Raw genomic sequence first — 288,358 nt, 5'->3', positions numbered from 1 at the left:
CTGGAAGAGATGCAGCCTTGATCTCCATTATTCTGATCATTCTGCAGAGCTGTAGCTATGCTGCGGCTCCCTGCAGAGCAAGACATCCACAGCTTCCAACTTCAAAGAGGCGTTCCCCCCTTGGAATGAGGCTGCCCAGCTGGCCTGGCAAACTCTGCATAGATTAGAAGGATCAGACAGAAACCCTCTAGTAGAGAGGAGAAAGGATGGAAACACCAGCCAGTTTCTTCCCAGGACTCCCTACCCCTCAGGGTGTTGCCAAGATTTCTCCCCTTTTACTTCAAGGAAAGGAGAGAAGCTAGTCTTGTTATCTTAGTAAACTGGCCTCTGGCCCCCTGCTGTCCTTCCCTTTGTCAGAGAGAAAGAACAAACAGTATCGTGTTGTATTGTAGCCATGTCTTTCAAGCTTGGGACAAAACTTTTGGAATGGGGCCCTGCCTTGGAACTTGGATCATCAGGCAAGGACCTGGGGGCACTGCTAGTTCGCAGAGGGTTTTGCTCCGACCTGGTTTGACTGAGAAGCCAACTGAACTGCTAGGAAAGGAAAAAGGTGTGAAGAGCTCCTGGTAAATCTGTCACTTAAGCTGATGATGCTCTAGACATATGAAAGGAAGACAGGTTTAAATTACAAGTCAGGGAGATGACGACCCTTAATTTGAAAGCCCCTTAACTGTTAAAGGGCACATGTGTGAGACTTCTAAATAAAGGGCTGAGGATAAAAGTTGTCTTTTCTTCTGGTATTATGCCCAAAAGGTTGTGTCTGGCTTTAGTTCAGTCATCCGATATGGTCTCAGAGAACAAGCACCAATGTGAAAACCTTCTTGTATGTCTAAGAAAGCTCATGAATACAGCCTGGCATTTCATTCGTTTTCCTTCTAAGGTCTTGTGATTTCAGAATTGAACTAAGAGTTGGGACACTGGAAATTTTAACAATAAACCCTCATTTTCCATATGTTTTTCCTCCTTTGTGATAGCCAACTCTCTGTTGCAGCAACATACACACATACAATGTATTTAGAAGTTTATTCTCTGGGGAAACTGAATTGGAGACTCTTTGGACTCTGGGACCCAGTGGTGTGCTAGAGACAGTGCATAATGGCTTTCGAGAACCAATTGTACACATCTCTTCCCAGCTCTGTTTACATATCCACATCACACTGGTAGCTTGAAACTGGCCAAGGAAGGGTACTGACACATAGAAATTAGCAAGAAGTTAAAATCAGGGTGAGTGTTTTGCTTGTTTGTTTGTCTGTTTTTGGAGGCCAAGTCTAAAGCTCAGAACTAAAGATTAAAAGATTAAGTTAAATCAACATATTGATGGAATGACCCTGAAACCAACCTCTCCCCCTTTCCCTGCCCCCAGAATGCAGCAACCAGATATTCACCACCAGGCAGGAAATTAGACGTTTATCTCTGGAAAATGAAATTGCCCCAGAACTAAAGACTTATATTTACTATAACTTGGAATCCCTTAACAAACAAAAAAAGCTGATGTATCACTCCTGGTCAATAAGTCCCATGAGACTTTCAAGCAACTTTTAGTTCCTTACTTTAACTATGGACTTTCATCCAATTTTTATCAGAGATTTGTGGAAATCCCCAACATGAAAACAATAAAAAACTTTTCTAAAAAATAGAGGAAACAAATAATTAGGAAAGCAAAGAAATCTTCAGAAAGGCAGGAGATGATATTGCAACCACAGGATAGAATAATAGTTTGCTGTATTAGTTATCTATTACTGCATTACAAATAACCAAAAATTTAACAGCTTAAAATAACATCTATTCATTATTCCACAGTTTCCATGGGTCAAGTGTCAAGGCATGGTTTAACTGGGTTCTCTGCAAAGGGTCTCAGAGGGATGCAGTCAACGTGTCAGCTAAGCTGTCTTCCTTTCTGCAGCTTGAGATTCTCTTGCAAGCCCATGTGGTTGTTGGCAGAATTCAGTGTCTTGTGGTTGTAAGGGGTTGTAGGTGCCTGTTCTCTTGCTGGCTGTCAGCAGAGGCTGCTTTTAGCTTCTAAAGGCTCACTGCAGTTGCTTGCCAGGTGATACTCTCATAGGCCCTCTCCAAATGGCAGTGTCCCTCTTCAAGGACAGTGGGAGAATCTCTCACTCTTCTCTGCTAAGACAGAGTCTTATATAACACAATGTAGTTCTAGGAGTCTAACTTCTATGTTTACAGTATGACATAACCTAATCAAGGGAGGGACTCTCCCATTGCCTTTGCCATATTTTGTTGGCCAGAAGCAAGGATCTGCCCAAGTTCAAGGGGAGGAGATTATATTAAAGGGTGACTCATTGGGTCACCTTAAGGTGTATCTGCCACAGTCGCTATGGAAACGAAACAGAGAACAAGATCCTGAAAACTTAAAGCCAAAAATAATAGCATTAAATAGAAGAGTTGGAAGATAAAGTTGAGGAGATCTCCCAGAGAAAAGAACAACTACAACACAAGGAAATTTAAAATAGGAGACAAAGGATTTAAAAAAAGTTAGAAGACCAATTCAGGAGGCCCAATATCTGACTAGTAAAAGGTCCCAAAAGAGAAAGCAGAAAAAGACAGAGGGAGGAAAAATATCAAAGATATAACACATGAAAATTTCCCAGACCTGGACAACACAAGACTTCAGATTGAAAGATGCCAGTGGTGGCCAGAACAATAAATGGAAGAGAGAGGGAGGAAAAAAGAACCCATCAATAAGGCATACCTCTATGAAATTTTAGAACACTAGGAGTGAAAAGGAAATCCTAATGGTTTTCAGAGAGGAAAAATAGATCAGATACAAAAGACTGAAAATCAAAAAATCATCAGATTTCTCAATAGCAACTCTGGAAGCTAGAAAGGAATGGAATAATGGCTTCAGAATCCAGCAGAAAGCTGTTTTAACATGAAATTTCAAACCAGGCACACCAAAACTCAAGTGTGAGGGCAAAAAAAAAGACATTTTTCCCATATGCAAGGGTCAAAAAATGTACTTCCCATGCATTCTTGATTAGGAAGTGTACTGAGAATTTATTTTTGGCAATATAGAAGAGTAAACCAAAAAAAAGATGGGGATATGGAGCACAAGAAATGGGGGATCCAGATCAAAAAAAAAGATGTAAGGAAGTCTTGAATATTAGCACACAGCAGGCTTACAGAGAACAGTCAAGGCTGGAAGAGCAATATAGGGGGAGATGGGAGAAAAGTTTCCATTAAAGAGGGAGAATTAGAACAATTAGATTATCTGATGTGATTGAATATTTGGAAAATATTAGGTATAGGTGATTTGACAGATCTTTTGAAAAATTTGGGGTGGGGAGAGTAGTAGTACATAACAAACCTAAGCATAAGTGTGGAGGGAAATGGCAACTCAACTCCTGAAAAAAATAAATCTGTAATCTTAGGACACTCCTTAGCTTAGTGGTGAGTAATATTTAATCACAAAAATGTAAACACTGACTATATGTAGATTTAACTGAATATTGCAACATGTGAAGAGGATATGGGGGAGTTTGGGAGATTGGTTTTGCAAGGGTTTGGGCAGTAGGTTAGATGGCTTAAGACCAGAAAGTAAAGAGATAATGTTCAAAATTGGCCAAGCAACCAATAGCATTATTAACATGCTAGTTAGAAATGTGGAGCGACTATATACTCCAAAAGAAAAAGGTGGTGAAAAGCGTTGAAAGGGGTTGCCTCTGGGAGTTACTAATGAGGAATAGAAAGAGGATGGGTTTACTTTCATCCTGTTTGATACAGTAAAAATAAGAGCAAAAAGAAAACCTATATAAATGTATTACTTTGGTTTAAACAGATTTATTTACTTACTAGTTTACCAGGTTTCATCAAAGTCTGTAAGAATCACAAAGTTTTTCCAGCCAGGATAAACCAACAAGAAATGCTGAACAGTTAGAAGCAAAGACCCACCCCTCTCAGTTTAGTTGTTGGTTTAACAAAGACAAACAAACCAAATTTATCTTCCTTTTGTTATGACTTCCATGCTGATTTTGACAGATTTTCCTGAGTGCCTGTGCTCCACTCCAAATTACTTATTTTTCTGAGTCTCTCTTGTCTAGACTGCAAAAGCGGTTCCTGAACAGTGTTGGGCGGATGGGAATTGTAGGTTCTGCTCAGATTTGTTTGTACAGCACTTCCTCCCTCGCGTGAAGTATACGTTACATGTGAATGAGGCTTTTCACGGCTCTGCATAATTACCACATTTTGAGCCATTCTTCTCTTCAGAGGTTGAGTTTTTTCCTTTTCCTTTTCTTTTGATTTCTTATATTTTGCAGTGACTGTCATCGTTATTTTGATGCTGGGGTTTAATAGCGGCTTCAAATGCAAATTTGACAACACAAGCTGAAAATTATGGGTGGCAAACAAAGGAACTAAACTTCCATGCCTGTGTTTTGAGAGGCTCCACCTGATCTGTAAAAGTACACATGTTTTAGTAGTAAGCCCAGCATACAACCTTGGCTTTTGTATAATAAGAGCCAGAATTTTCTGAAGACATTCCCCAAACCTGGGCCTCAAAATGGAGTCTCAATTATTTCCTCTTACTTCATGTCTTAAAATTCTAATTTTGCAGGTAGTGGAGATACAGTCTGAGACTCTACTTCCAGTGAATCTGTTCTCCTCTTTGTATCATTTCTCCAAGGGTGAGAAGCCAAATATTTTACAACCAGAACTGCCCTAGCAACAGCCAATCAGAGCAGGAGTGCAGCTGGAGATCCTGGTTGGCACAAGCTTTCTGCCTTTAGCTGCTGGACCATGGGAAAGGTGACAGGAAGGGGGTCTCTGGCCAGGGACTGAGGGACAAGAGGGATGCTTGCAAGGCCGGGGAAGTAGCAATTACTAATCAGTATCAAAGTATTTAAACGTTTGAACAACTGATAGGGCCATATCTGTGCATACTGAAATATCACTTCCTGTCTAAAACATAGTTACAAATGTACATGCCTCTCCTTCCCTACTATTTTGTAAGTTCCTTGAAAGGAGATTGGGAATCAGCCTCTTCTCTATGCACGACACAGTGCTTTCTCTGGATGAGTGGATGAATGAATAAATGAATGACATAAATTATTTCTTCTCCTTTCTAAGCCTGGCTTCCTTATTCTTGCCTTTAAAAATATTCACTATTGAAATTTAACATGCCAAAACTTACATAGGAAGGGACTTTTCATAATCTCAACTCTAGTCCTTTGGGGGGATAAAAGGACTTAGAAATAAACGTGCAAGAATAAGGCTACCTTTTTTTCTGGAAAAAAAGTTATCATTGCCATAATGGATGTTTGGGAGAATTATGAAAGTATATTCTTTGTTATAGTTTGTTAGTTCTGTAGGTGGTTGTGGAGTACAGTAGAACAGACTTCATGCTAAAAATTTTCTTTGGGAAAAAAATGGAGACTTCATTGGCAGTGTTTTAATTTTGCAATAGTCGTTTAGGTTTAAATTAATACAAGAGAATCAAGCCATAAGCATCACACTGGCAAGTCTTTTTTTCCCTGCTGAAACTAATTGAAGAATAGAAAGGGAGAGAAATCCATAAATAGTAAGGAAGAAATTAGATGTTTTTTAGATCAATTCTGAGAACCTAAGAAAGCATCAAGCTATAGGATAAGAGATTGTAAAGGAGTATGATTTTTATCTAGGTCATAAAATTTACAGCTGTTTTCCTCCCTTAATTTCAATGTAGAAGTGGTAGGCATCTATAATGTGCCAACCCAGCAGGATCAAAGACATGGAATTATAGGGTAAAACATTTAGTTTTCATCCAGAAAGAAATTGACATGAAATAAATTTATCAAGGGACCTCATTTTTAAAACATGCGTCACATGGCTGCCTAGGACAAAAAAAGAATTCTAGTATATTAAAGCAATAATTCCTTTTGAACTATAGGTATTAATGTAAGATGAGAGAAACAGACCAAAATAAACCATTTTCAAAGAAGAGACTGAGACTAGAGTATCATCTTGCTTCTCCAGTATTTTATTAGTTGTAGTTTTAGCTACTTGTGTTCTCCAAAGATAATTACCTAGAATTCTCTCAGCTCCATCTGAAGCTCTGAGCAGAGTTAACTTATTGATATCACACTATTGATATGAATCAAACGCAGGATGTTTCTTTCGAAGCAACTGAATGGCTTATTTAATGCAAGATCTGTTGATTATATGAAATAAATAGCAAATCACTATATAACTAGTCTACATGAGACTTTGGGATATTTTTAGTTGTTCTTTAATGAGATTCTGAAAATAATTTGTGTTTCTCTAATAATATGTTTCTGGAGCTACCACTTGCTAGGCCTTGAAAATGTAGAAATAAAGAAAATTCTCTCCATCACCCTGGAACTCTAGACTTAGCGTAGGGAAAACACAGTTCCACAGATAATTTCAGCAAGACCTGAGAAATGTCATAAAAGAAGTACCCCAAAAGAAGAAGACTCCTTTTCTCTGCAAAGGAGGAGAAGCAGGAGTAGCCAAGGGAAAGTCTCTAAGGCAACCCCTGAGCTAAGTCTGTAAGGAAATAGAGACATTAGCCAGGCAGGAAGGACATTCCAGACAGGAGGAATGGAAACCTGGGAAATGCATGTGGTATTTCAGAGGCATAAACTCAGATGGGATATCCTTAGAGGAAATCCAATATATAAATTAATGGGACACACAGAGGCTAAAATACTCCTTCCAGAAAAGTCATACAGAGTAAAATAATTAACATTTTCCTTTTGAGAATTATCATTGCATTATATTCTCAGTTGCTTTCAATACAAAAATATATGGAAAACTTCCCAAGGATTAGCCATTAAAATGCTTGGGAAAATTTCAACATTGGCCATTATAAGACACTTCTATAACATTTAATATTTCTGTCCCTGAGAGGATGAATAAAGTGCTAAATGGTTTATACTCATAGAATAAGACCAAAATTTGCTATGTTTGAATATTTTTAAGGTAATTTTTTTCTTTCTTTCTTTTTTGGCTGTGTCAGTTCTTAGTTGTGTCATAAGGGATCTTCGTTGAGGCATGCGGTATCTTTTAGTTGCAGTGCTCAGGCTCTTTGTTGTAGTGCATGGGTTTCTCTCTAGTTGTGGCATGCAGGTTTTCTCTTCTCTAGTTGTGGCGCATGGGCTTCAGAGCGTGTGGGCTCCATAGTTTGTGGCACGTGGGCTCTCTCGTTGAGACGCGCAAGCTCAGTAATTGTGGTTCGCGGGCTTAATTGCCCTGGGCATGTGAGATCTTAGTCCCCAGACCAGGGATCAAACCCAAGTCCCCTGCAATGGAAGGCAAATTCTTAACCACTGGACCACCAGGGAAGTCCTGAATATTTTTTGAAGAATTACATGTAGTCCATCCATATATCACAACGTGGACTCTTCAAAATTGTCTCCTTATAACATAATTTCACTATATAAATGGAGGAAAAACATGCTAATGTGAAGCATGTGGAATTTGAATTCCTTATAAAGTAAAACATTTTCCTGTTCTCAGGTACCAAGTCCTCCTTCTGAGCCCAGCTAAAATCTGGACTGGCCAGGAAGACATTGAACTGTGCTTGCCTCCTGCATTAAAGACAGAGTCTTACATAACATTAGATAAAGTTCTAACTCTGTGGACCTCAGTTTCCTCAATGTAAAATGAGAGTGTGGACCAGATGACCTCTAAGGTCTTTCAGCTCTAACAGTCAGTCTACAACTTTTTTATTTCCTGCTTGGCATCCCACACCTGGCATCCTAATGACTTTCCCAGCACCAGTCAATGAAACCACTTCTTCACCATGAGTCTCGGACATGGAGATCAAGGGTCTTATTTACTGTAGCCTGCTTTGTCTGTCTCACTTAGGTCATAACCATATTTCTCCACCCCCAAGTGTAGCATATTAAACTGAGACCTTCTTTCACAGGTTTTCACCCAACAAGGGTGGCTCATTCAACTACATCAGCCTAAGTCCAAATCATAGTGCAGAAAGAATATGAAAGACTCCAAGGTGGTAAACAACCAAAGCATTAAAAACGCTTCTCCAGACAACCCCTATGGCTCTATTACAGAAAAAAATAATCCCCTAAAGGGGTGCCAGTTGGTAGCATTATATTGTGCACATTAAGCCTGTCCCTCTCAGTCTCTCCTGATGGTCTGGAGTAGGGATACCAAAGTTTTTTGATTATGTGCTACCTCATCAATTAATGTACAGATATGTTATATTCTTATATTTATATATTGTGTGTGCCTATTTATTTATGTATTATATTCAGTTATATTGAACTAATAGATTACATAGATTATAAAATATATACAAAAACAGAAACTTTAAAAGGATGAGATTTTTAAAAATTAATAAATAAAAATGGAAGTTGCAGTATTCTTCTTGAATGCCTGTGGATTATCTTGAGTTCTCTACTTTGAGACGTTGATTTAAAGTGCTGACTCTTCTGCAGAAAGAAAAAAACAAATACCATATTCTAACACATATATAATCTAAAAAAAAGAAATGGTTCTGATGAACCTAAGGGCAGGACAGGAATAAAGACACAGACATAGGGAATGGACTTGAGGACACGGGGAGGGAGAAGAGTAAGCTGGGATGAAGTGAGAGAGTGGCATGGACATATATACACTACCAAATGTAAAATAGATAGCTAGTGGGAAGCAGCTGCATAGCACAGGGAGATCAGCTTGGTGCTTTGTGACCACCTAGAGGGGTGGGATAGGGAGGGTGGGAGGGAGGGAGACGCAAGAGGGAGGGGATATGGGGATATATGTATACATATAGCTGATTCACTTTGTTATATAGCAGAAACTAACAACATTATAAAGCAATTAAACTCCAATGAAGATGTTAAATTTTAAAAATTAATAAAATAAAGTGCTGACTCTTCTGAATGACCCAGACACTTATTTATTTATCCCCTTCTTAACTTTTATAATTCTTAATAACTTCTTATTCAAAATTTTAAAATATTTGAATTTTTTTAAATCCTGAGTTCCAATATTTTTGTTCCAAGTAGTCAGGTTTGCCTATTTCAGTGAACACAAGAGGTTACTGAGGGTCAAGTTTACAAGACAGGTAATATCAGATCAAGTTGTTTTCAATAAGATCCCCAACACATACAAGCCCATCAAAATCTCTCCCTCATGGCTCATTTTTCTCTACCATTTATTGGACCTTCAATAGGGTGTCTTTCGTATTGGTAAATCTTTTTTTCTTTTTTTTGCATTCATGCATATGAGGTAAGACAATAAGATAGTGACACTGGTTCAGAATCAAACATTCCAGGAAGTATATCATTACATTCTCATTACTTTATGATCACACTTTATTTTCTTTCCTTTTTAATTCTATTACCCAGCTTAATCACTCAATTCATTCACTGGATTGAGCCATTATAACCAAAACTCAGACCAATATAAAAGGTGAGCTTTTTGTCTAAAGATAAGAAAACAAAGTTTTATCATCCCTGAGGCTATTTAAAATAATGTGTCCTAGAATTCTGGCAGTAAATCCAAACAGGGTTGATAGCATCTTTATAATCACGAATATAATGCATGAATAATTTATATATTAAAAGAAACATACGAGCTTATGGTTTTTAAAAATCTGTTTTATTTCATCACAGTTCTTTCTTAGAGACATTAGTCTCTCCGCATAGGTGGAAGGCAGTGTGGAGTGCTGGACAGAGCCTTCCGAGGACTTAAACCAGAGTTCCAATCTCCACCCCATCATTAACTGGCTGTGACCTTGAACCATCAATATGCTTAACCTTTGTGTCTGTTTCCTATTCTGCAAAATAAGACACTATCTACCTCTTAATCTCGTTGTGAAGATAGAGTGTTTATAAAGCTCTTAGTACAGTGCCCAGAACATTGCAGCTACCCATTAAATGGAAAATATTTTTGCTACTCTTTTGAATCCTCAAAGATTATGATTTGTATCTTCTTTATTTCCCTATTTAGTGCCTAGCATAGTATCTCCTCTGGAGTTAATGTTCAGTATTTTTCCATTGACTAATACAGGTAATCTCCTATACTTTCATAATTTTATTTAACTTTATCGAAGTAAATGATGCTCTGATGCTTCTTATATTTTGGAGATTAAAGATAAAATAGTTTGACAATGATATAACAATAACAACGAAAGCGTGTGCAGTCCTGCCTGCTTTTCCAGCATATGGAACATCGATTCCCAGGGTCTGAAGTTATCTGAGCTCTGAGGGAGAAATGAGAAATTGAGGTGCTCTAATCCTGATTCTACCAGCCACTGTGTATGACAGATCTGCATATCCTTTCTCAGGGTCAATTCCACAATACAGATCTTTGCATCTGGGGGTCAAGTCTAATCTTCTCCATTGGGTGTTTTGGGTAATCCTCTGGCCTCCATCTTTGGGGATAAATCTTATCTTATTCCTGAGAGGGAAGCTGAGAACGTTAGTTTCTCTACCCAGATATGGCCAGTTTAGACTCTGTGTAAGAGTGTGTATGTGTACATGAAAGAAAAGCAGAGATCGTCAACAGACATTTCTACAGTTTTCTGCCTTAATTTATAAAAAACCTGGGCCTGAATTTTAATCTTTAGCCCCAACACAAGAAAGCAGGTTCCTCAAAAATGTCAGACGGAAAGGATGTATTAGCGTTGCAATCTGAAATGCAGAGAGGCTGAGACACACAGCCCTAGCCATTGGTTGCATCACCACTGTATGGCCAGGAAGACCCACACTCCAAGCCTCTGTGGAGACTGATAAACGCTGTGAAAAAATCAGCCCCTCCAGCTGATAGCTCCCTCCCACAGAAATACACACAAGGTTTATCAGTTCTGAAGCAGGTCTTGCCAACATTAGAAAGACAATGGTTAAATATGCATGATCTGTTCGGAAAGTGGCATGTCATTGTGGACAGACATTTGACTCAGAATCAGATTCTGGTGTTTTTCTATTTATGTGACCTTGAAAAAGAGGCCTAAAATATGAGCTCCAACTTTCTTATATGTAAAATGGGGGAAATAATACCTACCTCATAGATTTATTGGGAGAATTGATAGAGCAAGTGTGAAAAATGCCTAGACAGTACCTGCCACATAGTAGCCCTTTAATAGGTGTTGTTGAATCTCCATCAAATAATGAAATGAAGTTTTCTGTTATGGTTTATATTCCTGTATCTATATCATCCCTCTAACCTAGAATTTTGACACAAATTTTTTCTGCTTTTAGACCCATTTATCATTGATTTAGATTTATATTCTTTGGATGATTAATTATTCAGCATTAATGATTTTTGATGCAGCAAAGATATATTTTGAAGATTTACCTCTGTGTGAGTTTTAATAATTGTAACATCCCCCCATATTTGCATAAATCTATGCTCTGCAAAAGGCTTTCCTGTCTATTTTCACATTTGCTCAAGAGTTAGTACAATTATGCTCTTAAATTTTCACATAAATTTCTTGGAGATGGGTTTAAATGGTTTTCTGTGGCTGGATACAAATTGGGCTTTTTATTTTCAGATCTTCATTTGAAAATGGCAACCATATCCCATAACCTATCCCAGAAATGGCACCCAAATAGAGCAGTGTTTCAAAGAAAATTCAGAAAAATTGCAAATGTAGATTACAGAACGAGTGTCTGATATTTGCCTTGGCTCCTGAGAGAGTGTCATTCACCTGAATGGGTAGCACGTGTGCTAAGTGCCACACACTGGGAAATACCCAAAGGCCCACTCTCCACAGTGGATAGCCTGCCAAGGAAGAAAAACAAATGACTGTCTTTAAGAAAAGAAAATATTGGTGCTAAATTCATTGTGGACATTTCATTGTGGCACAAAGGAAGTCCACATTAAAACAGAGGAAGGAAATGATTTTGTCTTAAGTTTACATTAAATGATTTGTATCACAATCCCAACTTGAGCTGGGTCTCCAAATAGAGTTCGTTTTTGTAGCTTTCTCATGTAAGCAGTACAGCTGAGGAGAAAGGTGGTGGTGGCGATTTAGAGCCAGAGGACCTGGTTTTGAATCCTATCTCTGCCATTTACTGACTGTGATCAGTAATTTTTAGCTTTTCGGAGCTTCTGTTTCCCCATATGTAAAATGGCAAAGCACGATAAAAATTACTTCATGGTTTGTTAGGAAGATTAAATGAGATAATACATATAAATAGCCCTTCTTGTACTGTAAAGTGCTAAACAAACTTTAATGTCAGTGTAGTAAGTAATATTACCATGAATAATGATAATAGAAATACTGGTAGCAAGGTCTCTACATTGCAATGTTCTAAGGACGTATGACAGAATCTAGTCCAAGCCCTCTGCCCCTACATGAAACTTCCTTCTACTCCTCCGTCAGGTTCATTGCCTAACAAGTATAATTTCTTATTCACACAGCATAGCGCTCAATGCGTGAAGACTTGAACTACACCTTCTTTTACCTTCTCATCTCTGTTTAGCTTTCTCCAAAATTTTTGTAGATTATCCAAATGGTATAGTTAATGTATTCAGTCAATGAACAAACATTAGGTGAAGCATATCTACGTGCAGGGCTCTGTGGAGGGCACTGCTTGATAACCTGTCCCAGCCAAGCAGAGGTTCAGAAGCTCTAAGGTGTGAATGGAAAGAAAAACCAAATGCAATATTTGAGGATACAAAATTTTGAGTTGGACAGAGGGACAGAGTTCTACTTACCCATCAGTTACAAATTGTGCCAATAAGAGAGATAGTATCTTGGACCATCTTACAGAAGTCAGCAAGCCAAAGGTACTTGACAGATGGGAGGCTGTTCCCGGGAACAGAAACAGGGGAGAGTGTGAGATGTGCAGTGTAGACTTAGGAGGAGTCTGGAGAGATGGCTGAAGTGCTCAGTAGACAACGGCTCTTGGGTGGGGGTGGGGAGGTTGCTGAGGAAGGGGCCAGTTCTCTTGTTTCAGTGGGGTAGAGTGATGTAAAGGTGAGTGAGCACCGACCTTGAAGAAGAGTGGTAGTCAGTCAGGTCTAGGGTGGTCAGAGATGAGCTCTTGGTTGATGAAACTTGTATGTGCTGAGTATTATAAATACAGACGTCCCTCAGTATCTGTGAGGGGCTGGTTCCAGGACCTCCCTGAGAATACCGAAATCCTGGAATGCTCAGTTCCCTTACTGTTGGTCCTCAGTATCCATGGGTTCAACCAACCTCAGATTGAAACTTTCAGTCCACACTTGGTTGAATCCATGGGTACAGAACCTGTGGATACAGGGTGACTATCATACAAAAGTGAATCAAATTCAGCCCCTCAAGGAAAGAAGTCAAGATTTAATGGAGCAATATCTAAGAATCAAAGGACAGTACCTGCTATATGTGTTCACAAGGTTACTGTTCCGATTTCCAAAAGAATTTCACTTGCCAAGAATTCCCAATGACATGGAATTTGTTACCTTGGTGAATTTGCTGTGATCCAGAGTCTGTGGCTCAGCTTTGTAATTTCTAAAACCAGAATCTGTAAGCACATCAAGAGTGGCTCTGACCCTCTGAGGCAGACTCCCATTAGCCAAGCCCATGAGATACCGAGTGCCAACAGACTTATCTACAATGAGAGCTATTACTGTCACATACCCGAGAATACTCAGATGGCACATGGGCACATTCTCTCCCTGTAGGTGTGTCTACATGGGAAGTCAATTGGTAATCAGAAGGTAGCATGGCGAGCACAGAATCAGGACACAAGGAAATAGACAATTTGAATGTCTAATGTCATCAGACTATAAGAGCTGTTTGTATTCTTCCGTCATAATAGAAATGTCCTTGACTATCTGCAAAACTCCATAACTTTAGACTCCTTCTACCCTAGACTGGGATTGGCTGGTTTTCTGATCATTTTCTCTGACTCATTTTTTTTTCCATGTTCCACCTCTCTAACTGATCCTTTCTTCCTTAGGTTTGTTTAATGTATATTAATACATATACATAGCCCTTTGTATACTGTTTCATGGAGGCCTAGGATCTCTCTCTTCTTATCCATTGTGTTGACTTTTATGATTTGACCTTAAGACATCTATCTTATTTCCCTACCTTCTCTATTTAGGGGCAGAGGTGGGTGAACAGGGCAGAGGGAGCACTTCATCATGGCTCCCATTTACTAATAGCAGTTACAGTGATTTTGAACACACTCTTCACTTTCCCCCTCAACATAGGAACATTTCTAGGTTGTTCATGTCCATCTGAAAATGCCACACCTGGAATTAAACACAGTATTCCAGGTATGGTTTGATGTTCTCCCAGAAACTACCACCCATCCACTCATTTTTCTAGTAATGTAACCTCAGATAGAATTTGTTTTCTCAGCAGCAGAATTGCATTGTTGATTTATGTTGGGCTTCAAATAAAATAATAAACTAAATCTCTTAAATTGTCTTGTTAAATTAACCTACATCTCCCTGGCTTTTGAGTGGTATTTTTCATTTGTTCCCATTAAATTTCATTTTGTATGCTTTGGGCCATCTCCACAACCTACAAACATGTTAAAACTGGCTTGTCACTGATCAGGAACTATGTAACTACCTGGGCACACATTACAGACTAACTTTCTACAAGTGATTATTTCCTCTACTTTCTTCAGACTATCTGTAATGCTTGTGAATAAATGCATCAGCCACATTCCTTTTTGATCTTTTTCTCTTTGTCCATTTGGAGCTTTGCATGAGCCATTCTTATTTTGCACTGGTGACCACAGAAGGATTGAAACAAGATTAGATAGTTCACTTCACACTAATCAATAATCAGATCTACAAAGGTACTTATTGCTCCAAAAGTAAACAAGGTAGAACACAATTCTGCAAATTGAATAATACCCACTAAATTCAAATTAAAAGCTAGCTTCATTATTTTACAAAATCACAAGATTATATTCCTGTTTTAGTTAGTTTTTCACGTTTGGTGCTTATCTTGTGGCACATAAAATATAAGCATTCTGAAACATGGGATAGCAAGACTTAGGTAATCAGACAGACAAAAATATTGAACACCTATCATATGCTAAAACTCTGGAGAATAAAAACTAAAGCAGACAAAGATCCTGCCCCCAAGGGGCTAACACTCTAGTTGGGACAAAAGACTGTAATGAATCTTGACCACCTCTCTGACTGACTGGTCCTCAAAGCATAGCTAGGCTAGCAGCCCCCAAAAGTTTGAGGCAAAGAATGTCCACCTTAACCAAATAGTGCCCTGATCTTTTTCTATGTTTTACCTAATAAATCAGAATTCTAATGGGGGAAAAAGGCTGAGATAGTTGTTTTCATTTTCAGAAATTCTTAAGAGGACAAGACAGTCCACATAGGTCAGAGTTGGAGAAGCCATGACTCAAGCACAAACCTGAGAAAGATCCTTCCCTCTAATTAATACCCCCAAGCCCCAACCCCAGCTTGGCCCTCTGATTAGATTTATCTGAAGCAAGGAATGCTGCCTATTAGATTCACCAACAAAATCTAAGCCCTAGAAATCTGGTGAGTCAAAAAGTGCCCACCCCATTGACATCTACAGAAATGGTGGGTTGACTCTTGCCTTATATCTACATCATCGAAAAACAAACACACACAACTCAAAAGGTTCTTCCTAGAATACAGTGATACACTATTCTCAAACGTAAATTCCATTTCACACTCTAGAATGTAAGGGTTGCTTGCAACCTCCAGAATAGCCATTTTGCCCTTCCAACAATTTGTAGATTCTGCCTCTACCAGGCACCCCTGCATGTTTAGGTAGCTCATCCTGGCTGCAGCGTGGAGGATGGATTGGGGCAGGGTATCCTGGAGGGGACCCATTGTCATAATCCAGCAAAAAGATGATGTAGTATCCATGTCAGTATGGTTGGAGAGGAGATATGGATCTGAGAAATGTTAATGAGTGAAAAGAAATAAGATTTGGATGTGTATTGTGTGTGCAGAATGAAGACAGGGATCAAAAAGTGGTGCCCAGATTTCAGAGTTGGGTGACTGGGTCAGAGGAGGTACCACTTGCTCAGGAGAAGGGAAAGTCTAAGTGAGAAGATAATGTGTTCTTCTGATAAGATTGTAGTTAGAGATTCTATAGAATATCAAAATGGATTTGTTCATGTCTTGGGGTGGGTTCTCCCCAAAAGATTATGAGTGAAGAATTCATATGCAAGTAATTTCTAAAAGAAGTTTTCCCAGGAGAAAACTAGTAAGGAAGTAGAGGAACAGAGGAGACTAGTAAGGAAGTGGGGGAAAGGGAGAGAGTCATACAAGGATGTGATCTCAGACAAAAGTTCTACAGAGCTCAGGCTTTAGCCTGACCCATGGGGGAATTTTAACAGGGAAGGCACAGCTCACAGCTCCGCCACCTGTAGCAGCATGGAATCTAGTGTGAAACTCAGGCCCATCCTCAAGAGAGAAACTTCCACAAGGAATTCAATTAGCTGTTAGCAATTAGCTATTGGTGCTTTCAGCCTCAGCTTTGTAGCTGAGACAATGCACCCCCCAGGCAGCCTCTAGCCAACTATTGAGAACAGAGGTATAATTATAATAATTCACCATTTCTGGGATTCCTCTACAAACAATCTTTGCACTGGAACACCCCATTGGACTAGCTGAGACTTTGTGAGCACTGCACGTCAGTCTGAGGCTCATTCTACCCAATCTTCCTCCCTCCTCTCTCTCCTTCCAGAGGTGTCAGATCAATTCTTGGTCTAAAGGCTTTCTCTGCCTACGCTTGCTCTCTCTGTCCTTTACCTTCCATAGGCATTACTCTCCAATAATTACTTGCACTTCTAACTCCATCCTGACATCTGCTTTCTGGCAGACTCAACATGCTACTCAACACAAGGGACCTGGGCTTTCATACTCCAAACCCAATAGTCATTGGTTAAGAGTTGCAGTGGAGCAGACTGGGGTAGGGGCTGGGGCCACACATAAACTCTCCATGCATGTACACAAAGCTGCTCTGGTAAACTAAGGACATTCCTCTGGAAAAAAAAAAAAGGCATAAGGACTGGCTTTGGGAGTGGGGCTGTGACACACAGAAATACTAAAAGGGACCTATGGGGTCTGGGCAGAGCACCAGCATTGTCTGCTGCATCCAGAAGGAAGTTAGATATCTATATACGTCTGGAACACAGGAGAGAGATCTGGGCTAGAGATTGGAAGCTATTAGTGTGTGGCTATTGGATGAAGACTAGAAGACAAGGTCACCAAGACTGAATAAAGAGCATGTTAAAGGAAGATAGGCAACAACCGAGGAAAGAACCAGAAAGTAAATCAACATTTAAAGGGCAGGCAGAGAGGAAAGAAGTTAGTGAGAGGGGAAAAAGAAGAAAGGCAGAGGAAAATCAGAAGAAGCTGTTGTCAGAGAAAGCCAAGGGGAAAGAGAAATCCAGAAATAAGGGAATGGTTGAGAGCGGCAAATGCTTCTGAGGTTGAGCAAGGCCACAAGTGAAATGAGTTCAATGGTGAGGATGGGGAAGCTGGAAGAGGAGACGGTCAACCTGCCAGGGAGTTGAGAGTTGGCTGGAAAATGAGGTGGGGACCTTTCAAGAACCTTGTCATTGAACTGAAGGAGAGAGTCAAAGCTGTGGGGGAAAGGAATGTAGATCCTTCTCAAGTTTTTTCTGGTTAGAGGGACGTGTGCTTGTGAGAATTGTCAGCAATAACAGTAAACTTCATATGGAAAAGCAGCTCCATGACAGCTCTGTCCCTGTTTGAAGTGCTGACCAGCAGTGTCTATCAGAACAAATGACTTTGCTAATTGTGTGTCTTCATAGCCATTTCACTTAGCCCCGAAAAGCCACGATAGCTAATGTTTCAATGCTTTTTACTTCCTTTACCCCCCGGACTGGTCTGAGATAATACAGTTGTTCAGTACTGTTCAGTTTCCTATGTCCTATCTAGAAGCTCAACTGGTGTAGTTGCTGACAGAAACAAAAATGGAAAATCACTAGAACTAAATCCCAGTCTCTTCCAACTCGGTTTCTTTGCAAAGCAGGAAAGAGTGTACTATTTTAAATTTCCTATCTTCAAAAACTCCCTCCCCGCTCCACTCCACCCACCACCTCAGGCCAACAAACGGGATTTCCTTCCTCAGTGTCATGGGGAACCTGATTTATCCAGAGCTCTCTGCCCAGAAGAAAGCTAATGAAGCAGATAAGAGACAAACCACTTCCTCCCCTAAACCCCACCAGGCCAATGAGAGGGACCTGCCCATGGCTCAGTTTTTTCAGAAAGTGACGGCCAAGCCAGCACTGAGGGAGCTGCAAGAGTTTCCTGAAAAGAACAGGAATGGAAGGTGGGGAATTGGAATTGTCAAGCACACTCCTTTCCACTCCCAGCCCCCAACTTCCCTTCCCTGAAAAATGGGAGAAAAGAGCATTGTCCTCACCCTTGACAGGAAGTTAAGAGTGAGGCAGCTGTGCACCTCCATTGGGAGTCATGTGCTTCTGCTGACCTGTGGGCAGGAAATCAAATCTTGGATGAGAGCACGACGATGGGGCCAAGCAGACTAGTATAGAGTCCTGTACCTACCACTTGTGTTTTAACTTCAGCAAGTTCTTTACATCTCTCCACTTCGGTTTCCCATTTCCTAAAATAAGAACAATATGCCTACCTCACAAATGGTCGTGAGGCCCAAATGGGATATTGCTCGGAACATGGTTAGCGCTATTCAATCAACAGTAGCTAATAGTATTATCATAGAAACTGGTACTTTTCTTATGGTACTCATTGAACACTGTCTCTTCTCATTAAGTCAGTTTATGTCTACTTTCCTTATGCTGGATTTGCACACACACACCCAAATCCATTCCTTGCCCTTCTCTGTTCCCCCTGAACTGACCCCTATGGACAGCTTCTGCCAGGCTCTCTGGATCTCTTGTTTAGTTACACCAACATTCTCCCAGTAGAACACACTAGCAGAGAAAGGTCAGAATCTTTCTCCCCTCACTTCCCATCAGTTTTAGCAGGCTGGTTCTAGCTGAGGCTGGGTCCCTCACTGAGACAGAAGCCCTTCCCCAGCTCCAGTTCTCAGGGTCCAAATAATACTCTCCTCACTGCCTCCCTCTGGATTTCTTGTAGATGAAAGAGAAGTTCTTTCTGGTTACTTTGGATTTTCTGTCACTGGGACCTGAAACTAATCCTAATTAAATGCCCCACCTCCATCTTCTTTACTTCTTGGATGTAGAAGACAGACAGAATGGGACTTTGACTATACAGGTGAAGAACGCCGATGAGAGGATTCCAAGGAGAGAAGTTAGAGATTTCAATACCTGAATTCACTTCAACAACAATAAAACAGGAGGGTTTGATTCAGCCATTTGACCCCAAGGGCATTTATCTCTGTCACTTTATACCTGCAAGATGTTTTAGCTCCTCTGTGCACTCAAGAATTCAGCAATGATTCCTTAGGAATTGGTTGATCTCGTATGTCTGTCTCTCTCAGTCAGTCTCCATTTTCTATTGCTCTCTCTATCACAAAAGTGTTCACAAATTTATCATGCATTAGCTAGGAGATAAATGCAAACCACCAGTCTTTTATTCAAATTCATAATACAATAAATGTTGATGGTTGAAAAGTCAACCCAAAACTGACAATGGCTAAAACTACATTGTAAAATTAATATCGAATAAAAATGACAAAAGAACCAAATCTTCATCACAAAATTTAGACCTGCAAATGTTGACTCAAAAAGAGAACTTTGAAGAAATTTTGGCCATCAAAAAATGACAGAAGGGCTTCCCTGGTGGCGCAGTGGTTGGGAGTCCGCCTGCCGATGCAGGGGACACGGGTTCGTGCCCCGGCCCGGGAGGATCCCACATGCCGCGGAGCGGCTGGGCCCGCGAGCCATGGCCGCGGAGCCTGCGCGTCTGGAGCCTGTGCTCCGCAACGGGAGAGGCCACAACAGTGAGAGGCCCGCGTACTGCAAAAAAAAAAAAAAAAAAAAAAAAAAAAGGACAGAAGATAGCATCAGTACAATTTTATACAGACAGAAAATTGAACGATAAATCAAATCTGTTCAATTTAAATGAAAAAGAATTGAATCCAATACAAACAACTTCAGTTAAATAAAATAAAAATTAAACAAAGCAGAGATGAATTAACAACATCATGTGGAAAATTGATTAAGAGATTCACATTGGCTTTATTGAAGTCCATTTTAGGAATACTTTCCTAAATGAAAATTGATCAATGTTGTTATAGTTCTGATTAAAATATTTATATTCAAAAATGTCCTTTGAGTCAAAACAATAGGACCAAAGTGGAAAGGGTCCAAGAATCCTGTGTCACCTAAAACAACCCTGAATATACAAACTCCTGATAGTTCTGGTTGCTGTCATATTTCCAGAAATTATATTTTCTCAAGACACAGGTACGCTCTTCTTATTTTATTAGCATGGCATTTTTTTTAATAGTACCACACACAAGCCCTATAAAATCACAAACCATCATCTTGGAGTTTGTAACTCAATTTTTTAAAAATTCATATTCTCAGAGAATCACTGAGCTGGAAGGGACTATGAGAAATAATCTGGTGTAAACTATTCAGGACAGATGGTGGTCTATCTTACCTCAGTCCTCCCTGAAGCATGATAGAGATGGAAGAGAATGAATAATAAGAAATAAACACTGTTGGCAGAAGAAAACAAAAACTGTACATTTGAAATAAAGAAAAAAAGGGAAAATTCTAAACTGCCATTCATAATTACACCATTTAATTATTTACTTGTGTTTATATAATCATTTTTTCTTTGTTTTGAATTTTATTTTATTTTTTATATGGCAGTTTCTTATTAGTTATCTTTTATACATATTAGTGTATTCATGTCAATCCCAATCTCCCAATTCATCCCACCACCACCACCACCACCACCCGCCCCCAGCTTTCCCCCCTTGGTGTCCATACATTTGTCCTCTACATCTGTGTCTCTATTTCTGCCCTGCAAACTGGTTCATCTATACCACTTTTCTAGGTTCCACATATATGCGTTAATATATGATATTTGTTTTGCTCTTTCTGACTTACTTCATTCTGTATGACAGTCTCTAGATCCATCCACCTCACTACAAATAAATCAATTTTGTTCCTTTTTATGGCTGAGTAATATTCCATTGTATATATGTACCACATCTTCTTTATCCATTCGTCTGTCGATGGGCATTTAGGTTGCTTCCATGACCTGGCTATTGTAAATAGTGCTGCAATGAATATTGGGGTGCATATGTCTTTTTGAATTATGGTTTTCTCTGGGTGTATGCCCAGTACTGGGATTGCTGGGTCATATGGTAATTGTATTTTTAGTTTTTTAAGGATTCTCCATATTGTTCTCGATAGTGGCTGTATCAATTTACATTCTCACCAATAGTGCAAGAGGGTTCCCTTTTCTCCACATCCTCTCCAGCATTTGTTGTTTGTACACTTTCTGATGATGCCCATTCTAACTGGTGTTTGGTGATACCTCATTGTAGTTTTGATTTGCATTTCTCTAATAATTAGTGATGTTGAGCAGCTTTTCATGTGCCTCTTGGCCATCTCTATGTCTTCTTTGGAGAAATGTCTGTTTAGATCTTCTGCCCATCTTTTGATTGGGTTGTTTGTTTTTTTAATATTGAGTTGCATGAGCTGTTTATATATTCTGGAGATTAATCCTTTGTCTGTTGATTCATTTGCAAATATTTTCTCCCATTCTGAGGGTTGTCTTTTACTCTTGTTAATAGTTTCCTTTGCTGTGCAAAAGCTTTTAAGTTTCATTAGGTCCCATTTGTTTGTTTTTGTTTTTATTTCCACTACTCTATGAGGTGGGTCAAAAAAGATCTTGCTGTGATTTATGTCAGAGTGTTCTTCGTATGTTTTCCTCTAAGAGTTTTATTTATTTTTTTTTACATCTTTATTGGAGTATAATTGCTTTACAATGGTATGTTAGTTTCTGCTTTATAACAAAGTGAATCAGTTATACATATACATATGTTCCCATAACTCTTCCCTCTTCTGTCTCCCTCCCTCCCACCCTCCCCATCCCACCCCTCTAGGTGGTCACAAAGCACTGAGCTGATCTCCCTGTGCTATGTGGCTGCTTCCCACTAGCTATCTATTTTACGTTTGGTAGTGTATACATGTCCATGCCACTCTCTCACCCCTTCACAGCTCACCCCTCCCCCTCCCCATATCCCCAAGTCCATTTATATAATCGTTTTATGACTAACCCACCAATGTCTTCTCAGGAATAGGTCATAATACCAAAAACTACGAAATACAAGATTTGTTATAAAAGTTATATACTCATAACATTAGTTTTATTTAAAGTATTAGGTAATTAGAAAGGACCTGATTCACCCTTGCTACAGTTATAAATTTTCACAACCTTTAGGGAAGGTAAACAGGTAGTATTTATTAAGATTTAAAATATGCATATCCTTCAAGATGGCAGAGTAGAAGGATGTACGCTCACTCCCTCTTGCAACAGCACCAGAATCACAATTAAAAGCTGAGCAGTCATTGACAGGAAGACACTGGAACTACCAAAAAAGATACACCACATCCAAAGACAAAGGAGAAGCCACAATGAGATGGTACGAGGGGCACAATCAAAATAAAATCAAATCCCATAACCACTGGGTGGGTGACTCACAAACTGGAGAACACTTATACCACAGAAGTCCACCCACTGGAGTGAAGATTCTAGGCCCCACATCACACTTCCAACCTGGGGGTCCAGCAACGGGAAGAGGAATTCCCAGAGAATCAGACTTTGAAGGCTAGGGAGATTTGATTGCAGGACTTCGACAGTAGAGGGGGAAACAGAGACTCCACTCTTGGAGGGCACAAACAAAGTAGTGTGTGCATCAGGGCCTGGGGGAAGGAGCAGTGACCCCATAGGAGACTGAACAAAACCTACCTGCTAGTGTTGGAGGGTCTCCTGCAGAGGCAGGGGGTGGCTGTGGCTCACCATGAAGACAAGGACACTGGCAGCAGAAGTTATGGGAAGTACTCCTTGGCGTGAGCCCTCCCAGAGTCCACCATTAGCCCCAGCAAAGATCCTGCAGGCTCCAGTGTTGGGTCACCTCAAGCCAAACAGCCAACAGGGAGGGAACCCAGCCCCACATATCAGTGGACAAGAGGACTAAAGAACATATAACAATTATAAATATATATGTACCTAACAGAGGAGCACCTCAATACATAAGGCACATGCTAACAGCTATAAAGGAGGAAATAGACAGTAACACAGTAATAGTGGGGGACTTTAACACCTCACCTACAACAATGGACAGATCATTCGGACATAAAATTATTAAGGAAACACAAGCTTTAAATGAAACAATAGACCAGATACATTTAATTGATATTTATGGATATTTCATCCGAAAACAGCAGATTACACTTTCTTCTAGAGTGCACACAGAACATTCTCCAGGATACATCAAATCTTGGGTCACAAATCAAGCGTTGGTAAATTTAAGAAAATTGAAATCATATAAAGCATCTTTTCTGATGACAACACTACGAGACTAGAAATCAATTACAGGAAAAAAAGCATAAAAAACACAAAGGCATGGAGGCTAAACAATACATTACTAAATAACCAAGAGATCACTGAAGAAATCAAAGAGGAAATCAAAAAATACCTAGAGGCAACTGAGAATAAAAACACGATGATCCAAAACGTATGAGATTCAGCAAAAGCAGTTTTAAGAGGGAAGTTTATAGCAGTACACTCCTACCTCAAGAAACAAGAAAAATCTCAAATTAACAATCTAACCTTACACCTAAAGGAACTAGAGAAAGAAGAACAAACAAAACCCAAGTTAGCAGAAGGAAAGAAATCATAGAGATCAGAGCAGAAATAAATGAAATAGAAACAAAGAAAACAATAGGAAAGATAAATAAAACTAAAAGCTGGTTCTTGGAGAATATAAACCAAATTGGGAAACCTTCAGCCAGACTCATCAAGAAATAGAGGGAGAGGACTCAAATCACTAAAATTAGAAATGAAAAAGGATAAGTTACAACAGACACCACAGAAATACAAAGCATCTTAAGAAACTACTACAAGCACCTCTATGCCAATAAAATGGACAACCTGGAAGAAATGGACGATTTCTTAGTAAGGTGTAACCTTCCAAGACTGAACCAGGAAGAAATATAACATGAGCAGACCAACCACAAGGAATGAAATTGAAACTGTGATTAAAAATCTTACAACAAACAAACATCCAGTACCAGATGGCTTCACAGGTGAATTCTATCAACCATTTAGAGAAGAGCTAACATCTATCTTTCTCAAACTCTTCCAAAAAACTGTGGAGGAAGGAACACTCCCAAACTCATTCTATGAGGCCACCATCACCCTGATACCAAAACCAGACAAAGATACTACAGAAAAAGAAAGTTACAGACCAATATCACTGATGAATATAGATGCAAAAATCATCAACAAAATACTAGCAAACAGATTCCAACAACACATTAAAAGGATAATATACCACAGTCAAGTGGGATTTATTCCAGGGATGCAAGGATTCTTCAATATACAAATCAAGCTATGTAATACACCATATTGAAAAATTGAAGAATAAAAACCATATGATCATCTCAATAGATGCAGAAAAAGCTTCTGACAAAACTCAACATCCATTTTGATAAAAACTCTCCAGAAATTGGGCATAGAGGGAACCAACCTCAACAAAACACAGGCCATATACGACAAACCCACAGCAAACATCATTCTCAATGGTGAAAAACTGAAAACATTCCCCCTAAGATCATGAACAAGACAAGGATGTCCACTCTCACCACTATTATTCAACATAGTTTTAGAAGTCCTAGCCATGGCACTCAAAGAAAAAAAGAAATAAAAGAAATACAAACTGGAAAAGAAGAAGTAAAACTGTCACTGTTTGCAGATGACATGACACTATACATAGAGAACCCTAAAGATGCCACCAGAAAACTACTAGAGCTAATCAATGAATTTGGTAAAGTTGCAGGATACAAAATTAATGCACAGAAATCTCTTGCATTCCTTATACACTAATGACAAAAGATCAGAAAGAGAAATTAAGGAAACAATCACATTCACCACTGCAACAAAAAGAATAAAATACCTAGGAATAAGCTTACCTAAGGAGGTAAAATTCCTATAGTCAGAAAACTATAAGACACTGATGGAAGAAATCAAAGATGATACAAACAGATGAAGAGGTATACCATGTTCTTTGATTGGAAGAATCAACATTGTGAAAATAACTATACTACCCAAAGCAATCTATTGATTCAGTGTAATCCCTATCAAATTAGCAATGGCATTTTTTACAGAACTAGAACAAAAAATCTTAAAATGTGTATGGAGACACAAAAGACCCCAAATAGCCAAAGCAGTCTTGAGGGAAAAAAATGGAGCTGGAGGAATCAGACTCCCTGACTTCAGAGTACACTAAAAAGCTACAGTAATCAAGACAATATGGTACAGACACAAAAACAAAAATATAGATCAATGGAACAGGATAGAAAGCCCAGAGATAAACTCATGCACCTATGTCAACTAATCTATGACAAAGGAGGTAAGGATATACAATGGAGAAAGGAGGTAAGGATATACAATGGAGAATGAAATTAGAACACTCCCTAACACCATACACAAAAATAAACTCAAAATGGATTAACAACCTAAATGTAAGAACTGACACTATTAAACTCTTAGAGGAAAACATACGAAGAACACTCTGACATAAATCACAGCAAGATCTTTTTTGACCCACCTCATAGAGTAGTGGAAATAAAAACAAAAACAAACAAATGGGACCTAATGAAACTTAAAAGCTTTTGCACAGCAAAGGAAACTATTAACAAGAGTAAAAAACAACCCTCAGAATGGGAGAAAATATTTGCAAATGAATCAACAGACGAAGGATTAATCTCCAGAATATATAAACAGCTCATGCAACTCAATATTAAAAAAACAAACATCCCAATCAAAAGATGGGCAGAAGATCTAAACAGACATTTCTCCAAAGAAGACATAGAGATGGCCAAGAGGCACATGAAAAGCTGCTCAACATCACTAATTATTAGAGAAATGCAAATCAAAACTACAATGAGGTATCACCTCACACCAGTTAGAATGGGCATCATCAGAAAATGTACAAACAACAAATGCTGGAGAGGGTGTCAAGAAAATGGAACCCTCTTACACTGTTGGTGGGAATGTAAATTGATACAGCCACTATGGAGAACAGTATGGAAGTTCCCTAAAATACTAAAAATACAATTACCATATGACCCAGCAATCCCAGTACTGGGCATACACCCAGAGAAACTATAATTCAAAAAGACAGACGCACTTCATTGCAGCACTGCTTACAATAGCCAGGTCATGGAAGCAACCTAAATGCCCATCGACAGACGAATGGATAAAGAAGATGTGGTACATATATAAGATGGAGTATTACTCAGCCATAAAAAGGAACGAAATTGGATCATTTGTAGAGACGTGGATGGACCTAGAGACTGTCATACAGAATGAAGTAAGTCAGAAAGAGAAAAACAAATTTCGTATATATTTTTTTTTTTTTTTTTTTTTTTTTTGCTGTACGCAGGCCTCTCACTGCTGTGGCCTCTCCCGTTGCGGAGCACAGGCTCCGGACACACAGGCTCCGCGGCCATGGCTCGCGGGCCCAGTCGCTCCGCGGCATGTGGGATCTTCCGGGATCGGGGCACGAACCCGTGTCCCCTGCATCGGCAGGCGGACTCTCAACCACTGCGCCACCAGGGAAGCCCCAAATTTCGTATATTAATGCATATAGGTGGAATCTAGAAAACAATACAGATGAACCAGTTTGCAAGAAACAGAGACACAGATGTAGAGAATAAACGTATGGACACCTAGGGAGGAAGGGCGGGCAGCATGGTGGTGGGATGAATTCAGAGTTTGGGTTTGACATATATACACTAATATGTATAAAATTGATAACAAATAAGAACCTGCTGTATAAAAAAATAATATAAAATAAAATTCAGAAAATAAAAAATAAAATGAAATGTGCATATATTTGATACCCCAAAGCCCAATCCTGAGAAAAATAAAAGTGCTAGTGCATAGAGATTTATATTCAAGGCTGTTTATTTTTATAATGGCAAAAAATGGAAGAAATCTAAACATTCATCACAGAAGAGTAGTTGTACAAAGTATGATTCATTTATATGACAGAAAGCAATGCCACCATCCACCAGAATAGCTAGGTCCGTCTTCACTGCACAGGAAAAAGCTCATGACATTGGTTAGGGAAATGAAAAAGTCATAAGACACGTATGGTACAATCCCGTTTACATAAAACAACCTGTAAAGCTAAGCGTGAGAGACAGTGTAGCTTAGTAATTAAGAGCATCTGAGTTTGACAAGATGGATTAAAGACCTAAATGTAAGGCCAGACACTATAAAACTCTTAGAGGAACACATAGGCAGAACACTCTATAATATAAATCACAGCAAGATCCTTTTTGACTCACCTCCAAAAGAAATGGAAATAAAAACAAAAACAAACAAATGGGACATAATGAAACTTAAAAGCTTTTGCCCAGCAAAGGAAACGATAACAAGACTAAAAGAAAACCATCAGAATGGGAAAAAATATTTGAAAATAAATCAATGGACAAAGGATTAATCTCCAAAATATATAAACAGCTCATGCAGCTCAATATTAAAAAAAACAGAAAACCCAATCAAAAAATGGGCAGAAGAACTGTCAGCTCTACCCACCACCAGTGCCTCCCATCAGGAAACTTGCACAAGCCTCTTAGATAGCCTCATCCACCAGAGGGCAGACAGCGGAAACAAGAAGAACTACAATCCTGCAGCCGCTAGAACAAAAACCACATTCACAGAAAGATAGACAAGATGAAAAGGCACAGGCTATGTACCAGATGAAGGAAAAAGATAAAACCCCAGAAAAACAACTAAATGAAGTGGAGATAGGCAACCATCCAGAAAAAGAACTCAGAATAATGATAGTGAAGATGATCCAGGACCTCGGAAAAAGAATGGAGGCAAAGATCGAGAAGATGCAAGAAATGTTTAACAAAGACTTAGAAGAATTAAAGAACAAACAAACAGAGATGAACAATACAATAACTGAAATGAAAACTACACTAGAAGGAATCAATAGCAGAATAACTGAGGCAGAAGAACGGATAAGTGTCCTGGAAGACAGAATGGTGGAATTCACTGCTGTGGAACAGAATAAAGAACAAAGAATGAAAAGGAATGAAGACAGCCTAAGAGACGTCTGGGACAACATTAAATGCAACAACATTCGCATTATAAGGGTCCCAGAAGGAGAAGAGAGATAGAAAGGACCAGAGAAAATATTTGAAGAGATTATAATTGAAAACTTCCCTAACATGGGAAAGGAAATAGCCACCCAGGTCCAGCAAGCACAGAGAGTCCCATACAGGATAAACCTAAGGAGAAACACACTGAGACACATAGTAATCAAACTGGCAAAAAATAAAAACAAAGAAAAATAATTGAAAGCAGCAAGGGAAAAATGAGAAATAATATACAAGGGAACTCCCATAAGGTGAACACCTGATTTCTCAGCAGAAACTCTACGAGCCAGAAGGGAGTGGCATAATATACTTAAATTGATGAAAGGGAAGAACCTACAACCAAGGTTACTCTACCCGGCAAGGACCTCATTCAGATTCGATGGAGAAAGCAAAAGCTTTACAGACAAGCAAATGCTAAGAGAATTCAGCACCACAAAAGCAGCTCTAAAACAAATGCTAAAGGAACTTCTCTATGTGGGAAACACAAGAGAAGAAGAAGAAAAGGATCTACAAAAACAAACTGAAAACAATTAAGAAAATGGTCATAGGAACATACATATCGATAATTACCTTAAATGTGAATGGATTAAATGCTCCAACCAAAAGACACAGGCTTGCTGAACGGATATGAAAACAAGACCCATATATATGCTGTCTACAAGAGACCCACTTCAGACCCAGGAATACATACAGACTGAAAGTGAAGGGATGGAAAAAGATATTCCATGCAAATGGAAACCAAAAGAAAGCTGGAGTAGCAATACACATATCAGATAAAATAAACTTTAAAATAAAGAATGTTACAAAAGACAAGGAAGGATACTATATAATGATCAAGGGATCAATCCAAGAAGAAGATATAACAATTATAACTATATATGCACCCAACATAGGATCACCTCAATACATAAGGCAACTGCTAACAGCTATAAAAGAGGAAATTGACAGTAACACAATAATACTGGGGGACTTCAACACCTCACTTACACCAATGGACAACCCATCCAAAATGGAAATAAATAAGGAAACAGAAGCTTTAAATGACACAATAAACCAGATAGATTTAATTGATATTTATAGGACATTTTATCCAAAAACAGCAGATTACACTTTCTTCTCAAGTGCACACAGAACATTCTCCAGGATAGATCACATCTTGAGTCACAAATCAAGCCTCAGTAAATTTAAGAAAATTGAAATCATTTCAAGCATCTTTTCTGACCACACCGCTATGAGATTAGAAATGAATTACAGGGAAAAAAATGTAAAAAACACAAACACATGGAAGCTAAACAATACGTTACTAAATAACCAAGAAATCACTGAATAAATCAAAGAGGAAATCAAAAATACCTAGAGACAAATGACAATGAAAACACGACAATCCAAAACCTATGGGATGCAGCAAAAGCAGTTCTAAGAGGGAAGTTTATAGCTATACAAGCCTACCTCAAGAAACAAGAAAAATCTCAAGTAAACAATCTAACCTTACACCTAAAGGAACTAGAGAAAGAAGAACAAACAAAACCCAAGTTACCAGAAGGAGAGAAGTCATAAAGATCAGAGCAGAAATAAATGAAATAGAAACAAAGAAAACAATAACAAAGATCAATAAAACTAAAAGCTGGTTCCTTGAGAATATAAACCAAATTGGGAATCCTTTAGCCAGGCTCATGAAGAAAAATAGGGAGAGGACTCAAATCACTAAAATTAGAAATGAAAAAGGAGAAGTTACAACATACACCGCAGAAATACAAAGCATCTTAAGAGACTACTACATACAACTCTATGCCAATAAAATGGACAACCTGGAAGAAATGGACAAATTCTAAGAAAGGTATAACCTTGCAAGACTGAAGCAGGAAAAAAATAGAAAATATGAACAGACCAATCACAAGTAATGAAATTGAAACTGTGATTAAAAATCTTCCAACAAACAAAAGTCCAGGACCAGATGACTTCACAGGTGAATTCTATCAACCATTTAGGGAAGAGCTAACACCCATCCTTCTCAAACTCTTCCAAAAAACTGCGGAGGAAGGAACACTCCCAAACTCATTCTATGAGGCCACCATCACCCTGATACCAAAACCAGACAAAGATACTACAGAAAAAGAAAATTACAGACCAATATCACTGATGAATACAGATGCAAAAATCCTCAATAAAATACTAGCAGACAGAATCCAACAACACATTAGAAGGATCATACAGCATGATCAAGTGGGATTACCCCAGGGATGCTAGAATTCTTCAATATACGCAAATCAATCAATGTGATACACCATATTAACAAATTGAAGAATAAAAACCATATGATCATCTCAATAGATGCAGAAAAAGCTTTTGACAAAATTCAACACCGATTTTTGATAAAAACTCTTCAGAAGTGGGCATAGAGGGAACTTACCTCAACATAATAAAGGCCATATACGACAAACCCACAGAAAACATCATACTCAATGGTGAAAAAATGAAAGCATTTCTTCTAAGATCAGGAACGAGACAAGGATGTCCACACTCAACACTATTATTCAACAAAGTTTTGGAAGTCCTCGCCATGGCAATCAGAGAACAAAAAGAAATAAAAGGAATACAAATTGGAAAAGAAGAACTAAAACTGTCACTGTTTGCAGATGACACAATACTATACATAGAGAACCCTAAAGATGCCACCAGAAAACTACCAGAGCTAATCAATGAATTTGGTAAAGTTGCAGGATACAAAATTAATGCACAGAAATCTCTTGCATTCCTATACAGTAATGATGAAAAATCTGAAAGAGAAATTAAGGAAACACTCCCATTTATCATTGCAACAAAAAGAATTAAATACCTAGGAATAAATCTACTTAGGGAGACAAAAGACCTGTATGCAGAAAACTATAAGACACTGATGAAAGAAATTAAAAATGATACCAACAGATGGAGAGATATACCATGTTCTTGGATTGGAAGAATCAATATTGTGAAAATGACTATACTACCCAAAGCAATGTATAGATTCAATGCAATCCCTATCAAATTACCAATGACATTTTTTACGGAACTAGAACAAAAAATCTTAAAATTTCTATGGAGATACAAAAGACCCTGAATAGACAAAGCAGTCTTGAGGGAAAAAATGGAGCTGGAAGAATCAGATTCCCTGACTTCAGACTATACTACGAAGCTACAGTAATCAAGACAATATGATACTGGCACAAAAACAGAAACATAGATCCATGGAACAAGATAGAAAGCCCAGAGATAAACCCACGCACCTATGGTCAACTAATCTATGACAAAGGAGGCAAGAATATACAATGGAGAAAAGACAGCCTCTTCAATAAGTGGTGCTGGGAAAACTGGACAGCTACATGTAAAAGAATGAAATTAGAGCACTCCCTAACACCATACACAAAAATAAACTCAAAATGGATTAGAGGGCTTTCCTGGTGGCGCAGTGGTTGGGAGTCCGCCTGCCAATGCAGGGGACATGGGTTCGTGCCCCGGTCCAGGAAGATCCCACATGCAGCGGAGCGGCTGGGCCCGTGAGCCATGACCACGGAGCCCGCACGTCCGGAGCCTGTGCTCTGCAACGGGAGAAACCACAACAGTGAGAGGCCAGTGAACCACACAAAAAATAAATAAATAAAAAGAAAAAATGGATTAGAGACCTAAATGTAAGACTGGGCACTATAAAACTCTTAGAGGAAAACATAGGAAGAACACTCTTTGACATAAATCACAGAAAGATCTTTTCTGATCCACCTCCTAGAGTAAGGAAATAAAAACAAAAACAAACAAATGGGACATAATGAAACTTCAAAGCTTTTGCACAGCAAAGGAAACCATAAACAAGACAAAAAGACAACCCTCAGAATGGGAGGAAATATTTGCAAATGAATCAGTGGACAAAGGATTAATCTACAAAATATATAAACAGCTCATACAGCTCAATATTAAAAAAACAAACAACCCAATCCAAAAATGGGCAGAAGGCCTAAATAGACATTTCTCCAAAGAAGACATACAGATGGGCAAAAGGCACATGAAAAGCTGCTCAACATCACTAATTATTAGAGAAATGCAAATCAAAACTACAATGAGGTATCACCTCACACCAGTTAGAATGGGCACCATCAGAAAATCTACAAACAACAAATGCTGGAGAGGGTGTGGAGGAAAGGGAACCCTCTTGCACTGTTGGTGGGAATGTAAATTGATACAGCCACTATTGGGAACAGTATGGAGGTTCCTTAAAAAACTAAAAATAGAATTACCATATGATCCAGCAATCCCACTACTGGGCATATACCCAGAGAAAACCATAATTCAAAAAGACACATGCACCCCAATGTTCATTGCAGCACTATTTACAATAGCCAGGTCATGGAAGAAACCTAAATGCCCATGGACAGACGAATGGATAAAGAAGATGTGATACATATATAATATGGAATATTACTCAGCCATAAAAGGAAATGAAATTGATTTATTTGTAGTGAGGTGAATGGACCTAGTGTCTGTTGTATAGAGTGAAGTAATTCAGAAAGAGAATAACAATTACCATATTCTAAGACATATATATGGTATCTAAAAAAAAAATGATTCTGGTGAACCAAGGGGCAGGACAGGAATAAAGATACAGATGTAGAGAATGGACTTGAGGACAGGGGAGGGGGAAGGGTAATCTGGGATGAAGTAAGAGAGTAGCACTGACATATATACACTACCAAATGTAAAATAGATAGCTAGTGGGAAGCACCTGTATGGCACAGGGAGATCAGCTCTGTGCCTTGCAACCACCTATAGGGGTGGGATAAGGTGGGTGGGAGGGAGACACAAGAGGGAGGGGATATGGTGATATACATATGCATATATTTGATTCACTTTGTTATGTAGCAGAAACTAACACAACACTGTAAAGCAATTATACTCCAATAAAGATGTTAAAAAAAAAAGACTACCTGAGTTTGAATGTTATGTCTGCCACACACTAGCTGTGTGACATTTGACAAATTACTGGCCCTCTCTGTGCCTCAGCTTCCTAATCTATAAAATGGGGCTAATAACTTATACTTATCTTGTAGGGTTACATGTATAGCATAATATATATTCAGTCCTTTAAAAAATACCTAACATATTCTAAGCACTACAAGATTGTTACTTGCTATCATTTTTATTATTATAGTTAATGTTTACATTTATATAAGCAAAAGAGAAAAGATGGAATTTAACCTAAATATGTAGCATCTATTATATGCAGAGTAGAATTAGGGGAAGAAGTTAAGACTATAAATTTTATATAGGTACTTAGCTTCTGTTTGAACTATTGCAACAAATATGTTATTTTTGCAATTCAAATGACTGAAACTTTTTTTAAATATAGGAAGAATTTTTTTTTAATAAAGTCTATCAGTGAATCTAGAAATTTCAGCACACATTTGAATCTCCCACAGGTGACTAATATAGACAGGCAACCTCCTGGAAGCCTTTTATAACAAAGACCATCACTTCTCCTGTTTGTAAGAGTGCAACTTCCTAAGCAATTTCACTACCATTATTACTAACAACACACTTGTTTGGTTATTGCCTTAACCACATTAAAATGCATTTTTGTCTCAGTAAGTGCACGAAAGTTTTAACAATTTCCATTATCACCTTTCTGAAAAGCAGTTGCAAGGTAAAAGGTAAATTGTATAATTATGAAAGCATTAGATGCAATTTTCCTTATTACTTTCTATTATTTTTTAGTAAGCAAACTTTTATTCTAAAAAGTCTACCAAAAAGCAAGTTTGAAAGCCTAAAGCATTTTATTGTAACCTGCTCAAAACATTACCATGAGTAAAGGAACAGTACACCTGTTATAGTTTAAGAGACTAAGTAAAATGTGTTTTTGTTGCTTTCTTGTAAAGTTGGCCCTTATTTACTTAATAGAAGCAATTTATTCGTTATTCAGGCTACCATCTTCATTAGTATCTATTAGAATTCTCAAGAAATTTTTTGAGCATTATTGGAGGAAAATTTTTATTTGCATTTATTATTTTTTGCTGAAGAAGTTATAGGTGGTCTTTAATACATTTAATGTAGCGATAGCCTTATTAAGAAGTACGTGCACTTAAAAGGAAAAAGAAACCCAACAAAGTCACCACTAATTTTCAGGTTTTGAAACCTGCTCTGTGCTTTCACGGGGTGTCTTCCAGGGCTGGTCCCTGGCCCCGGGAAGCTCAAATCCTAATGAGGGAAAAACGAAGAAGTAGATACATAAACAAGCCCATTGCAGCCTATAAGTGTCATGAAGGACGTACTAGGGGTGACATGACAGAAAGTGACCACAGGGATAGGGGGAGGGGTGTGCAATGATGGTGGCCAGGAGACCTTCAGAGAAAATGACATCTGAGCTGAAGCCTGAAGTCACGGCAAAAAACAAGGTCGGGGGGTGGGGAGGGTGATCTTTAAAACTTAACTCTTGAGGGTTAGCTTCTAATGATCACTAAATTCTTACCTCTATAAAAATGATCAGAGTCGGGGCTTCCCTGGTGGCGCAGTGGTTGAGAGTCCGCCTGCCAATGCAGCGGACACGGGTTCGTGCCCCGGTCCGGGAAGATCCCACATGCTGCGGAGCGGCTGGGCCCGTGAGCCATGGCCGCTGAGCCTGCACGTCCAGAGCCTGTGCTCGGCAACAGGAGAGGACACAACAGTGAGAGGCTCATGTACCACAAAAAAAAAAAAAAAGATCAGAGTCTAATTTCTTTGTTGTTGTTGCTGTGTTAAATAGCAAACAAAAAAGTTTGGAGAAGACATGCTTATATTCAACTAGATAAGCAAAAATAAAACAACACAATAATTTGAAATATAGGCAACTCTGCTTTTTTAATTTTATTTAATTTATTTTTTAAACAGCAGGTTCTTATTAGTTATCCATTTTATACATATTAGTGTATAGATGTCAATCCCAATCTCCCAATTCATCCCACCACCACCCCACCACCGCTTTCCCCCCTTGGTGTCCATACGTTTGTTCTCTACATCTGTGTCTCAATTTCTGCCCTGCAAACCGGTTCATCTGTACCATTTTTCTAGGTTCCACATATATGCGTTAATATACGATATTTGTTTTTCCTCTTTCTGACTTACTTCACTCTGTATGACAGTCTCTAGATTCACCCACATCTCAGAATCTAATTTCAAACTTTGCTGAAGAAGTCTAAAACATACCATTGTATGTTCTTGGAAAATTATTTTTAATACTTGGCATCAGTCACTACTTCCTGCTTTTATCTCTCATAGGATTTCGTTCTGTAAATTGCTAACATAAATAATTAGGAAGATAGTCCTAATCAAATAACTAAAGATGTCAGAGCAACTCCCCACTTCTGCTTCTGAGCTACCTTCTGAGTTAGGGACTGTTAACAGGAGTGGATAATGAACCACTTTTTTCCATCTGACACCACGCTCTTGCCGACTGTGGCCTCACTCCCCCTCTCCTGTTCTCTAGTGCACTGTCCCTACTCCCTCAGATTCAGCCTCCAGTTTTCATTAGTTATTCCGCTCTGCAGACCCACTGAACTTGTTGGGTCACCTTGGACCTCAGTTTCCTCATCTATAAAATTAGGTGGTTGGCCCAGATTATCTCTAAAGTCCCTTTCAGTTCTAACAGTTTATGGTCCACAATTCACTGTCTACAACCCCCACCCCCACCCCGCACCGCCCCAGTCAGATGATCAGTTGAGCCTCCGGCCTCTGTCCTCCCTGAGGGCATGGCCTGTATGTGTCCATGATTCAGGTCTGCGTGAAGGGGGGAAGGGAAGCAGGAAGAAGGTGGGGCTGAGTGTATGTGAGTTCCAGGGAGGTAAGAGGAAGAAGTAAGGGTCCGTGTGGTTTAGAGTGTGGGCATGGATGAAGTTACAGGACACTCCAGTTTCAATTAGTCTCCTCAAAAAATGAAGCTACTTTACAGCATGGTCTGTGACTTTATTTTCAACAACAAAATTCCTCATAAATCATGCAAAGACAATCTGCACGCATCCAAAGTGACACACTGATTTATCACCAGTGACAACAGTGCTGACCAGAAATGGTGAGCCCAGCCATGTCCTTCTGTCCTTTATGTCACTTCAGTGCCCACTAACTGCCTCCATTCATAAAACAGGAAGACTGTGCTACCAGTCACGTATATTCCCTGCTCAGGGCAGTGCAGTATAGTAGTTAAGAGGATGGGTTCTGGGTTCACATTCTGACTCTACCACTTATATACTGTATGACCTTGAGCAAGAGATTTCAGTTCTCAGAACCTGAGCTTCCTCATCTTTAAAATGGGAATGACAATTATATCTATTTCATAGGTTTTATGAAAATTGACTCTAAGACATATGGCATAAGACTATTTTTATTAGCCTGTTCAAGTCTCAACTGTAAGGTAATGTCTTCATTTTGCAGATGAGAAAACGGTTCATTTTAAAACTCATTTTAAAACTCAGAGAAGTTTGTAAACTGCCCAGTCACACAGCATCAGAGAGTCGGGGTCAGGATTCCAAGCCAGGTCTTCTGCTCCAGAGCTGTCTCCCCTCCACACAGCCCCTGTGTCCCCCTGTGTTCACCTACCTCCTTCCAGTGACATCTGGGGACCTTGAGTCACGTGGCCTACCCTATCGTGCTCACAGCATGTGAGTGGGTGGGGTCCTTCCTTGAGCACACTGCCAATCTTGAATGTACCAAATAAACCACTAGAAGCATAATGGATTCCCCCTGTATAACCACGGAAGCCTACACACAGTTAAAAGAGCCAGAAACATTACATCAATTATTTTGTCTGAAATAAACTTGGAGGAGACTAGGAATCACTAAGAGAGAGATACAAGTGACCATCCTCAAATGAAGATGGTGCTAATAGACAGTGTAAGACACAGATCAGTGACCTCCACCATTACCTCAGCCCTACCTGACTGCCCAGGTCAGCCGCCGAAGCACATTAATGGCTCTCTCTGGGCTTGTGCATGGCAGCCACTGTGGTGTTCATTTACTTTAGCCTTTATATAATTAGCTCACAGATATTATTAGATGGTGATAATGTACACGTACATCACGCTCCGTTTACAGGCTTGTAGTTAAGGCCATTAGTCATGCTCCGTGTGACTACAACCAAATCTGTCACAGAGTCTAAACTGACCAATAAATCCACGTCAAGTGGAGAGAATAATTTAAATGATAATAAAAGGCAACCGGTTTAGATTTTGATTTTATTGACAGAAGTTTCCTGCTGCCTGAGTGTCATTTAACTCTTCAGGAAACAGTGCTGAGGGTCCTGAACCCTTCAGTCATCAGTGCAACAGTCGGCATTAAAAGAGATATCAGCTACCTGTGATGGTTTATTATAGATTAGATGGTGAATTGATTATTTTTTTGGTTGCAAAATAAACTATTCCAAACTTTAAAAAAAAGAGAGATACTGACCTCCTGAAGACAAGCTAATTGTGAGATCTGATTTTAAATTAATGTGTCAGACTTCCCTGGTGGCGCAGTGGTTAAGAATCTGCCTGCCAATGCAGGGGACACAGGTTCGAGCCCTAGTCCGGGAAGATCCCACATGCCGTGGAGCAACTGAGCCCGTGAGCCACAACTACTGAGCCTGTGTGCCACAACTACCGAAGCCCACGTGCCTAGAGGCCGTGCTCCACAACAAGAGAAGCCACCGCAATGAGAAGCCCGCACACCACAACAAATAGTAGCCCCCACTCGCCGCAACTAGAGAAAGCCCGCGCGCAGCAACAAAGAACCAACTCAGCCAAATATATGTATTAATTAATTAATTAATTAATTAATTTAAATTAATAAGTGTCATCAATGGGAAAGAAGCAACTGAAAGGATTTGGGGAACACTTGGAGAAGCATTATGTGGATGCCGTTACTGTGGTGATGAGCTTGTTCTCCAGGAGACAGAAGCTGGAACCCAGGACAGGCATGTGGAATCAGGAAGTCCCATCAAAGGCCATTTTGCTTCCAGCATTGTCCTAGCAGAATCAGTGGCTTCTGAGCTAATTTGCCACCAAAGTCTGGCAAATATTCCAAGAGTGATGCCTGGCGGACTTCCTCCCACAGTGAGTTACCTAGAAGGGGCAGCAGAGTGCCTATCAATATGGAGAGGAGGTGAACAAGAGTCCTGATGTCATAATGGGAGATGTGTGAATTGTTTCATAAAACTCTGCAGTTCCTAATACTGACATTCTATCTGCTTCAGAAAGAAGACATGATATCTGCCTTTTGCGTAGTCTCCCTTCTGTGACTGTGATGCCCAAATGACAACACTGTGGCTTCATTCCAAATCTCAGTATGAGGAGCAGGGGTTAGATTCTCAAGTCAATGAGAAAGGTGGAAAATGGTGAACATTAACAATAACTGTTGCAAAATCCCTTAAATAGCAAATCGAGTACAGTGCACCAATTTTTATATATTCTGTTCAGATATTCATATCATATTAAACTTTGAGAACACCTGAGACACATTAAAGGAAGGAATGATGCCCTGAGTTTACTTGCTTCCAGAATACCTCACTCCTAATGGTCCTGCTGGCTTCTTCCCATCTCCCTGATGCTTCTAAGTTGGCCTGTCCCCGGTTAAATCCTTGAGCCTCTGTTCTTATCTGTACACACTCACTCCCTTGAGGATCTGATCCAGTCTCATGGCTTTAAACCCATCCACATGCTGACTACTTTCAAACAGTCATCTTTAGCTCCTCAGACATTTCATCCAAACCCCAGATTCACATATCCAACTGCTTAATCAACACCTCCACTAGATGTTTACCTGGCATATCAAGCAAACCCAAAACCAAATTTCTAATCTTTCCCCTATGAACTTGTTCTTCCTATAATTGTTTTGATCTCATTAAATAATTCCATTTTAGTTGCATGAGCCAAATACCAGCCATTCCTAGTTGGCATTTCCTGCTATCTCATGCCTTTGGGCTCGGTTAAGGAGCCCTAATACTGCAATGATCCAGTTGATCGTAGTAAAGAGCTCCATGAGGACAGAGCCCATGCCTGTCCTGCTTTCTGTTGTGTGCCAATGCAAGAGCTGGCACAGGATGGACAAGTAGGAAACTCATCAGAGGAGGGAGATTGCTGGAGAATGAGTGAAAAGATCCTTGGGATGAGTCTGGGTACTCAGCATATCCAAATGGTGCATCTTTTTTTTTTAATGGTTATGAGCCTGTTGCAAATGGATGAGATATTTACCCACGTGGCACTGCTCCAAGCACTGTCAAACCACGTGGCTTCCTTTCCAAGTGCCATCGTGTTCCTAGTAGGATTGTTCACAACAGCCCCCTTAAATGGGTATAATTTTCAGGGCCTACCTCACTGAACATTCAGTATTTCTAAAATTGTGCTAAGAAGACTGAAAATGGTGAACTAAAAATATAAAAATAATATACTGTTAACGAATCATGATGCCTTTTTGTGGTGCTTCATGATTTTAAAAAATCTGAGAAGGTTAGATGAAGGAAAGTGATGACATATTAATGATTTCAAATGTGTGCTGGAATTGACAGAACAGAAAGTAGCTTGAATAATTCAAATAAGACACCAACTTTTTTTTCCTTCTTGCAAAAGTTTGAAGCATGAAAAATGGGGGAGGTGTGCCTCTGAATAGATGGAATTATATATTATGTTATCCAGTGATCGCCTTGCTTTTGGAGGGTTAACTCAAGTTCAAGCAACACAGGACACCATCTAGTCATTTTGAGAGGATTATATTGAAATCTTTTGACACCACATTTCCTTCCTTCTGACTCTGGCAGCTGCTGGGGAGAGTTAAGACTGAATGTTTGATGCCCAGTGAATTAAAGTCTATTTTTGAACTCAAATCTCCAAATCCGGAAGGAATGGTCACTGAGAAGAAAGGAAAGCAGGAAACAACACTGAGCGCAGCTGGTTTAGTGTACTCTCTCCTTATCTCCGCCACGCAAATGAAGATGGGAATCGGATATGAAATGTTCTCAAAGGAAGCTCGGAGTATGGATGATGACTGGGGGGAGACCAGGAATTAAAGCTGACACAGCTACCTTTTCGCTTTAATACCTTTTCTCCAGTGTCTTTTTCCTTAAACTGCTTTTGAAAATATAGCTGTAGCATGCTAAAGAGGAGCCATTTATTTCAGTTGTGCATAGATTGTCATGACTTAATATGTATACAATTGAATTTCTATTAAATCAATATGATATACATTTCATATATGTATATATATACACATATGCATATAACATATACATGCACACATATAATAAATATATTTTGACAGTGCAGAAAAACATATTTTAAAAGAAATTTTGTGAGTATACTCAAGGCACAAATTAAAGAGAAATGAGGATTTAAGTGATTAGGGCAAGACTAAACTTCAGGAAGACCATGAATTTACTGTTTTCTTTCAGTAACTGTAGAGAAGATAACTCAATAGGTGCTTGAGTCAACCCATATGTTATCTGCTGCAATTTGTCTGAGAAATTGGCCCAAAAGGATTCAAAGAAAGGGAATAGTAGAGAAATCAGCCCACAGAGTCAGGCAGCAGTCTGCAGCTGGGAAAAGGGAAATCCATCCATCCATCCACTCACCCACCCACCTATCTACTCACCTACCTATCCATCTATCCACCCACCCATTTACCCATGTATCCATTCATACAGTGAGTGTATACTAACGTTAGACACTGTGCAGAGTGCTGTGGATATGAAATGAAACCCAGAACCCCTCACTTCACTGAGCTCTCAGCCCAGTGGATGAGAGAAACAAGGAAACCCAGACTCTGGTTGCCATCTGCTGAGCTATGACAAGGCAGGAGTAGGGGGCTCTGGGTATATAGAGAGGGGGTAACTATTTTTCATCAAAAAGTCATCTGAGATTTCAGATTTCAAGAGTCAGAGCACCTTTCTCTAAGGATTAAACTACGTGAAAGCTGAATTTCCTATTTTATTTCCTTATTTACACCAGATAACTTATATAATAGTTTTTATGCATTTTAGAGGCACTTTCCATATAGGTATTTCTCCATATATTAAGAACTGACATAAATATTTTTTCATGCTCATACCCAGCTATGTGTAAATTATAGGAATAAATTTTGTTAAACATCTTACACATTGTTTAAAAATAGACTGTGTCCTTAATCAAATAACATTTTCAGATTTTTAAATTAAGTGCCTACTGTGTGCCAGGTCACTACCAGAAAGTTTCACAGTCATATTGCAAAAGTCCACTGAAGAAAATATTGTGATCCTGATTTACTATATATATATATATACATATAATATATGTATATACATATATACATAATATATACATATATTTCTATATATATGTATATATATTTTGGTAAGTCATATATATGATTGTGACATGTACATATATACATATAATATAATATAAATATAATAATATATAGTCTATATATTATATGGTATATATGTATCTACATTTAATACATATATGTATACATACATGTATATATATTTTGATAAATCATATATATATATGATAGTGAGAGATGAAATGAGATTTCATATGTCTCCTTGTAAGGAAGACTAAGACTTGAGCTCAGAGCTTCTGATTTCAAGTGGAGCTTTTATTATTATTGTCATCATCATGATCGTCATCATTGTCATAATTATTACCTTACCATTGTCACATATAATATATATTACAGCTGTATCTTTTTAGTCACTAATAGCTTGCAACATACTAATACTCATGGCAAGTGTTATTAGTCTAGAAAGACATTAAAGATTGTCTAATTTATGATAGCCTGCAAGTGAAATGTTTTTTGTAGCCAGCATAGGGTTTGTTTAATTTAATTTGAATTTGAATGTTTCTCTTAGGTATGATGGGTGGGGTGGGATGGTGAGACTGCACTTCTGCAGTTTCTAGGGCACCCAATCATAGCCTGGTCCTGAAAGCTTTGAGTTAACGATTCCTGAATCCTGGTACAAGCCCTTCCTTTTACAAGTGAGGAAAATAATTCACTTCCCAGAGTCACAGTGCTCAGTGGCTCAATGACCCTTGCTTGAAGACTTTGGCATTTAGGTATGGAGACAGTCTAACTCATATGAACTGCAGCAAAAAACACGACTGGGCAGCCCTGTTAGGCTCTGAACCCAGTGTATATCAGAATCACCTGAGTAGTTTTGTTGTTTTCTGATTTTAAAAAAGAAAAAAAATAAGAAGATACTCTGTTTGCTTTTTATGGGGAAAAAATAATATATGCACTTGTTTTAAAAGAATCAAACTATTCAAAATGGCATATAATCAAAATCCTAGCCTTCTACCCTTTAGGCCAAAACTGTTAATAATTGTTTTGCATCCCTCTGAAAATTTTCCACACATAAAGAAGTAAATATGTGTGTAGGTCTCCCCACACTTCTTTATTTTATTTTATTTTTTACATCTTTATTGAGTATAATTGCTTTACAATGGTGTGTTAGTTTCTGCTTTATAACAAAGTGAATCAGTTATACATATACATATGTTCCCATATCTCTTCCATATCCCTCCCTCCCACCCTCCCTATCCCACCCCTCTAGTCCCCACACTTCTTTAAATAGAAATGACAACCATGTTTTCCTTCTTTCATTTACTGTGTCATGTGACTAGTTATAAGGTTCCATAGCCATACATATGGATCCATCTTACTCTTTTTTTTGACTGCATGGTACTTTCATTGATTAGAATTTCCATAATGTATTTCATCAATCTCCAATTGATGAACAGTTAGGTTATTTCCAGTATTTCATTATTACAGATACGTTTGTAATAGATCTTTGCCTATGTAGGTAAACATATCAGTAGGATAAAATCTTAGAATTTTGGAGTCAAAGGAAATATGATTCTTTAAAAAAATTTGACAGATTTTCCTAAGTTGCCTAATATTGGTGTCCTAGAAGCAGCCTGTACCAGCTTGCAACAGCCAATTGTTCAATGTTCAGGCATCTCATGAGACAGTTATTAAATTGCTTATAATGAAATCAGCCATGGTGGGAGTGTTTATACCATGAAAACCCAGGCTTCTAATTTTTATTGACATATATGTTTTTGGCAAACCAGTTTACCAGCACACCACTACCTGTAAAGATAATTAACACTCATTTGCAGAGGCTCTTAAAGTGTGAAGCCCATGCCAGACCTACAGAATCAGAGCATCTGGGAGTGGGAACAGAGGATCTGGACTTGTAGAGAATCTCTTATGGGAGTTCAGTGTAACCCAGCTGGAGCTGATGGTGAGGGAACCTCAGTGGTGATCAGGGAGGGAGAGGGTGAGGGTACTCAGAGGGTACTTTCTGGAGAAGATACTAAATTGGAACTTACAGATTATTCAGGAGTTAGATACACAAGGGATCTGGGAGATGGATCCAGGTGTAGGAACTGTTGTCCTCAATTACATAAAAAATAGGGTCTTGGGAAGCAGCGGTCACAGAAGGGAGGATTCCTCTCACTCAGCGGCTGTCACAGCCATCTGTCTTCTACTTCCTGTCAGAGCTCACCTCGGAACTTCCCCCTGAATCTCTCACCACCTGCGCCATCAACACAACACACACTCACATACACACCCCTGGGATGAGTCAAACTTTCCTCTCTCTTCTTACCTTCAAAATCCTACCTCAGATCCAACTGAGTTAAATTTAAGTGAATAATTTCAAGGGTATTAATTTATACCCATACCAAGAGGGGCCATCTCATCTCCCTGGATTAGGTTCTGAGCTTGCGCATGTCCGATGGGGTCTTTCTGACTAACAACGTCACAAGGACAAAGAAATCCCACTCCCAGTCCCCACCTTCCAGTAGACCACAGGGAGGTCTTATCCAAGAGGTTGTTATAACCTTTCCACCCAAGAAACACATCCCCCATGACACTGCTCCAATGTTGTCCTAGCTAAAGGCAGAAAGAAGACCAGGTGATGCTGGTCTAAATAAAAGCAGCGCAGTTCCAGGAAAAGTGAAAATGCTATTGTCTAAGCCATTCTACTATTTTCCTTTTCATTAAATGACCATTTGGTTAAATAGATTGAGATAACCAAAGAAGCAGTTTAGAATGGTAGCAGTTTGGCACATAGATTCTAGACTGAGTTCATAGCTCAACTCCGCCTTTTATTAGGTCCTTGACCTTGGGCATGTGGCTTAACTTCCATGTACCTCAATTTCCTCACATATAAAATGGGCTAATAACAGGACCTATTTCACAGTGTGTTTTGAAGCTTAAGTAATGTAATACGTGTGTGTATGATACACATACACACATCACTTAGAACAACAACTGACACATTAATAATTACAATATGCAGGAACAGTTTTGAGCGTCTGGACAGTGTTTCATATATTAATTCTCCACTACAGATTGCTTCTAGATGGACAAACCCTGGGTCAGGAAAATTAAAGCCAGTTTCATCACAACAGGAGGGATATATATGATAGATGAGAGAGAGAGAGTAATAATAGATAGAATGCTTTAATAATATTTTTCCAGCAGTTGCACAAAAAGCACATCAAAATTATTCATTTCAACAAGCTATAGTGGGATGTAAGGTGCAAAAGTAATTGCTTTAGACCTCAATTTTGACACACCTTATAAGAGTTCCCCTTACTTTGAAAATCACTAATTCAAGTGTGAAAAAACAAAGTTTAAATTGGGCACTATCTCCTATTCCAACATTTGAGGTTTGTTTGCCTCTCTCATTTCATTTGGTCCTTCTGATGGGATTTAATAGAAGTAGTGGGAGCCAAAAAGCAGTCATAAAGTGCTAACTGACCAGGAAAACTTGCCAGCGGCAGGAGAAAGAGGCATTTCATTCATCTCTTCCCCACTCAGCCCAGCGCCCTTCCCCCAGAGGCAAAGTCACCGCAAGAGAAATGAGTCTCTGGCTGGTGTGGGCAGAGGGTGGAGAGACCCACGATCTACTTTATATTTACTGATACTGATATATACTCACTCCATGTCTCATCTGTGATTCCACTATTCATAATATAGCAGTTCTATGTCTTTATTTTTTCCTTACAAATTATGGATTTTAACAAAAAAGGCTTATAATGGTGTAAAGTGTATTAAAACGTCCCAACTGTTAAAAAAAAAACGTACAGCCATAGTTTATTTTTGTATTCACTTCAGTGTAGGAAATAAAAGCTTATTTAATGAAAAACTACATGTTGTAAAAGTGTATATGTTACCATTAACAAATTCAGTACAAGTTCCACAATTTACGTTTGCTGGATAAAACCTAATGCCAAGTCGATGAAAATTGAATTACAGCCTTTTCTCAGTGAAGTGTGTTCTGTGACAGGGAAGGCGTTGCAGGCAAAAGGAAAGGTGTGTCCAGAGACCTGTAGGGTAGAGGGAGCACGTGTATTTATTAGAGGAACATAACGAGATCTGGGGTGTGGAAGAGAGTATAAAAACGGTGAGAGGCAAAAATAAGGCTTGTGATGGTTAATTTTATGTGTCAACTTGACTGGTCCAAGCGATGCCTAGATAGCTGGTAAAACATTATTTCTGGGTGTGTCGGTAAGGGTGTTTCTGGAAGAGATTAGCATTTGATTCAGTAGACTGAGTGAAGGGGTGGCTCTCACCAGTGTGGGTGGGCATTATCCAACCTGCTGAGGGCTGGAATAGAACAGGAAGGCTAAGGAGGGACGGATGAATTCTCTCTCTTTGTTTTTGAGCTGAGACGTTCATCTAATCCTGCCCTCAGAAACAGAGATCCTAGTTCTTGGGAACTTACACCATCAGCCCCTCATTCTCAGGCCTTTGGCCTCAGACTGAATTACACCACCAGCTTTCCTGGTTCTCCAGCTTGCGGATGGCAGGTGTGGGACTTCACCTTCATAACTGCGTGAGCCAATTCCTATAACAAATCTCTTCTGTCTGTCTCTCTATATATCCTATTCGTTTTGTTTCTCTGGAGAACCCTGACTACTACAAGGCTGTTGAGGACACCTAAGTGTGGATTGTCAGCAACTGTGTGTACCAGTGGTCCTCAAAGTGTGTCCTGGAAATAGCATCATCAGCATCACCTGGGAACTTCTTAAAAATGCACATTCTCTGCCCCATCTCAGATCTACTGAATAGAAAACTCTGAGGTGGGACCCAGAAATCTGTGTTTTACCAAGCCCTCCAGTGATTTAAGGGAGTATAGAACATGTTGAAAGGTTAGCCTGCACATTAGAGTCAGCTGGGAAGCTTTCAATACAGATGTCTGATCCCCAACCCAAGCCAGTTAAATCTGGGAGTCAGGCTCTAGCATTGGTATTTTCTGAAAACTTGCCTGGTATAGTTCTAACATGGGGCCAGGATTGAGGATCACTTGTTTAGACTAACGTTTTGTCATCTGTAACATGCTAATCGTAGGGAAAGTTTTACTCTCAAAGGCAATTCATTGATAACCAACTCTCTTCTAGCTTAGGCCTTGGTAACATTGATCTGTAATTAACATCATCTATCTTCTAATGGCCAATACTAGGTTGCCCATGCCGTTGGCAACCATGTTTCCATGACTCTTAACAGGAAGGCCTTTTTGCATAGACAACATGAGGTAAACTTCCATTTAGCACAAACAAAATCATCAACTAAACAGTCAGAGAAGTAGGTCCAAAGTAACAACATCCTTAAGATTAAATTTACGAAGTGTTGGGGGGGTGAATGAGGGGAAGGGGGAAAGCGGTAGAAGAGAGAGGGTTACAAATAAGCATCTATGAAGAAAAAATAAAACTTTCATACTTTGCTTATGAATTAAGGAAATAAAGTAGGCATACTTCCTTTGGTCTAACAGGCAGCTATTAAAGTTCAAATATCATCTTCATTCATCACAAATCCTTGGACACTTGCTAACTGGGCAATCTTTAATAATGATAACCACAGTTTATTGAGCACTTAGGGTGGGATCACATTCTCAGGGAGGGAGCTTAGGTTCTAAAGATAGTATATAAGTTGAAAATCAAATAAAGTCAAAATTACGCTTGAACATGCCTTAATGGCTGAGATAGAAGAGGCACATAGAAACAAACCAAGTCTCCGTGGGACCAGCTGACCACATCTCCAATCTCACATACCTCAGAGCTCCCCGAATGGGTTGACACTTCTCTTTATTTCTGTCACCCATGGACTGAATGCTTGCTTTGAGTGTCTCCGCGCCCCCATTATCACTTTAAATTTTCATCACAATCCCATGATGCAGATATTATTCTTATTATCACTTTTTCTTATTTTACAGAGGAAGTAACTGAGATTTGGAGAAGTTAATTGCCCAAGGTAGAGTAGTGGAGCCCAGATTAGGATACAGTGTGTGCAACCCGAGGACTCAGACCCACTACTTTTCTAAACCAGAGCCGATTAAAAAAAATTTTTTTTAGTGGGGTCTGTTTACTTTCATATCATTTTCAGTAACAATAAACCTCTTCTGAATAAGTAGTTATGATCCCTGCAAGACTGGTGAGGGCCAGTGCTATAGGATCAAGGCAGAACTAGTCCCTTCCCTCCCACAAAGGGAACCCTTGTGTACTGTTGGTAAGAGTGTAAACTGGTGCAGTCACTGTAGAAAACAGTATGGTGCTTCCTCAAAAAATTAAAAATAGAATTACCATATGATCCCGTAGTCCCACTTCTGGGTATATATCCAAAAGAATTGTAATCAAGATCTCAAAGAGATATCTGCACTCCCATGTTCATTGCAGCATTATTCATAGTGGCCTAGATATGGAAATAACCTAAGTGTCCATCAATGGATGAGTGGATAAAGAAGATGTGGTACATAAACATAATGGAAATTAGTCATGAGAAAGAAGAAAACCCTTCCATTTGTGACAATATGGATGACCTTGAGGGCATTATGCTAAGTAAAATAAGCCAAACAAAGAAAGACAAATACTACATAGTATCACTTATGTGAAATCTTAAAAAAAAAAAAAGAAAGAAAAAAATCAAACTCATATAAACAGAGTAAAAAAGTGGTAGCCAGGGCCGGAGGGTGAGGGGAAATAGGGAAAGGTTAGTAAAAGGGTATAAACTTTCAGCTGTAAGACGTATGAGGTCTAAGGATCTAATGTATAACATGAAGACTATAGTTGATTTCACTGTATTGTATAATTGAAATTTGCTAAGAGAGCAGAACTTTAATGTTCTCACCAAAAAAAAAAAAAAAAAAGATGATAAATATGTGAGATGACAGATGTGTTAATTAACTAGATGGGGGAATCCTTTCACAATGTATTTGTATATCAGATCTCCACCATATACACTTTAAACATCTTACAATTTTATTTGTCAATTATACCTCAATAAGGTTGAAAAAATATTTTCTAAAATTAAAAAATAAAAGAGGCCACACATTCGATATCCTAATAAAATCCCCTCCACCCCCTGCTTGGTGGTCCCCAGAGAGGGGAGCCCAGGATGAAAGGAGCTTCCTTGCAGTTGACAGACCACACATACAAGCGCCCCAAAGGGAGGCTCTGGAGGGAGAAGCAGTGGAGAATGCCAATGGTTTGAAAAGTTATCACATCCTTCTCAGCATCTCCAGGCTCAGCTGGAATATTCTTTCCTTTCTATTGAGAAAACAAACTCTGTGGGGGAGGGGGGGCAGGCATTTCCAATTAGTGCCTGAAATAAAGCCAGAAGAAACTCAAGAGAGGTTGTGAGATGATTGATTGCCTGCTCAGTTTAGCATCTCCCTAGGCCCATTCTCCTCCTCCCCCAACCTCCCCGCCTTGCCACTATTGCACAGAGGTGGGGGGAGCTCTCCTGGTCCCCCAGGTTTCCTGGGACTTCAACCCAAAGCAGGGAGGAATAGCTTTGCCTGGGAAGACAGACAGGAGCAATGGAATACCTTCCTGCTCCACAACCACTTCCTCATCAATAACTCCGATCCCAGTCAGTATGTAGTTAGCTGATGGAAAGCAGAGAGTGGTATGAGCCCAGTTAGACTCTTTGAACTACTACACACAGATGCGCAAATTGCACACTGAGCAGCTCCATAGATTACCACGTGAATGGCATCCCCTGGAGTTGGGCAGTGCCTAATCAGCACAGCCATATGTGGCAGCCCTGACAACTAGCGCTGAGGTTTTGCCAAGGCAAATAATAAAGCATAATACTGTGCATCCATTTTTTTCCAAGGCGAAACTAGAGCAGAAAACCCTGTTGTACATAATTTTCTATAATGATATGATCAAGTCTTCTAAGTAATTCAAATGCTCAGTTTCTTTTTTTTTTCTTACATATTTATTACGTTTAAAAAATAAACAGAGCTAAAAGGGAAACAGAAGGTATTTCTTTATAACTATGCTTCTGTTCTATAGTTATTCTTTTTTTTTTTTTTGCTTTATAACAAATTTAATGAGTTATACATATACATATGTTCCCATATCCCCTCCCTTTTGCGTCTCCCTCCCACCCTCCCTATCCCACCCCTCCAGGCGGTCACAAAGCACCGCAAATGCTCAGTTTCTTTCTGAAAGAATAGAATGCTTATTTGTTTATTTCATTCCTTGTTACAAATTTACATATACATCTGTTCACAAATATACATGTACATATGTTCACATAAACAGAAGTGAAAGAGCAGAGCCGTATAAAGAGAAAGGATTTATGCCAACCATAGAATTAGCACACCTAGTATAAACATTATATTTAAATTTAATTCTGAGCCTCCTAGAAACCAAGACAAAATAAGGAAATACAATTGTATTATTCTTAGCTGGCGGATAAAGATATACCTGAAGTTTAGAAGACAAACCTCTTTTCCTGAATCTCAACCCTTAAAGAAATGTATCACAATGAAGCTAACTAATTTTCTTATCTTGGCCAGGCAGCAATGGTGAGACTGGTGTGAGAGGGCAGAACTTCGATAGTTACATACAACCAGATCTACATGATGTAGTGGTCGGCTTTGCAGGCATGGAAGCCAGCTGGCCAGGTGACCTTGGGCCATCCACTAAGAATGGCTCCAGTTTCCTTGTCTGTAAAGTGAGGGTAAAATGTACCCACCCATGATCTGCTGTGAGCGTATGTGGAAAAAGTTGATGGCGTGCTTAGCATAATGTCTGGTTCAGAGTGAGTCCTCAACATATTAGTTCTATTACTGAAGCCCAGGAGGGGAGCTGGAGCTTGTGGCTGGGATCAAATACCAGAGTTATACCTGATGCCCAAAGAAGGATGCATGAGGAAAAGGGTCAGGGAAGCCAGGGCAAGGAGTCTTCTGGAGAAATCCCAAAAGAAGTCCATCCTCTGTGCTGTTGACCTGTTGCAATGCTCAGATTTCACCCCCTTAGGCAAGCCTTGGCTGTTCTTTAAAGCATGACTCTGCAACCAGCAGGTGACATTGTAAAGAAATAGCTATTAGGTTGATAATAGTTTTGCTGCAAATGCAGAAGGAACGTGTATATATGGCGGGTTCTTGAGTCACCTTTACATGGATGGTCAGGGCATCCAGTGTTCTGGCAAGGCTGGAGCCTCAGGCCACAGACCCGTGTGCGTGGTGGGTGGAGGGTGGAGGGTGAGGGGATGGGCTGGTACAGGTAGAAGGCATGGGATACACAGGAACCAATGTCCCAGTCATGAGTCAGTTGGCCTCTGGAAGGAAGGAGTGTTTGAAATGTTGAGTCTCAGAGGCAGGTACAAAGCCACAATGACCTTCAAAATGAAGGGTCTGTAATGAGGTCTGACTAGAAGAGAAGGGGGTGGAAATTGGAGGACTCCTGTAAAGCAGTGCTTTTCCACCTTTTCGGACCATGACCCACAGTGAGAAATGTGTTTTACATCACATCACAGTACACACAAACACAGATAACTGAATAAAGTTTCACAAGACAGTTCTTACTCTTACCATGTATGCTGCACTCTGATATTATCACTTCCATTTTCTTTCTTTGTTTTCATGCTATTTTATTTCACAGTTTTAAAAGCACTGCTTTAAGGAAAAAGATGGAGAAGGACCCTTTGGGGGGACAGTGGGTCCAAGATAGTGAGAGAGAAGGTTGTTTGGAACAGATATTTAGTAAGGAAGAAAGGTCTCTTGCCACCGTGTGGCTGCAAATGTTGGGCTGCAGAGGGGAAAATCAGTGAGACCCCACTAGACTGGATCTTCTTTGAATCTCTCATGCCTTGCACACAGTAGGCCTTCAAAAAAGTTATTTTAACCTAACTTGACCTGTGTTAACTTAAATGAATTAGATGCTCAAGTATGCAGCCTTCTCATGACCTGACTTGACAGCTCGGTAGGACTTGGAACAGCTGGAGCAGTGCATGGATGGTGTGTCCCATTATCTTCCTTAACTGTGTCCTTTCTCACCTGGGCTTGCACAGGGCCTTGATAACAGAGATGTCAAGTTTGCATCTGACAACTCCTCTGCTAGGGCCTGGAGTACTGGCCTTCTCTGAAGATATTCTCCTCAGGACCTTCAAAGTCCAGCAGTTCCTGTCAGTTGGGAAGAGCTGCGTAGCTATTTTGAATAGTTCAGTCTACTAAATGAATTTTCTAGGAATGTTTTTCCTTCAATTCCTCCTCCATTTCCTCTTTCTGCAGTAGAGAACTTCTTTCTTCCTTTTCCTCCCTCTATGCCATTAGACTTCTCAAATAAAAATGTTACAGGGCTTTTTTTACAAGCAAGCAACTGCTCTGGCTGTTCCAGAATGCTAATGCTTACCTAAGACAAAAAAGAAACGTTTATGAGACCGTAGGTTCTACCCCAGCATGTGCAATTTCCATTTTGGGCCAGACAGTCCCAGCTCGTCCCTCAGGCTTTTTCCTCAGTGCTCCCAGAGGACCTGAGCTTTAATCCTCCTTCCGTGCTCCCATTGGGAGGAGGGGCTGCAGAAGACAAGAGTTCTCACTGAAGGAAGGGCTGGGGTAGGGTATTTTTGTTTTGGTTTGGTTTGCTTTTAAGTTTTGAATTATATTTTATTTTCTTTTATACAACAGATTCTTATTAGTCATCAATTTTATACACATCAGTGTATACATGTCAATCCCAGTCGCCCAATTCATCACACACACCCCACCCCCTCACGGCTTTCCCCCCTTGGTGTCCATACGTCTGTTCTCTACACCTGTGTCTCAATTTCTGCCCTGCAAACCGGCTCATCTGTACCACTTTTCTAGGTTCCACATATATGCGTTAATATATGATATTTGTTTTTCTCTTGCTGACTTACTTCACTCTGTATGACAGTCTCTAGATCCATCCACATCTCAACAAATGACCCAATATCGTTCCTTTTTATGGCTGAGTAATATTCCATTGTATATATGTACCACATCTTCTTTATCCATTTGTCTGTCCATGGGCATTTAGGTTGCTTCCATGACCTGGTTATTGTAAACAGTGCTGCAATGAACATTGGGGTGCATGTGCCTTTTTTTTTTTTTGTGGTACGCGGGCCTCTCACTGTTGTGGCCTCTCCCGTTGCGGAGCACAGGCTCTGGACGCGCAGGCTCAGCAACCATGGCTCGCGGGTCTAGCCGCTCCGTGGCATGTGGGATCTTCCCAGACCGGGGCACGAACCCACGTCCCCTGCATCGGCAGGCGGACTCTCAACCACTGCGCCACCAGGGAAGCCCGCATGTGCCTTTTTCAATTATGTTTTTCTCTGGGTATATGCCCAGTAGTGGGATTGCTGGATCATATAGTAATTCTATTTTTAGTTTTTTAAGGAACCTCCATACAGTTCTCCATAGTGGCTGTATCAATTTACATTCCCACCAACAGTGCAAGAGGGTTCCCTTTTCTCCATACCCTCTCCAGCATTTGTTGTTTGTAGATTTTCTGATGATGCCCATTCTAACTGGTGTGAGGTGATACCTCATTGTAGTATTGATTTGCATTTCTCTAATGATTAGTGATGTTGAGCAGCTTTCATGTGCTTCTTGGCCATCTGTATGTCTTCTTTGGAGAAATGTCTATTTAGGTCTTCTGCCCATTTTTGGATTGGGTTGTTTGTTTTTTTAATATTGAGCTGCATGAGCTGTTTATATATTTTGGAGATTAATCCTTTGTCCATTGATTTATTTGCAAATATTTCCTCCCATTCTGAGGGTTGTCATTTCGTCTTGTTTATGGTTTCCTTTGCTGTGCAAAAGCTTTGAAGTTTCATTAGGTCCCATTGGTTTATTTTTATTTTTATTTCCATTACTCTAGGAGGTGGATCAAAAAATATATCTTGCTGTGATTTATGTCAAAGAGTGTTCTGTCTATGTTTTCCTCTTAAGAGTTTTATAGTGTCCCGTCTTACATTTAGGTCTCTAATCCATTTTGAGTTTATTTTTGTGTATGGTGTTAGGGAGTGTTCTAATTTCATTCTTTTCCATGTAGCTGTCCAGTTTTTCCAGCACCACTTATTGAAGAGGCCGTCTTTTCTCCATTGTATGTTCTTGCCTCCTTTGTCATAGATTAGTTGACCATAGGTGCGTGGGTTTATCTCTGGGCTTTCTATCTTGTTCCATTGATCTATGTTTCTGTTTTTGTGCCAGTACCATATTGTCTTGATTGCTATAGCTTTACAGTATAGTCTGAAGTCAGGGAGTCTGATTCCTCCAGCTCCGTTTTTTTCCCTCAAGACTGCTTTGGCTATTCGGGGTGTTTTGTGTCTCCATACAAATGTTAAGATTTTTTATTCTAGTTCCATAAAAAATGCCATTGGTAATTTGATAGGGATTGCATTGAATCTATACATTGCTTTGGGTAGTATAGCCATTTTCACAATATTGATTTTTCCAATCCAAGGACATTCTATATCTCTCCATCTGTTGGTATCATCTTTAATTTCTTTCATCAGTGTCATAGTTTTCTGCATACAGGTCTTTTGTCTCCCTAGGTAGATTTATTCCTAGGTATTTAATTCTTTTTATTGCAATGGTAAATGGGAGTGTTTCCTTAATTTCTCTTTCAGATTTTTCATCATTAGTGTATAGGAATGCAAGAGATTTCTGTGCATTAATTTTGTATCCTGCAACTTTACCAAATTCATTGATTAACTCTAGTAGTTTTCTGGTGGCATCTTTAGGGTTCTCTATGTATAGTATCATGTCATCTGCAAACAGTGACAGTTTTAGTTCTTCTTTTCCAATTTGTATTCCTTTTATTTCTTTTTCTTCTCTGATTGCTGTGGCTAGGACTTCCAAAGCTATGTTGAATAATAGTGGTGAGAGTGGACATCCTTGTCTCCTTCCTGATCTTAGAGGAAATGCTTTCAGTTTCTCACCATTGAGAATGATGTTTGCTGTGGGTTTGCCATATATGGCCTTTATTATGTTGAGGTAAGTTCCCTCTATTCCCAGTTTCTGGAGAGTTTTTATCATAAATGGGTGTTGAATTTTGTCAAAAGTTTTTCTGAATCTATGGAGATGATCATATGGTTTTTATTCTTCAATTTGTTATTATGGTGTATCACATTGATTGTTTGCATATATTGAACATTCCTTGCATCCCTGGGATAAATCCCACTTGATCAGCCTGTATGATCCTTTTAATGTGTTGTTGGATTCTGTTTGCTCGTATTTTGTTGAGGATTTTTGCATCTATATTCATCAGTGATATTGGTCTGTAATTTTCTTTTTCTGTAGTATCTTTGTCTGGTTTTGGTATCAGGGTGATGGTGGCCTCATAGAATGAGTTTGGGAGTGTTCCTTCCTCTGCAATTTTTTGGAAATGTTTGAGAAGGACGGGTGTTAGCTCTTCCCTAAATATTTGATAGAATTCACCTGTGAAGTCATCTGGTCCTGGACTTTTGTTTGTTGGTAATTTTTAATCACAGTTTCAATTTCACTACTTGTGATTGGTCTGTTCATATTTTCTGTTTCTTCCTGGTTCAGTCTTGGAAGGTTATACCTTTCTTAGAATTTGTCCATTTCTTCCAAGTTGTCCATTTTATTGGCATAGAGTTGTATGTAGTAGTCTCTTAGGATGCTTTGTATTTCTGCGGTGTCTGTTGTAACTTCTTTTTCATTTCTAATTTTATTGATTTGGGTCTTCTCCCTCTTTTTCTTGATGAGTCTGGCTAATGGTTATCAATTTTGTTTATCTTTTCAAAGAACCAGCTTTTAGTTTTATTGATCTTTGCTATTGTTTTCTTTGTTTCTATTTCATTTATTTCTGCTCTGATCTTTATGATTTCTTTCCTTCTGCTAACTTTGCGTTTTGTTTTTTCTTCTTTATCTAATTCCTTTAGGTGTAAGGTTAGATTGTTTATTTGAGAATTTTCTTGTTTCTTTATGTAGGCTTATAGAGCTATATACTTCTCTCTTAGAACTGCTTTTGCTGTATCCCATAGGTTTTGGATCGTCATGTTTTCATTGTCATTTGTCTCTAGGTATTTTTGGATTTCCTCTTTGATTTCTTCAGTGATCTCTTGGTTATTTAGTAACGTATTGTTTAGCCACAATGTGTTTGTGTTTTTTACATTTTTTTCCCTGTAATTCATTTCTAATCTCATAGTTTTGTGGTCAGAAAAGATGCTTGATATGATTTCAATTTTCTCAAATTTACCGAGACTTGATTTGTGACAAAAGATGTGATCTATCCTGGAGAATATTCTGTGTGCACTTGAGAAGAAAGTGTAATCTGCTGTTTTTGGATGGAATGTCCTATAAATATCAATTAAATCTATCTGGTCTATTGTGTCATTTAAAGCTTCTGTTTCCTTATTTGTTTTCATTTTTGATGATCTGTCCATTTGTGTAAGTGAGGTGTTAAAGTCCCCTGTATTATTGTGTTACTGTCGATTTCCTCTTTTAGAGCTGTTAGCAGTCGCCTTATGTATTGAAGTGCTCCTATGTTGGGTGCATATATATTTATAATTGTTATATCTTCTTCTTGGATTGATCCCTTGATCATTATGTAGTGTCCTTCCTTGTCTCTTGTAACGTTCTTTATTTTAAAGTCTATTTTTTCTTTTATGAGTATTGCTACTCCAGCTTTCTTTTGGTTTCCATTTGCATGGAATATCTTTTTCCATAACCTCACTTTCAGTCTGTATGTGGCCCTAGGTCTGAAGTGGGTCTCTTGTAGACAGCACATATATGGGTCTTGTTTTTGTATCCATTCAGCAAGCCTGTGTCTTTTGGTTGGAGCATTTAATCCATTCACATTTAAGATAATTATCGATATGTATGTTCCTATGACCATTTTCTTAATTGTTTTGGGTTTGTTTTTGTAGATTCTTTTCTTCTCTTGTGTTTCCCACTTAGAGAATTTCCTTTAGCATTTGTTTTAAAGCTGGGTTTGTGGTGCTGAATTCTCTTAGCTTTTGCTTGTCTGTAAAGCTTTTGATTTCTCCATCAAATCTGAATGAGATCCTTGCCGGGTAGAGTCATCTTGGTTGTATGTTCTTCCCTTTCATCACTTTAATTATATCATGCCACTCCCTTCTGGCTTGTAGAGTTTCTGCTGAGAAAACAGCTGTTAACCTTATGGGAGTTCCCTTGTTTGTTATTTGTCGTTTTCCCCTTGCTGCTTTCAATAATTTTTCTTTGTCTTTATTTTTTGCCAGTTTGATTACTATGTATCTCAGCATGTTTTCCTTGGGTTTCTCCTGTATGGGACACTCTGTGCTTGCTGGACCTGGGTGGCTATTTCCTTTCCCATTGTAGGGAAGTTTTCGATTATAATCTCTTCAAATATTTTCTCTGGTCCTTTCTCTCTCTCTTCTTCTGGGACCCCTATAATGCAAATGTTGTTTCATTTAATCTTGTCCCAGAGGTCTCTTAGGCTGTCTTCATTTCTTTTCATTCTTTTTTCTTTATTCTGTTCTGCAGCAGTGAATTCCACCATTCTGTCTTGCAGGTCACTTATCCATTCTTCTGCCTCAGTTATTCTGCTATTGATTCCTTCTAGTGTAGTTTTTATTTCAGTTATTGTATTGTTCATCTCGGTTTGTTTGTTCTTTAATTCTTCTAGGTCTTTGTTAAACATTTCTTGCATCTTCTTGATCTTTGCCTCCATTCTTTTTCCGAGGTCCTGGATCATCTTCACTATCATTATTCTGAATTCTTTTTCTGGAAGGTTGCCTATCTCCACTTCATTTAGTTGTTTTTCTGGGGTTTTATCTTGTTCCTTCATCTGGTACATAGCCCTCTGCCTTTTCATCTTGTCTATCTTTCTGTGAATGTGGTTTTTGTCCTACAGGCTGCAGAATTGTAGTTCTTCTTGCTTCTGCTCTGCCCTCTGGTGGTGTGGTAGGGTGTTGTGAGGGCATCTGTGCCTGAACTCCAGCTTCACCCCTTGGGGCAAGCGACCTAACTTGCTGAATGTCATTGCTTCTTCGGGGAAACTAGGATAATAATAACTATCTTGCAGAGCTGTTATAAAGGTAGGAAGGAACGTAAAACAAAGGAGAGTGCAAGCCACGTGGAGATACTGAAAAGTAGCTTAGTAGTAGTAGTAGCTATAGTTTTGTTGTTGTTTTCATCATCACCACAATTATTACAAGTTTCTTCTTAGAAGGACCCAAAGAAAGCTTGGCTCATTTTGACCGCCACCAAATAGGAAGGAAGAGGATCATTAGTATCAGCATTACATTGTTAAGTATTTATGAGACCACCTTCTGCTTACATCACTCTGTAAAGAGCACGAGACCCAGTGCCTATATCCAATAGGAACGTCTTTAGGCTGGGTGACCCGGATGTAAGTGACAGCATTCTATGTAATGACGTGAAATGCGTAGATCACAGGAAGCAAGAATTGGGCAACTGGCCTCCTTGGTATAGCTGTGATGTTTATGCACAGATCTTTTCTGTTCTACTAGATGAAGAGCCCTCTCATCTCACCTTAGGTCAAAGCCTCTGTTTCATTTGTTTTCAAATTTTCCCCAGCCCCTCACCTTGCTCTGATCCCTGCACAGGGCATGCATTTGGCAAAGCTTTGTCAGGTGGGTAAATGCAAATGTTAAACAATCCTATGACACTGCCTCAGATGCCCAGGTTATGTTTTAGTGCATTCGTGGTGATTGAGGGTAAGGAACAATTGCTGAGTCCCTTTTCAGAGGAAAGGCACTGCATTATATCCTCCAGTCCTGGGAGGAAGCAGTGGGTGAATCTTTTCAAGTAAGAGCTGGTAAGAGGCATATGGGAGGAAGCTGGTGCCTGAGCTTGTCATAAGTGAGCCTGTGTGAGTCAGTGTCTATTGTGAGCAACTAGTTCCTTGGTAAGGGGCTTTCTGGGGAAGAGAGATTCATCAAGTTCTGAACAGCTAAAGAAACATTCACCTTGAAGGAGGATGTCGACCGAAATTCCAAGAAAATGACCAGATGTAGGGAAAGCTTGTATCTGGAAAAGGGACTTTGTGCTCTGCCTGAGGGCAAAATCTTGGTTATATCCACGCGTTGGTCTGCTTTTCAGCTGGATTAGAACATTCAAAGTATGTATTAAAATTATTAGGTCTGCTTAAGTTAAGCAGAATAAACAAACCCAGGACAAGGAGAAGCTCAAATGGCTTCTTCTCACTAATTTTCAACATCATCTAAGTTAGAGCTCAGAGACTGAGTGCCTAGTTGTTCATGTCTTGCAACTAACCACACATAAAGGAGCCCCTAACTGCTCTTTCACAAAACATACTGATGTTTAGTTGGATTTAAACAGCCCTGAACTGAAGAGAGACCACCTAGGGCAAGGGGAACATTTTCTTTTACTGTCCAGAATTCAATTGGAAGGTTGATGAAAACTCATCCTGAACTTTTTTTTTTTGCCATTCTAAAGTGACCTTTTTTGTTTGTTTGTTTCACAATTAAATGTTTCTTAAATCAGTGTAGACTGGATATTTTATATGTACAGCTAATGTGTTTATTTTTCTCAGAAAAAAAAAAAGAAGAAGAAGCTGCCACAAAGCCAATGGAGTGTCAGATTTGATGTTATCTTAGAATTAAAGAAACAGGATGCTTCACTGTTTTTGTCCAAGAAATTTCAGCACAATGCCTTGTGTACAATCCTTGAGTTACAACCCCCCTCCTAAATAGCCTGTCCTCCCTTGGATCCTAGAGTAATGTAGAGATGGCTTATCACAAAGGTATATCAGGACAGTATAGTCACTGATGCCCAAGACCAGCTATATAATTTGCAGATCCAAGTGCAAAATGAAAATATGGGGACTGTCATTCAGAAATTATAAGAATGTCTACAGAGTGACAGCGGAGCATTAAGCCAAGGATGGGCCTCTCCAAGCCTAGGACACTGTGCAGCTTCCCAGATCTCATGTGCATAAGCCAGGCCTCTGCTGGCCAAAGGAGCAGGTTGTATGTACTGAGCTGCAAATGTCATACAAGTCTTCACACTCCCCAGAAGCCATCCCTCCCTAACACTTCAAGCTTTCCTCAGCCTCATTCCCACAGCTATGTCCCACCATACCTTCTTGCAGGATCTATTAATTCTACACATACCCAATTAACCCATTCTGTCCTGAGGAAGGGTGATGAGAGTCTTTGGGTAGCGTGAAGGCTCAGGAGACCTCCCAGCGTGGATCTACGCAACCTGGCCCCCACCCTGGGCCCCTGCCAGTTTGGGCATCTTCTCCTCATCGATTTTGCTTTATGTTCCTCTTTTTCCTCTTTCTTACTGTCCAGGTATCTTCTGCTTTAGAGTTAGCATCCCTGCCTCACTCTCCCAGGTCCTTCTTTCTCTCCATCCCATGTTCCAATCATTTTTTTCCATAAAACCAACACTCAACAGTAAACTCAATAAAGATTTTCAGCATGAGTAATTGACCTATAATTCAAACTTCTTCTCTATGTGAACCATAGCACAGTCCGTTATGTTAGCAAGACCAACTTCTGAGCCAGACTTCATTCATTTGGAGCATGGTGCTGATGCCTGAGCTTTCTTTCTCTGGCATTGGACTAGAATTTCTCCGTGAAATGATTACTATTAATTCGTTGACTTAACTCAAACTGCTGAGTTTGTAATCACATTTTTTTTCTGGGACTGTGACTTTGAAATAGAAAACACTTTCAAAATCGATGGTTTTTTAGGAGAGAGAGTGCTAAGGAACCAAGAGTCTAAGAAATTCAAGAAGCTGGTTTTGAACTGCTTCCATTTTCCCCAACAGGCTCCATTCACTCCCCTGGGAGGGGGTGACGGAGGGGGTGACAGGCAGTTCCACACCAGGAGAGTGCCTGGTACCAAAAAGCATGTGTGATCCTATCAGCTAATTGGTTGGCCTCATGAAAATTGTCCAGAACAATCCTTTTTGACAGCTCAAGCTTGACCAGGTACATTCCACGGTTGAAGATAATTGGAACTGCAGATGTCACTAAAATCTAATATTTCACAAGGACTCCGAAGTTGAACTTTGAAAAGTTATTAGCCATTGCAGAATTCTCTCATGCTGCTGCAATGGCAAAATTTCCTTTTCTGAATCTCTTTGATTATATGCTGAGGTTGCAGGCATATCATTCCTCACAAGGCTGTGGGGATGAGTAAATGGGCAAATATGTAGAAAGTGCTTGGCATACTCCCTGGAACATAGTAAGCCCTCAATAAATGTTGGCTGTTATTCTTATAGGCTCCTTTATTTTGCAATGACATTAATTGCTGTGACAGCCAGAGTACATCGAATCATTCTGCTGCTGTTCAAGGCAGTTTCTTCACACGAGTGCTGATGTTTACATGTTAATTTAGTTTCTGGCTAAGGAAAGAGTCAGGTTTGGATTCAAAACCCAGGTTAATCAGTTATGCTATGAACAGTGATTCTTATCCAGGGGCAATTTTACGCCCCGTGGGACACTTGGCAATGTCTGGAGACATTTTTAGTTGTCACAACCCAGGGAGGTGCTACTGGCATTTAGTACATAGAGGCCAAGGATGCTTCTAAATAACCTGCAATGCACGGGACAGGCCCTCCCCTCTCAACAAAGTCTATCTGGTCCCAAGTGCCACGAGTGCCAAGGCTGAGAAACAAACTGTGAGAGACTTTGGTGGGATGTTTAATCTCACTGGGCCTCAGTTTCATCATCTTCAGGAAAGAAAAGAAATATCCTACTTGCACAGTTGCTATAAATAATAGAAATAAATATAAAAGGAAAGCGCCTCAGTGGGATCCCCACACACAGACACCCAGCCTTGACGCCAGTAGTCGTGGAAGTGGTGGTGTGTTCTGTCTGTTCCTGTACAACGGGAGGAGTGTTCATTCTCCATGCACACTCGGGCAAAGAGAGAGACTCAGAAACCATTTAGGCTTTTTTATTACCAGGAAAAGAAAATGCTCTCCTCCTTTTGTTTCTCGTTTGAGCTGTTTAGACGTGTCTAGAACACTCTGCTGTGCTCGCTCTTTTCCATCCCTTCCCAAACACACAAAAGTCCAAGTTGTCCATCCACATGGACTTGAAGCAACTTTTCAGTTCCGTTATTTATTCAGTTATCATTGACACTGTGTCTCTCTGCCTTAGTTAGGGTAATGCCTTCAGAGAGAAAATGATCTTTTGGGGCGTTAATAAGGCACAAAGTCTCCACAGGCCATGGAGCTGAGCCTCCATGAGTGGTCTGTGTGCTCCTGCCCTGGGGTCCTGTCCCAGCACTTCCACACTGAACACGCTATATCCCCCCACCCTCCCGACTAACACACCTCCCTGTGACTTCTTGATCCTGCCATAGACTGTTTCCTATCATCATTGCTTTCTAGTTTTTTGATGAAATGTATCTGAAAGGCAGGGTGAAGGCCAAGTTGGCAAGTATTTCCCTGATTCTGGATTTCTTGTTAGTGATGTCAAGCAACTGTGGGTTCCTACTGGGAAGAACTTCAGAATGTTCTCATGTGGGTGACTAAACAGGCCATACAGGGGCTTCCCTGGTGGCGCAGTGGTTGAGAGCCCGCCTGCTGATGCAGGGGACATGGGTTCGTGCTCCGGTCCAGGAAGATCCCACATGCCACGGAACGGCTGGGCCCGTGAGCCATGGCCGCTGAGCCTGCGCGTCCGGAGCCTGTGCTCCGCAACGGGAGAGGCCACAGCAGTGAGAGGCCCGTGTACTGCAAAACAAACAAACAAACAAACAAAAAAACAGGCCATACAGGCAGGGTTTTCCTCTGGGGGGCAAATGAACCTTACTGCAAATCCTTCTAAGTCCCCTGAAGAGAACAAGGTATATCATCAGAAGTGCATAAGCCAGTTTGGCCTTTATCAGAAGGGAGAGCTGAGGGAGAAAGTTATCTACCATCTAATATGCTGTTTCCCAGCAGGAAATGGCTTTAATATAAGAGACATCATGCTCAGGCCTCATTTAGCATTCACTCAGTGAAGGACTGTTACCCAGTGCCAAGCGTGCTCAGGGTGCTGTGCTGGGCACAGGATATGACAGCGAACAAGCCACGTCCCTGCTCTCAGGATGCTTGTGCTGAGCTGCTCACCCCTCCTGAAGTCCCTCCTACCCTGGTGCCTGGGACTATGAAATTATTTGCTGAGTCTTTTCCAAGGAGCTGATCCAACCTTACCCAAAATATCCTCTTTACATATTTTGATCAAAGCACTTCCTTGATTGTTCAAAGTCTGTTCCAAATCTACCTCCTCTGCAAAACCTGCCCCAGGTCGTGAGTGTGCTCCACGCTCCCAAAAAGTTTAACTTTCTTCATCAGTCCTTTGCCATCCCCTTCATATATATACAAAATGTAAACTACACATTCATGTAAAATTCAGCCTCCCTATGCCATGAATTAGGCACAACGCATAACCATAGACACCTAGTCAACTGGGGCTGGAAGCACTGGGGAGGGGCACTGAGCTAAGCTGCTCACCAGCTGAGGAGGGCCTGGGAGGACTGGCCCAGTTATAGACGGTGCCCCTGAGAGGGCAGCGGGGCAGCCCTAGTACAGTGCACACAGGCCTACTTCCCTGTGCCTATTCTTGGCATATCCAGCAGGTGAACGAGATGTAACAACTGGGAATCCAGGCAATCTTTGAAAGTCAAGGCCAGACTCATAGCAGTTGTCTTTGGAGGAGACCTGCCCACGCATAACAAGACCCGGTCCACTGTCCTTAGGTGTGGCGTCAGGAATCAAACCTCCAGAAAGAACTGGCAAGAACTACCTCTAGAAAGATCGATATGAATTGAGAGCAGGATAAAGAGGGAGGAATGATGCCTTCAAGCCATATCAGTAAAGGAGAACCTAGGAAAAAACTCAGTCCCAAAGGCTGGGCAGGTTCCAATTAAGATATGCTGCAGGGGTGTCTGGGGCACACCCAGGTCTCATTGGCAACGATAACTCACACTCACAAGGAAGTAGCAGCAGGGATCAAGGAGAGACAGTGAAGAGCACACAGTGGTAGCAGGGCCTGCGGAGCTCAAGTCTGGAAGCGACTTTTTCCCAACAGCACCCGGAGGGAAGAGGAGGACACTATTGACGCGACCCCATATCACATCAGACGAGCCCAGAACAGAGCCCTGGCCGCAGACGTGGGTCTGTGCTTTAGGGAGTCTGTGCTTCGGAGGGCCTGGCTTCAGGGCTTAAGAAAGGCAGAGGTCGAGCTGGAGGAAATAGCAGAGAGGCAGCTGATTTGTACGTCTTTAGATGTGCAGAGACAGAAATGTTGAACTTGTTGGTTGGACGTGCTTGTATATCTCCTCTCCGAGATGGAAAGACTGTCAAGATTACAGGGCACAGCTTCTCTGTGCTCTGCAAAGTCCTATGTTTGCTATGGCCAATGATAATGGTGAGGAGGAAAATGGCATATATTAAATTACGCAGTCTGTAAGTTAAGAAAAAGCAGAGCTACAGATATATTCCAATGCTTCCCTGAATCACTCATATATATGGAAGTAGCAAAGGATGACACCACCCCCAGCTATGCATGACGAGTTCATTAGCTTGAGTGTATGTCAAATCATGGTCTTTGTTTCTCACACTCTAAAAATAGTTACCCGAAGTAAAAGGGACACGATGTGCATCACTGTGAAATCTTTGGGGACTGTATCACCAAAGACCAAGGGACTGCCCTTGAGCCTGCGTGGACTTGGTCTATACCATGGGTTTGAACAGCTCTGCTGAGAGCAGTTCAGGAATGCTGCCAGCCCTAAACAACTTCACTTATGAGCTAGTGCCAGTTTTACTTTCACAAAAATCCTCCCCAGCACACCCGAGAGAAAGCAGAGGTCCCTTGTACTTGGAAATTAAAACCAATGCAAAGAGCAGTGAGACCTGCCCACTCTTGCCCATGACAGAAAACTTAGAGTCAGGTCTGGGCTCAGAAGAGTGATTTAATGTTTACATACAGAATCTACGTGCTTCTCTGGATATGTAGGGTACCAGGCTCTAGAAGGCTTTACCCTTTACCATTCTTCTTTTCAAAAATAATCTTCCAAAGAAACAGATGTTAGTTTCTTCTATCTACATCAAAGTTCAAGAGCAGGAAATTACTCAGATTATACTGAAGATAAACAGCATTTTTCTGTTCAGTTCTTCAAATAATCTTCTATTTAAATCATAGCTAATTACTGTTTAGCAAATTAAACTCACTGAATACTTCAGAAATGTCTATTTCACTGTCAGAATGAATGCATTAGGGATCCCCCGTGGTGAGGAGACTTCTTTCTTCATTATATAGAATATTATCTAGTTGGCCTGAACCGCAACAAAGATTTTTTTTCAGATCCCTTAAAACAAACAAACAATACAAATCATTTTTGAAACGTCAGTTCTTCAAGTAGACATTTCTGTAGCACAAGGAGTTTCTTGGGTAAAGCAGAAAGACCTTGCCAGTATCTCTAGCTGTGGTTATAGACCCTCAAACCACATATCAGGAGGTTAGGAGTGGAGAAGGGACGCTTATGGAAAGGTGTGACCTGCTGGCTGGAATAAACTAGGACCAGGCAGTGCTCTCCAAGAGAGCTGCTACCTGGGCTGTATGCTCCAAGCTCCACAATCGTTCAGCCATCCATCCTCCCTAAAACTCGAAGGAAGTCTTTAGTTAACTAAAGATTTTAGAGAGTCAATAATGTGAATTCCTTAAGAACTAAATCCACATTACGAATGAAATCTATTTATTAAACAGTTACTAAGTATAAAGCAAACACACTACACACACAATAGAGACGTGACTGCAGAGGGATTTTGCCCACCACATCTGTTATGGTACCAGCAGCACTGGCCTTAGACCCACATTCTTTAGAGGGTCCCTCTCTGGCCATCCTCTAGCCACATTCCCAGCAATATCCCCCACCTCCCATAGCAAGGAGCTCAAGGGGCCAAGGGGCCTTGTCCACCTAGAACCCAAGCCCTCCCTTCTAGGCAATGATTCAGGTACTCAGGACCCTAGAATTTCCTGCTCAAATAATCCCAGGCCTACATCTCTGACCTACACAGGTCTCTACCCCCGTCCTTCCCCCAAGGGCAGACTGTGCCTCCAGTGTGTGTGCTCAGAGGTCCAAGGAGTGACCGGTGGAGGGGGGCTGTTGACATAGAATGTGGACAAAATTTGGACATATGGTACCATAAGAAGCCCAGGGAGGTCCACACATATACACACAAGGCCCCATGGTGCAGGTGCAGGGCAGGAACAGAATTGAGTCAGACTGCAGGCTGAGGGCCAGTGAGCCAGCGCTTTCTGTCCTACAGAATCCTACATTTGAACTTAATCTTCCAGGTAGTTATGAAGGTATATTTGTTAAGACAGCAGGATGGAACATATTCATTTAACAGTTTACCAACCTAATTGAGGACTTCTAAATATTTAGACATATGCTGTGTGGGCCTCCATCTGTACTCCTGTCCTGGGGCCCAATAGTGTTGCAGAGTGACAGTGCCTAGGGAAATTTCCAGTGCTGGTGAGGATCCCCTTTTTACAGCATCACCTGTGTCTGCACACCCTGCCCATCTACTTCCCAATCACATCTCAGTCCTTCAGTTATACTGAACACAGAGAATTCTCAATGTGTACATCTGGGGTTGCTCAATGGCCATTTTTGAAAGAAGGACCTTTATCAGATGTGTTCCTATTGCTCTAGTTATTTCACAAACCTGTGAAAGCTCTAGGAATTGGATCAGGAACATTACCCAATAAATCTCATCTGCCTTTTGTGTCCACCTCATCCTCGTTTGAACCCATAGCTTTTGTGCTATCGCTAGCTACCCAAAATCTCTGCTGGACAACAGCATTCTCACCCAAATCTGCATCCCCATAAATTGTCCTAGTCTGCCCTTCACCCACAACTTTGTTATAAAGTCCCATTTCCTCATTGAAGATGACTTTATCCAAGTGAAAGAAAAGGAGTCTGCAGACACTAATTCATACTACAGTACGAATGATTGATAGTTTCCTTCTCACGCTTTCAATTGCAATTGACTACTTCAAAAAACTCTAGTTGAACAAAGCTAGTAATTTCAGCTGCCAGCTATTATAGGCATATTTTAGGAACAACATAGATAAGAATTTTTTTTAATTGGTGAAAATTTGTATTAGCAAAAATTTATTAACACTGATGAAATATATTTTTAATTTTATAAATTATCTATTTATAATTAAAACCAGTACAGTAAAATATCCCATGTAATAAAGAGCCCAGTAAAAGAAAATAGACTAATTTAAACTTAATTAGTTACTGGATCAATAACACTGACTGGCAGAGGAGAAACTTACTTTCTCAATACTGAGCATTGCCCAAAGGATTCTATTGATGAACTGTTTCCTCTAACTCCCAATTTAATTCTCACAGAATATGACTTCAGAATTTAGTAATTAAATTTGAATCATGACTGTCTCTGCTCTTCAAGCCTTCCTGAAGGTGATTTCAACCCAAGAGAGTTAATTTTAAATTTAGAGAGGGCTTGTTGGCAAATGTGTTATGAAGGGGAAAAATCCCTCTTACAGTTTTATAATATGTCGAATACCCTGTCAGAGATCCCAAAAATGGAGCAAGGAAGAAAATGCTTTTATTCTTCTGACTGCAATCAGGAGAGCACCCCAGATCTGAAAATCAGAGCATCTTGGCATCGTGGTTTTGCCTTGGACTTGTGTAGGGAGGAGTAGACCTGTTACAGAGGGAGTGATTTTCCGATTGGGATGCTTCTATCATGAGAAAGTCTCCATCCGTCAGGAACAGGCAGACAAATGGTTTGGCTAATCAGTTACGAAACAAAGATGGGCATTGGGAGAGTCTGTGTCTGTCCCTGTTATAGGTAGACAAGGGAGTCCTCCATGTGCCTTGTCTAAGTCACATGAGGAAGGGTGGTCCTTTACAGTAAGCCATTTCCAGGAACACAAAAGGGGAGGGAGATTTCTTAACTATCACCATTTTCAGGAGTGCAGGGCTCATGGGAAGTTCAACATTGTCCATCGATTTGTAGAAGTGTGCATTTTCTTTCTTTTTTTTTTTTTTGCGGTATGCGGGCCTCTCACTGCTGTGGCCTCTCCCGCTGCGGAGCACAGGCTCCGGACGTGCAGGCTCAGTGGCCATGGCTCATGGGCCCAGCTGCTCCACAGCATGTGGCATCTTCCCGGACCGGGGCACAAACCCGTGTCCCCTGCATCGGCAGGTGGACTCTCAACCACTGTGCCACCAGGGAAGCCCAGTATGCATTTTCTTAATGCAATACTGTTCTGTTTCCTGTCAATCCTTCCCTACACCCTGAGAGCAAGAGTCCACTCAGCCCCCGCCCCTCACCAGCCTCGCTCTCTTTCCTCACACCAGGCCCACTCTCACCCCAGGGTCTCTGCTCATGCTGGCCTCTGCCTGGAGTGTTCCACCACCAGCCACTCTCCTTCAGATATTTTGCTGAAATGCTACCTTTTCTTTGAAATCTTCCCTCTCACATTGCCTATCTCCCTTCTTCGCTTAATTTTCTCCTTGTGGAATGCACAGAATACTTTACTGATTTACCTACTTTATTGTATGTCTTCCCGTTAGAATATAAACTCGATGAAAACAGGGATTTTTCACCCCTGTATCCCCAGCACCCGGCGCATGCTAGGCTTACAATAAGTTTTTGTGAATAGATGTGTTAAAACACTTAGTGTATGCTTTGCCTCACCTCCTACTATTAAAGCTATTTGTTACAACGATAAATATTCTTTTTTACACAGTATAACATGAATAGTATGACCTGGGAAGAATAGCATTCTATTTCTCTTCTGCTCAGTCTAAAAATATTTATTTAAAAATTTTTCTTATCATTATAACTAAAGATCCTAAAGAGAGTATATAACTGCATGTGTTCCAAATATCAACTTTCAGAATTTTGGCTTTGTTACTCACTTGTCTAATTTATCTGAAAGAAAAGGGCAAAGTACTATGTACATTAAGAAATGGCCGGGCTTCCCTGGTGGTGCAGTGGTTAAGAATCCGCCTGCCAATGCAGGGGACAGGGGTTCGAGCCCTGGTCCGGGAAGATCCCACATGCTGCGGAGCAACTAAGCCCATGCACCACAACTACTGAGCCTGCACTCTAGAGCCCGCGAGCCACAACTACTGAAGCCCGTGCGCCTAGAGCCCGTGCTCTGAAACAAGAGAAGCCACTGTGATGAGAAGCCCACGCACTGCAATGAGGACCCAACGCAGCCAAAACTAACTAAATAAATAAATTTATAAAAAAAAAAGAAAGGAAAAGAAATGGCCACTGATCCCTCCCTCAGTGTCTCCTGATCTGCAGATGCCATGTTAACTATATGTCACACGAGGTCTGGGCACTCAGGGTTAATCTCCTCCTTGAAGCAAATGAAAGTTGCACAATTTAATGAGAACTTCCTTCTCTATTTTCTTTTTTATCTTTGGTGGGAGAAGCAAGCATAACGGCATTTCCCCAAACTTCTTATAATCCTGCAGAAGGTTTAGGTTCCCAGAGAATGAGGAGGAGAAAAAAATTTTTTAATGAAAAAGAAGGGGAAAATTAATTCTCAGGTGAGGTTTCTTTATTTTACTTTTTTTGTGTGTGTGTGGTATGCGGGCCTCTCACTGCTGTGGCCTCTCCTGTTGCAGAGCACAGGCTCCGGACGCGCAGGCTCAGCGGCCATGGCTCACAGGCCCAGCCGCTCTGCGACATGTGGGATCCTCCCGGACCGGGGCACGAACCCGTGTTCCCTGTATCGGCAGGCGGACTCACAACCACTGTGCCACCAGGGAAGCCCCTTTATTTTACTTTTTATTGTAAAAGGAACATCATCACAAGTAATAGAATATTTTCAAGCCTTTGGAGAGTCTATGGCCCTAATAAAGATTGATTTCATTATTTCATATTTTCTTCTAGTTCCCAATCACAAGCACATGTAATTTTTCATACAGTTGCAATCATAGCATAGATAAAATTTTGTATTTTTAGGGGTTTTTTTCCTACTTAATGATAGTCTATAAACATTACCCACATTATCTTAGCATTCTCAAAACTATCACATTTTTGTGCCTGAAGTATATTCCATTAGGTCACTGATGTACCACAGTTTACTTGTTCAGGGGTAGTTTCCCTTCTTTCTGGGCTACTTCCCTCATCTCTTCTTTTCACTGGACCTGTTGTCAGTTGGACTTTGAAAAAATCTTCCAATTTAGTTACTTGACTTGACATAACTTGGTGTTACCCAAACTATGTTCCGCAGACCTTCCCATGTGCTACTAATAGGTGTTCTGTGCTAGGTCAGGGAAAGGAGGTGGGGAGGCGGTGAGAAGGGGAGCCTGTCCACAAATGTATTTAATAGACACATCTTGGAGTTTGAGTATCACATTAATATATTAAAGGTTCTGAGAGATCTTTCAGAAAAGGCACTTTTTTTTGGAAGTATAGTTGATTTACAATGTTGTGTTAGTTTCAGGTGTACACCAAAGTGATTCATGTATATATTCAGATATATAGACATGCATTCTTAGAAAAGGCACTTATATATCTTTAATCTAGCTCTCTCAAACTTTGATCATCAAGAACTCTTCCTGGACCACATGGTGACCATCTAAGGGAGCGAGCATTCGGCTTCCCTAGAACCTGGTGCAGAAGCACTGCTCTAACCACTCTCTAACTGGAGTCCTGCTAGTCCGAGGACACGTTCCTCATCTTTAGTTCTTGGTCAAAAGCATCTCTCTGCTCCCCATTGACTTCATAGCTAGACTTTCAAAGGAGCAAACGGAAGCCCACGTTGTCTTGGTTTAGCACAGGGAGGTGCTCAGGGGCTAAGAGGTCTGGTTTCTGCCCCCAACCTTGTTACAATCTTTCTCTGTGATTTTAGGCAAATCACCACCACCTCTGCCCCACTGCTCACTCTGTCTACAAAAGAGAGGGTCTGGATTAGAACATTTCTGGAAGGGTAAGTCTGAACCCTGTCCCTACAGTCTGCACACGTGCCTGGGGAGATTGTAGGAAGATAGGGAGTAGCCCTCTGAGTGTTGCCTGGAGCCTCCAGGAAGAGGATGCTGGATCTCGCACAAGGAAGCTTCCACAGGAGCCCAAACTCTCCAGCAGGGAATACACATTATTCTCAATAGCTGGAGACATTCTCAATGGCCACCAGTGATCAAAACTTTCTCTTTTCTATTTCCTTTCCTGCTTAATTTCCTCTGTTGTCTTGCTGCGAGGTATCTTAAGCAACTCATTTCACTTCTCTAAACCTCAGTTACTTATCCTTTCTGAGCCTCAGTTTCCTCATTGTTAAAATAAAAATAATCCAACGTCTCAATGAGATAACATATTTAAAAGACCTAGTACATAGTGAACACTCAATAAATATTAGTTTTCTTTCCTTCCCTTTTCTTTACCATATTAAGTGAATACTGACTGTCTGAAGAAGATACTGCTAAGGTTGAATAATTGCCAGGAAAGCCAGATGAGCATGAAGTGACTTCAGGAAAGACCTCAGCTCCAGCTCAGAAACATGAGAAAGTGGCTGGTGCATCTCGTCAGAGTTCAGCTGTTTGATTACTTCACGCCCATTTATATTTGGGTTACAGTGATGTCAATGAACTACAAAAAAAAAAAAAAAAGAAATCAACGAGTTTAAATGAATTTGTGGATGATAAATTCAAAACAATAGATGACTGGGCTATAATACTAAATCTTTGAAAATCTAGATCTTAGAAGGAAACTATGTACTTCTAGACATCCCCAGAGGACATTATCACAGAGAAATGACTGAAATGGACAGACCATCTGGTGACCTAAGCACACCAGACAAAGCATGTAATCTGAGTACGACCCTACTTGAGCTGGGTCCCTTGGCAACTGCAGTTATTTCTACCAACACAATCCTTATAAAATTCCCTTTGGGCTCAAATTCCACAACTGACATTCAAACCATTGTTTCATTTGTATATTCCACTGATGCCTTCAATTTAAGATGGTGCTGATGAAAGAGAAAAACAAATACCGTATGCTAACACATATATATGGAATCTAAAAAAAAAAAATGGTTCTGAAGAACCTAGGGGCAGGACAGGAATAAAGATGCAGATGTAGAGAATGGACTTGAGGACATGGGGAGGGGGAAGGGTAAGCTGAGACGAGGTGAGAGAGTGGCATGGACATATATACACTACCAAACGTAAAATAGATAGCTAGTGGGAAGCAGCCACACAGCACAGGGAGATCAGCTTGGTGCTTTGTGACCACCATAGCATGGGATAGGGAGGGTGGGATAGGGAGGGTGGGAGGGAGACACAAGAGGGAGGAGATATGGGGATATATGTATATGTATAGCTGATTCACTTTGTTATACAGCAGAAACTAACACACCATTGTAAAGCAATTATACTGCAATAAAGATGTTAAAAAAATAAATAAGATGGTGCTGACTTAAGTCGTTCCTTCCTTCTTATTCTTAATATACTTTTTTTATTGAAGTACAGTTGATTTACAATGTTGTGTTAGTTTCAGGTGTACAGCAAAGTGATTCAGATATATATGTATGTTTATATATTCTTTATCAGATTATTTTTTTCAGATTATTTTCCATTACAGGTTATTACAAGATACTGAATATAGTTCCCTATATTCCCTGTGCTATACAGTAGGTCCTTGTTATTTATCTATTCTATATATAGTAGTGTGTATCTGTTAATCCCAAACTCCTAATTTATCCCTTCCCCCCTTTTCCCCTTTGGTAACCATAAGTTTGTTTTCTATGTCTATGAGTCTATTTCCATTTTGTAAATAAGTTTATTTGTGTCATTTTTTTAGATTCCACATATAAGTGATATATGATATCTGACTTTCTCTGTATGACTTACTTCACATAGTATGATAATCTCTATATCCCTAATATAATTTTTTAAATTAATTTTTACTAGAGTATAATTGATTTACAATGTTGGGTTAGTTTCTATTGTACAGCAAAGTGAATAAGTTATACATATACATATATCCACTCTTTTTTAGATTCTTTTCCCATATAGGTCATTACAGAGTACTGAATAGAGTTCCTCGTGCTATACAGTGGGTTCTTATTAGTTATCTATTTTATGTATGGAAGTGTGTATATGTCGATCCCAATCTCCCAATTTATCCTTCCCCCCCTTCCCCCTTGGTAACCATAAGTTTGTTTTCTACATCTGTGACTCTATTTCTGTTTTGTAAATGACTTCATTTGTACCATTTTTTTAGATTCCACATATAAGCAATATCGTATGATATTTGTCTTTCTCTATCTGACTTACTTTACTCAGTATGAGAATCTCTAGGTCCAACCATGTTGCTGCAAGTGGCATTATTTTGTTCTTTTTTATGACTGATCCCATATATAAATGATATCATATGATATTTGTCTTTGTCTGACTTACTTCACTTAGTATGATAATCTCTAGGTCCCTAATACACTTTTTTTTTTTTTTTTTTTTGCGTTATGCGGGCCTCTCAGTGTTGTGGCCTCTCCCATTGCGGAGCACAGGCTCCGGACGCGCAGGCTCAGCGGCCATGGCTCACGGGCCCAGCTGCTTCGCGGCATGTGGGATCTTCCCTGACCGGGGCACAAACCCGTGTCCCCTGCATCGGCAGGCGGACTCTCAGCCACTGCGCCACCAGGGAAGCCCCCTAATATACTGTTAACTGTAAAATTAACAAAGAGGAGGAGAGTAGAAGTGAGAAATATTCAGTTATAACTATTTCTCTAAATTTGATCTTGCATCAGAATTATCAAGGATGCTTGTTACAATTCCTATTTCTGAGCCCCATCTCAAACCTCTTGATTCAGAATTTCTAGAAGTAGGAATTAGGAATCTGCATTTTAAATAAACTACCTAGATAATTCACATGAACATTAAAGTTCAGAGCTTCACAGCTTGCGCCTGGGTCACTGCAACTGTCTCTTAGCTGATGTCCTACCCTTGTGTTTTTCTTCTATCAATTTTGGAACACTCCTAAAGGTCTCCATTTATCATGCTACCATGATAAATATGGCATGGTTCCTTTGGATCACCTCATTATATTTAGAATTGTCCCTTGATGATGAAAGGCCTTCCCTCTGTCTCCCCAATGTCTTCTCACTGGCCTTGTCCCCAACTCCTCCCCAGCCCAGTTGTCCACTTGGGCCAAAATAAGCTGCCTTCAAACTACTCAGCAAAGCTCTCGAGGTTCCATCGAGAACCAAAGGGGCTGTCACTGCAGGGGGGGAGGGCAGAGTGGAACATTGGCTTACAGGCTCTCCATCCCCATTCCAACCAGAGCTCCACTTGTGCTTCCTCATAAAATTTATTTGGAGATAAGACTCTGGTAGATAGAATAAATTTTTTAAAAACACTGTCCTAGATTAAATCTACTATATCTCTTTCCTGTCTGCAAACACTTTATTTCCTTTGTGTGAAACCCTTCCCCATCTCGCCCACTGCAAGGCTTCCTTATCAACAGTCCATGGTCTGTCCATCACATTTCAAAACCTTTCTCAAGATGCGGCTGGGTCTCACCTAACCGTCCAACCTCAGAGTTGTTCGTGTCATCTGGAGCTCAGGTCAAGTCACTGCAAGTGGGGTCAGTTTCTTTCTCATTGTTAAGTTATACCCATCTGAGTTGTTTCCTTCATTCAACAAATATTTATCAAGCCACTACTACATAGCAGGATCTGCGCTCAGCCCCGGAAATACAGTAGTGAACAAAACAGACAAAAGTCCTTGCCCCTTGTGGAGCTTACATTTTTATGTGCACGTCCTCCCCAAAGAGATTCCAAGTTCTGCAATAGGAACTTGGTCTCCTACTGGTTTTATATCCTTTTAAAGGACTTAGTAATAATAATTCAATTAAAGCCATTATAGCAAACATGACACAAAATTCATGACAAAGCTATTTCATGTCTTCAAAACCTCGGGCTTTTATTTTCTCGTTACTTGAAAATTAATTCTGAATAATAATTTATCTGCTCTCTACTTATGTTCCAGATTCTGTTTAGAATCAAAGACCCAAAATTTAAGGGGAAAAGGTAAATGACAATTATTTTCAGTTCTTTACTTCTGTAATCAGCATGATACCATTAAATTTGTCTTATACTTTTTTCTTAAATAGCTCTACTACACTTATGAAAAGAACTTGCTTAAATTCCCAAACATACCCAACCAATTTGCTTGATTTGCCAAAACTACAAGGAGCTTTTAGAAAGGAACAGTACTATTCTGTCAGTTCTCTTGATCCATTCCAGAGTTGAGAACATTTTTTAATTTTTTTTTTCTTACCTCACCATAGACCTAGTGAGCATGAATTTCACACTCACATAATTCAGGCATGACTTCTGATGTCCAGCAATGCTGAGCTAATTTAGTCAGATCAATCCTCCTATTGAAAATTACTAAAAGTACTGAATAAAATGTATTTTCATCTTATTAAAAAACATCAGTAAGCCAAAACATAGTAAGGCATTACCAGGCCCAGAATAGATGAGAACAAAGAAAAGTAGGCCAAGCACTAGGAGCTGCTTTTGTTCAAAGGGCATTTGCCTATTTGGACTATGAAACTGAGCTGTGGCTTCCATGGATTCCTGGGGTGAGAGGAATGGAAATCAGATCCCAGGGCCCACCAAATGTGGAGAGTATAATAGGAGAACCCCATATTAAAGTGGAACACAGAGGTCAGCTCATCCCGTCCCACCCCACTCAGAGAGCCATGGAAAGAGTTGCTTTAATCCAGCACAGAGCAGAGCAGGAAGAAAAGAAAAGGAAACCCAGACCCCAAGAGGCTGTAACCATAGGAATATTTGAAGCCTAAAATGTACAGCCCCAAATTTGTATCACTGCCCAAAATCTAGTTTAGAGTGGTACCAGACTGTCTACTCAAGCCCCCAAAAGAAGCAAGTGCAAACTTTCTCCAGAGGAGAAATAAAGCTCATCTTATTGAGCCTTTGAGAGTCCTCAACTTATACTTTCTCAAGTGGTATGAGCAGCACAGAATCAAATGTAACCAAGCACACAAAGAAACAAGGCAGCAGGAGCAAGAACCAGTAGGAAGAACAGACAGCAGAATCAGACACTCAGAAACTGCAAACATTGGAATTACCACATTCAGATTATTAAAAGAAAATGCTTATCATAGTTAAAGAAAATTTTAAAGCTTGAAAATATCTGAAAGGAGCATGAATCTATAAAATTGTCAAAGCAGTTTTTTTTTAAAGGGTCAAATAGAATCTCTGGAGATTAAAAAGTACAATAATTAATATAAAAAGATAAATGTCTTTTTCTCCATACTTGAACTTCCTGAGCCCTTATTTCTGCTGATGTGGAATTTCAAATGTACTGATTACATCTCCAGGTTACACTTAGTCTCCTTGGGGTAAATATTCAGTAATCAGTACTCAGTAACTCAGAACTAAATAAGTTCCAGGGCTTTGTACATCCTTGGATGGTGGTTTGGTCTGTGAGGTCTTCTGTCCTCTTCTGGATTTTAATCCTACTTTCTCCCCTCCTTAGGCATTCATTGGCCTCTCTCCTCAGTTGTACCCACCATCAAAGCCCCCGCACTCACTTCTGCACTCTGTTCACTCAGATAACTCTTGTTCATCCCAACTATAAGTCCTAGCCTGTGCCTTTAGAAAACATGGAAAATTCCCAGCTGCTGGGCTACCTTCTGGGGCCATACGATCTCCATGGGACAGCCTCAGGTCCTCTCTGCCTAAAACCTCACCTAGGGAGCTCTATTTTTTCAGACAAGAAGTGGGGCAAAAATCCCCTCTCAGTCAGATCCAAACTTTTCTGGACATTTTGTCTTTCATGACCCCACTCCCCTCCCTACCCAGACTCAAGCAGAATGGGAAAGAGAGCTCTCTTTTCTCCTCTCCCTCTCTGCCAAGCTTCTCATCCATCCCAGAAATGCTTCTGTCTCCTCTAACACTGCAGGAAAACATTCTGTGCTTATTGAAGAACTTTTTCCTGTTTTATGTTTATTGTATCAACTCTATGCTCTGAGACCTCCATACTTTGTCTTGATATTCAAACTTTTGGAATGGAAACCACAAACAAATAATAACAATAAAAAATCTTCTCTTATCAAGAATCTTGCTCTCAACGTTGAAAGCTCTGGCTTTGAAGACTGTCTTTGAAAACTCAAAGCTAAGAGTATGACTCTGTTTTTACCAGCTTGTGTTCTTCCTTCTCTAAGACGTATATTTCTCTCAGGCTGAGAGTAAAGGGAAATTACTGAGAAGGAAAAATACAGTCAGTAATATTTCAAAATATTATTCTGCTGCATCAATAACTTTTCTTACCCAGTCTCTACAAAAAGAAAACGTGTTTAACAATGAATTTGGTATAACAAAATTATCCTGTGGCAAAAATGTGTGGGCCACAGAGTTTTGTTATGTAAGGATTCGATCAGCCCATAGGTTTCAAGAGCAGGCCACTGGCAAATTGTATTAATTTACCATGCATTTCTCATAACACAGGTCAAAAATAGTGTTATTGAGATAACAGAAGATTTGGAACAAAGATATATTTACTTTGGCTAGTAGCTATGAAGATAGAATCCATTTTCTTTTAATCTCAAAATTAATAGGGCTATGCTGTTACCATGATTATGTCACCCCTAAATGTCATTAGGGAGGGTTTTGTTTTTTAATGAGAAATCATGCCATACATTGATGGTTCAAAAATGACTCTACTCATCACCTAAAAATATTACAACATTTACCATTATTAAAAATAATTTGAGTTTCATTGAAGGAGTAACTGTTTTTCACAAAAATTCTAAGATCTTTCTTTCCTTTGAGGATAAAAATATATATAAAGAGAAGCAGGTGAAATCTGCCAACTTTATATTTGGAAAGAAATACAGAGATGATTTTCCTGCCAGCAGTCTTGGATATAAACCAAGTAGATAAAGTCATCAGAAAGGATTAATTGGGTACCAACATACATAAATGAGCTGCCACTTTTGGTATGCTGACCATTAATGTTTTAGACTAGAGAGTACAGTGCCTCTTTCAGCTAGAATTGAAATGTTCCCGTAGACCAACTGGAAAACACATTAAGAATACACTGGGGGGCTTCCCTGGTGGTGCAGTGGTTGAGAGCCCACCTGCCAATGCAGGGGACACGGGTTCGTGCCCCGGTCCGGGAGGATCCCACATGCCGCGGAGCGGCTGGGCCCGTGAGCCGTGGCCGCTGGGCCTGCGCGTCCGGAGCCTGTGCTCTGCAACGGGAGAGGCCACAACAGTGAGAGGCCTGTGTACCGCAAAAAAAGGAAGAAAAAAAAAAAAGAATACACTGGAATATCTATAAGTTTTTTAGCATATCTCTGATTCTAACTACTGATAGAGCCCATATCAGTCCTATGGAATCAGCCTCTATTCTGTACATCTGTATTTAAAGCAAACAACAACAAAAGCCTCCAATTATCAGAGATTTAGCTATGAAAAAAGGATTCACCTAGAGCTGAAATTTACAAAAACAAAACTATAGAAACTTCCCATTTTTAAGATTTCAGTTTAATAAGTTTTTGAGATTGTTTTTGAAAAGTGAATCTATCCTTTATTAAGTCATTTACAGAGTGTTAGTCTTCAGGGTACACGTGTCATGAAGATCAGTGCTATGGTTTCCACAGCAACTATAGCTCTGTCTCACTTGACTCCTCACTTTGTGCTTTATTCAGCCTGTGGTAGTAAATTCAGGCCCGTGGTGAGTACAAGTAGGTGAATATAGGCACACACACACACCTGTGTATAGATAAGGTCTCTTCTGTAAGACCTAGGTTTTCCTTTCCATCATGTCATGATATACTTAACCTTTAAGCTTGGGATCAACAGAGCCTTTTGCAGGCCTTTCAATTCCCAGGCATTGTAGTAAAATACTTTTATAATGAGAATTATGACCTCTTGCATATTTTTTAAAAAGTTAAATGATCATATGTTCAAATAACCCAAATCTACTAAGTTTACAACTAAGAGACCTGTCACTGATTCAAGAAAGGAGTCTTCTCTTGAGCCCACTGCTAATTCCAGAAATGAGATTGATAGAATAAGGGGATATTTCAGCTAAATTTTCCTTAAAACCAGGTATCTGGGGTTAACGCAACAGCACTTCAGTCCCATCCAACTGAGCTGCTCAATTGCTTTGAGATTCTTGATAGATTGGTTGATTGGACTAACTGTATCTGTCACAGCAGGCCCCAGTGCTTGACTGATTGCTGTGTAGTGCAATTAACAGGCCACCAAGTTATTTAGAAGACTTGTCCCCACCGTGAAAGACAAGCTCCATCCCCAAAATTCTAGAGCTTCTTGCTCCACAGTTTTCATGGCAAGAATTCCTCCTAAAGGAAACCACTGTTTGCACCTTTGGTGTTCATTTGTGAATACATCCAACAAATATTTGTGGAGTGCCTACCATATGCAAGGGGCTGCACTGGGCACTGTAGGCTCTATGCTGACCCTGTCTTAAGTGCCTTGAATGGGGGTCTGAAAAGGACCCACAGCAAAGTGAATAGTGTTAAATGTTCTCACTCTTAGGTCGTTCTCAGCTACCAAACCCTTAATATGACTTTAGTTAGCATAGCCACTGCCATGTTTTCCTCTTCCATTACAGGCTTTCATTTACCTCCCCAGGTACTGCCCTACTATTTTTTTTTTTTTTTGGCCGTGTTGGGTCTTCACTGCTGTATGCAAGTTTTCTCTAGATGCGGCAAATGGGGGCTACTCTTCACTGCGGTGCGCAGGCTTCTCATTGCGGTGGCTTCTCTTGTTGTGGAGCACGGGCTTCAGTAGTTGTGGCATGTGGGCTCAATAGTTGTGGCTCACAGGCTCAGTAGTTGTGGCACACAGGCTTAGTTGCTCCGCAGCATGTGGGATCTTCCCAGGCCAGGGCTTGAACCCGTGTCCCTTGCATTGGCAGGTGGATCCTTAATCACTGTGCCACCAGGGAAGTCCCCCTGCCCTGCTACTGATCCTTCCTCCAGAGTCCCCACTCTTCCTTATTCTCCGTGTCCTTTCCTCTTACCAAATAAATCACAACTTGATCCCCACTTTCATCTCAACCCTGCCTCCCAGCTTCTCACACCCAGCTTCTCCATCCCTCATGTAGTTTCCTTTTTTTCTTCCTTCATTCCTTTTCTCACTGAGGATTTCGAAGTCTTCAAGAGACAGGGAGATCCAAGGCACCATGTGGCTTTTGTCTCAATAGTTCCAGGCCTGATAGGGTTCAAGGAGTTAGTTTGGGACTCAAGAGTTGAGCCTCCTTGGCTACATCCTGGTTAAATAAGCACTCTGGTATTGGTATGAGGATCTAGCCACTATTCATCTCACTGTTTTTTCAGTAAATGTCTCTATGTCCCATACAAGCCATTACCTTCTTTATCTTACCCCCGAACCAGCCTGAACTTACAGAGAAAAGACACCATCTATAAATTCACCCGAACCAGAATCCTAGGAATGATCGAAGGCCCTCCCTGCTCACTAACCCTTCCTTATCCCCTCCGTCACCAAGCCCTATGGGTTTATCTTCACTGTCACTGCCTTATTTAGGTTCTTATCACCTCTGGTCTGAATTATTGCCCTACACCCTCACTGATTAGTCCAGTCTACCACCACCCACCACCACACACCATACTGGGGCCCCCACCTCCATCCATCACATTCATCCCTCCAAAAGCAACCATGGAATTTTTTCCAAAATATATGTCACTTCTTGGCCTGAATCCCCACAGCTTTCAGAATAACATTCAAACTCCTTGGTTTATGACACATGGTTCATGATCAGATCTTGCTTCCATTAGTAGCTTCCTTTCCCAGCAACCTACCATCCACCCATGCACTCTTTATTCCAACTGTATAGAACAGCGTGTGACTTCTGTAACTTCTGCTGATTCACACCTGCGCTATTTCACATGTACCGCCTCCTCCTGGAATGCCCTTCTTCTCATCGTAGGGGAGGAAAAATTAATTTTCCCTCTGTCCTTCTAACTTCTCAGCTGTAACAAAAGGCAGATTAATAAAAGCAAACAAGTTTATTAACATGTATATAGGAGAGATGCCCAGGGAAAAATAAGTAACTCTCAAAGAGGTGGCTTTAGAATCCAGGCTTAAATACCATCTTAAGCTTAAAAAAAAAAAAAAAATGGTGTGGAGGAGGCCAGCTATGGGGAGATGACCATGAGTAGGAGGGTTTGTTATGTAGATTTACATTCTTTTAAATCTCCATTCAAGAGAGTTTCTGGTGATTTTGAGTCATCTTTCTCTCCCTGGTAAGGAAAGGGAAAGAAAAAGAGAGAGACTCTAATAAATGGAGATTTCCTTTATACATATAAATTTCACGTACAGAAAGGTAACTTCTACTCTGTTTTCAAAGCTTTTCCTCTGTCTGCTGTTTCTCAAAATAATCAGCTCAAAATAACTCTGCCAAAGGGGCACATTTTTGGGGTGGCATACTTTACCACCTTTCACCATGAATAGTCAAATTAACTCTCATTGATCTTACTGATCCTTCAGACTCCATTTACAGTGTGTTGTGCACTGTGCTAAGAGCAGTATATGTGTTCCTTGAACCGTAACTCCAATTTAGATGTTCTTCATTTGAGCTCCTAAGCATTCTATGAATACCTCTATTAGAGCATCAATCATAGATAACATTCATTTTGTCAGCCTCATTCATTTATTCAACCAATATTTATTTACCATATGTCATACGATAGTGGGCAACTTAGACAAGTTTTCTACTCTCCAGTTCTTATAGTCTAGGAAGGAAGAAAGACACCTGAGAAATAACAATAAAGTGGGTGTCATAGGAGGGAAAGTGGAAGGTTCTGCAGGTTATGGGGCTCTTAACACGAGCCAGAAGGTCAGAAAAGGCTTCTCTAGGGAGCCTTCCTTCAGCTGAGGCTGAGGCATGTTCTAGGCAGAGTCAGCCCATGGAAGACCTAAAAACGAGAGAGCACATGCATTTGTAGTGAAAGGAGTTCACCACAAATGGAGACAGTCTGGCAAGACACCAAGTTGGAGAAGCGGTAGAGGCTTGGGAGAGTTGAGGGCTGTGGAAGCCATTTTAAGGAATTTAGGTTCTTATCCCCCAAATAATGGGAAGGCCATTGATCAGAATAAGATAAGAAGGGAGTGACATGATCAGACTTGCCTTTTAGAATGATCGCTGTGGCAGCCCATGAGAATGGAGTGGTTGGGGGTGTCAGGAAGAGGTTAAATGCAGGGACACGAATTAGGACACTGTTACTAATCCAAATGAGAGATGATAGTGGATGAAACTAGATGTTCAGGTAGGGGTGAAGAAATGTGGACAAATTTTAAAGCTGCTTGGGAGGTAGTATTGACAGGATTCATTGACTTATTAGAAAAAAAGACATGAGGGAGAGGGAGTCAGGGATAATCCCAAATTTCTGGATTTAGAGGATCATAGGTATCATTCCGATAATTGGGAATGTTTGGATGGAGAGGCAGTTTTAAGAGAAAGAAAAAACCTCAGTTTGGGACACATAGGTTTTGAGGGAAACAAACAAGTAAAGTTGTCCAGTGGACATTTGAATATGCATGGACCTAAGTTCAGAGAAGAAGATGAAGATCAGTCTGGAAATGGACATCTGAAAGTCACTAGCATATATGTTGTAATTAATTAAGGCCAAGAGGATGAATATGATGCCATTAGACAGTAGGTCTAATGAGGCAAGAGCCATACATTATTTACCTCTGTATCACCAGGGTCTAATATCGTGCCTGAAGCAGAGTAGGTATTTGATCATTTTACTGAATGAATGAATGAGTCAATGAATGAATGTGAGTGAATAACTGAATGAACAGTGTGAAATACAACCAAGTTTAATTCAAAAAACTGTCTGAATATAAAATATTGAAAGATTAAAATTATTATGGTATTAATATGCACCAACCAAGTTTTTAGAACACCAATACTGGAATGGATAATCTAGGGAAAAAAAGTTGCATAGAATAATAATGACTCTGAAGACAAATCAAATGCATTTCATTTGTACAAATTAAAGCACAGTTACAGTCCAAAAATTACCAAAGCAGATTGCAAATGCTATTTTATTATCATTATTTATACGTGTCTGTGATGGTACAATTAAAATTTGATAATCATATTTGTCTATGCATAATGATTAGCAAGAGACAGAGATTAAAGGGATAGTTAAAGAGAAGCAAAAGTGAGCAATCTTTAAACCTCACCTTTGGCGTCACACAGACCTCCTTTCAACAGTGGCCTGTCATGGTGCCTTGCTTTCCATTTTCTACTTGCTCCACTCACAGATCTTTTTTTTTTTTTTTTTTTTTTTTTTTTTTCCGTACGCGGGCCTCTCACTGTTGTGGCCTCTCCCGTTGCGGAGCACAGGCTCCGGATGCGCAGGCTCAGCGGCCATGGCTCACGGGCCCAGCCGCTCCGCGGCATATGGGATCCTCCCAGACCGGGGCACGAACCCGTATCCCCTGCATCGGCAGGCGGACTCTCAACCACTGCGCCACCAGGGAGGCCCCACTCACAGATCTTAAATGTGAAGGTACAGCAAAACTCCTTTTGTGTATTATAGTGGTAATTTTCTAATTATTTTCAAAGGGAACTCTTTGAATCTTTTTGTTCTTTCATTGAACATAACATTTAAATATAGGAACACAGTCTCTGGAACCAAACCCTGTCTACCAGCAAGGGAAATGGATGTTGGCTCCACTGCTGAAAGACTCTGTCCCCGCTACTTTGTAAGCATGTTTCTTTTTTTCCTGTTGATTCTTTCATTTCATCAGAAAGCCTAGGAAGTACAACTGGGAGATTTTTATTTTTGATTTCAGTTTCATAATCCCAGTCATTAGTACAAGGCCAAAAGATAAATCTCAAGTGAGTCATTATCAAGTGCATACACAGTAGAGGAAAACATCCCTGCCAAAGGCAGACATGGGTGCACATTGCAGTGCACCTATTCAGTAGGTGGAGGAGCTCAGAGAAGGTTGTTCAACCTGTCTGGGCCTCAGTGATCTCATCTGTAAAGTGAGGGATTGGATTTGGTTGCTTCTAAGACCCCCTACTAGCTCTATAATTTTATTATTTTATTATACCCTCAGGAACATTTTATTATTTTAAACTATGTAGACTTTATTAAATTTGACTTTGCTTCATCATTTTATTATATCTGTTCTCTATTAAATACCATTTTATGATATACTGACTATGTCTCCATGGCTGGTGGAAACTAAAGGGCTAGAGGCATAGGATGAGCATGGGGATGTGATAACACTAACCATAGTGCTTCCGCTCTTTGGGTGTTTACATGGGCCAGGCATTGGCCTAGGCATTTGCTCTGCCTCATTTAATCTTCACAGCAATCCCATATAGTAAGTATTAATATCCACTTTTTTTTTTTTTTTTGCGGTATGCGGGCCTCTCACTGCTGTGGCCCCTCCCACTGCGGAGCACAGGCTCCGGACGCGCAGGCCCAGCGGCCATGGCTCACGGGCCCAGCCGCTCCACGGCACGTGGGATCCTCCCAGACCGGGACACGAACCCGTGTCCCCTGCATCGGTAGGCGGACTCCCAACCACTGCGCCACCAGGGAAGCCCCAATATCCACTTTTTATAGAAGATGAAACTTACGCTTGTATGTATTGATAACTTGGCAGCTAGAAAGTGGTACAGCTCAGTTACAACCCCAGGTCTGCCTGCGTCCAGAACCTCTGCTCTTAACCACTACATTAGATCTGGATTTCTGGCTGGGTCACATTCTGAAGGTTGGCGTGAACCCAGTAAAACCAGGTAGCACTTGGGGAAGAGAGTTAAACGGAGCCATCGTGGGTGCTTATCACAAAATGCAGACTTGAGAGGTAAGCAAGGGAGAGAAAACTAAAATTGTGCTGGAGGATTGTTCACATTGTGGTTGTAAGCCTACATGATAATGTCACGTCCAAGAGGAGAGGCAAGAATAGACATGGGAAAATGAACAGTGACATGGGTAACCCGTAGAATCTTAGCAAAATTCCCTCCAAGTCTTCATCATTAAGGCCAGATACAGCAGGATCATGTGGAAATTCTCCTTTAAATAGTACTAGTGGTGGCATAAGGAAATAGAGTCAAAGTATCCATAAGACAATGGAAATGGACCCCAGGAAACAGATGGCAAGTAGTTTGTGCTCAAGAGAAACACATTAGAGAACCTTCTGAATTGGTCAAAGAAGGAAAGGAGAGGTGGAGAAGATGCACTGGGCAGAGATCTCATGTGCCTGATACTTACAACTAGGAAATACAACAGGCGTCATTGGGACTGGTGTTCTGTAATGCCAGGCCATCTTGGTTCACTTGGTGAAGCCCTCAGAGGCAACCAAGCCCACTGTTTAGAAAGACTTTAATCTTAACAAAAGGTGATTTAGAACATCAGAAGTAAGTGGATTGGGCTTCCCTGGTGGTGCAGTGGTTGAGAGTCCGCCTGCCGATGCAGGGGACACGGGTTCGTGCCCTGGTCCGGGAAGATCCCACATGCCGTGGAGCGGCTGGGCCCGTGAGCCATGGCTGCTGAGCCTGCGCGTCCGGAGCCTGTGCTCCACAACGGGAGAGGCCACAACAGTGAGAGGCCCGCGTACCGAAAAAAAAAAAAAAAAAGTAAGTGGATTGCTCTCATCAGAAAAATGCAATTGGTTCTTATAAAGTATTCTTGCTTTTAAAAAAAAATTAATCTGAATCTAACCAAACCTCTATATTAATTATCAGTTTATAGCAAATGGAGGGGATAGAGAAACAAGTTAAATGATACCACAAGGAAGTAATAAGCCAAATTTTGTATTTTATAAAATCCAGTTTCTCCAACCACAAATGTCCCAGTTTCTCCAACAGACTAATGGCATGAAGTAAGGGGAGATAAATGGAATAAAAGATACTTAGATCTTAATTTAGAAATAAGTAATTGGTGTAAGAATACAACTTGTAGTAATTTCAAGGAAGTAATTGGACAATAGGGTACGTGTGTGTATGTGGGTTTCCACTGCTCTGTTGTTTGTAATGGTGGAAATACAATTCTTCCACTGAAAAGGATGCAGTATTGAGACAGAAAAGTAAAGTAAGAGGGAGGAAAAAAAGCAGGGTACAGGCAGTATGGACCATATGCATGGTATGGTAATCAGAAAACCTAGATTTTAATGTAAGGCTAGTTCCCACTGTTAGACCTTGAGCAAATCAACCTCTCTGAGACTCTATTTCCTCATCTTAAAATAAATTATAGTTCCTATCTCATAGAGAGGCTATGAGAATTAAATATAATAATGTTAAGCACAAAGCTTGGCAGAATAAACATTTGCTATATCCTCCTAGAATATACACCAGACTTTCTAGAGTGGTCCTGGCTCTCTAGAGAGGAAATTATGGATTTTTTCCCTTTTCTGTCTTAGATAGAATTTCATTGTCATTCAACTCTAAAGGTTTTGTCATTTTCATTGTAAGTATACATGTGTGTATCCTTTAAAAATATTAATAAACTTTATTTCTTAGAGCACCTTTAGGTTCACAGCAAAATTGAGAAGAGAGTACAGCGTCTCCACATATCCCCTGACTGCACACACATACAAAATCCCCCACTATCAACACCGTGTCCCTTTTGAACCATGAGTTAGTTAGGTCTGGTTTTTAATTTTCAAATAACTGGGAATTTTTAACAGATAATTTGATATTTAGTTGCACTGTCATCAGAGAAAATGGTTTGTATAATCTTGATTCAATAAGAATTTATATTTAAACTTTCATTTTCCTATATAACCTAATACATGGTAAATATTTGAAAAGAAAGCATATTTTCCATATGCAGGAGTCTATATATTTTCAATATGCTGATTCTTTAACATATATTTTTAAATCTCTGACTACAACTGTGGATTTGTCCATTTTTCTTGTCATTTTTCTTGTGTTTTAAAAGTTATATAGCAACCTTCTTAATCCTGATTGATCTTTTTTGCCTCCTGTTCTATTTTGTTATGTGAACTATTTACATAAGGTAGCACAGGAGAAGAAGTGATAGCGAGGTGGAAAGACTTCCAGCGGTGCAAGATTCAGAATGCAGAAGGGTGTAATGGTTACTGGCATGTTCTTTGGATAAAGACTGATCTAGACTGAAGTCCAGGCTTATCATATCTAAGCTTCAGTGTACTCATCTGTACAATGTGGCTGATGACAATAACAGTACCCACTCCAATCCAAACTCACATCTGGTTGTGCCTTAGGCTAAAGGTCGGGGCATTGCAGAATCCTGAAAAATGTCCTAAAAGTCGTAACTGGGAAATAAATCAGTGTTGACTTGAAATAATGCATGAGCTTAAGAGGGCTTACCTACTTGTAGTAATGAAAAGGGAATTATAAAAAATCATTTCCTAGCTAAACTGAGATCTCCAGGGGGTCATTGTAGTGCCTGCCACTGGTCAGTGTTCTTGAATCCTTGGTTCATCACCAGTTTTCAGAGGCACTAGTGGAGCTGAAGAAATCCCCTGATTTCTTTTTCATTTTATCACATGCTCCATAGGCAAAGTGAAAGCTTTCCTCAGTTCTCACTTTGTGAGTAAATTCTGACTAAACCAAAGTAATTTGTTAATTCAGTCATAATATTTCTGATATTCCAAGGAACTATAATAATCTAAATAATAATGGGATTTCACTTAATGCCTGTTCCTTTTACTTTCTTACATAAATTAAGACCCTCTGTCCATCTTTTCTCCATGAAAGTACATAAAGCCAAACCTAATCTTCTCTTGACAGAACACATCCATAAAAATGAGCTTTGAGGTCTGCAGATCGCTAAAAGGAATATTCTGCCTGGAGCGGACACAGTTTATAATAGTTGTGAACGTTTAACTTTCCAAAGTGTCCACAAAATTTAATAGCTTTATCCAGCTCTAAAAAAATCATACCCTTCTCTGGCCCTCATTTATCTAGAGATCAGTTCAGTTTATTAGCAAATATTTGTGCTCTGCTATGTGCCAGACACTGTTCTAGGCTTTGGGAAAACAAAAATTGGTTAAGACATGGTCCATGGTGAAGGGAATCCTAGTCTGTTTAGTAAACAAGCAAAACAATGAATTAATACATTCATTTTACAAAAACATAAGCTATACAAAAAGGAAAGTTCCATTCCTATGGGTGGCCTGAGTCCTGGGGGAGGGACGGCCCTGGCCGCTAGGCATCTTGCTGCTGGATGAAGGGTTGGGGATGGCTTTCATGCCATCCTGCGGGCAGATGAGCACCACAGAGGTGCCCCTGCACACCACCAGGCCCAGCTGCCGGGTGTCCTCTGTGAGCTTGTACTGGTCGTCAGGGTCTCTCATGTACTCGATGGTGCCGTCCAGCACGAGGCTGAGCAGTGGGTCAAACCCTCTCAGGATTCCACTGGCTTCTCGGCCTCCCTAGAACTTCACTAGGAACGTCTTGTCAATGTGTTTGGACAGGTCCAAGATGATCTCCTTCTTTTTCTTCTCTTTGTCCGCCATCTTGCCCGGCCGCGTCCCTGCCTATCTAGGTTTATATCAGAGGTTGAAAACAGGTAACTGAAGACATTTGACCCGCGTGGCATTTTTGTTTTTAATCCAGAAATTTCAAATAGAAATATGAGTTTTGGGGTTGTCTGGAAGAGTCAACAAATGTGAAAGAATGGCATTTTGGACTAACTTTCCTGTATGGCTGCTGTTAACCAGAATTAAGTTGTTAACCAGAATTAAGCTGTTAACCTCTGCTCCCTCTAGAAGGGACACATACTCCCTCAGGCCAGCCTGCTTCACATACTTGGGTTATCTGCCTGGCTGCTGGAGGAAGGAAGCCTGTGACCTTGATCTTTACCAAATAATCACAAATAAGGTGGTTTGCTGAGTACAACTGATCACTCGCACAGCACTTATAATCTGTGCTTTGATACTTCTTTGTAATCTAAAGATAAGATTCTTTACTTTAAATTATTAAATTAAATTATTTTAATAAATACAAAACCCAGCATCATTAGTAATGCTGCAGGAGACCCTCAGCAGCCAGGAATGATCTGGAGGTTTCTCTGACTAAAAGATAAAAGTTCTAAATATATAAAACTATCTACAGTGAACTGGACCAGATTACTCTATAAAAGAGTAGTTCCTGAATTGATTTTGTTCAAAATGGCAACATACATGTTTATAATGTTTTTGAGATCTTTTCAGCAAATAACCTATAAGTGTCATACATGGGTAAGGAAAAAAATATTTGCTGTTAAGCAGAGAACATCTGTAAAGTAATTGCCCATGTAGTCATAACCTAATTTGAAATGTGTGGGTCAGAGCTCTCTATATCTGAGAGAGCCAGTCACTAAAAGCTGAATTCTACAAAGAAAAAAAATGCACTCTGAAAATAAGTTGCCCAGATTCCTCCTAGCAGGTGAATTTAGAACCTGATGTTAGTTTCTGATTGAAATTTTCAGAAAATGAGTACAGCGTTTGAAACTGAAAGTGCAATTGCATTCCTGCCCTTAATTTTCCGAGGTTCAACCACATGGATTTAATTATACATGGTTTATACATTTTAAAAGTTTAAAAATATTTTTTCCAGTTCAATGAAAGGATTATTTTCTAAACCAAAGTATACCAAGAGTTTGTGATGATCTCTTAAAACAAGTAGACTTATCAAGTAGGCTTGTTAAAGCCAGTCAATGATACAATTTTTCTTGCATTTCCATTTATCAGTATAAGAATGACAATTCTGGGCCTCCCTGGTGGCGCAGTGGTTGAGAGTCCGCCTGCCGATGCAGGGGATACGGGTTCGTGCCCTGGTCTGGGAGGATCCCATATGCCGCGGAGCGGCTGGGCCCGTGAGCCATGGCCGCTGGGCCTGCGCATCCGGAGCCTGTGCTCCACAACGGGAGAGGCCACAACAGTGAGAGGCCCGCATACCGCAAAAAAAAAAAAAAAAAAAGAATGACAATTCTTTCTTAAACAATTGTCAGTATAATTGACAAACTACATGCATTTATTCTTCATCTGTTTGCCATTCTCTGAGTGCTGAGGTGTAAAGGAGGAGTCGTTTGTTGGGGACCTTGAGCTGAATTCATACCTCTGGTCTTAATTCAGCCAATGATTATAAGCCAGTGTAGTACCTTTCTGCCTGGACTGGAGAGGGAAAGGAGGACCATCCATAAAGAATCAAATGATTTAAGAATTTGAGCTGCAGTATCAAGTAAAGTTCCAGGGTGCTTATAGATTGAATGACTAAAAACCTTATTCCATTAACCATTTGCATTGAAGGAAATTGGTTTTCAAAATCTTCTCCTATAAATGTTCTCTTTCCATAATCATTTCCCCCTGATTAACCCAAGAACATATGGCAGAGGAAAAATCACGTCAAAGCTTGGCAGTAAGTTACATTTGCCATTAGCTTGGGATGGACTTCACCCAAGATTTGTAGCTGACCTACCATAGAGATATGGGTAAATTATGTCACAAAAGAACTGTGGGATTGAACTAGAGGTCCTACAGCAGGACCTTTCACAATATTTTACAAAAATTGGATCCTCGAGCAATCTTGCTAGTGGAGCCAACCCCTGGCACATCTCTGCTTTTGTGTTCCTAGCATTTCTGAGGCACCAGTGTCCCCCAATATAATGCACTTCATTCATACCAGCATGCTTTTGAATGGCATCCACTTACACAGTCAGGGTTTTATTCCTTTTTTTTTGCAGTATGCGGGCCTCTCACTGTTGTGGCCTCTCCCGTTGCAGAGCACAGGCTCCAGACACGCAGGCTCAGCGGCCATGGCTCACGGGCCCAGCCGCTCCGCGGCATGTGGGATCTTCCTGGACCGGGGCACGAACCCGTGTCCCCTGCATCGGCAGGCGGACTCTCAACCACTGCACCACCAGGGAAGCCCTTTTGTTTTTTTTGTTTTTTGTTTTTTTGGCTGAGTTGAGTCTTCGTTGCTGCACGTGGGCTTTCTCTAGTTGTGGCGAGCAGGGTCTTCTCATTGCGGTGGCTTCTCTTTGTTGTGGAGCACGGGCTGCAGGCACACGGGCTTCAGTAGTTGTGGCACGTGGGCTCAGTAGTTGTGGCTCGCGGGCTCTGGAGTGCAGGCTAAGTAGTTGTGGCGCATGGGCTTTGTTGCTCCGTGGCATGTGAGATCTTCCCGGACCAGGGCTCAAACCTGTGTCCCCTGCATTGGCCGGCGGATTCTTAACCACTGTGCCACCAGGGAAGCCCGAGCGTTTTATTCTTAAGAAAGGAAGAACACAGGAATTCAGAGAACTTGAGTTCTTTCTTGTATGTTGACCTGTATTTGGACAAAAGCCATTCTACTCGGTCTAAATCCAAACACATTGTCATTCTCCAAACATACTCTTGCGGCTCTTGCCTGTGTTTTTCTCATGTTCTAAAGTATCCATCCCATGTTTCTCACTTCTTAAGCTCCCACTCATCCCTACAAGTAAAGCCTAGCTTCACCTCCTCTGGGAAGTCCTCCATGACACCCTCTCCCAAGGCCTTCTTTCTCTGCATCAAATAACATTAAATACAATGTAAGGTAATTATTGTTTTATCTGCCTATCTGTCTGTATACAGTGGGTACAGGTGACATGTCTTTCCTATATATTTAGTGCCAAAGGTTGACCTGGGGCTCATAAAACATGTTGAATGAATAACTGAATGAATGAATGAATATACCCATACTAAAATCTCACTAGAATGTTATTTTATTAGAATAAAGACTGCCCTGTTTGTTGCCAGTCAGTATATTGATTCTTATGATTTCCAGACACCTCCTTTTTAAAATCAGGAAAGTGGAAAAGCAAGTTCCCTGCCACCTAGCAGTAGCTTAATAAATATTTCTTGAATGAATGAACATTTTTTAATGAGAAGCTATTTTTTGTATTAGGCAATTCTGTTGGAAATTAAAATGAGAATTTCCTTTACAGAAAATAATCTTTCTTCAACACCATTTTAAAAATTTGAATCCTGTTCTTGAGGCTAAAAGGATCAATGGCACAAGTACAGATAGGGCTTAGCAGCAACACAATTATAACAGGATAATATCTTTAAAAATTAATTTTGTGCCTTTCTTTTCCCAACCTTCTTTTATTTGACCACATTGCCTCAAAGAGAGCAGGATGATTAGGCTGAGAATAAAAGAGAAGAATGATACATGTTCAGCTTCGCAGCTCTGAAGCAGGATTTTGAGAATAAAAGGGACATCTTGAGAGAGCCCAGAGATCATGACATAGAAACAGAAAGAGATTAGATGAAGGGCCAAGCCACCAGCCGCCATGAGGACAGCACTTAGGGACAGGAATGGAAGAGAAAAGGACCTGACCTGGGGTACCTGTGAAGTACCACAGGGAAGAGGCTTGGTGGAGGTGAAGATAGGCAACATCAGAAGATTCCCCAGCGCTGCTGGAGTTCAGCACCAGGGAGAATCAGAGATTACTAGTCACCACTCGAAAGAACACTGCACGCGGCATAGGCAGAAGAGCTACTTTGCTAATACTTCTATCAATAGGTGTCCTCATGTCACCTGTGGATTTCCCAACTTAAGAACATTTACTTGTATCTCAAGTCTTTTCTGAATTCCATCCATACAGCCCCATGTAAATAATCCCCCCCTTTTTTTTTTCCTTTGCGGTACGCAGGCCTCTCACTGTTGTGGCCTCTCCCGTTGCGGAGCACAGGCTCTGGACGTGCAGGCTTAGTGGCCATGGCTCACGGGCCCAGCCGCTCCGCGGCATGTGGGGTCTTCCCGGACTGGGGCACGAACCTGTGTCCCCTGCATTGGCAGGCAGACTCTCAACCACTGTGCCACCAGGGAAGCCCAATCCCCATTTTTTATTGTCCAGGATACCTGTAAGCCTCCTACCAGTCCCTTAATAGGGTGAATGAGAATCCTTGGCCTCCAGGGATGCTGGAGAATAGAGTGGCATGGAAGAGAGGGGCCCAGCACAGGTACTTGGGGGCCACTGGACAGTGATTAGATAATTACCTTTATTACACATATTTTAAATAGAAGTTGAAAATTTCTTCCAACTCTATATCAATCATAGATAAGATTAGCATCTTACTTTAGAGTCTAATAAATCTGGTCAGAACACATACGAAGTTCAGATCTTTATCCTGAGTACTGAACATGGCGAGCACACATTCCAGAGAATGTGGACAGATGATCATACAAGGATTGTCCCAGGTACTGGACACATGCAGCCCGAAGAAGACAGGACTTGGATGAAGCCTTTTTTGTGGGTAGGGAAAACTGGAGTTCATTAGTATGCTCCCCTGAACAATGGCACTAGCAGTCAGAGTGGTCCAAAGATGTTTCAAGAACAGTTGGTCGACCAGTTGGTTAGAATGATTCCGTGGGACTTCTGATCGGTGAGTGGAATAATTAGCAGCTGGGATGACTTCTGACTCTGAGAATCTATAAGTCTGTAAAATAAAGATAAAAAGTCTTATTAAATCAACCAATAAACATTTATTGATCACTCACTATATGTCAGGCACTGTGTTCTAAATGCTGGAGATGTAATGGGGCAAAATGACATGCAGCTTACGGTTTAGAGGAGAGAAGCCAGACATTGATCAAATAATTAAACAGATATAAATTTCAGTGGTGACAAGTGTTACAAATAAGAAATCCATGGTGCTGTGAAAGCCTCCATGAGGGCAAGAAGGTGAGGATGGCTCCCTGAGAATATGACTCTTGATTAGAGATCAAGGATGTGTAGGAGCTATCCAGGAGAGGAGGGAAGGGCTGAGCAACCAAGGTCATTGGAAAGAGCAGCCCTGTCTTTCCATTTCCTGGTGGAAAGCAATATGCCTCATTGAGAGAAAATATGGCCTAATTATTAAAAGATAGACTTGAATTCCATATCTTTCACTTATGAGATGTGTGTCCTTGGACAAGTTATTTAGGCTTTCTGCACCTAAGGGTTCTTACCTGTCAAATTAGGAAAATATCTATCTCGCAGCGTTGTTGGCTATGGTAAGTGAAATAATGAATGTAAAATGCTTAACCCAAGCCTAATACATAGTGTTTGTTAAAATTTGTCTATAATCCATAAATAGACATGATGTGACAATGACAATTTATTAATTGAAGGCAAAACATAAGCCTTTTCAACTGCAAACTAGTACATTCTGGGACATTAAGTATCCCAGCGTTAAGGCTGGGAGCACCAAACCATTAAAGGTAGGGAGTGTGAACCATGGTCCACAAACTTGTTATGAAAGCAATCTCACAATTCTTCCTTTTTCTTTGAATCTAATTAAATCTTATTCTTTACCCAGGTCAAGAAATTTTTTTGCTAGATCAAAGAATTCAATCTCAGTTGTGATTGGATTCCTTCCCCCTCCCTAATCTTCAGTCTGTCAAGGTGATTAGTGATTAATTCATTGACAGAGATAGCTTCACCATTGAGGGCAGGCACCTCAACTGACCAAGGTCTCTGTCCGTTTCCTCATCTGGGCACTCACTCCTCGCTGGCGGTGGTGGTAGTGGTGCTTCTTCCTCTTCTTCTCCCCATGCCTCATGAGGGAGGGGTTATGCACAAAAGGATGATTATTCTTACACCTCTTTTCTCCCATTCCCTCCATCTTCTGCCAGTGCCTCCAGTGACCCCAATTGGAAACCAAAGAACAAGGGAGCCTGGTAATGTAATCCTCAAGGGCTGGCCTTCTCCAGCACAGAGTAGGTTAGAAGAGGGCAGATAATGGATGGAAGCAGGGGAAGGGTGATGGTAAGTGTAATGTAGTCATCTGTGATGAACATTTATGCCATCAAAAGAGATTAGCTATTTTTGAAAAGAAAAAAGCATAGAAATGAAGAAAAGATTAGTAGTTGTTATGGGTGGGGTTGGGAGGGAAAGGGGTGTCTATAAAAGGGCAGCACGAGGGATTTTTGTGGTGATGGAAATGTTCTGTATCTTGAATGTATTGATGCCAATATCCTAGATGTGATATTGTACTATAGTTTTTTTACGACACTACCATTGGGGGAAACCAGGTAAAAGGTACACAGGATCACTAATATTATTCTTAAAACAGCATGTGAATTATAATTATCTCAAAATAAAATGTTTAATTAAAAAAGAAAAAACAGGTTAGCTTAAGATCAGATGCTAGATATTTTCTGGCCTTATATCATCAAAGGAAGTGTAATTATTTGCTTCCCCAAAAGACTGAGTATTGCATTTGGTTTACACAGAAATCTGTAGCTCCTGGGATTTTTACTCAGTAATTGTCACAGAACAAATTGCTTTTTGCTAAAAGGTGCCTCATTCTTCAGCTTGATCACATCTTTAGAATATTTGCTAGATTGCAAAATCCCAAGCACACCCATGAATAGCCTAGGTCTGTTAAGACATTGGCAGAAATACATGCTTGAGCACACAAGAGCAGAGAGGACTGAGGAACAGGGGTCTAGTAGACATAACACAAGGAATAGAGTAGGGAAAGTGAACGCACTTTATTTAAATATTTATTCTCCATCATATTACAACAAGGATTTAAAATGGGTTTCAAACATAATACAATAGGATTCTTCTTAATATGTGAAGAAATCTGGGTGAAAAGAAAACCAATGAGTAACAGTGAGACACGGTCAGGGGTGGGGTTAATACACAACATACAAGCATGATGTCATGTACGCTATGAGAAGTCAATGACTCAGGTGGCCTTTGGCCCTAACTTTCTGACAGCCAGTGCAAAAAAGCAAAACCTGATCTATTACATGCTTATAAGGTAAAATTTGACTTGAAGGAAACCTCTTTGCTGTGTTGTCACAGAGGTGACATTACAGTTTATTCAACATCTTTAGGGTTAATAGAACAACTAGTTTCATAGTTCAATAAAAGCAGTTCTCTCAGGGACCTATATGATGCAGTTTAGATGTACAGCATTCTGGCTTTGATTGGGGGGCATTTTGGAGTATATTCGAAATGGAAGAGTTATATCCTTTAAGAAATAAAAAAAAAATCGTTTTCATCCAATCTGTAGCTAAGGATTAGTGAGGTGGCAAACTAAAATTCCTATAGGGTCCAGGAAGGTAAAATAACTAAGAAAAGTGAGACATCTCTTAAACACATACACACACATACTACAAATACAGTGAAAATGGCCTCCAGTTGGGGAGTTCACTAAGATGTGGTGGAATCTATGCAACCTACAGGCCACTGATCATTACCAGTCTACTGTTACCATAACCAAAATTAGGGCTGGATGTTACCAGAGCTCCTCTTTTTCCTCTATATTCGTCAGAGTTCTGTTACAGAAAACAGAAACCACTCTAGCTGTTGTAAGCACGGAAGGCAAAGGGCTTCAAACAGGGAATCAGGTGCTTAGAGTGTGTTAAGGCTGGGCCTCCAGGGCTGACCACCAGAAGAACAATGAAGCACCCATCCCCCAAGGAGGCTGCCAATTCTGCCTCAGTCAGGAAGATGGCAAACAGTTCAGTTTCCCCTGAACTGTTAGCTCTAGGAACAATCTGGAGATTAGGTAGCTACTGACGCTGTCACTGCTGCCTCTAGAGCCATACCTCACCTTTTAAGTCCATGCTGGCAACAAAAATAGTGACCAACAGCTAAAAGGTGCTACTGATCTCACCCGTTGGTCCCCACAAAGCTGCTGTCAGGGATGCTGCTGCAGAAAAACCCAAAGCATCCTTGACGGGCCTGCCACCAGGGGCCTCTGCCTTTTACATCTCCCCTGAGTGCATCTGATTGGTCTAAGCTAAAAGTCACTTCCAGATGCCCAGTTTAGAAATGTCATTTTTAGCTGCCCAGTCTCTGGGGGTAGGGAGGGGTGTGTGGAATACATGCAGAGCAGCAATCTATCTTATCCACCACAATGTATTTTTATGCAAAAATCACCTGAGCTTTTAAATGCTGGTAATTAAATCGATTTTTAATAAAAATTAACAGGCAGACCAGTAATGTGGGAGTTGATCAAATACATCTGTTAACAGATTCAGCTTCATGGCAAGTAACCAGAGGGTAGTTTTTGGTCCACTTCAGCACATGGAAGAAGAGAAGATTAAGCCCTGCCCCCTCCCCACCAGCCGATATATGAATAACAGTTTGTATAGTGCTGTACCATATTCAAAGCACTTAAAATGTATTTATTACAAATGTCATAAATCTTGAAAAAACAATATTCTACCAACACGTAAGTTCATACAGTAGAAGTTAGTTTTTCTTTTCTCACTTCCCGCTGTCACTCCCCAGATGTAACTTCAGATAACATTGTGAAATAAATCAGACTTCACCATGTTTGAAGTTGACTCTTCTAGAAGCACCCTTTGTTTCAAGTGGTCTACCAAGAGAAAGCTAGAACCAAGTGTTTGAAGCATTTGGACTCATGTGAGAATCTATCCAACACATATTTGGGAGTTTAACTAGGCTTGTGAGTCTATTGACTAAGGAATGGACTTACTATTGAAAGCAGAGTTCATATTCAGTCTGGGAACAAATATAATTTCCTATAACATATTTTATAGCTAAGTGAACAAATACCATTTCCTGTATCAGACATGTTTTACAAGCTTTGTGGCAATCTCAGACTTTGTGGTTAATGGTCATATTTATTGCTAATATTTGAAAATCTTAGTGTCGTCCTCTTCTCAGTAAACATGAAAAGACAGGAGCTATAATATATTATATTCTAAAACACTGTAGGCAAATATTTAAATTTAAATTAGACCTTTGTTCCCCTCTGTTGTCTTTCAACAATGTTCCTCGTTTATTGTGCTCCTGTTTTCACCAGAAAGTAAATATTCTCTAACCTTCTCTTTCTTGTCCTATGGAAAAGAGTAATAATCAGCACTTCTCAAAGTACTTGGGTCAACAAGACATTTCCTTCTCAAGGCATCTCATCAAATCCATAGTGATCTATCATTTTATTTGCATTTAGCCAAGGTCAAATCAGGGAATTAGGCTTCTGATTATTATATCCACAACTGTGTGACATATACACTTAAGCATTTATAAGATATATATTTTGTGTGTATGTATAGAGAGAGACCTGTGTGTACATGCACATGCACGTTTGTATGCAGATCATTTTTTTATGCACTTCCACATATTTCACAAAGATCCCATTTCCAAATACCATCACATCAAGGGTTAGGGTTTCAACATAAAAATGGGGGGAAGGGTGGGGATAGGTGCACAAACATTCAGTCCTCTTAATATGAATTTAGTCCATAGCACTTTCTTTCTTTATAAATGTAAATATTTAAAAATTAAGATATACTGTTTATTCTCTTTACATGTTTTTTTTTCCTCTAGAAATAGAAATATATCACAAATATATTTCCATGTCATTAAAGAGTCTTCTATAAGAACATTTTTAATGATTATCTCGCTGCATGGTGTCACAGTTTACATCATATCCTGGGTTGGGCTTTTAAGGGATTCCTATTCTTCACCGTTCTAGATATGCTATGGTGATTTAATTTCCTGTCTCTTATGGAGCATGGAGCACCTAACCCTCACCCCACAAACAGCCCCTGGAAGAAGTAACCCTGTACATCCTATGACAACTCTCTTCCCAGACAAACAATAGTTGATTGAATGAAGTCAGTCAATCTATTGGCACTCAGCAAGCAATCAGTCCAAATCAATCAAGAATTTTAACTAAGAGAAGCAGAAAACGCAGAAGAGAATAGGCATTTCAAATGCTTTCATTTGAAAGCCTTGCATGCCTTGCCACCTAATACTTGCAACCAAAAGAAGCTAGACTAAAAAAACTGTGGTAAAGCTCAAGGCTGAATCTTTTTTTTTTAACTGATTCATGTTTATTTCATAGAATAATGCTTAGAAGTGGGATGCTAGCTCACCTTTATATATTTAAAAAATTTTTTGACTTATATTGCCACATTGCTCTCTAGAAATGTTAAATCAGTTTATTCTCTTTCCAACCATCACTAAAGATTAGTTTTACGATTTTATTTCCAAAAATCATATCTCACCGTTTTAAGTTGCACATTTAAACTTAAAACAAGTTCCAAGTGAGCTTTAATATTTTCTGTGGGTATTAGCCATTTGTATTTCTTCTTTCATGAATTGCCATTAATGATCATTTGCCCGTTTTTATCTGAAATAATCATATTTTTCTTATTGATTTAAAATAACTCTTTATATGTTACAGACTTTAATCTTGATCAGGATCCTTTTCATTGTGAGCTAGTGGGAATTGGAAGGAAGGCAGAAAAAGATGACAAGGATTTGGGTGAAGGTCAGCAGCCAAAAGAGGGTCAGGTCAGGGGACGCTCCACCTCCTGACTCTCCTTCCTTTTCCCTAGTTGTGTCTTAAATGTGGAATACAGGTGTCGCTGGATACTCACAGAGACTTTCAAAGGGGTATATAAACAGAGAGAGTTTTGAGTCCAGATCCTCACATTTCATATAACTTGTTCTTTAAATCAACTGCCTGAGAGCTCCTTTCCCACCTCAATTTTCCTATAGTGTTTCTCCTATTTTAGAAAATCTCATTAAGATGATTTGCACTAGGGCACGCATATTGGGAGACATTTCTATAACTACCTTTACTCCCATCTATGTGAACAAAATTTCTCAGTGTTTTTACTGAGATGCATTTTCAAAAATTAAAAATTATTTTTCTTAAGAATGACCTATCAAAAGTTGTAATATAGGGGCTTCCCTGGTGGCTTAGTGGTTAGGAGTCTGCCTGCCAATGCAGGGGACTTGGGTTCGAGCCCTGGTCCGGGAGGATCCCACATGCCGCGGAGCAACTAAGCCTGTGCACCACAACTACTGGGCCTGCACTCTAGAGCCCGTGAACCACAACTACTGAGCCCACGTGCCACAACTACTGAAGCCCACGAGCCTAGAGCCCATGCTCCACAACAAGAGAAGCCACCGCAATGAGAAGCCTGAGCAGCGCAAGGAAGAGTGGCCCCTGCTCACCGCAACTGGAGAAAGCCTGTGCGCAGCAACAGAGACCCAGTGCAGCCAAAAATAGATTAAAAAAAGAAGTTGTAATATATCCATGCTGTTTTGATCAGTTACGGCATATATTGATCAGGATAGTGTAAGCTACCTTACAGTAACTAATAAACCTAAAACTTCAGTGGCTTACCCAACAAAAGTGTATTGCTAATTTTTATATCACAGTCTGGTGAAGACAAGGAGGCTCTTTTGGGGGACTCTCCTCCAAGGGGGCCTTAGATAACTCTGCTACCATCTTGCATCTTTGCCATCTCAGAGTTTCCAGCTTCCAACAAAGAGAGAGAGAGGGAGAGAGAGAGAAGGAGAATTAGAGCTCAACTCACTGTGAACTAGGACAGGAAACAATACATCATTTCTGTTCAGATTCCCAAAGGGAAACTGAGAAATATAAACTTCCTGTACCTTCAAGACGATAAAAGGATGTGGTGAACACAGCATTGTTTCTGCCATAGGTATTCCCAATAATTATTGTAATGATGACTCAATCCAGGTGAATTTTTTTTAGCAGTTAGAACCTTATGACCAGAGGTAAGAAAAAAAAATGCTCTAATTTCACTTTATTTATTTATTTATTTTTATTTATTTATTTTTTTTAAAAGAAGATGTTGGGGGTAGGAGTTTATTAACTTATTTATTTATTTTTGCTGTGTTGGGTCTTCGTTTCTGTGCCAGGGCTTTCTCTAGTTGTGGCAAGCAGGGGCCACTCTTCATCGCGGTGCACGGGCCTCTCACTATCGCGGCCTCTCTTGTTGCGGAGCACAGGCTCCAGACGCGCAGGCTCAGTAGTTGTGGCTCACGGGCCTAGTTGCTCCGCGGCATGTGGGATCCTCCCAGACCAGGGCTCGAACCCATGTCCTGTGCATTAGCAGGCAGATTCTCAACCACTGCACCACCAGGGAAGCCCCGTAATTTCACTTTATTTTTATAGAGAAGTATGAAATGGGAAATAAATACTCTTAATCACAAAAAGACATTTTATTAGGATAAAATTTGGTAAATGAATAGAAATAAAAATACGAGGGGAAAACGAAAAGATGTAAAATTTGCAACTCTTACCCAGTGGATGATGGCAGGTATCAATTTGCTGTAGTATTTATTCCATTCCATTCCATTGGATTTATTATGATTTATTTATTATGATGATTTAAGTAACAATATCACTTTAAAAAGCCAATACTGACAACAGACCATAAATTATATCCTTTGCTACTGTTCAACATATTGATGAAATGTTTTACATTACAACATAAAACTGAAGGAGGGTGCATTAGGAGATAGTGAACAAAAGCATTGCAGCCCAGTGTCCTATCCTATCTTTAAGGAAACACCCACCCAGTTTGATTTCTTTCTTAAAAAACTAAGAAAGAAAAATACACTGTAATGGAACTGCTTCTGTTGCACTGGACTTGCAGATGCCATGAGCTGCAAACCACAGTAGTTTATGACACCAACCTCCCAGGAAGTCCAGGGATAGAGAGTGCCAGGTACATTTCTTGGCAGAGTTCACATGTCAAGGTAACAACCAGACCCACAGTCAGCCATGCCCTGCTTAGCTTTGCGGTCAAGGTCAAGCTACCTTAGGATTTAAGTCTTCCGCCCAGAAGTCGGTGAATTCTTACTGCCTTGCTCATCAGCTGGTCATATTCATCCACTCTCCCAGCTAAATAAACATCCTGCCACTTTACAAAAGAATCAAAAGCAGCCTGTCTTTTTGACTGTGGAAGATGGCAGTTTTAGACAGGGTTCTAGCTCTTCCTAAAAAGGCCCATTGACCTTTATTGCAAGTGAAATAGCTTATGGAAACAGTAAATGGCTAACCTCACTATACCATAAAATAGAGCTCCCTACAGACTCTTCTCTCTCAGCTCTGGCGAGAAGCCTGTAATAGAACTCATAAAAGCCTCCGTGCCATTCCCCAGGTGCAACCCTTACAGAAGTACAAATAGGAAGTTTCCAAAATTGCTTGAAGAGAAGATAGTCTAAGAATAATGCCAACTATTTAGCAGATGCTTCTTGACCGGAATTTTGAGATCACTTTCTTTTTTGCATTTGCTCTTTAACTAGTATAAGTGACAACTGACAACATACTGGAAACATAGGAGAGGAAGCTTACATTAAAAGGCAATTGAGAATGCCATCTGATTTGGAAATTAAAAAAATAAATTCTACTCTCTGAGCCAATGAAGTGAAAAGTCATAAAATAGAAACTTTTGTCAGGTTTCAAAAAATAAATAAAAACCTGATTCTAAAATATTGATTGAGCACCAACTATTTGCAAGATGAAGTGCTACAGGAACTAAGAAGAAAGATGAGATCAGCTTAAAAGTCAAGAATTCAGGGCTTCCCTGGTTGCGCAGTGGTTGAGAGTCCACCTGCCGATGCAGGGGACACGGGTTCGTGCCCCGGTCTGGGAGGATCCCACATGCCATGGAGCGGCTGGGCCCGTGGGCCATGGCCGCTGAGCCTGCGCGTCCGGAGCCTGTGCTCTGCAATGGGAGAGGCCACAACAGTGAGAGGCCCGCATACTGCAAAAAAAAAAAAAAAATCAAGAATTCAGAAAGTCCTTTTCTGACCAACACACAGTCTTCCCTTTCACATATCTTATTTTATTTTTACTATGGAGTTTATCACTACCTGACATTTTCTCCTTTATTTCTTTATTGGTCTCTCTCCCTATGAGAATGTAAGCTCCATGATTATTGAGACTTTGCCCATTTTCTCCACAGCTATAACCCCAGGGTTCTGAACAGAGACCAGCATGTCGTAGACTTTCAGCACATTTTGTCAAAGAATGAGTAAATTCCGAAGCCTCAGAGGAGCGTGGACTCACAAGGGGCAGAAATTGAAACTCCAAATACAAATAATATTCATTTATGTATCATTAAAAAAGAGAACAAACAAAGCAATAAGACACAAAGAATTGAAGGATCTTATGGAAAGAATCAAGTTTCCTAGAGGAACTAATGATATTGGGCTTCAATTCCCTGGGCTAGTGTGGGGCTGGCGGACAGGGCAAAGTGTGGAGTATACACAGGGAATATTGGTTCCATGCCTACAACTTTATGTGAAAAGAAGGATTGCTAGCAAAGACTTTATGATAGTCAACCAATTATTAAGCCTTTGTTCAGTATATATCCTGTACCCTACTTCATGTGTTAGTCAGTCCTTCCTAAATGTGGGTGTCCAGATGATTCCTGGTTCTGCCCTCTCAGCTTAGGTCACACCCATAGCATCAGCAAATAAAAAACCCAGTCTTTAAAAGGAAGGCAATCTGTAATCTAAGAGTAATTTAAAGAGGCCTCCACCTGGTATGAGCTCCCAAGAGCACATTTTAAGTATGTAATCTACAAGATTTCAGGTTATGCTGTGATTGTCTTGCTAGGGCCTTAGGGACAGACCATATGCCTGTGGATGGGTGGATGAACACTTCCTAGAAGGGAATGAATCTTTCTTTCACTGTCATTCTAGAAGTTATCAATACTGCACAGAGAATAAGGGCTCTGGAAGTGGGCCTTACACTTGGGTCAGAGATTATCTTTCTCCTCTTTTATGGGGGGGGGGGGGCGGGTGGGTAGTCATACTGTCCAAACTCCAGGAAGTAGAGGTTCTCTTGGCATCTGGAGGCAGGTACCCAGCCCCAAAGGGGACCCTAAAGCCAGTCCGGGATGTGCTGTTCTATTTCTCTTCCGTTCACTTCCAACTTTCAGTAATGTCTTCTTGTATTTTACCCTGGTGTTAAGTGTCTTGGAGATAGAGGGGGGAAACTGTCCCACATTGGTTGGAGTGACAGAAGGGAGAAGAGCTCCCCTTCCCTGTTACCCGCAGTGAGGCTGTCATGGGGTGAGCTGCGATGGTCACCAGCAGAGGACAGCTGAGTTCAGAAGCATCTTGTGAAGGTCACTTGTAGTAGTGACAGCTGGGTCGAGAGAAAAGAGGCTCTGCCTGCCTTGCTTATGCTTGAGATGGCTTCTGAAAGCATCTGGAAACCTGGAGGAATAGCTGAGGGACAATTAGAGGAAGAATTATCCCTGGCAGTCAGTTTAGTCACTAAAATTAATAAACTTGTTCCAGATAAATTCTTAGTAAAATTGAAATTTCACACATAACGTTTTTTTAACATCTTTATTGGAGTATAATTGCTTTACAATGGTGTGTTAGTTTCTGCTTTAGAACAAAGTGAATCAGCTATACATATACATATGTCCCCATATCTCCTCCCTCTTGCATCTCCCTCCCACCCTTCCTATCCCACCCCTCTAGGTGGTCACAAAGCACCAAGCTGATCTCCCTGTGCTATGCGGCTGCTTCCCACTAGCTATCTATTTTACGTTTGGTAGTGTATATATGTCCATGCCTCTCTCTCACTTTGTCCCAGCTTACCCTTCCCCCTCCTCACGTCCTCAGGTCCATTCTATAGTAGGTCTGTATCTTTACTCCCGTCCTGCCCCTACGTTCTTCATGACCATTTTTTTTTTTTAGATTCCATATATATGTGTTAGCATACGGTATTTGTTTTTCTCTTTCTGACTTACTTCACTCTGTATGACAGACTCTAGTAAGGAATTATCCATTCTAATTTTTTTCCAAGGCAGCATCTTGCTCAATAGTGAAATACAAGGTTTCCCTTTAAAGTGAAGAAAAGGCAACATTGGTAACGTATTTCACATATAATATTGTTCAAGTACTACCCGATTGGATAAGAGAAAAATATATATAAATAATTGAAAAGGATGAACCCCAATGATAACTATTTATAGATGATATAATCACATAGCTAAAAGCGAGCCACATGGTAAACTACTGGAAATGATAAGATAATCCAGGAAAACTGGTTATAAAATGCAATAATCTATAACCAGTAACTTTTCTACATAAAAACAAGTTAGAAAATATAATGAAAAAAAATTCCCATTTACAAGAGTGCTCAGAATAGTAAAATACTTTACAAAAAAAATAACAATAAATGTGCAGGATGTTTATGACTTGGAGGAATCTTGAAAGAATAAAATGGCATTTTCAATGTTTAGATTAAAAGTTAAATATTATAATGATGTCAACTTTCTTTAAATTAAATTATTCATTGAATGTAACAGCAACAAAAATGCCAAGAAGTTTTTTCTGGTTATTGTTTGAAATCACATGTCTCAAATAAAGATATTCATTACACAATTATTATAGTTGCCATAGCCTGGAAACAATATGAATGTACATCAATAAGAGACTGGTTAAATTATAGTTTATTCCCAGAGGATACCATTATGATATTCTGCTATTTTAAAAAAATAAGGGAGGGAATTCCCTGGCAGTCCAGTTGTTAGACCTCTCTGCTCTCACTGCTGAGTGCACAGGTTCAATCCCTGTTCAGGGAACTAAGATTCTGCAAGCTGCACGGTGTGGCCAAAAACAATTAAAAATAAAATAAGATGAAATGAAATAAAATAAAACAAAATAGTAAAGTAAAATAAAATAAAATAGAATAAAGGGAGATCTGCAGGCCTGGCTGTGGAATAATCTGTAAGTGTATTGTTAACTGAAAAGTTCAAGTTGCAGAAATACATACACACACACAAATGACATACTGTATCTATACATATGTGTACATATATAAAGATATACACACATAGATATACATACACATATATACATAGATATATTATAATGTCATGTGTAAACACACACACACATACACATGCTTCAAAGAGCACTCAAGAAGCTTTGCCACTGAAGATAAGGAATGGGGGATGGGGTAAAAAAGACTTACCTTTTTGCCATATATCCTTTTTATGCCATTTGGTGTTTCTACTATAGGTATATCTTAACTTTTCAAGAGATAAAAAAGTTTTTAAGCAATAAAATGAATAAAAGCATAGACCTAAAAAAGATACTTGTTCAGGTCAAAATGTAAATGGGCATTCCCATCTACCCGCTGTCAACTTCTACTCATATCCTAGAGAAATTCCTGCCCATGTGCACAAGTAGACACGTACAAGGAGAGAGGGGCATGGCATGGAGGGGGCAACTAAAACATTATCTATCTCTATAGTATCTACCACTTAGAATGAATACATATTCCTGATAAAAAATTGGAAACAAATATCCATCAACGGGAGATGTTTAATAAATTTTGGTACAGCTAAGGACTATGTAGATGTTAAAAGGAATGCAATAAGTCCATACATAACATAGAAACTTGCTCATGTTATTAAGTGGAAAATCAATTGTAGTACTATGTATGTAGTAGTAGTAACTTTTTTGTGTAAACATAAAAAGTGTATGGAAGGAAATATATCAAACCATAAATAGTAGATGCCTGAGTAAAACAGTATTTTATCTGCTTCCTCCGAGCCAAGCCTGCTCCTCCTTATTTCCTTCCAAGCTGCTTCCCGAGAGAGTAAGAGGTTTCTGGTCTTGGCTGTGAATCCTGGTGAGCTGGGTCACTGATGTAGTCCTGGCTCCAATCTGGCCTTTAGCAACTCTTTAGTGGGTTGCAGAGCTCTCTTACAGCCACCAGCAACATTATACTCTGGTTCCTAATCTGCAGCTCCTTGTGCGTATTGGCTCCTGGGGGATTTTGCATGAGGGGGGAATGATGGGGTTGACGTGTTCCTGTGGCTCCACCACAACCCCTAAGAGATACCTCCAGGCGTCTCTAGAGGGAACTTTCCCTTTTCACTTTTTACAATCGGTGTCCATGGATTTTTGGAAAAACAGTTTATAAAACTGTAAAACAAACGTAAATTGCAAAAAAAACTTTGACATTCCTAAGAATAAGCTTAACCTTAAGCTTGAACATAAAAATAACACACGTAAAATGATATATCTTTACTGATGCTTCTCACTGTCATGTGCAAAGGATTTGTGACCACAAGAGGATTAATAACCCCTCTACCCAACCTGTTTAGTTTATTTTGTTTGGCTGGTTTTTGTTATACTCATTTTTTCTTTTCCAAAATGGGTAATGTACTATTACTTGATATGTATTTAGTTAAAAAGAATATTAAGTAAGTTTGATCAATCTACATCTTTACTAGATAAATTTTAGTTTACATTATTAACATTTTATTAGGAAAAAAATCTATTACTTTCCTTTAAGCATTTTTTTTTTTTTTTTTTTTTTTTTTTTTTTTTTTGTGGTATGCGGGCCTCTCACCGCTGTGGCCTCCCCCGTTGCGGAGCACAGGCTCCGGACGCGCAGGCCCAGCGGCCATGGCTCACGGGCCCAGCCGCTCCGCGGCATATGGGATCCTCCCAGACCGGGGCACGAACCCATATCCCCTGCATCGGCAGGCGGACTCTCAACCACTGCGCCACCAGGGAGGCCCTCCTTTAAGCATTTTATTAAGTTTATTAAGTCTTGATTTATTTGCACATTCATTTGGAATCACATGGTCTCCTCTCCCTTTCTTTTCCCTTCTCCCATGAGAGAAAGTCTCTGAAATAATTTTGGAAAAGAAAATATGATTACTGAGTCAAAAGCTACAAAAATATTAATGCCTCCTGATGCAAGTTTTCAGTTTGCTTTTTACAGCTTAACTTCTTTGATTTTGCAATACCTTATAAGGTATAAATATATTCATTTAATACAAGCCTCAACAGCTTTAAGCAATACATATAATTTTTTATCTGCTAGTTAATGTACACCAAAGTTTCCCTCTTTATTCCTAAAATAGGCCCATCTTCTGGGACATATCTGTTTGTATACTGATAAACATCATCAGATTTAGAATCTCTCGCTGGAAATCTTCCCACATAAGGAAACATGTTTGTGAGACATCTTTCCTGAACATCAGTATCACATCATGCTTTATCCTTACCAGGTCCACAACTCATAAGATATTCAGTGAAAATAGACATTGTAGGATATCACTTTGACGTACAGTCAGTTCAAGGGCGACTGAATGGTAGCGCAGATGTGTGGAGTGTGACTCATGCAGGCCCCACCCCCAGGTGCAGTGAGTCACTCAGCCGGCAGAGAGCTCCCCTGGGATAATGGCACCATCAAGAGAATCTCTTGACACTCACTCATCTAGGCTGATAGCGTCATTTAGACAAGCTAAGAGCCAAAAGAATGCCAAGGTCATTGTTTTTGTAGCGAGAATTAATTTTTATTAATTTAAAAATGAAAATGGTAAATAACATTTAAGACAGTCTTAGAGAAATCATGTCATAGTCCAACCCTATGAACTATACAGCTATTTTCAGTTTTGCATATGGCCTTCCATTTCTTATAGATAGTTAGCTACTTACAATCATAGGTATTTTATCTTCTGTTTCTCTCAGTCAACTCTATATCACAAGCATGTTTCCATGTTTGTATAGAGCTTTCATAATTATGATTTTTCATGGCTGTATGAAGGCCATTGGATTAATTTTATTACTCTGTCTATTCCGGTGCCCATTATAATGCTCCTGATGAGAGCATAGGATGATGCCAGTCTAAGTGCTAGTGCCAAAACACCTCGGTTCAAATGTAAGTTTATTAACCTCTGTGCCTTAGTTTTCTGGTCTTTAAAATGATGTTGATGACAATTCCAACCACACAGGTTTGTCATGATTAAATGAATTAATTTGCATAAAGTACTTAGAACAGTGCCTGGTACGTGGTGAGCAGTCAATAAATGTGAACTATTATTATTGATGTATAAATGACTTTGGAGCCTTCAAGTCATCTCTTGCTTTTGCTATTACAGACAGCAGTGCAATGAATCTCTCTACTTATCAGATGTTTTGCTTCTGTATAATTATTTCCTTAGATTAAATTTCTAGGAATCAGATTGCTGGGTCAAAGAGTTTATCACAGTGATTACTTTTAAAGAAATTCCTTGAACCTTTGCCCTTGAAGAAAATGTGATGGCATAGAAAACAAATACTAGTTGATATAAAAGAGATGATCAAGAAGAGAAATCATGGCTTTATTTATAACAATAATTTAGTAAAATCCCATTTTATTCATAAAACTGGGTAGGTAGACCTTATACAAAGAGCCTGGGTTCCATTCAACTGATTTAATCCAATAAGTATTTCCCAGTCTGCCCTATGCTTGTTCCATACTAGGTGTTAAGCAGAGTATGGAAGGCTATGAAGTGGCCTTTGTCCTTAAAGAGTCAAAATCTATGTAAGAAGGTAAGATATGAAGGTAGTATGAGACTATAGAATCAGAGGCCAAATTACTTTTTTTTCATCCAAAATCTATGGTACAGACACCAAATATTAGGCATAGTCAGCTGACAATAAAGAGATAATATTCAGTTTCTGGTGAAGAAAAAAGTGCGTGTGGGAGAGAGGGGCAATGATACAGATGAACTTGTATACAAAACAGAAATAGACCCACAGACATAGAAAACAAACTTACGGTTACCAAAGAGGAAGGGGGGGTATGATAAATTAGGAAGATGGGATTAACATATACTCACTACTATATATAAAACAGATAACCAACAAGGACCTACTATATAGCACAGGGAACTCTACTCAGTATTTTGTAATAACCTATAAGGGAAAAGAATCTGAAAAAGAATATATATATATATATCTCTGAATCTCTGTGTTGTACACCGGAAACTAACACAACATTGTAAATAAACTATACTTCAATAAAAAATTAGTTCATTGATTAAATATATGAAGGGAAAAAAAAAGAGAGAGAGAAAAGTGTGTGACCATCCAAGTGATAACTAAATTGAGCTCCACTTTTTTTCTCAGAATCTAACATTTTATAATTGCTTTCAATACACCTCAAACCAACAGGCCAGACCTGCATTTGAATATCATCCACAGAAACTGTTTGCTCTTGCTAAAACACATTCTTATCCCTGCCAGTTAAGATAAAAGCACTCCTCAGACTTCAACTGTGGGCTTTAGCCAAGCGGGCCCAAAAGGGGTGCTCAGGAGTGGAGATGGCTTTGGTGGAGAACTGTGGGTGTGTGTGTCTGTTTAGGAAGGGCCTCTGCTAGCTGAAATAACAAAATCATCTCTATCTCGCCTGTTTTTAGGGAGCAATGCTAACGTGTCTGGAACAACCAAAATCTCCCACCACCACTCTGCTGTCCTCTCTCTTTTGTCTCAGTGTCGAAGGAAGGGGGTCCAACTGCCTCTCCTCTTTGAGATGAGCAAGAGCACTGATTTCCAGGAAGCCAAACCTGAAGTAGAAGCAGAGCCTTTTCTTATCATTGAGGAAGACTTCCCAATCACTGTAAACCCTTTCCGTAGGGGGCAAGCCCCATATAAAGGGTTTTCCGGTCTTTGAAAATGGCCTGCCAAACACCATTCTTGTGCCTTATCCAGCAGTTATCAAACTGCCTACTATGTACAGATCCTCTCAAACTGACAGGTACCAGATGCCCCCAGAAGGCTTAAGCCTCTGCAATGTCCAGAGAAGGAGCTGCTTTGCCCAAACAGGTCCCGAAGCAGACAAGTGAAACTGTCTTCCTTATATGGTGAAAAGTGCCCTGTCGCTTTAAGGCCAAGAGACTTGGCTGCAGATGGTCCCTGGGAAGTTTGCGGGAAGCCCCATCCTGTGTCTGAGCCTCGCAGCTGTGCAGGTGAGTTCCCAAACCTTCTTTCCCCAATTTGCCCTCTGCAGTCTCTCTCCTGACGTGGCTGGTTGGAAATGCTGTTACAGAGGGCTAGAGAAATTCAGGGTCAGTAGAGATGGTGTTGTTTGGAGAAGTTTGAGTTGAAGGGAAAAAACAAGGTTACTAGGGAAATGTGCAGTGATGCAGCCAGTGAGGATGCTTCTAACTTCCTGTGGGGAGGAAGCATCCAGGTTACAAGAGACCCTGAGGCTTTTCAGGACAGGGCAGGGGAAACAAATTCAGCAGTGGAAGAGGGACAGAAGCTAGGTAAGACCCCACAGGGCTAAGTTTGGAATTCTGAGCTATAGAACCTGGTCAGCTGCAAGTTTAAACCAGGCATAGGTGGGAGGAAATAATGCTTCTGCAAATGCTTAAGTCTTTGCAGAGCTACAGGGCTGACTGCAGAAGAGAAAGTGAACGCGTGTGTTTGCAGCATCTACTGGAATGGAAGGCTGCAGCCTTAACCCTTCGTTCAACCTGGCTGATTAGCAAGTAGGGTTTGACAGCACAGAGCACAGGGTGAGGGTGGGGATGCCTGCCTGGAGTATTGTGGTAGAAGACTGAAATAAATGGGTAAGACTATGATCGTGGAACCGCATCTCTGGTATCCCCACAGTACCACCTGCAGAGAAAAGAGATTTTTCTAAGCTTAGAAATTCTGTGTCATCCACAAGCAAAGAACTGGAAGAAGAAGTCTCATTTAAGCTGATTACTGCTCTGTCATTTACTAATTCAGTTTCCTGACTTCTTTTAGCCTGTGGCCTGGAGCCTCCTAAAATATTAATTTGGAATTAACGAATAGAACTTTTTAAAGGCTAAAGATGAGCTAGCAAAGCCCTTTAACTGAGCCCACTCATCAGCTACAATCAAAATAGAAGTCCACCCAGGAATTTAAAAAGAGAGATGCCAGATTATAGGACTGGGCTTGTTTTCCCTCTTGGTTGAGTCTGGGGCCATTCGTCATTCAGAGGCCAGTGGTTTCTCTACAGTTGTTGTGTGGGGAGTGAACACGGAGGCTGGATTAAAATTCCTTACATACCCCATGCCTTTAAAAAATATTCATTCATCTGGGTAGTCACTGAAGAATTCGTTTTATTATTAACTAACAAGTGCTCTATCTACTTGTTTTCTAAAGACAGAATGTTCATGAAAAAAGATTTGTTTTATCAACAGGGATTTGTTAGTACAAGGGTTCCCCTTTTCTCACCTCTGATGGCTGGGCCAAGTGGGAATTATAGCTTGCTGAATAGGAAGATCTGTTCTTGACTCTAAAAACAGCAAAGGGCTCTACTTTAGCCTTACCCATTCAGAAACGCTGATGTCCTGAGCAAAAAGTTAACTTTTGAGTTCATAATTTGGAAGGGAGGGGTGCTTGGGTATAATTTTGCTTCCTTTGTTTCAAGTTAAATCCAGAAAGCGGTGTCAAATATACTGCTTTCAAATATGAATGCTGCCAAGAAAAATAAAATCCAATCCCCAAAGCTGGAAGATCTCTAAAAGTAACAGACTGTGACCTTTTATAAGCTAAATCAAAGTGTTTAAAAGGAAAAAAGATGTGGCTTCCTGAACATTTCACATAGTGACCCTCAATCACATACTGACTGCGCAACATCTCTTAAGCTATTTATTTTATCTGTGCCTCGGTTTCCTCACCATTAAACTGTGCATTGTTGGCAGGGACTTTCCAATGAAGTGGAAAGATCCATTGGAGCTGGAATTGAGCAAATCTGGGTTAAATTTCTAGTCCCTTCATTTATTCCATAACCTTAGACAAGTTACACAGCCAGTCTGAACCTCGGTTTCCTTATTTGTAAAGAGAGTAAATAATTAACAGTGTCATTAGAATTAGAGGCACCTACCAGTACACAGGCTCAGGCCTGCATGTCCTTGGACTTGGAGAGCAGGATGTCCTGCTCACAAGCAGGAACCTTTGTATCTTGCATGAAAAATGGACGGTCTAAAAATGGGTGATATTGGGATTTCCCTGGTGGCACAGTGGTTAAGAATCCGCCTACAAATGCAAGGGACACGGGTTCGAGCCCTGGCCCGGGAAGATCCCACATGCCGCGTAGCAATGAAGCCCGTGGGCCACAACTACTGAGCCTGTGCTCTGGAGCCTGCTAGCCACAACTACTAAAGTCCGCATGCCACAATTACTGAAGCCCGTGCGCCTAGATCCCGTGCTCTGCAACAAAAGGAACCACGGCAATGAGAAGCCTGCGCACCACAACAAAGAGTAGCCCCTGCTCGCCGCAACTAGAGAAATCCCGCACACAGCAACAAAGACCCAATGCAGCCAAAAATAAATGAATAAAATAAATAAATAAATAAATAAATAAATAAATAAATAAATAAATAAATATTTTAAAAAACAAAATAAAAAAATAAAAATGGGTGATGTTGAGAAGGGCAAGAAGATTTTAGTTCAGAAGCGGGCCTAGTGCCATACCATGGAAAAGAGAGGCAAGCACAAGACTGGGCCAAATCTCCATGGTCTGTTTGGGCAAAAGACAGGTCAGGCCCCCGGATTTTCTTACACAGATGCCAGCAAGAGCAAAGGCATCTCTTGGGGAGAGGAGACACTGATGGGGTATATGCAGAATCCCAAGAAGTACATCCCTGGAACAAAAATGATTTTCACAGGCATTAGAAGGGGCTGACTTGATAGCTTATCTCATAAAAGCTTCTAATGAGTAATAGTTGGCCATTGCCTTATTACAAAACAGAAGTGTCTCATGACTTTTTTTTTATGTGTACCGTATTTAAATCGGCCTCATACACCAGAATTCCAATCATGAATGGCTGGTAGGATATTTCTTTTGGATGGCCCTGATTTATATAGATTGACTCCTAGTTAAATTAATATGATCAGCTTTTTGAATTTTGATACTAATTCCAGCTCAGCAAGTGCTATCCCTGTTTTCCCCTTCTAAAGATATGATTGGACTTGATGTTCAACTCTTCATAGAGATGGTGAACACCATCTCAAAACCTACAGGAAATTGGTTTTATATTTAAATTTATATAACTGGTTATATTAATATATTTAAATACAGAGGATATCCCTTCACTGTCTCATAGAACAGTAAGACTCACCTGCATTTCACGTTGTGTTCATTAGCCTGCTAAAGGCAAGGCCTGAAGATAAGCTGGCAATGTCCACTTTATCTTTTTGGTCTAAACTATGCCATTAAATTAAAATTCCCTGTATCTAAAATGTTGTCTTTTACTTAATGAAAGGCATTTTAGTGTGGTTTATGTATAATATCAAATAAAGAATATTTAATACTTCTCACATTTCATAGGTGATCTATAAGATCAAGTGCTTTTAAAATTTAGCATCACAAGCTATCACAGCAAACTTTGCTTATGAATTCTTTACCAAGTCAAACTAAGTTATAATTCAGGATTGTCTTTTAAACAACTATTCAAAAATACATGCAACTGTAGCATTACCATATATGCATGATTGGCAATGGTGCATTTGCCAACTCGTTAGAAAGATTAGAGGAGATATACCATCAGCACAAATTTGTAAATTATGTGATCCTAAGGCTGAAGATAATTAAAAACAGTCATGGATCAAAAATAAATAAACAAAGAAAGAAAGAAAGAAGAAAAATTATTAAAGGAAATTTAGAATCCAGTAGAGCCTCCAAAAATATTATTTTACAGTTCCTTCTTTTTCTTTATGACTTAGGAAACTATATTGTTCCTTGGGGGAGGAAATGAGTTTTGAGAGTGGAAACCAGTTCTGCAGCACAACTTTAGAACCACTGCTAGTTCACCCCCTTCTCCCCACCCCCCTTCAAAAAAAGGATGCCCAACTCCCTTGGAAATCCATTCCTAGTTATTAACCAGGCTCATTGATCAGAAGTCCTTCTTAAAGCAAGCGCACTACTACCTATTTTGTGTTCAGAAATAGAAAGAATTGTTGGTTTTCTTCCCATAGTATAGTTATTCCACATGCATGAAGGACAATGGTAAGCCACCTCAGAATCTCAATAAAGGTGGTCTATCCAAAAGCAAGTTTAAACAGCATTTTTAAAGGAACTTTTTTTTGTTTTTATTAGAAGCCACCTCTTACAAGTGGTTCAATAATAACTAATTGCTACCTTTCTGTAAAATCTCCTAACATGTTCACACAGCTATCTTTAAGAACATGGTTAGTGCTACTCAGAATTTTCATCGTTCAGTTCAGGCCATTGTAAGAGCAGGGTTGCCATACCTGCAATGGTGCTATGTGTAGGACACATTTTTAAACTGAAAACATTCTCTCCACCAACTTAGAAAGGTGGTGGTAAATTTCAGCAGCAGAAACATTCCATTGGAAGCACAAATCACAGCACATGCATCAGCTGGGAGTTGAGAGCTACCATTTTTAACTCAATGACAATGACCTAAGGGTAGGTCACCCCTGTAGCCAATCTTCTAGGGGTGGATTAACACCGCCTCTGTCAGGTGACTGGTGTTTAGGATCCACACTTGGCCACTTAAAGTAGCTGTGGGACCTGGGATAGTTCCTTTATGTGTCTGAGCCTCAGTTCTATGGTCTGCCTCATGGGAATGATAACAATTTCCACATATGTGGTTATGGGAAAGACAGGAGAATTGGCAGTGCAGAGCTCAGTAATTATGTTGGATCCAAATGCCTGATGGTCTCTAATAAGGTCCTTGTTCTTTACTAACAAGACACTGGCCATAGACCTTGTCTATACCCTTTAGACCAATCTGCAAGTATGAGTATGTGTCCAAGAATGTGTGACTTAAACTTTTAATAAAAGTTAAGTTTCAAGTTAGGTGGAAGCAAAGAAAAGTAGGGGCTGAGGCCATTCTACATCCTGCTGCAGGGATTAACTTTGGAAACAGGTTTAAGATCTGCTGGGTCACACAGGGCTTTGGATTGATTACATTCTTTAAAAATATTTTATAATTTTTGACCCCATGGGAGGTACTTCTGTGTCTGGTACACTGGAAGAAAGAGTCGGAATGGGGGAACATGATGGTCTAGATTGAGCAGGTAGAGTAGAGAAATCCTGGTGGAGCTGAATCTCTTGACACATCTTTGATGCCCCCTCCTCCCCACTGCCCCCATGCACCTTGAGCTTGTCAGATGCAATTCTTTCATGAATTCACCAAGCTGGGGAAGCTTGAGAAAGTGTCTAGATCGGCTTCTTGCCTTCAGTCAAAGCTGCTCTTGAAACAACCAAGAACAAGGGCCACCTACCTCTGCTCGGGGAAGGAGCCTTTCAAGTTCCATCTGTTGTCTACCTGCACTGGGGCTGCATTTGGGAAGTTATCCTTATGCCTTGTGCTACAAGCCCATTTTCTCCTAGCGAGCTCTGGGTCTGTCCTTTGTTGCAGCAAATTGCTCTCCTGCCTGTGGAAGCGGCCACTAGGGTGGGGCATGCTCATGGTCACAGCCTCTGCGAGGGACGGCACTTCTTATTTCCTCTCTGATTAATCACCAGGTGAGCAGACGTGCTTCTGCCTTGACTTTATCACATTTATTCCCCCTCCACCTTCTCTCTCCCTACTGCAGTGCTTCCCAAACTAGAGAGAGTGTGCATCAGGAAAGCTTGTTAACACACACAATGCTGGGACCCATCCCCAGTGTTTCTGATCTGTAGGTCTGTGCTGGGGCCTGAGTATTTGCAAGTTGTAATAAGCTCACAGGTGGTCTCGGAACCACACTTTGGGAACCACTCATCCAACACTCAGTCTCACTCTAGTGTTTCCAGTAACTTGCACCGCCTGCTACATACCAAGATAATACCTCCTCTCTGTTCTTGGGGGCGGGGATGGAGGTGCAAAATAGAGCCTTCTCCTTACCACTGTTCTGTGCGACTGACTATTTAGTGAATTCTGATTGTAACAAGCATGGTACTAAATACTCTACAGACATTATTTGCACTTTCCCAATAACCCTACAAGTTTGATGTTATGAAACAAACAGAAAGAGTGTGAGAAACCAAGATCTCACCAGTGACAAAGAGCAGCTATGGTATTCAAACTCAGACTGATCTGGAAAGATTTGCTCTTTCCACTATTCCAGGTCTGGCAAATAGATGTTTAACTTGTATGTCAACTCCAATTCACTGGTAGCTGCTGCCTAGAGCACTGTGTTGAGAGTCCCATGTGGAATGGGTGCTCAGCAAGAGGAAGAACTAGGATCCTGAGGGTGATCCTGAGCTGTACCTGCTGAGAAGCAGGAGTGGAGAATGAGAACCCAGGTGCTGTGTATTTGCCATCCCCACACGATGCCTTGTTCGGGAATCAATTTTGTCAGCTACTAAAATCAGATGAGAGAAGGGTATTCAAATTTGTTCCACAGAGAACAGTAAAACTTATTTCCTTTTTCATCCCCTTCTCTAAAGGATGAATCTAAATTTCTTTTTTAATTAATTAATTTTATTTATTTAGTTTTGGCTGTGTTGGGTCTTCATTGCTGCACGCAGGCTTTCTCTAGTTGTGGCAAGCAGGGGCTACTCTTCATTGCGGTGCGCAGGCTTCTCATTTCAGTGGCTTCTCTTGTTGCAGAGCACGGGCTCTAGGCACGTGGGCTTCAGTAGTTGTGGCATGCGGGCTCAGTAGTTGTGGCACGCGGACTCTAGAGCACAGGCTCAGTAGTTGTGGCGCACGGGCTTAGTTGCTCCGCAGCATGTGGGATTTTCCCAGACCGGGGATGGAACCCGTGTCCCCTGCATTGGCAGGCGGATTCTTAACCACTGCACCACCAGGGAAGCCCCTGAATCTAAATTTTTGAGGCTAGATTTGAAAAGGTATAATAACTTGTAAAGTAAAATGAAATGCAGCTAGTATATAGATAGTAGGAACCACCATGGACATTTAGCCTTAAAGTGACGGGCATGAGAGAATTTGTTAATTATGTATGTCTGTATGTTATATGTGTTTCAGTGTGACCTAATAGATCACCTTATACTGAAATAATCCACTGTGACTTAATAAGGAGGCAATGACATTTCTGGTTTTCTTTCTCCCTCCATCACTAATATTCAGTGTGAGATTTGTTATTTTTAGTGTCTTAGTGCTTTATCTAAAAAATGAGTTTCATAATGCTTTTCTGCTTCTTCCTAATATGTATTATGTACATGATAAAATGAAAAAAGAACTTTATGGCATCTATTATTCAATCAACAAATATTTATAAAAATGTATCCCCAGGCTCTGGGGATATAGCAGCAAACAAACAGACTGCTTTCATGGAACTTACATTCTGGAGAAGGGAGACAGACAATATGCAAGTAAACAAAGAAGAAAATTGTGTGTCGTGATAAGTATACATAGTGAGAGTGACTCTGTGTGTATGCGTGTATGTGTGTATGTACTGCTGTTTTACATGGGGTGGTCCAGGGAAGGTCTTTCTGAGGTGGTGACATTTAAGCTAAGACTTGAATGTGGAAAAGGAGCCAAACAGGGTAGTCTGGGAGTGCTTATTTTCCAGGCAGAGAAAAGAACCCATGCAAAGATCCTGAGGTTGAAGGTAGGTAAGGGCCAGATCAAGTAGGCTAGTAGGGATTTTCAGCCGGGGGTGATGCAACCCTCCTTCCCCTACCTACGTGGTGTTTGAAGATGTGCAGCTGGTGATTTGTGTGCAAAATATGGAGTTGAGGACAGAACACTATTGGCTTTTGTGAGCAGGACCAGGGATGCTAAACGTCTTATACTGCTTTGGATGGAGGCACATGAGAAGACTTGTGCTGCTCATACTGTCCTGAAGATATTGTCTCTGTTGAGAAATCCTGAAGAATCTCCAAGGCCAGGGTAAGAAGTTTGAATTTTATCCTGTGTACAGTGAGAAGCTCTTGGAGAGTTGTAAGCTTTAAAAGGTTATCTTTAGGGCTTCCCTGGTGGCGCAGTGGTTGAGAGTCCGCCTGCGGATGCAGGGGGGCACGGGTTCATGCCCTGGCCTGGGAGAATCCCACATGCCGCGGAGCGGCTGGGCCCATGAGCCATGGCCACTGAGCCTGCGCGTCTGGGGCCTGTGCTCCGCAACGGGAGAGGCCACAACAGTGAGAGGCCCACGTACTGCAAAAAAAAAAAAAAAAAAAAAAAAAAAAAAGATGATCTTTAAAAGATCATTTTGGCTACTGAGTGGAGAGTGAACTGTAAGAGACAAGGTGAAAGCAGGGAAATTCAACAGGCAGCTATTTCAGCAATCCAGAGTAGAGACGATGGTGGCCTGGGCAGGGGGGTGGGTCATGGTGAAGGTTTTGAGAAGTATTTCTACCTTCAAGAAGAAGACTGCTTAAATAAATATAAAATGCCATTTCTCATGACACCTTATGTTATCGTTTGTTTTCCTTTAAAGACTTTACAGTTTCGGAATCCACTGGTTTCCTCTGTAGCCGTTTAAGAGAATCTTTGCAGCACCGAATTACAGACCTCGCTCTTTCAAATGCAAGTCCTTATCCTCTTGCTCTTTAACCGCACAGATATGTGTGCATTTCAAGTTGTTCAGAGCTCGGGAAGGTAATCTATTTGATTTGGGCTTGTAAAAAGAGAGAAAATTACATGCGCGTCTTGAATAACAATATGTGATTTCTCTCCCTGAAGGGTCAATAGGAATTAGCCTACATATGTCATTTTAGGAAACTGGTTCCTAATCACATGAATAACAGGGACCAAGTCCACATTTTTTCTGCTGAAAGAGGAACATTAAGTGAACATCAAAATCTCTTGAAGAGATCGCAGGCATCTCAGTACTAATTTTACTCGGGTATTAAAACCTTGCCAATAGTTTTCAGGTGCATCAGCTACTCCCCAACAAAGACAATTCAGCTTCCACAATTTTAGAGAATCCTCCTCGCTGCTATCTTCCTCTCTCTCCTCATAGCCATCTCTTCTTCCTGTCCCCCCACGGAAGTGCCCCTGCACTGTCCTCGGAGTGTCCCTGCAAATGCAGAGATCCATAAAGCAACAATGTGGGAAGCTATTAGCTCACCTGCAGAAGAACCCACTTCTCAAATTCCTGGGGGGAGAAGGCTCCTGGTCCCCAGGCTGAGCTGCGGGGGTGGCAGGAGATGAAGAGAGAGGAGACAGCTGGCATGGGTGAATGGTCGCACTGAGTGTGGAAGTCAAGAAGTGGGTCTTCGCACCAGAACCTTGCGTCCTGAGAGCGGAGGTGGGGTAGTCACCAGAGAAACACTGGGGACTGGATGCAGGCAGGCGAAACAACACACCACAGCCTCCAGCTAGAGCTGGTGGAGCCAGGTACGCACCCACCGACATCCTGCCTTCAAGTTTCTAGACAAGGCTGAAGAAGAGAAACAGAAAGTGGATAGGACCATCGCCCCAAAACAAATTATTGAAACCCATCACCTAATCTACATAAGCCAAGCTCCCAGGAATTAAAAAAGCAAGTGGTCTTACTGAACTGTAAAAACCAAGGAAGAGGAAGCTCCACCTTCACCTCTGGGCACAGGTGTGGTCCAGCAAGAGGTGGGCCACCTCACTGCTGACCGCAAAGGGGGAAACCAGGACCACGTATTGGAAGGGAAGGAGCAAATGTTTCGCATTAGCAGATCCTGTCCCAGCTACCAAGCAGCCATGTGAATTTGGACAAGGTCACCTTCTTGGGCTTCCAGAATAGAGTTGATCAAAAGCTCTTTCAGACTCTGATGTGCTTTGAGGCTGTAATTCATAATTCAGCTCAAGGTCTCCATGGTTCCCCTAAAGCCTCTTGCAAAACAAACCTCAGCTCGCCCAACTCCTATTTCTCTCTCTGTCTGAATTAGTAACTATCCTCATGCTGCTCCCGCTGGGTCCTGAGAACACTCCTGTTAGCACACCTAGAACACTACTGCTTTTCTTTCTTTGCATCTCTCTCTCTCCACTAGCTCTTCAACACCCCACCCTCAAAGGGAAGTACCAATGCCAGGTTTTTTCTTTCAATCTCCAGGGTTTAACGCTATACCTGACACTCACTTACTAGATGTTCAATAAATGTTTGTTGTTGAACGAATGGAAAGGGAGGATGTAAAAATAGAGAAGAACGAGCCCGAGCCAATTCAAAGCTCAAGAGCCAGCTTTTGCTAAAAGCCGTATATTCTTCCCATAAGATCCTGTACTTCTTGGAATTAAAAAGAGAGAAGAGGGCATTTTAGAAATTATAGCAATAATTTTCAGACCTCACAGTTTCTAATACCCTATCTCTCCACTGAGATATGCCAATTTCACAGGATTTTAGAAATACTAGAGCTTTACCTAGCCTTTATGGAATGTCTTATATTTGTAAAAAGCTAGTATAAAATTGCTGAGTAGGAATTTCCAGATCCCTTACTTCCTGACTTCATGCCTCTTTAAGCTGTTCTTGGGGAGAAAAAAAAATCAAAGTTTAAAACTGCCTACGTCTTGTCTTCATAAACTTTGATCCTTTCACTTATTTAAAATTCATAACCACGCTGGCCTAATAATTAGAATTGCTAAAGTACGTAGGGAAGGCCATGAGGGATGAACCCTCTGGTCTGTCTAGCCAAGTCACCAGAAATGGTGAACCCTTGCTGGTATGGTGCTGGGAGGAAAGGAGGGGGCTGAGGCTGCCAGCAGAGGTGGCCCAGAGCATGACAGACCCAAGCTGGTCCAGTTCCAGGAGTTTGGATTTAAGGGGACTGAGATCTGGTGCAGCGTCAAAACTTTTGGGCAGCGGCCAACCGTTTGATGAGCTTTAGCCTCATCAGGGAGGACCACGCACGAGTGATTCCAGCCTCAGAAAAGGGGTGAAAAGGGAAACACGGTTGATTGTGCCTCTTCCTTGTACCAGGCCTGCTGCTGAACGGATGCTTCCGCAGGGCGGGGGCAGGAAGATGCTGCCTCCAGAAGTGTGGATTCGCCAGTGGTGTCCCTGAGGGATACTGAATGAGGGTTTCTTCCAGAATATTGCCCACAAGCAAGAACAAAGTACATCTCCAACTTCAGTGTGGTGATGTGCGATGTATGGTTCATCCATCCATTTGTCTAAGCAACTTGAGTAGCCAATGTCATGAACTCAATTATTTTTAGTTTTTCTGTTCACTGTGTAAAGAAGTGAGTCCCTTTGGCCCTCATGAGTACTGTCCTGAGAGTGGAGAAAAGCCTACCATGAGACCTTGATAGAAACAGAGGTGTACTGACAATAATAAACCTTATTCGAACCAAAAAGAGCAGGGTTTTGGTGGGCTCCCAGGGGTCTTATCTAAGGGGTGCACAAGGGGAAGGGCCTGGGAGGTGGGATAGACTATTTATCACAGGGCTGCCGGAGGAGTTATATCAGGAGCTCACATTGGCTGTGACTCCACAGGCTGTTATCTAGGGCATGTGCTTGATAACATGAGGGGCTGGCATCAGTTTAAGTACCCCACAGGCCTCTTGGCCAAACACATTAGATGCTGAAGCAGCAATACCATGGAGTAGCTTAGCTAAACTCTCGACCATACCTTATTGTAAAACTTTAAGGAAAGGCAAGGGCTTAAGCTAAATTTTAGGATAATGTTGAGGAATCAGAAGGAGAAACAGAGGGAGAAATGTGATTAGGGCGAGACACCCAGAGGGCTTCAAAGGTACCAGAATAATCTGACTTTAAATGGAGAGGTGGGAAATGCTGGTGTTCATTTGATCATTATTCTTTAAACTGTGCATTTATGTTTTTATACCCTGATTTGTATGTATGATATATTTTAAAAGAAAAAGGCATTTAATTCCCGCCCCAAAACTAAAGACCCAGAGTCTGAATGAAAGCAACTGATCAAGAACTAAAAAAAGTTGCCAAAATAAGGCCACTAAGACCTTAAGTGAAAATTTAATCTCTTTCTCTCTCTCTCTTTCTTTCTTTCTCTCTCTCTCTCTCTCTCTCTCTCTCTCTCTCTGCCTTCAGTGGTAAAATTTTTGCTGACTGGAAAAATCTCTGTGGGAGCGAGAAGCATTAGAACTTATCTATGAATTACATTTGAGAGAAAATACTTTTTCCCCTCCCTTCCCATCCTGCTTGTCAGGGCAGGATTGATTCAGCACACGTGCTTTGCCAAAGTTGAAAGGTCAAACATAATGCCCACCCTCTGGAAGCCATTGGACTGAAGCCCGCTTGACGTCAGAATGTGTTCAGCTGGGCTGTTGCGCTGTTCTGCCCTCGGCGGCTGCCTTTCCCTGGGTTTATCCGAGACTCTCCATTATGCTCTGTGCACCAGCTCAATATTTCTTATTTTGCTTCACTCTTTACATGCCTTGAATAGCTCTTTTATTTTTCTGCTGAGCCCTGGCTTAGCCAAATTCCTTATATTTGGTTTCTTTGATCTTTCTGCTCAAATTATTTTCTGTTCCACTCCTCTGAGCCCCTTCCAGTTCCCTCTATTTCTCAAGAAGCCAGGTGTTTAATAAAGAATCTGGATGAGGCTTAGGCAGAATCAGATGTATGCAGCTGCTTGCCCCCAGGTCACTTGCTGCTTTCTCCTTAAGCAGCGAAGATGGTTTACTAAAGGCATGTGACATTCCAGAGCCACCACAGTGCCCTGCACATGGCAAGTGCTCAGTAATTACTGAGTGGAGGAATTAATCAGGATCTCTTTTAAATGAGCTAGCCTATATTCTAACTTACACTTAACCTGTTGCCCCATCCCACACTCAGACCAGGTTTCTTTCTGCTCTCAGGTTTTTCTTTCCAGTCTAATAGTTATTTCATACCTTATATCCTTGATGCTTTAGTTTACACATTTTTAAATTCAATTTTCTTTTGTTTCCTGCTCATATATTTAACCTCATCAGTTTAATTCATGTAGTAGGATTTTGCTAGTAACTTTGTTTACCAGATTCATTATTTCTAAATTACTGTTTTACCCATTTCTCTAAATAACTGAAAATCATGTTCATATTGTCTTATTAATTTCTCTTTATTAGAAAGTAGACTTTGCTTACATATTTATGACTTTTCAGTGTTTTTCTAATTGGCGACAGCACAAAGTTCATCATATCCTATGATTCTGACACAGGTTTGGGTTAAGAGTAAAGATCATTGTTTTTTTTTTTTTTTGCGGTACGCGGGCCTCTCACTGTTGTGGCCTCTCCCGCTGCGGAGCACAGGCTCCAGACGCGCAGGCTCAGCGGCCATGGCTCACGGGCCCAGACGCTCCGCGGCATGTGGGATCTTCCCAGACCGGGGCACGAACCCGCGTCCCCTGCATTGGCAGGCGGACTCCCAACCACTGCGCCACCAGGGAAGCCCAAGATCATTGTCTTAAAATGATATGATGTCTGGGATTTTCTTCAAAATAATCTAGTAGAAGGATTATAGGTGAAACAAGATTACCGTGGGTTGATAGTTGGCCGAGCTGGGTGATGGATACATGGGGTTCATTGTACTATTCAATTATGTAAATGTTTGAAGTGTTTCCACAATAAAAAAGTTTTTTAAAAAAGAAAAATATAGATATATAAATAAAAGCTGATCCAATGGATTATCTTAAGATACAGAGGGGGCTTCCCTGGTGGCAAAGTGGTTGAGAGTCCGCCTGCCGATGCAGGGGACACGGGTTCGTGCCCCGGTCTGGGAAGATCCCACATGCCACGGAGCGGCTGGGCCCGTGAGCCATGGCCACTGAGCCTATGCGTCCGGAGCCTGTGCTCCGCAACGGGAGAGGCCACAACAGTGAGAGGCCCTCGTAACGCAAAAAAAATAAAAATAAAAATTAAAAAAGATACAGAGAGAGAGAATGCCTCCATCATTCTCCAACCTTTCCTGTCATTGTTACCTACTGGAAGTTCAGCCAATCCTCTGCGTTCATTGTGAAGTTTAGCACTTGCTCCTCCCCTTCCTTTCTTTCCAAACTCTTGTTCTCACCTGGGAGATATCCTTGTGCTGGTGTGTGGCTCTTCCAACAACTCGCATTTGCAATGCTAATCACCTGCACCTTCACACCCTTTCAGCGGCCCACTATCCTATCCCTTGATTTAAATGGTTTTTTACATGATGCAAATCTCTATCTGCTAACTGTCTAGCACTTTGGCTAAGGCCTTCAGGTTATGTTTTGATACACAGTTTACTTTTTCTCAACATCAGTCAACACATAAAACACATGTATAATCCAGCCATTTCTGGCTTAAAATCTTTCAGGTCTCTCTCTGAACTTCAAATTCAAGTCCAGTAACCTTCACATCCAGTTCATACTTTCCTACCATTTCCAGCTTCTTTCTCTACCATCCTCCAATATTCACTCTCTTTTCCAGTTATATTAAAGTGTCTCATTCGTGGGTAACAGATCATGCTTTCTTAACCTCTCTAAACTTTGACCATACTGTTCTCTGAGGTTCAGATGTCCTCCTGTCATTCGGCCTCTGGAGGACTTCAGCAACTTTTGTTTATACCTCAAGACTCAATTCAAGCATCACTCCTTTTGGAAGTCTTCCCTGAGCTGTCCGCATTGAGTTGAATGCACCCTCCAATACTTTTTTCCATTACACTCTTTGACTACGCCCACCCTAATACTCTGAAACCCAACTGTAATCACTGATGTTCTTCTTTTCCTTTCTAGACTGTGAGCTCTTTGACCTCTTCCAACTCTTTCTTTCCAAAGCCCAATCCAGTGCCTGGCACAGGTATTTCAATGAATGAGTAACTGAATGAACAGAGGAATGGAAAAATGAATGCTGTTGTCTTCTTGAGGTAGCACCTCCCTACCCAAGGGCCTTCTCTAGAGGTCTGGGTCAATGCTCTTGGTCCTGGGAAGCCCCTTCAGGCTTTGCCTCCTAACTGCCTTCTTCAACCTACCTGACCCACCTGGTTCTAGCTGTAACCCAACTGTCCCTTTCTCTACTGAGTCCTTCATACTTGGTGCTCCATCTAGACAAGTGTTGCCCAAAATGTGATACACAATAATTTTAGGTGATACTCAGACAAATGTATTTTGAAAGTCTTGTATTTACATTCATATATTTGGCAGCAGGAAATGATCACATAAAACCTGTAATTTCATAGAGAATATTGCTCAGAATGAGATAAATGTAGTAGTGCCATGGTAATCAACCTTACCTGGACCTCATAAATCAGGGGTGGGATGCTCAGGTATAATCATAAGTGTTCCAAGCCCTCAATAACTGAACCATTAGAAGCACAGACAGCCAGGACTCACACCAATAGGGAAGAACTCCCATTCACTGAATTCTACAGGCACCTCTGTGTTTTATTCGGTGATATGTTGAAATATCACTTCCTGAAGTTGCTGAGTATGTATATATACATTTAAATAATACAGATAAAACAGTTAATATCTTTTGAGCTGTCTAACTATATCCTCATGGGAGTTCAGCTTTTTAGTGGGTTAATATAGAAACTGACAGATTTGTCTCATTGATGTAGATCCTCATCTTTGTCTGAAATTATCAGTTAGGATTTCTAGCTATTTTGATCCAAAAGTTCCATTGTCATCAACAAGAAACTTATATTCAGCCATACATTTTATACATTTTCATGTATTATATTTTTCATTTGTCATTTTTACTTTTCATTTTTAAAAGTTTAATAACTTTGTTTTTTATAGAATTTACTATATTTCATCAAATCTAATATACCACTGATAAGTAAAACACATCATTATTTTATGTGCTACTAAAATATGATGATGCCAATTACAATTGCAAGACGCCATTGATTCTAAGATACATCCAAATTTCAGAGGTGTTAAATTATTTTTAAAATTGATAAAATGTAGTTTGTATACACTTCACTTCTATTTTAGCAGATAATACTTATATTCCATTTATCATAGTGATATAAAGCTTCCCCTTCAAATGAATTTAATTTAAAAACAATTGATTTAAAGAAAAATATTATGTAAATAGGAGTAGAGGTGGTATACAGTATGGCAAAATCCTGGAGGTGGTAGCCAAGTGACTGTGACTTGGACAGAAAACCTAGACCCAGACACTGCCCCTTGCCCTATCTGTCAGCTCAGGCCAACCCGACCACCCTCCAGCAGTGTGCCCAGGTCCACCTGAGGGAGAGCCTGGGTCCTCCACTGAGAATGGGAGAGGAGTTTGAGGTGATCCCTATGCTCAGGTTGAGGAATATGGCTTTCATTCATTGAAGGTATTTTATGAGAGTGAAAAGAAATTCCTAGGAAGTAGACTCATTATAGGTACTGGAATAATGTGGACTTGCCTCTATTTAAATAACAGCATACTCGGAGGTTTCTGTTTTGTTTTCTTTTGAACCCAAGAAATAAGTAAGGAGGGGAAAAAGGCACTTTAGTCTCTGGGCAATTTATTCACTGATAATGGCTACCTAAACCCTAAACACTCAGTTTCAGTGATTATCAAATGAAAGAATGGTCAACTTAATTCTTCATAATAGATTTATCAGTTGAGAATAACTATGAATAACGTGAAGCAAAATGTATTTCATTGAGAGAGTAGAGAAGTAGCTGATTTCCTTGTTTCAGAATAGGAAAAGTGAAGAGAAATCACTTTAGAGGGAGGAGGGAAAAATGGTTAAGTTTCCATTGGGGAAACTTTGTGCTTTGTACAGCATCTACCTGGCTATTGCAGGGGATTTGTGTTCACCATGCCTCCAGCTCTCACTCTGCGCTAGATCCAGCCCTTGGACTGCTGTGCACATTTCTCTGAGAGCTATGCACAGAAAGAACCCTATGATTTACTCAGTGCTTATTTTTGAAGGTTATTATGAATCATTAACCAGATGCTATAGTGCACGAGGTCACAAACCATATAGGCACGACTGCTAGCCTGTTTTTGCAAACTTGATTTTGAAGTTTTTAATGTAGGTGTAATTGAGAAGATAAATTGAATACATATGCATATTCTAATAAAGGTATTCTTCCGAGTCAGCAAATAATCACATCATAGTAAGCATCAATGAACCCATTACAGTATAATAAAATGGGAAAGTCTTATAATAAAAGATTATTTATAGCCTATTGGTTATTAGTATAATTTTTAAAATGTAATCAGAAACAATTAGCAAAGTTGATAATATTGGAGATGCAGCTGTTTCTACTCACTAGCACAAATCATTCTAGCAATAATTCTATATAGTAATGTCAATTGAAAGCTAAATCTCTTCCAAGTTCTTTGTTTATCCTTATGGGTGTTTTTGTTTATCAGATCATTGCTGCATATTTTATAAGAACTACTTCCTGGTATTCATAAAAGTTACTGACATCATAAAGTAAATTTTGAAATGTATTCTAATTTTTGAAATTAGAATAAAATTATAAGAATAACCCAGTCCTGTATCCTTTCTCCAAGCAGATGTAGTTGTCAGAAAGCCAAATATATTTAGAAAGTAGAATCATTGAGATTTGGTGTCTTAGGTCAGGTTCCCTAGAAGCAGAGCCTGAGACAGGGATTTGGGTGCAGGTGGTTTATTAAGGGATAGACCTCTAAGGAAGTGAGAGAAGCAGGATGGGACAGGAGAAATGTCAAGTAGGATGCAAATCAGATGGTCTATCCATGGCCTGATGAAGGTGGAGGGATAAATTGCATGTGGAGGATAGCTATGAGCCTTCCTAAGCCAATATTCACAGCAGCTGGGGGGTGGGTGTATTGGCCAGGAACAGGGATCTGCTTGGAGTACTAACAGCATTAAATACATCATCTGGTGACGGGAGGCAAGGCCCAGGTGGGGAGGGACAAAGATGGCTTCCAGGTTTGTGGCTTGAACAAGTGAATAGATTCTTGTGTATAACAGCAACACTCCCCTCATAGTACCAAAAATCTAAGATTATAGAATTGTGAAAAATTCTTCATTTTACAAGTAAAGAAATTTTCCTTTAGCTTTTAATTTCTAGGTAAAAATAATAACTTCTTGACATATTTGCATAGGATCAGTTTTCCATTAAAAAATATATAAACTTTTGGGGCTTCCCTGGTGGCGCAGTGGTTGAGAGTCCGCCTGCCGATGCAGGGCACACGGGATCATGCGCTGGTCCGGGAAGATCCCACATGCCGCGGAGCGGCTGGGCCCGTGAGCCATGGCCGCTGAGCCTGCGTGTCCGGAGCCTGTGCTCCGCAACGGGAGTGGCCACAACAGTGAGAGGCCCGCGTACCGCAAAAAAAAAAAAAAAAAAAAAAAAAAAATATATATATATATATATATATTTATATATATATATATATATATATATATATATATATATATATAACTTTTAAAAAATGTTTGCTCTTTTTCCATTTATTCTGCTTCCTGTTGAAAATAGATCCCAACCGGTTCTGGGACTCTAATAATTGAAGATTCACCTAGGTTCAATCCCCATATTATGTTAGCTTTTAATGAAAAAGTAGTTATGTGTTGTTCTTATGTATTCATCCTTTACCCCAGAGGTCATCAAACTATGGTCTGTGGGCCACATCCAGCCTGCAATCTCGTTTTGTATGGCCAGAGAACTAAGAGTTTTTACATTTTTAAAGGGTTACTTAGGAAAAAAAAAAAAGAATATTCAACATGACTGTATGACTCACAAAGTCAAAAACATTTACTACTTAGCCATTCACAAAAAAAGTTTGCCGGCGCCTACTTCCCATTCATTAGGACCTCAAACTTTTTTGAAGTGTGCTGACTCAATCTATATTTTAAAGGAAAATTTGATATTCAGAAACTTTAATAAGTGATTTATGGAACCATAAAATTATTTGTTTTATAAAAGGATTCATCACAAGATATATATACATTCTAGCCCATCTGAAAAATTATCTTAATGGACTTCTTTAACAAATTTAGAATCATTCATTTTAAGTAAAATAAATATGCATAATTTGTTCTCTGTTTTATAAAATATTCCCACCTGTTTTGTGATGATTGTAAAGAAATTGAAAAACACAAATAGATACAAAGGTTAAAAAATCACCTGTAATTTTGCCATCCAGAGTTAACCACTGTTAACATTTGGCTACATCTTTTTCTAGGCATATAACCATTTAATTTTTAAAATGTGGATCACAATGTATGTCTAATAATATACCCTCTTTTATTCATTTAATGTTATAATTTTCAGAAGTATCTTATTTGACTGCATTTATTCCACAGACTGAATATGTCACAATTTATTTAAATGCCTTCCCATTTTTTGACATTTAGGTTGAAGCTAATTTTTCACTATTGTAAATTCCACAATGAGCATCTTTATGCATAAATCTAGATCCTCATTTCTGTGTCCTTAGGCTACATTTTTAAAAGAGTAACTATTGTCTCTCTTCCCATTCTGTTCCTTGTCTTCCTTATAAACACATTCTTCTTCCTCCTAGATCTATACATGATAGGGCTCCTCAGGGCTAGAGACTTGGCCTTCTCTTCTCACTCTATTTGTCTCCGGAGGATGTCACCTATACCCAAGCTTTCAAATACCATCTACATGCTGAGACTTCCATGTTTACATCACCAGCCCCAGATGATTCTTCTAAGCTCCAGACCTATATATCCAAATACCTTCATGTCATCTCCACTTGTATGTCTTATACCACCTCAAACAGAAAATGTCCAAAAAGGAGTCGATATTTCCCTTCCTTCTGCTCCCCTGCCCAAACTCCCCCCTCCTAATTGCCCAATTCAGTAGAGAGACATCACCTTTCCACTAAGTTCCCTACAGTAACAGCCTGGAAACCATCAGTGACATCTCTCTCTCCCTCACCACCCCCATCTATTCAGTCACCAGGCTCTGTTGAGTCTACAATCTAAATATATCTTTAATATTTCTATTTCGCTCCATCTCCCCAACTCTCACCTAAGCCACAGCCATCTCTTTCCTGGACCACTATATTTGCTTCCTAATCAGTCTCTCTGCATCCACTCTTGTCCTGCTCTAGCCTCTCCCCACGCAATTCTCCACCATGGAGAAAGCTTCTAAAATATCAGTCTGCTTTTAGAACCCCTAAGTAGCTGGTAGGATGAAAATCTTCGTGGCAACCTCTCCTCACCTTTCCACTTTCATTTTGCCACTTTCCCTGAACTCTCTTGCTCCAACCTAGTGGTTTCCTTTCAGTTACTCAATTGTGCTAAGTTTTTTCAGCCTCAAAACCTTTGTCCAAGATGTTCCTTCTGCCTGTAAGACCCTTCCCTCCCTCTTCAGCTGACCAGTCCATCTCCTGACCCTCCCCCAACACACAACACTACCTCCATGTGCCTCTCGGTGTCATATCTGTCTACTTTTTGGTACTTATTATAAATTGTAATCTAAATTGTTCCATATTTTTTTCCTATGTAATGTCTTTTTCTCCCCTATAATGAAGTTCCATTTTGGGGCAAATAGTATTTGTCTCTTTCACCTCTATATCTCCCAGTGCCTGGCACGTAGTAGGTGCTCAATAAACATTTGTTGAATTAACAGATCATGGAGTATGAACTTTGTAAAGGCATTTAAAAGATATTATCACATAGTATTTCAGAAAGTTTGTATGAACCAATTTATAAGCCCACCAACAGTATATGAGTGTTCCTACGATCACACCCATCCTGACACTGAGTGTTGTAGTTCTAAATAATTTTTAAACATTTTTACAGGCAAAATTTTACCTCATTATGATTGAAATTGCCTTTCTTTGATTACTAGTGAAGTTGAACACTTTACACAAATTGATAGCCTCATATATTTTCTGTGATTTTTAAAATTCATGACATAATGCTTTATTGAACCATTTTTGTTACAATAAACAGTGCCACCAAACCTGCTTACCTTCATCTGAAGGTCTGGACAGATCTAGGAAATACTCCTCCACAAGGTTTATGTTTAGTCATTGATGATTTCCCCTTACCTGGGATGCTCATGTAATTTATCATGGAAATTGGGACACTTCTGAGAGTGAAGGAGGGTGTCATTAATAATTATGCCAAGACAACAGGTAGAAAGCAGGACTGTCCTGTACAAGCCAAGATGTTTGGTCTCCCTAACTCATTTTTATATAGACTTAAAACTCTAAGGATGTAGGGCTCAGAGTAGCGGTCCAAGTGGTGATCCAGGGATAAACTGAGGATAAACCTGCTTTTTGTTCTGGATTTTAACCCAGATAGCCCTGTGCTGTGCTGTTCAGTGATTCAGTGGCTCACCCTGTGACTTCCTGTTGTCCCTGCTGCCATTCACTCATTTACCTCACCTACCTGACCCTTGGAGGCATCTGATAATTTCATACAACTCTCCTTTCATGATGAGGCCAGTGGCCCAAAGAGCTACAGGGACCACCTTGCCCATAAATGCAGAGCTGGTCAGAGGCAAAGCCAAGTCTCTTGGAAGAGTTCTCTCCTATCCCACCTCACCGCCTCCTTCTTCACTTTGAATGAATTCCTCCTGCTCACGTTGCACTGACAATGCCAGCAGCTATTTTCTAATTTTAGAGTGCTTCCAAAGTTATGTCAAGAAGTGACCAGAACAGAGTTTTCACTTCCTAGAGCATCCTGCGAGGATGTTCCTCTTTGACAAGCATAACACATCAAAGTACAAGGCACGCAGTTTCTGAGCACTTCGTCCCGTATTGGGTAATGTGCACGTGCGCTTCAGTTCCCATCACGTGTAACGCTTCCCTGAGCTCATGCAGTGTGTCTACAAACTTTCCCGGCTTTTCCTAAACGTCTTTTTATGTAATTTATACCCTTCAATAAAGCTCAAAAAATATTCAGAGTTGCTTGCAGACTTGCATTTTCAAGAATTGCAAGGAACTTAATGGAAAGTAGAACCTGATGACAGAAAACTTCTGGAAAAAGATGGAGAGTTTAGACAAGTTGAATTTGTGTCAGTGCCATCCAATCTGAGGTATGACTTGATTAGGAAAAGAACAGCGGCCTTCCTCTTCCAATCTTGTCAACAGAGAACAAATTTCTTATCAGTGGAGTTCCTAATAGAACCTACATGTACTGCTGTGCACTGAACAACTCCAGGGGGCATCATTTACATTGCCATCTATGGGAATGGTGCCAAGTGGCCCCTCCTGGCAAGGACCTGTGGTGCAGTTCACAATCCTCCTGGCACTGTACAGGGCACATTCTGTGTGGCCATATGCTAAGGTCCTGACTGACATCTTCTGTGTGACTTTTCTCTGATAAAGATGCTGTCCCTTTGTCACAGTTAGAGTTGCTTTCTTTACCAATGCCTACAGATTTTTCAGGGTAATCTTCATTTCAAACATGCATTCACCTAGTTTCTGTAAGTGCTGTAGTATTTGTCAAGCCAAGTGTCCTGGTTTCAGGTTTAGAAAATAGGTCATTGGAGCTCTCTTTTAAGGGCTGAGTTTTGCCCACATTTTGCTATTTCATTTTTATTGAGGAAAACGTAGGAAATAAATGCAATCTCATGGTTTGCTAGAGAATCAAAACATTTCAGATGTTAATGTTTCTTTAAAGTTTGTTTTCACTAAAATATAGCTCTATAAGTGGAAGAAAGAAAAAATTATTTTAGGTGTGTATAGGATCCATCTCCAAAATATCTACACATACAGACTAATAAGTTAAGATCAACTCATTTGCTCTACAGAAATAAAGGAGAAACCGTGTATTCAACCTACCTAAGGGAAATAGACCTTGGTTTTGAACTAGTAGAGGAACCAACTTTGTATCTCCCAAGAAGGAAAGTGATAAAATGACACAGAGACATTTCCTTTCAGTGCATTCACTTATTCATTCATTCAATTAATTCTTAATATTTGCTTAATACCCTGATCATGAAATCCAGTCCCTTCCTGAGGAAACTGAGGTCACAAAGGCGGTTAGAGACAGGGCTGGAAAGAAACCCCAGATGTTCTATATCAAGGACACTTCACGCCATAGTGCTGTTAAATATTACCATGTAGTTACACTCAGGTGATGAAATAGGAGAGCATTGTGTACTGCGTGTGACTTGCATGTAATTCATGTAATAAAGATAAAATACAAACCCCTCTGCCAGCCATTTCTTTATTACTCTAAATGCCACAACTTAGAGAAGGTTCAGCGTTAGGGCTAATATCTTCAGAATTCGTTTGGGAATTTTGCAAATATAGTAAATCTTTTTTTAACATCTTTATTGGAGTATAACTGCTTTACAGTGGTGTGTTAGCTTCTGCTTTACAACAAAGTGAATCAGCTATACATATACATATATCCCCATATCTCCTCCCTCTCGCATCTCCCTCCCACCGTCCCTATCCCAGCCTTCTAGGTGGTCACAAAGCACCGAGCTGATCTCCCTGTGCTATGCGCTGCTTCCCACTAGTTATCTATTTTACATTTGGTAGTGTATATATGTCCATGCCACTCTCTCACTTCATCCCAGCTTACCCTTCCCCCTCCCCATGTCCTCAAGTCCATTCTCTACGTCTGTGTCTTTATTCCTGTCTTGCCCCTAGGTACTTCGGAACCCTTTTTATTTTTTCTTTTAGATTCCATATATATGTGTTAGCATACAGTATTTGTTTTTCTCTTTCTGACTTACTTCACTCTGTATGACAGACTCTAGGTCCATCCACCACACTACAAATAACTAAATTTCATTTCTTTTATGGCTGAGTAATATTCCATTGTATATATGTGCCACATCTTGCTTATCCATTCATCTGTTGATGGACACCTAGGTTGCTTCCATGTCCTGGCTATTGCAAATAGAGCTGCAATGAACATTGTGGTACATGACTCTGTTTGAATTATGGTTTTCTCAGGGTATATGTCTAGTAGAGGGATTGCTGGGTTGTATGGTAGTTCTATTTTTAGTACTTTAAGGAACCTCCATACTGTTCTCCATAGTGGCTGTATCAATTTACGTTCCCACCAACAGTGCAAGAGGGTTCCCTTTTCTCCACACCCTCTCCAGCATTTATTGTTTGTAGATATTTTGATGATGGCCATTCTGACTGGTGTGAGGTGATACCTCATTGTAGTTTTGATTGGCATTTCTCTAATAATTAGTGTTGTTGAGCATCCTTTCATGTGTTTGTTGGCAATCTGTATATCTTCTTTGGAGAAATGTCTATTTAGGTCTTCTGCCCATTTTTGGATTGGGTTGTTTGTGTTTTTTGATAATGAGCTGCATGAGCTGCTTGTAAATTTTGGAGATTAATCCTTTGTCAGTTGCTTCATTTCCAAATATTTTCTCCCATTCTGAGGGTTGTCTTTTTGTCTTGTTTATGGTTTCCTTTGCTGTGCAAAAGTTTTAAGTTTCATTAGGTCCCATTTGTTTATTTTTGTTTTTATTTCCATTTCTCTTGGACGTGGGTCCAAAAGGATCTTGCTGTGATTTATGTCATAGAGTGTTCTGCCTGTGTTTTCCTCTAAGAGTTTGATAGTGTCTGGCCTTACATTTAGGTCTTTAATCCATTTTGAGTTTATTTTTGTGTATGGTGTTAGGGAGTGTTGTAATTTCATTATTTTACATGTAGCTGTCCAGTTTTCCCAGCACCACTTATTGAAGAGGCTGTCTTTTCTCCATTGTATATTCTTGCCTCCTTTATCAAAAATAAGGTGACCATATGTGCGTCGGTTTATCTCTAGGCTTTCTATCCTGTTCCACTGATCTATATTTCTGTTTTTGTGCCAGTACCATACTGTCTTGATTACTGTAGCTTTGTAGTATAGTTTGAAGTCAGGGAGCCAGATTCCTCCAGCTCCATTTTTCTTTCTCAAGATTGCTTTGGTTATTCGGGGTCTTTTGTGTTTCCATACAAATTGTGAAATTTTTTGTTCTAGTGCTGTGAAAAATGCCATTGGTAGTTTGATAGGGATTGCATTGAATCTGTAGATTGCTTTGGGTAGTACAGTCATTTTCACAATGTTGATTCTTCCAATCCAAAGACATGGTATATCTCTCCATCTGTTTGTATCATCTTTAATTTCTTTCATCAGTGCCTTATTGTTTTCTGCATACCAGTCTTTTGTCCCCTTAGGTAGGTTTATTCCTAGGTGTTTTATTCTCTTTGTTGCAATGGTAAATGGGAGTGTTTCCTTAATTTCTCTTTCAGATTTTTCATCATTAGTGTATAGGAATGCAAGGGATTTCTGTGCATTAATTTTGTATCCTGCTACTTTACCGGATTCATGGATTACCTCTAGGAGTTTTCTGGTGGCATGTTTAGGATTCTCTATGTATAGTATCATGTCATCTGCAAACAGTGACAGCTTTACTTCTTTTCAGATTTGTATTCCTTTCATTTCTTTTTCTTCTCTGATTGCTGTGGCTAAAACTTCCAAAACTATGTTGAATAATAGTGGTGAGAGTGGACAACCTTGTCTTGTTCCTGATCTTGGTGGAAATGGTTTCAGTTTTTCACCATTGAAAACTATGTTGGCTGTGGCTTTGTCATATATGGCCTTTATTATGTTGAGGTAAGTTCCTTCTGTGCCTACTTCTGGAGGGTTTTTATCATAAACGGGTGTTGAATTTTGTTGAAAGCTTTTTCTGCATCTATTGAGATGATCATATGATTTTTCTCCTTCAATTTGTTAATATCATTTATCACACTGATTGATTTGCATATATTGAAGAATCCTTGCATTCCTGGGATAAACCCCACTTAATTATGGTGTATGATCCTTTTCATGTGCTGTTGGATTCTGTTTGCTAGTATTTTATTAAGGATTTTTGCATCTATGTTCATCAGTGATATTGGCCCATAGTTTTCTTTCTTTGTGACATCTTTGTCTGGTTTTGGTATCAGGGTGATGGTGGCCTCGTAGAATGAGTTTGGGAGTCTTCCTCCCTCTGCTATATTTTGGAAGAGTTTGAGAAGGATAGGTGTTAGCTCTTCTCTAAATGTTTGAAAAAATTCGCCTGTGAAGCCATCTGGTCCTGGGCTTTTGTTTGTTGGCAGATTTTTAATCACAGTCTCAATTTCAGTGCTTGGGATTGGTCTGTTTATATTTTCTGTTTCTTCCAGGTTCAGTCTCAGAAGGTTGTGCTTTTCTAAGAATTTGTCCATTTCTTCCAGGTTGTCCATTTTATTGACATATAGTTGCTTGTAGTAATCTCTCATGATCCTTTGTATTTCTGCAGTGTCAGTTGTTACTTCTCCTTTTTCATTTCTAATTCTATTGTTTTGAGTCTTCTCCCTTTTTTTCTTGATGAGTCTGGCTAATGGTTTATCAATTTTGTTTATCTTCTCAAAGAACCAGCTTTTAGTTTTATTGATCTTTGCTATTGTTTCCTTCAGCAAATATAATAAATCTTTTCCCCACTTCTTCTTACTCTTTATGATATAAATATTTCAGTCATGCCTTTTCTCACATGTTGCCTTTACAGATTAAAATCCTATAAATAGCACTGACCCCTAAGGAAGATGATCTCATCCATACCTTTAGACTGTTATTCCAGACAGTTTCCTATCCATGTCAAAATGAATACCCCAATCTCAGGGTGGCTACCTTCTTAAAAGATTTGTTTTGGGGGGAACTTAAGGCATCTAATTCATAACAATGTGAAATTCATTTTCTGAGGTGTCTATACTCTTCCTTTAGACAATGAAATCCCTCAACTTGCTGATTATTGCTGAACTTGTTGACAGTTGAGGAGGTTGACTGGAGCACCTCTGAGCGGAGGGGAACAGCTGCTCTTGCCAGCTGCCTTTTCCTCTGCATAGACATAAATACTGCCCAAGGAGGCTCTGCAGGGCAGGAGACAGAGAACTCATTGAGGTTGCTGCAAGGAGACCCTGTCTGATATTTTTGCTTAGTCAGTACATCTGTATGCATCTGGACCAAGGGATGCTGAGCTCTTAGCTCAATGACTAAGAGCAAGGATTCTGAAGCCCATCTACCTGGTTCAAATCCTGGCTCTGCCACCTGGCTTTGACGTTAGTTACTTAACCTTACTGTCTTCAGCTTCCTTACCTATAGATGGAGAAACTATTTTTTAAAAATATATATAGGGTTTTTGAGGATTAAATGTTACTATTAATAATTCCAGCAACAAATAGCAAGTTCCTATTCCATTTCAATTACCATGAACAAGATAGAAATGGCCCCTTCCTTCATGGAATTTAGAGTACTTTTTCATACTAGGAACTCTGACCCATTTAAGGGTTGTGAAGTCGGTGGTGAAGTGTGACCACATTTTGTTTTCAATGACTTAGGATAGAATTTTACAAAATAAGAGTTTTGGAAACTTTAAAAATATTTTTATACGTATGTGTGGCCTGGGTCTTGATATAAAATGGATTTCTTGAGTCTAGTAAAGAAGATAAGAAATTAAACAGCAACCTGGATTCAGCATATGTGATAAGTTCAGTGAGTGTCATGGGAACACAGGAAAGTCACATGATCCCCTTTGGGTGGGTACGAAGAATCAGGGAAGCCTTCCAGGAGGAAGTGGCATTGAAGCTGAGACTTAAAGGATGAGTAGAAATTAACCAAAAGAAGTTGGGGGAGGTTGGGCAGGAAGCAGTTCCTTTAAGGGCAGTGAGGAGCCCTGGTGTGGGAGGAGGCGTGGGGTGGTGGTTGGTTAATGAAGCAAGGAGAGACTTGCTCAGATTTGCATTTTAGAAAGGCACTCTGGCTGCTTGCAGAGAATGGGCAGAGAGAGTAGGGAGACTGTTTAGTTATTTCAGGACACAGTGGTCTAGACTAGGGTGGGGACAGTGGGTATTGAGAGGGACAGGACCCTGGTGATTGATGGGGAAAGGTGCTAGTCTGGGATGACACCCATCTGACTCACACGTCTGACATCTAATTTACAGAGGTTGCAGGGGACAAATCTAAGTCTGTAAGCCCCAAGCCCCTGACTTGAGGAACTGTTCCTGTAAACAGGAAGACAGGGCCTTTCAATCACTTTGCAAATCATCTCTCCATCCCGCTGGACATATCTGTAAACTGTTGCTGGCCTAGCAGTTGGCAGGGCTTCCTGTTCCAAAGTGGGACGGTTCTTGGCAGGAGATGGATAGCTGGAAACAGAATGCGAACTGGGCTAGCCAGGCACCTTTCATAAAGAGAAAAGAAAAGAAAGGAAACCTGGCACTTTCCCATCTGATCCAGAATATCTGGTCAGAAAATAATTTAAAAGGACAGATAATTCAAAGATGTTTCTATTTGGCTTTGAAATGCCATGCATTTTTGGCAGTGGATTTACCTTGCCAAATGTTTTTCTAAGGCGTCATTTTGCATTCCCTGAACACAGACCATCTGGGCAGCAAGGGGCTGAACCAGAGCCCAGGAGGGAGTCTGGGTGGCTGGCTGAGGAGGTACCGATACTTGAAAATTGGACGGAGACCACAACTCTCCCTTATCACCCCAGCTGATCAATACTTGTCTGTCTACCTCTGTCCTGCCACAGAGCAGGGAGCTTTTTCTGACCTAAGCCTTGCCAAGTCACATGGTGACTTGAAAAGCAGCTATCTAGTTCCCAGGACGCACCCAATGCTTTCTTCCCATATCTCTGAACACTCACAGGGCCACCTCTACTCCACAGGGGGGCAGCCAGCTGACCCAGGGCTCCACAGCAACCTCAAAATCAAACCATATTTGGAGCACAGGGCAGGCTGTTTACAGATGTCACCATAAAAGATATTTTAAGTTATAATCAGTCCTGTTTTATAGAAGGGCTGTAAAGGGGCCAGACCAGAAGGCCCCCTTTCCTGTTATTCATAAGATAGATAGCTGCTTCCAGACAAGTTAAAAGATTAGTTTATCTTCCCTGGCTCAAGCCTACCTAAGAGAGGAAAGGGTCACACTTCACAGAAATCACTTAAACAAAGGGTCTCTCCCATTTAGGACCTAGAAGAAATGTCAGGGTGGCAGCCACTCCCTACTAAACAATTCCAAGCATTCCCCCATTCCTCCATCTGGAGGGTGCCAAGCCAGGGTAGTGGCCTGGTCCAGACTAGAATTCACTGGGAATAATCAGTAACAGGCCCAAATCTGGAAGTTCAAGGAAACTGGTTTTCCCCAATCTGTAGTAAAATTAAGCAGATTCTTTTTTTCTTCTTTTTCTTAAAAAAATTTTTTTTGGCTTTATTGAAATATAATTGACATATAAAATTGTAAGATATTTAAAGTGTCCACTATGGTGAAAATACACACACACACACACACACACACACACACACACACACATATATGTTGTGGAAGGATTCCCCCCATCTAGTTACATCCATCACCACACATATTTATCTTTTTTTCCCTGTGGGAGGACATTTAACTTCTAAGTGCTGTTTTTCATAATCAGAGAAGAGGGCATTTCCTACTTCCCCAGGGTTCGGTAACAGTTTCTTCACAGTAAATTCTTAATCCTTAAAAGGTGCTCTGTGACCCATATCCGTTTTCCAAGTGTTGGTTATCTTTCCCTCCATGGAACCTTGTTCCTAAAGAGGACGGGCTGCCAAACCAAGGCCGTCGCTGTGTTTTGAAAAATCCAGCAGAGGTTTTTTTTCGACTCGGTTTCCTGAAAAATTTAAGGAAGCTAAGCCAGTGTCTGTGCCAGGAGCTTGTGACCTGACACCCACCTCTTCCCCTCCTTTAATGTCCCCTTGATTGGAGGTGGCCAAAGGGGACTCTGGAGGCTCGCCCAAACCTTTAGCTCAGATTCCCCACCTCCATGCCAGACAGCAATCCCATCTCACACTCCTCCATTCCTCATACACACACCTCTCATAGGTCATCCTCGGCGTGCAGCCGGGAGGGGAAAGAAAACGTGAGCTAACGCAACAGGTTCCACCCACAGCCTGAACTTACAAGGGGAGACGGCCAGTTGACTGGAGCTGGGCGGTGGAGGGAGAGGAAGCGGCGAAGAGGAAGGTGGAAGGGAAATGATGGTGCATGACCACCAAGCACACGTCACTCGGACTCCCACATGGGCTTGTGTATGTGCGCATGTAGCGGGAGGGAGGTCCTGCAAGGGGTCACTTGGGGACTTCCGCGCGGGTTTGGGAGGCACCGGGCCTGCGCTTTGGGATGCGCGGGGGTTTAGGCGGGGTAATGAGCCCCGCAGAGAGGGCTTGAGGCTCTCCCAGGAAATATGAGTGTGTCTGGGGGTTAAAATTCACCACCCTCCCCAGGGCTCCGCCCCTACTAAGTGGTCCTGTCTGCGCCCCTAAAGCCCCGAGTCCCCTTCCCTCGGGCCTTTTCCCGGCCCCTCCAACGCGATCCCCGCCCGGCCTCCCACCCCAGCCTGCTTCCGAGAAAGCCGGGAGAGCGGACTGCGCCGCGCCCGGCAGCCTCTGGGCATGCTCGGTGGCGGGACCGGCTCCGTGCCGGCAGGGCGCGTCCTCCCTCCCCCAGGGCGGCGGCGGCGCCTGCAGCTACGGCCGCCGCGCCCCGGCCCCGCACACCTTTGGGGGCCGCGGGGGCCACCCTGCCCGGTGGGAGCTGGGCCCCCACCCCGAGCCTTCCGGCGAGCCGAGGAGGGGCCGGCCGGGGAGGCGCGGAGGCGGGAGTGAGACCTCCGAGCTGCCTGCGGTTCCTTAGAAAGTAAAGCTCGGCTCGCCAGCGGAGCCGGGCTCCCGGCCGCCGGCGGGGGCGGGGCGGGGCCGGGTAGGGGGTGGTCTCGGCGCCCTGCGCGAGGTGCGAATTTAGTAGCCGCCCACCCTCTTCTCGGTCCCCGCCCCCAGGGAATTATAATTCTCTGGGAAAGTGTCTGGTTCTCGGAGAATCCCTGGGGCGGGGTGCGGGGGCGCGCCCGGCGCAAAATGGTTAAAACAAAGTCCATGCGCGCCCCGGGGTCCCTCTTATGGAAAGTCTACGTGCCGGTGGCTGGGCACCCCCTTTGCTGATTTGAGGGTTAGTTACCCGGAGGAAGTCTGCCTGTCGCAGGGGAGGGGATGGGATGAGGAAAGCCTCAGGCTGGTGCCGGCTGCCCCCCCGCAGGCCTCTTTGGGGGGCGCACCTCCAGCCAGGCGGGCGCGGAGCCCTGGGCCGGGGCGTTCGCGGCGGGCGGCGGGCGGCGGCCGGAGCAGGCTCGGCCCGGCGGCTCACTCTTTCTGCCTCCTCCCCCCAGGATTACCGAGAGGATGGGATGGATCTAGGCAGTGACGCCGGCAGCAGCAGCAGCAGTAGCCGCGCCAGTTCGCAGTCCAACTCCACCAAAGTGACCCCTTGCTCCGAGTGCAAATCCTCGCCGTCGCCGGGGGGCAGCCTGGACTTGGTGTCTGCCCTGGAGGGCTATGAGGAGCCCTTCCCGGTCTACCAGAAGAAGGTGATTAATGAGTGGGCGCCGGAGGAGGACGCGGAGAAGGAAGACGAGGAGGAGCGCAGCGAGCGAGGGTACCGGGATGACCGCTGTCCTGCCCAGGAGCCGGGGGACGTGAGCGCCAGGACCCGCAGCGGCGGCGGCAGGGGCGCCACCACCGCCATGCCGCCCCCCGTGCCCAACGGCAACCTCCACCCGCACGACCCCCAGGACCTCAGGCACAATGGCAACGTGGTGGTGGCCAGCCGGCCGAGCGGCTCCCGGGGCCCCCGCCGGGCGGTCCAGAAGCCTCAGCCGGCTGGGGGCCGGCGCGGTGGCCGGGGCCCGGCGGCCGGGAGCCTCTGTCTTCAGCCCACGGACAGCGGGACGTGCGTCCCGGAGGAGCCCCCGGTGCCCCCTATGGACTGGGAGGCTCTGGAGAAGCATCTGGCTGGGCTGCAGTTCCGGGAGCAGGAGGTGCGGAACCAGGGCCAGGCGAGGACCAACTCCACCTCGGTAAGTTGCCCGGGGTGCGTGCCCACGCGCGCACACACGTACACACCCCGCGCACAGCCCGCACGCGCCCTACCCGCGCTCCCGCCCGGCGGCGGCCCCATTCATCCTGCCCCGAGGGTGGGTGCCGGGCAGGAGAGCCTGACTTATGCTCCCCTGGGGTACCGTTGCTCAGTCTCTGAGCTGTCTGGGTTTGCAGGATGGGCGGAGAGGAGGGAGGGGCAGCCAGAGGGCAGCGGAAAGTCCGGTTAGTGGAACCAACGACTCATTTTAATGGAATTACTTATGGAGACGAGGTTGTGAGTCACTTGCCTGAAAATAAATCCGGGGAGATTTTGGCACCGAAGTCGGTGGCCTGTGCGTGGGTGATATTTCAGGTCGTAATAGTTGTGGCTTTGTCAGCCGTGGTGGGTGTCCCTTCGTTGCCACTAATGTCTCGTCCATATACAGGCTGTCCCTGCGCACAAGCACGCATTCGCCTGCCCACACCTCCGGTGAGGCAACAGGGATTGTTCCCTCTTGGCGTTTGAGCGGATGCTCCTGAATTGTAATGGGTTGACCGCCCTCCTCTGAGATTTTTTCCTTTCTGAAACCCGATCTATTGTTGACCTGAGGGAACGGGTGAATTGACCTGCTGGGATGAGGGAGTGGTTCTTTCCTCTGTGGGTTGACTCACCCCCTCTCCGCTGAATCCCTCCTAGTTTTGATAAGCAGTTCCTTACCGGAGGCTTGTGCCTCAGTTCAGGAAACCCAGAGAGGTAAGGGTGCTGGAGTGGAAAAGAGAGAAGGAGGGAAGGAGGGATACATCTATAATAAGAAGCTCTGGCAGGTTCACACTTGTCTCAACATCTTTTTTGCCCCTGAGAGGAGAGCAGATAAATGACTTAAAAGAAAAGCGTCATGAATGTGGCTCCCCTATTTATCACTGTTTTGAGATAAAGCAACAGTTGTAATTTGAAATCATTAATGAACGGATCCTAAATGGGGCTGAAGGCCATACAGTTTAAATGAGCTGCTTTCTGTGTGTGGCAGTGTGGGAGAATGCTTGCTTGCAGGTGTAATTTTTCGGCTCCAGGGCCCTGGGGCTACTGGAAATTGGGTGCATGCACTTCTGACTTCAGGGGTAAGGACAGTTAATTGGCACGGTTTCTATCAGAGAGAGCCCTTGGCTGACAGAGCCCACTGGTTAGTGTCCCTTGAGAAACTACCTATTAAATTAACACACTCATTTTAATACCAGCTGTTTACCATGGCCACTCGCAGACACGGAATCTTTCCATTACAGCCAGTACTCTGTCTTGTACCTTGCAATTCAAAACATGCTTTTCCCACCTAGTGCTGAGAAAAATACCTGATTAAGCTCCCTGGACTTAAACAGTGACTTGAAGATACATAAGATTCCTTTACTATGGCCTGACATTTTTACATTCCAGGAAAATGTAATAATTGTGTATACATGCAAAGTTAGGGTTTGATGATGACAATGAGTTCCATTATTCAAAAAGTTCTTGAGCACCCATGTGTTCTGTGCTAAATTCAAGGTGTGATTCTCACCGCTGCAGTTACACATCTGACCACGTGGGCCTGGAATTACGGTGAGCGAGGTAGGGATGCAGCCAGACTCCCCGTCCCCACCCCCAGGAACTTATAATTTAATGGCTAACGTAACAGACCAGCCTACCCCAACACACACACACACATCTTCTTCCTTATTGTTGTAGAGACTGAATCTTTCCTTCTTGGGCCATCTTTGAAACCTGAGGGTGCCTTGTCTCCTCACCTAGCGAACAGTTTGCATTGTGGGTTCCTCCCCTCTCCTTCCCTCGCCCTCCTGAAAATGTCCCCCCTGGGCATTTCCTCCACAAGTCACACCGAAATTTGGGTTCCATCGATTCAAAGTAAGTATATGTACAAAAAAATGGCAGAAGGAAGTGGCCTGTGAAGTTGTTTAATATTGAAATTTTCCGTATTTTGGTTTGTATTGGAACAAAATTACTAGCTGCTGTTAGTTTAGAATAGTGTTTTTCAAATTGCAAGTTCCCCATGAAATCACCTTATCACTTTTTAAAAAAGATAGAATGTACTGCCGTGTGTTGCAGGAAGTCACAGTAAGATTTTTTTTTTTTTTTTTTAGAAAGTTTTGTTTCAGTTTTATGTAGACGCCGGGTTACAGTGTAAGATTTCTTTCCCACTATGGGTCGCTGTCATAAAAGTTTGGAAAACACTGGTTAAAATCCTGTTTACTCCTGCCTGGAATAAATTCAAGAATTTATAACCCTGAGGACAGAAGTTTGAGAGTAACAAAGGAGTTGGTGCAAAAGAAGAAGTCTGTCCTGAAGGAGTTGCTCAAATCGAGTGATATTTTTGCTCCTCCTTAAAAAGTTGTGTGTAGGGCTTCCCTGGTGGCGCAGTGGTTGAGAGTCCGCCTGCCGATGCAGGGGACACAGGTTCATGCCCCGGTACGGGAAGATCCCACATGCCGCGGAGCGGCTGGGCCCGTGAGCCATGGCTGCTGAGCCTGCGTGTCCGGAGCCTGTGCTCCGCAACGGGAGAGGCCACAACAGTGAGAGGCCCGTGTACCGCAAAAAAAAAAAAAAAAAAGTTGTGTGTAAATACATTTAAGTGAAATTAATACATAGTACTGGGAGGAGGGGTATAAAATGAAAAAGGCAGGTACAGTTCCGTCACCTGTGAAGAGACCCAAATAAGCTATTCCCACCACATGACTTTTGCCTGTGCAGTTACCTCTGCTGGGAATCCAGTGGCTGGTTCCTCCTCATCATTCCAGACTGTGCTCAATTCACCTCCTGAGAGAGGCTGTCCCTGGCCCCCCTCCCTAATACAGAGTAAGGCACTCCACCCCCTACCAAGGCACTTCTCGTGTATTTTCTTAGTGCTTATCACTGCCTGACATTATCATGTTCAGTTCTCCTTCATTTTTGGTTCTTTAGAATCGAATTGGAGTGCAGGGGTCTTGCCTGCGTTGTTTAATTGTTGGAACCTAGTGCGTGCGATAGTGTCTGAGAAGTAGTAGGTTCTCAAATAGTGAATAAATGAAGTGTTTATAAGACTCACATGGCCCAGACCTAAGCCAGCCCCCTTACTGTACAGTTGAGAAAATTGAGGCCTAGAGAGGTTAAGAGATTTGCCGAAGATCCCAGTAAGAAAACTACGAAAGGGCTTTTGTCCTTCCTTCTGATGCCAGGCTAGGTTTTTTCCTTTTGATGCTCAAAATTAGTTGAAACAAAAGGAAAGGAAAGAGCTTCCACCTTCCTGAAATAACTTAAAGGGTTTCCTAATGACAGTCCTCTCTTGGATTTCCTTAATGTTAAGTAAACTAGGAAATAATCAAAACCCCATGACTTTACGAGTCTCTTCTCACAGACAGGGTTTGGTTTGGTTTGGTTTGAGTGGAAACACGTTGGGCTCTGCCCAGCAAAGCAGCGACAGCCTCCTCATCCCTGTCCAACGCCCCTTTCTTCCTCTTGGCTACACTGATACACTCAAAACGAAAGCCTGAGATCCGCAAGGATGTGTTGACGATCAGCTGTCTCTAATCCAGGGAAGATTTAGAGGCACATTGAAAAACACACAATGTTTGGGTAGGACTTAAAACCTAGGGCTGACCTTTACCTTGTGAAGTTGTGAGCAGCTCATCTCTCCCGTGGTGCCAGTGGAGGGGGATGAGCTTGGAGGCTCCTGGGAACCACCTTTGGTGTCAGAGCAGGAGGTGCCTGGGGAGTCTTGAAGGAAGCTCTGGTGGCCTGACTTCCTGCTGTCTTCTCAGGGCTGCTCCATCACAAACCTGCGTCGCCTCCCGCAGCCCACCCCCTCCTCAACGTCCCAACCCCTCACCTTGACGTCAGAGCCCTGAGGGCAGCGAGGTCACTTTATTCCACTGCCTCATCCCCAGCAGCTCCCTTGTGCCTGAAGCACTCTTTGGGGGAGGGGGGAGCGGAGGGGGAGGGGAGAGGTTTCACCCAACAACCAGAACTACTCCTGGAAGTGCCCCCTCCAGTTGGCCAGACCCCTCCCCGCCCCCATCCCGTGTCCCTGTGTTTCTCATGGTCCTTCCCTGGGCCTGCAGGTGTGTGAACACCCCTGGTAAACTCAAGGGCCACACACGACCCAGGAGTGAGATTTAGAACCAGCGTGCCAAGTTACGTGAGTCCTGCCCCCATCTGTTCGCATTCATCCTCAATTCTCTTCTCCCTGCCTGCTCTATGGGAACTGGCGCAGACAATCCTGAGGGACAGTCCTGAGGGAAACCTGTAGCTTCTCTTCCCGTTTCCCTCTTCTGAGCACAGCCCCAAGCCTCTGTCTTTCTCCTGCTTCTCCAGGACCTTAGTGTGTCACAGTATCATTCTTCTGCCTCCCCATCACCAAGTGGAGGGGGGGTGCCCACTGCCTCAACCTACTCGTCTTCCTAAGTGGAGTATAACTTCACCCTTTTTTCTCCATGGTCCTTCTGTGAGGTTTTCTTTCCCTCAGAGTCTGTGATCCTCCATGCTGAGTCTGTTCTGCTTCTGGAAACTCACCCCTTTTTTCTCCCTCCTACTTCTCCCTCCTTTTGATTCTTTATTTTTTAAAAAATAGCTCCATTGAGGTAGAATTGACATACAGTTAACTGCACATTTAAAGTCAAGGTGATGCATCTATCTCTCACCCGCAAAAGTATCTTCTTGCTGCTTTGCAGTCCTTCCCATTCTGTTCCTTGGCAACCACTGATCTTAGTTCTATCACTATAAGTTAGCTTGCATTTTCTAAAACTAATGTAAAAGGAATCATATAATATGTACTCAATTTTGTCTGGCATCTTTCAGTCAGCATATAATTATTTTGTGATTCATCTGTGTTATTGTGTATGTCAATAGCTCATTCCTTTTTATGGCTCAGTAGAGTTCCATTTTATGGATATACCCTACTCCCTGGTTGATGGACCTTTGGGTGGTTTCTAGTTTTTGTCTATGACAAATAAAAAGTGCTGTGAACATTCACGTACAAGTCTTTGTACGGACATATCCTTTCATTTCTCTTGGGAAAATACCGAAGAGTGGAATGGCTAGATCCTATGGGAGCTGTGTGTTTAACTGTTTGAGAAGTTGCCCGTTTTCCAAAGAATTTGCACCATTTGATGTTGGTTTCCTCTCCCACCTGTTGGTGTATTCCATCTGTGTCCTTGGGGGTTTGCAGGACATCTCTCTTCAGGTGACTGGGGTGACTGATCCCCTACCTCTTAAGAGAAAACAACAGCAAAGTACCAGGATCACATTTTATAGCCAACCAAAGTCATTACACCCATTGTTCAAAAAAAGGAAAGGACTCTTTTTTAAATTAAAGAGGAGTTCTAGTTGTAGACCTGACACATTTTCATTGCAGTTTTATTATTTTTTACTGCCTGTGACAGATGCATTTTCCTCCATTAATGAGAAGATAAGAATAATTTTAATTAACATGTTAATTGAAAGCAAATTCTGATGAAGTTATTTCCAAAGTACTTGAAAGCAATTTGTCTTTTTATTTGTTTGTACTATTAACTAGTAGCAAACTTTAAATAACCTACATTTCTTCCGAGAATGGTACTAATTACAGGTTATTTTCAATGTATTATTCTGAAAGAATTACAGCCTAGTTACTCCTTCTCCGTCAATGACACTACTAAAGTAGCTTGAATGGCTGAGTAGTTTGTTTCCTTAGTTACTCAGGCTATGTTTAAATTGCATGAATTCCCATTTTTAGAGACTGAATTAAGAGGTCTTTATTATTCCTGCAAAATACAGTAAAGTTTATAAGTTTAATAAGTTATGTGATTCATCAACCTGGGATACCACAGTGAAAACATTCTGAGTGGTTTGTAGTTATCACTTATCCCTCTTAGAGAGCACGACATGACAGTGTTAAAATCATTTTTTTTTTACCATAACCAGGCCAGCTATATTCTTTGCTTCAACCTTTACCTTGAAACGTTTAGTGTCATCATCGTCTGCTTTTCTAATTTATGTTGATTTCTGTTTAAGAGCTGCAAAGGCTGCTCTATGCATTAGCATGTACTCAAGACTTTAAAGAAATATGGTTGGGTTTTCCAAAAACTTAGGTTGCAGGTAAACCACAGGTTCTGAGGCTCTGTTTGTGTATTTCAGCTACCATCAGATAGTTCATCCTACTGCAGAAGAGCCTTTGAAAATACTGTAGTTGGATGAAAGGAAATCTTTGCCCACCAAGCGGTTTGCACATAGTGGTCCTTTAGAACATTCTAAGGATCACTGTCGTGCCGCAGATCTGAAAAACAGATAGAGATATTCTCATCACACATTCATTGAGCTGTTTGAACATCTCACCACCGACATCATGTCACCTTCCTCCATCCCTTTCTAGCTCAGAATGCACTTTCAACTCTAGAACCTTTGCCTGGCATTCCTTGTGACTTCACTCCCAGGAAGGCCCAGCACGAGCCCTTTGCTCTGGAGCAGGTCTGGACGCTGCTGTCCACCAAACCGCCCAGCACTCTCTTCCCCAAGGTGTGCTCTGATTCAGCTTCTTTGGGAAGCTGTGCCTGATCATCTCGGCTCTAAGCAACCTCTCTTCCGAACTTCTTACTCCACTTGTGTTCCACCTCCTCATTCTTAGGTTTTAAAAGGCTCATCCCTGGGCTTCCCTGGTGGCGCAGTGATTGAGAGTCCGCCTGCCGATGCAGGGGACGCAGGTTCGTGCCCCGGTCCAGGAGGATCCCACATGCCGCGGAGCAGCTGGGCCCGTGACCCATGGATGCTGAGCCTGTGCGTCCGGAGCCTGTGCTCCGCAACAGGAGAGGCCACAACAGTGAGAGGCCCGCGTACCGCAAAATAAATAAATAAATAAAAGGCTCATCGCTGACAAAACTCAAACCAGACCTGTCAATCTCTGGTTCCAGGCTCTTTCAGTGACATTGTTTGCATTCTCTTTCTGTGGGTATGTCTCTTATCTGCCCAACTATTTTAAATCTGTCCTCCCCTTCAAACACATACATGTACAGGCTCAGGCATTTCCTGAGGACTGGACATTTGATGAATACTTGTTACCTGGTTAATGTATTTTGTACCACCTTTCTGTCTAGTTTTTAAATTTGCTCAAAGCCAGTATACTACGAACTTTATTAATGCTAATAATAGTAATTACAGATCCTTCCTTAAAAGTTTATCTGGACTCTGTGACATTACATTTGCATTTTAAAATAGAAATTTGTTTTTACTCCTGGACGTTTGCCTCTGAAGACATGAATGGTTTTTTTTCTTACCTCTGAAACTCAGTCCTAAGTTGTTGTTTTTTTTTTTAACAACAAGGACCTTTGCAAATGCTTTTCTTTAGCTGCTTTATGTTCCCTGAGCTGTTGGGACAGATGACACTTCGTACTGTTGCTGCTTTATACTGTCAGTGACTGGGAGATTATTTTGCACACAGCTTTTGTAGAAATTCAAGTGCCATTTATGAAACTGAGCATTTTTCATAGAAAAGTAATAGGATTTTAAAGATAGAAAGGATCTGAGAGGTCATCTCATCAAACCCTCGCCACTTTCAAAGGAGGAAGCAGGCTTATGAAGATTAAATGTCTTTGCCCACCTTCCTCAGCCCAGGCCTGACCCAGCCTCAAGTCACCTGACTCACAATTCCCACTTTTAATGAACTCGGCCTCCTTCAGCTACCTTTTTAAAAAAGAGTCTTTTCACAACTTAACTGGAGGATAGATTTAGCCTCATCACTTAAGAGCTTCAAGACTGGAAGTAGATTCTAATTTTTATCACCTGATAGAAAAGTTTCATTTTATTGTTTATTTCTTTTTCTTTTTTTAAAACACATGTTGCAATACAATCATAAAATTGCTTCCTTCCATTCGGATTTCAGCTCATCACCGTATTTCTGCCAGCAGAACAGTACTCTTCCTGGGTTGACAGATTTTTTTTTTTTCTGTCCTTTTTCCTTTCCCATCTGTAAACACCTTTTCCTGGCTGTCCACCCTCCTTTCCAGCACTGGGCAACACGCAGTGTTCTCCTCTCATAGGTTCAGGGCTGACTGGCCCTTGAGGACCGTGAAAGGAGCCGCCTGAGTACCAGGAGGCAGAGGAGGGAGCAGCGAGGGTGAGGGCTGACCGTTGTGCATGTCACTTCCATTTACAATCCGTCCATTGACTGACTGTCAGGCTATGAGGCGGTGCCCGGGTTCAGAAAGACAGGGCGAAGAAGATTTCCATGTGGCTCACCGCACAAGTGGAAACATTTTGTTCTAACTAGACAGAGTTTTAAGTGAATCGTTTATTATAAGCCCAAAAAAGAGCAAAATAACAAAACCAAGAAGAGACTAGAAAGAAAAGCATTTGTGGAGTTCAGGAGAGGCCCATAAAGTAGTCTCTATTAGGACACTGGCTTTGTTAGAACATGGATGAAAACTAGGAATAGAAAAATGGACGTCAGGGAAGGGAGATGTGTTTGGGTTTTTATGTTGCCCGTATGACGTTTTTGAGTTTCCCAGTTAAATCTGTAGAAGTGAATCATCACTCTTTCTTCTTGTCAGGTCCAGGAGAGTTGTAATAATCACTCTCCTTCATTTACCAAGTCTTATGAAATCCATAAGAGCACTCATTGTTTCAGATGTTCTTGGTGTGTTTGCTTTGTTTTGGTTTGGTTTGGTTACTACTATTCACTTTTGTGAATGATTCTGTTATTTTCCTTATATATTTGTTAAATAATTATGTCAAGCATGTTCTATCCCCAATTTTCATCACTTGTTTTTCTCTGTTTCCATTCATACATATATTTAACCTAATTTTATTCTCTCCACCTGACCTGTTTTTCAGTATTTGTGTTATTATAGGTTATTCCCATTTTTTCCTACTTTTGTGGTATTTTCTCTATAAAGTATCAATATATGCGATTCAAAGCTGACCATTGGGAATTCCCTGGCTGTCCACTGGTTAGGACTCTGCGTTTTCACTGCCAGGGCCCGAGTTTGATCCTGGGAGGTGTGTGGCAGAGCCAAAAAAAAAAAAAAAGAGAGAGAGAAAAAAAGGTGATGGTTTAGGCTAGGAAACACCAGGTGATAGGAATGAACTCAACCACTGCTTGTTCAGTACCAGGTTGATGGTTTTTAAAGTACTTGTAAAATATTTTTTAGTTATGTTTTACTGACATGAGGTTATACTTAAAGCAAAGCTTACTGGAAATGAAAAAGTTACCAGTTTTCTTCAGTCTAGCTTTGTATATCAGATTTCCTAATAATTGCCTCATGCACCTGTACATTTTACTGATACCTCTGTATCTCCATCCAAATATTTTGTATTTACTTGCAATTGAGTGAACTTTTTGGTGTATCCATCATCAGCAATATCATGTCACCTTTCTCTTTTTTTCCTTCCATTTCTCAAAGTCTCTCCTTAATATTTGTGACTCATGAAAGTGATTGTGAATCTTCCTTGGGATATTAGCATAGTATACCAAAAAAAAATTTCAGTTTTTATGGATTACAAGGAGCATTGCATTAGTCAGCAGCTGATTTCTGCAGATTCATCAATTCAAGAGTTTTATTACCCATGTCCTAATAGAGATGATTGATTCTTCAAAACTCTTCCTTGTAGAAATAAATGTCTTAGTTATTCGTGAATTTTTGGTTTTCTTTTTTTTTTTTTAATGTTACAAAAAGCTTCTATCAAGAAAGTGGTGGTGGCGTGGGGTTGGGGGCTTTTCCAGGTGATGCTCCATTTGCCCAGGTGGATGGGGTTGTTTTCACGGTGCTTGAGGAAGAGCAGAGAACAAAGCAGCATCTCTACAGCCTCACAATCAGGCCTCCAACAGGCAGATTTTCTACTGGCGCCTTCTGGACACACACCAGCCAGGCTGATAGGTCGTTGTCCCCATGGCAGCACATACCCATTGCTTCCTCCTCTCAGATCCCCCTGCTGTGATCTGCAGCCTGCCTCTGTTTCCCATTTCACTCCTGTGTGGGTGACCTGTCTGTGCAGAGAACCAATACAAAGTCCATAAGAAAGTGGCTCCTCTAGTACTGGGCACCTCTGGTGGCCAGAGCCCCTGGCCAGGCTCCCTCATGGACCTCTTAGTGATGGAGAGTTGAGGACAGGCACTCTCCGAGGCCAGCTAGCTGTGGCCAGGGACCGCTTGCTCACTAATAGCCTGTAGACATGCCCCGAACAAAACAACAGGTAAGTCTAGACAGCTACTTGGTTCTTGATGCTGTTTCCTTCTTGGTTTGCCATATATGGAAAGAACTTCGCTGTCTAAAAAAGTTTAAAGGGAATGAGGTAATTTCCTCGTAATTCCTGAGATCTCCAGCCGTGTTTTAAATTTAGATTTGAGGTTAGAGCATTAAAAAAATAAAAACAGAAAAGTTGCTGTGTTATGAAATGCTAGGGCATTTTAAATGTCAAGTCCATCAGCATGATAGCTTGTACCCCCATTTTCTCCATCCAAAGAAAGAATAGTGTTAAACTTCTTTCTAAAATAAGAAGGGTCTGGACCTCTGGGAACCTGGCACAGTGTCTTCTTAGCAAAGAACGTAAAGCCTAATCTCCACTCCTATAAAAATAACATGTTTTCACATAGTTTCAAAACCAACTTAGCCTTCTGTTTTTCTCCTCATGGCACCAGTGGCTAAAAATTATGCCACTTATGAAAATTACAATTTTTTCTTTGTGCAGTCTTACATAATTTTGGTCCATTTTGACCGGGTCTGACATTTTATTATAAGCAACAACATCTTAAGTTTTCTGTCCTTTTTGTTTTCCACTCTAAAATTGCTTCTGTGAGGAGTAAGACAAGACCACTGGGATTTTATTTTTGAATACTTAAATTATGTAAGTTATGTAATCAATGATCTCCTGTTAGAGTTGTTATCCGGCCAACAGTGACCCCACCGTCTGACCCAAATAGCCCTTAAAGTAAGATCTTGTTCTAGAAGAACAACTTTAGGCAGTAGTAATTTAAATTTTTTCTGAATACTGGCTCTACTATGGTATGGTGATTTCAGTATTAGATGTATTTTTCTTGTGTTTCTTATGGAAACTTTCAACAAAGTAAACGTACAATGGTTGTGCTTAAACTAACATGTAAGACCTCTGCAGAAAGTCCAGTGCACTGGAAGCAAATTGAAATTCTCTTTTACTAGCAAACAATCACACTGAGAATGTGAATATTAGAGCTGGAAGGCACTCCACAGCAAGGGTGGCAAGATCAGATGCTTCCAGAGGCCACGGAGGAAACTAATGAGAGGAGTGGAGGACAGGTCCCAGGGACAGAAGACAGCTGTTCTTTCATACTGCTGACTTGTTGCTGTGCCAGAGTCTCAGAGTTATGATATGTCAGGAGAAGCCCAAGACCCAGGTTTTTATGAGAAGTATCTTGAATACTAAATACACTGCAAATAACTTTAAATAAATACAGTTTTATGGAGCTAAGAAACAGGTCTGTGGTTCAGAAGATGGCCTTGGGCTACCAGTTTTCCATCCCACACTTAACCCAACCCCTTCATTTTACAGGTAAGAAAACTGAGACACAAAGATGTTAGATGACTTACCTGAAGTGGGGATGAGGTGGGGATGACTTGCTAAGAGGTTTGGTAAGAGTCTAGAAATGAGAGATGTCAGGGAGGAAAACTCCTGAAGGAGTGTTGGTCTTATTTACTGACACCAGCGTAACATTTTTCCCCCTTTCAATGCTTAAAGTAATTTGAAACAACAACATCCAGAGGAAAAAAATAAGAGAGTCTTAGGTACACACCTTCCTATATTTCACTTTATTTTTATATACATTCCATTACTTAGAATTTAGTTTTCTCTTTCATCTTCAGAGCAGTTCAAAAATTGATTTGTTATTTGGATTTGGGGTATTTCGTTATTTATGATGATGAAAAGGGAAGGGCTCTTTAAGAACAGATTGTCTTAAACATAAACATGCGTGTGCACACAGACACACACACACACACACACATACAATGCAGGATATGTGGCCTCAGTTCTTTTATCTGCTGGAAACTCATCTGAGACCATTTAATTCCAAGGGGTGGTGGTAGGGGTGAGTTCTAATAAAATTTTTTGTTATATAGAATCTAATGAAACTTTAATATTGATGAATTGTATTGTTTTTATTTAACTAAATATATAGTATTTAGGAGGACTTATTGAAAGTATAGAGATTGGGATGTTTTTTTTTTCTTCTTTAGAACTATTGGCTAGAAGTCCAAAGTCAACAGATTTCAAACAAATGAGACAAGTTTGGGGTGTTAATTCACTTTCCTTTAGAAAAATGGGAAATGTTCACTTAGCTTTTTTAAAAAAAAAACTTTTTATCTGGGAATAACTTTAGATTTACAGAGGTGTTACAAAGATAGTACAGAAAGTTTCTGAATATCCTTTACCAGCCTCCCCTGATGTTAACATTGTATATAATATGTATATTATATATAATATACACATATATAATTATTAAGAGAAATATACTTGTTTTCTGATATTTCTTCAAATATAATAAACAGTTTGAGTATATGTCAGTGTGTGTGTTGTATATATAACTGTGGTACACTTGTCAAAACTAGGAAATGAACGTTGGCACAGTATTATTACCTAAACTGGAGGCTTTAATTGGATTTATATTAGCTTTTAAAATCAAGAAGGTTATATTAAAACTACCCAACAAAGGTAATAAATAACATACAGGCTGTGGCTTGAGGAGAGAGGGGAGAGTTGGGTCCTTCGTATTGTCTCTCGGCTTCCACAAAGTCATCCCAAGTGAACTTGAACAAAGATTCTGCTAGTGCGTTTGCTTTGTAGATGCATTTTGAAGACTCCTACCTCCTCTTCCGATGAGGTTGGCTTCCCTCAGTCTCTCCGCTGCAGGAGGCATGTGTTGTGAAGGATCCGCAGAGGCAGGTGAAGAGAGAAACTCCACAGGCCTGTGGAGGGCAGGCTCCTCCAAGCAGGAAGGCAGGAGTCAGGGGACTGTGTTGTGAGCCATCGTCTGCTTTCACAGGCTGTGGCCAGCCTCAAATTGTCACTGTCCTTTGGAACGGTATTTGGCTCGCCAACATCTGAATCGTTTGTTTATTTGTTTTTTAATGATTTTTTAACATCTCTATTGGAGTATCATTGCTTTACAATGGTGTGTTAGTTTCTGCTGTATAACAAAGTGTATCAGCTATACATATACATATATCCCCATATCTCCTCCCTCTTGCGTCTCCCTCCCTCCCACCCTCCCTATCCCACCCTCCCTATCCCACGCTATGGTGGTCACAAAGCACCGAGCTGATCTCCCTGTGCTATGCGGCTGCTTCCCACTAGCTGTCTATTTTACATTTGGTAGTGTATATATGTCCATGCCTCTCTCTCACCTCGTCCCAGCTTACCCTTCCCCCTCCCCATGTCCTCAAGTCCATTCTCTACATCTGCATCTTTATTCCTGTCCTGCCCCTAGGTTCTTCAGAACCATCATCAGAAAGAGAAAAATAAATATCATATGTTTATTTGTTTTTTAATGAGGAAGCAGCATTTTGGCCTGGGAGTCTCCTTCTTTAAAGTTAAGGGTCTGATGGAATTGTGAAGGCTCTGTGAGCCTGTGGTGTGAAAATTCCCGCAGAAGGGAGTAAGTTACAGTTGACTGGAAAGAGGTGTAAGTGGCCTGGGGGACAAAGCCCACTCAGGCTGTGAAATGAGGGCTAAGTCATGAGGAACACATTTGGGAGACTTCACAGGCTAGAAATGGTGAGGAAAGAGGTTTGAGACTCGTGAAAATGGAAAAGGAAAGGAACTTGGCATATCAGAATGTTCAGTATTTGCTGACTGATTGAATAATCCGAATTTTCAAAACTAAACTGGCTGTGGGCTCCAGGCATAGTTTTATCAGCAATAGAAGGATGTCCCCATGACTCAGTGACTTCTCATAAGGAGCGTTCCGGTTACTCATTCCCTGCCTTTGGGTGGCCTGGTTTGGCTGGCAGGATCAGTGATTTCCTCTTAGGACTTCTACAAATTTCCCAGAATTCTTTTACTAATTACATGTTCAATGTATTGTGGATTATGATACTACTAAGTAAATGTTTCTTTCAGTAAAACCCATATAATCAGGTTGAAAACTGTGTGTTCTCCAGACCAAAATGTTTTTTTTCTTTTTTTTTTGTATTGAAGTGTAGCTGATTGACAATGCTGTGCCCATATCTGCTGTGCAGCAAAGTGACTCAGTTATACACATATAGACATTCTTTTTTTTTTTTTTTTTTTGCGGTACATGGGCCTCTCACTGTTGTGGTCTCTCCCATTGCGGAGCACAGGGTCCGGACGCACAGGCTCAGCGGCCATGGCTCACGGGCCCAGCCGCTCCGCGGCATGTGGGATCTTCCCAGACCGGGGCATGAACCCGTGTCCCCTGCATCAGCAGGCGGACTCTCAACCACTGTACCACCAGGGAAGCCCTAGACATTCTTTTTTTTATATTCTTTTCCATTATGGTTTATCACAGGATATTGCAGGCCAAATGGTTTTACTAGCTGCTTCAATTTATATACTCCTTTGAAATTCACTAGATGCTATGCTCGAGGATGGGACGTATGCACATCACTGACGTCTATATTCTTAGGTTCTTCCTCCTGCGGTGGATGTGCATGGGGTTTCTGCCCAGCATGGGTTTACCCTTCCTAACAGCACCCAGGTTCTTTCTAGGGAATTACCTCTTTTCTGCTGTGTGCGATTTTGGTGGGAGGGCAATTGCAAGTGGCTGACTCCTGTTCGGGCAACCTTAGCCTAGGTTCTCCCTCCCCTGACTCTGCCACAGGTGGAAGAGCTCCCCTGGGACTTTGGGTCTAGAGCGTTCCCTGCGAGGCCCTCAGGAGCAATGGGAGGCCTCCTCGCGGTGGTGACTGCTGCAGAACCCTTCCCATGAGGGGACCACGGCCATGGCTTCTGCTTCCCAACCTTCCCTGCCTCCCCTGGTTTCTCAGTGCCCACCTCCTGTTGATTCTCTGAGCTTAAATCAGCCAGGGTTGGTTTTATTGCTTTCAAATCAGGAACCCTAACTAACAGTAGGCAGTCTCTCGACTTATGGCTCAGATTCAAACGTGACAGCTGTAGGGCCAATAGCACTAAGTAGAGGCCTTTAAGGTTTTTCGAGTCTTTCACAGAATCATTGAATATCAGAGGTGGAATGGGGACTTCCTGGTGGCGCAGTGGTTAAGAATCCGCCTGCCAATGCCGGGGACATGGGTTTGATCCCTGGTCCAGGAAGATCCCACCTGGCGCGGAGCAACTAATAAGCCCATGAGTCACAACTACTGAGCCTGCACATCTAGAGCCCATGCTCCGCAACAAGAGAAGCCACCGCAATGAGAAGCCCGCGCACTGCAACAAAGAGTAGCCCGTGCTCGCCACAACTAGAGAAAGCCCACACGCAGCAACGAAGACCCAACACAGCCATAAATAAATAAATTTATATAAAAAAACAAAGGTGGAATGGTCCTTAGAGCTAGAAGGGTAACTCATGCTGGGTGCAGTCCCCTTCTTTTTTATAGGTGAGGAAATAACCACATAAAGTGAAAGTGACTTTCAAGGTGTCATAAACAGAACATGCCGCATTGACATCCTATGCTGAGATCTCATGATTCAGCTACCCAGGGCTTCTTGACCTCACACCCTCCTACTTCCCTGACCCTGTGAGCCATGGTACCCATTTATAGGGTGACTGGCCAGAAGTAAAGACAGCCATCTGTGGCCTTGGAGACGATCAGTGGCCTTGGAAAGGAGCAAAGGTAACTGGACCACATAGGACTTCAACCTATGGCTGGTGGTGTTATAACCAATATTCAAACACTGAGCTGAAAGGTGCCCTCTGATGCCAGTCCAGACGTGTCCTCTTGATGCAGCTCAGACTTTGTATAAGGAAGTGAATATCAGCAGGCTCTGGAATCAGGTAGACCTGGCCCAAAACAGCAGTAGTAGCATCCTTATGATTAGGGGCATAAAAACAACCAATATTATGGTATAAATCTCATGGATTTTTAATGTGGATTAAAGATTGTCTTCTAGACATCCCTTATTTTATAGAAATTGTGCTTTTATGTTGTAAGTTGTAGTAAGTATGTTGTAAGTGTAGCAAGTCTCCAAGCTTTGAGAAGGTAAATTTTCTGAATTCATTTTGGAGCAAAAGCTATATTTTTAAAATTGCTTATGTGAAACTTTTCAGCAAAGTGAAAAGTCTGCAATATGATGTCTGCATGATGTCTGCCAAGACGTTCCTTAATATATGTCATTATTTTTTCTTCTTAGCTTTATTCAGTCAGTGACTATATATTTGCATATCTGCTATGCGTTAGGTATGGCGGATAAAGATGGGCAGAAGCTCACGTGCGGCTGTCATGTCATGGGGCTTCTTGCCCTCACGGAGCTTGCAGTCAAGCAGGGGAGACTCACATAAATCATATAAGGACACAAATGTGGCAGGTGCTGCCGAAGAAGGCCATGATGCTGTGAGAACTGCAGAGACATGCCCTAAGCCTGTTTTAATGAGAGAAACAAGCTGTTGCTTATTGAGTGCCTACTGGGCACACACTGATCTGGCTGCTTTTCATTTATTTGCCTAATGCACGATGGGGCAAGTTGAATGCTGTTTCTCCCATTTTATAGACAAAAAAACTGAAGTGTGTGGTGAGATCACAGAGCTAGTGCAGGTCCCTCTGGCTCCAAGGGCCATGTGCTTTCCACTTCTCCTAGAAACCACCACACCAACTATTTGGAATTTAGCCCCTCTGACTTTTCATCACACAATAACTGCTTATTTTTGCTGGTGGCTATGGCCACATCTGAATATCTGTGATCTCTTGATATATAATATCCACTTACACCCATGTGCTTCTATTCGAGAATTTTTCATAAACAGAAACTTTAATTAATAATTAGAAATTCATTTGACCATAAATGCGTGGCTTTCTGTTTGTTTTCTCTGTTTTGGAGGTCCCCATCACCACCCCTATGCTTACGTTTAATCATCAAATCTATCCAGTTGTTAAGGCTCAGTCAAAAACTCACCCTACGTATTGGCTTGAAGGGAACATAATGATCCTCTGCTTGGGTGGAGGCACACGGAGATAAAACTGTGCATTCTCACTCCCTTGACACCCAATCCGGAGCTGACTGCACCTCGTAAACTGTTTTGTGCATAGAATGGGACAATGGGTCTCTGAGGTTCCAGGCATCCCTGAATGGATGGAGCATGCCTCAGGAGCCCTTACCATCCAGTGGGCAATGCATTCGGAGAGCTTTCCCCCCAAAAGTCCTGGGACCACATTCAGCAATGGCTTCATCTGTGCCAGTAGGTCTAACAAAAGAGACTGTCACCTGAGGGACCAGGAAGAGGGACAAGGTTGGGTAGGGTGAAGCAGAGGGGCTCAAGCTGCAGCTGAACCCTCTGCCTTCTGTGATTTTTTTTTTTTATTTTGCTCGTTCATGTACTTACTTAATAGTCATTCACTCAGTAGCTGCACTGTGCTAGACACTAAGGAGATAAAATAGCTGTGATCTTGCCCAAAGGGCCAAGTTATTCTGGTGAGGGAGGTGGACATTAAACAGCTTCCTCGGTTATGTATTGAATGCCCGAGGTAAGTGCTGTGAAGGAGAGGTCCAGGAGGCAGAGGTAGCAGGCGGAGGACAGCGGAATGGAGATCTGGAGAGGAGGGGGCTCGGCGCAAGGTGGGATGGTAAGAGTTTCCTGGGCCGGGAGGGCCGTGGGGCAGGAGGGAGTTTGGAAACATTTGTGGAAATCAGCCAGGGGATCCCTGACCAAAATCACTCTCTTTCTCAACACACACATCCCAGGCATTTGAGTCTGTACTTCACTTTTGGAACTTTCTACCATCACTCTTAAACCATCTTTTTCACAATAAAATCACCTTGCAATTTTCCTATAGTAAATTTTAAAAATGTTTATGCTGCAAGGTTTAATAATAGAGGCAATGCTTGAAATGCCATTTCCTTGTACCCAGAGAATTGGGGTACAGTGGGGAATAGAGCCTTTTAGGAAAATAAGAGGGAAGAAGCTATTTGAATTCAGAAGTGAATTCATGTTAAACTTCTCAGGCTCCAGGAACTTCTTGAGTGTTTTGGTTTAAAGGAGTTGGCGTATTCGTGGAGTTTTCTGCTCAGGTCTCCTGGATGCTGTGGGCTGGGAATATGTTAGAAACCGAAGTCCCAGCCTTTTTCCAAATGAGCTATTTGTGCTTTAGACACACTAAACTAGGGTGGGGCAGAGATGTCGAAATGCCAGATGCTGACAGGATTGGGGACAGAACGTCAGGCATTCTGATGCCGGCCATGTGAGCATTCCGTCCCGGGACTTCCTTTCAGAAACACCCACAACACTCTGTGGGCAGGTCCAGGGAGGTTAGAGAAACCCCTCACCTCCCCCATCCATCCAATTCGAGATGATTGGATCTGAAGTCTTGGTTAGGAGCTAACGGGTAATTTCTGGGTCAGAGCAGGACCAGTGAATTGTATGGGCTGAGGTAAAGCTTAATCCTCTCTTCTACCTACCCACGAGGAAAAGCTGTTGAAGGTCAAATAGGGTTTGCAACTTTGAAGTGAAGACGCTTCCTGCCACATAGCATCGAGTTGAACAAGTCCACACCTGTTCGTCTGGTCGTTGGTTAGTAAAAGGAATGAAAGAGAAGAACTGCGTGCCTTTGAGCTAAGGTTTTTTTTTTTTTTGCGGTACGCGGGCCTCTCACTATGGTGGCTTTTGCCGCTGTGGAGCACAGGCTCCGGACGCGCAGGTTCAGCGGCCATGGCTCACGGGCCCAGCCGCTCCGCGGCATGTGGGATCTTCCCGGACCGGGGCATGAACCCATGTCCCCTGCATCAGCAGACGGACTCTCAACCACTGTGCCACCAGGGAAGCCCGAGCTAAGGCATTTTAAATACTCATTACTCTGATTCACTTTCTACCATTCACCTTCACTGCAGTTTTCCTTTCATCTTAACATTGTAAGTAATGCATCAGCCTTCCCTATGGGACAGTGCAGATCTCATTTAAATGGTAGAAACGTCTCCAGCTCAGGCCCATTTGCTACACAAGAAACGGGAAATATTTTTCTCAGGTTGGAGCCTAAGGATTCCCTGTAACGTGGGTACCTCCCGTTGGTTTCCATGACTATATTCCTTTAACCAATGGTTTCTGTTCTTTCAGTTATCCTATAGACTAAATGGAAAAATAAACGGCCTCATAACATTGTGCTGGGTCTGAGAAAATTGTTTATACATCTCTATCAAAAGCAAAACTGCAAAATACTAAGTAAAAGTCAAAAAACCAATCGGAATTTTCTCCTTAGTATGGCTCCTTGGCTTTATAACCTAGAGGCTGAACTAGGGCCTAGAGGTTATGAGCTAGACAAGTATTGCATGTTGTTTTTTTTTTCCAAACACCCTTACCCGTTAAAAAAGAAAAAAGCCTTAGGGTGAACTCTAAGGTCTGTATTACTTTTTAAAAAAATCGCAACTATGTATTATTTGGGTCATCTACCTACCAAAGGCAATACACTTAAAATGCCATATCAGAGCGGTTGTGCAACTTCTCAATTTGATAGCTTTTCTGAAAAGCGTAACCGTGCATCCATAAATGTAATGAGAGCTTTTTTCATATTAAAGGCATGTTATTTGGAGATGGAATGTTTCCTTCTCCCTACATAACTGCACAGTGATTAAATATTGACTAAGAGCCAAGAGCTGACAGCCCTCGGCCTCACACTGGTAGATGCTGATGTGTGAGGCTGAATGTAAATACAGAGCCATCCCCAGCAGGGCCACAGTCTTCTGTTGGGAAGTGGGGAGCAGCAAGTTGTGAGTTTTGCACGCCATGCAGTGTCGAGTGCTCAATAGAAGGATGCAATTTGAAACAAGTAATTCCTTAAAAAGCAACCCAACTCTGTCAAAAGACAAAGGTATTTTCCTAATCAATCTGAATAATAAAGAGGATGTTAGTCAGAAATTTTAACAAAACATCCAGGGTATCCACTGAACACTGCTGTTTGCAGAAACAAAAGAGCTATCTGTCACTGGAACGGCTTATTCTTTCACAGACAGTGATTACTTGGTTTCTATGAAACAGACTGGTTGAAATCATCAGATTTATTTCTGTGATACTCACTTGATTAGGAAATTTCAATACATCATCTGTAGTTTTCTTGTGTGTATATTTTCTTATTTATTGTTGTTTTAAGCAGTCTGACCATTTAATGCACACAATTAGCTGTTTCTCTCCTTCTATGGGGGGAGGGGAGGGGAAATGCGATGTTCTGCTTGGTTTCTGAAAGAAAATAGTTTTCATTCCATCCTTCTGTTAATAAGGTTCATTATGTATCTAATTATTTTTAGTCTAAGACTTGTAAACCCTGCAGCAAATACCTGGAATTTGTTTCAAAATAGCTCCTGTCCAGGCTGAAGGTAGAATATGAGCTTCAGCCTAACCTCCAACCCGTTTTCTTTGTTTTGGTTTGCATTTGGGTTGTCTCTTAAGCACTAGACGTTGCTGAGGCACCTTCCTCTAATTTTGCAATCCCTGTTCATCCCTCACACATTCACACCCACTTGGCTCAGGCCTGTACGTTCTGACTCCGGAAGCTGAATGACAGTGCCTGCCAGGGCCTTGCCCCAGAGTCTGCCCCCCGCTGAGTACTTAGTGTGCTGAATGGATTCATGGCGAAATGATGAATCCCTTTCCTCAAATTCTGTTTTTAAGGTGAGTGGAGAGCAAATCCAACAGACTACTTCTTAGTGTTTTTCCCCTCCGAAAAAACACCTTTGTGGTTGAACTGGGCTTTCAAAGATCCGACCCAAGGACTGACTACTGTGTTGGAGAGGTCAGCTGTCAGCCTTGAGTCCTCCTTTCTGCCGGCCTCTGCCCTTCCACTGCACTGGGACCAGCTCCCCTCAGCCCTGCCTGAGGCAGTCAGCCAGCACAGAAAATCGGCTCTGGTTTCCATGAAACTTGACTTGGACTTCAGTAGGTGGAATGGAGAAGGTTAGCCGAGGAATGTTTACTTTTTCCGATTTCGTGTGGCAGATAGAATGACCATCCCTGAGGTTTCAAAATAGTTGAATGAAGATGACTTGACCCATGCTCCGAGCAGTCCCCTCCACCTGGAGACCAAGCCCTGCCTTTGTTCTTCGTTAGCTGCCCCACTGAGTGGCTAACACGGAAGGGAAGGGGAGCGTCCTTGTCCCTGAGTTCTGTTTCTGTCACCCAGGAAAGCACATTTTTTAGATTTTTTTAGATTACCGTTTTGGGGCAGACATTAAAATAGACAATGTTTGAGACTAAGTTTTCAATTTCATTCTTTCCAGAAAAGCAATATACTGATAACAGAAGTGACAAGATGCAGTCACCATGCTCATGACACTTAAACCAGTGGGTCCTGTGGATAGCACAGAATCTTAAGAATGGCCTGCTGAGTGCTGAGCATGCTTTCACTTGTAAGAAATTAAATTCAGAAACACTAAACACAATTCCTTGATGTGATTTCCTGTTGGTTCATCTATATACTCTAGAAGATTCCTGAGGAGAGGTTTATTGCTCACAGGAATTCAGTGCAAGTGTCCTCCAACAGTGTTGACTCTTTTCCAAGAGCCCCCTCTCAGGGCCAAATTATCCACTTCCCTTTCTCAGTGAGTTTACTGCAGATCATACATTTATAAAAAATATAGAGAGAGCCTATTATATCCTGGGCACTGAGCATACAGTACCAGAAGAAACCAGTAGAATCCTCATCCTTATGTAGACACATACATTAAACCTACGAACCCACCTGTGTTAGTGAGGGTTCTACAGAGAAGCAAAACCAATAGGATGTGTTTGTGTTTGCCTGTCTGTCTGTCTATCTATCGAGAGAGATTTATTTTAAGGAAATAACTCTTGTCCAGGATGGCAAGTCTGAAATCTACAGGGCAGGCCACCAGGAGTTGATGCTTCAACTTTTAAGTCCAAAGGCAGTCTGGAGACCGAGTTCCTTCCAAGTCAGGGGACCTCAGTTTTTTGTTTTTTTTGTTTTTTTGTTTTTTTGTTTTTTTGCGGTACGCGGGCCTCTCGCTGCTGTGGCCTCTCCTGTTGCGGAGCACAGGCTCCGGATGCGCAGGCTCAGCGGCCATGGCTCACGGGCCCAGCCGCTCCGCGGCATGTGGGATCCTCCCAGACCGGGGCACGAACCCATGTCCCCTGCATCAGCAGGAGGACTCTCAACCACTGCGCCACCAGGGAAGCCCAGGACCTCAGTTTTTTTCTCTTAAGGCCTTCAGCTGATTAGATGAGACTGACCCACACTGTGGAGGGTAATCTGCTTTACATAAAGCCTATGTAAAATCTTAGTCACATCTAAAAAAAATATCTTCACAGCAACATCTAGACTGGCATTTGACCAAGCAACTGGGCATCATGGCCTTGCCAGGTTGACACATAAAATTAACCATCAATCCCCTACCACCACCCCCAAATAACTATGTCATTTCAATTTAATGGCTCTCAAACTTAAGCAGGTATCAGAAACCCCTGGAGTGCTTGTTAAAACAGAATGCTGGCTCCTGTTCCCTTGACTCAGGAGATCTGGGACTGGGCCCAAGAATTTGCAATTCTAGCAAGTCCCAGGTGATGCTGATGCTGCCGATGCAGGGACCACACCTTGAGAACCCCTGGTCTGTGTAATCCAGGAGCTGTCCCTTAGCCTCATGGCTCAGAAACTGATTTTGTGATCATAAGAAAGGTTGTTTTATTTCTCAGGGATGGATGCAAACAAACCAAGATTACAAAGCTGCTGTGTAAAACATCAATGCAAATTTATAGATTTATATTAAGAACTAAAACTACCACAGTGAGCAGAATAATCATATCAGCTTGGGAGGGATCTTCTCCCCTAGGGCCGCTCCATGGAATGCTGAGCAACAATCAGAAGCAGCTGGAGAATCAGAGCCAGGGAATGGGGATGATTGACTGTCTTCTGCAGCTACCACACCACAAGGTCGGTCCTGTTCTCAGGGGCCCCTGGTCAAGGCCCTCTCTCCTCGGACTTTGTACATGGATTAAGACAGGGCTATTGTTTGGGGAATGGATACTCTAAGTGGACAACTTGTTTGTACTGGTCTGAAAGAATGCTTCTCTATGCACTGCAAACTCTACTCAGCAGTGGGGCTCAAAGTCACAGAGATTGGAAATACCTCCAGTGAATCATTAAAAATTTAGCTTTTATAGTAACTTTTCATTAAGTGTAACATACCATTTTTTTTTGTTTCTTTTTTTTTTTTTTTAATAGTGTGCTCGGGGCACACTATCACCTATTCTGCCTTTTATTAATTTTATTTATTTATTTTTACTGTGTTGGGTCTTCGTTTCTGTGCGAGGGCTTTCTCCAGTTGCGGCAAGCGGGGGCCACTCTTCATCGCAGTGCGCGGGCCCCTCACTATCGTGGCCCCCTCACTATCGTGGCCTCTCTTGTTGTGGAGCACAGGCTCCAGACGCTCAGGTTCAGTAGTTGTGGCTCACGGACCCAGTTGCTCCGCGGCATGTGGAATCCTCCCAGACCAGGGCTCGAACCCGTGTCCACTGCATTAGCAGGCAGATTCTCAACCACTGCGCCACCAGGGAAGCCCCAACACATACCGTTTTTATGAAAGTGGAGATTGGGCAGCATTAGAATTTGTTAGTGTGTGCCCTTTATATGCTGGGTATCCTTTCTTGGTTGTAATTTGAGTGAATTTATAATCTCCCCTTCAAAGGCTATTTTAATCTTTCTTTGCACATTAAGGGGATTTGGCTTTGAAAAAAAGTTATACATTTCATATTTTCAAAATGTTCCATGGCCGTTTAGAAGCCATTTTTCTCTGAGTTTTGGCTTTCTGCCTCCATTGTGCTATTTTTAGATTTTTACATTAAGAATGGGATTCTTAATACAGACCTTTGAACCAAATTGTGTTGCAAGAAAGTTATATTATTTATTTCAGTGTTCTTTTTTTAAGAATCCTGCAGTTGCCTTCCTCAGTGTGAAAAGTTTGGCCTTTTGAGTAAAGATAGACCCTTAAAACTGGTTCTGAGAAATCTGTGGGCTGTCTCCGTCACCCCTCCCACCCGGCCTGCCTTGAACTTCTTGTGAAAGACAATTGAATAAATAGCCTTCGGACAGAGGGATAGGTGGCCGTGGAGCTGCCCCTGGGTTACTGTACCCAGACCTCAGTACCGATAAGAAGTAGATCTAGGGCTCCCCTGGTGGCGCAGCGGTTGAGAGTCCGCCTGCCAATGCAGGGGATACAGGTTCGTGCCCCGGTCCGGGAAGATTCCACATGCCGCGGAGCGGCTGGGTCCGTGAGCCATGGCCACTGAGCCTGCGCGTATGGAGCCTGTGCTCCGCAACGGGAGAGGCCACAGCAGTGAGAGGCCTGTGTACCGCAAAAAACAAACAAACAAACAAACAAACAAAAAGTAGATCTACAGCAGTCTCAGTGACACGGCAAAGGCAGGTGCATTCTCATGCTTAACCTTCCAGTCTCATTGTCCTACCGGCCCAGGGTCCAGTCAGCAAACAGAAGCCATTCTAGGAATTTCAGGGAGCTGATTTAATATAGGGAACTTGTTACACGAGTGAAGGGGGTCTGAACGAGCAAAAAAGTGGACACGGAGGTAACTTAGAGACATGTAACTGCAAGAAGCAGCCACCACCCCTAGAATTGAGGCAACAAATGGGAAGAGATGATATGACCAGAATCTTCCTGGGAGGTGCCTCGTGTGGTTAGGGCACAGCCCCTGGAGGACATGGCAAAGTTTGGGGAGCATCCTGGGGGTTGGGCATCTGGCAGCCACAGTCAGGTCACAGAAGGGTCACCCCAGGGCTGGCACTCTCTGCAGCTGCTGAAGGAATGGACCTCACAGAGCACATGCCTCGCCCCTCCACTGGCCAGTCTCCCACTGGTGCTTCCCATGGACAGGATCTAGTGAGGAGCCAGGTGGCAAAGGAGCCTGAGTGCGGTTTGCAGAGTCTCAGCCTTGGCATCGTAGAGCAGAGCCTTCCTTGGCTTTCTTTGCTTTCCTTCCTTCCTATGTTGGTCTTTGCTCTCAGTTCTATTCACTTATTTCTATAAAAAACTTAGTATCTCAAGTGAGGGTAATGTCAGTGATAAAGGGATCTCTAAGAACAAGGGAGGAGATCTATTAATCCATTCAGGTGATCCTACAGATGCTTCCCCGGTCGTTATTAGGAAATACTTCTATGTTAATGAGGGAAAGAAAAATTTCAGCTTATTTTTAACATTACATTTAAGTTTCCCAGAGACTTGAATGACTGTGTAATATTATCATTTCACTTTTGAGATTTTAAGTCTTGTTTTTATTTGGGGATAAAAGTACGTCCTCATAATAACCATTCTTATGTGCATGCCTATCTTGCATCTAGAAAAAATTGATTCATTTTTCTCCTAAAGATTTTAGGAGAAAAATCTTTCATGGGCATCACTTTTTGCTACAATTCCTTTCTTTGTTCATATCAGAGATGATGGAGTTGGCAATGATAATGCCCTCCTTGTATTGGATTCAGCTCAGTTCAAGGAGCTTTTTGAAGGGCTTGTCCAATGCCCGGCTGTGCCCCAAAGGCAAGGGGGAGAGCATGGCTTTGGGCTTAGGACAGACTTGGCTTTGAGTTCCAGCTCAACCACCGAAGTTTCTTACCCTGTCAAGCTCAGTTTCCTCATCTATGATATGAGGATAAACACTAGTGTTGCAGGGCTGTTAAAGGATTATATATGACAAAGCACTTGACATCATGTCTGGGACATAGTAAGTGTTCTATAAATGGTAACATGTTTTTACTGTTATTATTATTATTGGCAATAATTCATAGTTTGGGTAGGCTTTGTAGACATTATTAAATTTAATAGTAAATTTTTCATTGCTTAGATATTTGTGTTTCATCTGTACAGTTAATCAGCATTTTAGTTGTTATTGGCCTAGAAGGGAATTTTTCTTTTAAAATTTTAAAATCTTTAAACTCATAAGTTTGTTTAGGATTTATACAACTCACTTTCCTACCTCCAGAAAGGATTTTAGGTGGCTGGCTTGTCATTTATAAGGTTTTAATAAGATAATTAAAAATAAATAACTCACATGCTTAAATCATTTTTTAGGTCTTTGGCTTTCATACTTACTTACAGGTTGACAGTTTGTTAATCAGAATGGAGATTTGATGTGGACTTGGGTGGGGAGATGTATTCTATTCCAGTGACAAGAGCACTGAATTGAAATTTTAGAAAGAACTTGGATTCTATTTTTAACCATGTCAGAGATTTGCCCATAACTGCAGGCAAACTATTTTATTCTCTCTGCTTGTTTTCATTTTGTATTTGCCATCTTCTTGATTCACAATGGTCTTATAAGAATTAATGAGAATGTTTATAAATAGCATATAGCATATATTTACCTTGGATGAAAAGGGCTGAGTGCTGTGTACAAACTATATCTTACCCTTCTTTTGTTGGTATGGGGCAGGGTTCTTAGCTCTCACTGAGTATCAAATCCCTTAGAGCCTTCAATATATTCAGATCCAAGGCATCACCCACCCTACCCTAAGATTCTGATTCAGTTGGGACCCTATCATTAGTGCGCATGTGTGTGTGTGTGTGTGTGCGTGTGTGTGTGGTCTATCTATCTATTATCTATTTATCTACCACCTATCTATCTATTTATCTATCTATCTATCTATCTATCTCTCTCTCTCTCTCTCTCTGAGGAGGTTCTGACATGCCACCAGGGTTGAGAAACACTGGTATAAAGGATCAAGCCAACCTATGTGCTTGGTTCTTTCTCTTATGTTGTATCTATTGGCCATTTCATTGCTTATTGCATATGGGCAGATGCATTAGTTTCCTCCTGCTGCTATGATAAATTGCCAAAAACTTGGTGGTTTAAAACAACACATATTTATGATCTTACAGTTCTGGAGGCCAGAGTCAGAAATGGCCTTACAGGGCAAAATCAACTTGTTGGCAAGGCTAATTCCTTCTGGAGGCTCTAGAGAAAAGTCTGTTTCCTTGCCTTTTCCAGCTTCTAGAGGCTGCCTGCACTCCTTGGACATCATTCCTACCTCTGCTTCTGTTATTACATCTCATTCTCTGACTCTACCTGCCTCTCTCTTATAAGGGACCTTGTAATTATATTGGGACCACCTGGATAATCCAGGGTACTCTCCCTATCCCAAGACCTTAACTTAATCACATCTACGAAGTCTCTTTGGCATGTAAGGAAATTTATATTAGGACATGGACATATCGGGAGAGACCATTATTCTGCCTACCACAGCAGGAAAAAAATTCAAATCCCCCCATTTTTCTTGAGTACAGAAATCTCTTGAGTTAACCACAGCTTGCCTTCTCTACAGTTTTGATAGGCAAGAAAAGAACACTTTGCAGAGGCTGGAAGAGATGACACCATGTTCAAAAATTTGATTTCATTGATTTTTTAGAAGGCTACCAATTTTTAAATTTTCAGTTGCCTTAGGAATTGTTTCAGAAATAGACTGCATGACATTTGAATTTCATCAGCTCTGAAATGGTGCATTGCTAATGTATCCCTCAGGTGGGGTACTTTTCTGATACTAAAACAGTGATTCTCAACTTAATCTTGAATTTATTCCTCCAACAAGCAATTATTGAGCCCCAAGTGTGTGTGTGATCTCTAGACACAAGAAGACTGCATTCCTGACCTCAAAGTCAGGGTCAAAGAAGTCACCCCAAGTGGTTAATATTTTTGTATTTTAATATAATTGATTTCTTTGTAATCCTATTTTTTTTTTTTTTACTATATGCATGTGAAAAACATTGTTCTGAGAGGGGGTCCACAGGCTTCGCCAGAGTGCCAAAGGGATCCTCTTGACATAAAAATGATTAGCTCCTATGAGAGGCCAACAAATAGGATTCTACTAGAATGGTAGTTCTCACCAAAAAGATGATCATGAGACACAGGAAGCTGCCCAAGGGAGGGGGAAGCTCCTGGAAGTGGTTTTCAACTCTAGCTACTTATTGGGATGATGGTCAGAAAGTGGGTGGGTGGTGCTACTTAAAAATACCAGTGCCTGGGACCCACCAACAGAGATTCTGACTTCCAGGGAAGGCTCCAACATCTGACACAGAAGTGATGTTGAGTTCGGTCTTGTAGAAGTGAAGCAGAATGGGGAGACCTGGAGAGTGTGGTAGAAGTCAAGGGTAAAGGCTCTGTAAACAGTTCCATAGAACTGAGACGAGGACACGGCCAGTAAGTCCATTAGCTCATCCTGCCCCCTGCCTGACACCCCCCCTGCCTGGCCCAATTCTTCTGCCAAACACTGTCTGCTGAAGACTCTGTGACCTTGGAGCAAGACAGAACCAAACTTAGACACTTGGCAGCTCAACAATCCTCTGTTCCCCACCGCTTAGCCAGCTCATTTCCTTGTAGGGAAGACAGGTTTCCAGTAGTTAAGAATGTGGGCATGAGCCAGACTGCTTGGAGGCTAATCCCAACTCCTCCACTTAAATAGCTATGCGATCTTTGGAAATTTACTTAATCTCCTTACCTCAGTTTCCTCACTAATAATAACTTCCTAGGATAGTTACCAACAGCTGAGTGGGGTAGGTACTTTTATTGGCTCTATTTAACAGATGAAACTTCGAGATATTAAGTAACTCCTCCAAGATATCACAGCTGCTGTTATGGCCTGAATGTTTATGTCTCCTAAAAATTCATATGTTCAAGCCCTAACTCCCAATGTGATGATATTAGGAAGTGGGGCTTTGGGGAGCTAATTAGGTTTAAAGAAAGATGAATCCCCAGTGATGGGATTAGTGCCCTTATAAGAGGAGTAATAGAGACCAGAGCTCCTTTCTCTGCCATATGAGGACATGGCAAAAAGCCAGGAAGAGGGCCCTTCAAAGAATCAAATCTGCTGGCACCTTGATCTTGGCCTTCCCAGCCTCCAGGATTATGAGAAATAAATGTCTGTTGTTTAAGTCACCCATTCTATGGTAGTTATAACAGCCCGAATGGGCTAAGATAGCTAGCAAAGGGGCAGAGCTGGAATTGGAGACCGTATCTTTGACTCCCAAATAGAGATGCCTCACAAATAGGGTAGTCAATGTGATAAAAGTATGCACTAGGCACAGTGGTGGCCCAGAGGAAGGATTCACTTCATTTGAGTAGGTTAGAGGAAAAGAATCTTTAGCTGGGTCTTGAAACAAATGAATCCACCTGGATTTACCAGAGGATGTGGGAGAAGGCATTCCAGGAAAGGAAACAGCACATGGAAAATTATGGACACATGGAAGAGAGGCTGCGTTGGGGCACATTTGGCCATAGAGTAGGACATATGGAGAGAAGCCAGCAGCAACAGGGGGTGCTGTGGAGCAGGGTTTCTCCAGGGTTGTGCTGCATCAGGTATATATATTAGAGGCACTGGATATGCAGAATCCGGGCCTCTCCCGGGAATAATGAATCAAAATCACTGAGGTTAGAGCCTGGCCATCTGCATTTTAAATGAAGCATGTCCTATGCATCTAAGAAGACTAAAGTTTGGTGAACCACATGCAAGGATACAGGGGAAAGATAAGTCATAGAGGGTCTTCTGTGTTATCTGAGGTGTTTGGACTCGGGCAGAGCCACTGCAGGTCAAATTTGGATTTTTAGGAAGATCAATCTGAACACAGTGTAGAAGAGGAAGGTGAGTGCTTTGCGGGGGGATGGCATCTGGTGTGGCGGGAGCGCATTCTAGCAGGGGGATAATGGTCCTAAGTGAAAACACTCCTGAACTAAGATAGCGGATGGCAGCAGAAGAGAAAAGGGCAGAAATAGAAGCCATATAAAGCGTGGAGCATCATCAGAACGTAGTGAGAGGTGGTCTGTGTGTGGAGGCGGATGGGAGAGGTGGGGGGTGTATCAGAGCGGAGTCTGGATTGTTGGTGGGCACGAAGTGACTGCTTGGAATCCACTGAGTCTTTGATGTACTACTTCTTGCAAAAGAGACCTGCCAGGGTTGAGTGTCATGTACCCATCCTTCCCAGATTCCCCAGAGGGAAGCAGAGATGGAAACAGAGCATGACCAGGTGAGATCATCTGGAGGTAACAGGGAGAAAGCCATTTGTGTAACCATCGTCCTCCCTCTGTGACACTTGTAGGTAATGATAACCGCAGTAAAGGAGATTTGCAGTTTTGATTCGGGATAGAAGTTGTGATGCAAAGAGTTGAGAGTCATTGTGCTAAAGCAAAGTGCTGATCTAGAGAAATACTTTGGTGACAAAGAAGCCTTAATATTGACCATGGAAAAGAATCACTCTGAGAGCATACCAAGACCATGAAATCATGAAAGGGAGATTAAAAACCGAAACTATGCGCTCTGTATGTCAGGGAGGGAGAATAACTGAAAGTTTCTGGACAAGCACCACTGTGTTTTTCTTCCAGATGATGTCATTCAGTTAGAACAAGGACTTAAAAGACCAGTGACTGAATTATCTATTTTTCCATGACGAACTGGCATCTCCCGTTGTGTTTGGTGTTTGTATTTCTGCACCTTGGGAGATCCACATATACTAGTTCAACCTCATACCCTTCAAAATTATTGACATGAATGGCTATTGTTTAATTCCTCTAAATTGGTGGGAGGCAATGGTACCACCCATTTCTGCAGCATGGAATTGATAAGTGGTAAGGTCATTGCATGCTTTTGACCCTGGATATTTATTTTGCCCGTTGGTAACAATTTCCAGCAGGTCATTATAAAACTTGATTTTATAAGATGTCCTTAAATTTCTCTTAGGTTAAAATGTGGAGTCCTACAGCCCCTTATTTCTTAAGACCTTCCTTCAGATTTTTCCTCCAAGGGATTTTTCTCTTTCTTCCCTTCCATTGTTACCTTAAAAAAAAATTAAGCATTATATCAACTTTGTGAAGTTTCTTATTGTAGACAACACATTTATAAGATACAAATTAGTATTGAAGTGTTTTAAAAGTAATTCTGTACTACATCGTTCTTAAAAAGGTAAAACTAAGTATTAGAAAGTGTACTTTATATTAGTATTACACAAACTAGAAAGTTGGTATTCCCTAGAGCAAGTTTTGGAGGCAGCTGGGCTGGGTCTAATCCTTTCTGTCCCATCTAGCTGTGTGACCTTGAGCAAATCACTTGACCTCTCTGTGCTTTGACTTCTGCATCTGTAAAATGGGGGTATTGATAGTACCTAACTTCAGGTCTGTTAGAGGATTAATTTGTGATGTGTATACCTGACCCATAATTAAGGTTAATTATTTTTCTTTATCACCGTCATTTACTCCACTTTCATAATAGCTAAACAGGACATATTTTTCCAGGGACCTACTGCAGTTTTCTATACCTGGTTGGCTCTTAACAAATGAACGAATCTGAACTTTTGAATTAGGATGATCATGAGATGAAACAGAAAGTGGTTTTAAAATCTTTCCTTGATTTCATGAGCCTTTGTTTTTAATGATAGTCACAAAGCTCCTGGAATTTTCCATTTAGCTATCTTCCACTTGTGGCTTCACATATGCAATGAGAAAAGTTGGGTAATAGAGGGAGACGCTGGGCAGGGCAATTATTTGACCTACATTCCTTTGCTCTGGTGTTCAAGAGGCTTTATTCACAGTCTTGAGTAACAGCAAACATTCCATCTTCTGCGGGCAGCATTCTTTCTTGCTGAGGTAATAGACGCAAGCACAGTGGTGGGTTGCTCAGACACAGGTGAACTGCCTGGGCTGCTCTCCAGGAAAAGGAGGTGCCAGGTGCCACCACATGGCACAGTGCAAAGGAAGCAGGCTCGGGGCCACAGACTTGCACTTGAACCCTAACCCTGGGCAATGACTTAGCCTCTCTGAGCCTCAGCTTTCTCATCCATGAGATCATGAAATGAAGGATTACCAAGAGCATGGCACCGAACCTGGCACAAAATAAAGCATATTTATCCAGTGAAAGTCTCCTCACTGCCTCCTTTGTGCCAGGCTCTCCTTGAGCCAGGTGCCAGGGACACAGGTGACCCAGGTCACAAGACAGCCTGACAGTGTTAACTGGCCAGCAGACAGACTGTCCAACAGAGGGCCATAGTAAGCACAGTGAGGGAATAAAGGATGGAGGTGAGAACACATGGAAGACAGAAGCTGAGACCTGATGGATGAGTTGGGAGTGTGCCACCCAACCTGGTGGGAGATGGGAAGGAAGGGTGTGCAGGAAAGTGCTGGGCACACAGAGAAGTTCAGTAAGTCTAGCCAGGGCCAGAGGGATGGGGCGGGTGGGGTTTCATTTAAAAATTTGGACTTTATCCTAAGAATAATGAGAAACCTACTGCAGGGTTTTAAGTGGAGAAGTGATACCCGAGATTTGGATTCTAGAAAGATAACTCAAGGTCGAGATTGGATCTGAGGGGGAGCTGTGCTGAGGTCTGGAGTCCAGTTCAGTTGAGAGGCATTCGAGGTCTTTCAGGTGAGAAACGATGGAGGCCTGGTCTTGGAACGAGGAGGCTTCCAGGGAGAATAAAGTGGTGCTTTCTTTCAATCACTTACCCCATATGTATTAATTGAGCATCTATTATGTACCATGCACTGTTCTAACTGCCTAGGATACTGTAGTGAACAAAGTCCCTTGCTCATGGAGCTGCATTCAGTACATAACACAAGTGAATATAAATGAAACGCATATAACACTCTGATTTTATGACCAAGTTGATACCCACTTCCCCGATCCCACTTTAAGAAGGAGAGGTCAAGTACAGCTGAGCATGTTTCAGGCCAGCCTCCCAGGGCACAGGATTAGTGCACATCTCTGACCAAGAGAATGGCACACCTGAGTCCCAAGAGCCAGAGTTTTCTGATCTCCTCTGAGAGCCCCCCTTGCAGCTGCCCCTCCCCCAGTAACAGATACAGAAAAGGGACCAATTCAAAGCTACTCAATACCAGGGTCACAAACTCAAATGCCTTCAGGAGCAGAATATCATTATTGGCTTTATGTTACACAGATGGTGTCTGGTGCTAGAAGGTGAACTTTGCAACGAGTCCGTTGGGTCTAAGGAGCACAGACCACCATAGTAATTGCTGCTGTGAGGCTGTATGGCAGTGGTTCTCCACGTGTGGTCTTCAACGACTGGTGCGCCAAGAGGGTCCCAGTGACAGACGGAGAACTGAACATGCCAGATCTTTCTTTTGTTGCTCTTGGCCCATGACCTACAGCTGCATGACGTTCCATTTTCACACAGGACAGAGGTGCATGTGCAGACCCAGACACCTTAAGTCATATGTGCAAATTCATACGTCTTCAATACAGGCCAGGCAGGTCTCTAACTAAGGAAAGCTCCCCACAGGTGCCGAGAGAGTAGACTTTATCTAAGGGGGCCCAGATAGTGCTGTACACGGCCAGCTGTGTGTGGCTGTGTAGAAATGCCAGTCATGGGATTTTTACGTGAAAATCCTCATTTTTATTTTTATTTTTTTTCAGAATATAAAATAAGTGTCTTGAAGAAAATCCTCTTTTTTTTTTTTTTTTTTTTGCGGTACGCGGACCTCTCACTGTTGTGGCCTCTCCCTTAGTGGAGCACAGGCTCCGGACGCGCAGGCTCAGCGGCCATGGCTCACGGGCCCAGCCGCTCTGCGGCATGTGGGATCTTCCCAGACCGGGGCACGAACCCACGTCCCCTGCATCGGCAGGCAGACTCTCAACCACTGCGCCACCAGGGAAACCCCGAGTCCATTTTTTAAGCATGCAATTTGTAATCATCTGCGGGCTGGATATTCCCTTGATCTTTTCCAAGGCTGCTGTGCAAAAACCTCCACTTCTGGCAGCTACTTTTCTACCCTTTTCACTCCCCACTGAGTCTTTTAGTCCCTCATTATGTCCAATAGGAGTGACCCAAAGTTGGCCAAAATGTTCTTGCATTTATACAAAAGTTATATACAAAAAGAAGTTTGTGTATACAAGGATTTTATACAAGAAGGAATTTTCAGTTGGGGGAAGTTAGGTGGTACTGTTGTAATGTTGTAAGTGCTGTTTCTCTAAGGGGAGAAATTTCTGAATTCTAGTCAACTTACAAACACATGATATGGAACACAAACATTTATTTATAAATAAAAGAGAAAGTGCATGCAGATGTATTAAATATATATTAACACACACTACATGTAAGTACATAATACATTTTTCTTGGGAATCGTCAGATACTTTTTCCTGAATCAAATGAATCAAGGCCTACTTAAAGTAAAAAAGAAAGAAAATCAATATATTCTATATGGGGCTTCCCTGGTGGCGCAGTGGTTGAGAGTCCGCCTGCCAATTCAGGGGACACGGGTTCGTGCCCCAGTCTGGGAAGATCCCGCATGCTGCGGAGCGGCTGGGCCTGTGAGCCATGGCCACTGAGCCTGCACGTCCGGAGCCTGTGCTCCGCAACGGGAGAGGCCACGGCAGTGAGAGGCCCGCGTACCGCAAAAAAAAAAAAAAAAAAAAAAAAATATATATATATATATATATTCTGTATGGATATTTTATCACTTTTATGGTGAACAATTAGGTAAATAGGTGCCTCTATTCTGGCCTTACGTAGCTTTAGATTATTTTTTAAATTAAATACAAGTTTTAGGAAGGACCAGATGTTTTGCGCCTCCTTTTATGATTGAAATCTTTTTCTTTCTAAAATTAAGGTATTTTCTTCGAAAAGAAATAATCCATTTGATCAATACTACTACTGTATTTGTGTGCACCTTACAATTTTATAAATTTCTTTCATACACAGTATCTTTATAATCACCTTCTCACTTTTATTCACATCCTTAAAAACATCTCCAGGAGGAGGAAAAAACAGGTTTCACTGAAATAATAAAAATAAAATGTTTAGTGCAGTGCCTAACACTTAATCATCATGCAACATGCCAACAGTTGTTATTGCTACGATTAATATTATCCCTCTTGTTATAAGCCTGATTCACAGTTGAAGAAACTGAGTCTTAAGTAACAAGTCCACTAGGGTTATAAAACTAGTGAGTTTTAGAGACTAAACTTAGTAAGATATGGTTCTACTGATCTAAACTTTATAGACTTTCATTTATAACAAATAAAAACTAAAGAACAAATGAAAAGAAGCTGTTGTTACTAGAGCACTATTTATGTCCTGGGTGCGTTGCACATATTCATTTGTTTGATTTTTTTTTTTTTTTTTTTTGTGCAGGTACTGTTTCAGGTTTCATTTTATAGATAAAGAAACTGGAGCTAGTAAGGGGTTAAATTACTTACCAAGGTCACATTGCAAGTAAATGATAAGGCCAAAAAGTGCTCCTAGGTCTGAAGCCAAGGCTCCTGACCACCTTCAAGAGCACACTGTCTCTTACTACATTGTATCTAATTGATGCTTGCAAGTAACAAGTATTTTATTTTTAACTGATAGTAAGCATTTGTGTCACTACGAAAATAGTCTTCATTTCATAAAATTGCCAGCTAAAGTAGGAGAAAGCAGTCATCTTGCATAGACAGTGTTTTCTGTAAAATAAACGAAAAGGTTTTGTTCTTGTTTTCTTTTTCTTTTTTTTTAAAGAAATCTTTATTTTTTTTCCCTGTCTGGGAGATGACCTTTCCGATGTTATACTGTGGATAGAGTTCATTCTGTAGGACGTGAGTGGGATTTGGGGAGTATGACGGAAATAACTGATGAATCCATATCCCATTTGAAGTGGCTTGTCACGTTAAAAACAGTGCCATTCTGACATCACAGATGCATGGAGAAAACATAAACAATGGATACAGGGAAGTATCCATTCAGATTACGTTTTGCAATGAGTAACAAAACAAAACAAAAAAATGCCAGTGCCTCAAATAAGATAGAATTTTATTTCTCATGCATGTGAAAGAAGTGTGGAGGTCAGGAATCTCAGGCAGTTTCAAGATGACTGAAGGTTGTTTTCTGTTTTGCTGCTCCATCCATCCTTAATCCTCAGTACAAGGCTTTCTGCCTTGTGGTCCAGGCTGGCTGCTTAAACACCTACTACCATGTCATAATCTGGCCAGTGGGAATGAAGAAGGGCATGTCTCCCTATCTTTAAGGACACTTTCCAGAAGTCATACATGACATCTTTGCTTAGATCCATTTAGCCAGAATGTAGTCCCATGGTTGTGAACGCACACAAGGGAGGTTGCAAGGGAGGCTGGAAAATGTGGTCTTTTTTGGGGGGGGCAGGGGGGTGCGGGGGCGTATGTTATCAATCAGGAATAGGGAGAGAACAGATATTGGGGGACTAGTAGAGTCTGCCACAGAAAGAGTGGAAAAGAGATATAGAGAAAGATTGACTCTGATACAGCCTCTGTTCTAGAATACCTTATGTGCACTTGCCTTAGGACAGGAATCCTAGAACAGATGTGCAGATGTGGGTCCTAAACTTTTACTCTTTGAATGAATGATGGAAATCTTTAGGAGCCCGTGTCTTTAAAAAAGAATCAAAGATGACAATAATCTTTATTTTTTTAGTAGCTCCTTCGCACACTGCTTCACCAAAAATAAGATCTGCCTAGGGAATTACATCATTAATGAATCACTAGCTCCAAACCTACAATGACTATCCGAAGCTTTTGACTTCCATTTCAAAGTCTCTGCTGCCTGACAGATACAGACTGTGTACAAGGGATTTCAGAAGTTCTTGGCCAGCTGCTCTCAACAGTAAACATTCACCCAGGGAATCTCATCATGGGTGGGAAGTAAATACAGTTATTCCTCCTTATCTGTGGGGGATTGGTACCCAGGACCTGCCACGAATACCAAACTCTGCAGATGCTCAAGTGCCATAGCCATTTACAGTGAATCATAAACATAATACAAGATCCGAGGATGTGGACCCCATGGATGACTGTAAATACACTGGGAAGAATGTTAAGGGAGCTGGCTGCTTTCCTGCCAGAGTGCTCCTTTCCTCTCAAGAAATATTGAAATAATAATGCTAGCAGCTATTCTTTGAATGCCAAACCCATTACATGTTACTACACTTAAACTTCAGAGCAACTCTGAAAGGTAGGGCTTTATTCATTCTCACTTTACAGACATAGAGGCTCAGAGTCACATAACTAGTATGGGGAGTTACTGAGATTTGAATTTGGGTCTGATAGACTCCAAAATCTATACCCTTTATCACCAAGAAGGAACAAGGACCCCTTCAATGTTTTTTGTGTGTGTAACAGCCTAAGGAAAGTAGGGACGTGCGGTCAACTTTTCCTGGTCCCTGGAGTTGTGTTAAGGCTCCCTCGACCCTCTCATTGGTTCTTTACTGAACCAATGGACTATAGGTAAAACCTCCATACAGTCAACTGTAGGAAATGCCACTGTTTTAGAGCTGTGAGGGTATAGATTGCTTAGGGCTGAGCAGGTGAGAAGGTCAGTATCAAAGAGCTGGGGCTCTGTCTGTCCCCATTTTTTGCTTTTCAAATGTATGCTTTCACCACTGTACTCTTTTTTTTTCCAGTCACCTTCGTCTTATAGCCGTTCTTCCACACCTGGTGGTTGCCAGATGACTGTCTATATCTCTAGAGCTTTGGGTTTCTTCATCCTAATCCTCGGAGACAGAGGGAGAGGGAGAGTGAGCGAGATTTACAGAAGCTCTCCCAGAAGAGCAAGGACACTACTTGCTGCCATCCTCAGAAAATTTCTTCTCAATCTCTATTGGCCCACATAGGGTCACCTGTTTATCTCTGAGCCAATACTGTGGAGTGGGGGGGTAGGATAATGCAAATTAATTCAGGCGGAGCCACAAATCCTACTCCCAGGTCAACTTTCCCCAAGAACCTGGATTTTTGCAAGAGCAGCTGAGGGTAGCCAAATAAAAGTTAAGGCTGTTATTAAAAGACTGGGAGTGGGGTTTGGGAAACCATCCACGGTGTCTTTTAGACTCTCCCTGTTGTGAGAATCATCCCCCACCCACCCCTAGCAGCACCCCAGGAACTGGGGCTCTTAGCTGACTCTCGACTTTTGGAAGGCTACTGACCCCTAGTGGTTGGAGTAGAGCATTGGAGAGGGAGAATCCAGAGATTGGAGTTAAGCTGCAAAATGAGAATCACAGTAGCTGTGACCCCCGCTCCCCTTCGTGCACAGTGAGGGTGTTAGCAAAATGAAACTTCTAGAAGTAATTTAATGAATATGTGATTTTAGTTAGAACCTTTCCAAAGACCTTGGAGACCCAGTACACAGGCCTTCCCTGACCTTGCAGACCTGCACCTTCAGAGCACACTCTGGAGCCCTTGTCACACCTGTGAATAGTCATCCAAAGTATTTCTTTCTTCCTAAATGGAGGCTGTGCTCTCTGAGGTCAGACCTGGCTGTGAAGCCCCCAGCCTTGAGCACCCAAGCCTCGAGACTTAGTGAAAACTTGTATAAGTAAATGAAGAGCCCAGATGTTGCTCAGCTCTCCTATCCCCTTTCCCAGCCACTACTTTCACTTATAAAGATCAAATAGATCAGCCTAATTGTACTCACAATAATTAAAAGTAAATAAATAAATAAGCAACCAATCGTGTTTGGAATATGTACGTATAAATATGAAAATATGCCAACAACCCAAAATTCACATGCTTTGTGATGGTAGGATAGCAGACAAGGCTGATTTGACTTCTGTGCAAGTCAGCAAGCACCACTGCTGTCAGCCCTCCTTTGATCTGTAGACAAGCCGTGTTGGATGGGGTCCTTCTTTGGTCCGTGCATTTGGGGTAACAGGACTTTTCCTGCGTTCCATGCTTTGGGATAAGGGTGGTAAGGAAAAGCAAGAACATGCTAATGGTAATATAGGATGGCTTTCAAGAAGATAGAATAAGGTTTTGTTTTGTTTTGCTTTTAATTAACTTCTAATTCAAGCGTGAGTGTGACAGCTCTCAAGATAAGAGAAGTTTTGCACAAACCCATGAGTAGAATGAACTACCACTAAGCCGTGGAGGGCACCGAAGGGCAGATAGGATTTCTCAGTCGGAGTTCAGGGAGAGAGTTCTGGGAAATGGTGGCAGCCACAGCTGTAGAGGCCCTAACCGCCGTTCAGTTCTGTTTGTCAGGGCTAGCTGCTGTGCAGGGAAGGAGCTGTGCTGGCCCAGTCCAGGGCCCTCTCCTGACACACAGCCTGCGAGGTCCCCTCCGGGAGAGGAGTCCCACACTGTCCTTCTCTTCCTTCCCCTTTTCACATGGAGAAACAAAATGGGAAAATGGGTTATGGGATGGGGAAAATTAAATCACTGATACAAAGTGACTGGAAAAACTGAACTATATCATTGTGTCCTAAAGTATTATATCAGTTTTGCTAGCCTGCTCTTATCTCTTAATTAAGTAAAGGAAATGCTGTTCATTGTCAAGACTGTTACCATTAATACAATTTGGTATTTTGGAGAGAATGAAGATAGGTACTAAATACTTATTCTGGTGTTCAGTTGACAAATTTCACCATTCCACTTTGGATTCGTTCTTCTCCTTTGAGATAGATACTTAGTGTTCTTACAGAAATATGGGTGTTATTCAGTCAGTGTTTAACTGACTTCTAAAAAGCCACTAAAGTTGCAAAGTGATCCCAATCAGCTAGTTTGAACAGTCTCCTATTTTACACTGTATTTGTGCTTCAGGGAGAAAGTAACGGAAAAGGGTCCATGTTGGCTTTGTCAAACCGATGTATGAATAACGGACAAGCAATGGATGACCGGGGTTCGTGCCTGCAGAACCACTTGTACACCTGCTTTCCAAAGCGCTCCACGTGGTCCCATACTTTTTAATGTGCCAAGTACATAAATTTAGTTGGTGTGTTCTTCTAAGTGCTGGCTCTGATTCTGTATGAATTACATTCCTAATTCTGTTAGGAAGGTTGCAACACTTTGGGTACGAAAAGGGAAGTATTTTTAGAAATTTGTTCTCTACAGGTTAACTTTTGTCTCCAGAGTGTTTTTTTGGTTTTGGTTTTGTTTGTTTTATGTGTGTGGGTTTTTGTTTTTTTACTGTTCCCCTCCCTTTCCCACCCCCCCCACACGCCCTGCAGTTATAATTGTGTGTGTGTGTGTGTGTGTGTGTTTGAATAGATGATATCTAACTAGGAATTCTCTTGAGAAAAATTTTCAGCCTGAGAAATATGGGGAAACCGTGGCTGAAGAACTCTAAGGCAGCTGTTTAGTTTTGGCAAGAAAAAAATTAGGTCTTAATCTTTGTTGGGTGTGTGAGGCACCACTGTGCCACTCTGCAGTGTGATCTGTGAGGAGAGAGGCTAGTGCACAGGCAAGTGCTTTACACTTGCAGTCTTGTTACATCCTCCCAGTAGCCCTTTGAAGCAGGTATTATCATTCTACTTGTACAGGGGAGGAAATTGAGGCTTAGATAAATTATGGGATTTGCCCAAGGCATAGGCGCTAAAGGGTGTGGCCAAGTGAATCCACGCGTTTGCAAACTCAAGAACTCTGTTTTTTCTACTATTCCAAGTGGCTCAGCTCTCAAATTTTTGTCTTAGAAATAAAAACACAAATAACAACAAACATTTGTTCAGCTTTAGTGTTTCTCAACAGAGTAACAGACAGTTTCTCTGGAACCCTTATGCTTTCACTGAGAATTTGATTGTTTTTGTTTTCATTTGGATAAGAAACCATTAATAATAAGCATACTCTGGATCATCTGGATCATCCCTTTATAGCAGAGTACTCCTCTATTACGTAAGCAGTGCTGGTTTTATTTGTGTTTCCATTGACCCCAAGAAGTGTTTCTCCACCCCAGAGATTGCTAGCTGCTTTACCCAATATCCACTCTTTCTTTCTTCCTTACTAACAGGACCCTGATTTGACAATATTCCTACATTTCCCAGCCTTCCTTGAAATTAAGAATGGTCACATGACACTGTTCTAGCCAATAATATGCAAGAGAGTTATTGCATGGAGTTATTGGGTGGGGCTTCCCAGAAAATTCCTTAAAGGTGGCGGATTTAGCAGGCTAATGCCTTTTACACTCTGTTCTTTCTCCTTTTGTAGCTTGGACGAAAGTCAAGCTATGACCAAGAGGGCAAGAACACATGCTAGGGATGGCTGAAGATGGAAAAGGCTGGGTCTCTATGACTACAGAAAACATCATAACAGCCCTGGACTTGGCTATCTACAGACACCTCATTATATGGGAACACTAGCTCCCTAATTTTTAAAGTAGCTTTATTGAGATATAATTTACATACCATAAAATTTACCTCTTTTAAATGTACAATTCAATGATTTTTAGTAAATTTTCAGAGTTGTGCAAATATCACCACAATCCAAATTTAGGACATTTCCATCACCCTCAAAAGATCCTGCCTGCCCATTGATGGTCAATTCCCAGTCCCACTCCCAACTGCTGGCAACTACTGATCTGCTTCCTGTCCCTATAAGTTGGACATTTCATATAAATGGGACCATACAATATGCAATCTTTTGCATCTGGTTTCTTTCACTTAGCTTATTGTTTTTGAGATTCATCCATGTATCAGTAGTTCATCCCTTCTTATTGCTGAATAAGATTCCATTGTATGGCTGTCCCATGTTTCGTTTATCTATTCACCATTTGATGGATGTGTGATTGTTTCCACTCTTCTGGTATAATGAATAATGCTGCTATGAGCACCTACAGGTCTTTTGTGAGATACATGTTTTTATGGCTCCTGGGTAGATACTCAGGAATGGGATTGCAGGGTCATACGGTAAATTTATGTTTAATTTTTTTTTAAGAAACTGCCAAACTTTTTCATAGTGTTTGCACCATCTTACGTTCCCATCAGCAAAGTATGGGGGTTCTAGTTTTTCCATATCCTCACCAATAATTATTTTATCTTTTTGATTCTACCCATTCTATTGGGCATGAAACGGTATCTCGTTGTTTTAATTTTCATTTCCTTAATGACTAATGATGCTGAACCTCTTTTCATGTGCTTATTAGCCCATTTTTAAATTGGTTTGTTTGTCTTCTTATTGACTTGTAAGAGATCTTTATATATTCTGGATATCAGAAATAATATTTGAACATATTTTCTCTCAGACTGTGGCTTATCTTTTTTATTATTGGTAATGTTTTTTTTTTTTTTTGCGGTACACGGGCCTCTCACTGTTGTGGCCTTTCCCGCTGTGGAGCACAGGCTCTGGACGCGCAGGCTCAGCGGCCTTGGCTCACGGGCCCAGCCGCGCTGCGGCACGTGGGATCCTCCCGGACCGGGGCACGAACCCGTGTCCCCTGCATTGGCAGGCGGACTCCCAACCACTGTGCCACCAGGGAAGCCCTATTGGTAATTTTTTAAGCACAACAATTTAAAAAAAATATTTATTAAAAAATTTTTTTTTATTTATTTGTTTGTTTGTTTATTTTGGCTGCTCTGGGTCTTAGTTGTGGCACACGGGATCTTCGTTGTGGCATGCGGGCTCTTAGTTGTAGCATGCATTTGGGATCTAGTTCCCCGATGAGGGATTGAACACAGGCCCCCTGCACTGGGAACGTGAAGTCCTACCCACTGGACCACCAGGGAAGTCCCTAAGTACAACAATTTTAATCTTGGTGAAGTCTATTTTTTCTTTTTCTTTTTTTTTTTTTCTTTTATGGATCATGCTTTTGGTGTTGTGTTTAGGAACTCTGTCTAACCGAAGCCACAAAAGATCTTCTGTATTTTCTCCTAGGAGTTTTACAGTTTTAGCCCCTACATGGGTCTGTGATCCATTTTGAGTTCATTTTTATATATGAGTTAGATAAATGTGTAAATTCATCTTTTTGCATGCAGGTATCCAGTTGTCCCAGCACCATTTGTTGAAAGACTGCAGTTTCCCCTATTGGGTTACCTTGGTACCTTTGTCAAAAATTGGTGGGCCATAAATGTAAGGGTTTAAGACAAATATCATATGATATCACTTATATGTGGAATCTAAAAAATGCTACAAATGAACTTATAAACAAAACAGAAGCAGACTCACAGACATAGAAAACAAACTTATGGTTACCAAAGGGGATCTGGGGGGAGGGATAAATTAGGAGTTTCGGATTAGCAGATACAAACTACTATATATAAAATAGATAGACAACAAGATCCTACTATATAGCTCAGGGAACTATATTCAATATCTTGTAAAAAACTATAGTAGAAAAGAATCTGAAAAAGAATATATATATATATGTATAACTGAATATATGTATGTATATGTATAACTGAATCACTTCTCTGTACACCAGAAACTAACAGAACATTGTAAGTCAACTATACTTCAAATTTAATTAATTAATTAATTAATTAAAGAGTTTATTTCTAGATTCTCAATTCTGTTCCATTTATCTACATGTCCATCCTTATGGCAGTGCCACACTATCTTGATTAATGTACCTCTGTAGTTAAGCTTTGAAATTGGGAAGTGTAAGTTCTCCAACTTTGCTCTTTTTCCAGATCGCTTTGGTGTTTCTGGATCCTTTGCTTTCCCATATAAGTTTTTGGATCAGCTTGTCAATTTCTGCCAAAATCCTATTGAAATTTTAATAGGAATTGTGTTGAATCTATAGATCAATTTGAGGAGAATTGCCATTCCAACCCATGAATACAGAATGTCTCTCCATTTATTTAGGGTTCTTTAATTCCTCTCAACAATACTTTGTAGTTTTCAGTGAATAAATCTCATATTTCCTTTGTCCCTTAAATTTTAAGGTCATTGTTTTATGGACTTTCTTCTGCTAAATTGAAATCCTGCTGTATGTTCTATTGGCCAAATAAAATAGGAAATTAAAGGAATAGAAGTGGACTTAACATACATAAATGATATTTTTATGTGAAGGTCAAATGATGTCATGGTTCATTGTGTAAATGACAAGTTTCACAGTGGATAAAATGGAGACAAGTGTTGAGAAAATGGAATTATTGCATGGCACCTCCAATTATTGCATGGCATCTCCAATCCAAATGGACCTTTGCCTTAACGTTAGTATTGTATGTGTAAAAGCCAATAAAGCAACATCACCTGTCACAACTCCATATTTGTTCATTGAATTGATTGTATATCATTTTAATTTATATCTGTTTATAAATTTGTTTGTATTTTATGTGTTATCAGCATAAAAATTTATACCTAGTTTTACATTTATTGGCCCAATATTTTTTCCCTTTAATAAGTATCTAGTATGCAACACTGGAAAGCACTGGTGTTGGTTTATTAGTGTACAAAGCATTTTCAGTTCACCATCTTACTGTTCTCACAGCAACCCTGGAGCTTGGGTAAAATAAGGATTCTTAGTATCCCACATTATAAATGACTAAACTAAGATTCACAGAAATTAAGTGATATGTATAATTTTTTACATCTGTACGTGGCAATTCTGGGATTTAAAATTAACATTTCAGGCTCCAAATCCCTTACTCTTTTCACTACGTATATCATTGATTAATGATCACTTTCTTAAACCCTGCCAAGGATACAAGAGAAATATAAAATTTAGGTAGGGAGGGAGATAAAACCCATGAAACATGCTAAAAGTAAAGTTAGTATAACAGAGCCCACAGCGCAGACACGAAGTTCTTTTGTCAGAATGCAGACAGGTGCATGGACCTGAATAACTGAGTAGGAACAATGCAGAGGATACCTTCAGACAACCCAGATCCATGACACCACCCACCCCCTTCAAAAGTGAAGCAGTGGGCTTCCCTGGTGGCGCAGTGGTTGAGAGTCCGCCTGCCGATGCAGGGGACACGGGTTCATGCCCCGGTCCGGGAGGATCCCACATGCCGCAGAGCAGCTGGGCCCGTGAGCCATGGCTGCTGAGCCCGCGCGTCTGGAGCCTGTGCTCCGCAACGGGAGAGGCCACAACAGTGAGAGGCCCGCGTACCGCCAAAAAAAAAAAAAAGTGAAGCAGTCATTCCCTGCCCACCCCTGACACTGCTGGGAATGTTGGCGGTTGACAGATCTCATCAGAGACCCTCTTTGAGGATTGCCCTAGGTGCCTTTGGCCGAAGAGAGCTGCCTTGCCCAAGGTCATACCTTCCTTAGGGCAGCCCATATCCAGTGTCTGGTTGAAGCTGAGACCTGATTCTCCCAGCTTGGGTCAACTGTCAAGGGCCAGCCTGGCTCTGAGCTCCCTTACAGGATCAGTGAGGCCTTTGCTGCAGCTGTGTCAGAATTCAGCCTCTCCTTCTGCCCTGCGTTGCTGCCTTTATTCCTTCACAGGGGTTGATCCCCAGGGTGTTCCTCAGTAAAGGTCCTTCCTGCTGGTGATCTTCACCTCAGAGTCCGCTTCCTGGGGAACCGACCTGCATCAAATGATCTCTTGAGGTTTCCAGGCAGCAGAAACAACATGAACAGAGGCCTAGAGGCCGCAATTCCTCTCGAGGATGTAGCAGAGAGAAAATGGAATAGTGTTTTTAGAAGCCTAGAAAAAAATGGCCAGATGGTGGAGGACTTTGAAAAGCACGGTGAAGTATCAGCCTTGATAGAGAACGCTCCAGAGAGCCTGGCTGACCCACCCACTATAGATGTTGCTCCATGAGAATATTGGAGCTCACCCTGACATTCCTTTTGAAAAGTGAATTCCTAACCCAGATACATCAGCCCTGGACTTGGGGCAATAAGCGCTAATCCATCAGTGATCCTGTGAATCGGGCCCTGAAGCTGGAGAGTGAAGATCTGAATTTAAGATCTCCCTTGCCAGCTTTCTACCTGTGTGATTTTAGAGCTTCTGTTCCTTATTTGGAAAATGGATATGCTGTGAGGATTGAAATATTCCTAATTTCACTGGCATTTCATTGGTGTCATATGACAGGAGGCTTCCCTGGCCAAAATAACTGGATGATACTAGGCTAAACTTCATTCAATGGATTTCTTTTCTTTTTCTTTTTTTTTTTTTTTTTACATCTTTATTGGAGTATAATTGCTTTACAATGGTGTGTTAGTTTCTGCTTTATAACAAAGTGAATCAGCTATACATATACATATGTTCCCATATCTCTTCCCTCTTGCGTCTCCCTCCCTCCCACCCTCCCTCTCCTACCCCTCCAGGCGGTCACAAAGCACCAAGCTGATCTCCCTGTGCTATGCGGCTGCTTCCCACTAGCTATCTACCTTACGTTTGGTAGTGTATATATGTCCATGCCTCTCTCGCTTTGTCACAGCTTACCCTTCCCCCTCCCCATATCCTCAAGTCCATTCTCTAGTAGGTCTGTGTCTTTATTCCTGTCTTACCCCTAGGTTCTTCATGACATTTTTTTTCTTAAATTCCATATATATGTGTTAGCATACGGTATTTGTCTTTCTCTTTCTGACTTACTTCACTCTGTATTTCTTTACTGTAGGATTTCTCAGTCTTGAATATGCTGCTGTGCCTTGTGATCTCAGAGAGGGGGATGAAATTCAAATCATCTTACCTTAACTTAACAGAAAGATCTTTCCCCACTCCTGACACTTTCCAGGGAGCATCTAATAGGCTTGTGTCCTACTGAAGTCATATTGAGAAACTGGCCCATCACAGAGTAGGCAGTTAATAAAGGATAAACTGGATTCTATTGATCACCATAGTCTGCCCTGCCTTGGCCTTAAACTAGGTTAGGAATCTCTCAGGACTATGTTAAGACTTCTCAGTGACTCTGGTACTCAAGATCAATGTGATCTTGCTTATTTAAATTTGGTAAGGTATAATCCACTTCAAGGGTACCTCCAAATCATGACATGTATCTTTTAAAGAATGATACTCTCTCAAGCCTTTAGATTAGGGGGATTCATGGGTTTCCAATGCATGCACTCTCCATTGGACTGGCAGTGGCCACCATGCTGTGCTGAAACATATGGCAGCTGCCTCGTGGGGACAGAGCAATTTGTTGAGAAGGATGATGAAGCTGTGTCTGGGCTGTGTGAGCAAGGATGCTCTGATGGATTAGTGATGTCATCTGTTGTCACAGCCTTAGTTACCTTTATTTCAGACCATAGTTAAATTTAACTTACACATTACTTTTTGAAGACAGTGGGAGAATAAAGTACACAAACTATCTCAAGTGTGGCATGTTCAAAACCAACTCATCATCATCTTCTCCTCTAACTTGAGTCAGTGCCAGTACCTTTCATCTCAGCTAAGGGCAATGGCCACCACCAAGGTACACGTGATTCCTCCCTGCTCTTCATTTCCTGTAATCAATCAGTCACCAGGTCTTGTCAATTTTACCTTCTAAATGTGTCTCAAATCATTCCCCTCCCTATTGCAGCTACTAACCTAATCCTACAAATGCTATTATCTCTCACCCCAACTGCTACAGCTTCTTCCATCTGGTCTCCCTGCCTCCAGCCCTGTACCCTTTAAATCCTCCCCCCAATCTACCTGTCTACCTGTTCAGGTGGGTCTCCTTCTCAAATCCTTTAATGACTTCCTCAGGGTAAAGCCTAACCTAAATGTGGCAGTAGAGGCCTCCCATATCTGGGTCCTTCCCTGGTCTCATTTCATGCTACTGTCTGATGCTCTAAGAGAGCAATCTCTCTGACCTGCCTGATTCACATTGTTTCTAGCTTCCATGCCTTTGTTTCTGCTTGTACCCTCTGCCTGAAATGTTTCCTCCACCCTGTTCACTCTGCTCTTTACTTGCCCAGTTAATTCCTACTCATCGCTGAAACTCAGCTCAGCCATCGCTAACTACAGAAAACCTTTCCTGACCTCTCCTTCCTCTAGACTTGGTCAGGTGCCCTAACCTGTGACGTCTATTATGTATAACTAGCATAAATCTGTAATGTATAGTATGATAGTCTGTTTATGTGTCTGTCTGCACTTTGAAAATGGGGTTTGTGTTATTTCATCTCTGTTCCTTGCACTTGTTAACATGACTGCTTTATCTGAAACATTCAATAGATAATGTGTGGACCAAGTGAAGGAGTTAAATATCTATGATGAATAAAACTAAGCTAACAGCAGCCCATGCACATCAAAAATATAACCCATACTCAGGTAAAAAATTTTCTTTGTGGATTAAGAATGATTGCCATGCCTGGCTGGTGAGGTTTGAGAGAGGAAAGCAAGCAATGGGTTTCATGAGTGAGAGTAGCAGAGTCTAATACCTTAAGCGTCACATAAAGCAACGTGGACACTGAATTGCATCTGGTTTCCAGGGAAAGAAAGTCACTCTGAGAAGTGCTTAGCCGGGTTTAAGGTAATTTTCCCACTTTCGTATGGCCATTTTGGTGTTGGACCCTATCTGTACTTCGTGGCTGACTTTTTAAAAATGCCTACAATTCGGCTCATTTTTCTCGTGGATTACTATAAAAAGAACACCTTCTTACTACTGATTAGATCAGATTTAAGTTAACTCATGTGACCCTATGGTGAATGACCGAGTGGATTAAAACGTGTTTTCAACTAAAGCATTTTTTTATGACAAAAGAGGAGGAATTGAGTGTAGCCTGTCACCTTCTGGTTAAATTCCTTATTGTACTTTTGTCACTGTATCTTTACTATGGCCAGGACTTCTGCCAGTGACAGCCTCTAAGCCTTGATTTTTGAATGGCCCCGGGAATATGGACTTCCAGACTCTCTCTAGCACCCTCATTTGTTTTGATTTTCCTTTTTATACGCATACACCCACAGTACGCCACAGTCCAGGAGCTCGAATTTAAAGTAAACATGCAGTCCCCTCACACTCGTCTGATGGTGAGACCCTCAGCAACTGTGGTCGACTGAAGCCTAGACACACATCCTAAACTCAGAAAACCCACTGAATGGTCAGCAGCAAAAGAGGGTTTACAAAGTCGTATATGTCACACCCAAGTAAGACAGGAGTGCGTAAAGAGGTAAGCTACAATTGTGTGACAACTTCACTCATCCTCAAATGATGCTGAATGAAAAAAACACTTTACACCAAGATAATAGTTTCAGTGCTCTTATCACGTGGCCCCCAGGCAGAGCGCTGTGTCTCATGCTAAAGTTCTAGGGATAAAAAGCAATTGAAAAGCTGTAAACAATAGCTGGGGATACTTTCAACTGGGAACAATAACCCTCTGAGATTCAAAATCAAAGTGGACAGAGTATGCAAATAGTGCAGCAAGTCTGATCACTCTTACGCCTCCTGAGCATTTTGTCATCAGCCTCTGTCCCTGCTCCCCTCTTGTTCCTAATCACCTCAGGTTTGTGTCCTCTTCCCCAGGAAGGGGCAGCGTGGCACCGTGGGCAGAGCGCTGTCTGGGAGTCTGCTGGGCCTTCGTGTGTCCCTAGGGCAGCCTGCGGTGGGGAAATCACTGCCACCACCATCCGCCTCCTCAGCGCCAGGAGCTGTGCCAGGTGCTTGGCACTTGTGATCTTGTGCAGCCCTCATAACCACACTGCAAGGAGGCACTGAAGCTTGGAGGAGCCACGCTACCTGCCCAAGGACACAGAGAGAGGATCAGGCATGGCTGGCAGAGGCCTGCTCTGGTCTGTGCTAACATCATAGATCCTTTTCCTTCCTGGCAACTGAAGACTTTTTTTACATTAACAAAATTATATGTTATAGGCTCATAATTTAAACATGAAAAAAGTTTAATCGTGTGGTCCTTACATGTCCTTATCTGTCTTCGTTATCTATTGCTTTGTAACCATTTACTATAAAATTTAATAGTTTAAAACAACAAACATTTACTATCTCACAGTTTCTGATGGTCGGAAATTTGGGAGCTGCTTAGCTGGGAGGTTCTGTTTCAGGGTCTCTTGTGAGGTTCAGTCAGAATGTCTGTGGGGCTGTAGTCATCCAAAGGCTTAACTGAGGCTGGAGAGTCCTCTTCCCAGATGGCTCACTCACATGGCTGGAAGGCTGGAGGCCTCAGTTCCTCACCATGTGGCCCTCCCCATAGGCTGCCTGGGTGTTCTTGCAACTTGGCTGCTAAGTTCCCCCAGTGCAAGTGAATGGGGAGAGAGGAGAGAGAGAGAGAGAGAGAGAGAGAGAGAGAGAAAGCAAATGTATCTTTTTTAACCTAGTCTCTGAAGTAGCTGGTGTGTCACTTCTGCTTTTTTTCTTTTTTTTTTTTTCTATTCTATACTAGAAAGTCACTAAGTTCAGCCCACACTCAAGGGAGAGAGAATGAGGCTCCACCTCTTCAAAGGGAGAGTATCAGACAATTTGTGGACTTTTTTTTTTTTTTTTTTTTTTTTTGCGGTACACGGGCCTCTCACTGCTGCGGCCTCTCCCATTGCAGAGCACAAGCTCTGGACGTGCAGGCTCAGCGGCCATGGCTCATGGGCCCAGCCACTCTGCGGCATGTGGGATCTTCCTGGACTGGGGCACGAACCCGTGTCCCCTGCATTGGCAGGCGGACTCTCAACCACTGCGCCACCAGGGAAGCCCTGTGGACATATTTTAAACCACCCCACTCTCTCTAACCCATATCCATACATCTTTTAAGGCAAGCAAAACAGAAGAAACCCCCATCACTAAAAAAGCAAATTGCTTTGCTCTTTATCTGTTTAACTTTGTCTTGCATGTTCTGACCACCCAGTGCCTCCAGTTTCCTATCCCTAAACTGCTATCTAAGGAAATGGTTGTTTCCATAGCAGAGAAATCTTTACTTTTCCAAGGAATTTATAAGGACTGGGAAATACAGAGATACAGCTTATCCTCTTGATTAAGCCCTGACTTTGGGAGCTATCTCGAATCTGTCTCCCACTCTTTGTCCTGCAGGCCAGTGGCGTAAGGGGGGCTGAGCTGGTGCCTGGGGCACCCAACAGATTATTCCCCACATGACTTTCTCTTCCTGTCTCCTAGGTGAGGCCTGGGGCTCAGGGTGGGGCTTAGCCACGCCCCCCCATGACCTGGTACCCCCCCACCCTCAGGACAGATGGCTCAGGTAATCAGGTCCTGGGAACCATCTCTCTCTGGGCAAGTTGGTCTTAGTTGGGATTGGTCAGTTATTTCCAGGTTTGAATGAAGGCTGTGTTGGTTACCAGGGTCACATGCCAGACAACTTGGACAGCTCAGCTGATGGCCATTCCCAGCTCTCTGCCCAGAGTCCAGGTGGACATTCCATAAAAAGACTTCAGTGGTTCTAGGAGGGAAACCCCAAGGTTAATTCTGTATTTTAAAGTGATTTTCTCAGAGTAAGAGAGCAGAACCAGTTCTAGAATCAAGTTGTTTTTACCTTTCCCCTCTGCACCTACCTTAATCAGAATAAGTATTAGGAACTTCTGTCACTTAAAGGTAAATCAGACACCAAGACTAAACACTTGAAATTATGATTTCTTCCTGTGAGAGGAAATGATTAAAATTTCTTAAAATTATAATTACAAACAAGTTATTCTTAAAGAAACATGTATATGTATATTTATATACATTTTCAAAAGAATTTATCAGTAGAGTATAGCCTATTTTAAAATCTTTAGCTTTCATTCTGTCTGAAATTAAATGAATCTTACCCTAAAATGGTACAGGCAGTTACTAGAGCAAGGTAACTGAAACCTGAAGAAAAGTAAGGAAAGAAGGAAAGTGTGTGCCTCTGTTGGATCATTCATTCAAGAAATGTTTATTGAGGTGACTGCTATATGTGAGGCAGTTTTCTAGATGCTGGAGACAGCTGTAAATAAAACAGTCCCTGCGGCCCTAAAGCTGAAATGATACCAGGAGTTAAACAATAAACAAATAAGCACATATATAGTATTTTCAATGTGGTAAAGTACTATGGAGGAAAATAAAGCAGAGCTTGGGGGTGGGGAGTGCGGGGGGGGCAAGGAGAGGCATCGAGGTGGAATTACCATGACTTCAGACAGGGTGGTCAGGGAAGGCCTCACTGCTAAGGCAGCATTTGAGGGGAGATCTGGAGAAAGTGTGGGAGCAAGTCACAGGCTGTGTGGGGCAAGAGAGTTGCAAGCATGAGAAGCAGAGTGCTTAACTTGATGAAGGGCTAATGAAGGGGGCTTTGTGGCGGGAACTGAGTGAGTATAGGAAAGAACAGGTCCACGAGTGCTGGGAGGCCGATGAGAGGTCTTTGTGGGCTCCGAGCAGGGATTTGGTTTCTACTCTGACTGAGATGGAGGCTATGAGAGGGTTTTGAGCAGACCTGAAAAGTGATGCAATCAAATTATCTGTTAGAAGAATTAACTCTGTCTCTTTTGTTGAGGGTAGACCAAGGTGGAAGAAATTGGAAGGACAGAAGCAGAACATCTGAGTAGAAGACCTTTGTGGTGATCCAGGTGGGAGATGGGGATGGTTCACAGCAGAATGGTAGGAATGGAGGTGGTGAGAAGTGGGCAGATTGTGGATGTATTTGAAGGTCCAGCCAAAGAGGATTTGCTGGTGGGTGGTGGCATGTGAGGGGCAGGGAAGAATCAAGGATGATCCCCAGAGTTTAGACCTGATGAACTAGAAGCATGGAGCTGTCAGTTACTAAAATGGGGAAGAACAGGTGGAAGAGTTACAGGAGTTCAGGGCTGGCAGAGATCAGGAGTTCATTTTAGGATTGATAAACGTAAGATACTTATGAAACGTGCAAGTGGAAGTGGCGAGTGCACAGTCAGATAAAAGAGTCTGGAGTTCAGGAAATGGTCCAGGCCAGAGGTGTAAGTTTTGGAGTCACCAGCCAAGAGACTGGTTGACAATTCCAAGAGAGTGAGTTCAGATAGAGAAGAAACCCAAGGACTGAGCCTTGGGTATTCTAGTGCAGCACTGCCCAATAGAACGTTCTGTGATGATGGAAATGTTCTCTATCTACTCTGTCCAGTACAGTAGCCACTAGATGTGGCTATCGAGCACTTAGGAACTAAGGAACAAAAGCTGTAATTTAATTTAATTCAAATTTAAATTGCCACACATAGCTAGTGGCTACCATATTGGACAATGCAGCTCCAGTAGGTTAAAGTGAAAGAAATGAGGAGGGAGCCGCAGAAGACAGGCCTTTAATGTAGGAAAAGAACCAGGAGAGAATGTTGTCTAGGAAGCTGACAGTGTTGACTATTGTTCATAGATCTAGTATGAGAGAGACTGGGACTTGTTCTTGGGATTTAGGAAGGTGTAGCCATTTCAATGGCATGGGGGAGACAAAAGCCTCCTCACTGGAGGGTGTTCAATAGAGAATAAAGGGCAGAGAAAAATTGTAGACAGTGAGTCTGGACAGCTCTCTGAAGGAGTGTTGTGGTTGTCTAGGAGAGTGTGGGAGTGAATGGATGGAGAGATACAGAGGAGACCAGGCAGCACTGAGGGCGCCCTTGGGGTTAGTGGTCATGAATTTAAAGTGAGATCAGTTAGTATGGCTGTGTATTTTTCTCCAGCCAAGCATATCAGCCTGGGAACAGGCACGGGGTAGCAAAGAGCTGAATTATTCACAGTTGGACCTTAACCAGAGGAGTGTGAAGTGAGAGGGGCAAGTGAGAGGGGCAAGTGAGAAGCAGAGAGAGAGTTGGTGGCTGCAGCGATGGGCCATGGAGTCTTCGATGTTGTAGAGAGAGAAGGGAGGACATGATGGGAGAGAGGGATGGTAGAAAGGTGGGCAGGAAATGGGGTATAGGGCCCAGTGCAGTTGAAGAATTGTTGGAATTAGAATACTAGGGAGAGTTAGCCGGAGTGATGAGGCGAGATTGATGGAGAATAGGAGGCTTGGTCAGTGATGACAAGGTCAGGATAAGAGCATGGGAGCAGGTATAACTGAGATAGAAAGGAAGAAGAAGGAGTCAAGGAATTTACAGGCCAAGGTATTAGAGGGATTGTCTAGCAAACATGGAAACTCCTTGGAATTATAACAGGTCTCACATCAGAGAGGGACTCCTCAAGGCATGAGGTAGAGTCACCTGGGGAGGAATAGGTGACTGTAGCTAGGAGGGCTAGCCAGGGGTGACTGAGGACTCTGATGGTGGGAGAGTCAGAGCAGGGTGTTAGGGAGAGCAACAGTGGTCGGGAAACAGGAGATGAGCAGGGAGACACCTCCCATCCAACAGGCCCTTTAGCAAGAGGGAGGTGGGAAGGAAAAGAGCCGCCACTTGAAAGAGCTGTAGGGGAGACAGTGCCTTCAAGGGACTATTAGAGCAAGACAGTGAAGCGGTCCCCCTGGAAACGCTGTGGAGGACTTTGGGAGCCGGAGGAGGGTTTACAGAGCCATTGAGGGAGCGTAGCTAGGAGTGAAAAGACCTTGCGGTAAGGCTGATGATGTGTCTCCAAGACAGACAGTGAGGGGAACGCTGCTAGTGTTGGAAGCAGGGGGAGCGTTCTTGCCCAGAGCACACAGACCTCTGGGGTCTTTGGGCTGATAGCAGTGGAGGATGAGTGGTCTTAAGTGGAGGATGTGGGTCAGGAGAGAATTACAGTACAGCTCCAGGTGTCCTGTGGTGTCTGCATCCCTTACCCCATTCTTTCTAAACTGAAGGCAGTTAAGCTTAAACTCATCATTGACCTCAGTTAGCTTCTGCTTCTGCAGTGTGGACTTAATCCCACGCTGGAGCAAGAAAGAATAGCGCCAGTGTCAGGGCCAGCTCGGGACCCAGCAGCTGGCATGTGGTGGGTGCTTGGTAAAGGTCATTTTCCTCTTCTCCTCCTCAGCAGCCTCTGAAATTCCATTTCCTCTCCTACTGAGGGAAGTTACGTCTTTCCACTGATATTCGCATGCCAAAATCAAAGATACTTTTTCTTTGTATCTGAGAACCCATGTAATTCTCAAAGGAAATGTCTGTGTGTCTGGTTCTCTCTCCTCCCCCATCTGCCACCCAGGACGGGTGTCGTGGGCATGTAACCTCTGCAGTTAGCAAAGGGCCCTGGACTTCAGGGGACCAGCTCTGGGCTTCACGCTCTGCTGCTGCCATCCTGAAATTCTTAATAATTTTTGAACAAAGGGTCCCCGTTGTCATTTTTCACAGGGCCCCGCAGAGTATGTCGCTGGCTCTGTACTTATTCCAACCCCTAAAAGAACAAATAACAGGTAAAAATGACCATGGAGGGGTCAGGCCATTGGATTTATCATCCAATTGAATGATATCGTCCACTTGTCAACATTTCAGTAATGGTCATTTGCAAATAATGAAAACACCCTAACCATATAATTTGTAAATAAGAAAATAATTGAGTGCATCTGAAATCTTATGAAAGCCCAATTTTTTTTTTTTTTTTTGCGGTACGCGGGCCTCTCACTGTTGTGGCCTCTCCCGTTGCGGAGCACAGGCTCCGGACGCGCAGGCTCAGCGGCCATGGCTCACAGGCCCAGCCACTCCGCAGCATGTGGGATCCTCCCGGACCGGGGCACGAACCCATGTCCCCTGCATCGGCATGCGGACTCTCAACCACTGCGCCACCAAGGAAGCCCCTGAACGCCCAATTTTTAATCATCTATTTTTTTTAACATTAAGAACCAGCATCACTTTCAGAAGGATTCTTCCTTTATTGTCATTACCCCCATGTATTAATACATTAAAAATCTGAAAGTTATTCTTAACTCCAAGTGAAGCATGACTGAATTATTATCACGCCAAACAGAGCATTGAATCCTCCCCTTGGAGCCTTTCTTACCTGCTTGTAGGAACTCTCTTGTCTTTCCAGGAGACATCCGTTTCCTATAGTGTGTGCAGTCAAGAGCAATAACCTTCGGGGAAGGAAAGAGATACGGGACAGGGCAGGTATGCATACCAGTTATTTATCTGGGGATAGACGCCATACCTGCCACATCCTCTTACTGTCTGGGAAAAGCAGAGTCCCTACATAGATTAAGGCATCAATCCTGGATTATGGTGACTTGTGCTAAATGAAGAGACCTCTCGGGTTTCCCAAATTCAGCAGTGCCAGACCCGTGCTCTTTGCATCCTTTGACCAGATTCATGATTAATTTATCATCGAGACAAGGCAAGTGAGTACCTGGAGTCCTAAAACTTGGGTAGCTCCTTTACTGTGGAGATCACCATCAGTGATGACGCTGTGCTGTAGAACAGTAAGTATTTTTTATGGAGATCACGCATTAGGATTAGAGAGACTCAAGCCACATCCAGCATTTCTTCTTCAAACAGTAGAATACTTTCTGGAAAACCACAGCCTAAATTGTAGCTTATTGCTTGTTTTCAAGCTGTCATTTTTGTTTGTTTTCCTCTAAGAAAATACATGTGCTAATTTTTTTCTTTTTATGCCTTTTTTTTTTTCCAGCCTAAATCTCCATGGAAGGCAGGCAGATTTTTAAATGTCAGTCTTTCACAAACCCAGTTCCTCTTCCTACTGGTCATTTTGCATCTTATTCTTTTGGTTAGAAAACTAGTTGGGACTCTTTATCATCCTTAAATATAAGAATTCTGACTTCGTACTCTTATCAATATCCTTTTTTTTGGGGGGTGTACAAGTTGCCGGTGATAAACTGAGAAGGGAGGAAAAAAACCCACTAGCCTGTTTCCTTTTTTTTCTTACTAATTTTGGATTCAATTGGAGGTGGTAGTCTAGTGAATGCACTTTAGTATGCGTTAACCTTACATGGGGAGCTATAAATGATTATTTTTGCCCTCAGGTCCAGCTGACAGTCAGTCCTGTCCCTGAGGCAAACCTACAAGGTGAGGGGCCCCTCTGAGCCTGCCAGAGCCACAGTTCATAGAGAGGAGGGAAATGCAGCCAGAAGGCCTCACCCAGCTGACAGACTGGCTGTCACCCACTTAGCTGTCCAGGTGAGGTTTCCCCTGCTGTCTTGAGATGAGGAAGTGGCTACTTGACCAGCTTTGCCACAGTGATGAACTAATAGCCGCTGATTGCAGGCACTGTCCTGCCCTGGGTCCCAAGGCCTGATATGAAAGAACTTCAAGGATTTCATTCATTCATTTCTTCAAATATTTGTTGGACACCAGCTATATGCCTGGCACTGTGCTAGATGCTGGATGGACAACAGTAGACATGATGGATGAAGCATACTGTCTAGTGGAGCAAATCAACGTTATACATCCCACAAATTAACAGATACACATTGTGGTAAGCGCTAAGAAAGAAAACATAGTGTGCTAAGTGAACCTGAAGCAGGTCCTTATTTAGCCTGGGGGCTAAGGAAAGGCCTCCAACTTGAAGCCAGAGATGTTCCTCCCGCGAGGGGCGTCCAGGTTAAGAAACACCTTGTAAGAAGTCCCTGAGGCAGAAGCAATCTTGGCTTTTCTAGGAAACTGAAAGGCAGCTAGTGTGCCCAGAGCTAGGTAAGCAAGAACGTGAGAGGCACAAAGGAAGCCTAGAGGGTAGAGCAGAAGCAACGTTAGGGATTTAGGATTTCAGCCTAAATGTTGTGGGAAACCACTGAGGAGTTTTAAGCCAAGATGTGACATAATCTGACTTATGTTTCCAGAAGTATTTTTCATTCACAAAAGGGAAGCCTGCCAGCGCTTAATTTTGTATAACAACTTGGGAACTAGATCGAGAAAGCACGCAGCTATGGAGACTATCAAATCAGGGGCAGCTGCGTGAGTGAACGAGGCTAAATTTCTTTTAAAGTGACGTTTTATAAATTTATGCCATCTAAAATTAGGGTCATAGGTCTGATCGCCTCAGTTGCAGTGACAGCTCTGCTGAAGAAATCACTTCGTCCTTTGGAAAACGAATTTGATTTTAAAGCCCTCAAAACAAGACCTAAGTAGCTTAAACCATCCGTATAAACTTCCGCCACTGTGCAAAGCAGACGCGAGCCTTTTCAGTGGGCTGCTGTTCCTCAAGTTACACTGGGGGTCAGAGGCCATGAGAGGAGGAGAGGAAGCATGGGCGTCTAGGCAAAAATGGATCGTGTTTATTTTCCTTTTCTTCCCGCTCTTTGACTGAATGGCAGGAATGAGAGCAAGTGAATTCTACCTTCCTATAGTGTCGTCTCTGATGAGGGGAGAGAGGGGAGAGGAGTGAGGTAAACAGGTATTCTAGGAGGCACCAGACAGCAGAAGGACTGCTAATTTCTCTCTTGGCTTTCTTAGTAAATAATGAAAAAGCCCAAGCACTTACAAGCAGCGGACGTTTTGTTGACCCAGCTTATGTGTCTGAAAGAGGCTCTCTTTGCTATTCCCAAAGGAAAACTGGTTAAATTAGGGAGTTTAGAACACTTGGGATTAATGTGCAGATTAACTTTACTGCTTATGAATAACCCATGACTGATCTTTTTAAAAGAAAATTTATTAAAATATAGTCGACTGGGCTTCCCTGGTGGCGCAGTGGTTGAGAATCTGCCTGCTAATGCAGGGGACACGGGTTCGAGCCCTGGTCTGGGAAGATCCCACATGCTGCGGAGCAACTAGGCCCATGAGCCACAACTACTGAGCCTGCGCGTCTGGAGCCTGTGCTCCGCAACAAGAGAGGCCCCGATAGTGAGAGGCCCACGAGCCGCGATGAAGAGTGAGCCCCGCTTGCCACAACTAGAGAAAGCTCTCGCACAGAAATGAAGACCCAACACAGCCAAAAAATGAATAAATAAATAAAATATAGTTGATTTACAATGTTGTGTTAATTTCAAGTGTACAGTAAAGTGATTCAGTTATACATATATATATATATATATTCTTTTTTACATTCTCTTCCATTATAGGTTATTATAAGATATTGAGAAGAGTTCCCTGTGCTATACAGTAGGACCTTGTTGTTTATCTATTTTATATATAGTAGTGTGTATCCATTAATTCCAAACTCCTTATTTATCCCTCTCCCACCCCTTTGGTAACCATAAGTTTGTTTTCTATGTCTGTGATCTGTTTTGGAAATAAGTTCACTTATATCTTTTTTTTTTAGATTCCACATATAAGTGATATCATATGATATTTGTCTTTCTCTGAACACATAACTGATCTTAACCCTTAACAAGTTCACGCCTTGTCCACTGTCTGGAGTAGCACAATTTCCTAACCCTAACCTTTATATTGTGAAAGAATTTATTTCTAGAAGATGAGAAACTTTCTTAATTCAATAACTTTAAGATAAAGCAAGTTAATTAAATCATTCAGTAATATTCTGACATTTTTATTATACTTCAAAATACTTTTTAGACTAGTGTTTTGTCTCCTGCCTTTTAGCAACTAAAATCACCTCTTTTGAGGTGCGAGAATGAGAAAGATTATAAATCCATTCCAGATTGCTGTTTAACTGGCCCTGGGAAAGCTGGTTAGAGAATTTACCTGAGGAAGCCCTTAAGTACTAAATCCCATTATAACTAGTTGCATTTCAACACTACTCTTGTATTGAGGGGGAAAAAAATATTTAAAGACCACTAAAGAATTTTAATAGTTCCTTAGAGATTATGTTGAGTTTAATCCTAAATTATTATGCCTCTGACCTGTGTTCAATGATAAAGTAGAAATATATGTCAGTTGGTGAACAGGCAGTTTTCAGAAGAGATATATACTCATAAATTATTATGTTTCTCTTCTTTTCATTATTTTTGTTTTCTATGAAATAAATTTTTGAAAATAGTAGCTCTAACTTTCATAATAAACTAAAATTCCATAATAAACTCATAATGTATGTGTTTAAGTTTTGAAATACTCTTTCCCACAGTCAATGTAAAAAGAAAAGTTGAAAATCATTGCCTTTCATTACATTTATATTAGGAAAGACCTTAAGTTGAAAGCAGATAGTTTTTGTGGACCTACCAAGTGCTAATATATAATGTGATATTAATTTTGTTTTGTGGTTGATGTTGTTGCTGATTTGGAAGCCTCATCATGTAAAATAAACTTGATTTTAAAGGACAACCATATGGTAGCCGGAAAGAGGGGGGCAGAGTGGGGGTTACAAGGAGATGATAGTTTGTGAATAAACCCACTTTATAGATTAGGAAATAGAGGCTCTTACATATAAAGTTGCCTAAGAGAATACATCTAGTCAGAGGCACAGTTGAGCCCAGAACCCAGGCCTATGACTCCTGGTTCAAGGCTCCATCCATTCCGGAACCATCAAAGATGGCCTAGATTGTAATTTTGGATATATTAGCACTAGTGTGACTTCTATACTCTTTTATTAATGAAGACTTATGTATTTATATTTATAACTGGTATTAAAAATATCATTGAAATGTCAGCAGGACAATGGAGCATATTTTTAACATTATTTTTGTTCTCTAATCCTATTCATAGTTTGAACTGATTGCAAAACATGGTTGTCCACTAGAGGTCACCTTTCTTCAAGATGAGGGTCGGTTCCCTTCCCTAATACTCTTGAGTCTGGTTTTAAATCAACCACCACCTGAGAGAGATAAACAGCCTTTTTTGTGGTCAGGGATTTCATGTGTTGCTTTAGCTAAATGCACTTATATTGGTAGGTAAGGCTATCAGTGAGGATGAAGGGGAGGTGTGCGCCCTTCTTCCGCTACACACACACACACACACACACACACACACACACTTTGTGTGAGGTCTGGCTTGGCCCCTCTTGACAGACCAACTTATGTTTCTTTGGAAACTCTTGTGTTAGCCCTGGCAGGTTTATACTACCTTTCACTTTTTCTGCCACTGTTCTCTCTGACTACAAAGCCCGAGACTAAATGGAAACTAAAAGAAATGGTCCTTAAACATTGGCACAACTGGGGATGAAACCATGTAGTCTTCACCCAAATTTATCTATGAGTCAGTTACTATTTTTCTGCAGTGTGTGAATTTCAGTCAGGGTTGGCCAGAGAGTACTATGGGGAGAGGACTAGGACTGTGTCCAATAAACAAGCACTTTGGCAGATTCTATTGAAATATAAACCATCTCAATATTCTAGAGGGAGAGGGAGGCCACAGCTACAGCACTGCCTGATGCATCAGGTTTCAAACTATCTGTAGAACCCCAGAGCTGCTGGAGGTATTTTTAGAGGTTCATTTGCACCTATTAAATGAACTGCTAAACACCTCAGCCCCTAAAAAATCAAATTGGAAATTAAAGAGTTCTGAGATGTGAAAGCAATTCAGAATAGAGATGCAAATGAGATTGTGAGGCTCTGGGCATTTGGAGAAGAGTTGTCCTGTAAAGCCGTGGTGAGAAGCATATAACAACATTTCAGCCCAAATTGTAGGGGTTCATTCCCTCATATCTATGCAAAGAACTTCTCTCTGCCCTCTTTTCTGACATCAGCATATTAATTTGTCCTGCCAGGTTAAGTAGTCTTTTACAGTTCTCAAAACTGAACTTGTAAAGGTGTCACTGACCGTGGAGGTGGTGGCTCTGTACTGGTCTTGCTGAAAGTTCGTGCCTGTGCATGTCCAGGTGGGAAAAATGATCTGGGCTGTCCAAGAGGCCCAGCTGGTTCAGTGCCAGGTTAGGGGCAGCACATCTGTTTGGCACATTCCACATCAAGCCTAACAGGTGGATTGTGCAAATCACAAGTGAATGCCCAATGTATCAAATGAGGAGGTCTGGTTCCTGGTTGATGATGTATTGTCAGTTTGGGTAGTCTGTCTTTTCTTATCTTGTTTTTAATAAGAAATGTGAGCAGTTGCTGTATGTTATCAGTAAACCAGTTTTGAAATAAATTTCCTGTGACTTTGCTTTCAAGCTCCCGGACATGTTTAATGAAGAATATCCGGAGATTGCAGCATAAGCTATTATAAAGGACTGTTACCATTTCCAACCACTTATCTGTGCGAAACAGGATTCTCTTGGTGTGGCACAAACAAAATAAAGACATCAATGTAAAAATACAGTTGGAATAACACTGTAACTGACTTCTGTAAATTCTGTTTTCAAGTGTTTGTGTATAACAAAACAGCCTCATGTTCCCTGTGAGGGATTTAAGAAGTAAATAATATCAATTGGAATGAAAAATAATTTTATTTTGATTAAAAACAATTTTGATTGTTTCGTACATTCGTTTTCATTTGAAAAGCAGAGTCTAATACTTAAAAAGTGACAGCCATTGACTCACAGTTGACTCAGGCAACTGTTTTTTAATATCTGAAAGGATACACACAGGTGTAACCTTCCGCAGAATGGTCAAAACTTCTGAGTAAATTAGTTGACATACACTTGTAAGATTCTCAGGTAATTTTGTTATAAGGATAAAAACTTACAACCTATTTTTACCCTTCTCTCTCTTCCCATTTCTGGGGATCAGATTATGTGGGAAGAAGCTGTTGGACTATACAAATACCAAGCATCCTTTTCTGTGGGAAATGACCTTGGTGCAATAGTAGCCTCCAAGTCCACTACCAGGCACTCCTCCAGGAAGTCTCAGACCAAATTAAGATACTCAAATCACAGCTGATTAAATCAATTTAAAATGTGTATCCAGATGCAAGGGAAAGAGATGGGATGAGCTGCCATACTTAGTGTGATATTGTGATGTGGTCTTCGTCCCTGCTTCTGGCACAGAGCTCCTAAAGCCCTTGGAATTTCCTAAGTGATAGGAGCCATAAAGGTGTCTCTTGCTATGTTAGTCAGGTGACTTTTGACCATACCTCAGGATGGGGACCAGTTGCCTGAAGGGCCAACCAAGGGATTAGAGAGTTGGAATTTTCAGTCCCACCCCCCTGACCTCAGAGAGAGGCTAGAGGTTGAATCAGTCGCCAGTGGCCTGTGATTTAATCAGTCACACCTATGAAATGAAGCCTTCATAAAAATCCAAAAAGGACAGGGTTCAGAGAGCTTTCAGGTTGGTGAGCACTTAGGGGTTTAGGGAGAGTGAAATGCTCGGGGAGAGGGCATGAAAGCTCTTTGCCAGTAATCTAATAAGCAAAATGTTTCTTTGAGTTCTGTGAGCTGCTCTAGCAAATTAATTGAACCCAAAGAGGGGTTCGTTGGAACCTCCCATCTATAACCTGTTGGTCAGGGGCACAGGTAACAACCTGGACTCGCAGTTGGCATGTGAAGTGGGGAGGGGGGACAATCACATGGACTGAACCCTCAACCTTTTGAATCTGATGCTATCTCCAGGTAGAGAGTGTCAGAACTGAGCTGAATTGTAGGACACCCAGTTGGTATCCAAGAACCTGTGTTTTCATGTAGGGAAAACCCCACCTCCACATGAATTGGAATTGGTACCAGAATCCTACTTGGCATATGGTCCAGGAATGTGAAGGACCGCACTACCTGAGTATTGGGTTATGCAGTATTTACATGTCCAGGCTTTCTGCCACAGCCACCTTCCCTGTTGATGATATGGTTACAAGTCAGCCTTGAGGTTGTAGAAGGGAAGCCCAATTAGACAGAAGGTGTCTGCCAATGACACACAACCGGCTTTATCAGAGACACAGGGGCAAGTCCCCCAGGCTCCCTCTGTAGCTTACCCCCTCACCTGATGAGCAGCTATGGAATTGTATTTCTTGGGCAGAGGACACATAGGGCCAGAATGGGTGTCACCAATGGGCAGTCAGTGTACCATCTAATGAATATTGAGTGCCTAGGGGTTATTTAGTGTGTCATGAATATTAGGAGCTTCTTTAGTCTTTCCATCCCTTTCTATGCTCAGCTTGATCTAGGTCTAACACATCCAGTTAACTAACTTTCTTTCTTTTTCTTTCTTTCTTTCTTTCTTTCTTTCTTTCTTTCTTTCTTTCTTTCTTTCTTTCTTTCTTTCTGGCTGCATTGGGTCTTCATTGCTGCGTGCGGGCTTTCTCTAGTTGCGGTGAGCAGAGGCTACTGTTCATTGCAGCGCACAGGCTTCTCATTGCAGCGGCTTCTCTTGTTGCGGAGCATGGGCTCTAGGCTCACAGGCTTCGGTAGTTGTGGCACATGGGCTCAGTAGTGGTGATTCGCAGGCTCTAGAGCGCAGGCTCAGTAGTTGTGGCGCACAAGCTCAGTAGTTGTGGCTCACAGGCTCTAGCACGCAGGCTCAGCAGTTGTGGCTCACGGGGCTTAGTGGCTCCGCAGCACGTGGGAGCTTCCCGGACCAGGAATGGAACCTGTGTCCCCTGCATTGTCAGGCAGATTCTTATCCACTGCGCCACCAAGGAAGCCCCTAACTTAAAATACTTCACATGGGCCTCCCTGGTGGCGCAGTGGTTGAGAGTCCGCCTGCCGATGCAGGGGATACGGGTTCGTGCCCCGGTCTGGGAGGATCCCATATGCCGCGGAGCGGCTGGGCCCGTGAGCCATGGCCGCTGGGCCTGCGCGTCCGGAGCCTGTGCTCCGCAACGGGGGTGGCCACAACAGTGAGAGGCCCGCATACCGCAAAAAAAAAAAAAAAAAAAAAAAAAAAATACTTCACATCTCATGAACTCTGCCTCATCATCTAAATCTTGTGCATTTCACTTGTGTCTGACAAGCCACTACATATTCATTATCTATGCTTAACACAGCTTGTAAGTTTCATCTAGCCCATTTGTTTTTCTTCTATAGCATTAATCAGCATTACTCGAATATTCTCAAGTAATACAGCAACACCGTCTACAAAATATCTTAGAAGAGCTTCCCCCACACTGGTCCACCTCTCTGATTCCATTCTAGCCAGCCTCCCAGTCCTTGAGGTCTTCGCCATCCTTTCTCCTTCAAGGACCCAATCAAGATACTCACCCATGTGTGCTCCTGCATCTTTCCCCATCTCCACTACAATCTCCTCTTTACTCAACATTCCTTTGTAATTTCACTGCCCATATCTTCAGTTCCAAGGCTGAATGAAGCCCTGTTACGTGATCCTGATCTAATTTGTCCAGGACCTGGTCCTTCCAGTTATTTCCCACCCACCATAGTCAATTTCTCCCTTCTTCCTGGTTCCTTCCCTGATGCCCACACAGACGTTTGGATCTCCTTATCTTAAAGACCAGCCACCTATCTGATTCCATTATACACTCAAGCTACCACCCCAGTGCTCTAATTCATCCACAACCTTCTTTACAGACTGCTCTCTACACGGTCCCTCAACTTCTTAACCACTTGTAACTCAGCTTCCACCCCTAACACACTAGTATTCTCTCAAGGGAAACTGATGACTTCCTAATTGTCAAAACTTATGGCTTGGGCCTCCCTGGTGGCGCAGTGGTTGAGAGTCCGCCTGCCGATGCAGGGGATACGGGTTCGTGCCCCGGTCTGGGAGGATCCCATATGCCGCGGAGCGGCTGGGCCCGTGAGCCATGGCCGCTGAGCCTGCGCATCCGGAGCCTGTGCTCCGCAACGGGAGAGGCCACAACAGTGAGAGGCCCGCGTACGAAAAAAAAAAAAAAAAACTTATGGCTTTTGGTTGTGTTTCCCTTTCCACCTGTTAGTCTTTTCTGCTTCCCTGCAGTATTTGAAGCCATGGAGCACTCTCCCCTTGACCCCTCACTCTGTTGGTTTTCCTTCTCCTCTCACCTTGTCGGCCACACCCCCTTTGCTTCCTCTTGCCCTCTGAATGCTGGCTTTCACCCAAGGGGATTGTCATTTTCTATTGCAGCTATAAAAGATCACCCCAAACTTAGTGGCTTAAGTCAATATACATTTATTATCCTACAATTCTGGAGGTCAGAAGTCCCTAATGAATCTCATGAACTAAAATCAAGGTGTCAGCAGGGCTGCAATCCTTCTGGAGGCTCTAAGGGAAAATCCACTTTCTTGCCTTTTCCCTTTTCTAGAGGCCTCCCACGTTCCTGGGCTTGTGATCCTTCCTGTGTCTTCAAAGCCAACAACACTGGGCAGAGTCTTGCTCACGCTGCCATCTCTCTGGTTCTTCCTCTGCCGCCTCCTCTTTTTACCTTATAAGGACCCTCGTGACAACGCTGGGCCCACCTGGATAACCCAGGATAATCTCCTCATCTCAAGGTCAGCTGATTAGCAAGCCTAATTCCCCTCCCCCACCCCCAGCCCCCGTGGGGATCGATGTGCCCACCACAGTGATGTCTTTGTTTCTGATCAGTCCTTTCTCTACAATCTCTCCCTTCATCTCATCCATTTCTGCAACTATCCTCTCCCTGCAAAAGACCCCCACGTTCTATCTGTTGATCTGACCTCTTTTGAGCCCCAATTGCCTCCTGCACCTTCAACACAAAACTTTATGGTGAAAAATAAAAGACTTCATTACTGCAACCCAAACCCTCAGAATCAGTTCCTCCTTCTAACTTCCTGTTTCTTTCTACAGCACCAAGCTTACTCTGGCAGTGGTCTCGAAACCTCATGACCCCGTGTCCTGTTCACTCTTCCAGGTTGGATCACTGGCTAGGTGCTGTCAGTTTATTTTTCACAGTCTCATGGAATACATTCCTCTGTCTTTAACTTTCCATTCCCACTATCATCTCCATCCTTCAGGCCTCTATTCCTCGGACTGTTGATATTGCCTTTAATTAGGAGAAGGGGGAAAAAATCCATTTCTGTTCCTTTCCAGGGCACCTAAGAGCTGTTTTACATGTTATTCTCATTTTATCCTATCATCAACCCAATAAACCAGGAATTAACATCCTTAGCTTATAGATGAGGAAACTGAGGCTAAGAGCAATGAAGTAACTTTCTGAAAGTCATAATCATGTATTCATTCATTTAGAAATATTGAGAGCCTATTATGTGCCAGGTATTATTTCAGATGTTGGGGATAATAGCACTGAATTAACCAACCACGATCCAAGTTCTAAGGAAATTTAATCTAGAAATAGAAAAGACAGACGTTCAAGAAGTAAACAACCAAATGAACAAGATTATTGCCATCTCCTGGCTAACCTAGCTAAGAGTTCTCTTGCTCTCCTGAATTCCTAGTGAGCAAACAACAAAATCTCTTTGGTAGCACTTTACTCATTCATCACTCTATGCAGTCATTTGTATACTGCCTTATTTCCCTTACCAAACTCTTTGGGGGCAGAAACACTTCCTCACGTGGCACATAATAGGAATTTCTTTCAACCACAAGGTTGTAAGAGTCAAAGAAGATGTTGGGGAAAGTACTTTGTAAACTGTAAAGCCATTTTCTAAGGTTTGTCGTCATTGGTGACGCTGACTCTGATCTTCTTTGGGCAGGTTATTCAAGGACCCGATTCCCCTTGATGGGAATAGGGTTAATTTTCCTCATAATTCCTTTTCCTCCCTTGCCTGGTAAAGAAGCACAACATAACGCTATGTAAAATGTCTACCTGCTTTCCACAAATTCCTAAGGAAAAACTTAAAAGTTATTGCTTAGGGCTTCCCTGGTGGCGTAGTGGTTGAGAGTCCGCCTGCCGATGCAGGGGACACGGGTTTGTGCCCCAGTCCGGGAGGATCCTACATGCCGCGGAGCGGCTGGGCCCATGAGCCATGGCCGCTGGGCCTGCGCGTCCAGAGCACAGCTTAAAACAATGACTTTCTTGCTCATCTTCCTCACCCCCAATAACTTCATTTTTCCCCAATATTTCATTACAAACTGTTTCAAACTGAAAAGTTTTTAGGCGAATCTCCCTTTACGCACCATACAGATTCTGCAATTACTGTTTTACTAAACTCCCTTTGTCAACAGCTTTCCATCTATCCATCCATCAATTCATCTCATTTATTTGATGCATTTAAAGTGAGTTGCAGACATCCCTATGCCGTCCCCTAAATACTTCAGCTGCATATCATTAACCGGATCTTTTTTTATTATTCTGAGGTAAATTTTACACACAATGAAATGCACAAATCTTAAATGTATTATTCAATGAGTTTTGACAAATGTATACTCCTCTGTAAACCAGGCCCTTTCAAGTCATACAGCTTGTGCCAGAAAGTTCCCTATGCCCTTCCCAAGTCAGTCCCTGACCCCAGTAATTCATTTTTGAAACTGGATTCTCAATTGACGTGCAGATGTGACTTTTTAACCACTATATTTACTACCCCCTGCAAAAAAAAACCTTCATTCTGTTGCTATTTCAAAAATTTATTTATTTTAATCTTTTTTTTCAGTGTTTTTGAGGTATAATTGACAAAATTTGTGTATATTTAAGGTGTACAATGTGATGGTCTCACATTAATATACATTGTAAAGTGATCACCACAATTCAAGCTAATTAGCATTCATTACCTCACATAGTTACCTTTTTTTTTTCTTTTTACCCCTCACCCCCTCTCCCTGGCAACCACCTGTTTGTTCTCTGTATCTATGAGTCTGTTTCTGTTTAGTTATGTTTGTTCATTTGTTTTGTTTCTAAATTCCACATATAAGTGGAATTTATGCAGTATTCCACAGTGGAATACTGCAGTGGAAATCATGCAGTATTTGTCTTTCTCTGTCTGACTTATTTCACTTAACATAATACCCTCTAGGTCTAAACATGTTGTCGCAAATGGCGAGAGTGCCATCTTTTTTTTTGGCTGAGTAATATATATATGCCACATTTTCTTTATCCATTCATCTGTTGGTGGACACTTAGGTTGCTTCTATATCTTGGCTATTATAAATAATACTGCAATGAACATAGGGGTGCATATATCTTTTCGAATTAGTGTTTTTGTTTTCTTGGGGAAAATACCCAGAAGTGGAATTGCTGGATCATATGGTAGTTCTATTTTTAATTTTTTTGAGGAATCTCCATACTGTTTTCCATAGTGCCTATACCAATTTACATTCCCACCAACAGTGCACAAGGATTCCCTTTTCTCTACATCCTCTCCAACACTTGTTATTTGTTCTTTTTGATGACAGCCATTCTGATGGATGTGAACTGATATCTCATTATGGTTTTGATTTGCATTTCCCTGATGATTAGTGATGCTGAGCATCTTTTCATGTGTCTGTTGGCCATCTTCATTCTGTTGCTGTTACTTGCCACAAATGAAAAAATGTTTTTCTGGATTTAAAAACATAATAGTTTGCTTGGTGGCAGAAATAGGACTGTTAGCTTAATGAAGAAATGCTCTAATATTTCTTCTTTTAAAACATACCTTGGATTCGGATTTAGGTAGAACCACACTGCAACCTCCCTCTTACCTTATGATGGATTTTGATTTCAAGGCCAGCCTACATTGGTTCAGTCAAAGGGGGTTTATTTCTCCAAGTCTAGTGGCCCTCAATTTAGCATTTTTTATATGAACACACAAAGAAAATCTGGAGGGTTTTTTTTTTTTCCCTCTTACTTTGAGGCCTTTTTGCTGCTGTTGGAGGATTTATGTTCTTGGGCATGTCACAAGTCTCTTAGGCCTCAGTTTCCATATCTGGAAAATAACAGTTTATCTCTTGAGGTCCCATGTAAATCTGAAATCCAATACTTTTTATGGGAAGAGAAGCTGTGAAGACCTGAGAAGAAAAAATAATCTCTATGCTACATAGATCACACTTAAACAGTTCATCAATATTTTTTAGTCCAAAAATAACAAATGTCACTGTAGCTTGGTAAGTTTTTCTAGCTTAAATGTTCTTGGAACAGCTGGTTTCTGTTTAAAGTTTTTTGTACTAGCAAATCATAGTTTAAATTATAACACAAAGTCCTTTCCAATGAATGACTATAAAGGGAAGCTTGCTTGACATATTCCATTTTTTTTTCTTTTTATCTTGTTTATACCTCTTGAGAGGTTTTTTGACAGGATTTAGGATACAATTGTCAGAAATCTGTTCTCCCCAGAGCCACCTCTGAGTCACTTCCACTATTTATGGAACAGCAACTGTGAAGAGTGGGATCATGTTTAGGCTTTTTTTTTTTTTAAACAACACATGATAAATGTCTTTAGGAGTTTATGTAATATATCCCAGAGCCTTCAGTTTTCAGAAGAGAACAGAGTCCAGGAAGCAACTTCTTAGACCTTGTATAGCTTAAAAACATGTTCCCAAGCCTTAAGGTCATAGATTGTCAAAGTAGTAACTTGGATAAAGTTTTAACAGCCTTTCAAGTAAAACTGTTCTGTCTTGGAAAGTTGGGATTGTGTCTTATGTCCGGCATAAATTTCCATTTGATCTTATTTGCTACCTTGCAAAAGGAACTTTTACTTCGGCTTACTTTTCCTTGCACATACTTCGGATTCCAGAGCCTTCATCTGGGCAGTTGTATAGCAAGGCACTCCACAAAGAAGTCTGTCTCTGTCTCTGTCCTGTATGGATTACTCAATAAGGAGAGATGAAATTTTGGATGGGGATATGTTGCATGTTATTTCCTTTCACTGAAGAGTTTCTGGCCTCCTTTCTTCATCATCTTTTTAAGAAGACTCATAATCTAGCTCAGGCTTCTGCTTTGTTCATCAAGCTCTCATTGTGCCACCCTCCAACGAACAGGCCTCAAAAGTCTTGCACGTGTTAGGTGGCCTAGCTCTTGCCTAGATTCCAGGGAGAAGGCCTGTGAGCTTTGCAGAGTGCATGTCCAGAGTGCTTTTTCCTTTGAACCCATTGGACCAGTGCTGAAATGCCAGCCTGTGAGATCATCAGCTGGGCCTTTCCTGCCACGTTTCCACTATCCTAAACAGGAAGCTCAAGCCAGGCTTGTGAGTGTGTCTCTGGGGTTGAACTCAGAGGGCCAACTTTTCTCCTGTCAGAATCTCAAATCACGAAAATTAAGAATATTTAGAAAAATAGGTTTGTTTCTTTCCAAGAAGCAGAGATGTTATAAAATTAAAAATATATCACCAAATATTCCTAACACAAACTCTCAGCATTCCTTAAGATCGAGCTTGATATGAAAACTTGTCAAACATGTTGATTCCATTCATCGGGCAAAAAGTACTTGTTTTTCTCAATTAATAGCATAATGAAGACTTTGCAGTTATTAGTAAGATTATTTAAGAAGATAGATAGATATAGCTATACCAAAATAGCTTAAGAATAATATCGCTATTGAATTTTTTTTATTTGATGGTTTAAATTCAGTCAAGATTTTATTGAATACCATTGATTTGCTCAGAGCCATTTTATTAAGAAATAGCAAGATGAGTTGCCCTATGGCGACTAAGAAATATAGATAAGAAAATTTTATTGTGTTTAGTTTTAAAATTATCTATCATTAAATTAGCTTCATGAATTTATAAGCCTAGTTGTTCCTCTTTATATATCCTAAAATCCTAGAACCACCCTGAAGTATTTTAGAAATCGGCTACTCTTTTTACCAGAGACATGTATGGTCCAACTTGTATGTCCTTTGATTACTATCTGAAAGACCAGAATCCTTTCCATTACTGTCTCTTAGGTGGAATGGTCTGTCTCTAGAATCATATCGTGATACATTGGGGGTGTCTGTGTATTCAAGTCACAGCACTGGGCCATATATATATATGGCCTTACTGTCAAAAAAAACCCTTGCAGTTTAGTTTCATTTTCATGAAATGAATGAATTATACTGACTTTAATACTTTAATAAGCTCCCTCCCTAAAAAAGTATAGGAAAATTATTTCATCTTATTTCTGTTTGACTTAAAAAGCATGCTGATAAGAGCCAAAAATAAGTGGGAAATCAAAAGAATTATAAAATAATATTTTTTTAAAAGAATGAAGGCCCTCCTCTTAGTTATAAAGTTGACCAACACTTCAGACACTGAACACAGAGAACATCCCTTCAGTGTCAATATTCAGAATGGATTGTTTTCCCTTTCGCCTGTTAAAAGTTATGAAATGATCCTTAAGGCCTCTCGTTTCATAAGCACCAGGCAGGCAGCATCTGTGGGCAGGAAGGATGATGCCGGAGGTTAGAAATGTTCAACTGCAACATTGATTTGTGTCTGTCTCTCTCCTTCTCCCTCGCCGGCCTTTTTCCCTTTAATGAGGACTAGAATGTTTCCACATCAGTTAACTGCCTTCATAAAGCACCAGAAGGTCACACCAGCCCCAGACTGATCCTTTCCTTTGTGCCTATAATATAATTGGCTGATTGTGCCAGTGATGAGCGCGCCCCCTCCCCCAGCCCGGTCCTAGCTCCATGTTTGTAAGCCTCACTGCTGCCTTCCGAGGAGAGCAGCTCGGCTCGCTGCGCGCTTCCCGGCACAGGCAGTGCCAGTGCGCAGGTTGATCAGCGAAACAGCATCCATTTTAATCTGCGGGGAGCCCCTGCCTTCCCAGGGCTTGCTCTCCGCCAGTGGATGCTCCGAGCTTTCCCTCCGCAGCTTCGCTGAGCAGTCCTGTTTGGGGTCTGCGCCCTAGGATGCACTGAGATGGTACATCAGGAGAACTGTTCGTATCAGGTAAGATTTAAAGCCTGATTGTGAGGCCGGCATCCTTTGGGAGAGGAGGCCTTCCTCTTCCAAAGCAGCAGGTTGCCTCTTTCCGGATTTTCAAGAGATTTTGCTATCCTCCACTCCTGGCCTTCATCGCATACAGTATCTGAATTGTAATTAGATTTTCTGGGAAGTAATGGGGCAGAAAACACTGCTTCTTTGGCCTTTAAAGCATATGTGAAATCCACTGAGGTGATCTGTGCTTTGCACATTCTATATGTCTGTGCAAATGAGACGAACTGCTTTGAACTGTAATTGAATTTCAGGGGCTTTGGAGAAGGAAAATCTATCTGGAATTTCACGTAGATAACACTGAAAAATACGATTTTTGCTCATTGCATAGGGTTGCGACTTGCTTCAGGTACAGTTTTTAGGATCGTCTTGAAGGAAATTATATAAATAGGAAGTAATTGAGGATCTAAGAATTTTCAAAAATTAGCTGGCATGCACTTGACGTTTAAAGTTGCTCTTGTATGTCCCTGCAAACTTATTTTTACTAGTGTGTTGTTTTAAATGACTAGTAAATAAGAATTAAGGTACCAACATGCATAAAAAACTCCAAATAGAAAATTTTTAGTAATACATACTCATCTGTGTGCTAATTTGCTCTCTGGAGTTTTGAAGTAAACACAGATGATTTCAGAAGACCAGTTCTAGAGTGTGACTGGACTGTGGAGGCAACATTGAAAGTATCCTCGTTGTCAACAGACAACGAGAATGTTCTCAGAGAAATTGCTCTTTGCAGCAGCAAGCATGGCTAGTCCAAGTCCTGGATAGTTAATATCAGGGTATCACTCAACTGACCGAGTTTAGAAGCTCTAAGGGACCATTTCTCTAGTCTAACAATGCCTCTTCCTTGTGTGAAGTAGGTTACCTGAGACCAGCAGGTGTTTCTCATAAGGTCGGGTTTCACAGTGGTGAATATATGCAGGCAGAATAGTACATCTCACAAGACTCAAGGCAGTCGTTTCTCAGCTAAGTAATGTGTGCCTAGAAAGTGTATTCATCCACTTTTTCTCTGCTTAATAATTGGAAGTTTGTAACTGTAGACTTGTCTTATAGTATTTTTATTTTATAATACATTTAGGGCCATAGATCCTAAATATCAAGATTGTGCTTATTAGGAATTCATTCCAAGAGAAAAGGGTCATGATCTGAGGAAACAACCAAAACTTACACAGAATACAGTTTGGGAGCATAGTGTCAACATCCATGGAGAGCCTAACCTACTTATGGCATGGCTACAGGTGATTAAATTACTATAATAATTAAAATCATTTTTCTGCTCAGTTTTCAGAGATGCTATGTCATTTAATTTTTGAAAGGCAAGATACTATAAGATTATTCCCTATATTTTTTCATTAGGTTGAACATGGAATCACTGGTTTTACAAGTCAAAAGTTGGTCAAATATCAGCAATTTCATCTGGAGAGGAGAGATTTTTTAGCCTACTGCTTCCAGAGGAAGACAAATTGATTTTATTTTATATGAACTACAACATATAACAGTCATTATGTGTTCGATAGTTTTGAAGTATTTATTGCTTATTTTCACAATAAAATTATGTGCATTAGGCAGATAATAATAGGCAATAGATTCTGCATCTCCATGGAGTCTTATCGGACTATCTTCATGTGTATGTTCTTTTGAAATGCCCTCCCTTTATTCATAACTCAGCATAAACAAAAACATTAACCTTGAAGCCACGTCTCAATCCTACTTAGAAACCTTAGTTTTAGAACCCACTGGGCACCGTGTGCGTTTGGATTCAGCAAGGGCGGTTTCTCTAAGTTCTTGGCTTGATGTTCATGGTCACTGGTGATATCGACAGTTTGATGTTTTTCAGAAACTTCCCCCTTTCTGTTGAAGGCTTGTTTATTTATTTACTTATTCTTAAGGATGATAATGTAGTGGTTAAAGCAAATTCCTCAAGGTTAGCATCTTAGTGAGTAGAAGGAATTTATTTGTAGGACTGATTTCTTTCCTCCATAAATGTGTACCAAGGTTTCTTAATGGAGAGCCCATGAAGGGGGCTTCGGAGGCCATTCCCCTCAAACTTACTTGGGCATTTTGGTGCACATGTCTAGATATATGTTGTTATTACTCTTGTTACCATCATCATCAGCAGCAGCAGCACAGTAACGGCCTCCTAACTGGGGCTGCTCCTGCCCTTGCCCCCATTCCATAGTCTGTTTTCAACAAGCATCCAGAATGCTCTTTCAAGACCTAAGGCAGAGCCTGTCACCCATCTCAAAATTCTCCTCCTCGACATAAAAGCCCATGTCCTCCCAGGGCCCCCAGGGCCTTACATCACCTCACCCCTGATTCCCCTCAGAGTCCTCTCCCACATCCCCCTCCCTCCATCCCTTCCTCCCCTCGCCCCATGCTGGCCTGGCCCTGCACTTGCTGCCCCCTCCTGCCTGACATGTGCTTCCTCCAGGTACCCTGTGTAGGGTTGCAGATTTAGCAAACGATCTGCAGTGTTCGGGGCATGTTTATATTAAAAAATTGTTCACTGTTTACGTGAAATTCAGATTCACGCAGGCATCCTATATTTGTCCTGTGGGTAACCCCCATGGCTTTCTCTCTCCCTTTCTTCAGATCTTTGCTCAAATGTCACCTTCTTGTGAAGGCCTTCTCTGGACTTACTATGTCAAATTCCAACTCCCCAGTTCTATCCCAATATTTCTATTACACTTTATTTTTATATTTGGCATTCGTCACCAACCATCAGACTTTTACTCATTTGTCTATTTTCTGCTCCCTCTCTCCATGGAAGCTCCATGAGGGCAGGGATTTTTAGGTTTGTGTCCATCTGCTCTCCCAGTGCTAAGAACAAGCTCTCAAATAAAATGGATGGATGTGCCTACTGTATATAAAATTGACTAAGAAGAAAGACACTGTAAACATTCTATAGCGCTGTGGTTTGTTACATTTTGATGGCCATTGGGGTGACTTTCAATCCTATTCCTATGCTAACCTCCTACCATTAATCTGCCCTGGTTTCAGTGTTTGTGGGTCCGATTATTCCCTTAATTCTTGTTACTTTTCTCATCTGTGAAATGGGATTTTTCCTAGTTAACATCCTGGCATGAGAGTTGGCAGGTCCCTGCCAGAGGCCACCTTTCTGCATAAGCAAGTCAGTTGCCATGAATTAAGAGCCACCTTCTCCCAATGAACATAAAGGGCTCAGTGAAGATTATAAGCAGCCCAGGAAAACCATGCGTCACTTCACTTCCCAATTATTTATTACTAATATGTAGAAGTATAGCTGATTCTCATGTATTGCTTTTCCAAATAGATGACTGTTTTGAAAAAAAAGAGTTTCATTGCTTCCAAGAGCTTGAAAACCACTGCTTGAGGTGGATGGATGCACTGTGCTTTGAACAACTTAATCCAAGGAGGGATGATCAGAGAGAAATTCTCAGGCAGAATTTTTCATGGTTGTTTTGTTTTTAAAGGTTCTCACATTGTCATCATCTTCGTGTACTTTCCTCCCTCCCAGGGTTTACATTAGCACAGAGGTTACTGAGGCATGTGTTGTCATTTTCAGTTGTAGCCGTGTTAAAAGATAGAGCTATCAACCTCCATTTTCCAGTCTTGGGAGGAAGCCAGTCTCTTCAGGAAAGAGCCTTGCCCACAGCTTCGGGCCTGGCAGCCTTCAAGAGGCCAGATTCTTCTAAACAATCTCTGATAGAAAGCTTTGAAATATCATTAACTTGAAAGTACACACTTAGGTCAAAGGGTCCATTTTGCTTAAAAACTCCCAAATATTTTCTCCTCTCTCCCTGCATTTAATTTTGGAGATTGATGTGAATGTAAAGTCAATGACACGCTTTTATCGCTTTCTTTCCATTGCTTAAATTCCCTTATCACCACCCCAGATATAAACCACACCCTCACGTTCTTAGCTCCCATAGGAATGGAGGAGAAAGAAAGTAAAATGGTATGTGAATGACTCTCGTCCTTTTCCTCCCTTGGGAGCATAAAGAAACTCTTCTTCAAATACACACCTGGTCTTAAAAAAGCAGAGTAGAAATCTTTGATGCTTCCCCATTTTCTTTAGGATAAATTTCCAACCCCTTTGTATGGCAGTCAAGGCCTAACCATGATCAGAACCCTGGGCAAAAACACTCCTCCCTCCAAGCCCTATATTTCTGCCCCCAAATTGCCATCGGTCCTTTTTCTTTGCTGTGATGCCCCAGCCTACAAAGTCTGCCACACACACACCTGCTTCTACCTGTTGCAAGCTGATGTACTCTGAGGCTCAAATGTCACCTCCTTCAGGAAGCTTTCTCCTTCTCAGTGCATTTTGCTTTTACTTCTGTTAGAACCCATTTACAACTAGTGACATATAAGTCTGTCTCCCCCGTTAGACAACAGGCTTCTTGAGAACGAAGACCTGATTTTCATTTCCTGTCCTGCAAACAGAGTGTGTGTTCAATAAATGTGTGTTGGACTGAATTGCATCTTCTGCAGTTGGTGCTGTTCCGAGTCCCCAGGACGAGGATTTTGCATCATAATACCAGGGAGAAGCTCAGATCTGTGTGCTGCAACAGGGAGTTGGTGAAGCTGATCCTGGTATTCCTTATACCTGGCTTACGAGCCTCTTGCCCAGTTGCCAGCATCCCATATGCTGAGATGGGAGACAGTGCACAGAAGAAAATGAAAGAGACAGATGACCCCCTTCCCAGAGACAATGCATTAAGAACACACCTCCATATCTCCTTCTCCTTCACCAAGAGAATTTTCCCAAGGTGAACCTCATGGTCCATCCCCAAGTACTTTTTCAAAATACCTGTGGTCAGTTGAGGCAAATACTCACCCTCAAGCCACCTTTCTTAATATATTGAATTTTGCAAAGTTTTCAGAAATCTTTTTACCATATAGAAGGATAATTTTACTGGCTCCTGAAACACCAAATATCTCTTGGACAAAATGTTTCAGCCCAATTGAAGTGTCATACCCAGCACATAAAATAAAAGATGTCCTATATTGGTCTCAAATGATAAAACTAGGGATTATATCAGTTTAAACAGTACATTAAAAATTCTTGCTGGAGAAAGTAGTAAACAGCCCTTCATGCCCATATTCTAGTGGGTTATTTCATGGTTAACAAAAGAAAGGAAATACAGTCTCTCCCTGTTGACACCAGGGCAAGGGAGGGCTCATTTCCCAAGTCCCTCTTCCTGTGAATGAGAAAACAAGGTATCAAATTTGACTCCATTTAAGATTCCACTCAATTTAAGCCTGGTTTCATCCATAGCAGGGAAAAAATATATTGACCTAATGGAGAGGGGAATTTCAAAGCATTTAGTGCACTATTTGATACAGGCTTTGAAATATAAGTTCAATGAAAAATAAGTACATAAAGTTAAAGTTCAATGAAGTTATTTTTCCATCTTGTTCTATAGATTTTTATTTGATTGGGAAATTTTTTCCCCCATAGTTAAGTGCTGAAAAATACTTTGTTTACATTGTTTTGCCTGGTTGAGGTATAGTTGTGTTTTGCCTTGTTGAGATACAGTGTGTTTGTCTGAGGAGAGAGTAACATATCCATCACCTTAAAAATTAAGAAAATAGTTCTGGATGTAAACTCGTCTGCACTTGTTTTTAGGCTGTATATCTGAAAATTTAATGTTGTGTATTTTTTACCACAAAAGGAGCACAGGGACAGGTGCCCAAATGGGGGCGGGAAATCATTTTAACAGGATTTCAGTATGGGCCTGATCTGAAATAGAAATTTAGTACAAGCACATCATTCCTATTTAAAGTAGCACTGGGGGCCTCAAACATCACGTTTTAGACATCAAGGGATTTTAAGAAATAAATGTGCATATGCATATTTTAAGCCAAAAGTCTAGTACTTTCTCTTGGAAAGGGGCTGGGGATAGAGGAGGGGAAGGAAATGGAAACATCACTATGATACATATCAGTGCATGCATGATTTTTGGAGAGTAGAGACCCCACCTTCACACACACACACACACACACACACACACACACACACGATCTTAAACTAAGATTTCACATGCAGAAGCTCAACATCAATAGCGCCGTATTCTATTATTTATTTATATTCTCTATACCAAGGGAAAATTTGAAATCTTGGTGTACTTAATATTCCCCTGGGCACTATCTAGAAGCATCAGAAATTACCAAGCTTCCTGAAATAGAAAGTACTTTGACAAAATTGCTTGAATTCAGAAGAAAACAACCATCCAAAGGCCTAGTGACAATCAGCGTAGGAGAGCCATTAAGGGGGAAAGAATGCTAAGAACACAGAAAAACATAATGAGGGCATTAATCCTGGTCTCCCTCGGAAGCTGTGCCGCCGTCATCCAAGTGACTGCAGTTGAGTTTCTTGTACTCACGTCTTCAGCTGGGCAGAAAGCTTGATGTCTGTGGTCCTCAGTTTTTCTGATGTGGGTCAACGACTGGCACTCTGTCTTCTCCCAACACTTTCACCTCCTCCACTCCATGCTCCCAGTGCCATCAGTTTAACTTTTTAAACCTACACTGAAAAGTCCATTGCAAAATTGCACGCATGTGTTCGTGGTTTATCTAGCTATCGGAATACCTTAATTGAAAAGCAAAGCAAATTTAGACAAACATTGCACAGGAGAAAATAGTTTATTTGAAGAGAGATTATAAATCAGGTGTCGGTTTGTATAGCACATGGAATTTGTATATTAAGGTGGAAGGAAAGGTGGTAGGAGGCTAAAGGATTAATCAGGATGAAATATTTTCCATCAATAGGAATAGGAAAATCTTTTGACAATGCATAAGTGATTTCCCAGTAATGCAGTCGGTGTTCTCACAGTCAATAATTTCCACCAGTGACCGATAATGATCATTTAAAAGCATTAGCTCACGTGAGCAATGCACCTTGCAGTTCAGATCATGGCTTGACAGGAAACTGAAGCTCTCCGTTCTAGTCCTTGAATTTCAGGGCAGTGGGGTGAGCAGAGGCCCTTTCAACCTCAGGGACTGTAAGTGGCTCTGTGTACATTTTCTAAGGGGAAGCATTAGTATCTGGGCCTATGTTTTGCCAGCACAGTTCATTTTAGAGAGGGCAGCAGTAGAGGAAGGAACCGGGAAGAATTCTCGGGAGGAAAGACATGAGTGACTGTTATCCCCTTGTTTGTGCCTAGCTGCTACAAAACCACCAAACATTATGTTCAGCTCAAGCCTTTTGAGGTCGTGTTTTGTTTTTTCCTTTCCTGCATTCATTTGGACCTCTTGGAAGTGAAATTAATTACAGCGTTGATCCCAGGCATCTGAAGTCAAGATCTTGCCACCATGCCTAGAAATATGATCTAAAATAATATAATCTCTTACAATGAATTTTTTCAAGGTCTAGAGCTGTGCTTCTAAAATTTAAAGCGCGCTCAAAAAATCCTACCGCTCTTTTAAAAGTGCATTTTTTTATTCAGTAGGTCTGGGGTGAGAGCTGAGCGTTTGCACTTGCAGTCCGCTCCCAGGTGATGTGGATGCTCTGGTCGGAGGACACACTTCGAGTAGCAAAGCTCTAGAAAACATTGAAGATCAGTTCACATGTTAGGAAAATAGCAGGTATTTTAAGCCAGCACAAGCCATCCAGATAGCGGTGGTACAGCTCCTTCTGGAAAGGGTCTGGACTACGAGTCTATGTGCTGAGCACTTCTTTAGGGAGGGTGCAAAATAAATTCGTCACCACTGGGGACCAAGTTTCAAGAGGAGATGTTTTATCACTTGTCTCTCTATAGTACTTATTAGAGAATCACTTATGCCAAGAAAAGATGTAGCGGGTAGAGGAGGGGAATGATCTTTAGTACTTTCTTAGTACTAATCCTTGCTGCTGTTGTATGGCTGGGGAATTTCCATCTTGGATTTTGAGGTGCCCTTCTCCAAAAGGTAATATATTATTAATGTATATGCATATGCATATATATGTATGTGTGTGGTCAATGTATTATTGGTGTACGTAAATTATTTTGAATATGTTTATACATATACATAGTTAATAGTGAGGGTTCAGTCATTTTAACTATATATTTAAGGCCACCCTGTTAAAATTAAAGTCAAAAGGTGTTAGTAATTAGGCTTATAGTTTTATGTACTTTACTAAGTCTTGTACTCTCTAAGTTTTTATTGGGAATTTTCTGGCGGTCCAGTGGTTAGGACTCAGAGCTTTCACTGCGGTGGCCTGGGTTCAATCCCTGGTCGGGGAACTAAGATCCTGCAAGCCGCGTGGCACAGCCAAATAAATAAACAAATTTTTATAGCTGCATCCATGTTAGCTCTTGATTATAGACTGCTAAGCGGGCTAGGATGCTAACTTAGGTAAGAGGCTGAAATCACTGAAATTCACGGTAGGCCCCCTTCTTCAACCTGAGCAGACCCATGTTTACCTTCTAAATGTATGTGGTTTCCACAGAAGATTTCGGTTGAAAAGCACTCATATGAACTATTAATGTTTCCTTCTGTGGACAACGTTCCAAGGACAAGGGAGATCTCTGCTAGACAGAAGCCCTTCCCAAAAGCAAGTGTGGGTCGGGAGGTACAACTTCCGTCAAACTGTCTGACAAAGGTATAAGACATTCTCCTGGGAATTGAGGTGGAGGATGAGGGTGGATGGAGTTAAAGGGGTGTGTGGATGTGGGTCATGGGATGCAGGGAAAATATTTGCTTTAAGGAAGTAGGGCTGCCACAGTGAGACACCTTGATGCTACAAGTCTACCACGAATTGAATTTTTTTTAATTTGTGGAGAGGAAGGGTAGACAAGTGAATGTGAGCATGTCAGCAAAGGTTCAGATGCCAAAAGCTGTCTTGAACAGCACTTTTGCTTTAGGACTCTGTTCTTAACAGCATTGAGGTTGGTCAGGAATTCACACTGGAAGAAGTATTGACTGGTACATTTGCTGCTTTCTGTCTGAGCATGTCAGACTATAAGACTGTGCTGCTGAGCAGAGCCTTGGCCTTTGAATTCTTCTTTGGCCCATTTCTCCTGCACACAGTAACTTTTAGAAAATACTGGATATAAGTTTTAGTTTATGGCAGTAGTAATTCGATAACGAGGAGTGTGTGTTTGTGTGTGCACTTCTGTTTATCTGCTTCTTGCATCAAAACATCCTCCAGCTGTGGGCCTTTTCCTTCTCTGTATGTAAAGCCAGTAAACAAAACCAAAAGCCATGGGAAAAGGGTAAAGAGAGCAGCAGAAAGGAACGTCCTCTTTTGTGAAAAAGCCTGCCACCGGCTTTTAAAGAAAAGTTGATGGATCTTTTTCTCTTGCCTATATTAATAGAACAAAGCAGCGATCCTGGAGCAGAAATGAATTTGGAAATGTGTTGGAAATGAATTTCATTCTTGTGCTGGGGTTTCTCCCTGAAGATGAGACTTTTACATCTGATTTTAAGGAATGATTGGTTACGGGAAAAAGGAAAAAAAGGCAAGCATCTGTCTTACAGGTTAACTTTTAAATTATACTGTTTGGTTTTTGGCACGGAAGACCCGGCTTTTAACTCACCAGTGAAGTCTGCGAGGCTGGGCTTTGCATCTATTTTTATCCCATACACTCTACCCCTGGTTCAGAAAAAGGTTGCTGGATTCCTTACAGAACTCCTATCCACATTCAGCCCTGAAGGGGGGGGAGTTGGGGAGTTGAATCGGCTTTTCCTCGACTTGGGGTAGAAAAGGTGCTGGGGAGAGGAATCCAGGCAGGATCATTCAGGGTAAGGTGACGGCAGACGTGGGAAGGCTGGACTCAACCAGCTGAGTGTCAGGGCAGAGTTAGTCTCAGAGAACAGCAGCTGCCCCCGTGCTGGAGCGCAGGACAGACCAGGGAGGCCAGGTGGGGCGGTGTCTTTGGGATAGAGGGGGGCAAGGTTACGTACAGCCGGACACAGACTCTTAGCTGGCTCTCCATGTCAGCATGAGCGGTAACCAGGGTCCTGGGCAACTGCACGTCAGCCTATCAGAATTCATGGGAGGTTATTTCTTAAGTGAAATTCTAAAGAGTTAAAGGATGAATTTGGACAGTGATGGAATGGATGACATCATCAGTCAAGAATCCCCATTGGATATGGAGGGGGATTATAAAAAGGTAAGGGGGGAGAGCTCTTTTGTTTGTAAACAATCGGACCATTTTTCTAACTGGGAGAAAGATCACCCTTGAGGAGTGGCCAAATTCCACACTCAGTGGCCATTGCCATAATATATTCAGGAAGGCTAAATGCTCAGAATCGAATGCATTAAGCTGGGAGAGTTCTTCTTTCTGTGTTTCCCAGTTTGTATTCATTAATATATTATAGCAGTAACTGGAATACACATGTTGTTATTCTGAAGTTGAAAAACATTCTATTATGCATATGGTTTCTAGGCAGGCTTTTTATGTGAAGGAATAATTTTTTAAATTACTGACATGTTGACAGTTCACCTGCAAAAAAATAATTACTAGCATGTTTAATCTATCTTTCTAAGTTTGGCTTCTTTAAACAATGAAAAATATAAAGTTTTACTAAGAGAAGTGTGAGGTTTTAAGAAAACCTGATACAGTATCTGCTAATTCTTTGCTTGCCTTTTCTTTTGAAAGTCAGTAAATATATTTTTGGTATGTTTTTTATGGTAATTGTCTGGTAATAAAAGCCGCAAGTAAAAATAGCTTTAGTTATATGGGTGAGGTAATGAAATTAAACTACAAGCATATGCTTGTCTGTCCACAGAAGGCTAAACACTATGTCCTTCCCCCTTATTATTTCCCATAAGTCAAGTGTAGGTCACAACACAGCCCGGTATGAAGAATCAGGGACCTTCCGTCATGGACCTGGAAAGAAAGACCTGTTTTCCCTCAAAGGCAAATATCCTAAAACAGTAAAACTTGCTCCTAAATTTTTAATTTGATCAAATACGTCACTAACTTTTTTTCCCCTAGATTGAGATAGAAGCTTCTGTCTTGCTAGATCTTTACGTATAATAATGTAAAATATGGCAATTTAAATCTTATATACATAATTGTGTGTGAGTATGCGGCTTGTTTTAAGGACATACTTTATTTCTTAGAGCAGTTCACAATAGTTTATGTTATTTCTCCAGGAGCTGAAACTTAAATAGGTTTAAATGACCTGCCTTGTTGCTCTGTGTGTTTTTTGTCCTTTGTGATCCCCAAGAAGGAAGTGAGGGCCCAAGGGGATAAGTGCTCAGAGTCTTGAAACCCTGACACCTCTCCGATGTCCCCTCCTGCCGGAAGTGGGTGTGCAAAAGATACTTGGGACACTCAGCAATCAGAGTCGGGCACTTACCCAACCCAGTAGAACAAGTGCACAGTTCTCGTATTGCCTCTATTTTCAGTGCCAAAGGACTAGTCACGGTTTTCTTTGTCACAGCGTTTCTCAGCTAGGAAAGTGTAGGTCAGTTTGCACTTAGGAAAATGAAAGACATACCACTGCTAATGCAATAACAATAAAGTAATGACCACTGTAGTTTCATCCTACTTAGAAACAGAGAGAGCCCAGATGCCTGGAGTGACTGAGCCATGGTATGCGGGCAACCTGATACAGCGTTGACTAAAGTGACAAACATGTAAGGCTCAAGTAGCTTTAAAACAGCAACAACAACAAAACAGAGTTGAATTGTATAACCCTTAATCTCACTAAGGCAGTAGAACACCACATGTGACTTCAAGAGAAATAGTATCTGAGAGGTTAGTACAAAAGACCACTAGATGAAACTTTTAGATGTGGAGGATGCCCAGAGATCAGTATATATTGTTGTGGACCCTAAACATGGAAGTCGTTCTGTTGTCATTTCAGCTTTTAACTATTTTTCTCAGGCAAAGTGCTTTCAAATGTATGCATATCATGATAACTACAAAGGCTTCCTTTTTAAAAAACCACTACTGATCATTTCATTAAGAACTTCTAGTGAAACAGGGCAACCTATGCTTTCTTTAAAATACAAAGGATAGAAAATAATTAGCTAATATAAAAATCACTTTTCCTAATTAGAATCTTTCTTTTCTAAGTTTCTTTTCTCCGTTTTGTTTTTGCTGTTTGGCTGACTAACTAGAAACTTAAATTAGATGCCATAAAGCAGTGGTCTGTAGGGTTTTTTCACCTTGTATTCATCAGTAAAATGTTTTTAAGCCCAAGCCTTTAATATGCATATATTCTATTCATAAATTACACATATATACTACTGTAAAAATACATCTTGTATGTATAAAACATATACAGTCGTCCCTTGGTATCCACAGGGGATTGGTTCCAGGATCTCCACAGATACCAAAATCCCAGGATGCTTAAGTCCCTTTTATGAAATGGCATGGTATTTGCATATAACTCACACACATCCTCCTGTATACTTTAAATCATCTTTAGATTACTTATAGTACCTAATACAGTGTAAATGCTATGCTATGTAAATAGTTGCTGGGTACATGGCAAATTCATGTCTTGCTTTTTGGAACTCTCTGGCATTTTCCCAAATATTTTTTATCTCTGGTTGGTTAAATCTGCAGATGCAGAACCCAGAGACATGGAAGGCTGACTGTATACAAATAGATATTTTTAAGAATAAGATGTTTAAAACGTAAATAAAAATAAAAGTTTTAATAATTTCTTCTTTCATCTCCTGTCACTCTGAGGTCAGTTGTCCAAAACACTTGGAAAATTGGTATATCCCTGCCTGGGTGCAGTAGAATTTTTTATACCAGTTGCACTAATAAATACTGCATGTATATAGGGATTATTTTACAAATAATAAAGTATAAAAATAATAATAAATAATAATAAAAAACTTCTTGTGAAATAGCTAACCCCTCGCAACTTCTGGGGCTTTGTTTCAAAGTCAGGCAAACAGCCTTCAGGGGAAAGATCACTTTATGATGACTAAAAGTAGATTCCACCCAGGCAAAGGAAGGAAAAGAGTACACATCTGTTCCATTTCCTTGGGGAAGGTCCTGATGTTTCATTAAGGACCTCTGGTTTGCTCGGTAATAGTAGTAGGACTGTACTCAACAGAAAGCACATCTTAGTATCTAGGAAGGAAAGCCTGCACCTTGGCAGAATCCTAGGTGTGCAAGTCCGGTCTATCATGGCCCTGCCTTGCTCTGAGCAACCTCTGACCCTCTGGGTCCCACAGCCCATTGTCTTGAGGACACGGAGGCACATACCCTGCCAGTCAGTGTCCTGATCCCATCAGCCGTTACTCACCAAGAGCCTTCCTGTGTCCCTGGCATTGTGTGCGGGGCCAGGATCACGAAAGGGAGGCCGGGCTTTCCCTCAAGGTGCTCACAGTCCAAATGGGGAGGCGTACAAACAAATAAGCTGCCGTGGAATTGATGCCACCTGGAAGGAGGTGGCCCTTCAGATGGTCAGTGTGGACCTAGAAAACGCACAGCCTGCACCATCTCAGGGCTGGTGATAGATCCAAGTTATACCAGTGGAGAGAGAGAGAGGAAATCAAGAAAATTTAACATGAAGGACAGTAGAGGACTGGCTCCCGCTTTGTCCCAGAGCAGAGCAAACACTGGCAAGCTGGCCTTGCCTTCTGTCCCCAGGCTACTCCTGGCAGAAGGAGCTGCGGGCAGGGCCGTGTGCGGTCGGAGGATGGGCAAGCCGACTTGCCTGGCTTTGTTTCTCCGGGGTGCTGTCTCTAGTGTGGTGCATCCAATTATGGTGAAAGATTAGGGAGGAGCCCGTGAAAAAATTAAAAGGCTGGAAGGAACAATATTTAAAGTGAAGCCACAGCTGCGCCTCATGTTTTTTTAAAAAGGTGAATGGAAATGACTGCTTGAGATAAACTGTAATAAACAGGAACACAGAATGCCAGCTGCCATTCCAGACAAGAGCTCTGCCCTCCCCACACAATTACTGAGGAAAAGCAGCCGTCGAACTCCATGAACCCTCCCGTCTTCCTGTCTGTAAGGGCTGAATATGCTTGAGGAACCCCGTTAAGTTACTGAACCCTGGAGCCCAGCCCTACCTCAGCCCCCCGGGACAGTCTCTTCCACTTTCTGGGCCAGGGTCTCCTTTTCTTTCAAGGGAGGAACGGGCCCGGTTGGTTTTAGGTCTTGTAAATATGAAGCCTCGTAACTCCTAGTTCAGGCTTCTTTGCATCGTATCACCCTGTTGGCGCACCTCGGTAAGCCAGCGTGGTAGGGAGTGGGTTCTTTCAGATAACGAGATTTTCCAGATACATGGTATGTGAATTATACCTCAGTCTAAAAAATAAACACACACACACACACAAATAGAGTCCCCAGATAACACTGTCCTGTGTTAAAAGTAGTCTCTGAAGGCAATCATTTGAGAACCCGAGAGAGATGCACCCAGCAGTTCATGTTTTGGATATGCTGCTCAGAGGTCAGGAAAACTTTAATTTTGGGGGGGAGGGTATGGTTTATTTTTTTAATTGAGATATAATTCACATACCATAAGATTCACATGTCCAAGTATATACTTTGATGGTTTTTAGTATATTCATAAGGTTCTACAAACCACTAGTATCTAATTCCGGAATATTTGCATCAGCACCCCCCAAAACAAGCCTGTCCCCATTAGCAATTACTCCTCATTCCCACCTCCCCACCACAATCATCAATGTACTCTCTGTCTTCCTGGATTTGTCTGTTCTGGACATTTCTGGATCTCTTTTATCCTTTTCTCCACTCTTCTCAGCAGGTTACCCTGCCCCTACCTTTAATATTAGCAACAAGACCATTTAGTGAATTTCTCTCTGGATCAGACACTGTGCCAAGTACTTTCTATATAGTATTTCATTTAATCCTTAATACAACCTAAAAAAATAAGGTATCTTTATCCCTTTTTTTCAGAAATAGACACTGGGGCTTAAAGTGTTTCCATAACTTGCAGTAGTAAGTGTCAGAGTGAAGAGGTTAACTTGGGTCTTCTCGGCCCCAATTGCCCTGTGCGGGGCTCCTGCTCTCCCTCCTGGTCACACACCTGTGTTCGGCTACCCCCAGATCCTCAGCCCACCTTGACATGGGAGGCGGGGGACACCAGCTTCCTGGTGGTTGATTGTGGTTTGGCTGTTGCATAACCTTGCAGCAGGTGTTTTGGACTGTTGTGTTCCGACAGTGATACTGAATGACTGAGGTGGTTTTACAGACTTGTAAAATGGCACCTGTTAAAAATGGAGTCCCCAGATAACACTGTCCTGTGTTAAAAGTAGTCTCTGAAGGCAATCATTTGAGAACCTGAGAGAGCTCAAGATGCACTCAGCAGTTCATGTTTTGGATATGCTGCTCAGAGGTGAGGAAAACTTTAATTTTCAACTGTGTCCCTTTAGGATTTGACATTGAAACACTCCCACTACAGAAGTCATCCTTGTAGATTGCACCCTGGGCTCCTTTACTTCCACCAGAGTTCCCATTCAGCCAGGAAATGGCTACTGAGCTTCAACCCTAGGGGTTTGTTAAATACTTTTGCTCCAGTCCTTAACAATTAGATGTTCAAGTGTTAGGGACTCTGCAGGACAGCACTTCTTTTTCTTTTTTCTTTTTTTTAAAGGAGATGTTGGGGGTAGGAGTTTACTAATTTATTTTATTTATTTTTGCTGTGTTGCGTCTTCATTTCTGTGCGAGGGCTTTCTCTTGTGGCAAACGGGGGCCACTCTTCATCGTGGTGTGCGGGCCTCTCACTATCGCGGCCTCTCTTGCCGTGGAGCACAGGCTCCAGACTTGTTAGAAATGCAGGCTCAGTAGTTGTGGCTCATGGGCCTAGTTGCTCCGCGTTATGTGGGATCCTCCCAGACCAGGGCTCGAACCCGTGTCCCCTGCATCGGCAGGCAGATTCCCGACCACTGCGCCATCAGGGAAGCCCAGGACAGCACTTCTGTCTGCCTGCTCATGTTTATCTCCTCTCCCTATAGTGTGAGGAGAAGGAATGCAGTCGATAGGCCAAACCATCCTCAGGGTTAACTAATTGTAAACAAACATCTCCATCCTCTGAACTGGCATCCCAACCCTTTTGATGTTGGCAAATCCTTAAGTAAAACAGATGTCAGAAGGCCCCTGGACCCTCCATGGATGCCCGTCCTGGACTTCAGGTATCTAAAGGCAGCTCTGCCGTGAGTCTGATGCTGAGCAAGCCGAATCCAGGTCTCAACATTGACCAACAGCCCAGCCTGACATCTAGTTCAGAGGACTTGTTTAGGTAGATGGGTGCGAGGATGCAAAGATAAGAGATTTCAACAGCATTTCAGGAGACCTTTCTGGATTGTTTAGTGCAATATCTGAAATAGAAAATGTCAGAAAAACAAACTGAAAACAAAACAACCAGACTAACTATCCATTCAGTGATACGATGGAAAGATACTAGGTTATTTAACTTTCACTTCCACTAATAATTGAAAAGCTCTTCCCAGAAAGCTTGCGTCTTGAAGTATGATGCAAAAACTTGAAATAACCTGCACAGAGCAAGTATTTAAGACCTTGACATTCAAAAGCATACAATCCATATTTTTACAGAATGCTGTCTTCATATTTTGATCTTGCGATAAACCCATAGTGAGAAAATAATTAGAAAGTACTATCAGTATATTTGGGTTTTCTTTTATTTTTTGTTTTAAAGAAAATTAATAAAATTTGCCTAATTAATGAATAAGTTCTGTCCTTCTGGTTCCTAATGTTTAAAAGCCTCAGACTCCCCCACACTAGAATGCTGCCTATAAATTTAGAGTAAAACTTTCTTTCTTAAGCCGAGGAGAGAAATAAGAATGACTATTATTTTACTAAAGGAAGAGTTCTTTTCCACCGGGAGCTCCAGAATCCCAATTGCATTCCCTGGTGGATGCCGCTAATGGCAATGATGCCAGATATCACTAGGCAATAGATTGCACTGAAGCAACAGGATCATTAACTGCTTCAAAACAGGCATCCTGGCAAGGCCTTTGGCCGAGGCCAGACGGCTGCAAATGCAATGCACCTGGATCCAGAGTCTGGCCATTCCACAGGCAACAGATCTGTGCTCAATTAAAGAAGAACCAACTCTGTGTTGCGTGTAGCTCCTCGATCTGTTCAGGTGTGTAAAGCCATGGTTCTCAGGATGTTTGAGCCAGCAGCATCTGGGAACTTGTTAGAAATGCACCTTCTCAGCCCCACCTCAGACCTTCTGAATCAGAAAAATAATCTCTGGGTTTTGCAGCCTTCCAGGTGATTCTCATGCATAATCAAGTTTGAGCACTACTGGTTTAAAGAAATTTGTGACCAGAGAGAGAGAGGGCCACGTTGTGTGTGTACCCACCCATGCGATTCTCCACTTGGCACACCGATGGCACAGCAGCCTCCCTGCATCCAGAGTTTCTTCCTGGGCCTTGGGGGACCAGGGTATTCATCAGCTTCTAGAATAATGCTGCCCCCAGCCCTTAGGAAGTTTTTTCTCAATGGCACATTGCTTTCCTTTTTCCCATTGGTTATCATTGCTTTAACAGACATGAGGCCTGTGTGGGACACCCAGGTAGAAGATGGAGAAAGAAAATTCAAGGCCTGGAGGCTTCTTCAACTTAGAGAGAGAAACTTCTTGTGAAATAGCTAACCCCTCGCAACTTCTGGGGCTTGTTAGAAATGCAGGGTCTCAGGCCCAGCCCCTGAATCAGAATCTGCATTTTAATAAGATCCCCAGGGGATTTGTATGCACCCTGAAGTGTAAGAAGCACTGATGGAGGTAACAGCTTTAGCAAGGCAGAAAGGAGGCTGCTAGAAGTGGTATCTTCCCGGCTTTGTAGTGAACTGTACTGGGGCAGCATTATAAAATAAGCACATCCAATCATATAACAAGCTATTTCAGTTCCCATGGTGCACAGGTAAAAGTAAGAAACCGTGGAGCTGGGGAGGAGGGGAAGATCAATCCAGGGAAGAGATGGAAGACAGGAAACCTGGGAGGAAACATTCTCCTTCCTCCCACTTCCCTTCCCCACAACTGAATCCCATCCAGACCCCGGTTGTCCCTGCTCCCAAGCTTACATCTGCTTTTGTTCCTAGAGCACTGCTGTGCCATTCGCATCAACTGCGCCCCCTGACTCTGGAAGCCAAGCTTCCTTAAATATCTTCCTCCTTTGGGGAGTTTAAGGAACCCCTTCCTCTGGGTCAAACAGGCCCTCTCCTTTCCAGCTATGTGGAATCAGCATCTGTGCAGGAGTCAGAAGGAAGCAGCTGCTGGCAGTGTCCTGAGCACCAGCTGGCTTTCAGTTTAGGCTCAGGATGTTATGTTCCAAAGTGTGTTTCTGAGAACCCCAGTGGGCCCGCAGCTGCCCCCAAGAAAATGCAGTTTGCCAATTAAATTTTGGAAATGCGCAAGACACACAGTCTTCTGCTTATACATTTATAAGACCAGCATGTGAAAGACTAGGTGGCCCCTGCTTCAGAGACACAAGGATGCTTCGAGCAAGGTGAACGGGGTGCCAGAGGGATGAAGGCGGGACCCAAGGAGGGGCTCAGGTAACCGGTGTGTAAGGGCCGGGTGCAGCCGTGTCCCGAAGAAGGTATGGAAAGGACTTGGGGACGGACCAGATTTGGAGATAGCCGATATTTACCCAAGCAGAACATTAGCTTGGGCCGTTTGCTTTTCATTTCTTTTACCAAATCCCCCCTCTTTCTTCTCGTCGACTTTGGGGAATTGCAGCAGAACGGTGGCACAATGGGAAAGGCTGAGCACCGGCGTTCGGGGTCTGAAAGGGCTCAGTGGTCTGTGTTCTGAGATCTTGGCTCACATCATGCCCTCAAAAGCCATCGTGAGCCTTATCTGCCCAGGCACAGGGGGTGGCAGCAGGGAATTTGTCGACAGGCAAGGACAAAACACTGCCTGTGGCTGGTCAATGGTGAGTTTGTGAGCACATTTTCACTCTTGATAATGGTCTTTATAGTCTTTCTGTCTCATAGTGATGAGCCGCTCCTCCTCAGGTGCCCTCTTGCTTTTTGCCTGCAGTATCAATTTTAGACGTTTCACTTTTGTTTTATGACAGTATTTCCCAAGGCCATTTTAGGAGGGGACATGGCTCCACTTGCCATAAACACAGTTGGCGAGTATAGTTTTCAGTCCGCCTCTCCCTTTTCCTGTGCACTTCACTGTTCCTCGCCCTGGGGCATGTTTGGGCTTTGGGGGTTTGGAGGACATAATTGCCCTGCAGGTGTAATTCCTTAGAGAACAAAAGAAGTTTGAAACGACACATACATACACACACACACACACACACACATACTTTACACATGTGGGCAACAAGAAGGAAATCAGGTTCCAATTGTTGAATTTTTAAGAGAAAAACTGTTTTACTAGTCAGTTGAATCATAGTTACTTGAAAGGTTAGGGCGGTTTGTTCCGAAAGGAAGATTGAGCAGTGGTGTCCAAAGAGTGGCTCTGATAAGAAGATATTTGTATTGTTAAGTATTTGCGGTCATGATTAGGCACGTGGTGTGTATGTTTTGCAGTCAGGTGTGTTCTCCTTTTCTGAGAAAGCATCACATCCGTCTCAGGAAAGAAGTCGATCTGAATTGAATAAGTCACGCCTCTTATCTTCAACATGGTGTCCACGTGGACACCTTACCGATCGATGTGGAGAAGAGATGTGGAAGATCTGGCACCAGAAGGATGGACTTGAATCCTAGCTCTTCTATCTAACAGTAGGGTAACCTTCCTTCACCCTCTGTTTCCTCATCTTCAGACCAGGAATTGTTGGAGGATTAATCATAATAGCTACCATTTATTGCAGATTTACATTACCATAGGGCAGGTACTGCTACTAAGCAATTTACCTCAATTTTCTCATTTAATCCTCCAACATCAAGTGGGACCCTTTAGCTCTGGACTGGGAAGGGCTTTCCAAGCACAGAGCCAGCAGACATTTAAGAGGGAGTGAGCTATTGACTTAACTGTATAACATTTAGACTCCAAACTCAAAAGGACTAATCATATGCTTACTCTAAAATTTTCAGAACTCTCAGACCTTTATAAAAAAATAAGCAAACCTAGGAGTAAGTAGTTTAGAGAAAAGCAAGTACATTAACTGAAAAATTTAAATATTTAATCTCACTGGTAATCAAAGAAATTAAAATAAAAAGAAGAGCACTTTTTGCCTATCAAATTAAAAACACTAGCATTTTTTTTAAGTGAAAATACTCAGTGTTAGCCAGGATATAGTGAAAGCTGCACCCTTTTTCGTTGCTGGTGGGCATGTACATTGGAACAGATTTTCTCTCAAGCGGTGTGACAATGTGTCAGGAGCCTCAACAAGTGTTCACACTCAGCTAATCTGGTAATTCCACTTCCAGGAACTTATCCTGAGGAAATAATCAGACATGTGGGCAGGAATTTATGTAAAATGCTAACTTCTCTGTAATTTTTAACTGGATACAACCCAAATGGGTAACAATAGAAGATAACTCCAGAGGAGTGAATGATATGCGGCCATATACAATTGTATTTTTTAAGAATTTTGAATGGAGGGAAATTCTCATAATGTAAACATTATGATCTCAATTTTATAAAAAAGAGAAAAATACACATATAAGGTAAAAAACTAGAAGAAAATATACCAAAGTGTTAGCAGCGATCTGTGTCTAAGTGGTGGGATTATGGTGGCTTTTATATGCTTTATACTTTTCTTGATTTGTTCAGTGGGATCCAGAGAGAGAAGAGGAGAAGGGGAGAAAGTTTGTGTATTACAAAACAGTTGTCTTTAAACTGTTAATGAAGTATTCCGGTATAAAAATAGTAATTAATGTAAATAGAAATATTTTTAAGACCTTCTCCACTATCTATAGCTTTAGCATACAAAGTAAATCAGGAAAGATAGACATGAAATCAAGTGTGTGTTCACACCTCACACCTGGGATAGGTGTTTTCTTGAAATAAAACCTCTTCCAGACCCCAGGCTAATGTTGGACAACATTAGTCATTAACACTCATGTTGTGATCTACCGATTTTATATTTGAATATTTCATTCCACTCAACAGTTTTCTGACTGCAGAGGACATTCAGTGAGATTCTCTTTCGGCTGTTATATGGATTGAGAAATAGGTTCACTGACTACATTGAATCTGTGTGGCAGATTTGGGGATTTTGAAATGACTTTGTTTTAAATAAAGATGTCAAGTATTGTGGTTCTGTTTTGGCAGGACCATCACCAGTACCAGCCTTACATATTTGGAAGGGTGGGTTGCTTTAATTAAGGTTCCCAGCAGTACAGATGCAAGTAGTTAGTGAAATTAAAAGCATTCTTACTTCCCTTTACGACTTCATGGTTACTTTCTCAGGGCTCAGTGCTGTGCTAGCCCAGTAACAATATGAGATCAGCATCGCGTCTGTAACTGTATAAAAGTAGTCTTGGGACTTCCCTGGTGGCCCAGTGGTTAAGAATCCGCCTGCCAATGCAGGGGACACCGGTTCGAGCCCTGGTCTGGGAAGATCCCACATGCTGCGGAGCAACTAAGCCTGCGAGCCACAACTACTGAGCCTGCGTGCCACAACTACTGAAGCCCATGTGCCTAGAGCCCGTGCTCTGCAACAAGAGAAGCCACTGCAATGAGAAGCCCACGCACACCAACAAAGAGTAGCCCCCGGTCACTGCAACTAGAGAAAGCCCACATGCAGCAAGGAAGACCCAATGCAGCCAAAAATAAATTAAAAAAAAAAAAAAGTAGTCTTTCACCTTGTGGCTGTATCAACATATACACACAAATACAGGAGCTCCTAGTATGACACAGTTCCACTGGTACATGACAAAATGGGGGGGGGAGGGATATCTATATAGACAGATAGATTTAAATATAATTGCTAAGTATGAAAGTTGAAAGAATGCTTGTAGTGTCCAAGAATTTTAAAATGTTAGAGAAAAGGAGAATAAGGATGAGCTTTCCTTCGACCAGAAGTTCTCAAACCCATTAAAACTAAATACCCAGTGCTAGAGTCTAGGGATGTGTATTTTACACTTGATGTTAGCCCAAAGGCACAGAAGCAATGGGAATGTGCATTTTAAAGTCTCTACAGGAAATTCTTGTGCAGACTGTTGAAGCTGACGCTGTCTTAGCGGTGCTGCGCTGTTGTATATTTTATTCTGTGCTTCCCATATGATATCTACTAGCCACCTGTGGCTCTGGAGCTCTTGAAATGCAGCTAGTATGACTGAGGGACTGAATTTTTTATTTTAATTAATTAATTTTTAATTTGAATGTAAATAGTTACATGTGACTAGTAACTATCATATTAAACAGCAGCCTTAACCTGTAGTATATTGCCCTTCACTTGGGGATGAAATGAAGCCATTTTTCAGCCTGTCCTTCCCATAGGTTGTACATTTCATTACTGTGACACAGTGATGCTCAGATGATGGCTCAGAGCTTTCACTGTAACTTGTGGGTACTGGTAGCAGCAAATGTGGCTCCAGAACCTCCTACTGAGAGAATCAAGGCCGTCGTGCATTCCGTAACCACACCCACTCACATGAGCTGGGTTGCGTTATATAATTCGTTCCGCAGTCTTCGGCCCCCTGCCCAGAACATAAAATGGTGCTTCTCACAGCCCCCCTCATCCCACGAAACAGAAAACGAAAATCTCATTCTCACCCCAGGATGTCTAACTCATTATTTGTTTTTTGTAGTTGTTTTATTTTTAGCTAAGGAAATCATGTCTCATCTTCTGTTGTTTAAAGGGTTTAAAAGTTCAGCGTGGTGAGATTTTATGGGACTTTTATGCTAAGCCAAGTGTTGTAAACGTATCCAAGTTATCTCAGTAGTGTAGTTTACCAAATCCTTTTCCTATGCACACCGACCTCACTTCCCTCAAAATATGAAACAGATGGGTCCAGTGAGAATCCTCCAGCTATTCCAGGCACTAGATTAGCATTTCTCACAATCTAAACCTGGTGAGATGAGCTTGAATGGAAACAAGAGTCCCCATCAAGACTGTAATGGGTGGAGGTGGGGGCTGTGTCTATCCGTCCTGGCCGTCTTCTAGCGTCACAGTGTGGCTCCTGCCTCTCAGAGAGGCTTGGTGCCTGTTGGTTGAACGAATTAATGCTCTTGCCATAGAGAAAGTGGACGGAAAGGACCATGTAAAGAAGGGAAAAGATCCAGGGAAGGGCCACATTGGAGATAAAAGTGGTTTGGGGGCTTCCCTGGTGGCGCAGTGGTTGAGAGTCCGCCTGCCGATGCAGGGGACACGGGTTCACGCCCCGGTCCGGGAAGATCCCACATGCCGCGGAGCGGCTGGGCCCGTGAGCCATGGCCGCTGAGCCCGCGCATCCGGAGCCTGTGCTCCGCAACAGGAGAGGTCACAACAGTGAGAGGCCCGCGTACCACAAAAAAATGAATAAATAAAAGTGATTTGATTTAGGACAAAGTGCTTGCCCTCCATGACTTTACTCTGTTATATTTAGCAGGTAAGAAGAAGAAAGATTATAGTGCCAAATAACCTACAGGTGACCTTTTAACAACCCCTGGGGATAGGAGCACCGACCCTCCACGCAGTCAAAAATCTGCCTATAATTTATAGTTAGCCCTCCGTCTGTGTGGTTCCCCATACGCAGATTCAACCAACTGTGGGTGGTGTAGCACTGTAGTACTTACTGTTGAGAAAAATCTGCTGTACGTGCACCTGAGCAGTTCAAACCCGTGTTGTTCAGGGGTCAGCAGTGGTCCTGTCTTGATGATGATCATTTACTACCATGATGGTGATTTCCGAGACTGGTGATCATAAAGGACTCCAAAGAACTGAAAATGTTCACAGACGTGGAATCAGGAAAGACTGGTTGAATTTCAGTCAATAATTCAAATGCTCTTGTGCTTTGGCCTGTTTATTTTTTGTCTAATATTATAGTTCTAAGAGACTTAGCAGTTAGATTGCCTCTGGTTGTGACGTATCTGCCTGCTTATCGGCATGTTTTATTTTCCTGAAATTTTAGGCACAGAAAAATGAAAGAGAATCTATCCGACAGAAGTTGGCACTTGGAAGCTTCTTTGATGATGGCCCGGGAATTTATACCAGCTGTAGCAAAAGCGGGAAGCCAAGCCTTTCCTCCCGGTGAGTGTTTTGAGTTGATTCTCTGATACGTACCTAATGGATTTTGTCATCTGACTATCTATGTCTAATAAGAGATATCCTTTAAATCCTTGAGTATTTTTTCCCCATAATACTGCCACCTTTATTTGCGTGCTAGACAGATCCCTCTCCACCTGTTTGTTGAGTTTGTTTTTTGGGTTTTAGTTTGGGGGATTTTTGGCCCATTTGCCTAGCCATTTGAGGTCAGATTTCTATATTTCATTTTTTTTCTAGACACAATTCTGATTTTGCATTGTGAAGGGAGAATCAAGCTACACTCTTAAACAAGCTGACTGATGCTTGGAGAAGTGTGGCAGACCACCAGATTTCCCATTAAGTAGTCCCAAAGCATCCAGCCTAACCCCCCGATGCATTTGATTGCAATGAATACTGGTAACTGAGAAATACAATTCCCACTTTGATCATTGAATGTTTATTACAGAGCTTAACCTGTCCTGCAGGTGGTTTGTTATTTTTTATCTTAATTGATTTCAGGGTATCATTGATCATTTGCATAACTTCTAATTCCAATTAAAATATATTAAAATTATAATTCTATCTAGAAAAAGGATTGTAGACCAGAGCTTCTCAAACTTTAATGTGCATATGTATCACCTGGGAATTGTGTTAAAATGCTGATTCTGATTTAGTAGGTTGAAGTGGGGTTTAAGATGCGTATTTTTTTTCTTTTTTTTTTAATTAATTAATTTATTTATTTTTGGCAGCGTTGGGTCTTCGTTGCTGCACTCAGGCTTTCTCTCTAGTTGCAGCGAGCAGGGCCTACTCTTCATTGCAGTGCGTGGGCTTCTCATTGCGGTGGCTTCTCTTGTTGCAGAGCGTGGGCTCTGGGTACACAGGCTTCAGTAGTTGCAGCACACAGCCTTGGTAGTTGTGGCTCGCAGCTCTAGAGCATAGGCTCAGTGGTACACGGGCTTAGTTGCTTCGCAGCATGTGGGATCTTCCTGGACCAGGGCTCGAACCCGTGTCCCCTGCACTGGCAGGCGGATTCATAACCATTTCACCACCAGGGAAGTCCCAAGATTCTGTATTTCTAACAAGCTCCCGGCTGATGTTCATGCTGCCAGTCCATAGGTCACACTTTGATTAGGGAGGGTATAGACAATCTGCAAAATTAACTATTATGAGTACAGGTACTCCAAGTGATTAAAGCACATAAAACATTGTTTTAATAAAGATGGCAGTAACTGAAGACCTATCAGCATTCTCTTGATCCCTCCCCAAATATCCATTTCTTGTCAGAATGTCTGGCTCTTCCTTTGGGCTCTCTAAGAGCAAATATCCCCTGTATAAATACTAGGTATACTTACCATGTTAGACCAGGTGTGGGAGACAAATGATAGCATTCATGCATTCATTCAGCCAACGGATTTCCACTCTTTCCTTCATATGAGGCCCAGAATTAGACACTTTAGTATCTATTTTATCGAGCTTTCAGTAAGCCTCATATTTCTGTCTGATCCTTACAGATTCATCAAAATCAGCAAAAATCAGAAAGCACACACACACTCATATATGTGCATATTTAGGAGTCACTCCTGGTGGGTGGGTTAGTGCCTGGAGACAGGAGCTGTGGCCATGCAGTGTTTAGGCGTGTCCTCCTCAGCTGGGTGTGGGCCAGCTCAGGCTCAGAGGATTCCCTCGCTCTCGGCATATGTCATTCCAGAGTTGGAAGGTCAGCGTTCCCCTTTGCCATGGAAGCACCTCTTTCTCCTCCTAGTGGGATGTGGGCAGGAGGACCTCGGGCCTAGGGACCTGGACACCTGAGGGTTAGTCCTAGTCTGCTTCTAATTCTGAGACTTGAGCAATTTACTTAGTTTTTACCATGCCTCAGTTTCCTCATTTTTGTAAAATGAGTAGATTGGGCCCCATAGTCTTATGGATCTCTGCTACTGCCCTCTAGTAGTCCCCAAAGCACCAAAAAGTTTTCTTCTAGAAACCCCATCTCTTTGCTCAGCCATGTCATATCCATCTGGTCCAAACGGGAGCTGTGGTTTTTAAAATCAAAGTTGTGTGTGTGTGTGTGTGTGTGTGTGTGTGTATTATATGACTTTGAAAGTAAAGTAGAATTAACTACAGAGTATATAATAACAACATAAAAGTAACAGTCCTGGTCCCATCCCTCTCTATCCTCATCTCACTCTCCAGAAACAATAACTTTTAACTCCTTAGTTGTTTCTGCTGGTATTTATATCTCTGAGTAAAATGCTTATCTTCTTACCTTTTACTTGTAAACCATTTACTGACTGCTAAATACAGAAGGTTGGGATTTAACTCTCTTTTACAGCCCTCCCACAGACATATCTATATATCCCACCCCGTCCTCCTAATATAATTACTTTATAATTTGGGGTCAAATAACTGTTCAGTTTTACATTATTAAGATCATATATTATTCACCTTGAACCATGTAGTAAACTATGATTACTTGAGAAAGTTTATTGTTTGTTCTGAAATTTAAATTGCCCCATTTTCCCCTTTGCCAGTTCCTGATTTGACTGCTGTATTATATTCCACCATGTGAATGTATCACAGTTCATCGAGCCGCTCTTCTGATGATAGGCATTGGGTTGTTTCAGAGGTTCTGCTCTTATAAACAGTGCTGATTATAAACATCCTTGTATGTGTCTTCTGCTGTCTGTGTGCAAGAGTTTCTCTCTGGTGTGTACCTTGGACTGGTATTCCTAGGAAAATACATGAATGTTCCTATTTAGAAGATAATACCAAACTGTTCAAGATAGTTGCACAAGTTACCCTCCTACCAGCAATGGTTCAGAGATCCTGTGGATCCATAGCCTTTCTAACACTCAATATTGTCAATTTCTTTCACACTTTTGTTAGCTGAATGGGTATTAAATGATATTTCATTATGTTTATTAGCCATCTCTGTTTCCCCTTCTGCGAAATGTCTTTTTGGGCCTCATGTCCAAATTTCTATTGGATTCTTTATGCTTTTTTCATTGATTTATGGAAGTTCTTTAGTTATGATACTAATCCTTAATATGCTGTATGTATGGCAAATATCTTCTCCCAGGTTGTAACTTGTCTTTTCACTTCCTCAATGTGTCTTTATGACCAGAAGTTCTTAATTTTAATTTTAATGGTAATTTTTATTTAACTTTTCTTTTAGAGTCAGTGCTTTCTGAGGCTTGTATAAAAAATCTTCTTCTACCCTAAGGTCCAAAAGGCATTAACCTAGATTTCCTGTTAAGAGTTAAAAGTGTTGTTGTTTTTTTTAAAGTCTGTAAGCAATCGGGTTGGTTTCCTGATTTGGAATGGAGAAGTCTAATTTCATCTTTTTCCATATACATGACCATTTTTTCCATCATATTTATTAGTAACAATTCTCTTTTACTGACTGATCTAACAGACCACTTATGTATGACTATACATTAATGGGAATACATTCTATTTCATTGGTTAGTGTTTCTATCCCTGCACCAGTACCATACGGTCTTAATTACTATAGCTTCAAAATAAGTCCTGATGTCTGGACTCTTTACTCTTTTACTGCCTATTCTTGGTTTTTTATTCTTCCACATAAATTTTAAATCATCAAATCAAGTTCAGCAAAATACTGTCTTGGGATTTTTGACTAGAATTGCACCGAATCTGGAAATATTGGGGTGGCCAAAAAGTCCGTTCTGGTTTTTCTGTAAGATATTATGGAACTTACGGAAAACGAACTTACGGAAAAACCCAAACGAACTTTTTGGCCAACCCAATAATTTAGGGGAGAATTACATTTTCACAGTATTGAATTTTCCTATCCCTGTTTTCCATTTAGAGATACTGCATATCTTTTGTTATATTTATTTCTAGATATTTGATATTCTGATATTATCTTAAATTCTCTTTGATAATGCTTTCTTGTTGTTTGCTGCAGCTTACTTTGTACACTAGTCGTGTATCCAGCCATTTCGTTATTATTATACCTAGTATTTCTCTCCTCTCCTATTATTTCCAGTAAAGTTGTCTGTACATTCTTTGGAAGTTTAAAACAATATCATCTACAAAAAATAGCAGCTTTTAAAATTCCTTTCTAATCCTCCTACTTCTGGTTTCTTTCTTTGTTTTACTGCACTGGATAGGTACCCTAGTACACTGAGGATTAAAAATGGTAGTAGTTGGGATCCTTAGCTCATTTCTCATATTAAATGGAATGCTTCTAATGTTTCCATTTAGGATGATGTTAATTTTATGTTTTCTTTAATTTTACTCTTTATGAGATTAACATTGTTCCCTTATATTCATAATTTTAAAAACATTTTTATCATGAATGGGTATTTGATGTTATCATGTGCTTTTTCTGCATCTGTTGAGATGATTGTATGATTTTCTCTATTAATCTATTAATGAATTACATTTATAGATTTTCAAAATATTGAACAATCTTTGCATACCTATTATAAACCACAATTGGTTGGGGGTATTATCTTTTTTTGAACAGTATTGGATTTTATACATAATATTTTATTTAGGGTTGTTATACTTACATTCATGAGTCACATGGGTCTGTTGTATTCTTTTCTTGTAACTTTTTTTTCTGGTTTTAGTATAAGTTTATGCTGGTGTAAATGAATTAGCTACTATTCCCCCTTTCGTATTGTCTAAGAAAAGTCTACATAATATTGGAATGAGCTGTTTCTTACCAGTATAACCATCTGGGCCCGGTGTCTTCTTTGTATGTTTGATTTAACAGCTTCTGTTTTTTAAGTGGTTTTAAGATTGTACACACTTTGGATTTCTTCTTGAGTCAGTTCTGATGAGTTATATTTTCTAAGAATTTGTCCATTTTGTTTATGTTTTCAAAAATTTTCCCATCATACTTTCTCATTTCACTGAGGGCATTAATTTTAGTTAAATTGTTCAAAATGTTTCCTTCTGATTTCTACATTGTCCATGATTTTTTCTGAGTTTGTTTTTTTGTTCATTTTGATTTCTATTAATAATTAAGTGTAAAACACTAAAAGCTGTTGTAAAGTTTCTGGTTGGGGCTTGGAGACATATATTGTCTTCTCAGAGAGACCTTGCCTGACCACCAAATTAAAAGGTAAACTCCCAACCTACCTACCACTTTCTCTTCTCTTACCCTGCTTATCCTCTTACCCTGATTTGTTTTTCTTTGTGGTCCTTATCATTACCTGATGTTGTATTATATATATTTTTAATCTGTTCCTTGTCTTTCTCTAGTACGAAAATAATTAACCCCAAGAGAGCAGGCCTTTGTTTTGTTCACCACCATAACTATTGCTTAGATAGTGTCTAATACATAGTCAGTCACTGAGTAGTTGTTGCATTAATGAATGGTGAACTTCACTTTAGAATGGTCAAGTAAAAACACAACTATTTGTAAGGGTGCATCCAATTATAAGTGCCCAAAGCTCTTTTCTCTTGGGCTGTAAGTTGTCACACGGAAGAACTCTTCAACTTCATCCTAAGGAATTTTAAGCCTGGCTGCCAGTGTACGACTCTAGCAGGGGAATGGTTGACAATTCAGCATGTAGAATTTCACTTAATTCCTTTGATTTCAGTAAGGCGCTTCACTGCCACCTCACCTGTGCCTGAGGGAGCCCTAGCCCAGAGCTCCCCTGATGCAGCCTCTCTAGATAGTAAACTTTCTCATTCTGCCAGGCCACACGTAGTCAGGGCAAGTTAGAAGATCTAGGTTTTCCTTTCAGTTGTTTAATCAGTCTTGGTTTGTACGCAGCCTTACCCCCACTCCCCTGCCTTTGGATGCATCTGAGTAGTACCAGGATCCTGAAGTGAAAATGCATGTGCCTTCTCTACCAGCCACCCCTGCAGACACCTAGCAAATTGAAGTAAAGTCAAATACCCCTCATCCATCTGCATTTTGTCTTTCAAAATTTTTTCAAACTCTCTTGTGTGCCACTGTCTCCTTTTCCATTTCCTTTGTCCATGTAGGTTCATACCTCATTTCTTCCTTTAATATAGTTTTAGTAGGATTTCAGAAGAGAGAGAAGATAAATTCCTGTGTTCGATACGCCATGTGTAACTAGAAGTCTCATGAAGGTTTTTGTTGTTTTTAATAGCAGAAATATAAAATCCTGTGCAGAAACCATGTATGTAAAACAAAGCAGACCTCTGGTCCAGGAAGACTGAAGGAGAGGGGTTGGGATACCCCTGCCCAGAACATGCCATCCCCCACCATTTCCCTTCAATGCTACTTTACTTCGCACTCAGTGCCCCTCACCATCCCTCCCCTATAAACCCTCAAAGCCCACCTGAAACTCTTCTGGCAGAGCAGAATTTGAGAATCACTTAGTCATCTACCCTCTTTGGAGACACAGCTATCTAAACACATATGTATTTCACAGTAGCTCATAACAAGCTACACTTGTTGACTTGCCATAAGGAAGATTATTTATATCCTGTTCTTTCATATGTTTTCCTCTCCACATTCTGGGATGAGATCATCCTCTCTGAGAACACGATGACTTTTTGGATTCCCCTTAGGATGATGGTTAATAATGAGACTTAACGTTCCTAAGAAATGTCACTTTTTCCCTGTAAATTTAAAGTCTGCAAAGACTGACTGCCATTCTCCTTCCTCAGTAATAACGTAGGAGAAAAGCCTTAGGAAATGTTCAATTGCAATTGTGTAACCCATATTCTCCATCCCTATTAGAATTAGTGTTTCTCTAATGTATTACAATTTCTGAAATTCTTCATTGAGATAGAAGTACCTTACCTCTTTCTTACAAAAGTACTTGAGGGACGTTAGAACTTTGAGGTCACTGATGTGGCACTCCAAAATGCTCCAAAGCACACATGTTGAATTAGTTAAATAATCAAAACCAGGTAAATATTAGCTGAATTTACTGCTTTAAGGAGCTCAGTACTCAATTTTAAATGAGGCTGAGGACTTACAATTAATTGCCCAAGCCATGGATTCTGAAGTGCTAAGCTTACTTTTAAGGCAGGGCCTACCCAGGTAAGTAGGATCCTTTGGCAAAATAGTGGACTTCTATTTATGCATTTTAAAGGGTGTTTACCTATAAAAATTAACTTCATATTATGTGAGAAATTGTGAAGTAGCGGGAGGGTCCTTTGGGAAGACAAGTTTAAGCTGCTCCTGTGAGGGTAAGTCCTTCTCTGTTGGCCTTTGGGTTTCAGCCCCACTGAATTTTTCTAATTAGTGCTATCTCCTAAAGCACTTTTTAAAAGGATGACAAGCTATTAAATGTAAGCTAGACTTAACGATAATCCCATAAAGACATTTCATGCCCAATACTGCAGCAAAAGAATTTTTGATATTGCTTCATAACTCAACTAATTAAATTTGACTTATACTGAAATGTGGCAAGTATAGGAAGTGCCATATTTTTCTTCAAAATGTGCTAATCCACACATAATCAGCCTTTTCAAACTGAGATCGTATGACCTTTGTCTGTTTTCTCTGTTTAAAAATGTTCCAGCTAAAAGCTTAAAAGGAAATGAGAGAAATGAATTACCTATTTTTGAAAGAAGTTTCTAAGAAATGTTAGATTTACTCATGTTCTTAGAAAAATTAAATATTCCTTTTCTCTTATGACTAGTATAATACTTTGCTATAAAATATTTTTCCATTGACCAAATTGATCTTGAATCAGCATTATATTTTGGATTCTGAGTTTATATAGCTTAGTGTTATTAAAGGAATGGAAACTGGCTTGGCTGCTTTGAAAACACAAGACAGAGTGGTCATTAGTAATAGACATCTAGGAAGTCTTTCATCTTTCAAACATTACAAGCTGATCTGACATCATGGAGAAAACTTTTTCTGCCATCTCCATTCTCCTTTTCTCAGAGTAACACAAAATGAGCCTGACCCCCGACTTCTCTTCTTCCCTTACCCCAAGATAGATTTTATTTACATGCACATAAATATAAATACAACATAATACAGTCTATTCACAAAGTATGCAATGTAATATTGTAACCTGGAAAAGGCTATATACCCTTCTCTCCATGCGTTGTGAAGATTATGAAAAACAGAAATTCCCCAGAGAGCTTTTGAGATGCTCATTTGAATAATGATTACCGTTTACTTATCTCAGCCATTCCAACATCCCCAGATCAAAACTCATTTCTTTCTTGTTCTTATAGGTTTATTGGTGCATGGTTGAGATAAGACCAGTAATAGTTACCCACCACCTCCTCTTGTGTTTGGGCTGCATGGAGGGGAGGGAGTGGGGAGGCACCATAGCCCAGGGAGTTGTATCGATAGGACAGATAGCAGTGATCGAGAGAGCCTTTAAAGAAATTGGATTCATAGGCGCTTCAAATGTGAGGAACTGAGAATCTGAATATATAATCTGCCACAGATCACAGGTCAAACCAGCCTCATTTTGCCAGGAAAGTAAATCATCCTTTTGTCTCTGACGGTAATAATTTTTTGCATAATTTCCTGGAAGAAGTAAGCACAGTGGTCATATATACCCGGCATGAGTGAGAAGAGGTGGTCCTGTTTCAACACAATGAAATTTGCTTTCGTGAAGTAATAGGTACATACTACAACAACCTATTTGTAACATGCAACATACCTTTTGAACTTCATATTAATCTCATACATGTGTACTATTAATTTGCTTAGAAAATCCTTCATATGAGTAATTCCAAAGTACCTGTCATTGCAAATGGTAGTTTGCAAATTCTTTTTTTTATACTATTTGAAAATTCATCGGGTAATCCACAGAAAACCTATCATTTTTATGCCCTCCTCCAAGAATTATCTGCAGTATTCTAAAACATTACACAATTTTTAAAGTGAAGCAAAATTTGAAGTGGATCTTTTGAAGAGTAATAAGATTAAAATGGCAAAACAAATTTAATCATGTAAGCAATTCTTCTTTTACAAACCTGAAAGAGAAGCAAATTGGCATTTGTGAAATTTTCTTTGTCTAATAAATAGCCTCACTTTACAATAATGCCAATGACCCCAGTTTAATTAGGTGCAATTAATTTTGTGCAAGCGAAATTTGACATCTTGCTAGAGGCATATCCAGCTGTACTCTGTCTTATGAATTTTATTATTATCACTAGTGAGAATTCAGTTGTCAGAGCTACTGCAAAACGGTGGGAGACAGGGAGAAAAAGGCCACAGGGCTGCATTTTATATTTAAAAATGGCTCCAGTGGACAGCCAAATGTTTAATTAAAAGAACTTCTAGAAATGATTTTTCATTGGTGCATCATCTTTGACAAGTTATCATGACTTTATTACTGAAATTTGTACTCCCTTTAGACAGTGGTCCCTCAGATGTGTCTGGACACACAGCTCATATGAAGACCGGCTCCTTTGAGAGTTTACATAAGCATTCACTGCTATGAGAAAACAGCCTCACTGACTGCATGTGAGCTCTGTCATCTGGAGTTTTAACACAATCCTTTTGTTCAGTATTTTTGTAAAATTTTCTGTGCCCCTCAGATTATTCTCACTCAGATTATCACATGCATTAAAAACCCATGGAAGATATTTCAGAAAACCACTGCCAATTAAATGGTGACACATGCCTCCTTAACACTTAGAATTTTTTTTGTTTTTTGTTTTTTGTTTTGGTGATGTGCCTTGCAGCATGCGGGAATCTTAGTTCCCCAACCAGGAATCAAACTTGCTCCCCCTGCAGTGGAAGCGTGGAGCCCTAACCACTGGACCACCAGGGAATTCCAGAATTTTTGTTTTAGTTATTGAAAAGTCCTTTCAGGTTTATTTGGGTATATATTTTTACCACATGTGTCTTTTGTGCATACCAAAAAATAAGAAAAAGTGAAATTGGTTAAGGTAGTCCTACACCCTTTTCACATTCACAATTCAATTCTCCATTTAACCACTTTCCCTTAGAGTTGTCCATCTTTGCTTTTCCCCACAGTGTCACCCTTTGTGCCATCAGGAGGTGCTGTGCCTCACCTTCCAAGCCACTGTCCCCCATTCTGCAGGTTTCGACGCTGGCACTTTTTTATTATCGGAAGGCATGAATGATCAACTACCAGAGCCCACCTCTTCTTCAGTGGTCCTTATATGGTTTGTTGGCTGACAGAGTTACAACTCAGGAGAGCAGTCATGCCACCAGCTGCATGGGTGGCTGAGATCGTGAGACATACCCCGACGTTGAAGATGGCCAAAGATGAATAACCATGCGTCATAGAATTAATGCAATTCAGTAAATCTACTGCATTCTTTTTAATGACTGAATAGAATCAAATGACCACAAATTAAGTCATGAAACAGAAGGTCTTTGAGATGAAGCTTACTGTGGGACCAAGCCTAAATGGCAGCCCCAACGTTATTTTAAACATGAACATAAGAAGTGGTGAAAGCAGTGATTCAGTGTTCAAGACAGTAAAAGAATTTGCAATTAAGATTTTCACCAAATCTAACCATACCCCTCAAAAACATCCACAGGCACTGACTCTTCAACTGCCATATCTTTACCCCAGCCTCACAGAGGTAAACACCGGTCCGGAAGGGGATAAGCCTAACTTCAGCTCCAGCAGCTGAAACTCATCAGCAGGTCCGACAGATACAAGTTTAAACTCTGTCTGGGCTGAGCAGAGTAAATAGGCAGGCTGGCTTTAAAAATACAAAGAGTGAAATGTATATCCTTTACTTGAGAGTCTATCATCTATGCAGATCCAAAAAGGAGAATGGGATTGAGACTGGGTTGGGGAGGGACGGCAACAGTCGAATCAAAGAGTCCATCCATAGAAATGTTCACTTATAAGAAAATTTGTTTCTTACTGCCCTCCTCCCTGCTAGGGGCAGGATCTCCTACCCCCAGCACCCTGCCAAAAACAAAAGCCCAGCCGGACTCATACGTGAGTCATGGTCCCTGCATAGACACCATCTGAGTCAGACACGCAGCCATCCTCTTCCAGCTGTCAGATATTTAATCCTACTCACCTTTCTCCAACACACAGTGCTAACCAACTCACCCATTCTCTCTCCTTTTCCTTTTTAAAATTCCTGCTAAAGGCCCACACATAGCAGCTCAGAGGCACTCAAAAGAGAAAAATTTGAAGTCAACTGAATTTCTTCCACGAAAAAATATCTAGCTATATTTCCTGCCACTTTTTCTTTACAGATAGCTCCACATTTTTGTTTACAAACTTGGAATCATAGTATACCTATTGTTTTAGAGCTTGGTTTTTGTTTCTGTTTTTGACTTAACAATACATCCGGAATATTTGCCCATATCCATAACTGTTCCATTATATATATTTTTACTAGCTGCATAATGGCCTGTCATATATTTCACCATAATATACTTTTTTTTGTAGTTCTATCAATCTTTTTTGAAATTGGGGTATAGTTGTTTTACAATGTTGTGTTAGTTTCTACTGTACAGCAAAGTGAATCAGCCATATGTATCATATATCCCCTCTTTTTTGGGTTTCCTTCCCATTTAGGTCACCACAGAGCACTAAACAGAGTTCCCTGTGCTATGCAGCAGGTTCTCATTAGTTATCTATGTTATACATATCAGTGTATATTTGTCAGTCCATAACATACTTAATCTCTTATTGTTAGACACTGAAGTTGTTTCCAATTTTTTGTTTTGTTTTTGTTTTGCTTTTTTTTTAATCTTCTCTTTTATTCTTCCATTCATGAATTTATTCTAGCCTTCTTATAGTGCCCTGGCTTCTCACCACACTCTCCTAGAATAAAATGCCAACTTTGTGACCTTGTATAATTTAACCTCTGAGCCTTAGTTTTCTCATACGCAAAATGGAGATCATAATACTTGTTTTAGGTGTATCTGAGGATTAGAAGTAATACATATGAAGTGCCTACAATATAGTAGATGCTCAAAAGTGGCGATTCTTTTTATTTCAGAAAGTAGATTGCTGAGAAATCGTTTGGCTTTAATTAAGAGAAAGTAGACCACATTTGGCACCTAGGAGAGATGGCTGTTTTATTCCATTATTATTGCAGTATCAGAAGAGTGCTCATTCTGGTCTTCAATTCGTGCAGAAAATATTTCTGGTGAAAATGCATTTTTTAACATTAAGATCCTATAATTCCAAATTTAATTACATATACGTGGTCATTATTGAAGGAACTAGACACTGATGTGGAATTAGAATCAGCAGCTGTCTGAGGAATGCAAGTATTTATAGCTCCCTAGAGAATCGGGTTAGGCTACAAGGGCTGCTCCTTCACCATAGAAAAGCTGGTGAACGCTAGTCCACTTCTCTGTCCATTACTTAAGTAGTGAGAAGATTCTGTGGCCGTGTGGAGTCGGATGCCTACCAGCCCTCACGCAAACACATACAGATGGAAGGTCCAGAACTAATGAGCCTTAGAAAAGGGAGCAGACAAAAAGTATGCGCAGGATTGGGAGAAGAAAACCCAGAGAGGGCCATTCACACTCCAGCCGCCTTTGGAGCTACCTTCCCTGGCTTTCGCTGAGGAAACCAAAAGCCTGAGTCCTGTAAGACGTGGGGTGAGGACAGGACATGAAGAGACATGGTGCTCCCCTTTCCCCCAGTCCTCTCCCCAGTTTGAAACTGCCCTTAACTGCTCTGGGCACATAACGGTGGGAGAGCCGGCTTTCCATCCCTCTTCTGCATTTGCTTCCCCCATCCCAAAGACCACTTTTCTACTGCAGTTAGTTCCCTGCTCATTCACTCTTCTTGGTTAACACCTTACTTACTAGTTAATGTCCAGGTAAGTGAAAGTGTTTCCTTTCTCATCTATAAGATAGGGAGTGTCTAGTAAGTATTTTTTTGAGTTCTCTTCCAATGCTCTATATAGTCCACATTTCTATTTGTATATTGTGATTTAATGATCCAAGCATTCGGTACCTGTTAGAAGACCTGATTTCTGTCCCTGGATCAACTACTACTATGCATCCACTTAATATAGGGGTCATGAACTGTAACATGCCTGCAGGGGCCAGCAAGAAACATAAAGGAATGAAGTAGCCCAGATAAAAGGCCATAAGTGGGACCGTAGTGAACTAGAAAGTGTGTGCCCTGGCCAAAGGGGAGGCATCAGCTCAGCACTGGCCAGTCGGTGCTGTGGGTTTTGCAGAGATGTTATTGCCTGATCATCAAACGAACAAACAAATGAACAGTTAAACATCCCCTTTCTTTCTAATATAGTTGTAAAAATCATTTATAGTCCTTCTGTGTGTATGATCATATATGTTAGACCAGCAGTGTTTGCACCTATGTGAATATCACTCTTTTTTAAAAAGTCAGCTCAGCCATAAAAAGGAATGAAATTTTGCCATTTGCAGCAACATGGATGGACTTAGAGGGCATTATGCTTTGTGAAATGTCACACAGAGAAAGACAAATACTGTATGATATCACTTATATGTGGAATCTTAAAAAATACAGCAAACTAGTGAATATAACAAAAAAGAAGCAGACTCACAGATATAGAGAAAAAACTAGTAGTTACCACCTTTGGCATCTAGGAGAGATGGCTGTGGGGAAACGGAAGCAGGAGGGGCAACATAGGGGTAGTGGAGTAAGAGGTACAAACTATTAGGTATAAAATAAGCTACAAGGATATATTGTACAACACAGGGAATATAGCCAATATTTTATAATAACTATAACGGAGCATAACCTTTAAAAATTGAGAATTACCGTATTGTACACCTGTAACTTATACAACATTGTACAGCAACTATACTTCAATTTTAAAATTTTTTACATATTTAAAAAGTCAAATTAGGGCTTCCCTGGTGGCGCAGTGGTTGAGAGTCCGCCTGCCGATGCAGGGGACGCGGGTTCGTGCCCTGGCCTGGGAGGATCCCGCATGCCGTGGAGCGGCTGGGCCTGTGAGCCATGGCCACTGAGCCTGCGCGTCTGGAGCCTGTGCTCTGCAGCGGGAGAGGCCACAGCAGTGAGAGAGGCCCGCGTACCACAAAAAACAAAAAAACAAAACAAAAGTCAAATTATCATCCCATGCATTGCACACTCTTTAGCAAAAGAAAGTTAACACAATCTCACTAAAGTAAAATAAGAAATAGCAGTATATTTTCACAATAACAAATATTGGGAAGTAGAAACTTTGTGTTTCCTTTTTTTTTTTCAATAGTAATTCTGTAACTTTCATGGTAAATGTCAATACAAAACAGTCAGTAGGGAAAAGAAGAGTAAGGAGTAAGTTTTGGGAAATGGGAAAGGTATTTCACAATTTATTAAGGAATAGAGGCACCTCATTTTAACCCACCTCAGCACATTCTGTAGACACACCATCACACACGCAGTACATCTAGAACTTACCCAAACCTCAATTGTTCCCACGTTCTTTCTTCATGACAAATCCTTAGAAAAATGAAGTGTGTTTACAGCTACCCTTGGGTAATTACAATCCACATTTTATATTCCATCCCCTTTGAAATTCTCATGAAACAGGAAAAGATAATGGGTGATAATATTCATTATGTAGAAAGCCTTTGAATAATGCATCAGAGATCCATTAAAATATATAGAAATAATATATTTTAACAGCCCAGCCACGAACTAGTTGGGAATACTGAGTAATGAATGTCATGGCAGGGCCAGAGGCTCTCACAGCCACACTGGTTTTGGACAGAGGATGAGCAATGCATGTTTGAAATCCATAGGCATTTCAAAGTTTCCTCTCACTCTGTTTCTTAAGGAAACCATACAGTTGCCTTGAAATTATAAGCAACTACAGGAGGCATTATGTGCTTCAAATTATATTGCCATCACAGGCAAGACCTAATAAATCCAAACCTAGGGTTAAGTGCAGTATGGGGGAAAGGCCACTGGATTCAAAAACCAGAGGCCCAGCCTATAGTCTCTTGCTTTGTGATCTTGTACCATTTATCTGTTGCCATGGTGGTGATGTGTAATAAAAACCCACCCACATCAGTGGCATCCAATGTTAAGCACTGATTGCTGCTGATGATGAGAGCTGGGTTCCCATGGGGCTTACTCGTGTGTCTGTGATTGATTGGCTATGGATTGGCGAGGTACCGCTACTGCTTGCTCTTGGCTGAGCTCCGTCAGGTGCCTGGGGCTTCAGTTGGGACAACGGTCGATTGAGTTCTGTGCTACGAAGCCCCTCCTCTGCCAGCAGGCTGAGCTGGACTTGTTCTGCGGGCAGCGGCACGGTTCCCTGGGGCAGCGGGGAGTGGGGGGGGCGGATTCAGGGGCTCGTAACTGGAATACTGTCACTTCCTCTGCATTCTGTTGGCCAAGGCAAGTCAGGAGGCCAGCCCAGGGGTCTGGAAATAGACTCCACCTCTTGATGGAGAACCCTCAGTCTTATAGGGGGACCAGATAGAGAGAGGGGAAGAATTGGGACCATTTTAATAATCAGGCTGTCACAGATCTGGGGCAAGTTATCTGACTTCTTTGAGTAACCGCTGCCTTGCCTGTAATCCACAGGTGGTTGTACAGCCCAAGGAGAGAATGAACTGAACACACTTTTTTTTTTTTTTTTTGCGGTATGTGGGCCTCTCACTGTTGTGGCCTTTCCCATTGCGGAGCACAGGCTCCGGACACACAGGCTCAACGGCCATGGCTCACGGGCCCAGCCGCTCCGCGGCATGTGGGATCCTCCCGGACCGGGGCACGAACCCGTGTCCCCTGCATCGGCAGGTGGACTCTCAACCACTGCGCCACCAGGGAAGCCCAGTGCACACACTTTTAAACTCAAATTCACTGTAACCGTTCAAGTGAAATTAACTAAGGCATGGTGCAGGGGATAGAACCAAAGAATCTTCAGCATTCCTCTGTGGATGCTGGCGGTCTAAGCTAGTGCTGGGAGATTCCTGTTTTTAAAAATCAGAAAACACGGGCTTCCCTGGTGGCGCAGTGGTTGAGAGTCCGCCTGCCGACTCAGGGGACACGGGTTCGTGCCCCGGTCCGGGAGGATCCCACATGCCGTGGAGCGGCTAGGCCCATTAGGCATGGCCGCTGGGCCTGCGCGTCCGAAGCCTGTGCTCCACAACGGGAGAGGCCACAACAGTGAAAGGCCCGCGTACTGCTTAAAAAAAAAAAAAAAAAAAAAAAAAAATCAGAAAACACCAAATAGTTCTGGGATTCGGAGCTGGCCGTCAGACCAGGCCACTCCCAGTCACTGCAACCCAAGGCCAAGGACAAAGGCCAGATTCCCAATGCTTCTGCCCCACTAGAGGTCACAGCAAACTTTAAGACCATCCCATCGCTTCTCCCACGGAGTAAACTGGTCTTGTCCCTGTATTTTGAAAAGGTATTGTCTTTATAGCAAATCATCTCACCAGGTAGCTAGGTTTTTGAGATATCCTCTTAGTAAAGATCCTTCCATCCCCATCATTCTCTCAATTCCGAGCATATTTTCATAATATCCCTGCTGACAGTAGTTGGAGGTCAGCACATGTGTTTTCTAAGTAAGTTTTCCTCACTGTAAATGCCAAGTGGACACTGGTGCTGAACAGCCTATCAGCTAAATGCTTTCCCGATCCTGGCCAACAGGAACTGTCACTCAGAAAGCCACGTTCACTCACACTGAGATGTCCAGGAAGCACACTTAGTCTCTGTCTCTTCACGTTTCTGAGCCTTCTCCATCCGTGACAGCCCCCTCTCCATACCCTCGCATCCCTGTCCGTAACTCTGGGCTGCAGTGTGGTTTTTCATGGCATAAGGAGAAGAGGTTTCCGGGGTGACCAGGACGCAGACCTTCCAGTAATCAAATCCACAGGCAAGGCAGACATCAAGCAGCCTTTTGCTCATAGCCCTCTGCCGGATAGCCATTCCAAACATCAAGTAGCCCTGAATTGGATACCTTAAATTATATCACTAATTAACAAGAAGAGGTTAGTGTTTTGTTTTCACCTCAGACGGTGCCTGAGAGCTTCAAGCAAATTAACCCCCGGCTGCGGGGATCTCGCCAGACTGCGTAGCCTGGTTATAGGCGAGACACCGCAGCGTGAGGGACACGGGCTCCGAGTGGCTGGAGGGAGGGCCTCAGAACAGCCATGCCTCCCCGGGATGGGAAGCGGCCAGGAACAGGGGTTATCGTTCCTGGACCCAGTGGCACAGAGTCCTTCAGCAGCACTGGCCGCTGCTTGGGAGCTGTGGTCGAGTTTCCCCAAAGCCGCCTTCATCTTAAACCCTCTTAAAGGCTAAAGGCAAACAAATCCTTCTTGAAACCTGAGTCCGTTTTAAGATGTCTGTACTAAAATCCCCGCTGAACTATTAGCTGTAATATCATATAATTTCCTTTTCCTGAGAGTAACACTCTTGGTGATTACCGCTATAAGGAATCATAAAGCTCACCCTGTAAGAAGCTCTGCTCAGTTTCCCACGGTGATAATGTGTTACTAAGGCGATTTTCTGAATTTCTACCTGAGGTGTTTTTTCATTTCACTCCGACTACTAAATCCTTCCCTTTTCTTTTTTCTTGGTCTTTCCTGAGTTAGAAACGCTGCATGGGATAGTTGATTTAGGTCTGAGTTGATCCTTAGCACAAAGGTCAGTTTGGGGGCAGAACAACAGAATTTATGATCAGACTTTCTTCATAATGAAAATATATATCTTTGGCTGTTTTAAACCTTATTTTGCAGTGGTATCATGTGTTATTTTATATTTTTATAATCTGTGTATATAGTGTCTTCTTTCTTCTTTTCAAGACTTTAGTTATTCAATAAATAGGAAATACTACATAATCCTTGATTCGAATTAGGTTGAATTTAAAATGTCTTTATTTTAAAATATGACTTTAAAATATGTCTGTTTTTAATTTGCACTTTTTAAATTTCCGCTGTTGTCCGATCCATGGATCTTGAGTTTTATTGTTAAAAATGGGTTGATTTGGGTTTTTTTTACCAACTACAGACAATAAAATTTAAAACTTAATTTATATGGGGTCAAAGGGTAACCTGAACATATTACATTTCTCCAGGAAAAAAAAAAAATATATATATATATATATATTCTAATGGTAGAAAGTTAAAAGGAGACAAATTCCAGCTCAATAAATGTTCAAGCTGCCTAACAGTGAAAGTCAGCTCGGGACGCCCCCAGTGAGTCAGTTGTGCATCTGGAATTGCTGTGACCAGGCCGGGTATTCAAGTAGGTGACTGCAGGGGTCCCTCTACAAAGTCACATCACCTTTAAAATTCTGTGGTTTTTTTGTCTAGGCTTTCAGAAAGTAGAGAAAGGAGGATAATGAACAGGCACAGAGCACCTGCCCTGTGCCCACCTCTGAGCTCTTTTCATCCTTTCTACAAACCACTGAATTATTCACCCTATTTGACAGATGAGGAAACTGAGGTTCATAAAGTAATGTGCCTTGGGAAAGAAGTAAGGATTCAAACCTAAGTCCTACTGATTCCAAGCACCCTGAGCTGATCACAGCAGAACCTGCCGCTTTCTGCAGCCAGCCCTAGGCCTGGGTCTGCTTGCCTGCACCAGAGGGTAGTGGGGGAATGGAACTGGACCTACAGAGGGAAAGGCTGCGTTTCTCTCTTGGGGAAAATAAGCTGGGACTTTCCGTAATTAGAGAAGTTAACAATAGGTGGCGGTACATACCCGTAACAATGATGGTGCCTGTGCTAAATCAGTACATTTTCTTTTTCTGAGTTCTGTATTGTTTTCAGTCAAAGTGCTTTAAATGAGTCATTTGAGCAATTTATGCAGAGCATCCCTACCCATTTGAATTTAAAAAAAAGCAAATGGGAATGTCAGCTATCAGATGAGTTGCTCTTTGCATTTCTCACTGTGACAATAATAATGCCAGAGCAGATTTGGTGTCCCCTGTCCTAAACCTGGCTTCCAGGAACCTCCTATGACCCCTTGCTGCTTAGGAGTTTCCTTCTGCCTTTTCTTTCTCTAAACTTACAGACTGGGCCTACTAGGGATGCTAAGAAAGTGCTTCTTGAAAAACACTCTGTTGTCAAACAGCAATGAAATGTGTTCGACTTCAAATGAAGGTTAGGACAGAGTTGGATCCACAGCCTGGTTGCGTGTATAGCAGATACACAGCCGGCTGGCCCTTTGTGACCACATTTCCAGCAACATCCCTCTGGAGCTTCCCAGATTCGCCACAAACATAATGAGCTCCCAAGACATCTCTGCCTCTGAGGCTCTGGACGCGAGGCAGTCTGTAGAGCCTTGTCATGTTCCAACATTCTGCTTTTCTGACTAAGCTGGAGGTTTCCTTAAGTTTCTCGAGAGTGAACCTCTGGTGTGTTTTTTTCTTAATGACATAAATGGGCTCCCTTGGTTGGCTTTTGACAACCGCCTCAAATAAAATTTTCCTTCAGACGACCTTATTTGAGAAAAAAAAGGAGTCTTTCTTCGGAGAGCTCTGGCCCCGGGATGCTGTATCTAATGAGTATCATTGGATTGTCCCCATGGGGTAGGACACTAGATGACACCAGGCAGCCTTATTTGGCTGAGGACCCATTCCTCTTCATTGACAAAAAATGAAGAACCTAGGAGTAAGACAGAAATAAAGACACAGACCTACGAGAGAATGGACTTGAGGATATGGGGAGGGGGAAGGGTAAGCTGTGACAAAGCGAGAGAGTGGCATGGACATATGTACACTACCAAATGTAAAATAGATAGCTAGTGGGAAGCAGCCGCATAGCACAGGGAGATCAGCTCGGTGGTTTGTGACCGCCTGGAGGGGTAGGAGAGGGAGGGTGGGAGGGAGGGAGACGCAACAGGGAAGAGATATGGGAACATATGTATATGTATAACTGATTCACTTCGTTATAAAGCAGAAACTAACACACCATTGTAAAGCAATTATACTCCAATAAAGATGTAAAAAAAGAAAAGTAAACTCAGTGTCTCAACGCATTTTCATTGTGTACCAACTATGTGTTTGGTATTGTGCTGGTTGCTATAATGTGGCCTGAAATTACTTTTCTCCCAGCATGAATTTGTGTGTGGAAAAAAAACTAATACAGTATGAGTTAAAAGTTATCATCTTATCATTTATCAACTTATCAAGTTATCTTCTAGTAAAGGTTATCATTTATGAGTTGGGAGTATTATTGCTCACTCACTGCTTCCTGTGAAGAACACATTAAACTACTTTCTTTAGCAAAATCAGGCAGTTCTTTTGGATGCTACCAGATAACAAATAGCTGAATGTAATTAGTGTCCTGTTTGCTTCTGCCCAGCCTGCAGAGTGGGATGAACCTGCAGATATGCTTTGTCAACGACAGCGGCAGCGATAAGGACAGCGATGCTGATGACAGCAAGACCGAAACGAGCTTGGACACCCCCTTGTCTCCCATGGTGAGTCCCAAAGCTGCCACTGAGGCTCAGAGTGTGCTTTCCTGGTCATTTAGCTTCTTTTCTGTTGTTAGTCAGAAACAAACATTTCAGAGATTAAAAAAGCAGTGTCTCATGACATTTCTTGACACGGCATGCTCCTAAAATTTGACAGTGATTGAAAAATAAAAACTGTGATCCAAGAAGGAAACATAAGCTCTGTTAAAGTTAGCGACCACTTTCATACTAAATCATAAGAGAAATCACATAGGCCCTAAAAATTATAAAAGAAAATACACTATATACCAATCCTTCCCCACTGGGCTTAGAAATATGAGCACAGACTAGCAATGGGACACATTTTAAAAGGCAGGGGATGGGGTCCAGGCAGGGGTGGGAATGGTAGCACATAGCTGTTGCTCAGAGAAACCAGCAAGGTAATGTGGGTTAAACATTGGTTACTATTCCTTGCACACGTATTACAAAAGATGGCTTGATGATCCTGGGTGCTTGTTGCTGGATTTCTTTCCTCTCTGGGAGGTCTATCGCCTTTCGTACCAAAGACTAACTAACAGGAACCCGTGTTGGTTGTTGAGTGCAATGCCGCGTCAGAACTGCGTAGGATATCTGAGATCCTGTCCGCTCCAGGGAGCAACGCACCGCCTTAGCTCTGGGTTAAATATTTTGCTGTGTCTGTTCACTTCAAGAAAGGTTTGAGAGTAAGAATCAAAGAAATGTCTCAAGTTTGTTGCAAATATATATTCTCCCTATTATTAATTATGTTACTTTTTATGCTAAAATCAGAGTCTATCACTGACTGAGGAAATAAAGTAGCTTTTAAAATGTTACTTGCAATTGGTACAAGTCAGATCAAGAGCTGAGTCCCTTGACAGAGGGGACTCTTGGCTACTTTGAGAGAGGGCTCAGGGAAGACTAGCTCATCTCCAAAGATGGTACCCGGCACGCAAAGCTCAGGGCTGCTCTTTTTCCCTTCACAGAGCAAACAGAGTTCTTCCTATTCGGATAGAGACACTACTGAAGAGGAATCCGAATCCCTGGATGACATGGATTTCCTCACAAGGCAAAAGAAATTGCAAGCCGAAGCCAAAATGGCCCTTGCCATGGCCAAACCAATGGCCAAAATGCAAGTAGAAGTGGAAAAACAGAACAGGAAAAAGTCTCCCGTCGCTGATCTTGTAAGCAGCGAACGCTGAAATGCAAGCGAGTGTTTGGTGGCTGCAAGTGGTTGAGGCTGTCCCAGTCCTTTCCCAGAGTTATGCAAACTTGGGTTTTTACAAGGCAGTGTGTAAAACGTACTGTCATTGAGAAATATTTAAGTCTGTTTCTTTTTCCTTCCTACTGTATCACTGAAGGATACATACGCAACAGATTTCACTCACAAAAGTAAACTTTGCTCTTGATTCATACCTACTGTGTTTCTTAGGGGCAGTATTAGCTGTCATGGGAATATTTTAATTCCTTTAAAGCAATCTCAGTTTAATCATATCTACTGTGTTTCTTAGGGGCAGTATTAGCTATCATGGGAATATTTTAATTCCTTTAAAGCAGTCTCAGTTTAAGAACCCATTGCTATGGCAAACTCACTATTGCTTTAGCTCTTGTTCCCCCCTTTTCAATGAAGACAGTATGGCCGAGTGGATGAGAGCCCTGGGCTTTGGAGCTTAAGACTAGCTCTGCCATTGACCTACTGTGGGGCTCTGGACACGTCTCAGTTTTCTCATCTATAAAATGGGAATAATAATAATAGCTGTGTCAGAGCACGATTGTGGAAAAAGTAGTCAAAGCACTTAGCACAGTGCTTGTAGCATGCTGTAAGTTAATAAGTAGCTGATATTATTAATTTTATCCATGTCATTGACATTACTTGAGCTCCCTGGTAATTCATTTGTGGATATAATAATTGACTCTCAGTTGTAGACCAGTCCAAACGCTTTTGATTTGAGTAGTGTCCCATTCTGATGCCAATAGTGTTTCAGATGATGTGCGTATATGGAGGGCCTCACATTGGGAAAGTCAGATGGGGAAAGCTTTTAAGCAAGGAACCTGAAGTGGGTGAATGAAGGTGGGTCTTTTAGGAGAAAACTGGGTCGTACGTTCAGTGTGCTTGCTGCTCACTCCTCCATTTCTTCCCTTTCTGTCTTCAGCTGCCACACATGCCTCATATAAGTGAATGCTTGATGAAAAGAAGTTTAAAGCCCACTGACCTGAGAGACATGACTATTGGGCAGCTACAAGTGATAGTCAATGATCTCCATTCCCAGATAGAAAGTAAGTGTAAGATGCTCTGGAAAATGGGATATTAAGTGTAAAATATCATGGGATGGATAGTACTACTTCCTGGATTCAGTTCCTTGGTACGTTTCATTGGGGTCCTCCTATGTACTTGCAAGGAAAAGAAGAGAATCACAAGGCTCTCTTTTTGTTTTTGTTTTTTTTACTGTAAAATGTTGAGAAACTTTAAGACTTTTTCAAGGTTCACAAAGGTTAGGGATCCTTTTTATTCATCTGAAATCCCCAGCTCCCAGCACAGTGCCTGGCATATATTTGGCTCCCAACGCCTGTTTGTGGAATATAATTTAGTAGTTACAAGTCATTTATTATACAGTTATACTCTCAGCTTTACTTGCACGTACATTCATTTTAGGTCATCAAATTCTATTCGACTTATGCTGTGGGACTCCAGGTGGTGAAAGTATATGTGACCGATATGTGAAAATTATAGGGTGAGAAAGCATGGGCCTTTTCCCTCCAGAATGAAGAAGGGCCTCCACAGGAAGTGTGCAGGGTGGATGGTGAGTTAGTGGCATTCACTCGAAGTGGTTACGCAGGGAATGGCAGGTGCTGGACCAATGAGAGAGCTCACTCACTGGGAAAGCGTGCTTAGCCCAGGTGAACTCACGAGCCCTCCAGCCTCTGGAACATACAAGTCCATAAAGTCCGTAGGCTGATAGATTAAAACCACCTAAGAGACATGCCAACCGAATGCAAACCAACTAGATGTATTTACTTATTCAGGTACAATAAAGGTATTGTGGTTATGTTAAATTTTTTTAAAAGAGACGTGTCTTTAGAGACACATACTGAAGCATTTACAGATGAAATAATATGATGTCTGAAATTCTCTTTCAAATGATCTAGTGGGAGAAGGGGAGATAGATGAGTTCAAGACTGGCCATGAGTTGATAACTGTTGAAGCCGGCTGGATGCATGGGGCAGGGGGATTCCTTAAACAATTCTCTTTACTTTTGTATCTCTTTGAAAATGTCCATAATAAAAAATTTAAAACTTCATACAGAAAAGACATTCCCACGCACTATGCAGGCACTCTACTGAGTACTAGTATAAAAAGCTACCCTAAGAACCCACTAGAAAAAATAAAATTGGATGTATTCAGTGGCAAGTTAATACCTTCAGCATTTTAAAATCAAGAGAAAGGGGCTTCCCTGGTGGCGCAGTGGTTGAGAGTCCACCTGCCGATGCAGGGGGACACGGGTTCGTGCCCCGGTCCGGGAAGATCCCACATGCTGCGGAGCGGCTGGGCCCGTGAGCCATGGCCACTGAACCTGCGCGTCCGGAGCCTGTGCTCCGCAACGGGAGAGGCCACAACAGTGAGAGGCCCACGTACCGCAAAAAAATAAAAAATAAAAAAATAAAATAAATAAAAAAAATAAAATCAAGAGAAAGGATTTAACATTTTAATTAGGAAACCATAGATTCACAGGCTTTTTAAAAATTCTACTACATTTTAGGGGCTTCCCTGGTGGCACAGTGGTTGAGAGTCCACCTGCCAATGCAGGTGACACAGGTTTGTGCCCTGGTCCGGGAAGATCCCACATGCCGCGGAGCGGCTGGGCCCGTGAGCCATGGCCGCTGAGCCTGTGTGTCCGGAGCCTGTGCTCTGCAACGGGAGAGGCCACAACAGTGAGAGGCCCGTGTACCACAAGAAAAAAAAAAAAAAATTCTACTACATTTTAATTTTAGTTGAGCATAAATTACTAGGAATTAAGGACTTAAAAGGCTTTCTGATCTTTTACCACTGAAACATCCTTCTTAGACTTTTAAATAATAACATTGCCAGCTAGTCCTTTTCAGGAGTAGATGGAGTTTTAGACCTCTTTGTATGACTTGTTTTGTCCTTTTTTAAATTGAAAACTAATCTGAACTAAAGGCAGACAAATGCATCATTTGAGGTCAGGATCTCTGAAAACATTTCCAAGGAGGACCTCGCTGAATACCCCCTTCCTTTCTTTGGTGTCTGGGCCCAGAGCTCTTGCTAAATGAATGCTATCCCTCATGTGTCCACATGTCCAGACCTAGAAGCTTTTATTCTTAGCTGATGTGAGGGGGAAAAAGCAAGAGAGAGCCCCCTGCTTGTTTATATTTTTCAATGGCAGAAGCCAAATTAAACCCAGTACACTGATTTCAGGAAGACTAGTTATGTTTCCATCTATTTTATGCCCAGTATAAATCCTAAAGAATATTTTCCTCAGCACCCATTGTCCAGAGAACTCAGGGGTTATTTCTTCAGGTCTTACACATCTGGTTCTCCCACAGCTTTAGATATTACTGTTTCCTAGAACAACCTGCACGTAGGGCTGCCCCTTTCCTCGACCCCGAGGAGCCTTTGAGCATCCTCAAGGCGCCTTCCTCCGCAGCAGGGGCTCTGATGTGGCTCTTGTCAGGCGCAGTGGCCCCTCCAGCTCTCCGTGTGGCAGGAGCACCCTGAAGATGAACGGTGGAAAACTTAACGTGCCCCAGACTTCTGCATTCACATTTCTTGAAAACCAAATCCCGCTTCCTCTAACAAGCTGTTTTCCTAACAGCTAACAATTTCTTTTCCCACTCTAATGTGAAGGTAATTGGATATACTTTGTACTCCTTTTCTTTCAACACTTCTATAAGTATGCAAGCTAGTCGTGCTCTCAAATTGGTGACTTCTCCTGGGCTTACGAGAAGCTAATGTAAGAACTCTACATTTTAGCAAAAATAGCCTCCTGCTATGTTTAGCTGTTTGTATATATGTATGTATCTATCGTACATATATAATGGTGCATACGTAGTTTCACATCCTGACTTAGATGCAATTTTATCTGTTTCTAAATGCTTTCGTTTCTTTGCCCCAGGCTTGAATGAAGAGTTGGTCCAGCTGCTTCTCATCCGAGATGAGCTGCACACAGAGCAAGATGCCATGCTGGTGGACATCGAGGACTTGACCAGGTCAGTGGTGCCTCATCTTTCCAAAGAAGGAAAGAAGCCTGGGATGGTTGGAAGTCTAACAATTAAGGCAAGAGCGAGCTCTAGAGAACTTCTTTCCTTACTTCCATGAGTAACTCGCCTAATCTCTGCTGGTGTCAGCTGTTTAGATGGAGGGGAAGCGGCCAAAACTGCTCCCATCCAAATGCATGGCTTCTTCACTACTATCCTCCCCTAGTGATGGATTGTAAGTGCATTAGAACTTCACCCACCCCCACTTAAATCAGGTCAGCAATTCTGGCCTAAGGACTTTATCCTGAAGGACTGTCCCCTTGAGAGTCGTCCCTAAGCCATTCCATGCTGGCACGATTCCAGCACGTGGTGGGTGCCACCAAGTGGCACTTGCTGTTATATGACCCGACTCTTGATCGCATCTGCCATGCCCGGAAGCAAGGACACTGGCATCTTTCCACAGCACCAGCGCCACCAGATTGCTCTCACCATGGGGAGACTCCAAGACTTGAGTTTCTAGCTGGGCCTGGTTCCGAGCGCCTGTCTGTAAAGAGGTAAAGAATGCTTCCTTCCCTGGGGGTTAGGGAAACTAGGCTAATGCTGGTCAAGATCTTGCATTTCTTCATAGTTTTCCTTGTGGAAAAGCCTCTCACCATAAATATATAAAGTATATGAAATACTGTGAGCATTCCTATGATCCTGTATTGTATTTACGATGCCACCTTTTCTGAGACAGTTTATAGGAAGTCTTTAAACTACAAGGCAACAGTTACTATTAATCCCAGAAATGGTATTCAGAGAGTAGAAGCTCCCAAGGAGAGAAAGAAAACTGCTTGTCACGGTAACATAAGGAATTAACCACATGATCCAGAACCATCCAAGAGAAGTTTGAAAACATATGTAGTGAAAATGCTCTCAGCACTCACCACAGGGACCACTTCTCAATGTGTAACACTGGGTAAAATATTTTTCCAAATGCAGTGTTCTAAAAATAGCTTGGGTAGCAAAATAAATGCTGCAGAACTATGTTTACGTTTGTTTTTAAAGACCTGTGGGCAGCACTTTCTTTTGTATGCTTTGGATGTTATATTGCCTCAACCCTAACAAAAAAACAAAACAAAAAAAACCAGAAGTTCTCCTCATACCTTCTTAGCATATTTGCCTGCATGTGAAATATAGTAACACTCAAATACTATTATTGCCCCCTACAGCTGTATTCAGGCACTGCACCAACAATTGTAAGACACCTGCCTTTTTGTTAGGCTAACAACTTTGCATATAGGGATTAAGATTCTGGGAAATCAGTAGTGAAATATACAACCAGGACATGCATCTTCTGAAAAATATATAGACTCTTTTGTCAATTCTGTGGCTTGCCTATGATAACAGAGACCGTTTCTCTGCCCCTCAGAGCAGCGTTGGCACCCCTCGTTGCTAAGACGACATTCAGAGGCTCCTCCCTTCTCTCAGAATGTTAGGCTGTTACTTAGGTTTGCAGTGAATTTTGCTTATCCCTTCAGATGGTGTGATCATGGGAGACAGGGTGGGCAGAACCATGGGGTTCGAAGGAGAGGGGTCACTAATTTAAAGGTACTAGAGGAACCCTTTAAATTAGAGCAGGTGCGGAGAAGTTTCTATGCCCATTCCTAGCTGAAGAAATATAATTTTGCTCATGGAGGGACCTAAGGATACTTAAACTTCCCTAAAGGTAGCAGTGCCAGGGTTTTGCAGCCAGATCCCAGAAGGCTGAGAGCTTGGCCGCTGAGAAGCCCTGTTCACCTATTCCCTTTACCTGTGCAGCTCCTACCATTCAGGTGTCAGTTCAGATCGGTGGTTCTCAATTTTGGCTGCACATTGGAACCAGCCTGGGGAGCTTTTAAAATACTGATGTCTGGGTCTCACTCCCAGAGATTCTGATTTAATTATTCTGTGAAGTAGCTTGTGCATTAGGAGTTTTTAAATCTTTCCAGATGATTCCAATGCACAGCCTAATTTGAAAACCATGGGTTTCTCTTTGGAGAAGTGCTTCCTGATCCCCCAAGACTGATGTAGGGCCCTCTGTGCTCCTGGCAGCATGGCATCCCTCCCAAGTAGAGGCTAATCCTATTGTATTATATGGTTTACAACCAACCTGGCTATAAGCCCCCTGAAAGCAGAGACAACACTATTTTCATTCATTGCTGTGTCCCCAGAACCTAATACAGGGCCTGCCAAGTACATAGTAGGTCCTCAGTAGGGATTGTTGATAAAAAGAAGTCCTTGTGGGGCTTGAGTGAAATAAATCCTAATAAAGACTTTATAAATAGTTGACGAGAACCTTTTGGTTTTGTGGACGGAAACCCTTTCCCTCCTTTGTTTACAATTTTAATGAAATTCACCCTTGTTATGTATGTCTCAAAATAACACCCAGCTTTCAATATTTTCTGAAGCTCTTGCCTGCCTATTCTTTCCTTCTCTCTCAGAAAACCCCTTGTTTGTATGCACACACACACACACACACACGCACAGATACATATTTTAAAATTGCTATAAGAACTATACTTTAATTAGCTACCATGGAGTCTTAGTCACTGGGCATCAAAATATTTCTTGAGCTGAATTTGTTCAAGTGAGGCCCATGAGCTACTTTATGAAAATGATAAAGAAGATGGTCTGCTAGAAGGCATAATTTCCTTTTTAGGAATAGGGTGCTATTGATGTCTTTTTCCTGAGTCCCTTTGTTGGTAAATGAATATCAGAATATTCTCTGTGGGCTGCTGCATGTGGCAGGGACACTGCTGTCAGTTCTCTGTGTCTGAATGTATTTGTGGTCTTCCCTGGAACACAGATGGGAGACATTCTGCATAATGCCAGTGAGTTAAACTTGATGTCACTGACTACCCAGGTCTAGGCAGCACCGAGAAACTGCCCCTGGACCTTTGATGACAGCTGGAAACCACACCCTTAGATGCTTTTCTCTTGCCAGATTTATAATTTCCTAAGATCCTCTTTCAAAACATTTGTTTCTTGCAGCCTTCAGACCCTGCCAGTCTCTGGGAAGACGTTTACTTAGTGCCTGATCGAGTGATGTAAGCAGCTTGGCCATTCCTCCCACTCCATCTCCACTGGCCAGCTGCCGGTTAGCCCAACTTTGGGCTCACAGGCCGTACGTAATAGGGCTTGATGAGTAAGACTCACCCCACCCTGTTGCCCCCTCACTGCCGTGATCTTGCCCTTGGGACTAACTGAGGGGGAAAAATATGCAAATGTGGGAAATCTTGACATCCACAAAGGCCTACCGTTTGTTTGGAAGACATTAGCCTTTGTAAGAATAAAATTGAACTATTGTATTATTAACAAGAGCCTTGTTAATACTTAGGTTTGCATCTATGTGCGTGTTTGGATAAAGTCACGCAGTTACTTTCTATCACAGCACCTTGTTTTGACTTTTTGCTGAGCACTTAATCTTCTATCTGCTATCTCCTTGCTTGCTGTCTGTTCCTTTCTTGTCTCTTTCCATTAGAATATATGCTCCATGAGAACAAAGATCATTGTCTGCTCACCACCAGATCCCCAGCACCAGGAGCACAGAGAAGGCACATATTAAACATTTGTTGAATAAATTATCCTAGTTACTTTTCTCTTTTCATTTTTAAACACGGCACTTTTCTTCTCAAAGCAATGTGACATCTACATGTCTCAGGTTAATCCAGTGGCTTACTAAATAAAAGGAATCGTACATAGAATATAAAAATTGGAAGAGGGCAAATCCATTTGAATTAAGTACCGTTTCTTGATTCTCTTGATTTCACTGTGAGTAACTCCGAGCCTCCGTTTGGAGGATGTTTTAGCTGTTGATGGGAAAGCAGTTTGGCTTTCTCCTTAGCACTAAATAATTGCATTATTCATTTTACAGACACGCTGAGAGTCAGCAGAAGCACATGGCCGAGAAAATGCCTGCAAAGTGAAAAGAAGCCATCCAACCAGAGGACAAGCTAGAATTTATTTTGCTTCTGTGGTTGTAAAAATGCTGTTGCTAAAGGTGGCATAGAAACAAACAAATATCAGTGTTAGTCATCGATAATGTCTGAAGCTTAACGTCCAGTGATTGGCCTTTGCTTCTTAATTTATTTTAATTTTTTTACTGTGCCACTAAATACCAGGCATTTTAATAAAATATTGTTCCAAAAAATGTACAGTACTTACACCATCACAAATCATGGTTAATCAAAGAGGGTAGTTTTAACTTTATTTTTATTTGTTTAGAGATTCTGAGTTGGAGCAGTATTTTACCATTGACTGCTTTCATTCTTCACTGTAGTTTTAAAGAAGAACTGTAAATGACGGTGCTATCCAAGTCAAAAAATACATGCCTGCCTCGTAGTGAAGTTGTAGGTCTCTGTACTATGTATATTTTAATCAGTTTTCAACATTTTGTGAATGTTGACTACCTGAAGTTCATTTTTAGATGTGCTATTAACATTCTGTTGGATTCAGAGGGTTCCTTAAAAGTTTTATGTATAAATATGTAAAATAAAAATTAAAACTTTGTTTCATAGGATATGTCTTTTTGCTCACTAGCAAGCCCTACACTGGCTGTACTTCGTCCCTCTTCACTCTTCCTCAACTGAAATCCCCACTGGGAAGCTTTTATCAGTGAAGAAACAAAGGGCTCCAGAGGACAAGAAATGCAGGGAATCGCCAAGAAGATTGTGGAGAGTATGGGAGTGTGTGTGTGTGTGTGTGTGTGTGTGTGTGTGTGTGTGTGTGTGATCCAAAGATGACAACATCAGGCACATCAGAGCCAGCACTGTTACTGCTGAAAGTTATCAGTCTGGAATTTCAATACTTTATTATTTAATAGCTGCTGGTCTTGTCAGAGCCAATGACTGCATCCAAACTGCATTTCCCGAATTTGCTACGTGAACAGATGATGCCTGCATTTACACTTTTCCCAAGGCCAGTTGGTGCCATTTTTCACATTTTAACCACTTCTATTGGTCTCATGAAGAAAAATGCCAAGTCTAAAGCAGATTACAGACTGTTCCTCAATAGGTAGAGAGTTTCAGAAAATCGATGTAATTAGCGAATGTCCACGCAGGTATTAGAGAACCTTAAACTAAAGCTGAGATGAGCAATCAACATTCCAGAACCACCCACAGACCACCTGGTTTCACTATAAGGTCCGTGATGTAATCTGAAGATAGAAGGTTAGTCAGCTTCCTTTTTTAAAAATACCCAGATAGATATTTTAAGTAATTCAGAGTTGCCAATTTTCATAGCCTTCTTATTTTAGTAAAATAGTCCATCTTACATTGAAACACTCATCATTTCTTTATGGGCTTCAATCAAGTTATTTTCATTTGGAATAGAAAAATAATGCAGCCCATAAATATATTTTGGTTTTCGACAGTTGGCTACGGAAAAAGGTTGCTCGCCACTGGGCTTAAGGGTGGAGCCCGAAGTCCTCTTTGCATCAAGGTCTCTAACTGAGCCCCGAAGTCCTGCACCAGCTGTCAGTGCTCCCCTGGGGTGACCCCAGCCCTGAAAATCCAGGCACAGCTGGTGGAGCTTTGTTGCTTCAGCTGGGTGAGAATATTGGTCACTAAGTCAGCGGTTCTCATCTTCAGCGACACAGTGGAATCACTTGGGGAACTTTAGAAACCACGGGGGCCTGGGTCCCACGCCCATAGACACTGATTTAATTGGTCCAGGGTGTGGTGTGGGCAACAGGATTTTTTAAAGGTCCCTTGGTGACACTAATGTAAAGAACCACTGCCTTGGACTTCCTTCTTTTTTAGCTTTTCTTAAACCATTTTTTAGAATCTATTTTTTTTTCTAACTGAAATATATTCCTATTAATTTGGAACTTTGGGGGAAAGCCAACCTAGGAAGAGTGCCACGAAAATGCCTGAGCCCAAGTGAGAGCGGTAACGTGACCGAAACCTCCTACAGTGACATCTGTAACCTGAAATCCTGACGCTAAAACTCAGCCCACCAAGAAAGACGATCTTCATTTTTTAAATCCTTGCCAGAACTGCCAACTCCAATAAGAATTTAGAAATGAGTTTTCTCTTTGTCTTAAGCAATGCTGCCTCTCTGGCTTGAAATATGTTCTGAAGAAATCCATGGCCTCGAAATGCTTCAGTTGTCTGAAACCCATAATTATAAGTGAAGAGCCCTAACTCGAGAAGGAAGGAAGTGAGATTACACCCACAAGTGCCCCTCAAAACACTTTCGGGGGCAAAGCCAGCTGAAAGAAGAGCAGTTCTTCCCACCACCCCAAGACCATCACAGGAGATTATACCAGTGTACCCATGTTCCTTTCACACTTCCCTGCCTCTGGTAGAGATGTCACCAAGTGACTCACCTCCAAGGGGATTCTTACAAAATTGGGTCTTTCCAGTCCCTTTGATTAGCTTTTTCAGCAAGGACTGGGATCATTCCCAACAGGATTCTTATCTGCACTAGATCACCCTTCCATACATTAATTAGCACCCTCACTAGTTTACCTGGCTTAGTTAGATGCTAGAATTCCTGAGTTAAAAAATAGGGCCACCTATCCTCCCAATTTTAAGAGAGAGGTGTAAGCAAGAATGCACAGGCTCTGGGGCCAGAAGGGACTGGGCACAATGCTGACTCCACCATCTTCCTAGTGATTTGACCTTAAGCAAGTTACTAAAACTCTATGTTATCTTATTTTACCTTCTGCAAATAATACCTCTTGGGATTATTCTAAAGATTGAATAAAACAGTGTCCGTGAAAGCACTGGCACCCAGTAGATACCCAATAATTGATGACAGAAGTAAATGATCACAGTTTGGGTGGAGGAGGCATTCTGTATTTTACCAGTTTCTGAGGTTTAACACATCCTTGTAGGCTTTTTCTTGTTTATTAATCATTAACTTACAAAATAGATGCTTAAGGGAAGAGTTCAATCTTCAAGCCCCCCTCCCTCCTCCAAATACTGATGTTAAAACTTAGAGTGGGGCTTCCCTGGTGGCGCAGTGGTTGAGAGTCCGCCTGCCGATGCAGGGGAAACGGGTTCGTGCCCCGGTCTGGGAAGATCCCACATGCCGCGGAGCGGCTGGGCCCGTGAGCCATGGCCGCTGGGCCTGTGCGTCCGGAGCCTGTGCTCCGCAGTGGGAGAGGCCACAACAGTGAGAGGCCCACATACTGCAAAAAAAAAAAAAAAAAAAAAAAAACTTAGAGTGTATTCTCACACATCTTTCTCCACACTTATTCAAACAGATACACACATACAGGTTTTGTATTTCGATTTGTTTATGCAAAGGTGGGAGCACATAAAACTCAGTGCTTTGCAACCTGCTTTATCCGTGGACACCCTTCTAGGTCAGTACATACAGACCTAAGCCATTCTTTTAAACAGCTGTATAGTAATGCCCAGTATGCTGGAACATACTTTTATTAGTCATTCCCTTTACTGATGGACATGAAAGATCTTCCCAGATCTCTGCCACTAAAAACAGCAATGCAATAAACATGCTTGTACTTACATCTCCTTGTGCTTTAATTCTGTGATGACCTCGTTTTTTTCTTTAACCATTACTTGGTATTTGTTTAGATACTTCAAACTACAGAGAGCTAATTAAGGTAGGGAAGACCAGGTGAGTCTACTGAAGAGAAGTTCAGTTTCTTAAAATTAGACCAACTCCTCTTATATGACTAACACCAACTCATTTCTAGAGCATAGGTGTTACTTCCTTGATGCAACTGTTTCTTTCTCTCTACTACACACACACACACACACACGTGCACGCGCGTGTGCACACGTGCATGCAACTTAGCCTCCAAGGATTGTCATCTGCTTCCTGAATACAGATTTTTCTCTATTTCCTGTTTGAGGGTAGAGGCAAACCTCAGCCATCTTTGTAATGACAGCCCTCAGCACAGAACGCAGAGTTTTCTCTCGAAGAGAAACGCTGATCTTTGGGACCCACCCTTTTTTTTTTTTTTTTTTTTTGCAGTACGCGGGCCTCTCACTGTTGTGGCCTCTCCCGTTGCGGCGCACAGGCTCTGGACGCTCAGGCTCAGCGGCCATGGCTCACGGGCCCAGCCGCTCTGCGGCATGTGGGATCTTCCCGGACCGGGGCACGAACCTGCGTCTCCTGCATCAGCAGGCAGACTCTCAACCACTGCGCCACCAGGGAATCCCGGGACCCACCCTTTTGACACTTCCACTAGCTGGTGGACCCTACTCTTCCTGATGCCTGACACCTCTTCTCTCAGCTGCCGGAGGAGCCCCTCAGCCTGATTTTCACTCAGGTTTAATCTCATTGTTTTCAAGCTTGAAACCCCGTGACTGGCTGACTCTTCTTAAGTCCCTCCCCTCTCAAAATTTTGATCTATGATCCCGGAGACTTTCCTTCTACAGAATGTCATCTCTGCTGTCTCTGACAGACAGCTCTATGGCGGGTATACCTAGCCATCTACTGAAATTCATCCCTCTCCACCATGTTCTTAGTTACAGAGTTGTCCCTGGGAAGTGGCTAAACAAACAGGGACTGCATTTCCCACCCACCATCCATTTGCATTTAGATGTGACCCATGACCGATTTTCACCAACAGAGTGAGTGGGATGTGTCTTAATTCTAGCCAAGGCTTTGAAGAAGGGGTTTGCCTTCTCCATGGTTTCTTTTTCTCCTTGCACCAGCTGCTATCACAAGGACCTAGAGGAAGGCAGAGCCACAATATGGAAGGAGTTTGGGTCCCTGAGTCCACTGCACGAGGAGAGCTGCCTGCTGTCCAGTAGGGTTTGCCCCATACGGTTGCAGAAGTGAGAAGAACTCTGATTATGTTTGAGCCATTATACTGCATTGAATCTCTTTGTTACCATAGCTAGCATTACCATAACTAATGCAAGTCCTTAACAAGGACAGCCATAGTCCTTTAAGAAAGAGCTGGAACACAAACCCAGGTATCTGAAGACAAACGCTGTGTTCTTAACCACCAACCCACACTGCTAGAGGCTGTGCCTCTTCCCTCTAGAAAATCTTCTCTAGGTCATTGACTCACCCTTTTTCACTTCATGGACCTCTTCAGTTTAGTTTAAATCCTAACCCCCAGTCTGTATTTTCCTTTAGCCACTGGGGCAGAAACTGGATAAGGTCAAAATAAGATTTGTCATGAGCAAACAATCAATTCATGCCAGAAACAAGAACTTGGATTTTACTATAATGTCAGAAACACAAATATTTATCAAGTGACTACAGGAGACCACTTTGGTGTCCAACTGGAAGAGCCTTGAGTATCTGCAATCCTCAGCACCAGGCTTTGACTATTACCACCCAGCTGAATTCTGATGCTTAGAAATGCAATTACCTTTTGCATTGACGTTCATTTATTTTTTCTAAATAGGATATGACACATTCTTTATGAAGTAGGTTGATGGGTAATGAGTTTTTCAGGATATTTTAATTGAGGCTTATAGTCAGTTGTTGGTATAAATTAGTATTATATTAAATAATTTATGAATTATGGTCTAGCTGTGCAGAATGAAAAGAACGTCTCACTCCTAATTTCTGAGAATCCAAAAGGTCTTTCATTTAGTAGCTTTGGTAGGAAATGATTTACCAGGACTAATTAATTGGCCGTAGGAAATGCTTTGCCTGAGCATCCTTCTCTCCATCCATCCCCCTATTCTGTAACAATGCTCTGCCTATGTTTGTAACACGGCCCTTGTTTTTAAAACTATTGAATCCACTTCCTTGCACACTGTACAAGAGCACAAGGTAGAAAAGTGATATTTAGTGAAAAGCAGTTTTATTTTCACCCTCCAGACTAGCCATTCAAACTTTCTTCATGATTATTTACTACCAGAGTCTCTCTCCTTTTATATTCAATCAATACCTTATTTGCTTTCTGGCTTTGCAGAAAATAGTGGCATGTATTCTGACTCTGGTAATGCATAGACAAGGCTGGAAGTGAGTTTTTTAATTTTCTGCCTCATAAAGTTACTTCCTTTCAGATGTCTGTTAGTTCTCAGTAGAAATTACAGTCTGTAATGATGTGTTCTCTCACCTTATGAGGGGGCTTTTTAGGTCACAGAGCACCCCCGTGTATTAGAAATGGCATTTGAAAGACAACCAGGGGTCCACCTTGGGAACAATTCAGATGTGAGGGTTCAAGGTGAAAACGGTGTGGACTCTTTAGGCAACAGGGAGGGAGGACTTTCCTGTTTATCACAAAGCATCCTCTTCCTCTTTCCAGTGATGTAAAGGACTCCCGTCCCTGCTGCTTAAGAAGGTTGATTTTAAGATGTGTCATTGCCTCTGAAGCAAATCAGGTTGAGAATGGAACTCCAGGCGACTCTGTCAGGCTAAGTAATTTTTTTAAGGAAGTAATAAATGCCTCAGGAGCAATAATTCGGTGTGGGGATATTTCGTATGGGAGGAATAAATCCGTCTCCCTGCAGTTCTGGCTAAACTAAGAGTGGTAGGAAAACAGAACATGGGCCTTTTCGGAGTTCCCAAACAGTTTGACCACACTGCAAGTCGGGGTGCTGGGTCTTTAGGGAGACAGCGGTTTTCACTTCCCAGACCCGAGGCCAAGAGCCGGAGAGGCGAACGTGCGGACTAGGGATGTGGACGCTTCAATGAGCGGCCCAGTAAGCCAGGCAGCATCTGCAGACCGGGGCGCCTCTGCTGCAGGCCTTCCCACGATGGCCACATCCTCCACGATGGCATTTTGGTGCCTGGAACCCGTTTGCCAAGCAGCTCCTGGTGCTATCGCCTCTGTGAGAGTCAGAGGTAGAGAACCACCCCCCGTGCCTTTCAGGGACTTGCAGTTTCCCGTGAGGATGTTATGTTCTGCAGTCCCCAGTGGGACCCGGTGAAGCTCTGAGGCAGGCCCGCCCCCAGGGGGTCTGAGGCCTAGAAGGGGTTTGGCAAAGGCAGCCTTGAAAGGGCTGAACGACTGAGGTTTTATGAGTTTTGCAAGTAATATGTAAACAATTAAAAACCTCATTTGAGTTTCCTCTATTTCCCAAGTTGATCTGAGGACTATCTCCCCCAAACACTCAGGCAAGAATCACTCAGGAAATGCAAATTAATGGGCTTTAGAGAGAAGGGGTAAATCCAATAATAAAAAATAAAACATAAAAGTTTAGAATTATGCCCTTTTTGGCCACACTTGAAATTTATTGTCCATTTGCCGCTTACAAGAAAGAGTCCTAGATAAATCGCTGTCTTGAAATCTAAACTGTATCTCAAGTCTTATTTTCTTGGTCTCTTGTTTCTACTATAATCAGCCCAGTCCCCTGGTTTGCGTAACTGCTGTGCCAATGTAGTACCAACAATGCCCTCCCCAATCCACTAAACTAAAAAGTCTCAATGCCCACTTCCTCTTTTCAAAAGTACACACATGTGTATCACTTCCTAAATTACACTCATTGTCAAGAATTTTGGACTATAAAATCATCCAAGAGTTGTTTTTATCTGAGACATTTAACCGCTCCTTTAAAACATTGCTGTTGCCTTCACTTCATATCTTAAGAGCCTCTGTACATACAAGTTGGGGCCAAATATACTCATTCATCCTCAGAATTTTGAATTTCAAAGAAAGCAGGAAGTTCACATACAAATGACTTTCATTTCAGGTGTTTGCATGGATTTTCCTCTACCACCAATTAATTGGGCAAGCAGCATTGCTTTCACATCACACCAGAAAGTGAAAACCAAATCTTAGGGCTACTTCAGATTTCTGAGATAAGTACTTATGGTCATTCCCAACTCAAAGTTACTCAGGCTTCTTGGCTCAAGATGAAAGCATTTTCATTGGGAATTCCTTTGGCTTCACTTTCCAGGCCAGTCATGCAAACCATCCAAAACATAGACCAGTCTTACAACAACTGCAAGGTGGGGGTGGGGGTGGGGGCGACAGGTCTTCATGAAAATGGTAGCTTTACCTTCCAAGTCCTGAAGCCAAGAGCACAAGAGGGTTGACCATGAGGACTTGTCCAAAGAAGACTGGAGGAGGATGGAAGAGGTATTTGATAAAACCAGTATTAGAGGCAGCTGGGAAGGGGAAAAGAAGACACTGAGGTACACTAACATGTAGGTTGAGCTGTGTAGAGGGGCAAGGAGTTGGATCACTTGTTATGTACATCTCTTCCAGAGGTCACACGTGCAGATGTATTTAGGAGCCAGATTGGTAATGGAAGTAACTGAAACAAGTTGAGTATAAAACAAAAAAGAATGATGGAGAGCACATACCCTGACTAAAGGGATTCACAGCTAAATAAATGCTAACTACACACATAACTGTTGAGCTGACCCGGCTTCTGCAAAACTTTTCTAGGATTTAAAAATACCCTGGATTCGTTGCAGAGTACATCACTTCTACTAACTAATGTTTTAGCTATACGACATTATTAGCCACCATTGAAAGTCATTCTAAGAAAGAGCCCCACAAAATGTACTATTATGTTTACTGACAGAAAGATATTATTACAATGTTACACCATGACAACTTTATGAGGGCCTGGGGAGATATTCCTTTCAGGTGTCAACACCAATATTAGTCAAGTTTATCTGATGATCATTGTAAATTTTTTGACTGATAATGTTGCCCTCTTTGCTTTGGTTTCCAGGAAGCAAAGAACTAAATTTGCAGCGCACCTATGACAACTTAGTTAAGAGCTTGGGGTGATGTAACTGTTAAGTGACTGTATTATCCCTATAAGTTGCCTCAAATTCTTTTGAGGAACTGAGAAAGGTGTCATAAGCAAATAAATATCTCTCTATATTTATTTATTTACATTTTTATCTATATATTTATCTCTATGTATTTATTTAGCCCTCTCTGGCTACCAACACCTGGAAACTTCTCACAGTGGCAGAATCTCCAGGTAGCTGCCAAAGACAGAAATCTCTTTTGTTTTAGAAGATCAAGTAAATAAAAACAAGTCCTGATGTCAACAATACCCCACCCCAAATCTCCTTTGTCTGTCCTCTCTTCCATATTTCCACTATCATACTGTAATCAGATTCTGCTCTTGTGATCAGTGATTGCTATTGTCTTTGTATTCTCAGTGCATGTTACCATTCTTCTGGCTTCTTTGGGGATCTCTTTCCAACTCTGTGTGGTTCTGCTGGGGCTGGGAGACTTGCTGCCTACCCTCTCTATCACAGGAGTGACCCAGGCAGTCACCCCAAATGGAATACCCACTCCCCCCACCCTCCATTAATAATTGGTTCATTAATGTGCATGTGACCCTAGCAGCACCAATCAGAAGCTTCCCTGGAATTGGTATACAGATACTGGATTTGCTCAACTGAGAAAATAAGAGCCTGGCAGCCCTCTTGTGTACTATGTGGAGAGAGAATTTGCATCAGAAGCTAAGGAGAGCAGCAGAGCCAAGAGATGGTGGGGGAGAAAGAGAAAACCTTGATGACATCCTAGAATTTGCATTTAGTCTGAAGCCAGATCCTCCCCTGGACATTTTGTTATAGCAGCCAATAATATCCCATTTTGTTCATACTAGTTCAGCCAAGTTTCTGTCAAGACTGAAAGAGTCCTGATTGTACTCTGTCTCTGATGTTATGGCCTTGTCCCTATCACCTCAACCCACCCTCCACACAGCTAAGTGATCTTGTAACATTTCTAAGAAACATCTGATCTTGACATGGCCCTGCTCAATGTACTAAAACCTGTCACTCACAGGATAAAATAGAAACTCTCTGCATGATATTCAAGGCTTATTATGTGGACTGACCACCCTCAGTTACCTGAATAGGCGTTAATAGTGACAATACTATGTTCTCTGGCTGAGTCAATGTTCTCTGGGCTAAGATACATTTGGGAAGAAAGTTTAGTCTTGTTGGCCTTCCTGTTGTGTGGTCTGTGATTTCTCTTGCTGACCATCAGAGTAGAACCTTGGACTGAGCCCTGAAATAGAGTTAGGTCCCTCCTTGCTAAAACTATGATGCAGTGACACAGAAACGAACCCTATGATATTAGATCTCTCTTGTGAAGTTCCCAACACTGAATCAAAACTGGGAGAAAGGGGACACCATAGTAAAGTAGAGGTAGTAATAAGAATACCTTTCATTTATACTTTCTGGAGAACTAACAGTAACCTGTTAACCTGAAAAAGTTATTGAAACTTCCCAGAGGTGTCCAACTTGCCCCCAGGAAATAATCTAGACTTTTCACATTAGTTCATTATCTCGTATGATCTCAGAACATTCCTGAGAATAAGGGAAAGCAAGCAGGTGTGCTTTTTATTTTGAAGAAAGAGAAATGGACACAGAGGGATTAAGAAGGGCATTTCCCAAGGCTTGACAGTGACTGTACAGCCAAGATTAGAATGCCACGCATGTAGTATTAGCCCAGTGGTCTTCAGACTTTTTGTTGGCATAGCCCCCAGAAAAATGTTCAAAACTCTGCACTCCTCATAAATTTCTAAGGTGACTTCAAAATATGTCCATCCTATATTTAAAGAACTTCAAAATATATAATTTCCAGAACTTTCTAAATATAAACATTTAAAAATATATCTGATGTGTCCAATGGAATGCATCTTTTAAATGTCTGATAGAGGACTTCCCTGGTGACGCAGTGGTTAAGAATCCACCTACCAATGCAGGGGACCCAGGTTCGCTCCCTGGTCCGGGAAGATCCCACATGCCGCGGAGCAACTAAGCCCGTGCGCCACAACTACTGAGCCCACATGCCACAACTACTGAAGCCTGCATGCCTAGAGCCCGTGCTGTGCAACAAGAGAAGCCACCACAATGAGAAGCCTGTGCACTGCAACGAAGAGAAACTATAGAAACCACTCACTGCAACTAGAGAAAGCCCGCGTGCAGCAGCGAAGACCCAACACACAGCCAAAACAATAATTAACTAATTAATTAATTAATTTTTAAAAAATAAATTTAAAAAATGACCAATGGAACTTAAATACCAAACCAATTTGAGTATCATATCCTTTTTTTTTTTTTTTTTGGCCGCCACCACACGGCTTGTGGGATTTTAGTTCCCCAGCCAGGGATCGAACCCAGGCCCTTGGCAGTGAGAGTGTGGAGTCCTAACCACTGGAATGCCAGGGAATTCCCTATCATATCCTGTTAAAAAAAATAAATGAGTGAGCTCTTCTTTAATTTATTTATTCTTATTCTATTCTACTTCCCCCTCAAAATTTAGTACTAATGTAATTTTATTTAGTTTTTCGAAACGGTTTATTGATCACCCTATCAAACTTCTTTACACATAAATATATATATATATATCAATTTAAATTTTTAAGTTTCCTGTGACCATAAGGTTCTAAGTAAAAAAGTCTTCTATATTTGTTACAGTTACTATAATTAATCATTTGACTAAAACAACATACATATATTATAAACTTTGATGGACAATTATAGAATAAAAAGGGAAATTGTATTGGAAATGCACCTTTTATTGAGAGGAGGGTTTTTTTTCCCATTTCATTCATGTATCTGTCAATGAATATTACTTATTGACAGAATGAGACAGTTCTCCATCATTTCTATTCCCATTATTGTATTTATAGATGTAAATCTTAGAAAAATCCTGTTCATAATTAAGTAGGTGGGACTGGAAAGACCCTTGTACAGTGACGTCAATCAATTCTTTGAGTTCCATTTGAATTATATGCCAAAAACATGTTGTGATCTACCATCAAAAATTATTTTTAGTCATCTTTCAGATGACAACTCCATTAGTTCTTGAATTTTGTGACAGCAAAGTATTGGAAACCACTTGACTTGCAAAAATATATTAACCAGTCATTAGAGCCATTTACTGTCTCATACCTGTCCCTATACCTCCCAGAGTTTCTTCATGGGTGTTTTTTTTACCACCTGGGGGAATGCATCTCAGTAAGACTGGAGAGAAAAGCTGTTCATTTTTGGAGTAAGAGAAGAAGGATTGTAAAACGGAAGATGGAAAAGAAACCAGCAGGACAGGTTTCTCAGTGCATTCTCAGGCAGGTCAACTTTGAGAAATAACTCATACAGAAGTTGAGGATCTGGAAATTGATTCCCCTAAAGCTATCCATCCCATCCATCTCTTGGAAAGTCTTTGTAAACTCTTTTTGGATAGGCATACTGCAGTTTGAAGACCACTGTGTTAGCTTCTATCACCTTTTAAAATATCCTTCAAACTTGTGACCCATCCTTACACCTGGTATTTCAATCACCAATGATATGTTGGGCATTCTTCCAGTTATTGGACATACAACAATCAATAAAAGAGACAAAATTTCTGCCTTCCATGCTAGTGGAGGAGATAGACAATAAATTATGAGTTTGACTCCATTTTACACTGAGTGTGACAATGACATGGACATGCATGGCAGAGCCAGAAATAGAAAGCTCAGGCAGCTGCTGATCTTGGAACACAGCTGTCTTGTCTCCTCTGTAGCCTGCAAGGGCAGAGGATACTGTGACCTTTGTCTTAAGTTTCCCTAGCACCAAGCAAAATGCCAGGCACATAATAGGCTCCTTCATACAAATTTGTCTAATTAATTGAGTGAAGTTGCAAGTCAAAGAAATTGTATTTATCTTTCCAAAGTGTCTGACACAATTGTCCTTTAAAGGAGGAATACTGTAGAACCATTCCTAAAATCAAAGCATTTTTAGATCCAAAAGGAAACTCAGTAACCACCTGATCCCATTTCTCCTTTTCTTTATTTTTTTTAAAGAAATTGTTTATTTTCCATCGACCTTATTTCCATCTTCTGTTTAAGAGTCTGTGGAAGAGCAGCTTTGAGACCACTCTGGTTGTTTCTCCCCATTTAGTGTTCTGAGCAGCGGCGGCAGACCGGCCTTCAGAGGCTGGCTGCGCGCCGCGGTTCTTCCGGAGGAGCTGCTGGAAGGTGCTGAGGCCACCTGCGCCTTCAGACCCGTCTGCAACTTCGGGTTGAGTAGCAATAAGTTCGGGACCTGGAGCGGCTCATTCACCCCGAAATTCCTCCGGAGTCTCAGCCTTTTCAGCAGCCGCCTGCTCTTCCTTTTCAGTCTCTTCACAGTCCCTGCAGAAGCAGAGACACGACCTGACCTCCCACGAGCGCGTACCGGAGATGGAGCCGCGCAGGCGCACAATCCCCAAGCCAGCACCACCACATCAGACCCGCCGGGAGCTCCCCTCGTGCTGCAGGGATGGCAGCGTCCACACAGCGCGGGGGGAGAGTCTGTGTGACATGGAGCAACAGTAGGCGGGTTACCATAAGACGCCTCTGTGAGGCTGGTGGTCACCCCTGATAACCGTACAACACACCGCGGAAGGCTGCCTGGATCCGGTTAGGGAAGCTGCCAGGAGTGGATGGAGCACCTGCAATAGAGAGGCTCCCGTGGCGGCAGCAAACTTCAGCACAGATCGCTGGCTCGCATTCCTGGAGGGTATGACACTGGCACCTGCTGGGTTTTCAATGTCGAATATCGCACGAGCTGCTGGCAGAAGCTTCTCCCGGGTTCTCTTCAGATTTATGAGGTAACGCCATCACTTTTCCTTTCGTAGATGTGCTGTTCCATTTGGAAGTCAGGTTGGTGCCACCGAAGTGGGCTCTGCTGTGAGGGATTTGAGGACATCCTCCTCCTTCATTTGCAGGACATCAAAGGCTCTGGATATTATGAAATTTTCCCTGTAAGTTACAAGGGGGAGCCCAGAACAATGCCGCCATCTGGACCCCTCTCTGGCTAGTGTGGAAAGACTATTTTGCGTTTCCTTGAAGAAGAAAATGTAAACATGGAAAGGTGAAGCAACTTGTCAAGGTCATGAATCTAGTCAGTGACAGATGCTATATTTGTGGCCAGTGAGAAATTTCTAGATACCTTCAATCCAGGCAAATTCTGCATCCAGTGTCCCCTTTAACGTTGCCCCAGTTCGATACCTGCCACTGAGAAATGTCCCTGCCCCATACCCATGTAACCTCCCAACGAAACCTTAGTGTCTATATAAAAAGTGAAATAAGAAAATGTTTCCCCCTTTATTTCATGAATTCCCTTGGAATTCACAAAAAAATATATATATCGTAACAGAAACAATTGGTCAATTGGGTCATTTAGAGTGGCTACTTCTACAACCCAAAATGTGGTTTCTGGTTTTTAGCTTGGAGAGTATGAATGGAACTTCTAATGAATGGGAGTCTTGCACAGTTTCACTGTGAATTTAATATCTGTAAATGGAGCCCCAAGGCCAAATTTCCCATAAAGGGTTAGCAGGATTCTTGGTCAGGAAGATTCCTTAGACAGAGAAATAACAGTTCAAGTGGAAATGCAGTTGCTTCTGTTCTGAGGCCTCTGGGGTAAGTCCTTGGGGTGGGTGCTGCCCCTACTAGAGGGAAGTCCCTGGTAGCTGAATAAAGAGGTTCCAAGTAAAAGAAAGAAAGAGTTGTTTTATTACCCTGGCACAAAATGGAAACCAAACAAGTAAATAAAGGAAGAGTTTCTGAGAGAAGAATTTGTTGGTTTGGTTTCTGGGTGTGTCTCCAGTGGTTTCACTTTGCATTTCTGTGGCATTTGATTGGAGTGATATACTGTGAGAAGTTTCTGCCCCTGGCTTTCCAATAAGAAACCCTGGAAACCACACTCAGGGGTAGGGACCAATGAAACCCAAAGAAGAGATGACTTCATAGCTATCCTTCAACCTCCACTGATGACTCTCAGGTAATGAGCTCCATCCCCATGCTCTCTTCCGTGTCCTAAGCTGGATTTCTCACTCCCCTCTGGAAGTCTTCATTTGAAGCTTCCCAAAACATCTCATATGGACCCCTCTCTGACTAGTGCAGAAAGACCATTTTGCCTTTTCTTGAAGAAGAAAATTTAAGCCTGGAAAAGTGATGCAACTTCTCAAGGTCACGAATCTAGTCAGTGACAGATGCTGTATTTGTGGCCAGTGGAAAAATCTCTAGAAACCTTCAATCCAGGCAAATTATCTTCATTATCTTTGCCCCTGAAACTGCTCCTTCTCCTATTTTCTCTTGTTCAGAAAACAGCCCTACCATTTATCCAGGTACCCCGTCTGAAACTTGAAACTGCTTCTTGAGTCTTTCTCTGAAACCACTTCAAATTCAAATTCATCATCAGGTCCTGTCATGGCTGCCTTCTAAATAAATTTCACACCTTGCTCGTCCTCAGCAGGCCTAGGGCCAATGCCTTACTGGAGTGAGTCACCAGTTCTTACCCAGGCTGATATGAAAACCTCCTCCCCAGAGTCCCAGCCTCCACGAAGTTCCCTCCAATCCATCCACCACATCATTCCTCATGCTTTTTCAGAAAAGCAAATCCAATTACCTATCTTTCCACTCTGCAAATTCCTTCAGTGGCTCTGGCCACAGAGGCATCTATGAAATATGAAACAAGGAGGAAACCTATAAGTCTGGATGCGTGAGCAGGAATTCTAGCCCTGCTACTCATCTTGGGCAAGTCACTTGGCCTGTATGAGCCTCCATTTCCTTACCCATAATATAAGGTATTTTGAACTAGGACAATAGATTTAAAGTTTTTAGTCCAGGATCAACAGTAAGAAATACATTTAAACCATCACTCACACACACACACACACAGACACTTATGCATAAACACACAGCACACACAAAAATGCACACACAAAAAACACATATATGCACATGCAGACCACACATATACACACACAAACTCACCTGCTACACACAAATACACATATGTACACACAAATCATATTGTAAAACACAAAGTTTCCCAATATGAAATGTAGCCTTTCTATGTACAATGTACTCTGATACTTTTTGTCCATATTATTTAATTTTAAAAATTTTAATGATTGAAGTAATGCTAGTTGTGACCCACAAAACTGATGACAGGACTCATTAGGAGGCTGAAACCTGCTGTTAAATACTGAGCTACATGATTTCTAATTTTCCTTCTAACGCTGAAGATGTAGGTGGGCCAAGTCAGAAAAAAGAAGAGCTTCCAGAATATAAGAAGAAAGGTTAGGAAGAATTCCTTCTAACTAATAAAACCCTGGGCACAATAGCCTTTCCATGGCCCCTGTTTATTGTTTGTAGGAAAAAGTCTTCAGCCTCTTAGACCTTCCCTGATTTCCAAAGGACAGATTCAAACAGGTGCTCATTAGGGGAGTGAAGGAAGGCAGAAAGGAACAATAGTACTGCAATGGGACAGGGTCCTGGTTCCTCCTGGGGTGGGGTGGGGGATTGGGGGAGAACAATCTGATATACATCTCTGAATTCTTCTACGGAAACTAAGGCCTCCACCCAGGGGGAGGATGGTAGCTTCAGGCTGAGCACAAGTATGTGGACCGCAGACAGACTGGAACCAGGAGACTGATGACTGAGATTCCTGGAACACCACCTAGCTACCTCACCACTAACCAATCAGCGGAAGGTTACACATTCTGCAGCCCTCCCCCCAAATTTTGCCCATAAAAACTTCTTCCCTGAAACACAGGCAGGAGTTCAGGTCTTTGGAGCACAAGCCACCTGTTCTCCCTGCTCAGACCTTCAATAGACCTTCCTGTGCTCCAAACTCCGACATTTCGATTTGTTTGCCCTCACTGGGCACACGAACTTGAATTCAACAACACTAATACCATAAAGCACTCACTTCATCACAAGGCAGTCCCATATCCTTGTCAACAGCTCACTATTTTGCTAATTGCAAATATGGAAACCACAGACACCAGTTAAAAATTAACCACAGACCTCAGTTAAAAATTGTGTAATTGGCTTCATGATAGTATCCACAATTCCCCATTTCTTTAGGCAGCCAGTCCCTTTTAAAACAACACACAGAAGGTGTGGGGAACAGCTTATTTTTAGCTTAATAATTATCTTGCAGGCCATTCTACTCATATATCTATATTCAGATGCATCTCTTTCTTAATGGCTACATAGGATTCCATTTTATGAACTGAGCCTATTTTAACTAATTCCTTATTGATGGCCATTTCTACTATACTACAAACATCCTAGAAGTGAAATTCCAAAAACAAAGAATATATGCAGCTGTCATGTGACAGGTATAGCCAAGTTATCTTCCACGGAAACTTTACCAGCTTACACCCTACTTACCAAGGATGAGTGCCAGTTACCCCAGATCCTTGCCAACTTTTGTTTGAGAATCAGCCACATGGATTCAAATATCAGCTTCTGCTTGATGTATGTGACCTTGAACAAGTTGCTGAACAACTCTGAGCCTCGGTTTCCCTCCTTTCGGCAAAACCCACAAGGTTGTTATGAGGATTAAATGCAATAGTGAATGCAGTAGATCTTTTATAAATTATCAGGTGTGGTTGGCTGCATCTTTTTTTTCCAGTCCCATCCCAGTAATACTAATATAATATTTAATTTTAACATGCTATTGTATGTTAACTTACAATTGTAACAGTGTACATTCCTTGAGGGTAGTCAAATTTAAACAGCATGCTTCCTAGCTTCTGTGGCAACCTTCTGTGCTCAATAAACATTGACACATCATGAGCTCACATCTTTTTTTTAAATATATGGTTTTCAAGTGAGTCTTGCTTATTGATGATCTTGGGTATTTAAAGTCTTCTAAGCTCTTTTGCAGGACAGAAAGTGCTTAAGAACTCATTGTAGATGATCAATATCTATCACCAAAAATAGTTAATTATTGTTCTGACAGAAGTTGGTTTTGGAGTGCCATACTATAACAAAAGAAAAAATAAAATAACATTTCTTAGAGCTATTTATTAGAACTTGAATGTTTTTAACAGATTTATTGATGTATAATTTACATACCTTAAAATCTATCTGTTTTGAGTATAAAATTAGTGATTTGGGATAAATTTACAGAGTTGGGCAAACATCACCAGAATCCAGTTTTAGAACATTTCTATCAACCCAGTAAGATTCCCAAATGCCCGTTCACATCTCTGCAAGTTCATGGCATCAGTTAGCCAGAGATGAGTGAAGAGCGTGGATCATCTCTGGTCCCCACCCCTCCCAGCACGTGCTCAGAAGGCAGCCAGTGGGTGTGGGGTAGTTGTTCAAGCTGCTCCATAGTTGTCTCATTTCCAGGATCTCCTAATTAAATTCCTAGCTTGTTAACCATAATACTGCTTTCCCCAACCTGGTCTGCAGCCTCAGGGGAACAAAGTGCTGGCTTTCCCTATTCGCTTGCCACCAGGATCATTCCTTTAACTGACAACACAACCGGGGGTAGGTTTCCTGCCTTCTGCTAAAACTCAGTTGCACTCCCTCCAGTACTGAAGCTGCGGGCTTTATCGGTTTGTCCCATCCTCCTAGAACCTTCTCACTGACTGAGCTGGCACCGGGCTGAGAGCAGTCCAGGCAAGAATGCCACAGATTCCCACTATTCTTAATGAAATACAGCAGTTCTTTATGAAAAACAAACAAACAAACAAACACTTCTCAGTTTGTTGTTTGCCTTTGGTCAATTTCCAGAGCCCTGAAATGGATGTGGTTGACAATGTTGTCTCGTTTTATCATTATTTTCTAAGGAGATGATTTGCTGACTTGCTTACTCTGCCCTATTGGAAGTCTGGAACTTGGGTTTTCTTTCTTTTTTTTTTTGTTTCTTTTTTTTGCCGTATGCGGGCCTCTCACCATTGTGGCCTCTTCCGCCGCGGAGCACAGGCTCCGGACGCGCAGGCTTAGCAGCCACGGCTCACGGGCCCAGCCGCTCCGTGGCACACGGGATCCTCCCGGACCAGGGCACGAGCCCGTGTCCCCTGCATCGGCAGGCGGACTCCCAACCACTGCGCCACCAGGGAAGCCCAGGAACTTGGGTTTTAAGACGAGTAGTTTTCTTCTATTTGGCTTCTCAGTGTTCCAGCAGCTTTGATCCTTCGCCTCAGTGGACATTCTCCTATAAGTGATGATGCCTTCAGAAGGCGAGTCAAGACTCAACGTCACCATGCCAGACCTGTCAACCAGGAGGTGGCTGGACATCACTCAGCATACACAGATTGTCTTGGTTCTTCAGGAGCAACTTGATGGGCAAAATGAGCATAATAGGACAAGAAAGTAGCAGTAAAAAGATGTACTAACTATTCAGAGAGTAATAAAACCTCCTCTGTGGTTTAAAAGCTGAGAACTGAACCCTTCCCCAGCCTAGAAAATCCAGAGGCGAAGACCTTTGGACAAATGGCAACCCCGTACAGGACTGTGCACAATTAGAATTCTAGGAGAGGGCTGTAGGGCTGAAAGAAGTTGTTGTTTTGGGACTGACATATTTTATTCTATGCAGTGTAGCAAATTCAGGACTCCTCTTATATCCAGAGAGAGGAATCCCTTTACTAATATACCAAGAAGGCATATAGCATAATAGTTGGTATGTAGGGTCTGGAGCCAAACTCCCTCAGCTTGAACCCATTCCCCCTTTCTGCCTGCCTCTTTTATTGCAGTGTGACCTTGGACAATTTTCATAAGCTCCCTTGGCCTCACCTGCCACATCTATAAAATGGGGAAGAAGATGATATAAACAATACCAGCCTCAGAGGCCTGGTACATGTGGAAGTTCTTAGAATCATTCCTGACCCATCACTTGAGCTCAGTAGAAGTTAGTTCTTATTAATATTTTTAAACATCATCATTTCTAGGGTTCCCTAGCATATGCCACATGAGAGGCTATTGGCCGTGAAATCTCCTTACCAGCCCTGGGATAGAGCAGGGGAATGAGAGCAGGTGCTTAAGAATAGTGCTGCTTTCAGATGAAGAATTGTGCCCAACAAAACGGCACTGAATCCAGTCAGAGTGACCCATTGGCCACCACATTCCTCAGACTCATGTTCTGAGGCTCCTTGGGACCAGTCCACCTCCACCCCCTGGGCCATCGTGCCTCCACTGTGCCTGGGCCACACCCCTACTGCCCAGCACCACTTTCCCCAAGCTGTGCATCCAAGAGGCAAAGGTCCCTTCACCTGGATTCCTTGCTCTTCCCTTCGCCTCCTGTGACCAGGGCGTTGGCAGCCTGCACTGCCCAGATCAGCCGGCTAGCTCGGCCTGGCTCCAGGCAATGGCTAACATACCCTAAGGTGACACTTGGGAGCCCCATAACCCTGCCAAGACAGCAGATATCTGTCTTTCTGATCATCTGAGATAACAAGCCACCAGACTGATAAAGACAAACTAAGTGAAATATATATATATGAAATATATATACACACACATATGTGTGTATATATGAAACATATATAAACACATATGTGTGTGTATATGAAACATATATATACACATATGTATGTGTGTATATATATATATACACACACACATACATATGTGTGTCTATATATATATATGCCATATTCTGCATATGGGTCAAAATTACAAATATTCCAAAATCTGACTTCAATTCTTCCTTAGGGCTACATGAAACACCATAGAATATTTTCAGTGATTCTTAATCTCTTAGAAATATAGGCCAGTGCTATTTGGAGAGCTCAGTATTAAACATGCTAAGAGTCTTTACATTGAATTCCCACTTTCATGCCATATTAACATAAAACTCAGATCTACACCATATGGGTTTAAGTGAAAAAAATAAAGGTGAAGACAACCAAATCAAAACAAAACAAAGCACTAAGTAGGCAGCATGTGTAGTGGATTCAAGTGTAGCCAGTGAGCACAGCCTGCCTGCGTTCATACACTCTTCCCCAAGTAGCCACATGAGCTTGGCCAAGCTGATTGACCTTCCTGCACCTGCTCCTTCATCTGGAGGACAGGGATAATCATAGTACCTGCCCCACGGGGTTGTTTTAAGAAATAAAGTATGTAATGTGTGTAGCACACTTAGGACAGTGCCTGACACATTGTTGGTGCTTATAAATGTTAGATGTTCATGATTTATTCTAATTCTTATCCTATTATTTACTGGCCAGATAACTCATCATTTCCTAATTGCTGGTCCAGGGAACTCAAAGAGGCCACAAAAACCTGCTACTAAATGGACTCAGTTTTTTTTTTTTTTTTTTTTTTTTTTTTTTTTTTTTTTTTTTGCGGTATGCGGGCCTCTCACTGTTGTGGCCTCTCCCGTTGCGGAGCACAGGCTCCGGATGCGCAGGCCCAGCGGCCATGGCTCACGGGCCCAGCTGCTCCGCGGCATATGGGATCCTCCCAGACCGGGGCACGAACCCGTATCCCCTGCATCGGCAGGCGGACTCTCAACCACTGCGCCACCAGGGAGGCCCTGGACTCAGTTTTTAAGACCAAAAACTCACATGACTCATAATCAATAAGGTAAATAACATATAAGTCAATGTGTTCAATGCAACTTGTATTTTCAGTGATAAAATAAATAAAGGAAAAATTATTATTCAAATGTTTTACTCTTTTTATTGAAAATGTTGAGAAGAATATAGTCTATGCTTTCAAAGATTTAACAGTCTGCGGAGGAGAAGTTTTATATTTTACCAATCCACACTAAGCCAGTGCAGGGACACGCTGCTAGAATAA

At 41.6% G+C, this 288,358-nt stretch overlaps 2 protein-coding genes and 1 pseudogene across 9 annotated transcripts; 2 read left to right on the top strand and 1 right to left on the bottom strand.

The window, feature by feature from the left end:
- Window positions 1-87,702: 87,702 nt before the first annotated feature.
- On the bottom strand, window positions 87,703-88,018 carry LOC309806146 (U6 snRNA-associated Sm-like protein LSm7; annotated as a pseudogene). Its single transcript has one exon. The product of its transcript is annotated as a U6 snRNA-associated Sm-like protein LSm7 (transcript).
- A 24,026-nt stretch (window positions 88,019-112,044) lies between these two features.
- On the top strand, window positions 112,045-112,715 carry LOC309806484 (cytochrome c-like; the record flags this gene model as incomplete). The annotated part of the gene is made up of 1 exon (XM_082625337.1): window positions 112,045-112,715. The coding sequence occupies exon 1, from the start codon at window positions 112,506-112,508 to the stop codon at window positions 112,713-112,715; it is 210 nt and encodes a 69-aa protein (XP_082481463.1). The 5' UTR covers window positions 112,045-112,505.
- Window positions 112,716-139,706: 26,991 nt separating this feature from the next.
- On the top strand, window positions 139,707-267,495 carry SCHIP1 (schwannomin interacting protein 1). 7 transcript variants are annotated; one of them, XM_082625178.1, is made up of 9 exons: window positions 139,707-139,794; window positions 140,928-141,614; window positions 237,377-237,495; window positions 257,639-257,756; window positions 258,731-258,928; window positions 259,898-260,021; window positions 262,877-262,970; window positions 263,397-263,512; window positions 266,854-267,495. In XM_082625178.1, exons 1-8 carry the CDS (start codon window positions 139,741-139,743, stop codon window positions 263,476-263,478), a joined length of 1,476 nt encoding a protein of 491 aa, XP_082481304.1. In that variant the 5' UTR covers window positions 139,707-139,740; the 3' UTR covers window positions 263,479-263,512; window positions 266,854-267,495. The 7 variants fall into 7 exon arrangements, with proteins under 7 accessions (XP_082481304.1, XP_082481305.1, XP_082481307.1 ...); XM_082625181.1 differs by lacking the exon at window positions 139,707-139,794 and adding an exon at window positions 140,259-140,401; XM_082625180.1 differs by lacking the exon at window positions 139,707-139,794 and adding an exon at window positions 140,433-140,710.
- Window positions 267,496-288,358: the final 20,863 nt, after the last annotated feature.

Source organism: Mesoplodon mirus, assembly GCF_964341445.2.
Source record: "Mesoplodon mirus genome assembly, chromosome: 6".
NCBI classification, from domain to species: Eukaryota; Metazoa; Chordata; class Mammalia; order Artiodactyla; family Ziphiidae; genus Mesoplodon; species Mesoplodon mirus.
The sequence above is the reverse complement of the archived record's forward strand: the minus strand, read 5'-3'. Positions and strand labels throughout refer to the sequence as shown.

What these genes read in the sequence shown, in the direction of transcription:
- SCHIP1 (XM_082625175.1), top strand. Translation starts at nt 140,757, where the DNA reads ATGAGGAAAGCCTCAGGCTGGTGCCGGCTGCCCCCCCGCAGGCCTCTT. An exon ending in ACACCCCCTTGTCTCCCATG is followed by an intron (nt 257,757 to 258,730) that starts GTGAGTCCCAAA and finishes TTCCCTTCACAG; the next exon opens with AGCAAACAGAGTTCTTCCTA. An exon ending in TCTCCATTCCCAGATAGAAA is followed by an intron (nt 260,022 to 262,876) that starts GTAAGTGTAAGA and finishes TCTTTGCCCCAG; the next exon opens with GCTTGAATGAAGAGTTGGTC.